The sequence below is a fragment of the Sphaeramia orbicularis genome, chromosome 17 (genome assembly GCF_902148855.1).
Source record: "Sphaeramia orbicularis chromosome 17, fSphaOr1.1, whole genome shotgun sequence".
Taxonomy (NCBI): domain Eukaryota; kingdom Metazoa; phylum Chordata; class Actinopteri; order Kurtiformes; family Apogonidae; genus Sphaeramia; species Sphaeramia orbicularis.
The window spans coordinates 6,706,671-6,921,331 of NC_043973.1; the positions used below are offsets into that span (position 1 = coordinate 6,706,671).

At 41.4% G+C, this 214,661-nt stretch overlaps 1 protein-coding gene across 5 annotated transcripts; it reads right to left on the reverse strand.

Moving 5' to 3' along the window:
* Positions 1–14,866: 14,866 nt before the first annotated feature.
* Positions 14,867–170,923, reverse strand: esyt2a (extended synaptotagmin-like protein 2a). 5 transcript variants are annotated; one of them, XM_030159732.1, is made up of 25 exons: positions 170,767–170,923; positions 155,207–155,591; positions 122,217–122,256; positions 110,215–110,351; positions 107,625–107,701; positions 107,261–107,333; positions 86,487–86,576; positions 70,181–70,236; positions 63,117–63,237; positions 58,498–58,674; positions 58,159–58,241; positions 56,969–57,017; positions 53,701–53,790; positions 53,473–53,568; positions 51,259–51,360; positions 42,673–42,735; positions 34,193–34,267; positions 33,976–34,062; positions 33,738–33,887; positions 24,200–24,612; positions 22,731–22,829; positions 17,579–17,710; positions 17,383–17,488; positions 17,053–17,102; positions 14,867–15,774 (listed from the first exon to the last, which is right to left on the reverse strand). In XM_030159732.1, the coding sequence occupies exons 2-25, from the start codon at positions 155,564–155,566 to the stop codon at positions 15,735–15,737; spliced, it is 2,766 nt and encodes a 921-aa protein (XP_030015592.1). In that variant the 5' UTR covers positions 155,567–155,591; positions 170,767–170,923; the 3' UTR covers positions 14,867–15,734. The 5 variants fall into 5 exon arrangements, with proteins under 5 accessions (XP_030015592.1, XP_030015591.1, XP_030015594.1 ...); XM_030159731.1 differs by having other exon boundaries at positions 155,207–155,604; XM_030159734.1 differs by lacking the exon at positions 51,259–51,360 and having other exon boundaries at positions 155,207–155,604.
* Between the last annotated feature and the right edge of the window lie 43,738 nt (positions 170,924–214,661).

Genomic DNA, 214,661 nt, shown 5'->3' on the forward strand with positions numbered 1-214,661 from the left:
TTGAGACACTGAGACTCTGACCCAGACAAAGACTGCGGGATGGCGGTTCATACACAAAAGTTGGAGTCGATAGGACCTCTTTGACCTGACAAACGACAGCAGCAGAGCAGTTTGTATGCAAAGTTGAGGACCCTGAGAGTCCATCTGACCCCACAAAGAGACTGGGGGACAGCGGCTGTTCAGACGCAAAAAGTCAGACTTGAAAGGGCTTCTTTGACCCCGAGAAAGACAAGCGGGGACAGCAGTTTATACTCAACGTCATTCCCCTGAGAGTTTCATCTGACCTGCCTGGCAAAGACAGCGGTTTATACGTCAAGTTTGGGTTCGATAGGACCTCTTTGACTCACAATAAAGACAGCTTGGGGGGTGGTGGGGGAGTGCTTTGTATGCAACGTTGGGCTTGTTGAAGATCTTAGTGAAGACCACCCCAGCCAGCCAGCCCAGCCGGCACAGCCCAGCACATTGTATTCTATGAGAATGATTTGTACATTATTCTTTTTTTTTTTTTTTTTTGGTCCAGGTCCTGGTTTGGGCGGCTTGGTGGGGGGGGTGCCTTTCCCTCAACTTCACTGCCCCTCACTTGTTGTGTAAATCTCTACCGTGCGCTCCTGTGCTGTGAGATTATGGCCGCTGCTGTCACCGCTGTCGCTGCCACCACTGCCACCATCACTACTGCAGTCTGTTGTTCTTGTTGATCTATCAAGCTAGCAGGGCTAACACAGCGCAGCAAGGGGGTGGCTTAGGGCTGTCATGTACAGGACTTAATCGACCGGCCAGACATGACTGTGGACAAATGACAAGGACGTGGACTTTGGACAATGTCAAGGACCTGGATTGGACTCCAACTTGAGCGCACATACAAATAGGCCACACTTGACTGTGTTTATATTACTCGAAGTTAGGCTTGATAGGGTCTGTCCAACCAGACAGAAAACAGTGGGAAAAGTGACAAAGTTGGGATCCTGAGGAGTCCGACTGACCAGACAAAGGACAGCGGGAGAAGCAGTTGATACACAAAGCTGGGATCCGACCGACCCCGACGATGGGCAACGGGAAAGGTGTTTTGTTTTTTTTTTTTTGTTTTTTTTTTATACTCAGAGTTAGGCTTTGATAGGGTCCATCCGACCAACCAGACAAAGACAGCGGAAGAGCAGTTTCCATGCAATTTTGGGATCCTGAGGGGTCCGACCGACACTGACGCAGAACAGTGGGGAGAGATTTTTTTTTTTTTTTGTGTTATAACTCAAAGTTAGGCTTTGATAAGGTCCATCTGACCAACCAGACAAAGACAGAGGAAGAGCGGTTTACATGCAATGTTGGGATCCTGAAGGGTCCAGCCAACACCAACGATGGGCAGCAGAGAGAGGCAAGGCAAAGCAAGTTTATTATCATTATTATTATTATTATTATTATTATTATTATTATTTACATTTCAGCAACTAGGCAATTCAAGGTGCTTCACACAGAACATTGAAATACAACAACAGGGAAAAAGAAACACAGTTAAAGCATTATAAAAGAAACATGTAAAAGGTGGTTAGAAACAGCAAGTAAGAAAACAACACATAAAATCCAAAAATATAAAAACACACATATTAAAGTAAGAGTTGCAGTGCAAAGTTTTGAAAGAGAATATAAAATTTAAAAAATCAAAAGCCTTTTAGTCAAAGGCAGCAGTGAACAGGTATATATATATATATATATATATATATATATATATATATATATATATATATATATATATATATATATATATATATATATATATATATATATACATATATGTATAAATAACTCAAAATTAGGCTTTGATAGGGTCCATCCGACTGACCAGACAAAGACAGCGGAAGAGCGGTTTACATGCAATGTTGGGATTCTGAGGGGTCTGACTGACACCGACTAAGGTCAGTGGGGAGATGTGGTTTTTATACTCAACATTGGGATCCTGTGTGGGTTCCTTTTCGGCCCCACGGGGGCAGTGGGATTGCGTTTCATACACAAAGTTGGGATCCAGAGGGGTAGGACCAACCCCGACAAGGGGCAGCAGGAGAGTTTTTTTAAAATTTTTTTATACTCAAAGTTAGGTTTGATAGGGTCCGTCCAACCAGATGAAGACAGCAGAAAAGTGGTTTATACGCGAAAAAAAAAAAGTTGGGGAACCGGAGGAGGGGTCTGACTGACCCCACAAAGACAGAGGGACAGTGTGGGAACATACAGAACCGTGGGGGTCATTGCTGCCTGACAAAGACTACGGGAGGGTTAAATTAATCAACGTTGATTAAAATTTTACTTCTACCTCTTTCTTCAATTGTTTTACGCATTCTCTGTTTTTCTCTGAAACATTCTGTACCTAACTTAGGTGGCTTATAATATGCATATTTGTGCTCATTGCAGCTAATAATTCGTCCTCAGTGTCCCACGCTGAGTCATCAGGTCCTTTTGCCTGAGTCTGCTCAGACTCTGGTTCAAGTTTTGGTTCACGCTTGTGTCTGTTTCGTAAGTTGTACCTGAGTGAGGGCATCCAAGTGTCTGTCTTTAGCTCTAGTCATGTCTGATTTTGTGTTTGTTTTTGTCTGCTCATTGTCTGGTGTGGTCTGAGTCTCCCTTTATGCCATTAGAGTTCTATGGGGGTGCTGGAGAACTTCATGAGCTTTGTGAACTACACTACGGATGCTGTGAAAGGAATCTGAGAACAGCTCAGCCCCATGTTTCTGATGATGTGGTAACAGCGTATGACTTTGGACATGTTAGCTAAGAACTATAGTGTGTGTGGAAATTGTTTGTTTTGTTCTTTGTTGCACTATTATCTCAAACAACACTACATCTGCTACAGCATCATCAGTGAGTGTCCTGGAAGATCTGATTGCCCTTTTCGAGGAACCGATGGAGAACTCTGGCATCCATCAACTGTCTACTAAACCTGTTGGACGATGTTCTGATTTCTTCATGGAGAACATCAATCATCATAGCAGGAGATCCAAGAGCTGACATCAACTGATAAAGACAATCATTTTGTGTTGTTTTTCTTTTCTTTTTTCTTGTCACTTCTCTATAGACAGATATATTCTGCTAAAGTGAACATATACTCATATAGTTACATGGGATTAATAGGATTTATGTGGTTTATTGCTGAAATGTGCACCAGTAGAGTATAGATGGTTTGAAATTCCTAGTATAATGGATAAAATAGACTAAGATTAAGAATAGAATAGATTAAGGATGATATGATAGTATTATGATGTGATATTCTTCTATGTATAACAACTGTTTGATTTTCTATTTCTTTATATTATGAAGAATTGCTGTTGGTATGAAATGAAGTAATTCAGCTTACACATATGGCATAAATATAGGTAATTCCCCATGTGCTTGCATGTAATGCAAGGCACAGGGGACTATTGTTCGTAATATGTATTATTATTGTGACTTATTATTATATGAAAAACTTTGAAAAAAAAAAATGCGGCCCAGACCGTCGGAAATAGACCAAAATATATTATTGCAAAAATGTGCAGCCTGGTCTCGAAAGATGTGCTATCTATTCAGATTGACATTCCGATGCACGGATTTTGCTAAAATTGCAAAAACATATTCAAATTTGTCCATCCAAAATGAAATGGGCCACTTTCAAGTGGCTACCCTTCCCAAACGATTTGTCCTAAAATTATGCAGTAAAAACAAAAAATGTTCAGCTTGGCCCAAAGATTATCTGTGTGGTCACATGGTAATGATATCACTTATAAAGAAACCCATTCATTTTCAATGGGAACGACAAAAAAGTTGTCTGTTTTCTGACCACTACTGCTTCGCTATACTTTTACCTACAGACTTAATTTAAACTTTAAAACGCAGGCATTTTTGTTATCTCTCCAAAAATGTCTTTGGTATGAGGATGAAGTTTACCATTTTCAATAAGTGAGTCTTCAAAAACACCTGGGTTTAGTCAAAATCTCATCCTTTAGAGTGCGTGATGTCATCACGTAGAGTGGAGGAGCAGAAAAAATTCACCTAAAAATTTTCTGAACAACTCGCCCTTCTGGCCAAACGATACATAGGAGGCAAATGATCTTTTCCAAAGATGTAGCTACGGTTCCTGGGATTCATATGAACCCATGTTTGAAGATAGATTGATAGATTGTCATGACCCGGTTCTCAGCATGACAAAAGGATGCCGACAACAAGTATGCATTAAAGAATAAAGGGATTTATTTACAATGAAATAAAGAGAAATGTGCAAACAGTATAAAACGTATTGTATGCGGCATCTGTAGCATCAGTAATGGGGTGAGTGTTGAGGTGAGTGAATGTGATAAGTGTGAGTGTTGTATGGTGTAAAACAAAAGACAAAGGTAACGAAAAGATACAGGTGGTCTGGCGCTGGTGTCGGTCTGAGCAGTGAAGGAGAGAGAGAGTCCGGTGCTTTGCCGGCAGTATAAATAGGCGTGGCGCATCAGGCCCAGACAATGCAACACATGTACGCTGGACCGCCTCTAACTCCACCTGCACACAAACGTTAGGGACAGACAAGCAGCCAACATGACCAGAAGGGGGAATAACAGACAGCCATTTCATATAATTATTGACCCAACATATGTTTCTACCCACCACAGAAGACTGGACTGGGCCACCCTCAGAGAAGATGGCACCAACACATATCTGATGTGATGTCTTTAGGTCAAAGACAAAACTTATTTCATAAGTTGTATAAATTACTTTCATAGGTTACAATAAGTTAATAATAGATAAATAAATATGTTAAAATCTGTTAAAATACAGTTGGATTAAGAATTGAAAGGAGTGAGATGTCGCCTCCTTAAGGATCTTTGTGTTCGCTGTGAGCTAAGGTTGTATACAGAATGAGCGCTCTTTTGCTAGAGATGATCTTTGACGTATATTTCCCATTCGCTATTTTCTCTGCAGTTAAAGTTCAGAGAAACTCATGTACGCGAAGTGTGCTCTACTACTGTGTGCCTTGGAAAATTTTCGTCTTTGTAAGTGTATATAATCCGAAAACAATATTAAGTTCTAGATGTAGGTTGATTGAAACTGTTGTGTGAACGTGTAGTGAAGCTAACGTTTATGCTATTCAAGCTAGCGATGTGAGTGCATTACATGTGTAGTGTAATTAATAACTGTTAGTAATTTAAGTTGTATGTATTTTGTATGTTGCAGTTACAAAAATGTTAAAGAAAATGTCAAGTAAAGGAGAAACTCCAAATCAGAAAAGAAAGCCTTGTTTGGACTTTATTTTTGTTAGCTGGCTGTCTAGCTGCACAGTCATGTGTTGTGAGTACAGCACATCAGACTTCACACTTACTTTTTAAATTCTAAGTTAGTTTTAATTTGAAAGTGTTGCAATTTTTATTTATTCTAAAAATTTGTTTTAATTTGAAAGTGTTGGCACTGTTTTCTTAAATATGTAAGTGTGCTTTTTGCATTCTGCATTTTAATAAAGCTTGTCTTTATTTTTTAACATGATCTTGCATCGTGTTCTTTCTTAATTGACATTGGTGGTGATGTTTTCAGTATGTGAATTATTACCCTGCATCAATCAATCAATCAATAAATAAATACCTGAATAATAAAAACATTATTATTATTATTACTATTATTATTATTATTATTAATAATAATAATAATATTTTTAATGGGTGGAGCATATTATAATGCTGCACAGATGACCAATCACATGTGAGCTGTCCTTTGAAATGTCTGTGGTAACATTCAATGGGTTGCTATAAAAAGAAAAAAAATTAAAGCCGCAAGCGGCATCTAAAGGCCCTTGCCACAGGCACGTCCATTACAAGTATGTCCATCGTTCAGCAGGTGGCACTCTAGCACCAAATTTTAATGTCTTCTGATGAATGGGTGTAGGCCTGGGAGATTGACAACTGACTCAAATTTGAGGCAAATCAGTGTTCGTATGTCTAAACTGAACAAATTTTTGTATTAGTAAATCTGTAGGGGGCGCTATGGAGGCAAAATTAAATTTCTTCCACTGAATGGGTGTAGGCCTGCGAGATGTACCACTGAGTCAAATTTGAGCCAAATCGGTGTTTGTATGTCTGAACTGATGCAATTTTTGTGAAGGTAAATTTGTAGGGGGCGCTATTGAATGAAATGGCATTTTCTTTTGATAAATGGGTGTAGGCCTGGGAGATTGACAACTGATTCAAATTTGAGCCAAATTGGTGTTCGTATGTCCAAACTGAAGCAATTATCGTAAAGGTAAAGTTGCAGGGGGCGCTATAGCGCCAAATTAAAAAATTTTCTGATAAATGGGTGTAGGTCTGGGAGATAGACGTCTGAATCAAATTTGAGCCAAATCGGTGTTCGTATGTCCAAGCTGAAGCAGTTTTAATTTAAAAAAGTAAAATAAAATTGTAGGGGGCGCTGTAGTGCAAAATTTCAGTTTCTTTTGACAAATAGGTGTAGGCCTGGGAGACAGATGTCTGAGTCAAATTTGAGCAAAATCGGTGTTCGTATGTCCGAACTGATGTCATTTTTGTAAAGGTAACTTTGTAGGGGGCGCTATAGAGTAAAATTTCAATTTATTTCAATAAATGGCTGTAGGCCTGGGAGATAGACGTCTGATTCAAATTTGAGCCAAATCGGTGTTGGTACGTCTGAGCTGAAGCAAATTTTGTAATGGTAAATTCGCGAAGAAACTTTCTACATCTACAAAACCTATATGTAAATTCAATTTTGCACATTTCTGAATTTTGGGCAAAATTTGGTGAGTTTTCGTAAATGTTCAGGGGGTCAAAATTGAGCTCAAAGCGCAGGAGAAGGAAAAATAAGACAAAAAAAAAAAATCTGAGCAAGAACAATATAGCCGTTTCCGTGGCAACCACATATTTGGCCTTATTTGAAAGCTCTCAAGGTCCCCCACATGTCTGTGAGGTCAGATGTCATGTGTCGTGCACTTACACACACGTGACTGACCCCGACTGGGCGTGTCCCATTGACTCCCATTCATTCAGAGCAGGTGTAAATATGCGATTTGTGCACGTCATGTACATCGTCAGAAAGGTCTCAGTGCCGTGAATGTGAATATGTGTGAGAGTGGCGAAAGGCGACCGCATCACTGGCGATTTTGTCCCCATGCGCTCACTGCAGACTCAACAGGCCCTGAGCCGGCTTTACTCAGCTCGGGCCTAAAAACATCCAATGGCTGTTTCTGAGGCCAGACATGGCAGGCACCAGTGACATTCAAATGTAAATTAGGGCCATTCACACCTCTGTGAGGTGTTAACCACCCCCCCCCACTGGCTCCGTTTGTGGCAGTTTCCGGCATAGCTGAACATCTCTGCAAACTCACGGTAATTACCGGGAATCTTTGAAGTTGACGGGCGTTTACGGGGCCGATAATGTTTTTTTATGCAGTGTGAACTGACCACAGTTAAACATCTCGTTTCTGTAGAATGATTCGAGGCGAGTTTCTTTTACAACTCGACTTTATTAACTAGCCACTCATTCAACATACAGTTCATACAACACAACATGTGGCTTCTCTCATGCCGGGTTCCGTTCTGCCATAAAGCATGTCGTAACACACAACTTAGCGACCTGCTCTCTACATATATGCATATGTGACAGTTTTAAAGGAACCATTAAGTACATCCCTCTGGTGACTGAAATATTGTTATTAAATCATATTATTGTTTAATGATAGCTGCTACTGCTATTTGAGCTGTTTGGGGTGATGTGTGTTATGCTGACCAGCAGCCAAATAAATGTGTTTAACCTTATTCAATGAACTTACCTCCTCCTTGACTTTGAAGTCCACCAAATAACTGAGTTTAAAATCATGGCATCATTACTTCACTAATTTTAACACTAGCTGCCGAAGTGGCACTACCGATCCAGCTTGTAAAATCTGCCGTACTTCCTCCTGAATGGTCTAAGAGGCACCCATGGATGGCTCTCAACTTTGATGCAGCATTTCTTACATTGTTGTGACAGCAGCTGGAGTGTTTAAAATGTTATTGACTGAGTTGCTCCTGGTCCACCATTTTCTCAAGTCAATCATGTTTGTGAAGGCGGGTTATATCTTCTGTCTTCAAGGACAACCAATCGGGAACTGAGAATTCAGTTTTATTTCCATTTCAATCAAACTTCCTTCCATTTCAATCAAACTCTCACACATAAACAACTATAGTCATTCACACGTCTTATCATTCTGTATGGTATGATAATAATATAAAAAGAGTATGATTGTGCATGTAGAAGGTATAATAGTATGTGTGCAAGAGTGTAGTAAGTAGAGAGTATTGTAGTGTATATGAGAGTATAATAGTGTTAACGTGAGGGTTCGTTGGTAGTTAATTATTTCATTCTTCATAAAATGAGACAGCAGGACAGAGACAGATTTCTTCTTAGACTGTGTGCTTTACATGACCGAACAAACCAATCAGGAGCTAACAGTACTTAAATTGATAAAAGTAGGTGATTTAGACAGGCACATTCAACAGATTATTTTAGCTGCTAGTATACAACAAATGAAAATAACTAAATGTGTAAATAATATTTCTGCAAACATTAATATAAATAGTTATTTGGGTAAACACTGTCAATATATATTTAACAAAAATGTGAATCAACTTATTCCCTGTAATTTATTCCACTGTTAAACTTAACATTTTGTCAACATAAATTATTTTAACTTCTGAGCCTTACAATAGCATGTGTGTGAGAATATAATAGTGTATGTGAGAGAGTATAGTAGTGTTTGTGTGAGAGTATAGTAGTATGAGAGTAAAATAGTATGCGTATGAGAGTATAGTAGTGTATGTGAGAGAGTATAATTGTATGTGTGAGAGTATAGTAGTGTATGTGAGAGTATAGTAGTGTTTGTGTGAGAGTATATTAGTGTGTGTGAGTATAAGTGTTTGTGTGAGAGTATAATAGTGTGTGTGAGAGAGAGTATAGTAGTATGTGTGTGAGAGGATAATAGTATGTGTGTAAGAGTATTGTAGTGTGTGTGAGAGTATAGTAGTGTGTGTGAAAGTAGAATAGTATGTGAGAGTATACTAGTGTGTGAGAGTGTATAATAGTGTATATGAGAGAGCATGATTGTGTATGTATGAGGGTATAGTAGTGTGTGCATATGAGTGTAGTCCTGCATGTATGAAAGTATGATTACTGCCTAAAAGGCCTCTCATAGATACGCATCTCGATACAGCATCTCCGATCCAATATATTAAAGATATGTGTGTGGCACCTCGCAATGTGATACGATTTACACCCAAATCACGATACAGGGCGATTAAGCCCATTCTGATTCAGCACCTTCATTCTAGTAAAAAAAAATATGCAGTGCAATTCAATGAGCATTCAATGATTATTTATTTATCAAATAAGACCATGACTTATCACAAAGTGGTTTTTGTGCAATTTCAGAACACGTGCCTCACATACAGTCAGGTGAAAAAGTTAGGACTTTGTTTCCAAAGTCGTTCCTCACACTCAACTTCTTGCTCCCTCGCTGACTCAATTTGTAACGGACCTGATGGAGAGCATTATTGTGAACTAGATCCAAGGTCCATGGAGGTGCGGCTTGGTCTCTAGGTTGACTGCGGTTTAGAGCGCCTCCAAGCCCTACAGGAGCCGGGGCTTTGAGGGCGCTAAGTGGGCTTAAAGGTCGGACCATGGCTTGGGTCTGAGTTCTATAAACAAAACTAGTTCCATGATCCTTAAACGGAACTGGTTCAGAGATCCTCAAATGGAACTGGTTCCAAGATCAAGTACAAATGTCACATGTACAAAGCGTCCCTCCATACCACCGCACCAACCACAGTCAACATGGAGGTGAAGAGCACCTGCTGATGTCACTCTCCTGCGCTGCTGACTTTGCGAATGCATTTTTGAATTATAGTAGCTTTTTTGCAGGGCAGACCACGAAAATGAAAAGGCAATGTCCTCTGTTTTCTTTTTGATTGTGTCATAAAATGTGCAACGTGAATAAGAAAATGAGAATGCAGACTGGATAACTGATTACTCATTGTATTTATGAGTCAAATAATGCAGCCACATTTTTAAAATGAAAATGCATTTTTACTAATGCATTTGAATTTTCGAATCTTAGATTTCAAATTGAATTTTGGTAACTATTTGCTGGGGCAGATTTTTAAAATTAAATCTCAAATGTCTTTTTCTTTTTCATTTTAATTAAGTAAAAGAATGAGCGGCCTTGAAAAAGAAAACGAAAATGCAGATTGGAAAATGTATTAATTTTATTTATGAGTCAAATAATGCAGCCATATTCTTAAAATGAAAAAAGCATTTCTTCAAATGCATTTTAATTTAGATTATGGTAACTAATCACTTCCATACTCTTGATGCCTATCCTATTTGTCAACTTTTCGGCTTCTGGATTATTACAGAAGATAAACTCTGAAGAAAACTGAATAGTCCATGGTACCACCAAAGGGGGCAAAACCTTTGTGGTGCCATTTTGTTAGTAGGACATATATATGTGTATTAAACCATGATGGCCTTTACAAATGAGTAGCTTAGTCATGATTATATGGTACCTCTTTTTTTTTTTTTTTTTTCCAAAAAATGTAACATTATGCTTAATGGTGTATGGTGGTACAGTATTTCTGAATTATTCCACCTTTTCCTGTAAAAATGCTAGTGGAATTGGTCCAAGATAAGATTGTGACATTACATTATGCTTCTACTTTTCAGAATTTATAAGAAGATGTTACAATTGATTGTTTCTTTCAGAAAATAGTATACGTGTTTTCATTCCATTCGAGCATCGCATCCGAGGTAAGTAAATATCAATGTTTATTTAAGACTTAGTCAAGACATAATTAAGATTGAAATAAGTGATCACTGATGATAAATTATCTTTTCATACTGAGCAAATGAAAGCAAATGAAAGTTCTGGAGTGATCACAACAAAGAAAGCAGTTTAGTAATGACACAACTATGGAGCAGAAAACAAATGTACCGTTTCATTTCATACATAACAGCACATGTTATAGTGCCAATCCTGATGCAAACAGACAAGAAAAGAACACATAAGGTATTTTGGCGTCTGCAGGTCTGAATGCTAGGGCCTGACTGAAAATGGACTCAGGGATGAGTGGCACAGCACCTAAGCAGGCACGCCTTAAATGCCTGATACTACTTTTGTCTCAGTTCCCAAATAAAATTGTCTCTCTATTTAACCTTTCTTAGGTGATTTATCACCATTTATCATGATTTTATCCTCTGTGATTTGCATTTTTTTCTGTGAAAATCAGGTATTTTCCTGTATTTGAAGACCTTGGCGCAAAAAGTACTGATATCACAAAAAAGTCTGTTAAAATATTTAGAGGGTGGACTTAGCTTAACAAATACATCATGTTTATATGCTCAACTTGAATTGTCCAAAAATATGACTTCAGTACTTTTAGCACCAGAGTCTTCATTTATTTTGTTTTGATTTAGTGTTTTATTCCGAACATGCAATGAAATTTAACATATACGCAACAAGCAAAACATAAATAATAATACAAATATCAACAATTATAACAATCTTAGACAGAAGAACAGCACAATAGTTTCATTTACAGGCCCGAAAAGGGGTGGGAAGAAGTGTAACTTATTTACCACCTCCTTTCCAGAAAATATTATTAATAATAAATATTTATCTACCTATTTTATGAATCATGTACTTTAATCATCATGGAACTTGAGAAATAGTGACTTTTTCAGTCCAATCTGTTATTAACTGAACATAAACCCAGTGTCTCCATCCACTGTCATTGATCCAACTCCATGAGTTTTACTGGTGAATCAATGTTGGAGAAGATGACAGTGTTTCCATGGTAACTACAGAGCCTCTGAACGTCCAAATGGGTCATATCTGATGACCATGAAAAGATGAGTAACTGTATTTGACACCAATTATTTACATGTATTGATAAAATTAATGGATCAGTCAGTATTAAACAGTTTAGATCAGTAGATGCTTTTGGTCTCGTGCATATTTGGGTCTTTATGGGTTAATCATGCTCATAATGAAACTGCTAAACCATTATATACATTTTACATTTTCTCCTAACCTTAAGAACTTTCTCTCACATTCACTTTACCACCTTTTTTCACTTAACCTTAATTAAACTTAGCTCAGAGGGGAGACTATTCATCAATGAGACTGCTATATGTGTAATGCTGCAGTATGCACTTATCTACTGTCTAAACTGTTTATTTTGGTTTATATGTAACTCAGATCTTTGATAATAACAAAGACCTGGCCATGAATGTGGCAAATCTGTGTTGGTATTAACATTCCATACATTCAAATGATGTTTTATGACCTCTGATTTTGTCCCTTACAGTGGGTTTATTCAATGGCTGATAGCTATGACTAAGCTACTACTCTGGAATGGCCATCATAGCAAAATATTATCTATAGATATAGGCCATTTCAAAATGCACCACTAGAACTTGCCCCCTTGGGTGGTACCAATATCCCAAATATCTGGTCTTGGCCCATGAACTAGAAGGTGTGTAGATGATTTGATCAACAATATGCAAGAAGAACTATTACGATTTCATAAACGCCAAAAGTAAAATGCTACCACTAGGCTATACACAAACAGCCGCATATGGTCACATGATTAAAACATAGCTTCTAACATGGAAGAAGGAAGAAGGAGTTGCTATTGGCTAGATTACACATGGCTCATCAGTCCACACTACCTGTTGGACTGTCAGCCATTTTCATACCTCTTTACTGACCTACAGAGTCCTTAATTTCCATCCATCCATCCATCCATCCATCCATCCAATTTTATTTATACAGCGCCACATCATGACAAAAGTTATCTCATGACACTTTACATTTAGAGCTGGTCTAAACCAGATTCTTAAGCCAATTTAAAGACACTCAATAAAATCTTCCAGGAACAAACACTTAGTGACAGTGGCGAGGAAAAACTTGTTTTTAACAGGCAGAAACGTCAGGCAGACACCAACACTTGGAAGATAGTCCTCTGTATGTTTGTAATTCCTCTGCTAGTTGTGTGTATTGATTTTTACTTTGAAAGATGAAGGTCATGTGGACATGATTCTTTTTGAGATGTCCATGATGCAACTCTGGAAGAATGTCCATTCATGAGTCAGTCAGGTCAGATAATGATAATGATGCTATATGCTCAGAATAGATTGGTTGAGTGTATCAAAATTTAGCACAAGTATTCACTTGGATTCTCAGATGAACTGAAATATTTTTTCTTTCGGCCAAAGGTCAAATGTTAAGACCATTGTGACCTTCTGTGTGTCCATTCTTATAAGTAGGATGTCTCAGGAGCACCCTAAGGGAATTTGTTAAGTTAAGACAAAAATATTAACTTGGAATTAAGTAAAAACATTTTGGTGTCCTAAGGTTATGACACAAGGAGAATGGATGCATCTGACTGAACAGCTGGTTCTTTGGTGGTTCTGTGTTTCAATGGAGATGAAAAATGTGTTTCCCTTTTAAGGTTCTTTAAAAATAAAGGCTAAAACCACCTGAGCTTAAATAGCTTCTACATTTATACAAATTTTTTCCCTCACCAATTGCCTTGTGATCCTTCAAAAATGTGAATAAAACCACTGGTAAGTTCTCGCCATTTTTGAGACTTGAAAATCTTCAAAATTCAAATGAGAGGTGGTATTTATGTAAGAGAGCAAATTGTGAACACCTCAGGCATCTAATCAAAGCAAAAAAACCTAAGTTTATGACAAGAGAGACGAAACTTAGAAATGTTATGTCATTTCTGTTTTTCCAAACTCATTACTGCAGCACTCTATAGAGGTAAACCAATTAGCAACTCATCAAAAATTAATGGGCTGGATCTACTAAAGGTTTGCATGTATTAAAACGTCTGCAAACTCATTGCACACGCAAAAAAACGTACAAATTGATTTACTATCAGTGCGCACTAATGGTTGTGTCTTTCAAAGGTGCAAAATAACGCGTCTGCATCTAGTTAGTACATTTGCCACAATGAATATACAATACAGGGCATTTACATGTAATTGTGCGTGTGCTGAGAGGAGAAAATGTAAATATATTAATTTAGCACACGCAAAGGGATTTATCAAACCCGAAAGCAATTTTGCTCATTGAAACTGCATCTATATTTACCACATCTCAAAGGGAGGTGCAAATGGGTTGGATAACTGTGCACACATGGAAGTGATTAAGAGACATCGGAATGATGAAATGAGATGCAGAAAACACATTTTTCACCCTTGTGTGAATATTTTTGGAGTGACCGAAGAAGAAAGAATTGAGACATATGCGCCCCCCCGCCCCCACACACACACACCTTAAATTGAAAAATGAATGAATGAATGAGTCATGCAATACCTTCTATGACAAAACTCCTCCAACGTCACATTTCCTTGCATCTGGACCATTCAGTGCACTGTTACCACTAGTGCCGGCAGATCCCAGAGCAGTTTTTCCAGTGTATTATCTCCAGTAGTGCACACTGAACTCTAATTTAAATAGGGCGGTCTCCAAGACTTTGCCCCTGTTGTAATTTGCGCAAGCAATCTTAGTAAATAACACACAAACCGTGGTTACACCCCACACGCAAAATTCTAGATTGTGTGCAAGCAAATTAGTACAAGCAAATTGGGATCTTAGTAGATCCGGCCCAATGTGTACGCACTTGAAAACCCTTGGCCTGACTTATCAGGCGCACTACTGTCCCCAGTGGCCTGACTTATCAGCGCATCCCAAAGTTTTTGGACAGACAGACAATCAACTAATGACAATACCCTGTGGCCAGTGTGGCTGAGGGTAAAAATGACGAAAAGAAAAAAAAAAAAAGTCAATTTAATGCATGCCTTAAAAACAGACATTTTCAATACTTACCAATTAAATTTTTATTTATTTGGTCTAGGGGTTCCTGGCAGAAGGGACATTTTGACCAACACAACCCAAGTAAGAGTCCACATGATCCTGAAATATGTATGTAAATATTTAAAGCATTTAAAAAACAAACATTTCACTTTCCATCTGCATTATTTCAATGTTATTCCACCTGTAATGTATAGAAAAGACCTCATACAGTTTTTAACACCATATGTATCAGTATTTCCTTTCCTTAACTTTACAGTGAAATAAATCTGACTGTTATCAAAGCTCATGAGAATAAAAAAGTTAAATACTTGTTTCTTTGGTGGCATCTTTCTGGTTCAACTGTTTTGTTTAACACGCTTTATCCATAATGTTTTTCATTAAAAAAAAAAAAAAAAAAAAAGAAAATATAATTACAAACAATCATTTGGCCAACAAAGACAATACATCTCTGCCTTATTTCTAAAATACACTGTCTGTTTTATCCAGCATCATTGTACATATTTACAAAGTTTTACATTGTCAGTTTTTATACACAAACTCAAGGCAGAAGACTAGTGCAACTGAAAAAAAAACAGACTTTACAGTTGCCAGAATAACTGGTATAAATATGGAATATAGAGCTAAACTTCTGTAGTATACGGATAATATCTAAAATACTCTACATGATGAATATAGTCCCTTTAGTTCATCACCCTGTCTCTGGTTAAAGGGGATGTTTGCCTTGCGACTGATAAATGAATGCCAAAAGCTGGTTTCTGTTTCTTTGTCCTACAATCACAACATATCAAAATACAAAATAAAGTGGAAGTATAGTGATATAATAATATAGTGATGATATACTGAAAATGATGAGGATGGGGATTGTCTTCGCCATCTATAGTTAATGTGGCTTTCTCATGCCATCTTCACTCAGCTCAAACCTGCAGGAAGAGAAACACCACTTTATTTTGGACTCTTAAAGCTTTGACATTGATACGAGTCAACTAATTGTAACATAGTACGTCAATAGAATCACATCAAGGTCACAAATCTGATGAGTGACCTATCAATCATATATTTATGGTATCAATCATGTATTTAACCCTGTATATGACTGAAATGTGTCTTGGAGTACATTTTTTATGCCCTGAAAACATAGAGAAAGAGTAGATTCAGATGTCTAGTGTCCTCTCAGACCGCTTGAATTACCAACACCACCAGTGACATTAAAAAACGATCAAGCACAGCAGCTTTAACATTAGCTGTGACATTTGCTTGTTGTTACTTTTAGGACAAAGTATGATGCTTGCATTTTTAACACTGAGACTGGGTCAGTGTTCATCTATTGTTCCTTTTCATCTTTTTACCTTGAGACTAGGTATGTGTTAGTGTGTTGTTACCTCAAAGACTGGGGGGCGATTGCTGACTGTACTGAACACTGGCAAATCTGTGAAAGTTATCAACCAACCTCTGGTCTTAATTGGTTAATGTTTTTACAGTCTTCCAAAACAGGATTCTATTAAAAAGTAACTAAACCCCAAGAGCACTGAGCTATATGAATATCTGATATCACTGTTGATCACTTGAGGTCCAAACCTTCGTATTTCAGTGCACCCTATTTGAATTCTACAAACTGTTTTGTCCTCTACTGGTTGAAACCTGCAGGCTGCAGTTGAATTTTCCTATTGGTTCATCTGGTGGCAGGCGACATATGCAGCCTTCATCAAAAACCAACCACCTCTCCCTGCCCGCTTAAAGGTATTTAAATGCTGACATGTGGACATCATCAGCAAAGAAGTAACAACAGTTTTAAAGCAACATCTGATGGAAGGAACACTATGGTTTTGAAGTTCACATGGTAAAGGTGGAAGATTCTCTCTATCTACAGTCCTAGTTCGCACAGAATTGGCAGCCTATGCTAACCTACAAAACCCTAGCTAATGCAAGCACTGCATGTCAGCGTGTTTTTGTGCGTGACTAAGTGTCTTAATCTCCGTCCAACTCTGTACTGGAGCACATTTTTCAGGTTCTCAAACCCTCTTTTTTAGTTTCCATAATAGAGGCAATTCAGCTCCACCTCAGGGGTTTATTTACGCTTTAAAATCAGTGTTCATAATAAAATAACACACACATTTCACCATTCAGCCTTTTGAATGGGTACTGTTACCAAAAAAAAAAAAACCTCTTGTGTGCATTGACAGTTGGGATCACGTACTAACCATTGTGTCCATCCCTTGGTAATGTCCTCATGAGTCAAATCCACCAGTACCTAATGACATAACATATTTAAATCCAGGAGAACACACACAGATAGGAGATTTAGAAATGTAATTATTTTTCTCTTGCATTTTGAAATGTAACAATGTAATTTCACAAGAATTTCACAATTATCAAACAAACTGTAAATAAAACCCACACAACCTGTACATATAGATTTCTTTCTTTAAATTTGGCCAAATTATCTCCAAGTTGAAAAGCTTCATTTGCCTGGTTTTGGTTTTAATTTGCAAACCAAATAAAAAGTAGTGACAAATATGTCAAGTGAATACCTTTCCCAGAAGCCCTTTGTGTTTTGAGAGCAGACCTCCTCCATTCTTCACAGCGACATCCAGCGTTCGCCTGTGAAGCTCCACGATGGAAACACTGAACTCAAACCTTAGTCGACAACAACCGAAAGGGAGGCGTTAACACAAAAGGAGTGCACTGCAGTACTACTTAGCTCATCTACTTTGAGTTCTAACTCACGTCTGATCATACACTGGGTTGAGGGTTTTTTTGAATGTTTGCGTCTTCCTCCGACCAGATCTCCGTTTGTCAGGGAGCAGGTAGAGGCGAACATAAGGGTCTGATCCATGATCAGTGAATGCAATCAAGTTCCTGTGGATGAAAACAAAAGAAAATTAACTTACACATGGAAACATTGTGCCTGCGATGAAGTCGGTGTGTATCCCACCACTGCCCATTGGCAGCCAGGATAGCCTTGTGATGACCTCCTGTTATCAGGGAAATCAAATCAAATCAAATTTTATTTATATAGCACCAAATCATAACAAAAGTTATCTCATGACACTTTACATATTGAGTTAGTCAAAACCAGACTCTAAGCCAATTTACAGAAACCCAACAGAATCCTACAGGAGCAAACACTTGTGACTGGTGACAGTGGCAAGGAAAAACTTCCCTTTAACAGGCAGAAACCTCGAGCAGACCCAGACTCCTGAAGGATGGCTGTCTGCCTTGACCAGTTGGGGTTAAAGAGAGAGAGTAAAGGAGGAGAAAAGAGAGAGCAATAGAGACAGAGAGAGACTGGGGGAGAGGGGGGAGGTAGGGGGAGACACATGGATGCAGCTGATGCACAGATGACTGAACTAGAACATCTATGGAACTGTATAATAAACAGTATCATAACTATATGGATAAGTGAGTGATGACGATGAAGGAGGAGAGAAGCAGGACCGCAGCAGGTCCAGAGATGATCCTGGGAAAACCTGTGATGATCCAGGAAAACCTGTGAGGCGATAAAGCACAGAGACTTCAGGGAAGAAGTCAAGTCAGTGACATGTATTCACTTGGGCGTAAACAGAAGAGAGAATTAGGAAAGAAAAAGTCAGGGAGAAAGAGGAGCAGAGAGGCGGTCATAGAGGAGGAGGAGGGAGCAGAGAGGAGCTCAGTGTATCCAAATGAGTCTCCCAGTAGTCTAAGCCTATAGCGGCATAACTAAGAGCAGCCTGAGCTGCCCTAACTGTAAGATTCATCAAAAAGGAACATTTTTAACCTTCTCTTAAACATAGAGAGGGTGTCTGCCTCCCGGACTGAGGCAGGGAGGTGGTTCCACAATTGTGGAGCTTGATAGCTGAAGGCTCTGGCCCCTATCCTTTTGGAGATTCTAAAGACCACCAATAAGCCTGCATGTTGAGAGCGTAGTGCTCTAGATGGACTGTATGGAACTAAAAGCTCTTTCAGATAAGTAGGTGCCTGGCCATGAAGGGCTTTGTAAGTGAGGAGGAGTATTTTGAAGTCTATCCTAGCTTTTACAGGGAGCCAGTGTAGAGAAGCCAACGCAGGAGAAATATGGTCTCTGATACTGGTTCTAGTCAGTACACGGGCAGCAGCATTTTGGATTAGCTGAAGGGTCTTTAAGGACTTTTTGGGACAGCCTGAGAGAAGTGAGTTACAATAATCTAGTCTGGATGTAATAAAAGCATGGACTAATTTTTCTGCATCGTTCTGTGTTAAAATATGTCTAATTTTAATAATATTACGCAGATGAAAGAAAGCAGTTCTAGAAATCTGTTTTATGTGAGAGTTAAATGATAGATCCTGATCGAAAATAATGCCTAGATTCCTCACCGTGGTTTTGGGATCCAGGGTAACACCATCCACGGTGCCTACTTCGCTGGACACTGCATCCCTAACAGTTTTTGGGCCAAACACAATGACTTCAGTTTTGTTTGAGTTTAACAGCAGAAAGTTGTTGGTCATCCAATCTTTAATATCTTTAATGCACTCATGTAGTTTGGCTAGCTGATTGGCTTCATCAGGTTTAAATCATCAGGAAATAGCTCTGGTTAGGTTGGAGTCCCAAAGATGGTCACTGGTGACACCTGGGCCTGGTGTCACCAACCCATAAAGCTGTGGCTGTACTAACTCCCTCTCTCCCTCCCTGCAGATGTGCTAGCCCAGTGATGTGCCCTGTTTAAGTTCTTTTGTTAATTTAATGCATTCCAACACATTCACACACATAAACCTCGCTCTCAGACCCACAACATGCACCACATACATACTGATACTCTCACTCCATACTTTTGTCTTTGGTACCCTGATCATTTAAAACATTTGGTATAATAAATCAGTTTTGTCACTGTTGTATTTTCATTCTTGTTATAGCTGTGAAGTGGGCGCTCGTCCCAACTTGCTAGAGTTATGATTTGTTATGTTGATCATTGTTAGATTTACTATGTGTACTTTGGTTGGCACGTGCCGCTTGTAAGCTGATTGGATGCAGCGTGTGTCAATCAGCTGATTTATATCAGGTGCGTGTTTGGTTTGCCAGTTTGTCGTTTGAGTTCGTGCAGGCATCTGTGGAGTCCACAGTGTTTCGGTGTCTTCACCCTCATCCTTCTGTGGCTGTTAGCAGTTCAAGTCCTGAAGAGAATGTAAGTGTTACCATCCTGATGTGCACTGTGTGGAGTTTCGCCTGTTAGGCTTGTGGCGTTTCCCCTTTGGGTTGTGCCAGTTTGTTTTGTTTTTTTGGTAGTGCTGTGGTAAGCTGGTTAGCGTCAATTGTCTTTAGGCAATTGTCTTGGGGGCATGTCAGCAGGTTTTTGGGGGGTTGCCTGCGTGCAGGTCGCTTCTCAACCCCGCTGGTTTACAGTGTGTAAGTACCCACTACAAGCCTCATGAAGCCCAGGGTTGATTTTGTTTTGGCTGCGTTATTAGAGCAGGGTTTTGTTAAGGGAGAGCTTGTTTGGGATGAGGCCATGTCTGTGCCCGCGCTTGTGCCTGTATCGGTGGCAGGGTCTGATTTTACATTTGAGCAGCGGAGAGAATTAATGCTTTTACAGTCTGAACAGGAGAAGATGACAATTCAGATGAAACTTCAGGTAGAAATGGAGTGGCAGCTCCAGGTGGAGAAAATACATTCAGAAACCAAAAGAATGAAGCTTAAGTTGCATTTAAGTTGTCTATGAAAAATAATTATGACAAATGTATCATAGAATAATGCAAACACACCCACAGATCGCAGCATAGCACTTCATTAGTATGATAAACTGGAGTTAAAATGTTCAGTTGGGCAATTCCCAACTCAACTTTCTGTTCTCTCTTAGGCCTCTGTCACAAATGCCATTAACAACTGCTACAAACACCATGCGAACCATTTATGGACCATTTTGTACAACCTTCTCAAGGTGGACTTAGAAGAATGGAGTGTTTGTAGACCATTCCTAAGTTCGTAGTCAGGTGAATGATCTTGTGAAGATTTTCTACGAATGCACTACGAAACCCCCTTTCGTGCCCTGATGAATGCCTTAGAAACAACCTAAGAACAACGCACGATGTTCATGGATCAGGAGGCCATTCTAGAACCCACATGTTCCTGTTCCTGCGGTGGCTGCAAGGAGATCACAAGAATACATTACGTTGTTATTAGGGGCCCCTTAAGGCGTTCACACGAATGGACGTACAGACAGAGATTCCCACAGCTTTCTTAAGGTGGACATAAGGTGTTCCTAACAGCAGTAGTGCGTCATTCATGTGGCATTCATGGTGTTCTTAAAGGGGGTTGTATACAAATTTTCCAGACAGAGTGAATGACTGGACTCAAATGCATGGTGCTGAGGGGACAGTATTTTACTAACAGAAAGATAAACATGAAGAAACCAAACCAAACTTGCAGAGAGGCAATGCACAGTCCACAATGCCTGGGTGACGAGGGCCAGGGTGAAGGATGTGTGTGTGATGGACAGTAAGGGTTTTTAACGTTCACTTCCCTCTATTATTCTTGTGTTATCTTTGTTTTACTCTTATACGTTCTACTACAAATTTCTTCATTTGATGTTTTATTAAGACTTCTAAAAGCTAACAGTGCAGGTCAGTTTTCCTGCATAGTTTATGTGATTCAGCACCAAGGACAGTGCACAATCCCAAACACGTAAAACGCACCTTCACATTCTAAAACGCTTAATGTAAAATGGTTAACATAGTTTGATGTCTGAAAAGAACATCAATCATCACCAAATTATACGTGGACATCTCTAATGCTGGGATAGGCTCCAGCACCCCTGCGACCGTCTGGAGGATAAAGCGGTTCAGAAAATGAATGAATGAATGAATGAATGAATGAACAAACAGTACTCTAAGATTAAACTATGTTAAGTGTTTTTGCAAAGGTGAAAGTGGACATGAATACAGGTGTCCATATGAACTTTGGTGATGATTGATCACTGTTCTGGGGAGACTTCTTCTGCTGCTATCGGACCAAAACAGTGGCCACAAACGCTTGATCTTCCTTTTCTTTGTCTCGCAGCTGTAGAAGTTTCAGTCTTGTGGGCATTATTGCCATCTTGAATGCAATGATCACAACACGGGACTTTTAGTACAAAGCCACTGTTAATATACCGATCTAAATATTCTGAAACAGCGTGTCATCTTCCTACCATCAATTTGCGTAAGTTGCACATAGGAGTGACAAACATCCACCTTACAACAAAATAATTCATAAAGTGGACATAGGTCTGATGTAGAAAGACCCCACAGCACCCTTATGAAGACGGTAACAACTGTACGGTCTTTGTACGACACAAAGTCACATCACTTTCTCACGGTTGCTCTTGTATTTTGAACAGCAGTCAAACTGACTTCATAAGATGGCTGTATGAAACTACTGCTCCCTCCATGAATGTCTACGAAGTCCAGATCTTGTACAAACCGGGAGACTCGTACGGACTCATAGTTCATAAGAAGCTTTGTGACTGAGGCTTTACATTCTCTCCTGCACTTCCTCTAAAAATATTTGTGTATTTTCAATAAATCACTGAAAAACAGTTTCCTTTGTTTCATCTCAGTTTAGGCACACAAGGTCACAAGGCAGGGGGAGGATAAATTATTTGCAGAATAACTTAAATGTTTCCAGAACATTTGACCTTTTTTCTCATTTTCCATATGTTTTCAATGACTCGGAAATTGGTTAACAATTTTTCAGCTTTTCCAGGATGCATGGGAATCCTGATTGAGTTTGTTTAATGTTTTATTCCATTGCTTTACCGCTGAATGGTCAAACTTTAAATATAAATAAAACATTTTTTATATTTCTTGCAAAACAATGACATGACATGATTTTTGGTGAACAGTAGCGAGTGTCATGAATAATTGCATTAAGTATGTTCCTAGCACTTACCTGCAGGCATGAACAACTACGATGAGCTTGTTCCTCTGAGAGCTTTGTCTGATTGTCAGCTGGATCTCACCCAGGGGAAGATAACTGGGACCTGACCCACTATAAACAGAAAAAAGGAGGGAAGCATTCAGGTAAATAGCTCACATTTCACACAAACATACAAAATGTGAAAAAAAAGATTTTTTTTTTCTTCAGTGTTTCATAACAGCATCAAAAAGATGCTTTTCTGTTTTTTTCCCTCAGTGAGGAAATACATTTCACATAATCCAGTAGAAATTCATAAACATAAGCACTTAATGACTGAATCATCACTAACCCACATTTTATGAAGATGACAAAATGAAGATGTCAAAGTTCTCATACGGATATTTAAAGCTGCAGTGCTTATTGTTTTTTTTTTCTCCAGAGTATTTTAATTAAGGTGGTGTAATATAAAAACTACACTTACATCTGGACAGTTGAGATCAAATAACCCAGACAACTCTTTTTGGTAGTTCTTCCCAGTTTAACTGGACAGGTTTGGCTCTTTTGAAAACGCTTCCTCTCTCATCCAAGAGACCTCTTCAGTTCTAAACTGGTGGGGAAACTGAACTTATAAACCTGCAGGGGGAGTGGTCCACTCTCCCTCCATTCCAGTTGAACTGAGAAGAGCTACCAAGAAGAATGATGACCTGGGCAAATGAGAACCTACGCAGACATCAGACAGACAGATGTTAAATGGAAAGTCTAAACAAGACCAGAGTGATTGCTGTTTCAGTAACTTAGCAGTGCTGTAAGCTAAGTGGTCTTTCTTTAAAAAAAAGTCCAAACTTACTATCATAGTATTGTGGTGTACAGTTTGTAATCTGTTACAGAATTATACAGGGTGGGGAAGCAAAATTTACAATATTTTGAGGCAGGGATTGAAAGACAGTGTATGACCAATTAGTTTATTGAAAGTCATGAGAATTTATTTGCCACAAGAAAATTTACATAATAGAAAATGTTTTTATTCTGTGTCCTTCCTTCTCAATAACTGCCTTCACACGCTTCCTGAAACTTGCGCAAGTGTTCCCCAAATATTCGGGTGACAACTTCTCCCATTCTTCTTTAATAGTATGTTCCAGACTTTCTCGTAATAGTTTTGCTCATAGTCATTCTCTTCTTTACATTATAAACAGTCTTTATGGACACTCCAGCTATTTTTGAAATCTCCTTTGGTGTGACGAGTGCATTCAGCAAATCACACACTCTTTGACGTTTGCTTTCCTGATTACTCATATGGGCAAAAGTTTCTGAAAAGGTATGGATAATAGTGTTAGGTATGATTATGACATCAATATATGTTTGGTTTCAAAACAATTGACGTAGTGCCTGCTGAGAAAAAACAACTAAATGTTCATTGTAAATTTTGCTTCCCCACCCTGTAGTTTCAAATTAACTACTACTTTTGTCAATTAAAAATGTCTATAGGACTGATGGATAGATACTTCTGCAGCTGCTGTAGTCTGTGCTGGAGCTCCTGGGCCGCATAGGGATTCGAGATGTCAGACGCGATGCTCGGTGTTGGCTCCTTGGCTCCAGCCAAGTACTGCTGGGAGCTTGAGATAGCCAGATTGGAGGTGCTCCGACCACCTTCATCCATGCCTCCTTCTCCAATCTCACCCACCTCTGAGCTCCCTAGAGACCTGGCTGGATCTTCAGTGTCCCTGTGCCTGTGCACCTGGTCCTGGGCTGACACAGAGGCGTAGCGTGGGACCTCTGAGGTGGAATTGGGAAATCTGGGAGTGTCAGAGGACACAGAAGGCCGTGGAGTCCGGGTGGTAGAGCTGGACCTGCAGACCTGCACTGAAGATGGAGTGGAGCCTGAGGACAAGGAAGAGTCCTTTTGCAGACATAAGACCTGAAAAACAAAAGAAAGATGAGAAAAAAAAAACCTCCATATTTAACTACAGATACTATGTTTATCTGAAAAACCAAGCAAGAAAAGGTGTAAAATTTTATAAATTGCGAAAGTGCTGTTAACACACAATACAGCTAAACAAACTCTATTGTTTAAAATGGCCAAAGTTGAGAACTTCAAAACGCACAAAAAAGAATGAGAGCTTGAGTTCCTCTTTCGTTTTTTTCAAATAAATGTTAACACAGATAAATTGTGCAACAGGAATACAAAAGATCTTCAATTAACTACAATTTGAATTCTAACTGTTCTCATGGAAATGCAATGGGGAGTCATTTCTATGATAAAAAGTGCAAGTGGTTTTAGAGAATTTGTTTATTAGCATGTACAAGTTTTAGGGTCAGTGTAGGATCTGTAGGCTGGGTGGGTAGGGATGTGCATTGCATCAGCCTCACTGATGAAAATGTGCATCGGATGCAGAAGAAAACTTAATTTGTTTTACTGTAATTTATATATATATATATATATATATATATATATATATATATATATGTATGTTTGTATGTATGTATTTATTTATTTATTTATCTTTTTCTTGCCCACCTGGGCGGTGGCTCCTTCAGACTCTGGTCCTCGACCAGAGGCCTGGGAGCCTGAGGGTTCTGCGCAGGATCTTAGCTGTTCCTACGATTGTGCTCTTTTGGACAGAGATCTCTCATGTTGTTCGTGGTATCTGCTGGAGCCATCCTCTCAGGTTGGGGGTCACTGCCCCTAGTGCCCTGATCACTACTGGTACCACTGTTACCTTCACACCCCACATTTTCTCAGTCTCCTCTTTCAGCCCTTGGTATTTCTCAAGCTTCTTGTGTTTTTACTTTCTGATGCTGCTATCAGAGATGGGGACTTGGACTTGCAACTTGTACTCAAGTCGTGCATAAGTCGTACACACAGTGACTTGAGACTTGAGTCAAGACTCAACCTCAAAAGACTTCAGACTCAACTTGGACTCGAGGTTCGGGACTCATGAACAATCTTTTTCTGTTGTGCAGTATCAAAGCCTCACAGGTCTCCTGGGCTGAATCTCATTTCATTCTTAAAGCGCATGCGTCATTACCCATGCAACATGTGCTGCCACAGAACCTTGTGGTTCCAGATGCTCCACATGAATATAAAACTTTTCTGTATCATCCCAATAGTTATCATCCCAATTAGTTCAAGAATTAGTAACCTAACCTATTTCATATCCTGTTCATGTACAGGTTCACAGGATGCAACAAAGCAAAAAAAAGGTGCCACTGCAGAGGGACAGAGCAGGCAAGAGAAGTTCAGATATACAGCCATCCCAGGAGTCCGGAGACTACTTTTATTGCAACATGGTTGGGGTCAGTACAGTTTAGAATTTTTCATCAAAATTTAAACACAAAAAATATTTAACAAAAAATGTTCTGCTATCCAGACAATCAGTAAACTGAAAGAGTGTGAAATATTACAGTTAATGTTATTGCTAGGAAAAATACAAGTATTATTTCTTTTTTAAAGAAAACCTTTTATTGTGGTCTTTTTTCATATTGCATCAATGTTGCTATTCAATGACAGAGAGATGATAATACAGTACAGCTTTGTATTTCTGAGATATAGCTATGGTAAGTTCAAAGCAGAACGACTGGCATGGAGCACTCATTAACCCCATTACAGACTTGAGACTTGACTTGAACTTCAGTTGAAAGACTTGACTTGGACTTCAGCTCAAAGACTTGTGAGCATCTCTGGCTGCTGTCACCTGGGATTGCTACATCTATCACAACCACAGTCTTTCGATGTTTATCGACCACCACAACGTCAGGCTGATTGGCCATCACATCTTGTCAGTCTGGATGTTGAAGTCCCACAGGATCTTGGCCTGTTTGTTCTCGATCACCTTTGGGGGTGTCTCCCATCTTGACCCTGGGACCTCCAGTCCATATTCAGTACAGATGTTCCTGTGCACTATGCCTGCTACCTGGTTATGCTGCACCATGTATGCCTTGCCCGCCAGCATCTTTCACCCTGCTGTGATGTGCTGGACTGTCTCAGGGGCTTCTCTTCACAGCCTACACTTTGGGTGTCATCTGATGCAGTAGACCCTGGCCTCTATTGCTCTGGTGTTCAGGGCCTGTTCTTGTGCAGCCATGAGTAGAGCCTCTGCGCTGTCTTTCAATCCAGCCTTTTCCGCCACTGGTATGTTTTCTCCATATCAGCCACTTCCTCAATTTGCCGATGGTACATGCCATGCAAGGGCTTGTCCTTCCATGATAGCCCTCCTCCTTACTGGGCCTTTGTTGCCTGAGGCATTCACTTAGCAGTTGGTCATTGGGGGCCATCTTCTTGATATATTCCTGGAGGTTTGTTGTTTCCTTCCTGGACAGGAGCTATAACACTTACTAGTCCTCGTCCTCCCTCCCTTTGCTCTGTGTACAGCCTCAGGATGCTGGACTTAGGTGAAACCCTCCATGCATGGTAAGGTTTCTTGTCTTAATATCAGTGACTTTTATCTCTTCCAGTGCCCAGGATATTATACCAGCGGGGCATTTGATTACTGGCATCTGACTTTTCAGGACCTGCCTTACCCTCTGTAGGAATCTGGCTGAAGCTGACCTCTGAGTTGCCTCCTCAGGATTGCCATTTGCCTGCAGGATCCCTTGGTATTTGTGACTGTCCTGCATATCTGCAATGTCCACTTCAGGTAATTCAACCCCTTCACCTTTCCTCTTCTAGATACAATCCGCCCACATTTATCTAGTCCGCATGACATCCCAATGTTGCTGTAGATCTGAGTGAGGTAAGTGAGGTCTTACGAACTATTGATCCCCCCACACACACACATACTCACGCCCATGTGCTTCCTGCCTACCTTACAATTTCATTCTGCAGGCACGCCTGAGTATTAATAGTGTAGGGGAGACCGGGGAGAGTTGTCATGGGTCAGTTGTAACGTTTGCAATTGCTCCAATCAGGAACAGCCTAGGACTCACCTAATTCACTCTGCACATGCTCAGTTTAGTCCTTAGTCCACATGGAAAGTTGTAGTGCCATGAGGCAAACACATCAAAATTTGTGAGGGAAAACATAATTTTGTGACAAGTAATATTTTTTGCTTTAATTGTTTTTGTGATTGCATAGCTTGCTTTGTAGTTGGACTCATTAAAGGTAGGTGTCAACTACATTTTAAAGAATGATTTACCAAACAATTTTGGCATAAAAACTACCACATCTACAACCCGTGGTTCCCCACAGGTCACATACTAGTCTAATACAAGACTATAATACAGCGTTTGAAAGTTGTGTAAATTATCTTTGTGAGATAAACAAATATTTATGCAACTGTTAATCCATCTGTTCACAATTATCTAATATAAGATTATTATATCCTGTGTAGGTCAATGTTCTTATTTCATATATTGGCCCATATGTTGGTTATTGGCCAGTATTGGATATCGGCCGATATACTGAATATCGGCTTTGTTTTTTTTATCCCCAATATTGGCATCGGCATCAGCCCCAAAAATCCCATACTGGTTGGGCTCTAACACATACTACTATACTCTCCCACATATACTTCTATATTCTTGCAAACAAACTGTTATACCCTTATACATGTACAATCATACTCTTTTTATATTATCATCATACCATACAGAATGATAGGATGTGTGAATGACTATAGTTGTTTGTGTGTGAGAGTTTGATTGAAACAGAACTGAGTTTGATTGAAACAAATAAACCTGAATTCTCAGTTACCGATTGGCTGTCCCTGAAGATAGAAGAAGATTTCACGGATATGACCCGCCATCACAAACATAACTGACTTGAGAAAATGGCAGACCAGGAGTAACTCAGTTAAGCCACTGGAATACTTAATAACATTTTAAACACTCCAGCTGTTGTCACAACAATGTAAGATATGCTGCATCAAAGTCGAGAGCCATCCACAGGTGCCTCTTCGACTGTTCAGGAGGAAGTACGGCAGATCTTCTGAGCTGGATCGGTAGTGCCACCGGCACTTCTGGACTAATATTAGCCAAGTAATGATGCCACGATATCAAACTCAACAGTTATTTGGTGGACTTCAAAGTCAATGAGGAGGTGAGTTCATTGAATAAGCTTAAATACATTTATTTGGCCGCTGGTCAACATAACACACATAACACTCCGCCAGGAGGTATTGTGATCACTTTACTTTGTGTGTTTGCATGTGTGTTTGTTTGTTTGTTTGTTAGCAAGATAACTCAAAAAGTTATGGATGGATTTTCAGGAAATTTTCAGGAAATGTTGATACTGGCACAAGGAAGAAATGACTACATTTTGGTGGTGACTGGGGGGGGAGGGGGACAGATCTGTCTTGGCGGAGGTCTGCGCTCTCCGAGTGCTTACCTTGTTAAATAATAACATTTGTTAAGACATCTGGGTAACATGATAAAACTGTTAAGACTAAGTAAATGGTTCCAAATAACTTCACTGCTGGAAATAGTAACTGTTTGGTTTCTTTAAATTTCTTTAAATGTTCACATATTTCTTGTCTAATTTTATTGATAACTAATGTTTATATTATGGTTAAATAAGTCTGGCAAATTATATTTATGAGCAGGCAGGGTTGCCTTAGGTTATATATGGTGGCCGCGACCTATTCTAATCAACCTGTTCATTGATCTGTTCACCATCAACAGGAGCACACAGCCCATTGGTATGTAACAACTGCTATCAGCTAATGTCGACTGCTAACGGTGTTTAATCATTAATAGACACTTGTGTATTTTATCACTTGTCATGCTAAGTTGGCGTTAGATCACGGTGGAAGGTTGTTTATGTTGGTTAAATTGTGGGTTGCGGATACGTGGAAGTTTGGCTGTGGCGTGAGTGCTGTGTAGAGTTAGTACTTAATTATCAATGCTAGCTGTAGCTTACAAAGCCTTAAATGTTCTGTAAGATAACATTGATGGCAACTGCTGTAGTAAACGGTAACGTTTAACTCTTAATTCATTGCAGCGATGTCGCGCTGTGTCGCATTTGTGGGTTTGTCTTGTGGTCAGCATGTGTAGTTAATAGCCCATAGGCTCCAATTCATAACAACGCTGTGGTGGCACTGGAGACGTGCTTTGTGCATGCTCCCAGGACGCTAAGCCTTTTGGGTAATGTAGTTTCCGGGTTAATATAGTCACTGCAGTTAGTCTAATGTGCTTTGTGTTTTAAGTCTGCTTTGTTATGTGGGAGACAACTTTGTTTGCTTGTTTGTGTTTGATGTATGAAGAGTATATTGTAATTATGTATTTCTATGTGTCTGTTTCTATTTAAAGGTTTATGACCTGTGGTAAAAATAAATAAAACAAGAAAAAGGATAAACACGAGTCATAACATTGTGTGTTGCCTTTTCAGCCTTTTCAAAGGGCTAAAATTTTGAAAAGTCTGAACAATATTATCTAATAATATTTCAGTCACCAGGGGGATGTACTGAATGGTGCCTTTGAAAGGTGCTGTTTTAACTGTGATCAGTTCACCCCAAAGTCCACCAGATGCTTGTGCATTGCGTCTGCACTCCGGAACGACAGTGGTTTCAATTTTAGTCAATGTTTATGCTTCCACTGGCTGAGTTCCAGCACAGTGCTCTGGGGTCTCCATAGCAAATAGCAGAGCTCCCTTTAGCCATACGCCAAAGCAGAATGCAGTAGCATGGAGCAGATTGTGCACAGAAACAAAATAAAACATCCGGTGAATTTTCAAAATAAAATACACCGCACTGACGGCAGGTTTTATTGGTTGAATTGGTTGTGCCAACGCACATGTATCTGGTAGAATCAATCAATCACACGCAATCACAGAATCATGGACCCCCCTAACAAGGATGGAAGACTAATACCCCCACGCCTGGGTCTTAATAGTATAGGAGAGACCGGGGACAGTTGTAACATGCGTCAGTTGTAACTACGGATGGGAATCGAGAATCGGTTCTTTTTGAGAACTGGATCCCAGTAGCTCGATTCCTTGGAATCGTTTGCCTGCCTGCTTAACAATTCTGCTTATTGATTCCACCTTCATTGCGCACGCGCGTTGACGTCACACGTACACTGCTCTGTTTTGGTCACAATGTAGCCAACATGGTGTTGAGGCAGAAACGGTCTAAAAAAACACCAGGTCCACTTGTAACACTTGCAAAGCTTCCATTTCTTCAAAAGGGTGGATTCCCTCCAATTTGCTCAAACATTTGTCCCACAGCATGTGATTCATTTACAGGAATGTCACATATTTCATACGCTATTTAGTGTAGCTTGTGAATGTAGCAGCAGAGTGAACGCCATCTCCCAGGCCTACACCCATTCATCTGAAAAATGTGACATTTGGCTTCATAGCGCCCCCTACAAATTTAATTTAATAAAATTGTTTCAGCTTGGACATACGATCACCTATTTGGCTCAAATTTGAATCAGTTGCCAATCTCTCAGGCCTACACCCATTTGTCAGAAGACATTGAAAATTCACACAATAGTGCTCCCTACAAATTTACCTTTACGATAATTGCTTCAGTTTGAACATACAAACACCAATTTGGCTCAAATTTGACTCAGACATCTATCTCCCAGGCCCACACCCATTTATCAGAAAAATTTGAAATTTGGCGCAATAGCGCCCCCTACAAATTTACCTTCATGAAAATTGCATCAGTTCGGACATACGAACACCAATTTGGCCCAGATTTGACTCAGTAGTACATCTTGCAGGCCTACACCCATTCAATGGAACAAATTGAATTTTGGCTCCATAGCGCCCCCTACAGATTTACTTATAGAAAAATTTGTTCAGTTCAGACATACGAACACTGATTTGCCTCAAATTTGAGTCAACTGTCAGTCTCCCAGGCCTACATCCATTCATCAGAAGACATAAAATTTGGTGCTAGAGCGCCACCTGCTGAACGATAGACATACTTTTACTGGACGTGCCCGTGGCGAGGGCCTTTCAATGCCGCTTGCGGCTTTAATTATTTTTTGTGATTGCATAGCTTGCTTTGTAGTTGGACTCATTAAAGGTAGGTGCCGCTTAGATTTTAAAGAATGATTTACCAAACAATTTTTATGTCACTACTTACAAAATATAGACTCACATCTTTTTCAAAAGTCTACTCTCCCCAGCATAAAAACTACCACATCTACAACCCGTGGTTTCCCACAGGTCACATACTAGTCTAATATAAGACTATTATACAGCATTTGAAAGTTGTGTAAATTATCTTTGTGAGATAAACAAAGATTTATTCAACTGTTAATCCACCTGTCCACCATATCCAACATAACATTATTATATCCTGTGTAGATCAATGTTCTTATTTCATTCATTCATTCCTTTTCTGAACCCGCTTTATCCTCACTAGGGTCACGGGGGTCGCTTGGAGCCTATCCCAGCTACATAGGGGCGAAGGCAGGGTACACCCTGGACAAGTCGCCAGTTCATCGCAGGGCTGAACATATAGAGACAAACAATCACTCTCACATTCACACCTATGGGCAATTTAGATTAACCAATTAACCTATTAGTGCATGTTTTTGGATTGTGGGAGGAAGCCGGAGTACCCGGAGAGAACCCATGCAGACACGGGGAGAACATGCAAACTCCACACAGAAAGGTCCCACCCCCCGTCGACTGGTGTTGGAATCGAACCCAGGACCTTCTTGTTGTGAGGCACGAGTGCTAACCACTGCACCACCATGTTGCCCACGTGTCTTATTTCATATATCAGCCAATATATCGGTTATTGACCAATATTGGATATTGCATTTTTCTAGCCCCCAATATTGGTATCGGCATCGGCCCCAAAAATCCCATATTGGTCAAGGCTCTAATCCTGAGTAGGCAGCTCAGAGGTCCACTACAGCCAAATACCTACAGAGGGTAAGGCAGGTCCTTAAAAGTCAGCTGAAAGATCCAGGCCACAAACACCTATGCCCTGCCAGTAATCAGATACCCCGCTGGCATAATATCCTGGTCACTGGAAGAGATTCAAGCGACTGACATCAAGACAAGGAAGCTCCTTACCATACATGGAAGGTTTCCAGGGTCAAGATGGGAGATACCCCCAAAGGTGATAGAGAACAAACAAGCCAAGATCCTGTGGGACTTCCAGATCCAGACAGACACAATCACCCTGACATAGTGGTGGTTGATAAACATCAGAAGACAGTGTTGGTGATAGATGTAGAAGTAATGACAACATCAGGAAGAAAGAACTCAAGAAGCTTGAGAAATACCAAGGGCTCAAAGAGGAGCGGGAGAAAATGTTGGGTGTGAAGGTAACAGTGATGCCAGTAGTGATTGGGGAAATAAGGGCAGGAACCCCCAAGATGGGTGGATGGCTACAGCACATACCAGGAACCACATCAGAGATCTCTGTCCAAAAGAGCACAGTCCTAGGAACAGCGAAGATCCTGTGCAGAACCCTCAGGCTCCCAGGCCTCTAGTAGAGGACCCGAGCCTGAAGGAGGCACAATACCGCCCAGCTGGGTCAGAACACAGGTCAGCATTTTTTTTTTTAAATATACAGCATAAAAAAACATAATGACACAAAAAGGACACAGAATAAAAAAAAAAAAAAAAGATACATGAAAATGGTAGAAAAGACATAATAAAAATAATAAAGCAAGTGATAATAAAGCATTAAAAATGATGACTAAAATCATCATTATTCCAAAAATAATGTAAAACATACAACAAAATGGCACAAAAGATAAAACAAGATGAAAATGATTTAATAAGACAATATGCAACACAGAATGAACCTGAGAAGACAACATAAAAATGAAGAAACATACTGTGTATAAGACAGTAAATGGAGACTAGACTACAGAGAAAAGGAATTATGTTTTGAGTTCTGTTGCCGACACTGAAAAGTGAGTTTTTACATTTTAATGGTCTTTGTATTAACTTTAAGCTGAGGTTTAGTTCGCTTTGCACTCAAACAGCCACTCCAATGGCTAACTTTAATATTTAAGGACAGCTCAAAACCTGTAGTTTTTTCACTAATTTCTGCAGTTAATACATGTATTTTTATACAAGAACATTTTCCTTCTACTGAAGGAAAGAATGTGTTGCCTCCTGCATCTTACCCGCAGAGCCATTTTCATCTTGAGGGTGCAGCTGGGCCCAGAGCTCCTCAGCGGAAAACGTTGGTTCAGCGTCATGTCCTTGGCCTCCAGCAGGCTTCCTAAAGGTATTGTCAACGTTCCCAGTGAACACTCATGCTTCTCATCTTTCACCTAAAGGAGAAAATAATGTTCAGTGACATTCTAACCAACCCACAAATAATTATATGCTTACTATCAGATCAGGAAAAGCCCTCCGTACCTCAACCTCCAGATCTTGAGTCTTAGGGTTGTGGACAAGAAAGGTGAAGGCCTCTTCCCACACAGGTTCATTAGTCTTATATCTAGTCTGGAAGACAAATCAGGGGGAAAAAAGAAACAAGGAGGATATGGGAAGACATATTAAGCCGATTTATACTGAATGACTATGTGAATGACTGGTGGTGCTGGGTTTCAGTGCAGATTCAACTTTTTCTCACCTTGCTCTCATAGGACTTATGTCCAACAGTGAACTGGACAAATGGACTGGGATCACTGGTCACTTTTTTACCGGACTGCAAAAGAAGAAAATAGGTTTTACACACACACATACACACACACACACACACACACACACACACACACACACACACACACAATATCTCACTCTAAACAAGGTGTTTATTGTCATTAAAAACAGAGTTCAGAATAAAGTTACTTAAAATGTGCCATGTAATGTAAAATGTTTTCTTAACATCAACAATCCTACTATAATGGACATTCTGTCTCCGATGTCCGACGTGTGTCCCGAGTCCCGATGTTGCAACATGGGAGGGCGTACAGGTGCAATGCTGCTGTTGCACCACGGGAGGGCGCTATCGTACAATGGCACCACGGGTACAATGCTGCTAGTAATTAATAATCTAGCTTTACATTAATCTCAAAATGGAGATTTTAGTACCCAAACCAGCAGTTGACGGTACAGATTTCACATCTTAAGTGTGTACCAGATGCTACCTGATCACATTTCAGACTAGATGGAAAAATGTGTAACTTTGAGCGGGTAGAAATTAAGAAGGGAAACTGAATCAAGTACAGATCTTTGAAGCCTCAAACATGCAGGTCTGGAAACCACATCTGACCAGATCAGGATGAAAGACTGATTCACAGGTTCAAAATCAACAGGTTGAGTGAACATTTACCTTTGGTGACAATGTTGTTAGTCACAACACACATTGTTAGACACAGTGTCCAGATTTAGTCAACAAAGATGTATGCAAGTTTGTTAATAAATTCCCAACAATCAACATGAACTCAGCTACTTAGTGGTTTTGAATGCTGCAGAAGCACCCCATGCCGTTTTAACACTGTGTTTCATTTAAAATATTTGTTGTGTAAGGCTGGATAACAAAAGGATTTCCCTGAGATATACTACAGCACACATTCACTATATGGCCAAAGGTATGTGGACAGTCAAAACAACCCACTTTCTCTTGTGGAAGAATATCTTATAGTGCAGTATAAAATTATATAATATATATCTGTTTGATGCTATTTGTTTCAACATGAAAATGCTTCAGTGCAAAACCTAGTTCATAATGCATGTTTTTTCTGTGTTCAGTATGAAAGACCTTGGCATGATGGCCTACACAGAACTCTAACTACAACACAGGTAGACTGATATGCAGGTAACACATACAGGAAATACATATTTGAATTTGTTCATTTTTTTGTTCATTCATTTTGTTCATTTTTTTACAACCACCATAAAATGTACAGGTAGAGTTTAGTGAGAAGCCCTGAATGTGTGTATCTATATCTTTCTAAGTTACACACTTAGGCTGATATTTTTTTCAGTATATCATTATGTGGACTGTTAGCTATCCTGTGAATTAGGCCAGTTAGTACTATCTAGTGAGTTTAAACTAGGGTGACCAAACGTCCCTTTTGGACGGACAAGCCCTCTTTTCACATCTGGGTTGTCAAGGGAAAATTTGAGTCTGTACGATGTGAGTCACGCATGCATAGTAACATTTATCTCGGTCGGCTGTCTTTTTTCGCTACGGCAACCTCACTAGGACAAATCACTGTTGTATGAGTCAAATTGTGTAAAAGTACAGAGACTTGACTTTACCTTTAAGGAGTATCTTTCTAGTGATCAGAAGTGATTTTGAGAGTCAATTTATATGCCTACTTTCGCTTTCTTTCGCAGCTGAGACATGAGGACAGGAACCCCCTGGCCATCCAGGCGGACGGATCACATTGACATGCCACTTGTAGGTGCAGGAACTGGTGGTCTGAGGCTCTGTCTGCAGCCATTAACACCATGCCACTAATGTTAGCCTGAGAACCTATCCAGCTGACAAATGTTTTGATCTAAATCTGGGGGAAACTGAGCAGTGGAGGGTAATCGCGGCACCCTAGCGAGTTGTTTGTCCTAGCGAGGTTGCCGTAGTGAGTCGTAAAACACGGCCAACAGAGATAAATGCTTCTACGCATGCGCGACTCACATCATCTGGAGACTTAAATCATCCCTAGACAGTGGGGTTAAATTAGTGCAAGTGTCCAGTTTTCATTGTTTTTCACAAGACAAACGCTTTAAAACCAGATGTGTGCAGGATGATACATTGGTGCAAGCACATTTTCAATGAGTGTAACTTTGTCACTGTTTGTGCAATCAGAAGTTCCAAATCCCACTGGCAGAAAACACTTTGTGCTTTCCAGTGATACATGGGACATTATGGTAGTGAAAGGTACTAATTCACAGCAGCCAGTGGGACTTGGGGATGGACAGAGGCAGTGGCGGCTTGTCAATAGAGGGTGCTAGGACACTGCCCCACCTGTCTCACATGAAGAAGAAGATGATAGTAATCATAAAATACAAAAACATTAATAGTTAAATAAATGAGCTATACATGATACAGCCCATGAGTTCCATGTATAATCTCGATTCAAGTGTAGTTTAAAATGTTTTTGGTCATTTATTGAGTAGTGTTTCCTGTTTGGGGTGCAAAAATCTGTGCTCGAGGCTCTCCATTTATCATAACAGACCCTCATTATAAATGGTGTGTACGCAATAGACCCCTCCTCCAACACAAGCGATAGGAGAGCCTCAGGGAGCAAAAATGTGCAACCAAACACCACCCACAGAAGTAAACGTCACATCCCGAAAAGGATCAAGACCTTCCTCAGAAATGCAATCAGAGAATAGGTCCATAACTAATACTACTAAAAAGCATGCAAGTGGGGATGGCTCAGTGGATAACACTACTGCCATCAATTCCCAGTGTGAGGGATGACATCTTTTAGTCATTAATGTCTATGCTTTTAATGCCATGTGATCTACCTGCACTACCTTCAATGCTGGTCTAAATGCATTAACTATATCAGAGGTCCCGAAACTCCGGACCTCGATCCGGATCCGGACCCACAAGCCGTCCGACCCAGACCCGTGTCTGATGTATCTATTTTTCACTACAAATTAATGCGCGTCACCCGACTGCGAGTAACTTTGTTTGTGCCGCCTCTCATGCACACAATTGAGCGGAGCTCTCTCTCTCTGTCAGCAGTCAGGCCAGGGGTCAAATGTGACGTGGGCTAGCCAATGAGATGTGCGTGTTGGAGGTGCTGCTTCGCTGCTGTGGGCTATTTTTAGATACTAGCAAATCACAAAAAAGCAGGCGAAGGAGCAGGTGAAAGTACGAAGAAGTAGGAAAAGGTAAAATACGGACAATGGCATGCTCAAAACAAAGAAAGGTTGATGCAGAAAACAGAGCATTTAAACAAGAATGGACTGACGAGTATTTATTCATCCTACCTGAGGGAGGCACAAAACATGTGTGTCTCATCTGCTCAGAGATTGTCGCTCTGATCAAAAGTAGCAATGTGAAGCGCCATTATGACTCGAAGCACAAAAGTTTTGACAAAACTTATCCTCTAAGCTCCACCATACGATCGCAAAAAATTGCTGATTTAAAGGCACAATACAACCGCTCCACCAGGATAATGGTCCATTCATTTTCAGCGCAGCAACGCGCAAATGAATGTTCGCTCAAAATAGCGTGGATACTGGGACAGAATAAAAAGCCGTTTAGCGATGCAGTCCTGGTCAAAGAATGCATGGGTGCCGTTGCTGAAACATTACTTGATGGAAAGCAACAAGAAGAGGTCTGTCAAAAAATAAAGCAACTCCCTTTGTCAGCAGCATCAATTACAAGCAAAACTGAAATTGTAACACGTGATGTACTGTTACAGCTGGACACAGCAATTCAAAAGGCAGAATGCATAGGTTTGGCTGTAGATGAGTCCACTGATATAACTGGCAATGCCCAGCTTGTAATTTTTGTGAGATTCTTTAACAAAGAGGAAAACAAAATGTGCGAAGACCTGTTAGGTGTAGTTTCCCTGGAGAGCAACACAAGAGGGGAAGACATATACAGAGCAATAAAGAAGATTTTAACAGAAAGGGGAATTGATGTGAGAAAAGTTGTTTCAATAACTACAGATGGAGCCCCAGCCATGGTAGGGAGAGAAAGGGGTGCTGTGGCAAAATTAAAAGAGGAACACCCTGAACTGATCTCATACCATTGCATAATACACCAGTCTGTCCTGTGTGCCATGCTTTCTGATCAATATGCTGATGTGATGAACACAATGATGAGAATGATTAACTTTCTTCGAGCATCTTCTTCCTTGCAACACCGCCAGCTCAGAGAATTCCTCAAAGAAGTTGAAGCAGATGCAGATGATCTTCTACTGCACAACAATGTTAGGTGGCTCAGTAAGGGCAGAGTGTTGGAGCGGTTTTGGTCCATTCGAAAGGAAATTGCAACTTTCTTGGGTCAAATGAAGAGTCAAAAGGCAGCACCATTTCTTTTATTTCTGAACAACATGGAGAAGATGGATCTTGTAGCATTCTTGGTTGACATAACATTTCACTTAAATCAACTGAACTTAAAGCTACAAGGCAAGGACAATTCAGTCTGTGATCTGATGAGAGATGTCCATGCATTCCAAAGAAAACTTCAGCTTTTCAAAGCGGACCTGCTGGTGGACTGCACACACTTTCCTGCTGTCAAGGAACAAGTCAAAGGTGACAAGTCCACTTTTGTGGCATTTGTTGACAAATTGATCACCAATTTTGGCAAGAGGTTTGACAGTTTTACCCTTGGAGAGCAGCTCAATCTGCTTATTCAGAACCCATTTCTTATTACTGACATCAGAGAATTTTCCAAGGAAGCCAGAGACAGCTTTCGGTGGGCAAATGCAGGGTCTCTTCAGCTGGAACTTGCAGATCTTCAGGCCAGTGTGGTACTAAAAGGGCAAGTTGGAGAAAATGATGCTGCGTCTTTTTGGATCCAAATGGTTCCAGAGACAACTTTCCCAACTTTGAGAAAGGCAGCTCTGCACATTTTGAGCATGTTTGGTTCAACCTACTGCTGTGAAGCAGCATTTTCCACCATGAACATTATCAAAAATAAATACCGTAGCAGGCTCACCAATGAGCACCTTGACATGTGCTTGAGAATGGCTTTGTCACCATTCAAGCCCAGGTTTAAAATCCTTGCAGGGCAGCCACATGCCCATTTCTCTCACTAAGTCAAGAAGAAACACACAGTTCAGTTCAGTTCAGCTGTTGTTTAAAAAGTTTTGATTGAAAGCTGTTGAATTTCCGAAGTGTAAAGAAGTTTGTGCTTACAGTTTACTTTTTTCATATTTATTATTTGAAGCATTCATTGTGCCTTTTATTTGTGGATTATTGTTGTTAAAAAGTAAAATAAAAAAACATATATAAAATGTTTGCGGATCTTGGCTGGTTGTGTTTTTTTTAAATACGGACCCTGGCAATTTTTAATTCATTACCCCTGAACTATATTATCAAAAGAAAAGAAACTTTAACAATAGTCATAGAAAAATTTGCATGTTTGAATAATAGATGGGTGAAATTTACATAGAAAAAAAACAAATGACTGAAAACACATACTGTGTATTTTTATTTTAATTCAAAACAATATTTTAAAATAGTGTTGCATGTGTTTTGGCGTACATGTGATTATAGTGCATTCAAAAACTGACAGCACCCTACCAAAAAATAATTTCACCAGCCACCACTGGACAGAGGAGACAGACCTTTCCATAGATGGACTATAGGAAGAGACGGTTTTTACTATTACTGCTACATGTTATCAATTATAAGATTACTTCTTAGTGGCTGTTTTAAAGTAATATTATCTTGCTAATTTCAAACAATGTCATTTGGAATTCATCCATCCATCCATTGTCTTCCGCTTTATCCGGGGCCGGTTCGCGGGGGTAACAGTCTAAGCAGGGACGCCCAGACTTCCTTCTCCCCAGACACCTCCTCCAGCTCTTCTGGGGGGACCCCGAGGCGTTCCCAGGCCAGCCGAGAGACGTAGTCTCTCCAACGTGTCCTGGGTCTTCCCCGAGGTCATTTGGAATGTTACCTTTATTATTATCATCATTAGTATTCATTCATTCATTTTCTGAACCTGCTTTATCCTCATCAGGGACATGGGGGTCGCTGGAGCCTATCCCAGCTACTTATAGGTGAGGGTGGGGTACACCCTGGACATGTCGCCAGTGCATCACAGGGCTGACATAGAGACAAACAATCACTCTCACATTCATATCTGTGGGCAATTTAGATTTATTATTATTATTAATAATAATAATAATAATAATAATAATAATAATAATAATAATAATAATAATAATAATAATAATAACAATGTATGAATGAATGAATGAATGAATTTTTTACTTAAGTACTTGCTTACATTGTGATTCTACATACGAGTGTTATATTTATTACATTTTCTGTTCTGCTGCAAGAATTCTTTGAGATGAATCTGATCTGATCTTTCATTTTTAGGATGTCTTCTGATGAAGGCTCATTGACAGTAATGCAGGTTTGTGTTCTGCAAGTCTACAAGCACTGTAAAGATGTTAAAGAGGCAGAGGGCCAGCATGGGAAGACAACAGTGAACAGTCTGCAAGAGAGGCACTCCTTATTAGTGTCAGCAATGTGATGGAGGTCTTAGTCTATAGCTTGAGAGAAACTGCTTTATGGACTTCAACCATGTGCCAAAAAACAGGTGAACTGATTTAGAAAAAAAGAGACCTAAAACAAAAACTACTGGGCCAAATTCAAATACTTGTCGAACATCCAAAATCTTTGATGAAGATTTTGAGTGCTTTATTCAGTAAAAACCCAGTAAAAATGTAATTCTGTTTTGTTGTTGTTGTTGTTGTTTTTGTCTGTTATTCCACCCTGTTATGACCTAAAACACACAGTTAAGGAAAACCTGATCTTGCCAGATCTTGAAGGTAGGAGACCTGAAGGAAAGGTCACAGGCACATACACACAGCAGCTTTTATGAGACTTTGACAGCTAAAATAGTAAGATTATTCCAACCAGCCTGTTTCACTGAAATATTTTCCACGGGTTTACAGGCACTTAGCACAGAAAACTGCAATACTTATAGGAGTGATATTTTGCTTTTTTAAATGGAATTATGTATTTTCAAACATTTCCCTGTGGTCTACATAAACTGTTAATGCTATGCTTGGGTTTGAATTCTTTATTAATTAAACTCTACAGACCCATCTTCTGAGTGATGACATGAGAAAGGTTGTTTTGAGAGCTTGCCCTTTAAATGCAAATGAGCCACTCCACACCCCACCCCCTCCAGGTTGTTGACCATGCTTTCTGTCCCATTGAGCCACTCGTGTTCGTTAATACAACCAACAACTGAAAATTTTAGGTAATCGGCTTGAAGTTTGGACATATTTTCAGTATGAACTACAACCGCTGCTGCTGACAAACAATTATGGCATACTCGGAGAAATATTCATCAGAAGTCTTGACCTTATATGTGCAAATGTCATGATGTAACTAGTTATAGACATAACAACTTGAGAAGGAATTAAAACGGGTTGAAGAAATCCACTAGATTTTTGACAAAATGAATATAAAGATAGCTTTGCAGCATCTGGAGGGTGTAAATTCAAACTTTTTGAACTATTAGGGTCCCCTGAAACACAAATAAATGTACTAAAGACAAATAAAAGTGGGTTTAGCAAAAATATAACCCCTTTAAGTAGCAGGTGATCATTAAGTATGTCAAGGTGGAGAGCAAGTGTTCTCTATTTTGAAAATCAAAATATGGTCACCCTAGTTTAAACATTATGTGAATGCGATATAAATATATTGTAATGTCACCTTCAGCACAACTGCAGCTATGAAGTAATAGTGGAGTAATACATTTAGTCAACTTATAATTTTAAAATGTTGGGACATGAAAAGTAGTATTAAGATTTTATTTCCAGTGAGAATATAGTTGTTTGATCTTCAGATTTGTGGTTGATTTGCCAATACTATCCTACTAACCATTTTATGTTGTCTTAATTGTATGTAGTTTTACACTCTGTTAGTTCATTTGTATTTACTGATGTGCCTCTTGGTCAGGTCTCCCTCGAAAAACAGATTTCATCTCAAGGGACTTCCTGGTTAAGTAAAGGTTAAATAAAATAAAAATAAAAATACTTGAAAATTCACTCCCAAAATGTCTCGTCTTCATGTGGTGATGATTCTGAATTAACCAGTCTGTGATCTGTGTGGTTTTAATGCCATAATGTAGTATCTCAACAGCTTGCTCAGATCTTTGGCAAAGGTGGCACTAAATTAGTACCTGATAATACCTGTTAGCATCTGCTCTCATGTGATAGAAAAGCACCAAAGGGAATGCGGAGTCTAGCTGAGGTGAGCTGATACCAACAATGGAAAAGCAGCATTAAATCTAAGACCACCAGATGTCTACAGAATAGTTTGATACTAGTATACTATTTGACGTCCACATATTTTTAGCCCTACAGTTAAATGGGATTCCACGTATGTGCTCCTCTGTGTCCCTCCTTGTTGTCTGAGTGAGATGGGTGTCCTTGCTTTGTATGCCTTTACCTTGATGGCCTTACTGACTGAGGCCTTCTTCAGCCCCATCTGGTTGAACTCTAATGGATTGCGCTTCGAATTTCCCCAGGGATGAGGCAGGAGAGAATAAACAACACACACACAAACACACACCAGCAAGTTATTTGGGAAGAAAGGAGCATGCGGGGGGGGGGGGGGACACCGCACAAACCCGCAACCACCACCAGTCATTACAATGTAGCACATGACAAGACAGACACAGAGACATAACATAGATGATCACATGGTCAATGTCAGTCCCCAAGTAAACCTTGACACAAAGTTCATATTAGAGCCCAGCCAATACCAGATCAATGTGGCTTCTTTAAATCCAAGGGTCAGAGTAATACATTTTCACTTTAGGTTAAGACTTCAAATTTGGCTGATGATTGTTAAAATTTGCACAATAAATACAAATACTGATAATGAACTAATTTATGACATTATATAAGTCTGCGATCAATTTTAAAAAGTAAGCAGACCTTACTTCCGCCTAGTCGCTTTGCCCCTCCTGCTAACTCATACCCTGCCTACCCAGGGATTAATTTAGAGTCTTAACATCCAATCTTTTCAAAATCTTTTCAAATTTGTAAAAAAAAAACAAAAAACAAAAAAAAAAGCAAAACTAGAGAGAAAGACACATGTAAAGAACATGTGTGTCAAATGTGAAAATAACTGAGTGAATAGTATTCAAGAAATTGGTTGGACACATTTTGTAAGTTGAAATTTTCAACAAGTTGTAAAAAATCGAAGAATTGAAATTCAGCCATCAAACTATCTACTGTATCTCTCCTTTTAGGAAAAAAAATGTGTGTTGAATTTGTTCAGAATTGGGTGACTAGTCTTCGAGAAACTGGTTGGACAAAAGTCTTGGACGGAATTCCCGGCACTACTAAATATCACCAGCATCATGTATAAAAACAACTTAGGTCAATACCCTTGCCAATATGGAATGTGTTGTTCTTGTCAAGTGTTTTTTTTTTTTTTTTTTTTTCAAAATTAGTTTTATTGCAAAACTGGAAGTTTCAAAATGAATATTTATCTGTTCTTTACATTTTTCATTTAGGTTTGGCTTTATTTTGAAAAAGTTAAATAAACTAATGATACAAGAGCCGAAAATAGTAGTAAGCTTGGTTTACAATATCCTAAGAAAAATTCATACAGGACCAGATTTTTTGTCTTTTCCACAGCAGGAACTTAATGAAACTAAAAGGGTCAAATACATGACCAAATGAGAATATCTATCTGATGAACAATAATAAAACACAATGTAAATGTGTACTTTTATCTTAAGATGAAAATACAAATGTAAGATGAAATAAAAATGTAATTTTTCAGTTTATACGATCATGTCATAGGGGTTCAAAGTTGAACCATTCATTTTCTTGTGAAAGCCCATTTCCACCCCTGCAAGGAAAAATAATTACTTATCTCAAATGAATTGATACTCTCTCAAACTAATGACAATCTTTAACTTTATAAGACTGTTTCCTCTTTTCTGTCTGACATGATGTTCTTTCATTATTTTGACATGGTAAATCAGCATCTTGAGATACCATCTTATTATCAAGATTATTTTGATACAGTCTTTTTTTTTGCTGATTTATTTATGTTCATCACACTTCTATATTTTGTCCTCATTTCCATATTTGTCTTTTGTACAGTCTCAGTACACTTATACACTGATTCAATAGATAGTATTTCTGCAACTGGAGAAAGAATAGGTGTGAAACATCCCGGTAGGAAGGAAAAAAGTATTGGAGTTCCTGTGGTGGAAGAGTGACATTTGAGGGCCTACTTCTGTTTTTATTTATTATCAGTTCATTTTAAGGCTCAAAAACAATTCCCTTGCATCTGCATCTGTCTTTGTTGAATTATAATATTACATGTCAGGATATTTTGTGACAGGTTTGAACTGTTAGACCCCCTTTGCTTCCTCGTTTAGCTATCAAAGATCAACTTTGATCTAACATGAATAAATGGATTTCAGAAGGCTCATGTCAGTTCACTTAAGGGATTTAAAGGAATACTCAAACATGTTGTCCAGTAATGGGATCAAAAGTGATCAGTGAACCCTGCTGGCAAACAATCACAACAATCTGAAGAAAGCATCCTTTAAGGTTTCATTTACATAAATCTACATTATCAGGACTTGCTGGAGGACTGTTCCATTGTCTAGTATCCTTCCAAGGACAGAGTCTGCCTTTTGGAGGAATTTCAAGGATGCATCTGTGGTTCCCTCTTGTATTCTGGACTGTTCAAGTACAATCCTCAGTGCAAGGATTTCTTTTAAAAATGCCAGTAAAATAAACAGACCAACTACAACAATGCAAATACATCCTCAAAGAAGAACAAAAAGCAGATTGCTTTGCCAGTGAAAAATGCATATAAATCTAGCTACAAAGTGAAAACAGGTTCATTTACATTATATAGAGCAATGCATACACAAAGGCAGTTTACTGTGCATATAAATACAACATCCAGAGGAAAAAAGAACCAAAATAAAGAGAATAATATAACTAGAAAACACTTAAATAATTACCAGACGGAACAGTACTTCTGACGTTACTAACAGTGTGTCTGATCATGAAATAAGAATTAACTAAGAGTTAAATCATAGGCACATGAGAAGTGAAATGTTTGTCTAGAATTTAAAAAGATCTACCTTTGGGATAAATTTACATTGAGGTCATTTGATGTCAGAACAAAACATATAAATGCTGTCGCCTTTATTATTGCCATTGTAAAGGTACTTCTTAGTTTCTACTAACCTCTTACTGCCTAAATTTATTTACAATTATAGAAAAAAATGTGATTAAATTAAGTGGCAATTAATTAATCTGAATATAGCACCTACAATAACTATGATGCAAATTAGTGACATTAGGCATAACTGGCATAATAGTAATTAACCCATAAAGACCCAAACAGCCACTGGCAACCTAAACCATCTACTGATCTAAACATTTTAATACCTTTTGATCCACTAATCATATCAATACATGTAAATAATTGGTGTAAAATACAGTTTGTCATCTTTTCATGGTCATCAGATATAACCCATTCGGACATTCAGTTGCCATGGAAACACTGTCATTTCTACAACATTAATTCACCAGTAAAACCCATGGAGATGGATCAGTGACAGCGGATGGAGACACTGGGTTTATGTTCAGTTAATGACAATAGATTTGACTAAAAAAAGTTACTTTTTCTTCAGTTGTCTCTTTTTTTTGGTATAATAACAATCAACTATAATCTGAGTTTATGAACATCTACATGATCAGTAAATTAAATATAGGAATATACCTAATGTTCACTGAAAAAACACCAAATGAAGAGGATAATGTCATAATAAATGGTAATAAATCATTTAAGACAAGTTAAATATAGAGAAAACATATTTTAGACCTGCTACAAAAGTAGCACTGGGTCTTTATGGGTTAAATACATTTTCTAATCTAAGGTGTGTAGATTATTTTATTGATGCTGCTATTGATCAGTTTTTCCAGTCAACAATCCAAGCAAAACAAAAATTATCCAAAAATCAGTATAATGTCATGATGTTAATGACATTGTTATAGAAACAGCACTGGAATTGATCCGTTATCGTCAGGGGTCATAGATAACCAGATGACATATATACATTCAAAAGCGTTGAACAGCACCTCACTGTAAAAACAGCGGAGCACTGATGATTCATGAAGGAAATTATCAGAAAGAAGGACTTTTGACTACCAAAGATGGATCCTTAAGACTGAGCCTACATGTTTGCATATTCTTTTAAAATGATCCAACTTACATGAGTTGTCCATGACGCTGCCCTGCCACATACTGCTACCTGGTAGCACATTTTGGAATGAAGGGGGGGGGGCACCCAAAATGGGTTAAAACAGGAAGAATGAAGGGAAAGCAATCATCAGAGAATTCAGCCTCCCTACTCTGACACTCAAAATGCACTCCTTCCTCAGTGTCACAAGCTAGTGATGTGACACTGAATTATCCTGTATTTTAGTATCAGTCCATTATGAACATGAGTTGAGAGAGACCACCTCTTTTAGGGAAAAAAGAAGTCAGGTGTTTCAAATCCAAAATCATTTAGTTACAGATCAGCAAACTGTTCACACCTGCTTTAAACTAATCTGAAAGACTAATTTCCTGGAAAACTAGTATTTTCTGAAATTATTGTTAAAGTTAACTGACTTGGTATCAGTGGCGTCACTAGGCTGAAGCCCCCCTAAATAATTTGGTGCTTTTTATTACCATTATTTTTTTTATTTATTTTATTTTCTTTATTTATTTTTTTTTTTTTAAAGTTCCTACAAACTCAAAATAATGTGGCCAGAATATGAGTTAAATAAATAATAATAAAAAATAATCATATAACCTGTCATTATTAACTTAAATATGATCAGAAATCTGTCAGCTTCCCTTCACTTCATAGTGTAAGGTAGAGAGCCCCTTCAGTGCGTCCTTATCCAGTCCATTCCACTTGTCCATATAGCGTACACCCACATCACTGAAAATCCAGTCCACATTTTCCCTGCAACCTTGCTTGCACTCATCTAACTTTGTTGCACACATACCCATTTTTCACCAAACTGGTTCAAGGGCTGGTCCGGAGCCGGTACCTGAATGGCACCAGTTCCTTGTGTTTCCACCGCTCAAGCACCGCGAAAATGATTCCAGGCAGGCACCAACTTTGAGCTGGGCTAAACCGGGGCCAGACAGCTGGCCGAAAAGAATCCCACATTTGGACTTGCTGGACTAGGTTTTAGGGGACAGGCCGGTGAATCCGACTACTTGTGCACTGAACTGGGACACAGCAGACATGGACTGGAGGCTCTGGATTGTGGACAAGTCTGTTGTTCGAATGGCAACAAATGATTACGGTAAGTTTTGTTTCTCAAACTGTTTGATAATAGCTCACAAAAAGTTGACTTTAGAGACTAAAGTGAGCTACAAATGTTACGAATGTTAAAACTACTGGTATGCTAACAACAAGCTAACAACATTTCCGTGTTGTCTCTGAAACGCTGTTTCCTCGGTGGGTTGATAAAAGTCAGAACTGAACCCAGTAGTTAACTGAATCGTGTTCCAGTAGACAGGGTTATTGTCCACATTATGGAGAACATGTCAAATTAAAGCACGGTTTCTTTGTTTTCTTCTTTACAGTTGTTGTCCATGGACGAGGAGGCAGATTCACAGCAACAGCCCCTGGATTTTTCTTCCCTTTTGTAAAGTTTTTTTTTACTTCAGTGTGAATAAACCCATTTAAATGCATAAAGTTCATGTTGTCTGTGTTTTCCTGTGCCTCACATAAACTTGGGTAACAGTACTGCTCTGCTGACCTCACTAATTATTGGTTTACAGACTATTTTTACACTATGTTTCTATATATAGAAACCCACATATTTATGTTTATCACAAATGTCACAAAGTGAATATTTGTGTTTTTCACCTGTGAATTACAATATAGGCTGTAAACAAAAGAGCAGCGCTTGCTTCTGGTCAAGTGTCTCCCGCACCAGACCCAGTCACGTGATCACGTTTTACGATGATGTAATGATGCGGCTCTGACTTGGCTCCGCTTGGCTCTTGGCCAATGGAGGCACCACGTTGGAACCAGTTAAGCACTGGCTGTAGCACTGGCACCAAACTAGCATCAGGTTATTTTTGGTAGAAAACGGGTATGTATTGAGACATGAACTACCTTCCTCCATAGCACATAATTCCATATCATATTTACACAGTACTACATCACATTTAGAAGGCATAGGCTTTTAGAAATAGCCCAAAAATAGCCTAAAGTTCAATATGGTCTTTTATCCTTTAATAGGCCAAAAAAGCTGAGCCACAATATAATAGACAGCTGTGGTCAACTGCGTCTTCTCAGTTTACATTCACTAACTTTGGAGAAAAGTTTATCATTGTTCATCCTTAATCATTAACATTATACATCATAGGTTTAAGATGATATTACTCATCTGGTGAAATGGCTGATCTAGTGGTGGGACTATATGTCAATGGAACTTGTACATAGATCATGGTTGGATTATCATACATTCTTGTTATAAATGCTTCTATGTAAAATCTTTAGCTTTTCTAAGAAATTTAAAAACTGGATTAAATTCAATAACCTAATAATTATTTGTCAAGAACGGATGTCAGCTGCTTCCTGGAGGCTGAGCCCCCCCAAAGGTCAGATCCTAGAGACGCCCCTGCCTGGTATAACTAATAATTTAAATTGAAATATTTCCCAGGTACTTTTGTTAGTTTACAGACACATAAAATAAGACCAAATAGTAATAAAAAGCAAACAAACCTTTAAGTGTATTAACGGCATGTAACAATAGTACGAATAATTAATTGCATTTTATTGACCAAATTAAATTTTTTTATATAACGTCACATCATAACAAAGGTTATCTCATGACACTTTACATTTAGAGCTGGTCTAAACCAGATTGTTGAGCCAATTTACAGAAATCTAACACAATCCTCTAGCTGCAAACTCTTAGTGACAGTGGCAAGGAAAAACTTCCTTTTAACAGGCAGAAACCTCAAGAAGACCCTGGCCTTTGGAGGATTAATACAAACTAAAACATGCACACTCAATGTTATAATTATGACAAAACATCTCATAAGTTGTAACTACAAGAAAACATCTTTGTCATGAAATGAGATTGCATCATTGGTAACCCTAGTTATCAGACATGGATCCAGTGGAAAAATATGCACGCAAGGAAGGACTGGACAAAATAAAAGAGTGGATGTACAGTCGTGGCAAAAAGATTTGGTGATGACACAAACATCCTTTTTGCACGAGACTAGTATTACCTGGGAACCTTAGTTGTGATAATTGTGAGGTTGTCTGTACTCTTAATCTCCTGCAAATCGGCCATGTCTGTGAAGTAAAAATGTCACCACAAATGGCCTACCCAATTGCCACAGACATATAGTTCCTGTGATAATGTTAGTGCTATGTAAATCGACTGTGACTTGATGTGATTTTAAAACATTTTAGTTTTTTTCTGTACATTTGTTCACCATATTTTCTTGTTCAGGGCTATGAAGGCTGCATTGGTGATCATAAATAAAAGATATAAAAGTGTTTGGCTGGAAATTCAGTAGGCTCATGTTCTTATCTAGCATAGGTATTTTTTATAGGTATGTTTCAACAGCAAATGTGGAACCAATTGACATGAAAACCAGGGAAAAATTTTGATCAATTCAAGCAAAACACAGACTTCACTTATTTTGTGCAAGTGTGTTAGGTGAAACACAGATATGGGAGGTTAATTTCTAAATCACAGGAAGGTCAGAGATTATAATAGTTACATGCAAATAAACCTAAAAGTGACTCTTTGCTGTGATTTAGCATGGTTTGTGTGATTCATTTGCCAATAAAATGTCTTTGAAACTTGAAAATATTTATAATTGTTCCTCAATGTACCACAGAAAAAAACAAATACAAACGAAAAAAAAAAAAAAAAAAAAACAGCAAAGCTTGCAAAAATGAAATTCATGTCACTGTTGAAATATTTGGCCATGACTACATATTTACATTCATTTCACTGTTGTCTTTTATAATTAACATTTTCCATATCCTCCACCCTGTGTTTATTTAGGATTGTGCACAGGAGTGAACAAACACTGTTGATGGATGTTAACATAGTGTGATGCTGAGCGGGAATATGCAGGTTTGTGTTTGAGATTAAATTACTACACTGGCCAAATAATAAGACACACTTCTCATAATCAGTTTTTCTTCTTTGCTTCTTTTCACATTTTAATGGCATTTTTTCCCCCCAATACCTTGCATGTTTTGTATCAATGGGTCTGATGCAATGACTGCTCATACAACCCATTTGTTCTAATCAGTGATTCAAAACTGGCTGCATTCACCACTGTTTTTGTATTTTCTTTTAGATACGAGTCAACAACTGTTGTAGAAATGTAAATTACTGTACATGCCACTTTCAAAAAATTTTGAGATTGAAAATCTTTGCCTCCTCATAATGTGTTGATATTGTTCGATTAGGTTCAATCATCATATTCATAGAGGTCATTGACACAGTTTTCTCATGAGTCTATCATTGTAATAAACAAAAGTAAGAGAAAGTTTTACAGATAGAAATGTTACAGTGTGAGGTCCAATGATTGATAACTACAATTTCATATTTTTATATTAGAATTGATATTTTATTTTATGACATTAGTTGTCATTGCTTTGGGAATGTAATGTGTAAACTGGCAGCCAAAAACCCCCCCAAACAAACAACAAAAAACATCAACAATGTTTGGTTTGGGAGAAAATGATAAGTTATTGATGGAGAATAAAATCCATTGTGGTTCATTTGACTTTCTGTCCTGTTCTGATTGAAAACAAATAATGACATTGAGGAATTCATCCTGTGCACACTTCAGACACTAGTTAGAGATTCATGCTAATCAGGCAAACCACTGAAACTTAGACTAGTGAATAAAATAAAAGCAAGCAAAAACATGAACCCCCCCACCAGTGGGGGCAATCACACGTACACTACTCTAGGACACAGAAAACAGCTGACTCACAAATAAGCTTCTATAGAGAGAGGCAGTGTTCTCGCAAAACACAAGGCCAGCCACCCGTCTCTCTTTTAGGAAGCCAGAGCCCAAATTCCCTTCAAAGACGCTCTTCAGGACAGGAAAGAGAAAAAGAGAAGAGGAGGCTGAAAAGAGGAAGGTCAAACTGCACCATACAAGAATAAGGCTTTTATATCAGACATCATACCAGAGTGCTCATTTTGAACTTAATACTGCTACACTTCTTTTTCACCTCCAAACAATATAAACTTAAATGTTTAATGGAAGTAATCAATATCTAGTCGTGTATTTGTGTAATGCAGGAAAATGTAGCTTAGGGCTGCGCAATTAAAACAGTAATTATTAGTATTTTATTATCATTATTATCATTATTTTTTTCTATTGCGATTTTATTTATCAAAATATGCATTTTTCTCTTCTCCTTAATTTGTTTTGTTTGCTTTCTCAGTTGATGTACTTCCAAATATTTCAGTGGTTTGTTGTTTTCCTTTATTTTACTAATTTATATTTATATGTATGTAACAAAATGTTCATAACAGTTCTGAATGTTTGACCTCTAGACTTGTGATTGTTTAATGTTTGCCATGTTCTGACCATAAATTACATTGTTTTCATCTTAATGGCTTTCAGTACATTAAATCAAATTAAAGCCTAGTACTTCCTGGTAGCTTTGCCTGGAATTATTTAGCAGTAAATTTGCATTTCTTTTTTGTATTTTTTGCAACCTGGTTGATGATTTGCATTAAAGTGTTTGACTGTCTGATGGTCACATCTCTTTAGTCTTGCTAGGTCAAGAGTGTTGCATCAGTCTGAATGGCATTTCACTATTAAGTTAAGTCACTTTAGACTCCATCCTCCCCCATTACACTAATACATTTGACCTATGAATGATTACAACCTGTAAGTATTCAAATATGTGTGAATCAAAACTTATCTATGTTGTGATTATGAGATTAATTCTGATCTGAAAGTGTTTCTTTGTATAGTTGATTTAAAAGCAGCCCTAATACAAACTGATCTCATGAAGAGAACTTTTGTTATGATTTGGCACTATATAAATAAAATTTAATAATAAATAAAATTTAATTGAATGTTTGATTGATTTATCTGCATTGGACAGTTGGAAATCACTGCTCTACTGACTCAAAAGGAGAACATTTGCGCAGTCTGGAGATTCACAGTCATAATGTAGAGAGAAAAAAGAAACCTGGAGTTGTAGAAAATATGTATTTACATGCATAAAAAGCAGTGGAAATAGCATATTCACATGCTTCCTTCAAATAAAATGATGAAATGGTGCTGTAAAAATATTTTGAAACCATGGAGGAGTATTATAAGTGCTACCCTGAGGATAACGAAAACCTGAAATTTTGAGAATTAGGTCATACTAAAATTACAAAATAGTCCCATGACAAAATAATTATCATATAGAATTACCAAAGTCAGATCAGAAGACAAAAGTTGTACTGTTTAATATGAATAATATTACCAGATTACTAGAGATGTCAAAAGTCCCAGCTCACCCAAGTATAGCAGTATTTGATAAATACAAGTAAGCTAACAGGCTAAGGTTTTATTATGCTATTCAACACTTCAGCTTATGACCTAATTCTTATATTATGACATGTTCAAGCCAAATATACTCAGTTTACTCAGTTACCTACAGGGAAAGACAAAATATTTTACTGAATATTCATGCAACTGGAAGCAGAGAAGTTGACTTAATTTCTTGGGAAAAAAAATTGAACAGTTTAAAAAAAAATGAAAACAGTTGTCCATTATAGATCTATTTAACAATGGACACCTAATTGATTTAAAAATTACTGCAGCTCTTTTTGCATTTTTTTGTCTGAGTTTGACTAAACACTTTAGATTAAAAGTTTTGAAAAACAACACATGTAGAAGGGATGAAGTGGCAGACATCATGGTGGGCACTTCAAGGTGAAAACTCTTTCAAAGAAAAAATCAAAAGGTCAGCTAATACATTTTTCATTTCTTTTTCTAGAGACATAGATTTCAATGACAAATGAAAGCTTCTTATACAGAAGGGCTTCTGGTATCAAAGCACTGTGGCATCAGCTCACTCTAATGCTTCAAGATGTTGATCAGAATTTCCTCAAATAAAACATCTATGAAGCACCATTACGCTCTCCCTGGCATGAATAAAAGTATATATTTGTAAATGTTTAGACCAGCCCTTACCGGCAAGTTTCTGGCTGAATCTAGAAAGATGACAAGCAGTGCCGACGACAAGCCATCGTTCGCTTGACCTCGATCAGCTTTGATACTCATCAACACCTAGAAAGTGAAACAAAAAAAACAAAAGGAAAAATGCATCATTGGGCAGTTTAAGAGAACCTGCTCCTGTTCCATGATCACCTCTACATTAGTTTGGTGTAAAATGATGTAGAGTGTGAGTGTTTGTCTGACCTGGTCCAGCTTGTCAGGTGTAGACAGCATAGACAACCACTCAAGTTTAACATGGAGCTTCCCTGTGGCCACCTCATCCATCACAAACCACTGCAATGCCAACAGCCATTATTCAGTCCAATATTTTAAGCACATTGCGTTACATACATTATAAGTATAAGTTATTAGAATATGTATGCAGCAGTGGTGTCATAGTAATGTAGGAACAGTTTTGTCACCATAAACCAAAACGGAAAACAAACAATACAATGATGAATATAAGTTTCGTGGCTCTTGAAATCACCCTTGACAACACCAGAAAAATATTCTAACCAATGTAGATTAAGCATTGCACACATTCTGAATCCGTCCTTGCTCTTATTTTGTTCCAGTGATGTACACTGTAAATGTATAGATATTGTATTGAAATGGACTTGAGATGTATTAGTTTGCCTTTTTATGTCACTGGGTACGGTTACATGATGTTTTTTAAATCCAATTCATTTTTCCAGAAGAAATTAATTTGGAACTGAAGTATTTTCTCTTCGGTTTACATGGAAATGTTAAACCCAAATAAAGGTTTACATGAGGTATTAATGAGGTAGATAAGTGAGCAAAAGGGTTTGCGCTGCAGTGCTCACGTTGCCTTGTTCTCGCAGCCCTTCTGTTAGCTTAGCATAGTCACTGCATTTCCATGGTCACACATAGCCAGTTTTAAAGGTGATTTGTTGTCTTTTGTAAGCGATTTTGTGAAATCCGATTCTCCCTAATTATTTCTTTAGATCTGCGACTTACTGCACTCATACAATCTTGGGACTGATGTATTGACGAAAGTTGGAAAATCTTTTTGTTGGAAGGGATGCATGCGCTAAACTAGCTTTGCTTTACCGTTTCAGCTTTGCATTAGTTAGTCACATCGCCATGATTTGAGCCTCAATTTGTGATCATATTGACCCCACGGGACTAAAGTAATGATTAGGGAGAACTAAATTTCACAAAATCACTCATAAAATACTATGGATCACCCATGAAAGCCTGGCTACGTCTGACCATAAGAATGAAGCGATTATGCTAAACTAAGCTAACGGAAGGGCTGCGAGAACAAGGCAATAGGTGCACTGCAGTGCAAACTGATTTGCCCACTTATCGAACTCATTAGTGCATGACAAATGAATTAAAAAAAAAACAGGTGATGAACTATTCCTTCAGGGTTTTAGAGGCTGGTAGATACCATCAGAATTGCCCACTGGAGCGGTTTGGTAAGACTAGACTGCATTGCATATTCTTCCGCCAGCGCAGAATGTGTGCGTCATCGCAACAGGACAAGACAACGAGCATGCGCAGAATGGCAGGAATAAAGTCCAAACGGAATAAAGAGTTTACATATCCGAGCAATAATTTAGTTTGGAATTAAAAGGGGATTAAACCAGTGACTTTATTTGGATTTAAATTTATTCCGAACTATTCTTTTTCAACCGGAATAAGGTGTTTACATGGTCATCTTAAATAGGATCTAACGTTCATTCAGATTAAACCAGGAATAAAAGTTGTCATGTAAACGCACGGACTGTTCCTTTGTTAGTGTTTTCCCTTTTTATTTTCATTGTGTTAGTTAACAGTGAACCAGGAAAGTTTGTGACATACAGTACAGGCCTATTCCAACATTAGGTTTGTTGGTTTAGTAAAGTTCTAATGACCACACTTGTATTTCTCTGTCTATGTATTAAGATCCAATCTGGATATATGGGAAGTATGTACAGCATTAAAAAAACATATTACAGAGAAAAATAGCTTCTATAAACCAAAGATGCAGTATGTTACCTCCCTTTGCATTTAACATGTTGTGGCATGTTTGCTGCAGTGCATTATGGGTAGTGGGTACTATGCTGTAAATGTGTTATTTTTATGCTCAAAAATTCAGCGGGGTTATTGTGTTAGTACTAGTTTTGAGTTAATATGTGTATGGCAATGCTTATTGGACTTTTTGTTTATTTTTTCTGTATTTTTGTAATTTGTAAAGTTGCACCCTGAGTGAGAGCCATTGGCAGAGCAATGGCTATCCTGTTGTGATTGTTCCAGTTTTGATTTTCCTGCCTGTCAAATTTAAAGCACAACTTGCGCTCATACCTGACACTGAGCTAACTTCCTGCCAAACTTCCACCTACATTACAATGTCTTTAACCCTTTTGTTTGGACAATATGAGATTTATTACATGCATTTTTTAATGTGTTATACCAGGTTTCATTCAACACGTCACGTTTCTAATTGTTTGCATTTCTTATCATGGGAACAAGGGTCACAGTAAATAATGACTTAAACCTTCAGAACCCATTTAGTTCATCTTTTCAGTTTGTGTCTTATAAGGCTGTGCACATATTTCCTGTATTTTCTTATTTTTCTGTTGTATCTGAAGAAAAGCAAGTGAGAAACAAATATGTAAGCTCATTTCCCTGCAAAACTCTGCAAAAACAACAAACTTAGATTTGGCCTATGATTTTTGCACAGCGTTACTGTATATCCGGTACAAATGTAATGGATCATTGGGTGTTGATTTAAATGTTAAAAAAAAAAAAAAATCAAAACAAACAAAACATAAGATGCAGGTGTTCTTGATTAGTAACAAAGGTGAAATAGTTAAACAACTAAAAATACAGCAGCAAGCAACAATAAAGGGTTCAAACAGTGCTGATGCTTAAATGTGCACTTATGGAATTGCTGAAAACAATGACTGAAATGTTCCCATTAAGGAGGAGTAATGAGGCAGAAGTGGGACTTGAACTTGCAATCTTAAGAATACAATTCAAGTCCCTTACCAGTGAAATATTTGGAAACTATTTGGAGTCACGAGAACAAGTAAAATATAGTCAGGAACACAAAGTTCAAACAAAGACAAAAAATATTAATCTAAAATTTTAGTTTATGCTTTGTTAAACATGTACTTTTAAATACATTTTGTAAATTAAGCTTTGCTGCATTGTTGTTAAGTAGAATTCATAGGAGGATTTTAACCTGTGTCCTTTAAGTTGTTGAAAATCAATCTATGTGCTCTTTGTGTAACTGCAGGATATCCAGTTTTGCTACACTGAAGCTTTTATCAGAAAAAAATGAATTTAACAATGAATATGAAAATTTAACTCCAACAAAAAAAGACTTTATCATGGAAAAAAGTCACTGTAACCCACAGTGTTGAAACAACAAAGAGTACAAAAGTAAAATAATGTGCAAATCTCCCAGATTACAAGTTTTGTATAATGTTGGACACTGCTAAGAGGAAAATTTGTAAATTACCTCATCGGCCCTCTGGTCCTTCTGGAGCTCAGCCATGTCAATTGTCAGACTGAAAAACAATTCCACATTTTCACAAGGTGCCACTCGTTGGGTTCTGCTACAGAGTGCATCACTCATAGCAAACATTAGAATTTATGGAAAGCACAGGTAATCATATATAATATAATGTTTTAAAAGTAAATCTTGGTCAATTCATTTATAGAATTAATAAACTAATTTACAAGCTGATGCATTACAGCTGGGGACAGAACAGACTGAAGAGGGAAATTAATTGTATTAAACAAGTATAAAGATACAGCTTAACTTTATTGATCCCCATAGGTGAATTCACTAAGTATGAGCTGCAAAATGTTGCAACATAAGTTGATCCTCATTTCTACACTATGCACTTAAATTTATATTTTATATTATGTAAAAGAGGCAAAAAGTCATTAGGACAGAAGGCGGATACAGTTTTTACAAAAAGCAGTAGAATTATAGAGGGAAATTAGCATCGCTTTCCCAGCATAATAAGCCCCCTCAGTCAAACTGAGCGGCAAACCACATAGAAACATGGCTGCACTTAAAAGAGAAAACTATAAAGCTAGTATTAAAACAAATAACTAAATTACTACACTTTATTTTATGTTCTGGCCAACAGTAACTTATATGAAGGCAGTTAAATGGCTAACATGGCATTGTTTTCCTGACTCCTGTGAGAACACATGCCAAGATGGTACACTGGAAAGATAAGGAGCTCCACTTTGTATGTAAAGGACTGAAAACATCACAAAAATCATATTTATCAGTAAATAAAGTAACAGCTTAATGGAATATTAGCTAAAGAACAAGTGAAAAAGTAAGCAGAGCTTATTAATGCCCAGTCGCACAACACTGCATCTCTCCTAGTGGTAAAAAACATGCGTCCAATTTGACAGAGCATAGAGTCAACAATAGTGAGTAATGTGCAGCCAAAGATCAGCTACAGCTTTCAGCATGTTCCCCTGATGCAGTCACTACAGTACATGTATTAGATCTTAGGTGTTTATTTGCAGTGCATAAAACAGCTATTGTACAATGCAATGTTATATTTAAGTGTTTTTTTTTTTCCCATGTTCACATAATTGAAGCTGAACACTGCCTCTCCGTTAATGACATCGACTGACTGTGGTGTCATGTAAAGCCATATAAAGTTTGTTCAGAAGCTGCACCTTCCAAGGAAGTCATCTTTATCAGTGTCTTCATCAAACAGCTCAATCTGCAGATTCTGTCCTGAGTGCTCATACACCAAAGCCTGAACACACAAAAACACAAAAAACAGAGTGCACTACCTTTGTATTAGAATTACACATATGCATTTTGGCATTACGTTATGCAAAGAGGTGCCAATGGCTTTGCATGTTAATATTTAACTGTCTTTATTGAAAATCAGCCAGTGTTGTACTCCACCTAACAATGCACAAAATACACACACATACATTCACAATTTAATTAAAGGATGAACATATAAGATGCATTTTGGGACTTTCAGAGTGCTGACTGTCTCTCACCTCATACACTTCGTTCCATTTGGGGTTGACAGTCTCGTGAATGACTTTACTCTGGAACAGCTGTGTCCCCAATCGAATGACTCCATAAGGGTCTGATTTACCTTTGATCAGCCCGCCAAGGAATTTATCTTTACCCAGCAGGTCCTGGGCCTCAATGAAGTGGATCCGCAAGACACCCTGAGGACACAGACAAGGGTGCAGACCAGATTTTAAAATGTGATCTACATTCAATTGCATTTGCTAAAACAGACAAAAATGTTTGTAAACATAAGATGGAAAAAGGGTCCTGATCAGATTTTATTCAGCTCAATAAGGCCATATCTACAAGTCTAGCTTGCATTATGTAGAGATTTTAGGTCAGTGTCAACCACGAGGCAAGAACCTCAACTCCAAAATGAAACCAATGCAGAACCATTTTAAAGCCTTTATGTCACTGATGGCTGCTGTGGTTGGTTCTAAAAAGTTCTGGCTCCCATAGACAAACACTGAACGTCTCCAACAAGTCAATAACTCATTCTGGTCTCATATATTTTATTTGGAGTCTCTAATAAGGGATCTATTCATTTATTTTAGAATGTTTCCTCCACTTTTGGAGTTCCATTCATGTAAACAAACTTGACTTCAGATTATACAAGTGAGTAACCCTGTTACACCTAATGTTAAAAATGGCATTTGGTATATGTTTATGTTGCCTTTGACATTGCAGTTTAATTTGACATTGCTGTTGTTAAGTTGTTAACAAGTTGTTAAGTGTTTGCTCCTGGAGGATTCTTGGGTTCTGTAAATTGATGTGAGAGTCTGGTTTGAACCAGCTCTACATGTAAAGAGTCATGAGACAACTTTTGTTATGATTTGGTACTATATAAATAAAATTTGATTGACTGATTTTTGTTCTCATTTGGAATTTGAAAGAACATTAGATTTACTGTTTTAAGGCATTTTAAATGTAAAGCTAATCTTATATTGTTTGTATGGAAGTAAAAACTGCAATTACTTGCCAAGTAATAATTATTTGCCAACTATTTTTTGACCATTTCTGTAAGAAAAAAAGACAAATTGTCCAATTTCAGTATCATACATTTGAAAGGTTTCTGGTTTCTTTACTATTCTATGCACAGCAAAGTGAATATCCTTGAGTTGTGAACCAAAGAGGACAATTGAGGATCTCATCTTGGCCTGAGAGGAAAATGATGCTTTTTTACAATTTCAATATTTTTCTGACAGTTAACTATAAAAAACAAAAAACATCATAGACCAAGAGTCAAATTTGATACATTACAGATAAATAAAGATAAAGGAGGTGTGGCATTGCCAAATTTTAAGGAATATTTTCATGCAGCACAAATTAGACCTATAATCTGCTGGTGTGACAAAGTCTATGTATCCAAATGGAAAAATGTAGAACAATTTGTACAAGGAAGGGAAATTCAAAGTTTCATTGGAGATAGAGAAGAAACAATAAGTGTAATAACCCAGATGGGTAGTGTCAACCGATTTACATTAAAGCTGTGGTTTAATATAGTACATAAATATAAACAGGAGAAAGAGCTTGGAATACTTCAGTGGATAGCATATCACAGATGCTTTACCCCTAGTTCTCATGACCAAAAATTTAAACAACAGAGTAGAAACTGCATAACAGCATTATGTAGAATTAACAAAAAATGGGAATTTCTTGAGTTTCCAGGAGATGAAATAAAAATAGGATTTAAGTAACCATGACCATTACAGGTACTTGCAAGTAAAGGACTTTTTTGACAAAGAAGTAAAATGCAAGTTAAACCTGGATGAAAATGGTTTCATTAGAACCCTGGTTGAAACCTTCAATTCAAAGAAGTATAGAATCATATCTACAATGAACATGGAGAGAAAAGGGAATACAACCACATATGCAAACTGAAATGGGAAAGAGAACTGGGTGTGAATATTTCAGAAGATGATACAAAAATAAATAACTAATATAAATAATAAACATTTGGCGAACACAGCAGACATCTACATCATCACAGGTTTGTTGGAAGAACTTGATTAGATTCTTTGTCACATCCTGGATTAGAAATAAACACACATCAGTACCACAGCCATGTTGGAGAAAATGTGGAGATATGAATGTAGACCATTCTCACGTATTTTGTTTTTTTCCTAAACTTTTCATTCAAATAGGAATCGGACCAACATGGAACAATTCAAAATAGAAATAAATGGCAGTCCTATTGAGAGAGTATTGTCCATCAGATTCCTGGGGGTCCACGAGGTCCATGAGTTCTTAAATTTCAGGAGCCATATTGATGAGTTAAAAAAAATAGGACCAATGGCCCTGTAGCTTACCGACCAAATTAAAAACTTTGGGAAATGTATCCAGATGCCATGTATCACCCAGTTATGTGTATTTATTATATTACAGAAATAGCCCATGTTTTGGTCATATTCTGATCAGATCTGTAAAAATTCAAATTCCAACTTGATATCATTGATACTTACTGATTTATTGTACCAATCCACTTCCTATCTGTTATTTGAAAATTTTTCAAAGTCGCACCAAATCCAGAATCAGATCCGGGTCAAAATAATTTCAATGCCTTGCGTTGACATCGTCATAAAGAAGCTGTATACCAAGTTTGAAGTCAAGCAGAACTGTAGTTTCAGAGAAGACGACGATTGAAATTTTTCCCAATAAGAGCCCATGTGAAATTTTCCGTAAGTGCCCGGATCCAGAAGAAGATCCTGATCAGCATGTGGCCATTATGTTTTGGTCATCCCCACCATCAGGGCTGTACTGTAGAAATTTGAACTTGACATCATTTATATTTACTGAGTTATTGCATCGATCCACTTCCTATCTCTTATAATGGGGAAATTTTTCAAAGTCGCACCAAATCCAGAATCAGATCTGGATCCAAATAATTTCACTAACTTTTTTTGACATCATCAAAAAGAAGCTGTATACCAAGTTTGAAGTCAATCGGAATTGTAGTTTCGGAGAAGAAGACGATTGAAATTTTTGTAACGGACGACAGACGACGATGACGGCAGAGGATGATGACAGACGACAACGACAGACTATGACAGACGACAACGACGACGGACGCCACATGACAATAGCTTGCGGCCTGTCGGCCGGTAAGCTAAAAACCTATCAAAATATGTTGGATTATTTTTTAAATTGAGGCATTTCCTACCCAATGAAGTACTCCTTACATTATACCAGTCTCTATTTGAGCCTCATCTGAATTATTTTAACATTATTTGGAGCAATGCATTTCCCAGTCACCTGGGGAAATTGCTGAATTTGCACAAGAAAATCATGCGTGTCATATCTTGGTCCGCATTTGATGCCCTCTGATCCACTCTTCTGTCCCTATGGCTTTCAGAAAATTACTGAAGTCAATATATTTCATAATGCTTGCACAATGTATTCTGTTGTAAATATGCTCAACGACAGACTTTGTGACTTAATATCAATTTCTCTTCCTTCACATGCCTAACAGACTAGTAAAAAGCATCATATTAAGGGAATAAAATGGAAACTCAAATGTACTAGTCTCAGTATAGTTTGCAAAGGTCCGCAGGTATGAAATAATATAGATAAAGATGTTTAAATGTCTCCAACTGTACATATTTTTAAAAAGAGATTTAGCAGGCAACTGCTACTGGAATGTGCTCAAATATGAATTAATACTGTAATCCCTTTCTTTGCCTATATGTAATTTGTTTTAAGACTGTTGGTGACAAGACCACTTGGACCTTGTTAAGAGTAGGGCCTAGATAAGTTTTAGTTTGGGGAATTAACATTATTATTAATATTAACATTATTTCATTTTGTGTATGTGAGTGTGTGTGAGTGAGACTGTGGATCAATGTGCTGATCATGTAAACCTGTACTGTGTGAAACTGTGGATGTTTGAAAAGGGGGGGCATTTTTGGGTTTGTCTTACTGTAAAATGTGTTGCGCTATTTTTATATGTGGTATTTATTCTTTGTGTCTGGGCAACTCTCAAAAGCTGATCAGCTTCCCAGGGTGTCCCTTTTCACATAATGTAAATGCAAAATGTAATGTTCTTATACTTGGATCTTTTAACATATATGTGAATAAATATGTGAAAAAAAAAACTGTTGACCCATAAGATAAGGACTCAAGAAGAACAACGTGGAGAAATGTGGGAATGTGGGAGAAACGGTCTGTTTATATAACAGGATAAGGATGACCTTATTGATAACAACACTGGAGCATACTATAGAGACATGGCAATCCACTATCGTCTTTTTCTTTTGAGGTTTGTATTTCTTTTTTTTTTTTTTTTGTCTTCCTTCTGTATGCCCATATCTGCTACATGTTCTTAAAAAAAGAAACACTAAAAAGAAAGTGTTAAAAAAAAAACAAACAAACAAAAAAACTGATTAATCAAGGAAATAATCAACAGATTAATAACAATGAATAAATTCTTAATTGCAATTGTAGTTTTGATTCATGTTGATCCATGGTTATCCTGAAGCACTTCATAGCTGAACAAACATTTGTTAATTTTCTATCCCTCCGTCACCCTAGAGCTGCATCAACAGCATACGTGCAGTATATTAGGCAGTGTTCATTTTAGAATTCAGCTTATAAATTGTATTACCTTAGGCATGGGGAAGCGGAGTTGGGCTAAGTGGGCCTCTCCAACCAGAGGGATGGTGATACGATTAGGCAGCACCAGGTGGCTGTGGATGATGTCCTGGATGATGCTGTCACTCAAACCACTGAGATAAATGAAATAGAGAAAGCAGAAATAGAGAAAAAGGGGGGGGGGGGGGCAACAGAGAAAACAAGGGGAAAGAGAGAGAGACAGGACAATTCAAGAAGAGATGAGAAAGAAAATGGACAAGAAGTGAATAGAAGAAATATGTGTATTGGAAAGAAAAGGTTGGGAAGGAAACAGAAAGAAGAAAACAGAATGAGACAGGACAGAGAGACATGAAAAGGTAAAAGACATTACAGTTTTACAGCAGGGTTCACAGCTGAGAACCAATTCAACACTTAACTGGTTATAATGTGTGTAACACCTCTCTGAAGGCTAAAGTAACCAACCTTGCTCTTTTAGAGTTACTTGAAAAAATTAAAATGTCTGAATGCCTCATCCTGATTCTCACACCCAACAGACTAAAGCATACTGTCCATATAAGTGTGACTGCAACCTGGCCGATGACATGTACAGATTGCTTGTGATTGACAGATATGTGTCTTTTATTTCACTACTTCCTTTTCCTTGATGAGGCTATGATCTCAACTGTCAGATTATTTGCAGATTGCACCTCATCTCCTCTAGAGGGCAGGAGCACACAGCATTCAAATAGCTGGCCTTCAACTGACCTAACACTGAAGTCTGGGTTGGTTACACAGAGACATTTTACAAGAGATCAACAACATTTTTGTGCTCAAATGCTGATTCATCATCTGCTCACTTCACTTTCAACATGTAACTATGTCCAGGTGGAAGTTGGATGATGCAATTCTATTTGTAAACCCGTCTTTCAAATCTATGAGCTGATTTAATTTAAAGGTTCAAATAATTCTTATACATAACATATTTACATAGACAAAAATATGCAACCACAGGGAAGACCGTCTGAACAACTGAATTGATTTTGTGTATGCATGGAATGACAGTGTTGTTGTTCTTGCCCTTGTTATTGTTGATCAGAAAGCAGAATTTATGATGAGAAGTACCCCAAGGATCCAGTTACCCTCACCCAGGACAAGGTTACTATGGCCCCACCATAGAGCCACAACTGGGGGCGGGGCTCATCAGCAAGTGGCTGGTGTTCTGGCCTTTCCCTCATGGGACCCAGCCCTCCAACCACCACCCACAGGAGGGCAACTCCTTCAAGCTGGGATTGAGTTTCCTGATTAGTGACCATATATGATGAATAACACACATATGACAGGGTCTGGATACAAATGCATCATTGTGTTATGTAGGGACTGCCTTGGTTGTGTGTGCTCCTTTCTGACCGTCAAACACTACAATCAGCTCCAGTTGTTGTTAATCAGTTGTGCATTGTGTTGTGTCCCATGTAGTGATCCACTATCTGTCCAGCTGTATTCAGTCCAGTCTGTCTGTTGAATGACATAATATCTACATTTACCTTCAAATATCACCTTTAACAGTGGTATTCCAGAAAATTGAAGATCATCTTCATTTGCAGACCTATTCTGACAACATATGCCATAACAAGACATTTTTATTGTTAATTTCAAGTGCAGCAAATGATGTAACCGGGATGTTGATTTCAAAATGATCTACTGTCCAGCCCTATGGTCATGCACATGCATAGGGCATTAATACATGCTTTAAGATAACAAATAAAGAGCCAGTATGTTACCATTAAGTATGCTGATAAACAAATACTTAATGTCGACTATGAATACATAAATATAAGGCATTACTGTTAAGATTGTTATTATGTGACCTCAGGTTTTCCTGAGGGAAAAATTATTAGTAAGGTGACATGTATGAGAGCTGCCTTCTCTCTGACACACACACGCACACTGAGTGAGGAGGGTGGGGTAATTGGGTAGTGCAGTTGGATCTCACACAGACACACACATATGTAGACACAATAGTGTTTCCCTACAAACTTGTCAAACAAGGAAAACAACATTTCACAGGGCGGAGTCTCTTGAAAACCACAGCTTCTGAGGTGAAAACAAACAACGAAGGGGCAGGAAACAGCACACAACACAAACACACTATTCTACAACATCTCTGCCATGGCCCTTTCTTGTTAATCAGTTCTGCTTTTACTGTTTTTTCCACATTTGCATGCGTCATACACATACCAGGGGAACAAGGCTGCATTTCAATCGAGGACGACAGTAAATACCACAGAAGAACTTATCAGAGCCACTCCCACATGCCAATCTATCTACACAGTAAGGTGATCTGATTTTGATATCAAAATGTTAACATTTCAGACAGCCATCACAGGATGTCATATCTCCCACCTCAAGACTGAACAGTGGAAAAACAAGAAAATACTGGGGAAAACAAGTTGTGTTTTATGGAACTGAAGTTTTAAAAGATTAGACTTTCATTCAGCTCCCTCTAAGAAAATTCTTATTTATATAGCTTTCACCAGACATTGACAGAATGGACATAATTCTGGCACACAAACAAAGTCAGATGAAAGCATGTTACAGCACTACAGTCTTTCTGTAGTCTAGAGAGAGTGAGCAGGCTGATTGCTTGTCTGTAATTTGTACTTTCATGTGAAACAGAGCGCTTGACAGAAGTCCTGTCTGAAAATGCTTCATCCAAATCCAGCCAACATCACATTCCTGTCTGCAGCTCATGTTTCTATAAATACCAACACTTAGCAGGGAAAATAAAGGTCATAATCCATTCTGTGATCCAGTGGTTATTGTAATGAATTCAGCAGCAGGGCCTCAGAAGCTGAAGGGCTGCTCTGACTGTGTCCTCTGGGAGCATCTCCTTAGTGCACTCATTTTATCTTCTCATTTTACAACAGCAAAAAAAAAAGCACAGAACACTGCTGTAGTTTTGCTTTTCCTATTTTTAATCACTGCTAAAAAAATAAAATAAAAATGTGACGTTATGAAAAACAATGAACTTTTTCTAAACAATGAAGGCTTTGTCATTTACTGTTCTCCACTGTCTTTAGCATTTGGTATACTTACATTTCTATAAGTAGTAAAAGTTATGATTTGTGGTATTTCTACTTTACTTAACAAATGAACAAAAATTGTAAATTTCAAATAACACCTGATGTTATATCAAAGATGTCAGTGTATTGTAATAAATAAATATCTATGATAGTGATGTTGTCAACACCAGAGGTGGAAAGTAACAAAGTTTAAGTACTTCGTTACTGTACTTAAGTAGATTTTTTAGGTATCTGTAATTTACCTGAGCACTTATTTTTCTGGCAACTTTTTAGTTTTACACCCTACATTTTTACATAAATATCTGTACTTTCTACTCCTTACATTCTCAGAATACGCTTGTTACTTTCTCAAAATAAATGGATGTGACAAGTACATAAAATACGTGGCTTCAGAGAGGGAAAATCAGTGTCACAGAGAGAAGGGAGCACAGGCTGTGCACAGGGCCATGTACCAGAGTCCTGCATAGGTCCACTTTTTCCACACTTTTTCACCTGTACCTGCAAAGCTGAGTAATGCAACCCGACCCATGATTAAATGCATTGTCCACACAGTAGCTCACTTTTAAGGGCTTTATTTTTGGCTAACATGCATGTCATCCAAAAATGTCTAATATGTGCTGCTCAATGATGTCTATGGCCAGATGTAAACAGAGGTGAAGCTCACTTCAAAATAAAACAAACCGGCTGTAGATCGACCATGGTCAAATTAGATGATCATCGTCATTAAATGTCCTTGCAAATTATTTTCATCCAAGAATCTTCTTTTATTTTTTCTCGTCCTTGCCCGCTACCTGCCCGCATTTCGTTTAATTTTACCCATCTCCATACCCATGAAAATTCTTTTTTTTTTTTTTCTTTTTTTTTTTAAACCCGTCTGCGCATATTTTTGCCGGTACCTGTCAGGTACCCGACCTGATCAGTACCATTCATTGTGGAATTAGACTAGAATTAGAATTAGAAACTTATATCATTTTGCCTGGTTAAATAAATATTGTTTCATTCATGGCAAAAAATGCAGCCTTACTTTTTACTTTTATACTTTATTAGAATTGAGAAGTTGTGCTTTTTTACTTTTACTTAAGTAAAGGAGTTGAATTCGTACTTTGACTTTTACGAGAGTATTTTTTCACACAAGTGAAGTACTTCTACTTAAGTACAGAATGTGAGTACTTTTGCCACCTCTGGCCAAGACCACTGAAACCAATACCAACTCATGACAGACTTTGAAGAATCAGTATTTATTACTTTTTGTAGCTTAAAAACGTGTCCTGTCCCAATAATCTGTCACAAAGATTTCCCTTGATTAGCTATATCCTCCATTGTATGCTGACTAAAGGAGGCATTTTGAACTGGCAACATGTCCAGGGTGTACCCCACCTTCGCCATAAGTAACTGGGATAGGCTCCAGCGACCCCCATGACCTTAGTGAGGATAAAGCAGGTTCAGAAAATGAATGAATTAAAGAATGAAAAGTTAAAAATCTGACAAACAACTGAAAGCATCTCCCTGAAATACATGTGGTGTAAGACAGGTGTAGAAATTCCTCAAAAGTTTTGGCATATTAGCTAACTATTTTTGTGAGCGCCACTTCAACTACAATTTGTTATGATTCCTAAGTGCTAATAAAAGTTGAAATGGTATAAGCCATCTCAGTAACTGTTGAACTTGATTGTTTACGCCGTTAATATCTTTTGTGTCATTTACACTTTACTTTTTTTGCATGGTTTGTCTTATACATTGCTTTAGTCTTGTATCTTCCAATCCATTTTAACCTTGCTACATATTTTGAATTGTTGTTGTCATGCCTTTTGTGTCGCTTTTGTCTTATTTCTTTTCAAAAGATATAACAAGACGAAAATTTAAAATGATGCAAAAGCCCATTTTATCTCATTTCATCATTTACAAACAACTTAAAACCACAAAAAAACATCTGGTTTGTTTAACTTGTACTCAGGACTGCAAATCAGCCTTTAAATACTGATTAAAATAATAATGTGAAATGTACTAATATGGATTGCTATGTTTACCACAATCAATGCTGCACTGACCGTGGCAACATGTTTGGTGCACAGTCCAACTTGACATGTAGTATACATTACTTTTATAAACTTCAATGTATTTTATGAATTGAATCCTGATCCATTATTAAAACCAAGGGTACCTGGGTATTTTGAAAGAATTTGGTAGAAGCACAATTTTTGCACATGCTTAAAAAAAACTAGTGCATTGACTCGTGGGAATCCACAGGGTCTAGAAGCAGTAGAGTTCATAAAATGGGGAGCTGAGCTAAGATTACTGGTGTAACCCACAAATTAGGAAAAAATATAATGGCTCTCATTTCGTTTTGTATCGAAATCAAAAGTAACAGGTTCATTCATAGCTACCTAATATATTTCTTTGAAAGGGCTTTACATCAATACTGTATGACTTCATCACATTCACATTACTTGATGACTTGACAAAATTTACTGGTGTAACACACAGATGAGGAAGAAATACAATGGGCCTCATTACTTCCGCCAGGAGGTATTGTGATCAGTTTGCTTTGTGTTTGCGTGTTTGTTTGCGCGTTTGTTTGTTTGTTAGCAAGATAACTCAAAAGTTATGGAAGGATTTGCATGAAATTTTCAGGAAATGTTGATACTGGCTCAAGGAAGAAATTATTTAATTTTGGTGGTGACCGGGGGGGGGGGGGGTCGGTCTTGGCGGGGGTCTGCACTCTCCGAGTGCTTTTCTTGTTTTGTTATGGATTGAAATCCAAAGTAACAGGAAAGAATGCATTCATAGGTACCTAATATATTTCTTTGAAAGGGCTTTACATCAATACTGTATGATTTCATCACATTCATCACATTCACATTACTTCATGACTTGATAAAACTTACTGGTGTAACACACAGATTAAGAAGAAATATAGTGGGCCTCATTTTGTTATGTATGAAATCCAAAGCAACAGAAAAGAATGCAATCATAGTGACCTTAAATATTTCTTAAAAGGGCTTTACAGTAATGTTACTGTATGACTTCATCACATTCACATTACTTGATGACTTAACTAAGATTACTGGTGTAACACACAGATTAGGCTAAGTATAGTGGTGTAACACAGAGATTAGGAAGAAATATAATGGACTTCATTTTGTATTGACATGGACGTGGACCACAGACGTTGACACAGGACTGAAGTTGATGGTTTATTGCAACTCAATCCCATCCTGTGTGTGGATCTGAACTCCGGTCTGTCTGATCGGAGTCTGCACAGACTGTCACAGTGTTACAGCGCGGGGGGGTGGGGGGTCTGGAGGAGGATGTTAACAGGCCGGGTCTGACTGGGGACCTGCGGAGTGGAACTGGGCCACAGTAAGAACCAGACTGACCTTGTTAATGTCTGATGACAGCCAGACCCCCCTTCATGCGGTTGTGAATGGACTCATCCGCAGGCCGTCTGTTAACCCATTGTAATTTTAAAAAGTAATAACTCCAAAAGTATTGGTCATATCAATTTGCAGTTTTCTTCTGTCTGGTCCTTGACCCAAAACACAGAAGTACTCCAAAAGGCACAGGCTAGCTCTCTCCAGTTTTTCAGTTATAAAGCAGACACACATACACGCACACACACAGAGGTCACTTGGCTTTTATAATATAGATAAGGTTTGCAGTAGTGGCAACACCTGGAGTACGTCTATTATTTTAACACTGTACTTTAGTATGACCCAAACTGAGCAGGTGCACATTAAGTAAACAGTTACACACAAAACAGACACACAGTTACATGACATCTCTCTCGCACTCTGTCATACACACAGTTGCTTGAAACCATATCTGCCTTCAGAATTAAACATGTGAAAATGCAACTTGGCCGTGATAATAAAGGAATCATAAAGTAAACCCAAAAATATGACTTTCTGAACACATCTGCAGATATGCTGAGCAACAAATGATCCACACACTGAAAAAGATGAACTATTCTGAGATGTAGCACACAGGCTGTGACACAGCTTTACATGCAGTCACTTACTTGACACCAGGAATATCCAGCATGTTTGTGAGTCCTGTCCAATTTATATCCAGCAGCTGAAAGAAAATGGTGAGATACGATTAAGATTAACTAGCAACTAATAGACACAAGGAGATACAAAAATATTTACTCAGTCTCTTAGGATCTGAAGAGACTTGAGGACAAGAAATTTGTAGTCCTGAAGACACTATGAAATAAAAACAGCACAAATATCCATGAAAACAAGACAAATAAGATGTAAAACCTCAAGAAAACATGAATTAAATGTGGTCATAAGGTGATGATTTCTGTAGTCACCTGGCACATAAAGAACACTTCAAGCAAGTGATAGAAGTTTTTTTGTAAATTCAGTAATTTTTCAAAACAATTTTACTGTTACATTACACATTTACTAATGTGATTGCAAGCCAGTACGTTAATGGAAGTGCATTTATTACCTCCGCCAAGGAGGTTATGTTTTTGCCAGGGTTTGTTTGTTTGTTTGTCTGTTTGTTTGTTTGTCTGTCCGTTAGTGTGCAACATAACTCAAAAAGTTACGGACAGATTTGGATGAAATTTTCAGGGTTTGTTGGAAATGGGATGAGGAAGAAATGATTAAATTTTGGTGGTGATCGGGGGTGGGGGGGCCCACGGGGGGGGCCACTGATCGTTAGTGTGCAACATAACTCAAAAAGTTATGGACAGATTTGGATGAAATTTTCAGGGTTTGTTGGAAATGGGATAAGGAAGAAATGATTACATTTGGTGGTGATCGGGGTGGGGTGGCCCACGGGGGGGGGCCACTGATCAGCCTTGGCAGAGGTCTGCGCTCTCCGAGTGCTTCTAGTTGTTGGAATGGTTCCTTCTGAAATTTAAAAGGTTGTTTTTCTAGATTCCTAAATGTCATATTATCAGGGTCCAATACACGTTAGTGTGGATAGAGGTTAGAAGTTGTGAAAATTTTGTGTACGTAAGATCCATTGTATAATAGAGGAATAGAACCTGGGAGTTGGACGTTGAAAGTATGTAAAGTTTCACTTTCGTTTCATGGCAGCATTAGTTACGTTAGTTAAGGACCACACCCCCACGTATATAACTGCTGCTTAACACCTGCAATAGTATTTCAATAACACAGGCTACTTGGAATTTGCATCTGTAGAAGTGGCATAAAAGCTGCTTTAAGTATGTGCTTGTGTTCCTTTTCTTCAGTCATTCTGCTTTACTGTGTGTTAGGTGTCAAAACATGGTGGAATAAGCGAAAAAGACAAGGAGAGGAATTGGAAGTTTTACAGATCACTATGTACATCAGTCAGAGATTTAGGATGTTGAACAGTACAAACTATGTACTGCATGTCTTGTGGCAATAAAGAACGTGTGTCAAATTTGAAAAACATCTGACAAACAGTCTTCGAGAAATGGGTTGGACAAAAATCTCAGAATTCATATATGATGAAAGGGTCTGAAAATACTCTTCAAATAGCTGTATTGTATCAACCACAAGAAGGGGGTTAGAAAGGATTTTCCAGAAAACCTTTTGAAGAATACATTCACTGTGCCTCTGTGCACCTTTTAACACTTTCTTACAAAATTACAAAATGTGAAAAATATTCAAAAACAACTTATTTTAATTTGAGAATTTTTGACTTGGTCTCAAATAATTCTTTGAAAACTCACAGAGTATCTATCTTGTACATTCTTGAATAGTGTTAAACATAACCTTGGACAAAATCAGTAACAGCAATGACTTTGGGGCTAAGTGCATTGGGGTGCTTAAAACCTGTTATAATTGCAATACTATTTACAGTTTTCTGTGACAGAGCTTTCATGTCCACATAGAGCAGTGAGACTCTTCAGCCCCTCTCCGAGTATGATAACAATCCTTTGACATTACAAGTTACCCATAATTACAATGTGTGCACATTCACACAGACAGTAAAAACAAACAATGCAGGCTGCAACTTGTTCTCCTTCACATAGTTGTAGAGCCATAATAGTGTTTCTTTTTGAATTTTTCCTCTAGGACTGCCTGCATAACATCAAATACTTCACATGATATCAATGCATAAAAATTTCATTTCACCTAATTAGTTTGAATTACTGCATTCCACCTAAAATCAAATGTACTGAAATTAATAGCTTTCATTTTGCTGTAATGTAATGACATTCAATCTTTTCTTCTATACAGTGTCAGAAAAGGGGATAAGATTTCATGTATTAAGACTTGAATCAAAATCTCCTATAACATTTTGTAGAAACTGACAAACGACTGTGATATTTTTTATTAGAAACAGCATTAATAAAAATATTTGCATATTAATTTTCCGTTAATAGATAATACATTACAGCTCTAAAATTCTTTCCTGTAATAACAAACTGTTTAATAACATAATTTGCTGTACATTTAAAAAGACACTAATGAAATCCTGTTGTCCACTAAAACAGGGATCCCCAACCCCCGGTTCCTGGACCGGTACCAGTCCGTGGATCATTTGGTACCGGGCCACAAAGAAAAAAAATTGTGGTTAATATTAAAGCAATTTTTTCCATTAGTCTTGCGGAGATTTTATTTTGAAAAGCGACCGTTTCTGCCTTCACCTCACAACCACTCTTGACTCTGGTGCACCATTTCATGAATCAGTATCACAAGCTAAAGAAATGAGAACTTTTTCGGGAAGAAACAAGGAAACGATGGGTCTGCAGAAGGGTCACAGACTGCCTGCAAACAGAAAGCTGCATTTATACGGAAATATCATGATTCCTGTCTAAGTCACAAGTTCATCGCAACAGGTGACACACAAGCACCTCAAAACTGCTTTGGCACATCAATCCATGTTTGAGACAGCTTCAAACCTCTTTGCATTCTGGATTAAAGTCAAGGCAGATAATGCGGATATTGCCACAAAAGCCCTGAAAGTCCTTCTTCTGTTTCCAACCTCATATCTTTGTGTGGCTGGGTTTTCTGCAATGACAGCCACCAAGACAAGAATCCAGAGTAGACTGGATATACGGAACACAATTGGAATGCATGTCTCCCATCACCCCCAGATGGGACCATCTAGTTGCAGGGAAACAAGTCCAGGGTTCCAACTGATTCTGCATAAGGGTGAGTTGATGTTATTCTGTAGAATCATTGTAATTGCCTGATATACAGTGCAAGTGTTTCAGATTACATGCTCTGAACTGACAAAGGTTTTTGTTACTTGAACCCTCGCACCTCTACCCAGTCCGCGGAAAATTTTCATGCATGAAACCGGTCCATAGTACAAAAATGGTTGGGGACCACTGCACTAAAAGACTTAAAGACTTATTTTTGCTCAGTTAGAAGATGACTACTTTGACTTTGATTCATATGTATGATAATCACTCTAACAACAACTTAAAATATAGCTGCAAGTCACAATTTGTGGGTTTCAGAATTGCATCGGTCACTAAAAATTAAACCTGTGAGCAGCAACAAATGTTTGAACATTCTATTGTATAAGGAGAAGTTTTTTTTAATTTTCACTTGTGGTCATGGTGCAAAGATTCATGTCTCTAGGTAGTTCACTCTCGTAGAAGAATGAGCAGAAGTATACTACCGGTCGAAAGTTTTAGAACACCCCAATTTTTCCATTTCTTTATTGAAATTCAAGCAGTTCAAGTCCAATGAACAGCTTGAATGGTACAAAGGTAAGTGGTGAACTGCCAGAGGTAAAAAAATAAATAAATAAATAAATAAAAAAAGGTTAAACAAAACTGAAACATAATGTCCATTTCAGAATTATACAAAAAGGCGAACAAGAAATGGGTTAACAACTTAAAGTAGTTCTGCAGCAATGGAGGTTGATCAAGCCTTGAAAGTTGGTGCTACCAATTCCTACAGGTGTCCCAACATTTCTTAATTACTTACAACCCCCTCTGTCTGTATAAAAGTAGTGTTTGAACACACTTTGGTACCATACTGTTGTGAACATTATTTGAACAGTATTGTACTGCAGAAAGTAGTGTGTTACTGTAAAAATGGCGAGGAAAATTAGATTAACGATAGAAGAGAGACAGACCATCATAACACTTAAAAATGTAGGTCTTTCCTACAGAGAAATTGCCAAGAAAGTCAAGGTGTCCATAAGTACAGTTTCCTTCACCATCAAAAGGCACTCAGAAACTGGGGGAAATGCTGACAGGAAGAGGTCTGGCAGACTCAAAGCCACAACAGAATCAGAAGACAAGTTTCTGAGAGTCAACAGCTTGCCTGATAGGCGACTCACTGGACAACAGCTTCAAGCACAGCTCAACAGTGGTCGTAGTAAGCAAGTCTCAGTTTCAACTGTGAAGAGAGGACTTCGAGTTACAGGTTTGATGGGTCAAGTTGCAGCAAGAAAGCCATTGCTGAGACTTCAGAATAAGAAAAAGAGGCTTGCCTGGGTCATGAAACACCACCAGTGGACTACTGAAGACTGGAAGAAGGTGTTGTGGACTGATCAAACAGCACTGTCCCTTATGTATTAGTCATCCTTTACCTTTGTCCTCTTTATCTTCATCTTCCCAGTGAAATATGCAGAGCTTGAACTTGTTTTTAGCTTCTATCAGTACTATTTGCAGTTAAAGCGTGCTATATTGCATATCTGAGTTGATCACATTAACACTAATGCTGTCAGCTGAACACTGTGTATGGACAGAGCAACAAAGAGACGAGCTGAATAATGAACATTTTGGTAAAACTGAATTTAAAGGAAAAAAATAAAATAAAACTAATAAAAAAAAATAAAACTAATAAGTAACTGATGTTACTTTAAAGTCATGTCATATAAACTTTTGCTGATAATTTTCTGTGAAAAAATATAAATATTGGTATGTGCCATGTGTTACGCCTCTGGCCTTGGGTTCCTGTTATAGACACATAAACCTAATTACGCAGCCATTATGTGAGGACATAAATGTATCTGTTTATGGCAACAGTTATATTTAATTGTGGCAACAAATGCTTGTATGAATGTATGTAAGCCCCACCATTTTATCCTGTCTGCTTTTTAGTTTGGGTTAGGTGTTCAGATGTGATAGTTAGGGTAAGGTGTTAGGGAATGCAGTATGTCAAAGTAATGTCCACACAAAGACAGCAAGACATGTATGCATGTGTGCAAGACGATTAAGTGTGAACATAAAGCTGGAAAAGCTTATGAAAGAGGCTTAAAGTGTCAAACTCTGGAAGCCCTTACACATAGCTGAAGCAAATGAAGAGTTCTGATGAAAACTGAAGTGTGGAAATATCATATTATATTTTATATATATAAATCTTGACATATCCTGTAAACTAGGGTGTGTCTTAAAAGTCAGTGAGTGTGCAGAGAGTGCTGTAAAGCTGAACCAGGATTTCAACCCTGTCCTCACTAAACAGGAAGAACAGCGACAATACCTGCTACAAGTGGTTGAGAATATGGCTCAGTCCAATAATCGAAGGGCTGGTGGTTTGAATCCCGCTCTGTCCTAGTCATGTACCATTGTGTCCTTGGGCAAGACACTTCACCCACCTTGCCTCTAGTGTATAAAAATGTAGTAATGTTCAGTAGTGGTCGGAGGAGCCATTTGGCATGAAATGCTAACCACACTTCCATCAGCTTGCCCCAGGGCAGCTGTGGCTACAAATGTAGTTTACCAGCACCAGAGCGTGAATGAATGAGAGTGAATGAATAATGGATCACCAGTGTAAAGTGCTTTGGGTACTTGGAAAAGTGCTATAGAAATCTAATCCATTAAAAATGAGGACAGTGCCGAGTAGAAACATTTTGAAAAAAAAAAAAAAAAGTTTCAATGGCACTAATTATGTTGTAAAAAATAATTGTAACCTTAATAAAGCTATTTCATTAAAATATTTGTACATATCAAATTATTACAGTGTAAAACATCATAAGGTCAATACATTTTGCTTTATGAAAACTAAGCTTGTTGTGCAGCACCACTTAAACAAATAGTACTGCTATAAAATTTTATAAAACATGTTTTTTTTATCATTTGGAACATTTTTGTAGGGTGGCCCATAAAAAATTCCAAACTTGATTTTTAAAACACACCCTATTATACACTCAAGAATATGCTTTTTTTTCTCTATGCTCACCACAGTGGAGTAGATATGTTTCTGTGTCCTATTGAAAGGAGACGTATGTAGGATTGTGGCCAAAACTGGTACTACAATCACATTCAAAATACTGTGGAGCGTGGTATCCCCTTTCCCTCCCCCCCGACAAGGGGTTGCCAGATCCAGCATGAGTGTCTACTGCAAGGAGCTACTGTGGCAAGCGACAAATCCTACATCAGTACCTATACCGGGCCCAGTCTCTTCACATGGGCCACGGTCTCTTCCCCTGGGACTGGGCCACGGTGTTTTCTCCTGGGCCGGACTGTAGTCTCTTCATCTGGGACAAAACAGCACAGCTTGGGCCAGGAGAAAACACCACAGCTTGGCCTGGGAGAAAACACTGCAGCTCAGGCCTGAAGAAGAATTGCGGCCCGGGCCCGCAGTCGCACCACCCGGTAAGAGCCATTGAGAGGGGGAGACCATGGGAGACCACAGGAGAGCCGGCGTTGGTCTTCAAGTTCTTCCCCACTTTCAGTCATCTCCATGTTTCAAAAGCATCTCCAATACATATCCTTGTTTCGTTTCTCACTTTGTCACGACATATTTAGGAATAAGAGGCCTTTAAGGTTTAGTAATGTCAGATATTTGTGGTCACAAATGTTCCAGCTGCAGCTGAGTGGGAACTGGCAACCTGGATGCCCAAATGCTACTGACTTGGTGATTGGGAGATAGGTGATGGGTGGAGCATCAGACCAAAACACAAAATGACAGCATAAACATTAATTAGGGGCTGACACTTAGCTTTTCAAATGCAAATATTCTGGCTGGACTACTACAGTCAGTGATATCAGTATTTGAAATGAACATAATTCCTTAATGTCTGGTGACAGTCAGGGCCATTTTATGATTACTTGGAACATAATTTTTACATACAATACCTTTAACACTGTATGTGGTCCATGATGGACCACATGTCTCTTTAACCCAACCTGGTCGAGGCAGACGTTTTTCCTCACCACTGTCACCAAGTGTTTGCTCCTGGACGATTCTGTTTCTGTCTCTTACTTGGCTTAAGATTGTGGTTTCGACCAGCTCTACATGTAAATTGTCATGCGATAACTTTTGTAATGATTTGGTGCTATATAAATAAAATTTGATTGATTGATTGACAATGCTGTTATGCTCAGCTGGCAACAGAAGGCAATGATCTGAATTGGTTCTTGAAAGTATGAGGGTGTGATCGATTCATCATTACCTGCCACATAAACACTACTGGTCAGAAGTTTTAGAACACCCCAATTTTGCCAGAATTTCAGTGAAAATGATGCAGTTTAATGTCTCAGTGTACTCTGAAATTAAAGCATAGAACAAACAAACAATTGAAGTTAAAAAAGAAATCATGGAATCAATTTAGAAACCAAAATGTATTCTAAACTTTTGACTCATCAAAGTAGCCACCTTTGGCAGATATAACAGCTGAACACACTCGTGGAATTCTTTCTACAATGGAAATCAAATATTCTTCAGAAAGTTCTTCCCAACTCTGTTGCAGAAGTTCCCATAAATGCATAGCACTTGTAGGTTGCTTTGCTTTCACTCTTCTGTCCTGTTCATTCCAAACCAGCTCGATGGGGTTTAACTCTGGAGACTGTGCTGGCCACTTCATGTTTTCAAGCGTACCATCTTGTTCTTTTTTCTTAAGGTAGTTCTGGCATAGCTTGGACTTATGTTTTGAGTCATTATCTTGCTGTAGGATGAACCCCTGGCCAACTAGGTCAGGGATTAAAGCAAAAATTTTTCATCTGACTGAAAATTTTCTTCTGGTCAAAATCATTGGCCACTATTAAAAATGATGCAATACAATACTACTATAGCGTACAAGTTTATATAGTCAAATTTGGCAATACTGTAAAACACACTGAATGGGAGAGTGTACAGGTGTAGAAGATTAGTAACATGAATAGAAAAAATGTCATGAGTGGTATTGGTGGGGGTCTGGGGGTCCTCCCCCAGAAAATTTTTAAAGCTTCAGGTCAATTTTGGTGCTCTCTGGTTAATTTTAAAGGGTATGAAAACCTTTGAAGCAAGTGAAAATAATAACTGGAAGAAAACTCACTTTTTCACTCAAAAAATGAGTGAAAAACTTTTTATTTAACAATTTAGGAACTCCTAAAACATAACTCCAACTCCAACAGCACATGAATTTTGGGGAAAATGTCTGTGTAAATGTAACCCTAACCAACTAATCTTCAGCTTCTCAGATTGATGGCGGATCAGGACTTACCATTGGAACCATACAGAATTTTCTTGTGGCAAACTACGCACATGCACGCACCAGGCTGCTTCATTTTTTTGCACCATGATCTAATTGGAGTTCCATCGTCTCCCTTCTCATCAAGCCATGCCCACCTTCATCTATTTTTCACGCATCTCTCAATAGTTACCACTTCAGCACCTTCCTCTACAAACGTGTCCATGATGTCCTATATGCTAGCCAAAATAATCTGTACGTCGTCAAACCTGCCCCCCCCCCCCCCCCCCCATATCATGTTCTCTTTTGATTGGAAGAAATTACTTCAACTGAAACAGAAATTATATTCTGTTACAGATACTCTCTGAGGGTATTTAAAATACAGTGGCTTTGCAAATACCAAGGGTGTTACTCATTCATTAGGGGGCCAAGCCCGCGGGGACTGGGGGACGCGTATGCCAGCATACGCGTTCCACAGTTCCAGCGGTGCTGTGGAACCCTATTGTTTTTGTACGGATTTTTATTATTATTATTATTATTATTATTCATCATCATTATTTTTATTCTTCCGTTGATAAAACTGTTACTGCAGCCTAAACCGTACATGGTACGGTGGTGCAATTTGGAGGGTAGGTCCAGACCCCTGCAGGGACCTCAGACGCAAAAAGGCGCATATATTCACCAGTAGGGGGCGCTATAATCAAAGATAACGCGTTTTGGTCTATAACTCCCACACCGTATGTCGCACATTCAAAAACCTTATATCGTCGGATTCCCTGAATAGTACTAAATCACGTGAGCTAGGCCACGCCCATTTCCGCCATGACTTTTTTCCCCATAAAATCGCGAAAACTGGAAAACCTACTTTTTCGAACTCCGACTTGGGACTTTGTCCGATCTGCGTGAATTTTGGCACATACACTCTTCTCATGGACCTGATTCAAAGTTATTACAATAATTTTGTTTGGTTGAAAAATACGCAAATAATTAACAAACAAATTTCTGTAGCTAGCTAAAAAAATGCTAACTCTTACATATCTCGGTCCAAGTAAAAGCTATCAACACCAGATCTTAGATCCTTGGGTCTCATGTGACTCTGAGGGTATAAGCTGAATTTGGTGAATGTTGGCCACTAGGGGGCGCTGCAAATATAAAAAATTTATATCTCCTAAACGGCTTGACCGATTTCTACAAAATTTGTTGGGTATGATGGAGGGCCCATCCTGAGGCCATATCTTGAAGGTGGGTGTGGCTGAACAATGTGGGCGTGGCTTATTTCAACTTAAACAACAAACATTTCCTACAGCTGAACTGTTCTGCTGAGGGCTGTGAAATTTCTATGGACCCTATAGAATAGGACACAGATCTACCAGAGCAAAAACTGTGGATGTGCTCCACTAGGTGGCGCTATAACAGACAAATGCGCGTTTTTGCGTATAACTTCCACATTTTGAATGACACATTCATAAACTTTACATCTTTGTATTCCTTGGATAGAGTTGAGTCTTTTGACATAGGCCACGCCCACTTCCACTGCAAATTTTTCTTTCTAAGTCGCTACATATCAAAAACATACTTTTTCGAACTCCTACTAGGGTTTAAGCCCCATTGGCTTCAAACTTTGCACATACAATCTCCAGAGGCTTCTGATCTAAAGTTATCACAATCAGCTTGCTGCTGTAAAAAATGTGCTAGTTATAAACGAACAAATTTTTTTGCTAGCTAAAAAACACATATTGTTGCATATCTTTCTCAAAATAAATGCTATCAACATCAAACTTTAGTTACTTGTTTTAGAGATCATCCAGAGGCTCTGTGCCAAATTTGGTACAAATCGGAAAATAGGGGGCGCTATAAACAGAGAAATATCAAGTCACAAAAAAGTTGGTCCGATTCACACAAAATTTGGTGAGTATGATGTGGGGTCACTCCTGAGACCAGCTGTAAAGTTTGGTAATGATTGGTCAACGTGGGTGTCATTTGTTACAACAAATCCCAGTCCCACACATTCCTCCTTTTGCATTCCTAATGCATTGGTCCCATTCCAGTGAATGCAGGGAATCCGGCTCCAACTGTTCCTGCAGCCTAAAGCGTACATGGTAGAGCGCTGACATTTGGAGGGTTGGTCCAGACCCCTGCACGGAACTGAGACGCAAACAATTATATATGTCCACCAGCAGGGGGCGATAGAACCAAAGACAATGCATTTTGGTCTATAACTCCCACACTGTATGTCACATATGAAAAAACCTCATATCCTCAGATTCCCTGAATAGGGTTGAATCACATGGGCGTGGTCAGGCAGATTTGGGGGACGACTTTTTAACCGGCAAAATTGCAAAAACTGGAAAACCTACTTTTTCAAACTCCTACTTGGGATTTGGTCCAATCTCCTTGAATCTTAGCATGTATGCTCTTCTCATAGACATGATACTAAGTTATCAAAAGGGTTTTTTTTTCGGTCAAAAAATGTTAAAATTATTAATGAATAAATTTCTGTAGCTAGCTAAAAAAAATGTTAACTATTACATATCTCAGACAAATTAAATGCTATCAACTCCAAATATTAGATACTTGGTTAACATGTCACTGTGAGGGTATGAGCCGAATTTGACAAATGTTAGCCTCTACTGGGAGCTGCAAATATGTAACATTTTTATCTCTGAAACACCTTTACAGATTTCTATGTAATTCGGTGAGTATGATGTGGGGTCACTCCTGAGACCAGCTGTAAAGTTTAGTAATGATTGGTCAACGTGAGTGTAATCTATTCCAACTAATCCCAGTCCCACACATTCCTCCTTCCACTCTACTGGTGCATTTGTCCCATTCCAGTGAATACAGCGGCTCAGACGGTGGAATACTAACTCCAACTGTAAACCCTTATGAACGGGGCCCAGCCTCCACCAGCTCAGCCCCAGACCCACGTCCTTCGGGGACGACTTCCGTGGGCTCTGTGGGGCCTGGGGTCCGAGTGGGCGGGGAGGCTTGGCCCCCGTTCATAACTGCTCGCAGTTCTAGTTCAGTTTTATCTTCGTACTGTACCACACAGATAGAAATAAGATGCTAAACGGGTCAAAATAAAGCACTTATGCAGTCGGGCGCGTAACCGCGTAAGGCCACGGCGCGCACAGCCACACGCACAGGAAGGGCACATACACACAAACACACACACTAGTCATATACCGGCAAGAGGAGATAAGCTATGAACCCAAACATGAAGGTCCATGTAGATCAGTTCTGTCTTCTTCCCTTTTCGCTGTGGTTCTTTCATAATGAAAGCTACTTGTTAGCACTAAACTAAAGTTAGCGTCTGGAGGCTGAACTTCGGTGAAGCTGAACTTGTCCATGTGTTTCTGAGGCACAGAATGAGCAGCGTTTCCTTCCAAAGAGAAATAGTCATTAATCTCTCCATCCCGACATAAAAATAAAAAAGTCATCTTATTATCATCACTGTTAAACCTATCAGTCCCCTGTGCGTGTGTGTGTGTGTTAAACACCTGCAGACCCAGGACAGCAGACCCAGGACAGGATCGCGGAGTCACGTGGGGAAGTTACTTCAATATGACTTTTTCCCCCCTCAATTTTTCCATTTGACGGAAATCCGTCGTGGTGACAGAGAACTTTAAACCCTGAACTAGGTGTATCCCAGACGGTACTGCATGGTGCTGCAGAATCCTGTGGTAGCCGTTTTGGTTCAGGGTGCCTTTCACTCTGTACAAGTCACTGACCCTGGATCCAGCAAAACAGCCCCAGACCATCACACTTCCTCCTCCATGTTTGACCATTGATGTCACACTGAGGAACCATCCTTTCACCTACTTGATGGCGTATATAAGTCCTGCGGGATGAACCGAATATTTAAAATTTTGATTCATTAGTCTGCCAGACCTCTTCCTGTCAGCATTTCCCCCAGTTTCTGGGTGCCTTTTGATGGTAAAGAAAACTGTACTTACGGACACCTTGACTTTCTTGGCAATTTCTCTGTAGGACAGACCATACATTTTTAAGTGTTATGATGGTCTGTCTCTCTTCTATCGTTAATTGCCTTTTCCTCACCATTTTTATAGTAACACACTACTTTCTGCAGTACAATACTTTCAAATAATGCTCACAACGATATGGTACCAAAGTGTGTTCCAACACTACTTTTATGCAGACAGAGGGGGTTGTAAGTAACTAAGAAATGTTGGGACACCTGTAGGAATTGGTAGCACCAACTTTCGAGGCTTGATCAACCTCCATTGCTGCAGAACTACTTTAAGTTGTTAATCCATTTCTTGTTTGCTGAAAAAGGCCTTTTTGTATAATTCTGAAATGTACATTATTTTTCAGTTTTGTTTAACCTTACCTTTTTTTTTTTTACCTCTAGCAGTTCACTGCTTACCTTTGTACCATTTCAAGCTGTTCATTGGACTTGAACTGCTTGGATTTCAATATAAAACTGGAAAAATTGGGGTGTTCTAAAACTTCTGACCGGTAGTGTACTTCTGCTCATTTTTCTATGAGAGTGAACCACCTAGAGACATGAGTCTTTGCACCATGGCCACAAGTGAAAATTAAAAAAAACTTATCCTTATACAATAGAATGCTCAAACATTTGTTGCTGCTCACAGGTTTAATTTTTGGTGATTGATGAAATTCTGAAACCCACAAATTGTGACTTGCAGCTATATTTTAAGTTGTCTCTGTATTAACGGTACAAATGAAGGCAATGACATTAACATGCATAATAAATCATATCAGGATAAACTAGGACAATGGATAGCATGTGCATCTGATGGCATCACTCAACAACAAAGCACTTCAATAATGCTCCATGGTTACCATGCAGTGTGGTGAGGACATGTAATTACTAGAGCATGACCGATATGTGATTTTTGGGGCCGATGCCAATACCGATATTGGGGGCTAAAAAAAAAAAGCTGACATCCGATATATTGGCCAATAACTGATGTATCGGCTGATATATGAAATAAGAACACTGATATACACAGGATATATACTGTACATGGGTATGGCCACTGGGTATTTGCAAACAGCTCAAAAGTAAATACAGAAGGAAACATTAAAAAAGGAAAAAAAGGTGACTACAAACACAATTAAAAATAATCAAAACATGCATCATGTTACTAGACTTAATACAAGGGACTAAACTAAATTTAAGTACCAATGTAGCTGCTTTCAAAACATGCAATCCATAAATTACAACTAAATACATTAGTTGGAACCTTTTCAAATTATTTTAATGAAGACATTAATTTGCGAATTTATGAGCCCCGATAAAGCCTTTCATGGCAGTATGAAGTGAAATGGGATGCTGTATAATAGCCTTATATTAATGGTGGACATGGGAGTTAACGGTTGCAGATATCTTTATTTCACAAAGATGCAACTTACACAACTTTAAAACTGTATAATAGTCTTATGTTAAATAATGGTGACATAGAATTAACAATTGCATATATCTTTGTTTATTTCTACCGATGCAACTTTTACAACATTTAAAATTGCTGTTATACGTTTGCGTGAAAAAAACTAGAATGCTCTCCTTGACATGCCCAAACAGCATGTTTCTGTAAGGACGTTGTTGTCATGGGGCACTAAAGTGTAATGTTTTACAAAGTCATAGCTTTCCATGGAGTAAAAAAAATGTAGTTTTTCCTGACGTTTCTCTCTGCTGCAGCCGAGTGAGTGCGGGAGGTGGTGCTGCACTTTGTCGGTTGGTATGTTTGTGTGTGAGAGGGAGGGGAAGGGGCCAGGCACTTTTCTGGTATAGTGAGAACCATGACGTTTTGGTACCTCGGGTACTGGTCCACTGACTGATTTATAAGCAAAATAATCTTTTTTTTTATTGCCACTTACTGTCTTTTGCTCTCAAATCTCTTTTTGGTTACAAATCTGTTCTCTTTAATTGCAAATCCATTCTTTTTGATTGATGAATAAAGAAAAAAATGATTTTAAAAATTCATTAAAAAACTTGAACTTTGACCTACTGTTCCCAAAATGTAATGAGATCTATTCTAGGTCACTGGCAATCTGTAAACCCAATTCAACCAATAGTTTTGCTGCTAGAGTGTTAACAAACAAAGAAACAAACAGAGCCAAAAACAATACCCCTTGCCTCCCCTTCAGAGGGGCAGGATAATTAAATATTCAGTATTCATTTTACAGAGCCACAGAGAGCCACAGTAGAGGGATGAAAGAGCCATATGCGGCTCCGGAGCCGCCCAGGAATAAAAGTTGGGTTGACAGGAGGAACCTCTCAGTACTCCTCCAGACGGTGTGGTGAGCTCCAGCACGAAGATACCTACTAGCTGTTCTCTGATGATGCTGATACTGCAATGTCTAGTATGGTTATGGTTTGAATCCTCATGGCAGCCTCTTTATTGGCTACGACATAGTCAACACACTGAGTTTTCGCTTGGTATAAGTTATTCATAAGTTATCAAAATGTTCTATGTAAGTTATGTATATGCTCAAAAAAAAGTTCAACTTATGCCAGTGTTCTAGAGAAAATTTGATAAGTTGGCATGCCCTGCCTAAATCGTCAAGGTGTGGCCTTAAAAGGTGTGCAGGATCCAAACGAACAGTGAATAAAAAATTAGATCAGATCCCCACAACCAATGAGCTCCCAAGTAGATGTGGTAAATAAACATCTTCTTGGGAGCTCACATGTTATGCGGATCTTATCTTATTTTTTACCCATAAATTTTACTCTCATAGCTAAAGGGAAAATATTCTATCTAAAAATGCATAGTATGTTCTTATATGTGTATCACCCACCTTCAAGGCCTGTAATTCCTTTAGGTACTCCTTTATATATTTACTCATAAATCCTAAAGTGTTAATTATGTAGTTGACCACTTCAAAATTCTGTAGGCAAACCCTTCATCTAGTCATCTCATCATCAGGCTTAAAGTTGTATTTCATTTACATAATCAAATATGACACATACAACAGGTTTTGCTGTTTTAACTTTGTTGAGATCACTATATTTACAACTGTCAATGCCAATGACAAATTAAGCTATAAGAAATAACAGTAACAGTAGAAATTCAGGACATCTTTCTGAATTATTTAACCTAGAGTCAGCATATATAAAGAAAATAAAATTCAAGCCTTGAGGATTCCTGCTTTTAATTATGGATGAAGAGGAGACCTCATTATCAAAAGCAACTGCAAAGGCCCTTTCAGATGAATCAGGTAAACTATTCTAGTGCATGTCCTGTGGCCCCACCCACTGATTTAATCCACTGGTCTAGACAGCATAGTTGCCCCTGACAACACTCTGACAACTCCAGTCTAATATAGAAGATATGAGAGAAAATACCTTAACTAAACCCATACTAGGTTTGTAATGGAGTAATGAACTTTATTTTTACTCACATTTTCACCTAATTGAGGATATTTTAATAGGAATTTTCAATTCATCTCCATGTCTTTGAAGATTCTGATGTTGAATTGTTTACTGTGGGTGCCACTAGCAAATGCTGAATCTGGATAATGAAACATGAAGAAGCACAGGAAGGAAGACAGCCATCAGGGAGAAGGAATGTGCTGATAAAAGTGGAATAAACAGTAAGAGGACTTGCCCAAGTTGCATAGGTTGGCACTGGCCCAACTCAATAGTATATTTATGTTTGTTTGAATGACATGGCATATCCTATTGTTAGTCCAATTAAGTTCATACTGTCTGCTAGAACTTATACAGATTTCCTTTTCTATTGTCAGACAGATGGAAAAAGAGTTTTATTCTTTTACCTTGACATGTTTTGGGCTACACCTGTAGACTTCCTAAGAAGGGTCACTTGTTGTTCCTGGAGGATAAAACAGCTGACTATGACATGTCACAGGATCAACAAGTGACCCTTCTGAGGACGCCTACAGGTTGTAGCCAAAATATGCCAAGGTAAAAGAATAAACTCTTTTCCATCTGTCTGACAAATCAGAAAAGGAAATCTGTATATCCTATAGCTATTTTAATAATTTTGATTTGTAAGACTTACAGTTTGTGTACTTACTGGTTTCTTGAGGAAAAAGAGAGTAACTGCTCCAATCAGAGGCATGTCCCCCAGCAGTGGCTCCATCACCACTCTCATCACACCATGAAGCTGAATGGAAGACAAAAAAAACCCATTATGAACCAATTTGTTTATACCAAACTGATCCTAACATAGCAAACCCTGCAGCTCTTTGTCCACTTGAGTCTGGCTCCCTTCAGACCCCCACATTAAAATGTCCAACTTTTCAGCAGAAATAAATGAAAAGTAAAGAGAGCTTAGTAATACCCCCGGCCCTCTGCATAACACTTTGCCCCTCCTGTCACTGGTACCATGCCTAGCCCAAGATTAATTTTGATATTAAATTAAAGATAACTGTAAACGAGATTAAACTACAGGTGTATTCAGACCTACTTCGTTTGGTCCATTTAAAACTGACCAGAGTTCATTTCCCTGGAAAGTCCGGACATTTTTTTTTTGGTGTGAACACAAACATGCAAACTCTGATTCAAACTAAACAAGCAGACCAAGACCACGGAGAAGGGGTGGTCTCGGTCAGTTTCCAAAAGGACTCTGGGCCAGTTCCCTTCTGGTGTGAATATAACCAGCCTCAAACCGAAACAAACCAGGAACCATGTGCCTTTTTGTACTTGACAAGCCGTCGTAGCCATATGGCATTGTGGGTAATCATCAAAACTGGAAGTAGCTGAGCCACATTTGTAGCCAGAGCTAATAGCAGCAGCCATGAGCCGTGGACAGATGTGGAGCAATGAGGATACTGAATGTCTCATTGACATTTGGTCAATAGTCACATAGGACCTCCATGTTGTTTTCATCAACATCCGGTGTCTCTGACTCACCCCTGCCCCAGACTTTTCTGTCCAATGTAGCGCAGTTTGTCACTGCATGCTTCCGTTTACAAATTTTAGGCCACTAGCAAAAAGTGCAATGAGAATGTGATCTGACCCAAATGAAAAAAAATAAAGTCCACATTCGAGCGGAACCAAATAAAGCAGGCCCAAAGGACTTTCCAGGTGTGAATACATCCTATAGTACTATCCTTTTGGGTAATTCGAGCCAAACCAAGACAAACATTATTCTGTCCAGTCTAAACTTTCAATCTTTTCAAAAACTGTTCAAAAAATTCATAAAAATTCCTGGCACAAACCATAAACTGCTGGTCTAGAACTTTTCTTAATCTATAGCTACATACTCCAAGTTATCCTATACATAATGTTATGTCCATGGAGTGTACAGGGGTGAATTGTCAATTAAAATTCATTGTTTATGCCGGCTTAAAGTGATGAAAAAATGAGAGTGCGGTCACTGTGAGTGGCAGACAAGTGCCATTCATGTCTGTGGCTAAAGCAGGGTACACACTCGACCAAGGATGGCAATCCCCAGATTATTTTATGTTTTATAAGATTATTTTATCAGATTATTCTGTGGTCTGAGGTGTGTTGAGAGTGAATTTGTCCCGATAATCGGCTCCGAAACAGGCCGGTGCAGACAATCGTAAATATTAAACTTGTTCAATATTTACGACAAAAAATCTTCATGTGTGTGGGAAAAGCCAACGACTCCCGAGTAGATTCCTGCACAGGTCCACTTTTCCAAACCCACATCCGCCCGTACCCATGTACATTAGACCCGCAACCTGACCCGACCCATGATTAAAAAGATTTTCTACACATAACTCACTTTTAAGGGCTTCATTTTTGCCTAAAACGCATGCTATCATTCAATCACTGTGCTGCTCAATGACACCTGTGGCCAGATGCAAACAGACGTGAAGCTCACTTCAAAATAAAACTAGATGTGGATCAACCATGGTCAAATTAGATGATCATCATCATTAAATGTCCTGCAAATTATTTTCATCCACAAATTTTTATTCTTTCACTTCCTTGCCCGCTACCCACCCGCATTTCGTTTAATTTTACCCAGGCCCATACCCGCAAAAATACTTCTCTCTCTTTTTTTTTTTAAACTCATCTCCACGTGTTTTTGCAGGTTAGCTGACCCTCTTTTGTGTGTGTGTGTGTGTGTGTGGGGGGGGGGAGTGGGGGGTGTTACCCGATTCAAGAGTCTGCTCCCAAGTCATACTGTTTCTTCTTCTCTGTTTTTGTTAGATCACATTAGATTATGCGAGATTTCTGGCTTGGAGGGTTAGATTCTTGATCGGTGGTGGGACAGAATCGTTATGTGTGTTATGTGCTGTGTTGAGATTATCTGAGCACACCACACACAGTACAATCAAAACTGTTCAATGCTTGATTGTTTTATCTTCATATGTGGGGTCTGTACCAGATAAAAAAATCTCTTCAGATTGAGAAAATCCTTAGGTGTGTACCCCACCTAACTCGTATATTCATAGTTTCTGTTTATTAAATAAAACATGTTTTATTCCTGACAAGCCATTGTACTTTGTGGTTAAGGAGATGTTAAACTTCCTACAAATGCAAATGAGAGGAATCAATATTTTTTTCATGAGGTTTACTGGTGCTAGCTTAGCTTCATTTGCTACACAATGCAACTCTTGACCTTCTCTGTACTCATTAGCATCCTCAATGCATATACTGCATCTGCTGTACTCTTTCTTGGCATGAAACCATACTGCTGTTCACAATGCTCCCTTCTGCCCTTAGCCTAGCTTCCACTACTCTTTCCCATAGCTTCAACATATGGATCATCAACTTTATTCCCCTGTAGTTGCCACAAATCTGCACGTCTCCCTTGTTCTTAAATTACAGCACACTTCTCCTTCATTCCTTAGGCATCCTCTCACTCTCTACGATCTTTTTGAATAATCTCATGAAAAACTCTACTGCCACCTCTCCTTGACACTTCCATACCTCCGTAGGTACATCATCAGGACCAACTGCTTTTCCACTAGTAATGAGGATGAGACTGCCTATGTCGAGACTGAGACAAGACAGAGTCTTTGAAGGATTAAGACCGAGACAAGACCGAGACCATTGGTTTTCAAATGCAGTCGAGATCAAGTCAAAACTGAGCCTTTCAGGAGCCAAAACCGAGTCTTTGAGGAATCGAGACCAACACCACAAAAACAAGTCAGTTTTCATAATCATGACTTAATATCACCCCAGTTAACAATCAACAGTTAGGCCTACAGACAAAGCTAGACTGGGAATTGTTTATAGGAGCAGTTTTCGTTATTTATCACTACAAATATTGAATATCATTTTTCGAATGGATGCTTTGTTTTAAACATGTTAATTTAAATCATTCAACAAAACAATATGTTACAAATCAACAATATTTAGTTAACAATGAATTTGCAACACATCACCAGTGATATACTCTCTCAACCCAGTACTAGGTTTCTAACCTCTGCTCAGACTACAGTATATTCCAGACAGATTTGCTTTCTGTGGAGATTCACACAGCACTGTCTAGAACACACAGAAGAGGCAGCACCATGGCTCTTCAACCAGGTCCTTGTATACTTTCTAGAATTAAACTTGAAGTATGTGGGTCATTGATATTAATCATAAGCAAGTTGAAAGACGTTTATTCTGCCTTTCTCGTTACCCTTTCGAATAATCGCACATCATTCAACGAGCTGTGCAGTGACCTGGCAATCAACTGGGGTGGCACTGTCACTTGAGGTGTCCAATCAGGTTCCTGAGGTGGTCAGTGTCAAGGGACGATTCGAATCTCCGGACGAATGTGAGTCGTGCATACGCAAACATCGTCTGGAGACTCGGGCTCGGCTCTGAAGTAAAAGTTAGCTCAGCACCAAGTTTAGCTCAGCCTAGCCTTGGACGGCGGGATCTGGCAGGCGGAGCAGAGCCAGTTTGGCCCAGTCAGACCACTCCTCTCTGTCGGTCTGGATACACTCACTCACTGAATGGTGTGCATCACAGGGGATTTAGAAGCGGGTATAAGCAATGCTGACTGCAAAATAAGTAGGTATACCCTGGACAACACCAGCGGCTGAAATGGAATGGAATGGAAATCTGTTGGTCTCGAGGACTCACTCTTAAATTACGAGTCCTTCTCCTCCCACTGTGGTCTGAGACCAAGTCAAGACCGAGTCCTTGTCAAGTTGAAGACAAGACCAAGACATCAGAAAATGGTCTCGATACCAGACTCAAGTACTACAACACTACTTTCCACTCTTCATCCTCTTTAATGCCCTCCTCACTTCAGCCTTACTAATCGTTGCTACTTCCTGGTCATACCGCAAGATGAGTACACAAAAACCATATGGCCATAAAACTGAAAGTGAAACTTAAGATGCTTATAAGATGGGGGTCAATAAACAGTAAGACGGGGGAGGGGCTGGGAGGAGATGAGTAATGCAACGTATCTCTCTGTCTTTCTCAAAGTGATTCTAGATATAGAGTTAGATGTCCAATGTGAATTAAACAGCATTGAAAAAATAAGATTATATGTATAATGTTGTTTTGGCCCCAACCTCTTATTTATGGGGAAGTGAAAGCCCAAACCAAGCCTTATTATATCACCATTGACATTGTACTGGCGCAATACTCAACAAGTAGTTTCTATCTGAAATTGCATGAAAAGAATCCTTTAGGTGCTATAATTTTCAAAATTTTCACAGGGGAGGGCCTCCTGAACCACCCTTTACATGATCTGTATTCAATGTGAGTTGGGTGGTCAGGTCCCACAGACCTTATTGCTCAGGGGTGTATGATTTCTTAATTTGTTCCTATGCAGACCTGCAAATTGCTGGATGTAGGTCCACCAGGTCAGGTCATGTTCCTCATGACCTGACCTGAAGAAACAATTTTCAGGCTTGAGATGTATTTTTGCAATCACCCCTGGAGAAGTATTAGACTAGAACAAAGATGCAATCACATTACCCACATATATTGCACATACCTATATTGCACAAGACTCTCACAGATAGCTAAAAGAAACATGCTAGCAGTAATAACAATGACAAAGAATAAAATACTGCAGATAAGGTAAGGTCAAAGATAAGAGATAAGAGATGACACCATGACATTATTGTACAATCCAGCTACTTCTCCACGAAAAATTATTCAAAACACTGATTGAGGTGGGCACGAACGAGTTTTAAAAGCAGTTCAGTTTAGATTGGGGACTCTGTATCACCTACCAGATGGTGGCAGTTCATATTAAGGGTAAAGGATGTAGGAAGGGTCGGATAAGGTTGCTGCGCCAGCCGGATAACTGACTGTTCATAGATGGAGAGCAGGGAAGAGTTTTCAGTCCTCCCTACACCTTCATGGCGGTCTGCACCAGACAAGCAAGTCTAGATTAACTGGACAGAGAGATTACAGTACCAGACTGACTACTATACCAATAATGCTCTCTTAAATAGCCTGATAAAACAAAACATGATCTTCTGATCAGCACCAACACCCCTGAGTCATAAGCCAGAGCAATTTTATTGATTCCGCAATATATATCCTATTTTATTTCCCCAGAAAGTATCGATTTTTCAGCCCCATTCAATCCCCCGTGTTCCATTGGCACTCTGCTCGTAGCTCATTTCCCCCGTTGCTTGCAGGAAGAGCGATTAGGGTCAGCCCCCACCCGCCCCCCCCCCCCCGCCCTAGTGTCGCTGCAAGTGCATATTTTGTAGCAAGTTACCCATCTAGATAGTCTCTTTACACAGATGCGATGTCTTTCTCTTCATGTATACGCCGTCAGAGCTAAGAAATTCTGGAGAATAGCGGCGAATATAAATCCAGCACTTTCATACTCAAAAGCAGATGTGTGGGAGCACTCGGGTTTAAGAAGAAGAGGAAGCGATCCAGTGCCACAGCAAAATCATGCCGCTACACCATAGATTTCATACAAAAAAAATCGATCACCAATCACATTGAGCATAAATGAGCATTAAGTTTCACTTTCACTTCCACAAGTGGCACGGTCCGCATCACCCCGAACCCCATAGTATTATAAGTAGAAACTGGCTGAGCCCTGCCGCCCCCTCCCCGACCGACCGAATCGCGCTTGTGTGCACCCCCCCCCAACGCCCCCAGCCGAACATGCGTGCTGTGCACTCCCACCACTCCCCAGATTACACACACCACACCAACAGATCACTTACACAGGAAACACTGTGTGAGTTGGTTTGTTCCTTGTGATACTGCATTTTTCAAAGGCTTGTAAGCCACAGTTTGCACTGTTTCAATAAATCAAACTAATTTTCTTATCACATCTTTGATTCATTTTGTCCAGCATTTGCAGATGTAGACTCTCTGTCCGTCAGAGCCATATATTGTGTAATTGATCGCTGGCTTTCAGTTTCAGTTCAGTTAATTCCATCCAAGTCAATCGGAACACTCACAAGATGTCACAAAATCACTATCCCTTTAAAATCTTTCAGAAAATGATGTAAGTGTACACAAATTGTATCAAATCGTATCGAATTGTGTCGTTGGCCCAGTATCAGATATATATTGTATCTTGAGCTGAATACTGCGTATCGTATTGTATTGTGAGTTAGTGTATCGCTACAGCCCTTACTGAGACTGCGTAAAAAATACAGCCTTGGCTGTAAACGAGAACACAAATTAATAACGTGTATTTCCCAGCTAAAGGTTATCTAAGTGAATGCCTAGATACCTGTAAGAGCTGACCTGATTGATTTTTTCATCATGAATTAGCATGGGGTATGATCTAGTGCGTAACTAACAATTGTGTGCCCGTGACAGGTTAACGCTGTGGGTCTTAAAAAAATAAAAGTATCTGAAAATTTGTTGTGGGTGTGGTGTCTGTGTGTGTGTGTGGGGGGGGTTTATGTAGGTGGGGGGTGGTTCCATAAGTGCCATAACTGGCATGAAACTAAAGTTTGGAGTCCGACTCCCAGCTTCTATTCCTCTCTTTACTCTGGAGCTTACACAAAATTTCCACTTCTAACCTATATCCACTGGCCCCCTGGAATGCTGGGCCCCGTGAAATGTGTCATGTTTAACCCCCCCTTTACAGCGCCCCAGCCTTTAGGGGTCCAGTGGCCCCGCACCCCACACCGTGACCACTGTATTACATGCAAAAAGAAAAGAAGTGCTTTAACTGGTAACAAAAACATACACAGCGCACAAATCCAAACTAGACGAGTGCAGCTCCCTAAGCACTCTAAGTGCAAGGAAATGCATATGCAAATTGGTATGGGAAAAAATAAAAACCATAAAAAGACTTAGGGCCTGATTTAACTAAGATTGCAAATAACGGGCGCAAACGTGTTTGCTCGCACTAAAAAAATGTGTTGAGCTATTGATTTACGTGTCATGGGAGATCAACTAAGATTGCCTGCACAAATGACAACAGGGGCAAAGTCTTGGAGACCGTCCTATTTAAATGTGGATTTTGCATGTGGTACTGGTTGTAGTCATGGAGACAATACACTATAAAAACTGCTCTGGGATACCCAAGTACTCATGAATATGAAGTTGCTCCTTTTCCACACAGAGGGGAGGATAGGTATTTCTCTGTTGTTGTTTATCAGTGGTGAAGTGTGTTATTAGTGAAATATATAACTTCTCTATGTATGTTGCTCTGTATGGTGAATGAATACTTTTAAGCCCCTGGGCATGTAAGAAAACCCTCCGCATCAGTGCTTATATAGCCGGTTCAGGAGTCCAGTCACAACACCGTGGACAGTGCTGTTTGTGTGCGAGTGTGTGTGTGTGTGCAGTGCTCGAACCTATCCTGTACAGTCACCCGTGCGAGAGAGAGAGACACGCCTCTCAGAAGTCGGGTCCTGGCCTAAAGTGTGTGTTTACTGCCCTCGCATCGAGTCTCTTCTTTTCATATGCTAGACAGCTAGCTAACACGTGTGATATAGGCTCCAATGATGACAAGATAGTCCTTTTCTCTTGTTTATTGTCTTCCGACATCACTTTTAGAACATGTAAAAAGACAAATGATGTCCAAGGCGACACATGTTGAGACAAAAGTACTATGTTCTGCACAAACCCACTTCTTCATTACATTTCCGTCATTCAGTATTCCTCGCACATGCGCTGAACACTCTGTGCAAAACTCAAAAACACTGTTTATATTTTACCACAAGAGGGCACCAAACCATTACAGTGAACACAGTTATTAAACTTCATCTAACTTAAATGTACAGGCAGATAGGTGTGTGGGGGGGGGGTGTATGTCTCATTTTTTATTTATTTTTTTCTTCCATCATTCCATAAACGTTGACATGAGCAGAACAGATCGGTTCTCTGCGTTGCCTTTGGTTGCGCCCATGCCACCTCCTCACCACAACAACTGCAGCCAATTTTGCGTGAAGCTGTGCCAGTTAAAACCTGCCTTTCAGACGCACTAAATATAGATGAAAAATCAGCCACCGCAATCAGTTTCAGGTTTGGTAAATCACATTCCATTCCATTTACACCCATTATCTTCCGCTTTATCCGGGGCCGGGTCGCGGGGGTAACAGTCTAAGCAGGGACGCCCAGACTTCCCTCTCCCCAGACACCTCCTCCAGCTCCTCCGGGGGAACCCCAAGGCGTTCCCAGGCCAGCCGAGAGACATAGTCTCTCCAGCGTGTCCTGGGTCTTCCCCAAGGTCTCCTCATGACCGGACATGCCCGGAACACCTCCCCAATTGTGGGGGAAAAAAAAACAGGAAAAAAATTTAGTGGGGGAAAAAAACTGGAAAAAATGTTGTGGGGGAAAAAAAAAAAGGAAAAAGCCTTAGTCGGTTTTAAACAGTTCTAAATACCCCACATATCACTAATTGATGCCTCTGAGATTTTTTAGTCTGTCTTATTCCCGGAGTCTCTTTGCCTCACAGGTTTCCCTGGATCCAGTGGTGCATTGTAACAAATTACTGTAAAAAAACGGTACATTTTGTACAGTATCTGCTGTTATTTGTAAATTACAGTATAATGCTGTAAATAATGAGGTCTTTAAGGAGGAAATTTAAAAACAGTAAGTACTGTAAAATTTGACAGTATTTACAGTATTTTCTTCAGTTCCTCCACTGCTGTCCGCCCAGAACTGCTCTGAACAAAGTCATTGGCATCAAGTCCCACCAGCTCTGTTTAGAAAAGATTCAATCTAACGAATGTTAACTATAGACTGGCTGCATCAAGGTTAGTGGTTCTTTTACGAAACAGAAGGAAAAAATACATACAGAAAAAAACGCCTATTTTCCCCGGACCATACAGCACTGGAACAGAGGCCACCGATGCTTTCATCTTTTCTCTACCAACACTGCCATCACTCCATCCTGCTCCAGTTGTTCATTTATCAGGTAAATGTGATTTTATCAATGGAACTGTCACCATGCTGTGGCAATTTTGGGTCATTAACATTAATTGCCCCCATAAACCGCGTTCACACCGGATGCAACTTGCGCAGTGTAACAGGTGGTGTAATACTGCTTCATATTCGGGGTGTTAGCCTTATGTAGCAAACATGCAGCTAAGTAAGTTGAAGCATACTAGCTATCGTGAAGTGGACACAGTTAAACTAAACAGCGTGTCAATTGCATGGTTATCGCTGCCCCAAGGGTACATTTCTAAGACATGAAATCTGTAAAGTGGAATTTACTAACGTGGACCTCCATATTAACTGATATAATTAACCACTGTTTTCATAAAAGTGACTATGGCAAATTTTCCCTCTTGTGGGCAGTTTGTATAGGATATGTGCCTTATTTACTGTCTGTAGCTTATAGCTGTATAAACACAGTGTCGTTCATAATTGTTATACCATTGTCCAAATGTCTTCCATTGCAGCTGATACTGAGCTCACCCTGACCCTCCAGCCAGTCCAAGACTAATACTGCTGGGGAAGTGTCTGTATGTGTCTGTTTATGTGTGGATGTGTGTCAGTCTGTGTCTGTCTGTCATTCAGTCTGCCTATTAGCTGTCTGTCTATATCCATGTAATAAAATAATTGCTTTTGCCCTTCCATGACAGTGTCTTGCCACTGTAAGACAAGAATAGCTGTAAGTGGTAGCAGTATAACTTATGATACCAAATTTAAATAAAGTACGAAAAAAGTATAGAATAAATGTATCACTCAGAATTTTGGGTTCATCGTAACCCAATTTTCATACCTTACAGTGACTACATAGGTTCTTGGTAAACAATATATCTGATACCGTTTTGGACATTATCTCATCCTTGTCTCCATCAGTTGCAGGTGATGAAGTCACATCTGGAAGTTGGATGGAGCATTGAAAGCCATGTTGTCTGTGAAGGCCTCCAACCAAGCTCATCACAATGCTTGCTGCTGTTGCAGTGAATTTAATAAAAGCTCAATGTTATAAGGTGATCTCTTGTTTGAGCTTTTTCTAGGAATGTTCATGATTTTGTATTTTAAAATGTAATTTGAAATGTTAAAATCCTATCTTCTGCTGTGTTTATACTGTAAATATTACATTAAATATGTTTTTACAGTAATATATGTTTCTTGGAATTCGGTAGTTACTGTAAAATGCAGCAACTGTGGCTAACAGTATTTTACTGTAAAAGGAACATTACATACAGCCCAGTACCGTAATACTTTTTACAGTAAGAAACTGTAGTTGTAGATTACAGCAGAGGTACAGTAAAATAACAGTAGCATGCTGGCAACTCTAGCTGCCAGTATTTTATGTAAAATTTGTTACAGTGTAGAATTGGGTTGGGATGGTAGGGACATGTCCCTACCAATATCCAGCCACTACTGTGTAGTTACTATCATACAACCGCTGTCGTAGTGTTTAGTCCAATGATTATGGCACACAAAAAGTTAAACAGTCGGTCTCTGCTCGAAGTCCCACCTCTAACCTAAAATCACTCTCTGATTGCTCTCCCAGTTTCTTGCTAACGTACATGTGATTGGCCATCAATGCTGTCACTCCACCTGCTTGTAAAAGCAACTTGCAACCCTGCGAGCCAGACAGGACAGGAGGCAATGCATGTATCTGCAACTGCAAGTGTAAGTTGTCAACATGTTTGGCAATTTGTTCTGCCTGTGTCATGTCAGCTAGACAGATTTAATGTCAGTGGTGTCATTTGCGTTTGTATTTGTATTTGTGTCTGTTTGCGTGTGTGCGTGCATGTGTGTGTTTGTGTATGTGTGCTTGGTAATTAGGATTTGAAAGGATGTCAAAGAAAAGAAAACTGGCTGTAACCATCTCTGTTGCCTGGGCTTTGGTCTTCTTTTGCTGCGATCAACTAAAAAACTGCAAAAATGCGGTCTATAACACATTGAAATGGCATTAAACGGTTGATTAAATGATTAATGTTGTTTACAAAGAAAATACGTACATTTGTGTGTTTCTTTCATCACACTGCTGCACTTTTCCGCTGTATTTACCTCCATCTTGTCATTGATTCAAACAGAATTATAGGAAATTTCACCTACCCTTGCATGCATAGTGTGGTCCTGAAAAATTTCTGTTTCGAGGGCTATACAGCCCTCCGCCTTAGCCCTTACCCTCCATCTGATAAAGAATTGGGACAACACTACCCCTTCACGTGTATGCGTAAAATGGAGGGGTAGGGGTAAGGTGGAGGGCCACTGGCTGAATTGGGATTGGGCCACTGAATAAGACAATATTTAATGCCAAAGAGATATACTTTTTAAAAGTTATTTTTACTTATTTTCATGTATTTGTGTCGAATACAACTAATGTTTTAAAACACAAAGTAAATTTGTGAGGAAAATACCATAAAACCTCAGATTCTAGATGTGATTTTTATCATCCATATTTTTGGAAAATAAATTACATGTAATAATTGAAAGCAAAAGCCTTTTATGCTCAGGCAATAACTGTACCATCAAACTCTATGATCGTTCTTCCCTGTTTTGTTCATATGTCATGCATCAACATATTTTTGTCAGGTGACAGAGTAGAGAGGCTGGAGGGGATGAAGGAGGAGAAGCAGGAGGTAGAGGAGGAGATGCTGGAGGAGGTATAGAAGAAGAAGCTGAAGGAGAGGCTGGAAATTCACAGGTGAAGTTAAATAATAATGGATATGTTAGTCATGAGATTCAGCATTGTGACAAATGTTAGTGTGATGATGATTTGAATAACCATGCTTCACCCATGTGGCTTTAAAATCAGAGCTTTATATTAAAGCTATACCGTATGATGTGGCACTGTTACACTTTTCTTTTGTCATCTTAAAATGCTCCTAAAAAGCATGTGTCAAACTAAAGTGTAAAAGAAATCAACCAGGTTTTGAAACTCAAAAATGTTTAATTCTCATATATTTCTGATAAAAGTCTGACCAATCATTTTATTCGGTCCAAATAAAATAATTGGCCGAACCTGACTGAGCTGGAAGTCAGCTGCACTGGACTCAGACAGGTCTGCACATAGGTCAGCTTTTATGACCGTGGGACTCATACAGGTACATGTACTTGGTGTCACACAATGTAGGATTATGTAGGATGATAAACGTATGGACTATGAAACTTCAAATGTCCACGGAAAATTTGCAGAGGCTGCGCATTCACAGTGCGCGCATCCATCGCCTGGGCGATGAGGTATAGTGAAAGACACTGACCCAGCACTGCACAGACCAGACCCTTAAATACAGGGTCTACTGATGAAACAGGAGCCGCGGCAGGTGGATGATGCATTTGATTACTGAGGGAGGGGTCCACGGACACGCCAAAGCAGACCGGACCACCGCCTCCACCACGCGCATCAGGTAAGAGGAAAGCGTCAGAGCTCAACGACGCTGAGGGATTTACATGCTGTTCTATCAGGCTGCCCTCCGCGTCGGATTTCGACGTGGAAGGGATACCCCCTGCATCAAAAAGTGCCGCTATAGGGCTCTGACCATGCGTCAATTTCTGACGACTTGGGAAGCGGGCGGGGCTTTGGAGGGAGGTGGGTTGTTCATGTTCAAACTTTTACTAAGTGCTGTGAGAAATGCCACATTGGTAGGTATAGCTTTAAGTCTGGTGTTCTAAGAAGCCTCATCATGTGAGCACTTTTGTGTCTCCAACAATGTCAAAATCAAACTACTCCTTGCCTAGATCAACTCTGGACCTGCTGCTGTGGTCCTGCCTCTCTCCTGCCTTCATCGTCATCTCTCACTTATCCATATAGGGGGCGTGGTCCATAAGTGCCATAACTGGCGTGGAACCGAAAGTGAAACTTAACTTGGAACGCGACACTCCCAGCTTCTATGCCTCTCTGTTACTCCAGAGCTTACATGAAATTTTCACAACTTCTAACCTATATTCACTGAGCCCCCTGGGAATGCTGGGCCACATGAATTTGTAATGTTTAACCCCCCTTTACAGCACCCCAAGGTATGATCACCAACTGAATGAGGGTTTAAGCACCATCTCCTCAGTTTTCTTTACATTTCTGGTAAGAAGGTTTACATCACACCAGAGGACAAAAGACTGTACCTCATTAAAGTACAGTGAGAGATTTGAGTCGCTATGCAGGAGGCCAAGGATGGCAGTATCATCTGAGAACTTAAAGATGGGGTTTCCATGGAAGCTGCTAGTGCAATTATTGGTATAAAGGGTAAAAAGGACAGGTGAACTAACACAGCCCTGAGGTACACCTGTGTTGATACTTTCTGAGTCAGAGATGGTGTTATTAACTCGGACATTTTGAATTCTTTTAGTTAAAAAGAATAAAACCACTTAATAATAAAGGGGTTTACAGACAGTTTAATTAGTTTTTGAATCAGTAAATGAGGCTGTAGCCTGTTAAAAGCAGAGCAAAAATTGATAAATAAAGAGGTGCACAGGCCTTGGGTCTTCAAGGTGTTTTAGTGACAGGGAGTGATGCCATTAATGGCGTCATCTGTACCCCCGCCATGCCTGTAAACAAACTGCAGAGGATGTAGGTCAGAATTCATCTCTGATTTAAAATGGTCACAAAATATTTTCTAAGCATTTCATTTCTACAGAAGTTAAAGCCACCGGTCAAAATCATTGTTAAAAGATGGCAGAGTTTCTTTGGGACTGGAACAATAGTTGATTTTTTTCCAGAGTGAAGGGACTGTGTTGCTGATCTACAGACTGCTGAAGGCAGGGCACCAGGCTGGCATGAGCTCCTCTGAAAAAGTCTTCAAAAGAAAAGCAGAGATGCCATCTGGACCAGCAGATTTATTTTGTGAACCCCACTGAAGACTGACCTGATTTTGAACGAATTGACTATTAACCTAGTACACAAATCAGTAGTTGTAATAGATTTTAAAATATTAGCACATTCCAAAGAAAAAGTCCTGTATTTCAAATCTCAGATAAAAGTCATTGAGCTCATTGCTTTTTTGATTCATCTTCTGTTATAAGACTTTTCCTCTTGTAGTCCTGTTAGCTGCCACTTTCATTAATTCCCAGAGCTTTTAGAGTCCACTGAGGAAAAATTCTGCACCATACTGTCCTTGTTTCTTCCTTGCCTGCCTTAACATCTGATTCAGTTCACATTGCACTGTTTTTAACCCCACTCGGTCATGATTCTTAAAAGCCTATTTTTAGTGGTTAATACAGTCTTTAATCTCTTTGGTTATGTAAGGTTTGTTGTTTTGGATACATGATAATATCTTTTTTGTTGCCACACAGTGAACACAAAATTTTATGTAGTCTGTTATGGTTTTAGTGCCCTCATCAATGTCCAATCTGCGAAAAATGTGTGAAAAATGTCCCAGGCTATTTGGAAAATGCGTGCAAAATCAATAGTCATTCCAGATTTCCCCTGTGGACACTGCTGTCTCAAGAGTCTGCAGTGACTCAAACCAAAGATATGTAGTCCGCTGTCTGCAGCACCAAATTTAGTCATAGCTGTGTATGTAATCAAATGCCAACACAGAACAAAATAGAATAAGCATTATTGTCATTAAGCAGGTTGTGCAGCACAACTGCAGGTGGTCTCTGCCAGCAGCAGTGCACACAACATTTAGCTCATCAAATATTTTGCAGTGGAACTACTGAAGCCCTCCTGACTGAGTACAGTTGGTTTAGAATTGTGTGCTGCAGATTAATGCTGTGGTAGAATCAAGCCACTAGAAAGAAAATATTGTTTTTTTTGTGTATTTATTTATTAAAAAATGATTTTAAAAAAATAGAGTCTGATGAAGTCTGACATCCAGTAACAGAGGCAAATAACTAAATGTTAGGCTCATTGTTCATAATAATCTGTCAAAATATTTCAGTATGTGAACTGTTTATTCTTTTGGCGGCCTATGAAAAGTCAACACAGAGCTATAAAGACAAAGCATACACAAAGGCAAATATTGACTCTGCTTTGTACATGGAGCTTTTTCTCTTTACAAATATTAGAAATCTCATCTGCCTCACTTTCTCCCCCTCTCTGATCTCTGGACAGCAAATATGGTCCGATGTCTGCCAACAGCTGAGTGGATAATATCTCCTCAATGCTGTGTCAATATGTTATGTAAAAAAGTCTCCATATTGAGGTCAGGGGTTAATACTGCGGTCATGGCTGAAGGAGTGGCATCTAACACCAGGCAAGTCTGTCATTAATGAGTAGCTCTGTCATGTTTTTTTGTGCTTTTAACTGAATGAAATGAGACTTATTCATGATGTGTACTGATAAAACATGTCAGTTTATGTTGTGAAGAGTGGCCCAGCATGTTGACTGATCTGAATACAATCCATCAGTTGTGAGGCAGTTGTGAGATAGAATAGAATTAGAACAGAATAGAACAGAATAGCCTTTATTGTCATTGTGTGTACAATGGAGTGCTACTCTATTCAGTGCAACAATATTCACAAACACCAGTGCTATAAGAATAAAACCAATATAAAATCACAAAATCTAAAAATGAGATAGTAAAATAGAAAATATATTTTTAAATTTTATGAGTAACATAAGAATAGAGTGAAGTAGAGTAAAAATAAAATGGACAATAAGAACAGACAGAAATTTATAGTTACACACTAACAGCATGCTGTGGTATGTATATCTCTGAACAATATTAACAATATTAAAAGTATGTAGAGTAGAATGAAGGCATTTACGTATATCTGTGAAACAGTATGTATATTTATGAACAGTCTTAACTAGGGATGTCCGATATTGGCTTTGTTGCCAAAAAACGATATGCCGATATTGTCCAACGCTTAATTTCCGATTCCGATATCTACCGATATTGCTGCCGATATATGTGGGATATTAAACTAATTTAGGTAACATCACATATCTCCTGTCATGGAATTAACACATCATGCCTAATTTTATTGTGATGCCCCATTGGATGCATTCTCAAATGCAACAAGGCTTTCAAAATGTAAACACTGTCTGTGCAAAGAATACATACTTCAACTTAATACTAAAGCCAAATCAAACGGTGTCTTACCTGTGTCCCTGCTGACATTATACAGCTGAATCTGTTCTGTGTCCTCAGTCTGAATCTGAACTCACTCTAACAGATGCAGACTAGCTGTCCTTTGTCTTGTTCCATGTCTGTGTGTCTGTCTTCTCCTTGAATGTCCTCTATAAATGTCTCTTTTCTCTTCTTCCTGTCTGTCATTTTCTCCGTGTTGCTCCGTGCCCCCCCCCCCCCCCCACACACACACACACACACTTCGTGTCAGACCTGTGCCTCCGTGTTTCCCGTGTTCATCTCCCTCACCTTCTATTTCTCCGTTCCTGTCTCTAAATGGTCTTCTGTAGCTCCATCATATATTGCAGGGGTGTCCAAACTTTGCACAGAGGGCCAGATTTGGTGAGGTGAAATGTATGGGGGCTGACCACTCAGTCTGACATTCTTTGAACTATTACAAATGTAAATTAACACGTAAATATGTAACTATATCACTTGGTATAGTTTGTGGTATATATTTATTTGCATTTGCTTTTATTTTGCTTTGTTTTACTCTGCTGTCTGCAGCTAGGTTGACATTGCAAATGAGAATTTGTTGTCAATTGCCTTATCAGGATAGATAAAGCTTAAAATAATTTTAAAAAATTAAATGCAAATGAACTATTTATGAAATCTGACTCTGAAATCTTTTTCAGAAACATGTATTTATTGATTTTGTTTAAACAAATCACATCAAAGTGCATTTTGACAAAGGACAGTATAGTCAATTGACTGAAATTTGACAAAACTGTGGTTTTGATCATCACAAAAACAATCCACTGAGACTTTAGTGTTTATTCTCCTCAGAAGAATAAACAAAATAATTGACCTGTATTAATGTGAAGGGTGATACTGAGATCTCGACTGCAGTAAACAGGGCAGGTCTGGCTAAAAAACAGTGGTTTTGATGTGCAGGATGTCACGCAGGTGTGAGTCACTTAGTCTTGTCCTCATGCGGTTCTTGTTAATGTTCATAACTGAGAACGTCTTCTCGCACAAGTATGTCGAGCCAAACAAACTCAGCATTTTTTTTGCAAATGTTCGAATCTCTTGGAACCTGTCTTTGTCCAGCTGGCAGTAAAAGTTTACAAGAGGGAGTTGCTGGTGCTGACTGTGACACTCCGCGTCACACTGCAGCTCAATGAGCTCCAGCTGCAGGTGGGCTGGAGCGTCATTAGGATCCACGGAAAAAGGAGAAGAAAAAGTGTGATCTCCCTTCATAGCTGCAAAATCCCTGAAACGCTGTTGAAACTCCTCAGCCAGAGATGAGATGTTTGCTACGTACCTCCTCATTTGCGCACTGATATTGTTTGCTGGAAAAACTGGTCATCATTTCCTGCAGCGATGGGAAATGTGTGGTATTGTGCTGCGTTTGTGACAGGTGACTTTGGAAAAGTAGCAGCTTTGTCCAAAAAGCTTTGATGTGTGAACACAACTGGCTTACCACTGCATTTTGCCCCTGAAGGCTCGTGTTCAGCGCGTTCAGATATCGTGTTATGTCAACTAAAAATCCAAAATCAGCCAACCAAACAGGATCGGAGAGTTCTGGGATCGGTTGTCCCTTTTGTTCCATGAACTGTCCGATTTCTTTTCTGAGAGAGTAGAATCGCTGCAGTGTAGACCTCCGACTGAGCCACCTTATGTCATTATGATACACAACATCTCCATATTCAGCGTGGATGTCGATCAGAAACTGTTGAAACTGGCGGTGACACAGGGCTCTGGAGCGAATATAATTAATAGCCTTATCACTGGTTTCATAACGTGATCATATTTCAGATGTTTGGCACATAGAACTTGTTGGTGAATAATACAATGGAGTTTTATAGCTTTGCCTCCTTCTTCGCTGACTTTTTTACAGACTAGGGTTGATAGCCCACTTTGCTCACCAACCATAGCAGGTGCGCCGTCCGTAATAATCCCAGTGATTTTATTCCACTGTAGCTTCATGTCATCTACGGCGGAACAAACAGAAGCAAACAAATCTATTCCTCTCGTTTGGTCCTTAAGGCTCTGGAGGTCAAGTAGCTCTTCACTCACGCTCATTTCATTGTCCACTCCTCTCAAAAAAATCAGTAACTGAGCGGTGTCAGACGCATCCGTGCTTTCGTTGCAGGCGAACGAAAAAAAGTCAAACTCCACTCCTTTTGCCTCTAACTGTCTCTTGATATCAGATGAAATTTCTTCAATCCTCCGTGCCACAGTGCTACGAGCTAGGCAAACATTGGCAAACTCTTGCTTTTTTTCAGGACAAATTTTCTCCACCATTTTCATCATGCAGTCTTTAATAAATTCACCCTCAGTAAAAGGTTTGCAGTGCCTGGCAATCAGCATAGCCACCTCGTAGCTCGCCTTTGTAGAATTCTCATTTGATTCACGGGCTCTTGTGAAAAACCGCTGCTGTGCTATTAAAACAGCTTCAAGTTGCTTCAGTTTTTTGGTGTGTTCGTTTGCTGTTAGCTTATCGTAGTTAGCATGTTTCGTTTGATAGTGCCGCTTAATGTTGAATTCTTTGTAAACAGCCACAGTCTCTTGACAAATTAAGCACACGCAGTTGTTTCGTATGTCCGTGGAAAAATACTCCGATTTCCACTTGTCCTGGAAACGGTGGCCCTCGTTGTCAACTTTCCTTTTTTTAGTTCCAGTTGCCATTTTAGAAATGGGCTAAAACATACCACAGTGGTAATAGTTTACAAAGGGGTCACGCGGCAAGAGTGCAGCCACAGGTCTACTGCCATCTTCTGGTGAAGGATGGCAGTAAAATTGCTTTTTTTTTGTATGTGTGTATTCTTTACTGTGGGCAACCGTGCTGGCGGGCCACATATGATTGATTTCATGACAGACGCTTCGGGCCGGTGGAAATTTAGAAACGGGCCGGATTTGGCCCAGGGACCGGACTTTGGGCATGCCTGATATATTGAATTGTTGGACTCTGTCTCCATAATCATCTTTAAGGCTTTTGAGACTGCGCGCAGTTCCTGCACAGTCTGCATTTCCTCATTCAGTGACTGCCGCTGGATGCGTTGACGTGGGATACGGAGACTCCAATGCAAAAACGTTAAACCCGGTCAGTCATTTTTCCGAAAAAGCTGCTTAATTGTTTGTTTTTGGACTAAGGAAAGTAATTCACACGATCCGCAACAGCTTCAACTACAGTATAACAGTGAAAACGGAAAATCTCGTCATTGGCAGAGAAAGAGTTAAGTTGTGGAAAAAATGCCATATTTATTTATTTTCTCTCCCTCCCTCCATGAGTCTATTACAGTGTGGCAACTCTACTGTACAATTTTGTAAACTGCACATTTCTTTCAGCTACAAACAATGCTTCATTTACGCATCGGTAAATGGTGGTGAAATCAAGCCATTATTTTATCGGTTTTAATGATAGGCAAAAAAAACGGATACGATATTCACCGATATTACATTTTTATGCCAATATCAGGCATCCCTAGTCTTAACAGCATGCGTTGCCTATGAAAACAGTATATATATATCGATGTAACAGTATGTATACCTATGGAATTCAATTTAATTCAAGCTGGAGGAAAGTGAGGTGTCAGGTCATCACCAAAGAGTGGGACAGCATCCTACCAAAGACCTATGTGAACTCAGCGTCTACCAAATTCAAAGTGGTGCAGAAGCTCAGAGAGGTATGATGGGGCAAGACCATTTAGAGATTTAAAAGCAAATAAAAGAATTTAAAATGAATTCTAAAATGGATAGGTAGCCACTGGAGTGAAGCTGAAATCGGTGAAATGTGCTCAAATGTTCTTGTGTCAGTGAAAAGACATGCAGCTGCGTTCTGTACCAGTTGAAGACATTCAACGGAGGATCCACTAACCCACATATAAAGTGCATTGCAGTAATCCAGCCAAATGGTCACACAGGCTTGGATTACTGTTTGAAAGTGGTCTTTCTGGAGAAAAGGTTACATTTTTGCCAGCTGCCTTAACTGGAAGAAGCTTGTTTTCACCACAGCTTTAATTTGGATGTCAAACTTAAGGTACGTGTCCACTTTTACCCCCAGATCACTAACAAAAGGTTTGGCATACTGTGCCAAGGAACCCAGATAAACTGGGGGTGGGGGGGTGGGGGGTGACAGAGGTGCAACCAATATACTGTCTGTCCACCCAAATACAGCTTAAATAATAAGCCAGGACCTCATTGAACATATAAAATATTTCAGTCTTTTTTCTGCTCCATTTTTCAAATGAATACACTCTTTTGAGTGAATTTTGCTCAAGCCACTGTAACAGAATAATTCCCTCTCTGGACAACTTCCCTCCCAGGGAAGTTATCCTAGGATATCTTCCCTGGACAAGTCCAACTTGACAACTGAGCCTCACTTGAATACATTTTCAAGAACTATGGAGTCTAGTCAAAACTCTGGAGTCTAGTCAAGATTACCAGGAATTTTTTTATCCAGGTAAATAAATTCCAGGTAATAAAAGTTTCTCTAAATCTGGTGGAAAACAGGCTTATAAGGATTAAAAAAACTGTGCTTATGTGCCTCTTTTACCTGTATGCTTTTAATTCCAGCTCTGCAGTAGTATTTCTTGATATCCACACCAATCTCTGTATTCCCAACAAAACTGAAAAGAGAAGATGCAGCATAATGTGGAGATTATTATGTTGTGACAGCAAATTACAACCGCAGGTAATAAAGACACAAGACATCCATCTATCCGTGGCACAAAGCGCTTCATATTTAAGTGTTAAAAATAAGACACCTGTTATTTGTATCAGCTCTGTACCACATTTTTTATGAATTTCATTTGCTATCTGCTTCTTACTCATTCTCAGATTTTTGTGAATTTGTTGTTAATATCACCAGCTTTAACAAGTAAATCCAATGTTTGAATATGTCCTAGTTTAGGGAATACCTGATCTCCAGGTCCATGATGACCTGTCGTTTGTCTACGTTCTCTGTGTAGACTTTCACCCCATTCACTCTCAGTGGCTGCAGGGGCAAACACAATGAAAGTTAGCAATTTGTTCTGAAAACTAAGCAAACTTCACACAAAACAGCTTTTAAATCTGCAAATCCAATTTAGTTTAATGTGACGACCAATGCACTCACAGGTTGTGAGCAGTGCTCCAGCAGCATGATCAATGTACTATATTACTCTCATTATCTGCTGGTTTCTGATAGTCGGGCAGAGCTTTACACTTTGACATTCTGTTTAAACAAAGTCTTAAAATAAAATATTGTCACCTTCCTAATTATTTTATTCAGATTTTTCAGGGAAAACAAAACCTTAAATAGACATTGAGTATTTGATGATTTAGGCAAAAAAGTCATGTTTGTCAAAAAATTACTAAGGCAATTATTTTAGGAAGGTGACTATATTCAACATTCAGGTATTAAATTCAAATACAATGAGGTATGGTCACAGATTTGAACACATTTGCAAATTTTTTTTTTTATGGCAATTCCATTGTGTTCTTCATACAACACTGATTGTTAAATAACTGTTGCTCCTTATAGTGCAAACTATCCAAAATAAAGTTTCTAGACAGATACAGTATAATGTGCAGCAGCTTATCGGGTCTTATAACATAAGTCACCTCTAACAAACGGGATTTTGTGGGACCTTTACATATGATGTCCAGTGAAACTATACAGGGTGGGGAAGCAAAATTTACAATATTTTGAGGCAGGGATTGAAAGACAGTGTATGATCAATTAGTTTATTGAAAGTCATGAGAATTTATTTGCCACAAGAAAATTTACATAATAGAAAATGTTTTTATTCTATGTGTCCTCCTTCTTTCTCAATAACTGCCTTCACACGCTTCCTGAAACTTGCGCAAGTGTTCCTCAAATATTCGGGTGACAACTTCTCCCATTCTTCTTTAATAGTATCTTCCAGACTTTCTCGTAATAGTTTTGCTCATAGTCATTCTCTTCTTACATTATGAAACAGTCTTTATGGACAACTCCAACTATTTTTGAAATCTCCTTTGGTGTGACGAGTGCATTCAGCAAATCACACACTCTTGACGTTTGCTTTCCCGATTACTCATATGGGCAAAAGTTTCTGAAAAGGTATGGATAATAGTGTTAGGTATGATTATGGCATCAATATATGTTTGGTTTCAAAACAATTGACGTAGTGCCTGCTGAGAAAAAACAACTAAATGTTCATTGTAAATTTTGCTTCCCCACCCTGTACGTCACAACATAACAATCCTTCTGTCTATTATCTTCCTCCAATCCAGATCCAGGTCATGGGGTCAGCAGCCTAAACTATGATGACCAGCATCAAGTATCAGCTATGGTCTGGTGCACCCCTACCACAAACAGAACACATCTTACACTGGAGTAAATATGCGACTTTTCAAGATATATTTTATGCAATGTGTAAATCAACTAAATTTGATCAACAAAAATATGACAATATGGTATGGTGGCAAACACAGACAAAAGGCACAACACATGACTGAGAAATGGTTGAATATTCAGGGGAAAAATACTGAATAGTTTTCCAGTTCTGCTGGAGAAACAAAATGATGACAGAGACAGACAGACAGACAGACAGACATGGTAATGGCTATATGCTTGGCTATATTGCATTACACACATATATCTGATTATGTTATTATATACATTAAAACACATTTTGTAGTTTCTCCTATTTGTGTATTTATAACCATTGCTATAAAATGAATTATTAAGTCATGTTGAACAAAGGTCTAAAATCTTTTTCTGTTGATTCTGCTTTTCTGGCTGACTTAGTTGTGTGCTATTTAAAATGACACCAAGTGATCATATACTGCAGGCTAATAAGAAATGATAAAATTAAAAATCAACTATGCATAAGAAGTTCCAAAAATCATTTGATTCCTGTTTGTTGCTCTACTTAAAAACGGGGACTATTTTGAAAAAAGCACTTTCAGATATTTAGCAGTTTGAGAGGAAATGTAGACATAAAGCATTTCAGTATTTGACGTACAGTTGATAAGTATTCTACCAAAGATGCTTATTTTTAGTTGAATACCCCCTTTCAGTTTGCTGGATGCTAAATAGGAAACACTTAAATGATTATTGTTGCAAGATTGTTGATAAAACAGAAACTATGACAGACATAGAAATGGATGGAAGATGTAATGAATGCTATATTGACCTGATACATATGCTAACAGGATCAAAAAGGAATATATACTAAAAAGGAGCAAAGACAAATATTACAGCCTCAAGATCCTGCTGTATGTTTTCCCTTTCTATGAGGTCATTTCCTTTACTCTACTTGGTTACATAACGCATTATGGATTATGGATAATTTTCATTGTTAGCAATAAATATACATGAGCAAGGATCACTTTGTCAAAAGAAACTGTCTCTGTTCTTTGAAATGGGAAAGCTGCATCCTTAAGGAACAAGCTATCAATCATTTTCTAGCATTTTCAACTGTGTGAAGAGTGATATAATCCATAAACAATCTGACTCAGAGATTGCTGTGATGTGGTAACCTTGTCGCCCATGTCAATCTTGGTGAAGCAGAAGGAGCTCAGGTAAGGGCTTGCAGTCTTCACAGCTGGCTCAATGGTCTCTCTGAACAACTTGTCAATAAACTGGCAAATGAACGGCCACATCTGCTTCACCGTCTGAGGAAGGAGAGATACAGACACAAAGAGAAATGCATCATCATGTCCAAATCCACTTGAGAAGAAAACCTGTTTTAGATCATTTACCAAAATGGCGCAAAACATCTTTTGCAGACATGTACTGGGCCTGAAAATGTTTCACATGATAAATTGGCAGATAACCTATGCTGATATTTTGATTGCTTAATTTGATGTTGTTGTGCTCTAACCACTAGCACACTCACTACTAGTATGTTAACTGCGGCTGGAAAAACTCACAAGTTATATAATTGACTCTTTACTCTCCAGACATGTATTAACCTGTTATAACAAGTAATAACAATCACAGAAATATTGCCAGGTCATGAGTTAATAAGGCATTGTTGCAAGACTGATGTTCAACCTTGGCCCCTATCATGCCCATGCACCAAGTTTCATGCAGATCATTGAAATAGGTTTGTTAATCCTGCTGAAAGACAAATGCAAGTGATGGCTAGGAGATAATAAGGTATAAGAATGCAAGAATGGACATCTGGCCTCTTCTTATACATGTCCTCAGTACAGATGTGGATAAATTTATTGGCTCCTAAAGTTCTTTGAAATATTGTTTCATAGCTCCTGAAAAGTCGTTAAATTAAAAGCAGTTGTGTCATAAATAACTGTCCATCATACATGAAAGAGTAAACTGATAAAATTGCAAAAAGAATAAAGAGAAAAAAAAAATAGATGTTAAATACCCTAGACAAAATTCTTTGTACCCCCCCCAAAAAATACATAAATAAATACTTACTTACTTAATTTTATCATATTTAGGCCAGTGGTTAGCACTGTTGCTTCTCAGCAAGAGGGTTGTGGGTTAACAATACAGTATATAATTGCATAGAATTATAATTAATTAAAGGTTAATTGGTCGACCAAAAAAAAAAAACAAAAACACTGACCTTTGACTACAGTTTCAAATATCATTAAAATGTATAGGTCCATGGGACTATAGCCAAACTCCCAGGATGTGGCCTCAAGTATAAAATCAACCTAAGTTTATCAGAAAGAGTGCAAATGGTAGACAAAAGAGCCAAGGAGAATATCTAAAACCATTCAAGCTGAATTCCAAGGTCCAAACATAACTGGAGCATTTTAGCAAGTCATATTAGTAACATGCTTCTTTTCATGGAGGGGTACCAATCAATCTTTCCATATCTGTATATGTTGTTGATTAAGAAAACAAGGCAACAAAGCATAAATGTTGATTTTTTTTTTTTTCATTACTATGAACAATTTACAATTTTAATTACCCTCTTCGTTATGTATCGTATAAGTTGCAATGCCATTACCTCCCACTATGTAAAAACTGAAGCCAAAATCTGTCATTACAAAGGTGGCCATGTTGCTTTGGGATGTAATTTGAAGCCAAACTCTGAAGTAGAGATGTGGGTCACATGAAGCTGCCAACTTGATTGGTTTGTGGCCACCTGTCTGATTACATCTGAACTGTGCTTGGTCAGAAAATGTCATTAACAGAAACTGTCAAGAAAATCTACAAAATGACCAAGAATCAGAACCAAGAACCATCATATCACTTAGAAGGATTCATTTATGTCCATGAGACAGAACTGGCTTTTCACATCAGGGTTGATCAATATTCCACCTAGTTGATGAAGCCCATGGGATCTAACTTTGGAAAAATATATGACTGGCTAGATGCACTGTTTTTGCTGCAGTTTGCGTTGGAGTTTGTGGTAAATTAGATTTAGTTTTGTGGAAAATATTTCTATAGATTGCATCTCGTATCTCACAAGATACAGGTAACCAATATCCAAAAAACTATTTCCTCAACACATTTCACCTCATTCTTCAAGAATGAGGTGAAGAATTGTAAAAGAATGAGGTGAAATAGTGATAGTAAGAAAAGGAGACAGTCACTACAAGTCAAGGCAACGCAAGGCAGGTATTTTTATAGAGTACATTTCATATACAAGACAGTTCAAAGTGCTTTACATAAAACACTAAAAGCATTACAGCAGGGTAGCAATAAAAAGTGTAGGCATGAGAAAAAAAAAGAAAATGCAGCTGAGAACAGGTGTGTCTTTAACCAGGATTTAAATAAACTGAGTGTTTCAGCTGATCTGAGGCTTTCTGGAAGTTTGTTCCAGACATGTGGAGCATAGAAGCTGAACGCAGCTTCTCCGTGTCTGGTTCTGACTCTGGGAACTGACAACAGACTGGATCCAGATGACCTGAGGGGTCTGGTAGGTTCATACTGGGTCAGGAGATCACTGATGCATTTTGGTCCCAAACCATTCAGAGCTTTATAGACCAGCAACAGAACTTCAAAGTCTATCCTCTGACGGACAGGCAGCCAGTGGAAGAACCTCAGAGTTGGACTAATGTGGTCTGCTTTTTTGGTCTTAGTGAGGACTCTAGCAGCAGAGTTCTGGATGAGCTGCAGTTGTCTAATTGATTTTTTTAGGTAGACCTGTAAAGACACTATTACAATAATCAAGCCGACTGAAGATGAATGCATGGACTAGTTTTTCCAGGTCCTGCTGAGACATTAGATCTAGTCATGTTGAAAGATATCAAACATTTGCTGTGGCTCTGAGCAGCTAGAATATATAGAGGGTGGGGAAGCAAAATTTACAATATTTTGAGGCAGGGATTGAAAGACAGTGTATGACTAATTAGTTTATTGAAAGTCATGAGAATTTATTTGCCACAAGAAAATTTACATTATAGAAAATGTTTTTATTCTATGTGTCCTCCTTCTTTCTCAATAAATGCCTTCACACGCTTTCTGAAACTTGCGCAAGTGTTCCTCAAATATTCGGGTGACAACTTCTCCCTTCTTCTTTAATAGTATCTTTAAGAAAGTCGACATTGCTGTGTGATGTTCTATTGGTAGCATGTTCTTAAACGCCCCAAATAGCATAATCCAGAGGGTTTAGATCTGGGCTAGGAGGTAGCCATAAACATGACTCCCAAAAATTGCTAAGTGGATTTGTTCCTGTTGTCAAGTGATTTGGTGTTCTTGTGTAAGATTTAACTTCAAATCATATTTTACTGCATTTCTAACGGTCTTGTTGTCTACCTCAAGTTCAATTGCCATTTTTCTCATGGATTTGGTTGGATCCTTTAGGATTTTGGATTTGAGAGCTTTAATAAAAGCTTTGGTATGTTTGCTTTCCTGATTACTCATATGGGCAAAAGTTTCTGAAAAGGTATGGATATAGTGTTAGGTATGATTATGACATCAGTATATGTTTGGTTTCAAAACAATGGACGTAGTGCCTGCTGAGAAAAAAAACAACTAAATGTTCATTGTAAATTTTGCTTCCCCACCCTGTGTGTGTGTGTGTGTGTGTGTATATATATATATATATATATATATATATATATATATATATGTGTGTGTGTGTGTGTGTGTGTGTGTATATATATATATATATATATGTGTGTGTGTGTGTGTGTGTGTGTGTGTGTGTATATATATATATATATATATATATATATATATATACATATATATATACAGTACAGGCCAAAAGTTTGGACACACCTTCTCATTCTTTGCATTTTCTTTATTTTCATGACTATTTACATTGTAGATTCTCACTGAAGGCATCAAAACTATGAATGAACACATGTGGAATTATGTACTTAACAAAAAAGTGTGAAATAACTGAAAACATATCTTATATTCTAGTTTCTTCAAAGTAGCCACCCTTAGCTCTGATGACTGTTTTGCACACTCTTGGCATTCTCTTGATGAGCTTCAAGAGGTAGTCCAGTTAAGCGGAAGACAATGGATGGACTTACAATAACTTGGTTGCATAAATATACACACCTTAAACTAAGGGTGTGTTTGGCTTTTATTACTGCACTCAGTCTTTTTGGGTAGGAGTCTATCAGTATGGCACATCTTGATGTGGCCATATTTGCCCACTTGTCTTTATTAAAAATGCTCCAAATCTGTCAGACTGTGAGGGTATCTCCTGTGTATAGCCCTCTTCAGATCACCCCACAGATGTTCAATTGAACTCAGGTCTGGATTCTGGTTGGACTATTCCAAAACCTTCATCTTCTTCTGGTGAAACCATTCTCTTGTTGATTTGGACGTGGGCTTTGGATCACTGTCGTGCTAAAAGATGAAGTTCCTCTTCATCTTCAGCTTTCTAGGAGAAGCCTGAAGGTTTTGTGCCAACTGGTATTTGGAACTGTTCAGCATTCCCTCCACTTTGTCTAAGTCCCCAGATCCAACTAAAGAGAAACAGCCCCAAAGCATGATGCTGCCACCACCATGCTTCACTGAAGGTATGGTGTTCTTTTGGTAATGAACAGTGTTGTGTTTACGCCAAATATACCTTTTGGAATTATGGTCAAAAAATTCCACCTTGGTTTCATCTAACCATAACACATTTTCCCAAATTTGTTTGGGACATTGAATATATGCTTTAAAAAAATTAGCCAGGCTTTTCTTCACAAGATAAAGCTTTCATCTTGCTACCCTACCCCATAGCCTAGACATGTGAGACTGTTGTCATGTGTACTATACTGCAAGTATTTGCTACAAATTGTTGCGTCTCCTTCAATGTTGCTGTTGGCCTCTTGACAGCCTCCGTGACCAGTTTTCTTCTTGTCTTTTCATCAGTTTTGGAGGGATGTCCAGTTCTCAGTAAAGTTACTGTTGTACCATATTTTGTCCACTTGATGATGACTGTCTTTACTATGTTCCACTGTACATTTAATGCCTTGGAAACTCTTTTGTACCCTTCTTCTGACTGATACCTTTGAATAATGTGACCCCACTGATGCTTTGGAAGCTCTCTGCGGACCATGGGTTGTACTGTAAGATGTGACTACAAAAATGTCAGGAAAAGCCTACTAGAACAGTCCAGTTTTATTTGTGGTTAAACAGAGGCACTTAAAATAGCGCCCCAAATTGCATATTCACTGTGGCAAATATACTAACTGGATGCTATTTTGCACCTTTGAAAGACGCAACCCTTATCGCGCACTGTTAGTAAATCAGTTTGTACATTTTTTTGCATGTGCACACATTTTTATACACGCAAACCTTTGATAGATCCGGCCCTTTGTGTTCTGTTGTATGTGCAGGGGTTCAAGAGCGGTCTGTGTCTATGTTTATTAGGGGCTCTGGGCCCTAGGCCCGAGCACCTATTGTTCTTCCGTGCATTTAAACATATTATTAGGGGCTCGGGGCCCTAGGGCCCGAGCACCTATTGTTGTTGCTCGCGCCTCTTTCACATATTATTCTTCATCTTCCGGACAAGATTTCGCCGATTAATTCAGCCTAATCTGCTGGGAGGACCCCTGCAATTAATATATCAAAATGTGCGGTTTCATCGGGAATAGTGTGCTATGTTGTTTTCGTAGAGATTCAATAATTTTTCGCAGAGTTATGGGCAAAAAACATGCGAAAAAAATCCCATAGAAATGAATGGGGAGAAGAAAAAATCAGCCACAAAAAAACACTTTTTTCTGACGGCTACTGCTTCACCATACTTTGACCTACAGACTTCATTTAAACTTTAAAACGCAGGCATTTTTGTCATCTCCGCAGAAATGTACCTTGTTTGAGGATGAGGTTTACGGTTTTTGATAGATGGGTCTTAGAATAGGGTCAGATTTGTCAGAAAACACCAAAACAGAGCACACATTCCTGGCATACCAATCTCATTAAAGTGTGAGAACAGCTGAAAATCACCTCAAAATTTTGTGGATAACTCGTCCTCCCGGCCAAACGATACATAGGAGGCACATGATTCTTTCCAAAAATGTAGTCACAGTTCCTGGGCTTCATATGAACCAAAGTTTGAAGACCTAGCTCTTTCTAAAGTGAAATGGCAGGCAGTAGAATGGAGGCTATCCCCTCCTCTTCCCCTATTCAAATCAATACAAACAGATTGTTTTCCTGATGAGTTGACTGTTTTACACTGCTGTAACTCTGACATTTCTCACAGTACAAGGAAGAAAAACACATCTGTGTGTTCTTGAGCTCTTCGTGCCCGTCATGATCATTTTAGTTTTCACCTATCTTTGTCGGTTTTTCCGTAATGAGCAGATGTTTCGGACCTATTCCACAGCTCTTTCTGCCTTTCTCTCTGCAGTCTGAGCACACTCCAAGCACACTCCCCCTAACAGCCTGAACGTCACCGTGGCAACGACAGGTCATTAAGGGTCATTGGAGTCACATTCCATTGGTGCAGGGGTAGAGGTAGAATTTAAGAAGGGGGGCAGCTGTAAATACTTACTGAATGAAATGATACTAAATTAGACTGATGCTGCCACCTAGTGGTCCCGCATGGTAACTCTGTCATTTTTTATCTGATCAGCACCAAATTTGACCTGGTGTATGTTAGTACTTCCCTGAATGAAATAATACTGAATCTGGCTGAGCACTGCCACCTAGTGGTCCCGCATGGTAACTCGGTCATTTTTGGTCCGATCTCCACCAGACTTGACCTGGTGTATGATAGTACTTCCCTGAATGAAATAATACTGAATCTGGCTGAGCACTGCCACCTAGTGGTCCTGCACGGTAACTTGGTCATTTTTTGTCCGATCAGCACCAAACTTGACCTGGTTGATGTTGTTCCTGCCTCGAACAAAATGACACAGCGATATTGAATCCGATTCATAGCGCCATCTAGCGGTCCCGGAAATTTGCCTCGGCTGTGCGCCGCTTGGGCCTGGACTGGACGCGACCTTGCGATCGCGAGCGGGACCTGTTGTCGTGAACGACCTCGGATGGAACCGACGGCGTGCGCCCCCCCCCCCCGACCCCCGAGCCCCTCTCACGATTTCCGCGTGTGGAAATTGTCTAGTTCTTCATCTTCCGGACAAGATTTCGCCGATTAATACAGCCTAATGCGCTGGGAGGACCCCTGCAATTAAGATATCAAAATGTGCGGTTTCATTGGAATAGTGTGCTATGACTCAAGGTAGATATTCATTGATTTTTCGCAGAGTTATTGGCAAAAAACATGCAAAAAAAGTCCCATAGAAATGAATGGGGAGAGGAAAAAATCAGCCACAAAAGTCCCCTTGTTTCTGACTGCTACTGCTTTGCCATACTTTGACCTACAGACTTCATTTAAACTTTAAAACGCAGGCATTTTTGTCATCTCCACAGAAATGTACCTTGTTTGAGGATGAGGTTTACACTTTTTGATAGATGGGTCTCAGAAAAGTGTCAGATTTGTCAGAAAACACCAAAACAGAGCACGCATTCCTGGCATACCAATCTCATTAGCGTGTGAGAACAGCTGAAAATCACCTCAAAATTTTGTGGATAACTCATACTCCCGGACCAAACGATACATAGGAGGCAATGATTCTTTCCAAAATGTAGTCACAGTTCCTGGGCTTCATATGAACCTAAGTTTGAAGACCTAGCTCTTTCTAAAGTGAAAGATAAGTTGACTGTTTTTACACTCCTGTAACTCTGACATTTCTCACAGTACAAGGAAGAAAAACACATTTTTGTGTTCCAGAGCTCTTCGTGCCAGTCATGATCATTTTAGTTTTCACCTATCTTTTATGGTTTTTCCGTAATGAGCAGATGTTTCAGACCTATTCCAGAGCTCTTTCTGCCTGTCTGTGTCTTCTGAGCCCACTTCCCCCTAACAGCCTGAACATCACTGTGGCAACGACATGTCTATTAAGGGTCATTGGCACAGCCATTGATCAGGGCTGTTAACCTACACAGCTGTGGGGGGCCCAAGGGGAGGGGGGCCCATGGGAAGTTAAGATTTTTTTTGTAAAGCTTTTTTTTTCTTGTTGTTCAACTAAATTATATGATAAATATGGACCTATATGGAAGCTTCACGCATTAGATTTTATAAATTGGTATATTATTGTATTCCATAAAAGCACAGACTGCTGTCACTGCTCTGTGAACACCCTTTGAGAAAAGCGCAAAATGGTTCACTCCACACAGAGTTTGAGAAACACACATTGCTTGTTAGACTACGGTGACTCGTTTCATCTCTATGATAGAAGAAATCTTATCATGATGTCACAGTTTTAAAAAACTAAGTCAGGATTTCAGAAAAGAAAGGAAAGAAAAGAAAGGGAGAGAAGGCAAAATGAAGGAAGTCAAGTTCTGACCAACTTCTTTTCAAAGAAAGGTGAACACAAACTTTTAAACACACAAGATGAAATGGCATGATATATATATATATATATATATATATATATGTCAGATTGAAAATGTTGTATTTAGGCTCACAGAAATTCTAATCATAAAAACTAAGGGAAAAAACTACTACTAAGCGTGAGGTCAAGGGCGTCACAGATGGACAGCCTACTACTTTTCATTCATAACTTTTGAACCAGATAAGTTTAAGACAAATATTACACATAATTCGAAGGTCTAAATGCCATCTTAAACATACTCAAGGGCCAAATTTAGTTTCAAATATTTCTAAATAAAAAATATCAATAACTACTGCATCACGGATGGACAAAAATTTATGTCTATTTTTTGCAAGAATAACAAAGTTCTCAGAAGTTTCTATGACTTCATCATCCTAAAATGTATTCAGTGTAAACCTTTAACCAATTTTTAGGTTGTAAAATAGAGGGTATAGAGGAAAAAAATATTTTATCATACCTAATAAGCAAGGGTTTTGACAAACATCACCTTGCAAATGGCAACGTCACAGATGGACAACAAAAGTAAATATCAAATTAAATAAATAATATTTAATAAAAATTAAATATCAAGTAATTTTTTAAATTTCAATTATCAATATCATACACTTTTTTTTTTACAATATATACAACATATAAATACACATACACATAAACATTATATTAAAATGTATTTTGCATAGATATTACTGATTGATTGATTGATTGATTGATTGATTTGATGGAGAAAACTTTACACCATAGTATGGCTCTCCCAATATGGTTAAATCCAGTGGCGATTTCTCATAGACTGCAAGGGAAGCCCGGCTTCCCCTAAAATTACGAAAATTAAACGGTTAAATATGTTCGGTTGTGTTGACATTTCATTGACTGCAAATGTGTTGGAACACGTTCATCTCACAGATGAGTTTGTTCAGAATCAGTTTTATCACAAACCAACAGACTGGATGTTGTTCACTTCTCCTCCATTCCCGTGTCTCTGTTTTCTCATTCCATCTCTGCTCAGTGCATTTGTCCGCAGACACCGGGCGTCTCTGGGCTTCAATGGGACTGAGTGGAACAGTTTTTTTCATTGCCTCAAAACTGGACGGTAATTGGATAAATGCCACGATGTTGTCCCGCCCCCGGACACCGGGCGTCTCTGGGGGTGAATGGAGCTTGTGGGCGGAGCTTGGCCGGGCCGGACGCCAGAATCTCACGTGCTGATTGGAGGATCAGTTGAAAGGCTGAATCCCGTTTGATTGACAGCTAGTTTGAGAGCTGCTCCTTCACTGACACAGTTCAGTTTAATACCGTCGCGCATTCTGCTGTGAAATCGAGAGAGAAACCACTACGAAATTACTCGTTCATTTCTTGCACTGTAAATAAAACACACTCATTGTACTTCCTTGTTTCAATTTAACATAATTTCAGTGTTTTCTTGTTTCAGTTACATAATTTAATCATTTCTTCGAGTTTAATATCGTTTTGTAGATAGTTAAATCAATCAAACTGTCGCTAGGTCGGAGTGAAAGGAGCATCTCTTGTTTAAAAAGGCTTAAGTCTTACACTCCAACACAATGGGCCAAGGCAATCTAAGCAGCCTAGCTCTGCTGGACATACAGAGGACACTGGTCCAGTCCCTGGAAAAGACGCCTACTTGGTCCAATAAGGTCACTGAGCATTGTCTGAAAAAGGGACGGAGGACCAAATTTATGTTTAAATAACTTGACTTTTTTTTTTTTTTTTTGATGCAAGCCGACAATGAGCTTCCCCTGTCTGAAAGACGAGCAGCCGCCACTGGTTAAATCATGATGTTAGCCCTGTGATATAGCCATTGTGTTGGTGGGTAAGGCCCTTGGCAGATGTCAAATTACATTGGTGCAGGGGTATAGGTAGAATTTAAGAAGGGGGGAGGGGGCAAGGTGTAAATACTGACTGAATGAAATAATACTGAATTAGACTCATACTGCCACCTAGCGGTCCCGCATGGTAACTCTGTCATTTTTTGTCCGATCTCCACCAAACTTGACCTGGTTGTTGTTACGACTTCCCTGAATGAAATAATACTGAATCTGGCTGAGCACTGCCACCTAGTGGTCCCGCACAGTAACTCAGTAATATTTTGTCCGATCAGCACCAAACTTGACCTGGTTGATGTTGTTCCTGCCTCGAACAATATGACACAGCAATACTGAATCCGATTCATAGCGCCATCTAGCGGTCCCGGAAATTTGCCTCGGCTGTGCGCCGCTTGGCCTGGACGTGGACGTGACCTTGCGATCGCGAGCGGGACCTGTTGTCGTTAACGACCTCAGAATGGAACCGACGGCATGCCCCCCGCCCCCGCCCCCCGAGCCCCTCTCACGATTTCCGCGTGTGGAAATTGTCTAGTTTAGGTTAATGTGTCTGTTTTACAATGTTTATTGGCCTTTTTATGTTTATTTTTATTTTTGTTAATGTGACACCATTAGTCAAATCTGTAGGCAGAACAATGCCTTTCCTGTTTGTTGCTGTGAAAGTATCACATTAAAGTGAAAAGGGAAGACTTTGCAGTACATGTCATGAATGAAATGCAGAGCAAATGTCCACCCTTCTAATTAGAAGTGCGTCACAAATACACTTCCTCTGTTAAAACTATCTCAGGGGTCAGGAAGAATATAACTATTGTCTCACAACCTCATGGTTATGTATAAGACTGTACTAAATATGAGTTAGCGTTACTTTATTTTAAAAAAATCAAACTCTAGTGTATGAGTACAAATAACTGAAAAAATTCGGTTCAACACACTTATTGGAATAACTACAGTTCTATATAGTAAAATTGAATTCATAGAAAACATTAAGTTCCTTATACTCAATTTAAATATTATTTCGAGCTAAAAATGATTTGAGTTAATCAACTTAGATGGTTTAAGGTAGTCGGTTTCCTCAAACAGTTTTCCTCAAACTCAATTCATCGGGTTTTACAGTGCAACATTGGAACATTTTTTGGGGGAAAAAATGCCTTGGTTACCAAGTTTCAAGCCATTCTTATGTGGTATAGTAAGCCTGCTGGAAGACTTTGCTCAATTTGCCCCATTAGGGTTGCAGGGTCTCAAGAATATTCAATATGCTAATCTGCTTGACTCTGATTGGCTAACAGGTACCCAATGAGAGCCTGGCTTTTCAGTAGACTGCCACGATGGTACTGCTCCAGGCTTCCACAGTAACTTTATTCCAAAGCCTCTGCTGAATTCACCAAAGTTGATGAAGTCACTCTCTTCAAAATGTGAGGAACAGAGAGTTAATTTTGAATTATAGTGTTGTGGCATTGTTCCAAAAACAAACTGAAGCCATTTGATCCTCAACTCTGGGTTCTTGGGCAACATGTGCATTGTTGAAGTTCTGTCCAAGCATGGCACACAAGAATGTTGACATTCAGCCATCCCTGCTGCGAACAAAAACTGTCACTGAGTTAGATGAATGCTGTGGGTGCAGTCTCACCTGGGCGAGCTCATGAATAGTAATGAGCTCAGGCAACAACACGTCACACTGACCAGCTTTTCCAATTGACCTGGTTTCTCCACTCATTTATTTTCAGTGGCAATAGCAGACAGAGGAGGTAACGGTTCATTTTCACATTCACTACATAACACAAACACCTTAACATACTCTGCACTACATGTCTATAACTGCAGGCTAATGGGCTGACAGCAATGTGTTTGTACAAAAAAGAAAAAAGCATTTGTGGTACCTATTCAACCACTCCACTCTTTCCACATCTGGATAATGGACCTGAAACACAACACAGGAAACAGCAATAGTGAGTTTCAAGTTTTGTTAAAGGCCTGTCAACCCCAGGTCTTTTTATTACATAACCAAAAGAAACTACAGTATGAAATATAAGTATTAATTTAGGTGTTTAGATGTCTGTTACATAATACAGCAAGATAACTGTATGTTTATGTATCATCTGTCGCTGAAGGTGATTTATATTGAATACAAAAGAATTGCTGCTGCTGATTGTAACAAGATCAAAAGCCACAGTTGCCAAACAAAATACGCCAGGAAGTATTTCTATATCCCTGGTGATAATATTTAGGGCCTTACCAATACATCATTGGAGAGCTATGAATATGGTGTGAGTGTATAGAAATCAGGCCTTACCACAAAAAGAAAAAGAACCACAAGTTCAATCAAATACATGTTCTCTGATATATGTATATAATTCTCTAAATGACCAAGAACCAGAATTTAATGACAGGCTTTTAGTTAGGGATACCTGATAAGTAGCGAGTACACATTCAGTAAAGATAATTTCTTGCTTCCAGTTGTAAAAAAATTGTAATTTCATCAGAAAGTTTTATCCTGCACATAAGATTGAAAAATGAAAAGGAAGCTCCTGCACATGATGAAAAGAGCAGAATGAGGAGTGTGGTGTTGAATAATGCATAAAACTGTTATTTTTGCATTCTTTTCTGCAAAATTTCCACCATAATTGGTTTATAACTTCTTTTAAAATGCTACACATTGTTTTGTGAGGTCAAAATCTCTCCAGTTCATCTTTGAAAAAAACTTAATTACATACCAGAAGCTTTGAAAACCAGTCTGAGCAGGGCATCTTGCTGTGATCTAAAGCCCACATAGCAGGCTCACCTGTTACTGACACACCTACTTATATATAACATTAAGGTGTAATTTAATTGAAACAGGCAACTTCTCAACTTGTAAAGTTACTTGGTAACTTGACAACATTGCGTCCATGATGTCAGACCATCAGGAAGTCTGCCATTTTGAATTTTGTGGCCATTTTTGGTGATTTCCTCAGAGTGTATTTGATCAAACTCCTAGGGGATTTAACTCAATTGACTTTAAACTTGGTCAGTTAAGTCTAAAGAGGTTGTCGATAAAAAGTTGCATAAAGACTGGGCTTCTGGCCATTTTCATGGTCTGGGCGGAGTGGCAAATTTTGATGTCTCACCATGAAAAATGAAACTGTTATATCTCTGTCCTTTTTTGTCTGATCAGCACCAAACTTCACGTATTTGAGAATAGTCCTGCCCTGAATGAACAGTATTGAATATGACCCATATCACTACCTAGTGGTAACAGGAAGGCCCTCTTACATTTTTGATGTACTTTTCCTACGAGGTTGCACATGTCCAGCTGAAATTTGGTCAGACAAGCCTTATCAAGTTGATGATACTATGTAGGGCTGCAGCTATCAAACATTTTAGTATTTGAATATTCTACTGTAAATTCCTTTGATTAATCGAGCAATCAGATAAAACTTATTTTTGCTTGGTTAAAGAGCAATTCTAAATACACAAGAGGGAATAAGGAAATTAACTTAATAATGAAGGACCAATTGGTTTCCTTTTTTTTCCTTTTGATAATGAACAGTTTTATTTCTTACATTCGTATTGTGCATATACAACAAAATGTATTTTCTTGCCTAGAAACATTTCCAGAGAGGCAATTGCAAACACAAATTAAAGCCGCAAGCAGCATCTAAAGGCCCTCACCACGGGCAAGTCCAGTACAAACATGTCCATTGTTCAGCAGGTGGCGCTCTAGCACAAAATTTCAATGTCTTCTGATGAATGGGTGTAGGCCTGGGAGATTGACAACTGATTCAAATTTTGAGGCAAATCTTTGTTCGTATGTCCGAACTAAATAAAGTTTTGTATAAGTAAATCTGTACGGGGCGCTATGCAGCTGAAATTAAATTTCTTCCATTGAATGGGTGTAGGCCTGCGAGATGTACTACTCAAAGTTGAGCCAAAGTTCATATGTCCGAACTGATGCAGTTTTTGTAAAGGTAAATTTGTAAGGGGCACTATTGTGTGAATTTTCAATGTCTCCTGACAAATGGGTGTAGGCCTGGGAGATTGGCAACTGATTCAAATTTGAGCCAAATAGGTGATCGTATGTCCCAGCTGAAAATTTTTTTAGTAAAATTAAATTTGTAGGGGGTGCTATGGAGCCAAATTTCAAATTTTCCAGATGAATGGGTGTAGGCCTGTGAGATTGACGTCTGGCACAATGTAGGGGGCGCTAGAGAGCTCATTTTGGCACCTACGGGGTTAATTTTTACATTTTATCAAATTTTCGCCAGGCCTGACATGTGTGCCAAATTTGGTGAGTTTTTGAGCATGTTTAGGGGGTCAAAATCCAGGTCAAAGTGGCATCAGGAAAATAATAATATCAAAAGGAACGAAAAACTATAGGGCCTTGCTTGCAGGCAAGACCTCTCACTGTGTGAGAGGGCCTTACCTTTCGGCTCGGTCCCGAAAAAAAAAAAAAAAAAAAGAATCTGAGCAAGAACAATATAGCCGTTTCTATGGCAACCACATATTTGGCCTTATTTGAAAGATCTCAAGCTCCCCCACATGTCTGTGGGGTCAGATGTCACGTGTCGTGGACTTACACCCACGTGACTGACCCCGAGTGGGCGTGGCCCATTGACTCCCATTCATTCAGAGCAGGTGTAAATATGCGATTTGTGCACACGTCGTACATCTTCGGAAAGGTCTCAGTGCCGTGAATGTGAATATGTGTGTGAGTGGCGACAGTGGCGAAAGGTGACCGCGTCACTGGCAATTTCGTCCCCATGCGCCCACTGCAGACTCAATAGGCCGTGCGCCGGCTTTACTCGGCTCGGGCCTAATTTAAAAAAATAATAAGAATCTGAGCATGAACAATATAGCCGTTTCTATGGCAACCACATATTTGGCCTTATTTGAAAGCTGTTGAGCTCCCCCACATGTCTGTGGGGTCAGATGTCACGTGTCATGCACTTAAACCCACGTGACTGACTCCGACTGGGCGTGGCCCACTGACTCCCATTCATTCTGAGCAGGTGTAAATATGCGATTTGTGAACATGTCATGTACATCATCGGAAAGGTCTCAGTGCCATGAACGTGAATATGTGTGAGAGTGGCGACAGTGGCAAAAGCCAACCGCGTCACTGGTGATTTCGTCCCCATGCACCCACTGCAGACTCAATAGGCCCTGCGCCAGCTTTACTCGGCTCGGGCCTAAAAAAAAATAAAAATAATAATAATAATAATAATAATAATCTGAGCAAGAACAATATAGCCGTTACTATGGCAACCACATATCTGACCTTATTTGAAAGCTGTTGAGCTACCCCACATGTCTGTGGGGTCAGATGTCATGTGTCATGCACTTACACCCACGTGACTGACTCCGACTGGGCGTGGCCCATTGACTCCCATTCATTCTGAGCAGGTGTAAATATGTGATTTGTGCACATGTCATGTACATCTTCGGAAAGGTCTCAGTGCCGGGAATGTGAGTATGTGTGAGAGTGGCGACAGTGGCGAAAGGCGACCGCGTCACTGGCAATTTGTCCCCATGCGCCCACTGCAGACTCAATAGGTCCTGCGCCGGCTTTACTCGGCTCGGGCCTAAAAAAAATAAATAAAAAATAATATTAAGAATCTGAGCAAGAACAATATAGCCGTTTCTGTGGCAACCACATATTTGACCTTATTTGAAAGGTCTCGAGCTCCCCCACATGTCTGTTGGGTCAGATGTCACGTGTCGTGCACTTACACACATGTGACCGACCCCGAGTGGGCGTGGCCCATTGACTCCCATTCATTCAGGACAGGTGTAAATATGCGATTTGTGCATGTCATATACATCATCGGAAAGGTCTCAGTGCCGTGAATATGAATATGTGTGAGAGTGGCGGACAGTGGCGAAAGGCGACTGCGTCACTGGCAATTTCGTCCCCATGCGCCCACTGCAGACTCAATAGGCCCTGCGCCGGCTTTACCTCGGCTCGGCCTAAAAAAATAAATAACAATAATATTAAGAATCTGAGCAAGAACAATATAGCCGTTTCTGTGGCAACCACATATGTGACCTTATTTGAAAGGTCTCGAGCTCCCCCACATGTCTGTGGGGTCAGATGTCACGTGTCGTGCACTTACACACATGTGACCGACCCCGAGTGGGCGTGGCCCATTGACTCCCATTCATTCAGGGCAGGTGTAAATATGCGATTTGTGCATGTCATATACATCTTCAGAAAGGTCTCAGTCCCGTGGATGTGAATATGTGTGAGAGTGGCGACAGTGGCGAAAGGTGACCGCGTCACTGGCGATTTCATCCCCATGCGCCCACTGCAGACTCAATAGGCCCTGCGCCGGCTTAACTCGGCTCAGGCCTAAAAAATTAATTAAAAAAATAATAATCTGAGCAGGAACGATAGAGCCGTTTCTATGGTAACCACATATTTGACCTTATTTGAAAGCTCTCGAGCTCCCCCACATGTCTGTGGGGTCAGATGTCACGTGTCGTGCACTTACACCCACATGACTGACCCCGAGTGGGCGTGTCCCATTGACTCCCATTCATTCTGAGCAGGTGTAAATATGCGATTTGTGCACAGGTCATATACATCTTCAGAAAGGTCTCAGTCCGTGAATGTGAATATGTGTGAGAGTGGCGACAGTGGCGAAAGGCGACCGCGTCACTGGCGATTTCGTCCCCATGCGCCCACTGCAGACTCAATAGGTCCTGCGCCGGCTTTACTCAGCTCGGGCCTAATAAACAAATAAATAAAATGCAAATAACATGAATAAAATTTAATTACTTTCAATTTAGTATTCCTTGTGAGTATCAAAAATATAAGGCATTAATAAATAAATTTTTAAAAAAGGCATAAACGTTGCCTTTTGTTGTGCAACTGAACTTGGCAGCTGTAAGTTTCAGAATTTACAATTTAGACATAACAGGAATGTGTTGTGGCATATAAGAATCAAGAACATTTGATGGGAACTTGGAACGAGTCCATGCATGAACAGTTTACACATTTCTGCTGTCTTTAGGAGAATCAAGGCAATGCCCCCCCCACCTTATCTGTCTGTCTCATAACCTATAACCCCCACACATAGACACACACACGCACAATCACACACACACACACACACACACACACGTCCAGTTAATGGATGATTCGCTTCATTTCCGCAAAAAATATTTGGATTTTGCTAAAATTAGGCCGTGACACAGTAAGAGAAAACTTTCACCAACCCGTGCATCATTTTGGTTGTGCTTTTGGGAAATTAACCATGCAAATCACGGGTGCACGGCTTGCTGCCTAAATCTGTGCTTGTCACAATCGTAATAAACTAGCCACACATTTGACAGTAGCCATAATGAACAGAAACCTAGCCCTCTGCAGGGCTAACATTATGTTAGTAAGGTACATTAATGTTCATCTCACTGATTTGCGTTACATTAATTTTATTTTATCTTGGGTCCTCCGCTCCATTCTGGGTGTCTTTTGAGAAGATGCTCCATCGGAGATGTGCTGTTGCGGTATGGAAGGGCCATGATACAACAGATACATGTCCCGGTGTTTACCTTGCTGTTCAGTTTGAAATGCTTCCACACTTTCGACATTTTCTGTCTTTTTTTATTGTGGTTTTTTTTTTTTTTTTGTCTTTCATTATCATTACTGTATTCACTCGCCTATCTATGCTCACCTCTTCCATCTTCCCGCTGCTTCAATTGAACACTTCCGCATCCTCCGTCAACTTCCTTTGCATGAGTAACATAAGCGCGTTGTGCTCACAAAGTAGCTCGTGCAAAATGCCGTGCTATGAGCTTTACAATTAAATAAGCGATTCCTCGAGGCAGAGAAAATTCCTCGTTCAATTTTTGTAATCGAGGTACTCGAATAACTCGAGGAATCGTTTCACACCCTTGTACTATGTGTAAAACTTGGTGATGTTACGTGACATGATATCATCATGGCAGTGCCACAAGTTCTGATGTTTCACCATAAAGAAACAAATTCAAATCAAATTCAAATTCAGCTGTGCCTCATCCAATCTGCATCAAATCTCACATGTAGAAGAAGAGTCCCACCCTCAGCACAACAGAATGGGTGTGGCAGTGGGACAAGTGTAACTCACACAGTAATGCTGCCTAAAGTTTGCTCCTCCCGGCTGCTTTCACCAATCCGCACAAAATTTGGTACACATACTGTATGTGTCTCACTGAGATCTACAAAAAAATCCATTGGCTCCATGATGCCAGACCAACAGGAAGTCTGCCATTTTTAATTTTGCGGCCATTTTTGGTGATTTGCTGACCATCTGTTTGATTGAACTCCTCCTAGGGATTTAACTCAATGGACTTCAAACTTGGTCAGTTAAGTGTAAAAAGTTGTAGATGAAAATCTATGGATAGATTGGCTGGTTGACCTTGAATGTGTTTAGGGCTGCAGCTATCGATTCTTTCTGAAGTTGAGCATTCTAACGAATATTTCAGCGATTAATCAAGTAATCAATTTTTTTTTTTTTTCCTTTTTAAACACCAATGCTATTGCACCTGCAGGTGGGTGTAAAGGGGGCAGTTTAGAAGAAATTGGCTTTTCTGACTTAGCATCACTACGTGACATGATGGAGCGAGATTTCACCATGGAGGAGGTTCACCTGGGTGATGGATCTCCAGGAGCGTGGAGATGGCATGCCCGCCCCCTCCGCTATTGTCCCGTGGCCACTGGGGGACCGTGGGACCAACATTATATACTGTGGCCTGGATCAGGAGCCTGGAGGATGTTTTCAACTTCTGTCTCACTGATGAGACAGTCCAGATAACTGTGGACTAAAGCAACGTCCAGAGAAATGTCCTGTCTGGGACTGGACCAATACCGACCACACATATGTGCTCGTATTTGGGCCTACTTCTGCTGGCAGGGTTGTACTGCTCCCACAACGAGACAACCCACAGCATGTAGGACAAACAGACTGGCCGGTCTGTGTTTCACTCCACCATGCCCCTAAAGTGATTCTAAATCATCTGGTATCCTGGTCCCGGGCAGCGGCATCGCAGGCAAGCCGGCAGACTTCGGACAGGTGTGGACGGCGGACAGGGTGACTCCCCCAATATTCAACCTCACCCGTGACATCTGTGTGTCCGGGTGAGCTGCTTTGATGTGTCCCAAAGTGGGGGAGGAATGTGCCCGTCCCTGGTACCAAGCACCAGCACCCGAAGGTGAGCAGTGTCCAAGCTGTAACAGCTTAATGAAATTAATAATTAAACAAATACTCAAGGCAAAAAAAAAAAAAAAAAGATTTGAGGATTTTTGGTACTTAAATTACTAGAGTACTCATTGCAGCTCCAGACGTGTGTAGGGTGGGGCAGTGAATTTTGATGTCTCGCCATGAAAAATGAAACTGTTCTAACTCAGCCATTTTCATCCAATCAAAAAACACACTTGACGTGTTTGATAATAGTCCCGCCCTGAATGACATGACGAAACAATATTGAATCTGAATCATAGTATCACCTATTGGTGGACAATGAAATCACATGCAAGTCATTATTGCTACATCCTCAGTCCAGTCAGACCTCCAGACCCCTGTATTCCTGCATTTGTGAAACGCCTCGACTGTGACCCACCCTGAGTTTCGTGGGTGCGCGAGGCCCCGTCATAACTGCTTGCAGTTACTAGTTAAACTTCTTTTCTGTGTTGGCATACTGTGACATTCTTTACTATCTCAGGTTCAAAACATACCATCTTTGAATGAAATAAAAAGAGATCCAGATCCAGAGTCAGACATTCACTCAAAGGTATCTGCAGCTGAACGTAATCTGAATACGTTTCAAATCCAACATCCCGAGATTCATTAGCAAATACTTCACATAAAGTTCTACACATTAAAGTGAAAAAAGAACACCTTTAGTGCTGGCAGACTTTTAAGAATCACTAGATCCAGATTAGCTTTGGAACTAATCTTAGGCTAAAGATGACCCTTCCATTTTATAAAAACTTAGTTGTTTAAGCCTGGATCCACTACTCTTCTTTAATTTAAAACATAGCCTAACAAAGATTATGTTTTGGTAATTTTACAGGATTACAGAATTTATTTTGGTATACTACATAAATTCCACTGCCTGTACTGTATCCCTAATGGTACAATAAGTCAATCATTAAGGAATATGACATGCTTTTTTCATGAAGTATATGAGCAATATTTAGCTTTTATTCTTATAGACCCTATCGAAAGAGAAATTCAGGTTCTCAGGAAAATTTCCGCTTATCAATTAATCATTAATCGACTGATAAGATCAACCAACTAATGATTAATGGATTAATCGATAATTTGCATCCCTAATTCAAACTGTCCAACATTCAGGTCCAGCTCCCTAAATACCTGGCACATTAACTAGAGCTGCACAATATATCATTTGAGCATCGTCATCACAATGTACATGTGTGCAAGCTAACTTTGTTGCACTGGTGCGCCTACCTTTTTTTCTTAGGTGCACCAGCACAAAAGTTAGGTGCACTCAAATTTTTGACAGCATCGCATTTAACACTGCAGTTTTACAGGTTCACTTTTTTTTTTTTTTTTTTTTTTTTTTTTTTTTTTTAAATCACTGTCCATATAGGCAATATTGATTATAAATGACTGACTAACAATATGTCCAACAAAATGTTCTTTATTTGAAGCACGATTCTAAGAAAGGAAATTTACTGAAACAGTTTTAATGCTTAAAGTACTTCATTAAGCTGAAATTTAAACTTAAAAATTCAAGATAAATGAAATAAAAAGAAAATCTCAATAAAAGGTGCACCATATTTTGATTTCCAAAGAAAGAGGACACTCAGCTCTGCCTCCAGATACTTGGATCACACGCTAAGTATTCTGTGCAATAACTGTGTGACAACCCCGAAGAAACTATTTCAGTGAAACAGACTGTTTAGAATTATTTTATTACTGTATTTGTAGAAGTGTCATAAAGCTGCTGTGAGTATGTACTTGTGTTTTTTTTTTCAGGAGTACTACTTCTTTCAAGATCTGGACAGATCAGGTTTTGCTTTACTGCGTGATTTAGGAATAACAGACAAAAACAAAAAACACAGAACTGACAGAACTTATAACTGAATAAGCCAACTTTTTATTTATTTATTTATTTATTTATTTATTAGACAAAACATTTATTAACAGAATATTGTTAAAATTGCACTTAATATTTTCCTTACACATTTCAGGTTGTTCATATTTATTCATGTTATTCACATTTAATTGTTAAAGGATAATTTGTTAAGATAATTATTTCCATAATTTCACGTTATTTTTTGCATTACTTATAGGCATAATATAATTTATTTATTTATCTATGTTGCACATTAAACCAAAAACTAAATTTGGAGTCATTGTAGGTTATTATTATTATTTTACTTGAGATCATATTGGTCTGTTTATGGAACCTGAACTAAAAGTAGTTTGACACCTTTGACTCTTAATAATTTCAGTATAATTTTCAGAGCCTTCATTTTCAGAACTTTTCCTGATCTTGATCTTTGACCTAAAATGGCTAAAATGTTACTATCTCTTGTCACTATCATCTAGAAGTCACAATAAGAGGAATTTTGTCCACACCTGTCAGAAGGCTGCTGGGTTGTCTGCGTTGCGATGCTGCGGCTGGGATAGCCAGTCATCAAACCAGATCATGGCGTTGATGAGTTAGAATCGCTTTAGGGACATGGTGGAGTGAAACACAGACCGACCCGTCTGTTTGTGGAAGCGGTGCACCCCCCACCTAAATACACGTACAAATGCGGGGTCTGTATCAGATTGGAGCATTTTCCCTGGAGGTTGGTGTAGTCCACGGTCATCTGGACTTTCTGGTCAGTGAGACAGAACTTGAAAACCTCCTCCAGGCTCCTGATCTGGGCCACAGGTATGCCACATGGTTTGCATCCCTAGCACAAGGCCATTGGACCTTAAAAAGTAGGTCAAGGTGATCTATTTTCAAATAGGCTTTGCTCCATGCCAAGATGCATCCACAGTAAAGCCTGACCGATATGGGATTTTTGGGGGCTGATGCTGATGTCGATATTGGGGGCTAAAAAAAGCCGATATCCAATATATTGCCCGATATCCGACAATAACGGATGTATATTGGCCAATATATGAAATAAGAACATTGATCTACACAAGACATAATAATCTTATATTAGGATAATTGTGGAAAGGTGGATTAACAAATGCATAAATCTTTGTTTATCTCACACATATAATTTACACAACTTCAAACCTCTGTATAATAGTCTTATATTAGACTAGTATGTGACCTGTGGGGAACCACGGGTTTGTAGATGTGGCAGTTTTTATGCTGGGGAGAGCAGACTTTTGAAAAAGATGTGTGTAGTGGCTTTACCTTTAACCACTACAATTGTTTTACCATTGAGGCTTGCAATCTTCAAGTCTTTTAGCAGATAGCTGGACACAGATGCCTTGGGGCCCATGGTTAACAAGCTGATTTGTGCTTTCCTTCCATTAAGGTTCAGCTTCTCATCAATGTTTCTGAGCAAAATGTAGCGGTGCTGCCTGGATCTAAAAAATGCATATGTTGTATTATTTTGTTTCCCTTGCTGGACTTCACTTGTACTGGTACAATTGGTAGAGGTCCCATCACTGTTACCGGCCCCTGTTTGTCCACATGTTTTCAAAGAGATGATTGCATTACTCACTGATGGTTTCACTGAATGGTCTGAGTCTGTGTTGCTTGCTCTTTCCTTTTGGTTAATATGAAGAACACTGGGATGGTTTTGGTTGCATACCTTACAAGTTAAGCGCTTCTCGCAGTCCTTGCTAGGGTACCCAGTCCAAAGGCAGCCAAAACAGATTCCTTTTTTTCTTATAAAGCAATCTTGTCCTTGTGAGTTTTCTCCTCCAAATGAGGACACTGGTCCAGTGTGTGTTTTTTAGAGCAGCATACGCAAAGTGTGCTGTTAGTAGATGTGTGGCTTTGTTTCTGAATTGGTTCAGAGTGGATGGGCTGTTTAAGTTTAGGAGGTTCAACATTGGTAACAGTGGTTGCAAAACTTTCTCCTTTGAGTCTGGGTTTGAGTTGCGATTTCATCCGGTTTATAGTTTTACTTCCTGTATTTGGTATGTTCTGAATGTCACCAAAGACTGGATCTGAGAGGATTTTGACCTGATGCTCCATGAATGCAACAATATCAGTGAACTGCGGTCTGCGATTGTACTGTTCCATTATGTCACATGCAGAAGCTCTCCATTTCTCCCTTAGCTTATATGGAAGCTTTAGGATCACAGTCTTCATGTTGGCTGGCATATTTAGTTCTCTCATGTATTGTATATTTCCCATCGCACTGCAACATTCACGAAGAAAAAGTGCATATGCTTGCAAAGATTTTCCATCTTCAGACTTAACCAGTGGCCAGCTGAGCACCTTCTCCATATATGCAGCAGTGATCTTGTACTCGTCTCCAAAGTGTTGTTCTAATAGATACTTTGCCATATCATAACCTCGATCCGGTGACATATGTTGACAACTGTGCACAAGTTCTTTGGGCTGACCCCTAGTGTATTTTTCCAGAAAGTACAAACAATCACCCTTGTCCTTTGTGTTCTTCTCTACACAGTATGCAAAGGCTTTGACAAAGCTTCTGTACTGCAGAGGATCACCGTCAAAACATGGAATCTCTCTCGCTGGCAATAAATGAGAAGTTTGCTGTTCCACTAGCAATGCTGTTACCTCATTTTGTCTCTCCAGTAGGTCACATATAGCTGATGTTTCATTAGTGCTTTGAGGATAGATGTTGGTTTGATTGATTGGTCGCTGTGTAGGAGGGTTATTTCATGTTTGTTCAAGGGGTTTTGTTTTTCCTGGTCTCCTCGTGGTTTTCCTAGTGTTGTCCTGTGTTGCATTCCCACTTACAGATTATTGTAAAAATGGAAGTGGTTCTTGCCAATACGGGTTTGTTGAATGACTGTTTGTTGTCCAACCAATTGCTGCAGAGGTGGTGGTTGTTTGTTGGATGAGTGGCTGATATTCTTTAGCATGAGGATTGCATATTGCTGAGGGTTCCTTGAGACTTGTTCCTTTCCTAAAGTATGAATCCATTCCATCTGATGTGTGTATCTGAAAGAGCTTGATGACTGTGGGATTTTAAAACTGCTATTTTTGCATCAGCAGCTGCAGTTGTGCATCCAACTCCAACATTTCCTTTTTCTTTCTGAGCAGTTGTTCCTGCTCCTCCAGCGCATGCTTCTCCTTTAATGCGAAGCGCGCACGAGCAGTGCAGCTCGTTCTGCCTCTGCCTGTTTGTGAGCTGATGAGTGGAGGATCCGCTGGACCTGCTCGTTCCTGACCTGTGTGACTTTTATGTGAGGATTTTGTGCTTTCAACATTGGAAATGCTGTCATTTGGATTTATTTCACTTTCCACATTGTCGTCATCCTCATATTTGCACTTTTTGTCCAAGAATTCACTTCATCAAAAAATGCACTGATATTGATCATTTTGCTTTAAACCATATATCATGTTTCTCCTTTTCTTAAGGAGGTAATAATGACAAAGAGAATTGTGTGATGCTGCTGCTTCGTCACAAATGCGCATATATGTCATAAAAGAGCATTGTACCTCCCATTTGGATCCTTTTTGCATCAATTCCTGAATGGTTATTTGTAAGTTACGTGCTTTATTTAATTTAGATTTTCTCTCCTTTTGTAGTGTTTCAAGTTTTCCATGTAGGCCTTTGTGTTAATTTAACCTTGCGTTTTGTGACATTTCATGTGAATCTGACCAACTTTTTGTGACTTCATATTTCTCTGTTTGTAGTGCCCCCTATTGTCTGATTTCCACCAAATTTGGTATAGAGCCTCTGGTTGACCTCTATTACTTTGACAAAAATATGCTACAATATGTGTTTTTTAACTAGCAAAAAATATGTTTGCTTATAACTAGTGCATTTTTTACAGCAGTAAACTTCTTTTGATAACTTTAGATCAGAGGCCTCTGGAGACTGTATGTGCAAAGTTTGATGCCAATGGGGCTTAAACCTTGTAGGAGTTCAAAAAAGGATGTTTCAATATGTAGTGACTTAGAAAGTAAAATATGAAGTGGAAGTGGGCGGGGCTTTTGTCAGGAAAACCCAGCTCTATCCAAGGAATACAAGAATGCAAAGTTTATGAATGTGTCATTTTAAATGTGGAAGTTAGAGGCAAAAATGCATATTTATCCATTATAGCGCCACCTAGTGGAATACAGCCAAAATTTTTGGGTATGGTAGATCTGTGTCCTATTCTATAGGGTTCATATAAATTTCACACCTCTCAAGCATAAACAGTTCAGCTGAAGTAAATGTTTATTGTTTATCTTGTGATAAGCCACGCCCACATTGGCCAACCATACCCACCTTCAAGATATGGTCTCAGGAATGGTCCTTCATCATTTCCACCAAATTTCGTAGAAATCAGTAAAGCCGTTAAAGAGATAGAATTTCCTATATTTGCAGCGCCCCCTAGTGGCCAACATTCACCAAATTTGGCTCATACTCTCAGTCACATGAGAAGCAAGTATCTAAGATTTAGTATTGATTGCTTTTACTTTGACTGAGATATGCAACAATTTATATTTCTTAGCTAGCTACAGCAATTATTAATTATAATTTTTGCATTTTTCGACAGAACAAAATTCTTTTGATAACTTGGATCACATCCATGAGAAGAGAGTATTTGCCAAATTCACACAGATCGGACAAAATCCCAAGGAGGAGTTAAAAAAAGGTGGTTTCCAGTTTTTGCGATTTTGCTGGGAAAAAAAGCGGGCAGAAGTGGGCGTGGCCTAGTCCATATGATTCAGCCCCATTCAGGGAATGTGAGGATATGAGGTTTTTGAAGATGCGACATACGGTTTGAGAGTTATAGACCAAAACGTATTATCCCTAATTATAGCGCCCCCTGCAAGTGGATATGTGTACTTTTTTGCGTCTCAGGTATGTGCGGGGGTCTGGACCAACCCTCCAAATTGCACCACCCTACCATGCACGGTTTAGGCTGCAGGAATGCGTATGCTGGCTTATGCGTCCCTCAGGCCCTGCGAGCTTGACCCCCTAATTACAGCAAAAAATATTACTTACCACAAAATTATGTTTTCCCTCGCAAATTTGGATGTGTCTGCCTCATAGCACTAACTTCCCATGTGGACTAAGGACTAAACTGAGCATGTGCAGAGTGAATTAGGTGACTCCTAAGTTGTTACTGATTGGAACAATTGCAAGAGTTACAACTGACCCGTGTTACAACTGTCCCCAGTCTCCCCGACACTATGCATACCCAGACGTGCCTGTGGAGGGGGGGGGGGGATCCATGATTTTCGGAGGGGGGGGGGTGTCGGAGCTTGGCAGATTAGCGGTCCATCCTTGTCAGAGCGTGGGGGTATGTGTGCGCAGTCTGTGATTTTCGGGGGGGGGGGGGGTGGAGGTGGTTAGTGGTTAGTGCAGGGGTGACAGCACCATTGGCCAAGCGGAACTGAAAGTGAAACTGACTGGCTTTCCTATTCCTCCAACTCTCCGGGCAGCACACACACACAGGAGCAGTGAGCGACAGAATCTCCACAGCAAAAAAGTTAATACATCGGTTACATATTGGCCAATGTTGATTAATAGGTGATAAACTATAATCGGCCTGATTAATCGGCCGGCAGATTAATCAGTCGGGCTCTAATCCACAGTAAAAATGTGGTGCAGATATCTCAATGCATTCTTCAAATAATGCAATTATGTCACTGAATGGACAAACAGATGGACAGACAGACAACAATACGATTACAATACCCCTTCGGGCAGAAGTTGGCCAAGGGGTAAAAACTAGAACTGCTGTCGCTCATATAACTACCCATAATACAACAAATATCTATAACTGTTATCACCACTACCCAAAATACAAGTACTAACAGTGGGTATACTACTACTGCAGCTGTTTGAGACTAGGCTTGCACAAGCCTATCGCCACGTTGCAATTGACGATGCATTTCCCTGGTTGGCGAAGTTGTTTTCAACCCGTGTAGCCACAGTGGCGAAGGAATTTTTTAGTAAAATCAACCAACTTACATCTCTGATCAAAAATGTCTGAGCGATAACCAAGGAAAATAACAAATGCAGTCTCCACTACTGAAGAGCGCTGCCGAGAGCAATCAAACTCACCCAAACATTTCCGATTTTTTACGAATTCACACTGCACAGACAGAGAGGGGTATGGAGCGGTGCAGACCGCCACCAGTGGAAGTGAAAACGAAATTTATGGCTCATTTATCTTTTCTCTGCCTGCTGAAGCTTCGCTTTCAAACCTTACCTGCGAAAACGCTGCAATATTAGTATCATATTACTGTAGCCTCTGGTCGTCTCCATGTTGTTATTACTGACTTTCTTCTTCTTTCTTCTAAAAAAAAACTTTACTCTCCTTCATGGTATTTGTCCAGTATGGTTAATTAAGAGCAGCGCCCCCTGGTGGATTCACTGAGAAACGCTCATTCCAACATATTAAATGTCAGTAGCAGCACTTTTTTCCAGTCAGACTAATGACGACAATAAAGCACATTACAAAGGAACTAAGAACTGGAACGGATTATTAAGCACTAGTATCGGTACTCGGTATCGGCAAGTACTCAAAAGTAAGTACTCGTACTCGGTCAGGAAAAAAAGTGGTATCGGTGCATCCCTAATGTATGGTATCATACTCAGAGGTGTCTCACTGGTAAATTATTTTATATTGAATTTCATATTGAATCTCATGAACATCAGTGGTCAGAATAATTGTATTTATAAGTCCATCATTTATTGTTTTGTTATACACTGGATTAGAAGTAAATAGTAGTTTAGGATGAAAATGTTGACTTAAGTAATTTTTTATGATTTTTTTTTTTGTATGAAACTGAAAGCCAGATTGAACATATTTTGAAGCTCAAAATGCACCAGAATGCAGGAAAAAGACTTCATTTTTCCTAAAATTTCCTGTGGGAGCTATGCTCATCGCTGCGGTTCGCTACAACGCCCCACTGCAGGGACCCGACTGGCTGTGGCTTTTGTGGCTACACTCATTTCTACTAATATAGCCACAGTGGCTGTATCTTCATTTTCCTAGCACAAGCACAGATGGAAACCTCAACCATCTACGTAACTCCAGTGGCAGGACCAGCATTTCACACCTTGGCCTTCAGTAGTGCTCCGTCTGAATCAATTCATCCCTCAATAACTATTTTATGGTTATAAAAAACCATCTTATTGTGCAGAAAGGCAGTATGAAGAGCCATTGCATCGCAGATAACTCGTGTAGCCACAACAAATGTCCTTACTGAATAACCAAACCCAGGGTACACAAGTCTCCTTCTACTGAAGCTACAGCTGCGACACACATGAAGCCTCAGTCACAAATGCCATTACGAAGGCTACGAACACCGTGCGAACAATTTATGGACCATTTCGTATGACCTTTTCAAGGCGGCCGTATAAGAATGGAGTGTTCATGGAGTGTTCATGGACCGTTCCTAAGTTCATAGCCAGGTGAGTGATCTATGTCCAAGATTTTCTTATGAACGCAGTACGAAACCCCCTTTCGCACGGCACACGTAACGAATGCCTTATGAACTACGTAAGGCCCTAGGAAAAAAAATGTGTGTTTCCGGTTTCAGTCCTGAAAAAATTAGGGTTGGTAGGTAGGGATTCTCTTTTTTTTTTTTTTTTTTTTTTTTACACTTTGGGCCCAAACTCTAGTGATCCAACTAATACAATGCAGTAGAACATAGTAAAACTGAAATGTATGGAGACACATCCCTCAGTAAGACAAGTGGAGTCACATAGTTTCCAGTTATAACATTTAGTCGTCTGTTTTCCAATCAAAACTGCTTGTCATGTGTAATGACGGATAATTTTGCATAATTACCACATGCTCTCCCAAAAACGCTTGGCACGAACCAAATGGTGACAGAAAATATCTAAAACACGGCCTGCAGGTAATGAAATTTCTTTGTAGAATGGTACGTAAGCCAATTTTGCACAAGTTACAGTGAAAGGAGCTATTATTTACGGATCAAAAGTCATTTGCTCCTTGGACTAGTCCATGTTGTCACAAAGTGATTGTCCTGCTTTTACATAACAATCATTGCAGCATTAGAACAATGATGTAGTTTTATCTTCATTTTCGATTATTTTGACAATTTTTAATCAGTTTACAGTACCTAATGACATAGATTAAGACCATATCATAAGCCACACTTGGCCACTAGTCCCCACACGTACCTCCTCTAACAATGGAATGCGCCACAGTCACATGACCTTTGTGTGCTGGGGGGGCGGAAGAAAATAAAGAGGTGATACTCTTTGAGCTATTTTGCCCACCCAGTTGAGCTATAATTTGTCAATGGAACAGATTTTACGTTATGCACAGGTGTTGGGTCACACATGTTACTTGTGTGAACCTACGATGGTCCCGTCCTTCAAAGAATGTTAATCAAATTACCGCGCATGTCTCACAGCCAGCAACAACACTTTGAAACCCCTAGTGCAGTGGTTCTTAACCTTGCTGGCGGTACTGAACCCCACCAGTTTCATATGCGCATTCACCGAACCCTTCTTTATTAAAAAATACATACGATTTTTTCAAATTCAAGACACCGGCATATGTTTTACTGGTGCACAAATGAACCGTGGCATTAACATCACTGTGCTCAAAGAACAAAACCAATACAGTGGCATGAATTTACAACAAATTACATACTTTCACAAAGACATGATCTTTTTAAAGCTGCAGTATGTAGGAATTATGTTCAAAGTAATCATAAAATGGTCCAGATATGTCATCAGACATTAAGGAATCATGTTCATTTGAAATACTGATATAACTGACAGCAGCAGTCCAGCCAGAATATCCGTATTTGAAAAGCTCAGTGTCAGCCCTGAAATGATGTTTATGTTTACATTGTGTGTTTTGGTCTGAGGCTCCGCCCATCGCCTATCGCCCAATCACAGAGTCAGGAGCGTTTGGGCATCGAGGTTGCCGTTTACCAGTGAGCCACAGCTCTGTCCGCAATGTCTGACGTTACAAAGCCTAAAAGGCCTCGTTATGATTCCCAATAGTCATGACAAGGTCAGAAACAAAACAAGGATATGTATAGGAGATGCTTTTGAAAGATGGAGACAACTGAAAGCGGAGAAGAATTTGAGGACCGACGCCGAGTCGTAAATTTTCTCCTGGACAGGTAAGATTCAGCTACGTTTGGCTAACTTTATTCTACTTACTGTAATCACGGATATTTCAATTATTCTCTACAGTCAATAACGTTATGCATGTTCGTTCATTGTAGCTAGCCCGTATGCAGTTGGGTCATAATATTGACCGGGTAATAGATTGTTTGAGAAACGAAAACGGTGACTCGTTATCGCTAACTTTAGGAATGCATTATGCTAAGACGCTGTTAGCACAACATGGCAATATGAAACGTAATTTATGCAATACATCGGTTAAATAAGTCCTCTCTCTGTCTTACGCATAGTATAGTGTCCCGTAGAACAGAAAACAACGGGCGCATACCGAGGCATTGGAATGGATTCTGTGGCGGTTGCCCCAAGGCATGTAGCCGGGCTAACAGTAGCACTAAGCCGCAGCAGCTGCCCTGAGAGCCGCGGTGAACCCATGCTAGTGTGCTCGCTGTTTGTCCCGTGAACTTGTTTGACTATTCAGCCGAAGAGTGAAGAGCAAGCTGACCAATATGACCACTGCTAACGTTTTTTATTTGTCAGTAGCCTCGAGATTGAACTGAATAAGTTACTATCCTGCAACAGCCAACCACTTGTATTACTGAAACTGGACACGGTTTGATTTACCCCGCGATATCTCTGTGGCAAATGTGTTGGTTGTTATATTTGTTATATATGATAAAATGTTTGTCTCTTCAGCTATGATGGTCCCAGCACCTCAACCCCCAGTAAGAGGCAGAGAAAGTGGAAGAAGCACCCCTTGACTGCACCCTCACTTTCCAGTATTGGATGTCCATCATCTGAAACACTTTCAAAATCGGTAAGTGGTCAGTGTCACATAGTTTTCATTTCCATTTTATGTATGGAAACATTTCCAGTGTTCCAACACACCTACACTATCTGTAGAGAGGACCAGCTGCCTGTGACGGAAAGACTGGAAAATCCTGAGAGCACCATGGATGCCACTGAGGTTCAAGAGGAAAGGTAGATAAAGCATTTCAAGCTTCCTCATTTACTTAAAAATGAGAAATGACATTGAACATGTACTTATTTACAAACCAATCCATAGTGTGACAGCCAAATTGTTTCTTTTAGTCTATAGAACATGAGCATCCAGGATGCTCATGTTCAGGATCATGTTCATATCCAGGATCCTTTTTATGTTATGTGATACTGATTTGGTAAATGCTTTAAATAAGATTAACGAGGTATAATATTCACAAGGTAATTCATTTTAAATTATTTTGAATAAAGAGATTATTACTATGTTCTAGAAAGTCATTGCTTTCCTTTACTCATTTTTGACAGGCTTTTTGAAATTTTTGTTCTTTTATGTTGATGTGGGCATTCCATGAAAATTTGTTATCAGTTATTACTCCAAAGAATTTCATTTTCCGTTACACTTGGTAATTTTACACTGTCTATTTTCCTTGTATTCTGGGTTACTTTTATGATTACCAAATATCAATACTTTTGTTTTACTTACGTTTAGAATTAACTTATTGTTATCCATTCATTTTTTTTATTTTATTAAGTTCTCAATTTACTGTACTCACGAGCACAGTAAATGTACTTACAAAGACCATCATCAGCACTGGAGTACGTACTATGTGCATGCTTGTTTTGGTCTGTGCATAATATGTATAAATTTTTTGTAGGAGTTGTGGCTTGGACTTCTACATCATGTCACAAATGAACACAAGTGGGTACTGGGAGGCTGCCAGCATGCAGACTTGGAATCTGGTGGAAGTCAACAGTGGCTTGTGAGAGACTCCCATGGCACATAGGCCCTGAAGAGCATCATTAGAAACAAGCGGTGGCTTAACGAGGTCCACAAATACCTGAACTTTAGGTAATGTGATTGTAACGGATAGAGGTTTAGGTTGTGAAGTTTCTATGGCAACACAGTTGTTTATTAATCTGATTATATATTTTAGATTTTTGGGTTAATTTTATTTTGCACTTCATTATTGAAATCTCTGATTTGTTGTAATTTAAGTTGTTTTGCAAGTCAAATAAGTATTTGTCATAAGTAAGTTTGTCCTGGTCAAAGGTCACATACAGTCATGTGACCTCAACACGGAAAGCGAAGGACAACGCGGGAGGAAAGGACAGATCTGGCGGGTCAAACAGAGAGAACTATACCCCGTCCCATTTTCTGTTGCTGACCAGGCGAACACGGTAACAGTGACTTTTAATTTATGTTACAGTGTTTTGTATGAATATTTGGGTAAAACATTGTTTGGTTTCTGTTTGTATTTAGTTTTCACGGTGTTTCACGGTGTACCACCTGTCTTCTATGAAGAAATAAACTTGCTGTGGACATCAGTACGAAGCGTGTACATATTTAGCAACCAGCAGTTTATAGTGATGGTTTTTTTTCTAATAAGTACATACTTCTGGTAGAAAGTGATTTTAAAAATCCCCCAAAATGTCAATTTTCCCCCACCACCCACAGGTCCACTGGTGATCTGGGGTCCTTCCAGAATCACATTTAATGTATGCCAACAAGCGTACAGCATTTAGCCCTCCTGTCTTTGAGGCCAGGATGCTCCTTGCAGCGATGGACTATAATTATCACAAGGACCGCTCTGAGGTTTTGCAAATCAGATGGAAGCAAACTGTAAGTCACTTACTCATTTGTAAATGCTATTGTTTGCAACATGTACCAGATTACATCCGCATTAAAATACTATAAAACATGGCCCTTGGAATGTAAATGTCTTCTTCACTCCCCTCTCTGCATCTAACTATTTCAGGTATAAGAGACTGTATAACAAAAATGCACGCAGGTATATGCTGTACACTGTGAAGGCATCTAAGACGTATGGCTACATCCCACAACTGCAAACTATGATTCTTCGGAAGAGAATAGCTGGGAAGTGGATGCCCAGACGGAGGACACTTCGACCTGATGACCCCAGAAGGTGCGGCCTGCTTCCCCCTGTGCTGGCACCAACCATCGAGGAACTCCAGCACACCCACGTCAAGAGAGGTCTTGGTAGGTATAATTCCAGTGTATTTCTTTTTCACCTTGGGCTACATGCCACACTCCAAGTTAGATATCATGCATAATACAACTAAAGTTGATATACACTGTTTTTTTGGTTTCTCTCCTCAGTTCCAGCATTCCAGACTGAAGACCAGTGAAGCCCAGTTTACAGAGCCTCGCAACCTTGACCTTAGTTGTTGTCATGTTGCATTTAGTGTCACAAGCTGCTTCTCACCACTTTGAGAGTAAAAAGATTGTAAAGTACAAAGGAACTTAGTCAAGTTATCTATTTATATGTTTAATAAACCTTTACCACTATACCATACTTTGTTTTGGTATTGGTCCTCTACATACTGATTGTTGCATTCCTAATATGCCATCTTATGGAAAAAGGGACAACACTGTTATTCTGAATAAACTTTTATTGAAAAAAGGAGAACGGTTCATTACAACTTAAATCTAAAACAACCATATATACAGTAATAATAACTGAAAGTAAACAGTTTACAGTAAATCAAAATAAATAGTGGTTACAAAGCCTGAGTTTGATTAAATGGTGGGTACAAAGCCTGTGTACTGGCCCTGTGGGTCAGGGTATTTGTCCCTTACTCTCCATACACAGCAGCTGGGAATAACACGGCGGTTACCCTGACCCAGTGCCCCATGCTGCCAAAAGATATATTGCCGATAGGCAGCATACCTGAATTGTCTATTATCATCCCCTGGCTCTCTAGGTTCACCTACAACCAACACATCATTTCTGTACTGTCTGTTGAGATGCAAATAACCATCTTCCAAACAGTGCACTTCAAAGTGCGGCAGTTTGCTGATGCAGTGGTCAGGCCCCCGGCCACAGCACTTTCTTTCAGCGTCTGTAGCCATTTCCCTGCAGTTTCCACAGGTGCACCATGGAAGAGCAGCAGCAGGTGGGAGAGTGGGTGTGCCTTGGAGTGAAATTAGGGCATCGAAAACTAATCCAGGTTCCCGGGCGAAGAGCTGGGTTGTTAATTGTCATAGCTCCAACCTCACTCATCTGCTGAACGAGCGCCTAAGTAAACACACCACAAAAAGCATTTTGGCATTTAAATTGGTTAAAAGTAAAAAAAGATGATGACATTTTAAATCAGATGATAGATTTTACTTTAAGCCATGAAGTTACTGCAGTCTAAACAAATGTTTTGCATACTCTTGTAAAATCTCAGGAGAAAATGCATACCTCTGTCTGTATCGTCCTCTCATTTGGAGAACCTGAATTCTGTCCTCCTCTACTGCATCTCTGCCTCCTCTCCCTCTCCTCCGTCTTCCTCCACCTCCAGTGCTAGGACCTGCATTATTTCCTCCTCTTGAACCTCTCTGGCCTCTACCACCTGAAACGGGACCTGCACTTTCTCTTCCTACTCTTGGACGCTGCCACCTGGTCCATCTCCTCCCCCTGGTCTCTCTCCTCCTTCTCTCTACTCTGTGTGTCCTGCATCAATGCTTGCACGCTCTCTTCCTCTTGTCCTTCTCCCTTTTGCTTTTCTTTTCCTTGGTCTGTGCCTCCTCTCTCCTACCCAGCTCTCATCAGTCTCACTCAGGACAATGGGCACCTCATAACTGAGGTCTGCATCAGGCTGAAACAAGTGAGAATAGTACAAGTGTTAGCCCGAAATAAACATGAAATAACCTTATCTGTTCAGTTTGTCAATACTCTGTGCATATTCCACCTATTGGGCTATGCAGCAACCTAGCATTATTTTAGAAGCACAAAGTGGAATTCCATGGAAAATGAAGTTTTTGTCACGTCCATAATGCCAATGAAACGCTATGGTAAAATAGAACAGAATCTTTATCACATTACACTGACAAGCTCAGATTGTGCAAAAAATGATGTAGATACAATAAAAAATAAAAATAGACATCTTTAATAGAAATAATAGTAAAAAATAACAATAGTAAAAATACAATATGCATGGAAAGATAGAAATGCAAGAAAAATAGCGATCCCTGACTGTGTGTTTTTTTTGGGGGGGGGGGGGCTGGCGTTCCATGATCGTTGGACCGGTGGGGGGCTGGGGGGGGGTAGCGGTCCCATACTGTACTTGCTATATGAGCTCCCCGGTAATACATGGATCTGACGAATTTGCCATGTTTAAACCCGCTCCCCCCAACGGCGCCCCGGATCATTCACGTTATGGATTACCATGATATGTTCCAGTTATGAACGTGACAGAAAAGAAAGTTCATTTGCATGGAAAATGCCCCTCGACTTTTGGATGCTATTCTGCCATGGTGGTAGGTAAGGTAAGCTAAAAGCCTGATGCTTCCGAACATTATCAACAAGGAATTGTCTATGCTAGCCCGTGCATTTATGCTAAATGCACTTCTGAAAAACTTTACATTGCACTGTTAGCCCTAACGAAGACATTTAGCAGGGTAATGAAAACAATCCATGTTCAACAGGAGTGAGCTATTGCAGTACTTATCTTTACAATTCTTTGGCTTATCGCCATTAGTCAATTTTAACTTGACATAATTACTTCGCAAACCATCATGAATGAATCATACATATTATTAGCAGATGATAAACTTACAGTGTAGGACTCGCCGCTGGCCATGGTAGCTCCTTATAGTGGACGCTGAAGCAGATCTGGCAACCCGTTGTCGAGGGGGAGGGGGAGGGGGTACCACGCTCGTCAGTATTTACAAAGTGATTGCAGTACCACTTTTGGCCGCAATCCTACATACTGCAGCTTTAATATTACCACACTGAAATGGTTTTAATTTTTAAACCTTATGTATTCCAATAATGAACTTATTGTATTTATGCTATTTATCATTTTTAACATTTTAACACACGCCCATCACCTAATTTCAATCAGGCTACAATAATAATGACTATTTACTGCAAATCAGTGTGACTTCTGCTGTTGTGTATAGTATGTGTAGGCCGTCAGGTCAACCCGGTTTTCATTTCATCTCGCTCCAAACTTTCCGAACCACGCAATTTGACATAAAAAAAAAAGATAATTGCATGTAGTGTATCAATAAAAAAAGTTCTCGTTATACTCCTTCAGTATTTTTGTGATCGTTGTTTTATTACGGCACTAGCTCGGCTTTAGTGTAATACGATTTCTCCATCCGCGACGGTGCGTCAGTTGTCACATGATTGTAACTGACCAGCGCGGTGACCGAAAAATGTAAACAAACGCTACACATGGCTGCCTCTGTGGTTAACAGGAAGTAGCAAAAGTCATAACAACGATGTGGAAAATACTCAAATAATTAATCGCCAGACGAGTGGAAGAGATTATAAACACTTCCGGATGTGTTGTAGTGCTGTAAGCAACAACAATACACCGCGTATATTGGATGTCAATCAGAGAAAGAGTCTCCGAAGCCGTTTGTTTACATACACGGACCTAGCCCGACACACACACCCGACTAATGAGTTGAGTGTGTGTCTTGACCTCCGCCGAACCCCTGAGACTGACTCACCGAACCCCTAGGGTTCGATCGAACCCAGGTTAAGAACCACTGCCCTAGTGTGAAACCCCCAAAGACTTGGATCTGTTCCAATCCTATTAATTAAACCCAGATGTCATCGTTGAACCTTAGGCTTGGTCGATGTCTTTATTTAATCTTTTCTATTACACTAGGAGTAAGCAGAGCATGTTAGAAAACCTATTCTACAACGTTTCATCACTCTTGGTGTCGGATCGCAAAATTTATGTCCCCTGCCAGCGGCCCACCCCAAAAAAAGGCTAGGGTCGGCAGGTTTTTCAAGGGTCGGTCGGGAAACCGGAAACACAACATTTTTTTTCCTAGGCCTAAGAACAACCCACGGCGTTCATGGATCAGGAGGTCTTTTCCAGGATCCACATGTTCCTGCAGTGGCTGCAAGTAGATCTCAAGAACACATTACAGTGTTATTAGGGGTCCCTTATGGTGTTCATACGAATGGACGTACAGACAGAGATTTGCACAGCGTTCTTAAGGTAAGGTAAGATGCAGTGCAGCAGGAGTACAACATTTGTACAGCATTCGTGGTGTTCTTTGAGGGATCGAATACAAATTTTCAAAATGGAGTGAATGACTGGACTGAAACTCACAGTGCAAAAGGGAATAAAGTGTTTTATTAATGGAACAATAAACTTGAAACAAATCTGCAGAGATAATGCACAGTCCACAAGGACAAGGATCAGCATGTGATGGATGTGTGTGTCGGATCAGCATGATGGATGTGTGTCGTATGGTTAGTGTTTTTAACGCTCACTTCTCTCTATTACTCTTGTGTATCTTTGTTTTATTCTTATACCTTCTACTTCAACTTTATTCATCTGATGTCTTATTATTACTCCTAATTTCTAACAGTACTGGTCTGTTTTCGCGCAGTGTGATAATGTGTGATTTCAGCACCACGGACAGCGCACAATCTTAAACGCATCAAAGCACATTCACAAAGGCTTAATGTAAAATAGTTAATGTAGTCTAATGTCCAAAAAGAGCATCAATAATCACCAAATTATGCGTTTAAATCTCTAATGCTGGGATAGGCTCTAGCACCTTGGCGACCGTCTAGTGGATAAAACAGTTCAGAAAATGAATGAATGAATGGATGAAATAATGAATGAACAGTACTCTAAGATTAAATTATGTTCAGTTTTTTCACAGAGGTGAAAGTGGACATGACTACAGATGTCCACACGAACCAAAGATGTTCTTGTGTTTGAACGGCAGCCATACTGACTTCATAAGACAGCCGTAAAAAACTACTGCTCTCTCCACAAATGTCTACAAACTCCAGAACTCGTATGAACCGGGGAGAACGATGGGTTCGTACGAAGCTTTGTGACTGAGGCTTAAAGAAGCATCAATAATAACCTCATTAACTTGTACTATTATTTAGGAAAATAGCAACATTTTACACACCAAATTGTTTTATTTGTACACAAAATCCATCCTCCTTTCTTTCCTCAAAAAGAGTTCAACTACTCTGTTGAACAGATTATTCGTGCGGGTACTGGGGGTACTGGTCGTAGTTAGTGAAGTGAAAGTGACGGACAAATCCTTTACCTGGTTGTGACCGGCTTGCTAGCTTTGGAATTATCCGACCTTCCTTAGCAATGTCCAGCTTTTCTTGAAAAGTCCATCTTGAAAATGGCTTTGACAATAAATCTGCAACCAAATCCATTTCTTCTCCTCCTTCAGCCATTGTGGGTTGACAAAACAGCTATTAAACCAACACAACTTCAGTTCATGCAGCTCGCTACAGATGCAGTTTGCTAGCTTTGGCTAGTACAATCTCTGACTATCCAATCAAAGGGTGTGAACACTCTGACATTACCGTATGTCCGCTAGAGGGCCTTGGTGTCGCCAACTCAAAATCTGATTGGTTGAAGCAACAGTTTCATTGACACTTATGTTTTGCTAGAGGGCCTGCAGAACTGATTGTGAAGGCCTCTGGGCAGTCTTCTTTGACTTTGACCCTGCCTGGCAACAAATGATGGCTGAAATGTGATTGGTTAAATGGTTTACTATGAAAATACATGTCTGGAATCACCACAATCAGGGGAAAAGCTATGAATGGAAGCAGACAGACCATTTGGAATTATTTAATAAGCATTCATGGACAAAATATAATTAACATCACTCTGTGATTCAGATATTTTTTTAGGCCCACAGAGAAGGCCTTGCAGGCCCTGACGGCCCACCACTGATGCAAATATATAATGAATATGAACAAATGCATGATGAGGAAAACCATTAAACCTCAAAACAGCTGTCAATCAAAAACACCTTGACAAATCTTAATCTTAGGTTAATCAACTTTCAATTAACTATTTAACATTGGTGTGACTGTTTTTGTCATCTAATGCAGGTGCTGTCACTTGTGTAACAGAGTAGATCTGTTGGCTGTGGCCACAAAGTTAAGCAACCACACCCACCTGTTAGAATATTTAAGCTCTGTGCTCAGATGTGTACTGACGTTCCATTGTTTGTGGTTCTAATATGTCACGTGTACAAACCAAAGACTTACTAGTACCAGAAATATTTATGGAACATTATTGTACATTTGAGTTTTTAGTTACGTCTTGGTTGAAAAAGTTGCATTTGGCAAACCTTGAGGTTGCTACTGCAGATCTCCATCAAGGTTCTACAGAAATAACTGGACCAAGTTGTAGAGCTCTAGTATTTTCTGCCACATGATTCCCACAGACTCAAGCTAAATATTTGGAATAGGGTTGCTAAAGGGTTGAAATTGCTGCTGTCACAAATTCTACAAACCTTGGGTGTGGTCTACCTGGCAGGTAGTCTGAGAAAACTGACATGTTAATTTTGGAGCCTACGCATTTCCATCTTTTCCTACTTATGAGCCTATCTGCACATTCACACTGGTGAGTAACAGTGATACCGCTAACATGTCACCCTGTCTGAAAAAGCCTTTGTGCTGTAAGAATATGTTTTGTGTTTTGTGTGTGACAGTGGTGAAGGAGGCCTGCAGCATCGGTTTGTCTTCAGAAAGATCAAAGTGTATGACTAATTTAGACATTCTTGGTTAAAAATGAACCACTCCCCACAGTGGCAATCAAACTTCATTCCACACATTTATGAGAAAGAGCCAAGCAGAGAGAACCTGCACTCTATTCAAGTCAACAATGCTCTGATGGAGGAAATGATGAGGAAAGGTCAGATTAAATTTGGGATTACAAAGTCTATTTTAAGCCCTTTTATCGCAGCAAGTGGGGCAAATGATATTTATTTCACAAAATAAGTATTTATATGAGGTACACAGCTCATTACTTTTAATTCCCAGGACTCGCACAGCAATATCAATGTATTGGAGGTGGAAAAGCTGGCCCTCTGGTGTGGCCAGAACAATTTGGAGTTTAACACGCTCAAAACTGTGGACTTCAGGAGTAGCCCGCCTAAACTGGCCTCCATCACAATCTTCAACAACACTGTGGCTACTGTGGAAACCTTCAAGTTTCTGGGATCCACCATCTCCCAGGACCTAAAGTGGACTCCCAACATAGTCTTTATGATCAAGAAAGCCCAGCAGAGAATGTACTTCCTGCGTCAACTCAGGTAGTTCAACCTACCCCAGGAGCTGCTGATCCAATTCTACACTGGAATAATTCAGTCTTCTCTGTATATCTATCACCGTCTGGTTTGGATCAGCCACCAAACAGGACAGGAACAGATTGAAATGGACAATCAGGACTGCAGAGAAGATCATTGGTGATCAACTGCCCATCATTCAGGACCTATATTCATCTAGTCAGTAAACGGGCAAGAACCATTGCTGCAGACCCATCACACCCCAGTAAGAACCTGTTTGAACTTCTTCCCTTCGGCAGGCAACATAGAGCCCTGTACGTCAAAGCAGCCAGACATATGAACAGTTTTTTCCCCCGCCGTCATTCTGATGAACACGTTACACTTTATGAGCCATCCAGTGTCAGTATCCTCCTGACAATTCACCCACTCACAAACATATTTTCTTTGCACTCTGTATAAAAACTCTGACTAATTTGCACTATGTAAAATACTCTGACCAATTTGCACTACAATAATATATACATAAACATATTTTTAATACACCGGATCCCTGTACACATCCACTCACTGTATAAAACTTCAATTTGCACTTCCTGTACATACTACAATATAAAACCCACTGTAAATAATATATACATAAACATATATATTCAATAGATTGGATCCCTGTACACATCCACTCACTGCATAAAACTCCAATTTGCACTCTGTATATATTAAAAACCCACAATAAATCTCATCCCATTGTTGTCCTGGTCTCTTGTTGAATGTTTATCTATATTAGGTCTATGTTCAAGTGTGGACTGGGCTCATGTTGTTTTGGGTTCATGTTGAAACATGTGCAAAGAAAAAACAAGTCGAATTCCTTGTATGTGTTCACATACTTGGCCAATAAAGCTGATTCTGATTCTTAATGACCTTTGCGTGTTAAAATCAAACAGTACTACTCATAGATCTTTGTTTGATCAAAGGGAACTGAGCAACGAAATAATGAGTTATGACTGTACTCAGCAGTGAACTTTGACCCCTAAAAGACTCTCAGACAATATCAGATACGTTATCTGCTTCACCTTTGTCATAGTAACTTCAAATTGCAGTGATAAGTAGGTCACAAGGAATCCACAATCATTATTAATTTACTCAAAACATCTTTTTCTTGACCCAACCATGAACCCTACCATGTAGGGTCAAGAAAAAGCTTGTGCATTTAATGAAGGCTGGAAATTAGAAAGTCGTCAGTATGCTAACTTGGAATTGGGTTTTCAGTAATGCACCCTGCTGTGTAGAAGGGAAACACTGTGCTATTCTGAATCTGTCAGCACTGACCGTAGGAAGTGCTTTTCAGAGAGTGTTACTTTACTGTTCATCCTGTGTGAACACGCCCAACTGTGATCTCCATTCCTTGCATACTGGAAACTGGTAATGAGGGTGAGTAGACAGAAAGGGTGTGGCGCCCACTGTGCCTTGCACTTCTCCACTCCATTTTTTTATGAACCACATGAACAAGATATATAGACACAGGGTGCGATTGGTTAGGGCTCTGGTTTTTACATCCCTACTTCGGCAAAATGAATTTCATCTCTGGAGGTGACAAACCCATCAATGATTTAAAACCAACTGAAATAACAGGCAGGTTGTGACTGAGTTTTCTTTACACATATAGCCCACATTGCTGGCACTAACTTTCACCTGAACTGAACTCTTGGCAGTCTCAGAATTTGCAAAAGTCCCCATGCACATAAATACATTGTATACCTTACCTATCTCTCTAAATATCAGTGTCTCTCTCTTTCTCTCAAATGTCACTCAGTACGCACAAGGTATGCACAGTAGGCCGTACGGATGTACATCTGCAGACGCCAATGTACATGTTCACCTGCATGTTCAACACATGACATCCGATATCAGAACAAACTGTTTACTTAGTCTAATTAGCAGAAATATATTTACATGATGTGAAATCTTAATCAATTAGGTTTGATGTTACGTTTTACAGTCTGATTGAGTTGCCCATTCACCATAAATCCTCTACCATGTTTGTGTGATTGGCCCTTATCCATGGTCCTGAAACTTAATTAGGCCATCTCCCACATTGCAGGTGTGGCCCTCACAGAAAATTAAATGTTTCATGTATTTTTAGTTTGCATTAAAGATGAATGTTCAACTGTTCAACATGTAATAGGGCCTACCATTAACTTAAAAGGAATTAAGCCTGTTGATTGCACATTTTTTCATGATTAAAAAAAAACAAAACATGCCCCTCAGTTTTTTTGACAAATCACAACCTGTATAGGCAAAGTGAAAATTAAAATTAGTTTGATGACTCCTGGTTGCCTCTACAAAGCCTAGTGTAAACTAGAAAAGCACTCAGAGAGCACAGACCTTCGCCAAGGCAGATCAGTCCACCCCCCACCCCACCCCACCCCAAAATGTAATAATTTGCACCTTGTGCCAGTATCAACATTTCCTGAAAATTCCAGTTATCTTGCTAACAGACCGACAGACAAACACACTCCGATGAAAACATAACCTCTACCGTCCTTGGCATCGAGGTAATCATTTCACTTTACTGAGTTGTCATCAGTACTTAGAATGATGAAACAGGGAGCAGTGCTGACATTTGATGCACAAAGGTTTTTGTCATTGCGTTAAGTGTACCTCCGCCACCGCCTAGGGGTTTGTCTGTTTGTTTGTTTGTCTGTCTGTTTATCTGTTAGCAAGGTAAGTCAAAAATTTCTGGATGGATTTTCATAAAATTTTCAGGAAATGTTGATACTCGCACAAGGAACAAATGATCAAATATTGGTGATGATCGGGGGGGCCACACGACTGATCTGCCTTGGCGGCGGTCTCTGAGTGCTTTTCTAGTTTCTGCTTTTATCTTCAAATTGTCAACCTTTACTAATAACAGTTGCTAACATCAGACGATGGCCTTTTTTGAAAGAACTTAGTGCCTGAACAACAAATAGGACAGGACATTTTGAAAACTATCAGTATCAAGAGACTTTGTTGTTGATAGCCAAAAGCTGACATGCTTCTAAACTGGGAATATAGACTTTGATGTAAAATAATAGCTCTGAAGAAAAAAATCTTTGTCATCTAATCAAACTATCTCTAATATTACATATAGGGATATTAGTCAAACTAACTCTAAGGGTTACATTCCATATTCTCTTTCTTCTTGTTGTTATCTCAGGCTTTTAAAATCCACTATTGGCCAACCTTTGGAGTTGACAACTTGAAGTTGACATTTCATCAACATTCCCTTCAAGTTTCTAAGTCAATCCAGTGTTTCCCCTACAAATGTATAAGGGGGGCGCCCCGCCTCTCAACAGCACCTCCTGCCCTGCCAAGACCGCAGACCGGCACAGCCCCGGCCGGCGGCTTACAGCCAAGCACAGCCCCTCGGACCTTGGATCCAGTTCCGAGTAAGGCTCTCCATCAGCTCCCACTTAGGTGTCTATACGTATCACTGTCTATTTCTCCCTCTATAATGTCACTCAAGTGCATACATACAGCGATACAGCTGCAGGCGACGCTGACATGGCATGCATACTATACACATAAATAGCAAATTTCATGCACTTTTGCATCTCCGTCTGCATGCAGATTTTTCCCCTAAAACACACATCTAAACGCAGAATTAAAGGTGAGAACACAAAGCTACTTTTGTGTTTTCTGTTCAGATCGTTAAGGACCCTACAGAGTCGGGGGATGGACAGGACCCCCCCACACCCCCACACCCCAGGGCCACGCCACACCACACCACACCATAACCAAGCAAATCCCTCCCAGACACACGTACACACCCCAAGGATGCAAAGCTAAGGGAAAAATAGCAATTTGACTTGAGAAGATTGATTTTACAGCTAACACGGACAGATGGGCAAACACCCAACCAAGGGACAAACACTCCCTAGGTTTCCTCTACTGTTGTAAAATGTAGTTCCAGCATCAAGGTGTGTCTGCAGAGCACCTAAGCTCAAGAAACACACTATGCTGAGGTTTCACTATCATCTTGGAGAGAAAAGATGCCACATTAGCCCAAACTAACAGTTCTTTTTCCTGGAAATAAAGATTTTGAAAGTTTTGGATTACTTCTTTACAAAACTGAAATTGACCCCTCAATGAGAAGATTTGTTTTCACTTTCTAGAGTGATTTTTTAACTACTGATTCTAAAGTAAGCATTCCTCCAAAACTGTCACTGGTAGATGTGTAGATCTAAGGCTCCAAATATAATTCCAATTCCTCACACAGAGAAATGTGAAAATGCTAATCACTGTGCCAAAGAAGAAAATTACTGAAGGCATTGCCATTCTTTGATTTGATTAGATATATGCAGAGACTTTCTGTCAGTACTGTATTTTATACACTAGTAAAAAGTAGATAACCGTAATTTGTTACCAGCTAGGAACAAAAAGCATTTTTATTGAGGAAAATGAAGGGGTGAAAAAGTTTCTGTCACCGGGTTGTCACGTATTGGAAAGAATCTTAACAGCCAGTGTAACATGCTGCAACCAGTCAGTGTTGGCGTAGTATAACTGATCTTAGACACAAGAACAGCCAAGGCAATAGCAAAACTTGAAAAAGTGTCAACACACAAAGAAAAAATGATCACACTAGGAATGCAATAACGCTGGCTGACTTACCCAGGGTGGCAACTGACAAGTGGGAATACTTTGCTTCACTACTTTATCCTCTTGCTCCAGTAATGCTAAGGCACGGTTTATCCTGAAGTTCTTATTGCCATAGTTTTTCCTCCAATAGAATAACATGGCAAGTCCAATCAGAACCCAGCTGAAACTGAATTCAAAGTACCCCAAGATGTAGATTGGAAAGATGATGGCAAAAGTCTTAACAAATCTAATCCACATTTCTGTGACATCTGCAAGCGATGACTGTGGCTCTTCATTCAGGTCTTCTGGTGGTAGAGGTGGACCCACAGTGGAGCCAGTTGGGCTGCTAGGCAGTGTCATAGTTCCATTTGCTTTAAAACCAGGTCTTTCCATGCTTCCACTTTTGCTTATCTCACTTCTGGAAAACATTTTTGACAAACATAAGAGCAAAAGTTAGTAGGGATGCTGCAACTTTTTCAGTAATGATACCAGTACCTGGGTATGATATTTTACAGAGTTCCAATCTGAAAGCAGTGTTTGACTTATAAACTGTAACTATGCCTTGCTCACTATTTTTCCATATAATGGCCAAGCTAATTTGAGAAAATTTTTCAAAAAGTCACAAAAAAAAGACAATTTAGTGTGTTAACATCAAAAGGGGTTGGAACACACAAACCTGTGTAATGTGATCTACATATAGCAGTATAAGTTACTTTAAGCTTTAATACTTTAAGTAGAAGAATTCCCATTTTGTTACTGTTTTAGATTTGACAGGGCTGTGATTGTCTCATCATATTCAACCTGAGCAACTTGTTTTTACAACCCAAGTTGTAATTCTTTACTGGAATATCTGCCAAACAAATGTTCCATTGACATTATGCCAGATGGTCATACACTTTTGAAGTGGATGAAGATGGAAAAATTAATTAATCCCAGGGGGCATATATAAAATGTTTTCAATATAAAATTTTTACACTGGGCCCTGGGTATTCCACAGTTATTTTTTCATTCTTTGCTGCTGTGTGTTGGGGGAGCAGCATCACAGCCAGCAACACTAACAGACTTGATAGAATCATCAAGAAGGTTGGCTCTGTAATCGGTCGTAGACTGGAGAAATTTGAGACCCTGGTGACGACGCTTAAGAATCTGATATATCCAGCATGGACAACAATGACCACCCTCTCCACCACACACTGGCCCATTAGTGAAGCACCTTCTCAAACTATTACAGCTCGACTGTTGAATGGACAGATTCGGGAAATCTGTCCTCCCACATTCCATGACACCGTACAATAAACTCCATTCTGCCTGATATTTAAACTCCAGTCATAAACCTATTTGCATTATGCATTTTAACGTTATTTATGCACCTTCATCCCACTGAAAACATACATTTCACTTTGCACGTTAGCTACAGTTTATCGTTGCTCCCAGTCCAGTTTTATATACTTCTAATTTAAAAGACAACTGAAGCAGCATCAAATAACCCAACATCTGTAAACAATTCAGAAGACATGTAGACATAAACGTATGATATTAGCAAATGCATGTACACACACGCATGCACACACACACACAATTAGAATTAGGTTTATTTATTTAATATAATTACTTAGTTTTTGTTTGTTTGTTTATTTGTTTGTGTTGGTTTTAATTTGATCTTGTTGCATTGTTATTATTGTTTATGTTGTTTTGTTTGACTATTGAGTTTTCTTAAAGGTCCCGTATTATGCTATTTTTCAGTCACGTCATATAGGTCTCAGAAGCCCAAAAACATAGTATTTAAATTTGTTCACCCCAAAATCATCCTTTTTTCTGAGTTCCAGCGGTCGAAAAAGTCGCTCTCACCAGCCCTCCTCAGAACAGGCTGTTTCTGGGCCTGCTTCCGGGTATGCAAATGAATGCATCTGTCCACGCCCACTCCCCCTCCCCTCTCTGGGAGAGGATGCGGCTTACGCTAGCGATACTACGCGCTAATGTTGAGTGTGAAGCCATGGCTCTCTCGTCTCCAATACACATGTCTCAGACAGAACGTCTTTCCAAACACTGGCTTTCTTTGCCTTGAAGCGTGATTGAGCCCTGACGGAAAACGGCGGTGTTGTGTCGGGTTCGTGGACCTGACACGGAAAGCCGCCTGCCGCCGCTAATGCAGGCAGCTGCTAACAAGCCTGATGCTAACTATACTGATGCCAACCACAAAAGGCCCGTGTTCACAGTAGTTCTGTTGAATGTCTCTTGATATTATCAGCTCTTGCATGTTAACGGGGACGCAAACGTTAGCAGCAGTAACCGAGCTATGTTAGCTGCCATGCTAACGTTAGACGTACACATCAACCACCAGCTTATCCGTAATGTAGGGTTATGCAGTAAAGATACAAACAAATGATCAGAACTTCCATCTCCCACACTTGTACTTGGGTCACAAAGCGTTGGTACTGCGTCCTTCTTGATTCGGAGTCTTTGTGCTAAGCCGGAGCTGTATGGGCCCATGTTCGAAAAACACTCGTCCGTGAAATGCCGGGCATACACATACAAGCGTTTGGGAATGTTGTTTGGTCCATGACCATCACAGACAGAATCCAGACACTTTTTACGGAGAGGCTCGGAAGTGGGGAGCAAAACTAAACTATCGTGTTGGTGTGTGCAGCCAACAACACCACAACCTGCGTGTCTCGCCTTCGCCATGTTTGTTGTCTAAGAGGTAGTTTGCCAGGGCGGGGCTCGCTTTGCCAGGGTGGGGGCACAGTCAGGGGGAGGAGTTAAATCCGCTTATGTCGTCATAAACGGAGCCAACTCAAACTCGGCCATTTGAGCAGGCATTTTCACAAACTGTGGTGTAGCAAGGCAGGGAGGAAACAGACAGTTTTCAAATTCGAACCTCATAATGGGGCTACTGCAACACACACTACTGTAAGAAAACTGTCACAAAGTGAGATTTGCATAATACGGGACCTTTAAGAAGGAAATATAAGGGTGAATCACATTATTTTATGCTTGGAAATGGATACTGTATGTCTGTTTGGAATGGGAGGACCCCAGGAAGAGTAGTTGATGTACTGCATCAGCTAATGGGGATCCCAATAAATAAATAAATAATTTATTATGTGTAGTGTTTCCTCTTGTATTCTATTCTTTATTCTTGCATTGTTTTTTTTTCTACTGTAGTCCATTTTCCATTGACTTTCAAATTGCGCGAATACAACTTGCGCATAAAAATTTGGCAATGGCTACTGTCACAGTGCTGTGGCACAAAATATCGGTTTGTCTATTGCCACAGACCAATCAAATGTTAGTATTTGTACTAGAGCCAATCAGGGATACTGTTACATGTACTCATTCGCCTCTTGTTTCCACAGTACTGTGGTGAAATATGGCATATACTTCAATGCATTCTTTTGTGCATTTCGCTACCACAGTGCTGTGGCAATTGATGGAAGAAACGACAAACTGGTGATAGTAGTATAGAATAAAAATTACTGTTCTAAATACTCTATATGTTGTTTTATGGTGTTTTCTTTGTTCTGGAGGCTGGAGAAGGAGGGTGGAGCTACATGTTAGATAGATGCGGCAGTGTGCTGGGTGACTTTAGTTCTGTGTTAGTTCTGTATCAGTTGAGTGCTGTGGTCCTGAGGAATTCTGCACTCTGAACGTTGTCCCAGTGGCTGATTTATATCAATGTCGAATATACCTACCGGCACCATGAGCCCCCCCACCCCCGCCCCCATTTAAAAATCTTTAGAAAAAAAAAAAAAGAAAAAAGGGAAATGCCATTCCGAATGGGAATTGAACTCGGGTGGTCTGCGTCGCAATCTGATACGTTACCGAGTGAGATAAATTTCTGCTGTGTCTGAGGTTGACCTATTTGCTAAATAGTGGTACTTTTTGGGTTGTAAGTTACCAGTCTAGACATGATATAACAAGGGCACTGATTGGCTCTGTGGTAATGGACAAATAGATATTTTGTGCCACAGTACTGTCTATAGCCACTTCACAAAAATTTACCTAATGGAAAAACGACAATTTCGCCAAAACTCTTGTTTTTTGATTAAAAGTTTTTGCGCTGGCAAGAGGTGGTTTTTCAGGCGTAGCACAAATGGTATATCACACAAAACTGCAATGGAAAGACCTTTTCCCCAACTAGAGTCACGTGAATTTAAAAAAAACGGATGATGATGGATGTTACAACAAGCGAAGAAGAAGAATTTTAATAGAAACATGGTGCGGTATGTGTGGACACACCAGGAAACCAAATAATTTTTTTAATTTAGGACAGGATAGAGGGGTAATATATAGAGCCTGACCGATTAATCGACCCGATTATAGCTTATCACCGATTAATCAACATCGGTCAATATGTAACCGATATATTAATTTAAGTTTTTTGCTGCACGGAGATTCTGTTGCTCCATTCCTGTGTCTGTGTGCTGCACACTGCCTGAATACCTGGCCCCTCCCCCTCACACACAGGCACACAGACCAGCAAAGTGCAGCAAAACCTCTCACACTCACTCGGCTGCAGCAGAGAAGACGACAAGAGAAACGGCGAAAGAAACTGCATTTAATTTACTCCATGGTAAGCTGTGACTTTGTACAACAACATAATACTACACTTTAATGCCCCATGAGAAAAACATCCTTGCAGAAACACGCTGTCACGGTACACCAAGGAGAACATTCTAGGTTTTTTCAAGCAAGTTTTAGAGAGCGTATTACAGTGTTTTAATGTCGTGTAAGTTGCATCTCTGTGAAATAAACAAAGACATACGCAACTGTTAATTCTCATGTCCCCCATTACTAATATCCGACTATTATACAGCATTTTAAAGTTGTGTAAATTATCTTTGTCAGATAAACAAAGATGCAACTGTTAATCAACATGTCCACCATTATGTAATATAAGACTATTACATAGAGTTTTAAAGTTATATAAGTTGCATCTTTATAAAATAAAGATATATGCAACTGTTAACTCCCATGTCCATCATTAATATAAGACTACTATACAGCGTCCCACTTCACTTCATACTGTCATGCAGGATTTACCGGGGCTCATAAATTCACAAGTTAATGTCTTCATTAAAATAATTTTGAAAACGTTCCAAGTAACGTATTTAGTTGTAATTTTATGTATTGCATGTTTTGAAAGCAGCTACATTGTTACATTAAATGTAGTTTAGTCCCTCATAGTAAGTCTAATAACGTGATGCATATTTTGATTATTTCTTATTTTGTTTGTAGGCCACTTTTTTTCATTTTTTTAATGTTTGCTTCAGCATTTATTTTTGAGCTGTTTGCAAATACGTAGTGGCTGCAGATGGAACTTTTCATTAGCTACTAAATATGACTACTTGATAATGGTATGTTTTTGTGAATAAGCCTTTTAAAAACACCTCACATTAGCCTATGTATTATCACTTTCAGCTAAATGCAGCCTTGCTTTTATTTTAAAATAGCCAACTATAGAATCAAATTCTGTGCTAATAACCAAAATGCATTAAATACATATATTTTCATTTCACAGGCAGAGGGGAAGAGTAAGGTGTGGAGCCACTTCACAAAAGACTGGGCCAGGGCTCCAGCACCAGCAAAGCAAAGAACACTAAAAATTTTCTTATTTATCATTGTGTTTACTGTTTGCTTTTCTTATATCATTGTGTTTACAGTTTGCCTTTTCTTATTTATCAGTGGGTTTACAGTTTGCCTTCTCTTATTTATCATGGTTTACAGTTTGCCTTTTCTTATTTATCAGTGGGTTTACAGTCCTTATGTTGACAGTGTTACTAATTAAAGTTCCTTATTTTAATTTAGTAGTCTTCTCCTTCTTTGTGTTGAATCATATTTTGGGTATTATAAGAATTTATGTTCATGTACAGTATATATCCTGTGTATATCAATGCTCTTATTTCATATATCAGCCAATATATCGGATATTGGCCGATATATCGGATATCGGCTTTTTTGCCCCCAGTATCGGTATCGACCCCAAAAATCCCATATCAGTCGAGCTCTAGTAATATATAATAATAATATTTATGGCATGACTTCTCGTGTCATCTGGCAATAATAAATAAAAAACAAATCATTGCATATGTGATTTAATGGAAAAAAGGACTTGACGCACTTCTGTTTTTTCATCATTTAGTAAATATATGTAAAGTTTTGTGCATATGTCCAATGGAAAAGCAACTTGTGACTCATCAGCATTAAAAACAAGAATTTCAGGGGAAAAGAAAGACTAAAAGGCCTGGTCAAGGGGAGGTACACGTGTGATAAAATATTAAAATTGTCCCCCAATACCCTATAATGGCTCATTTTTTTGCAAATTTTTTCTAGTTTTTGGATCTGTTTTTGGTTTGGAAAAAATTCCTGTTGACAAAAAAGTTATAGCTATATGAAGACGGGCATATCTACTTGGTGAAAGCACATCTTGGAATTGCAATTTTCTCTTTTATTTAATATTGTAAACATTTTAAAAATGTAATGTGTGAAGTTCTTTTTTCCATACTTTACTTTTTATTATGCGTATCTAATATACTGTGTTGAGATTTTTATACTACCTTTTCCAAAAAGTAATTTTTATTGCATGTAAAGTTTGGGACCTGGAGATTTTAGGCATTTGATCTATTACCATGAAATTAGTGTTTTAAAAAAAAAAATTATGGTTTTACTTGGAACTGGATACTGAAAATTACAGAAAGTAAAGATATTTATACCTATTTTAAGGTACCTCAAACTAAATTTTTATAAATTATCGATAAGTATGCGAACATTGCATGTCTTTGTCTTCGATCTGTTACCAACGACTATCTTACTTGCACTAAATATTGTAACAAGCTATCGTGAGCACATGGTTACATAACAATTAAGCTTACCAAGTGTACACAAATATGAACTGACATCAACTTATGTATTGATGAAGAACAGAGTGTGTCAGAATTAGTAAAATTTATTCCCTTTTTAAAATGTATTAGGTATATGTATCAAAAACATTGGGCACATGTCCAACAGAAATTTAGTTCAAGTGAATTATCTAGAATTTTTTTAGCCAGTTTTCTTAAAAATGTCCTCACAAGAATACCTATATGATTTATTCTGTGATATGATTTCATGGCCTTTTAGGTACCTACAGAAAGTAGTGGTTTCATCAGCCTGCCATGCAGAGTGGCGGCTTCCTCTTCTCCTACCAAATGAGAATTGTGTCGATTCAATTTCAATTCAATTCAATTTTATTTCTATAGCCCAATATCTCAACAAGGTTATCTCAAAGGGCTTTACAGAGTCAGTTGGATGTAAACAACAACAGTCAAATAAACAGCAGGAAAATGAGCAATGTCCAGGGCATCCCCTGTCCTTAGACCCTCCTTCTCGGCAAGGAAAAACTCAAACCCAGTGGGAAAAGGGAGAAACCTCGGGGAGAACCACAGTGAAGGAGAGATCCACTCCCATGGACGGACAGGCTACAGATGCACCAGGACTGATGGATGTCCATTTGCAGATGTAGTTCGAGGTTTCTATGTATGACTTTATCTGATCAACTGAGTGTTTGGGTTCCCTCCTGGGGATATGGTAACTGAGTTTTAAGTTCCAACGGAATGCACAAACTGTAATCTTTTGTTAACAATGTATGATAAAAGAATAACATCAAGGTACTCAATTTAATTCTGTACAGTTACTTGTTCCTTTTATTAGCTATGTTGTATATAATAAAGTCGTAATTGGAAACTTATGTTTGTTTTCTTCAAACAAAATAATCTTTACTTTTGAGACTATAGTCCATTTTGATCTGTTACTCAGTGGGCAATTTGATCGGTTACTTTCTTTTGCTCCAAATAAAATTTTAATTATGGCACATTTTTGCTACAACACGAACTGGTGCTGTAGAAACACATATTAGTTAACATATTTAATTGTATTTTATGTGAACTTTTGTCAGGAACTAAGTAGCCATTTGAGCAAGGAAAAAAAACCCTAAGTTCTTCTTTTTTGATCCATTACCAATTTTTTTTTACCACAAATATATCATTGAAGTAAATCATCATTCTTGCCATCGAAGTACTTATAAATACCTACCAATATATGTTTTATAAGTTAAGTTATTTAGTTGAAACAGTATTTGAACAGCAAATCTTTCAGATCTATTACCGCTTGATCAGGCCCTTAAGTGACTTTCCTTTGTACACAACATATCTTGAACTGTTCTGCACAGACGTTTTAAGATTTACTGAAATAATCTTCATGTTTCATTCAAAATATGCCCAGTATTTCTTATTGTATGGGCTACTTTTTGTAGTGGGAACAGAGATCACACTTAATACTGACCATTTCCTATAGAGGGCATTAAGTTTGTTTTTTGACAGTTTTTAATGCTATGGACAATATTTCTATCTATTATTTATTGCATTTTAATAAAGAGACAGATAAATTATGTTCATTACAACTGCAACAAAACAATATAACTATACAGCATACAAACAATCAACATAAACATATAGGCGGCCTAATGCTGCGTTTCCACTACATGGTACCGGCTCGGCTCGACTCGACTCGACTCGGCCTTTTTGCGTTTCCATTACAAAAAAGGACCTGGGTCCTCATGTATAAAGACTTGCATGGATTTCATACTGAAACCTGGTGTACGCTTAAATCCAGAAAAGTCTGTACACACAAAAAATCCAGATGAATAAATCTGAGCGTACACCCGAATCCAAGTACATTTCCTTTACATATCACAATCAGCGTGGAATTGAGCGCATATGTTTGAGTACCTGACTCCTCCCTCTCCATGCCCATATTTAAATATGAAAATTGGTATAAACAGGGCCTGTAGGTGGGATTCCCTCTGGGATTCCCCTCTCTGCATGATCAGATGATGACGTCAAGGTGGACGCGAAGCGGAGGCCAAAACAGGCGGAAGAAGAAAAGAGGGCGAACTCAGCCCGTTTGAGCAGAGAGTTGCCGCTATTGTGGGTGACACTGGTGTCACAGGGCTGACTTGGATCACGCCCAAGGTAAATATATATTTAGTATTAGTGTAACTCACACATTAGTTCATTCTGCGCGTCATACAACAGTCTGATCACAGCCAAACAAGATAAAGGTTCATGTGTGATCATGTCAGGAAATCAAAGACTTTGACTCATGTTTAATTACTCAGTTTATTATTTTCCAACAATGAGGCAGAAGACGGTGAGATGCAGTATCAACCTCCTGTCACAGAGGCTTCCTGTTGACTCCCCGGCATTAGCCGATCCTCCGGTCCAACAGCCCGCTTGGCATGGGTCTATGCTGACCCAGGTCACCAGAGGACATTGTGAGGACAATCGATGGCGTTAATGAGCAAATGGACCGACTTATAAATGTTCTCACAGACATTAATATTAGATTAAATGCATTTATCAACCAATGAATTTTGTGTCCTTGTCTCTTTACATGGTTGTTGCTTAATGTCGCCCTGGGCAGGATTGGCATTGGTGGGTCCAGGGTTGGTCTGGTTCTGGTGGTGGATGTGCTGGTCTGACAGTAGGATGACGTGCCAGTGTGTCCATTGTTCATCTGTGTATCTCTGATGTGCACATCAACAGTTTCCCAGTGTCACCTTTAAGTGTCGCCAAAGGTTCCAAAGCACTAGAAACATGCGTATGCCAGCTATGGAGTTGGCATGGAGGACCACACATTTCCAGGGTCATTTCACTTTTTATACATCTGAACATGAGCGTGGAAAAGGACGTACGCCAGGTTTTTGTGCATACGCACGTTTTATACATGAGGCCCCTGGAATCTGGTACCCGGTACTGGTTTTTTGGTATCACCTCCGCTGAGGTTCCAAGACTGGGGACCACATACTAAAACGTGATATGTAAACACTGCAGACCACTGATCGGTCAGAGAGTTGTCTCTGTGACTTGCCGTTTTACAAAAACCAGATGCAGAAGTTGACAGTAACTGTAGCAGTAGATTAATCCACATGATGACAGCCCGCAAAACTACATCATTCAGTCAGGAGATTCAGTCTTTGGTGGCTGATGTAAAAATTCAGCACGAGTTTGACAAGACAACACGCAGCGAGTGAGTTTATCAGCGACTCTCAGAGCAGACGACACGGAAGTAATGCACCGCACCGCTATGACGTCCACGTACTGTAAAGTAGGTAGTATCCTGTAATGGAAACGGTCTCCAGGAATAGTATCTAGTACCCGAGTCGAGTTGAGCCGAGTCGAGCCGGTTCCACGTAGTGGAAATGTGGCATAAGAGTCTGCATACTACAGCATCTTAAAATAGTAGCTATGCATCTTATGATATATTTGATATGTTTCCATTGGATCTATATCTATGTTTTTATGAGAAATAGTATGGCATTTAAATTCCACCCCCTAACTACTCTTTTTAAGTTTGTGGTATCATTCACATCTCCAGTGGAACACTTCCTGTCTGACTGATGTATGGCATTGATTGTTTCCTTTCTTATTTAAATACCGTTGGTAATGCATTTTATGATGATCGTGATGAATGTCACAAATAAATGCATATGAATACAAAGGCCTACACAGTGGTGTAGTCTACATGATACGCAGGTATACACCATATACCCACTAGAATAGGTCCCAAATTTCCGCATAACCACTGAAAATTGCGCAAAGATACGTGTCAGCATGGTTTTATGACATAAAACACTTTCCAGTTCATAAATTTGCCTACTCTGTTACGAAGCGGACACTTTTGGACCATAGGGGCTTCTGTCAGGTGTGATGTGAACCTGACGTTAACTAATAGGAATCAGTGAATGTGTATGGCAGGCACAAGTCAACTACTTGAATTGGTCCAACAGCGTTTTACACGTTTGTTTTCTGTATCTGCGCTCTCTTTACTAAAGAATCCAATATAAGGCCATACACAGCAGCTTTACCTGATGGTAGGGAAGGGGAGCCTGTTGATGCTACGTCATACAGTAACTGCTATTGTAACAGCAGGTGATTGGCACATTGAATTATATCTAAAACTAGCTAACTTGTGGTTTGGTTGAAATGAAGGAGGTACGGCTGCTGCTGCTCTGTATCCATGCGTTTACATGACAACTTTTATTCCTGGTTTAATCTGATTAAACATTAGATCTTATTTAAGATGCCCATGTAAACACCTTATTCCAGTTGAAAAAGAACAGTTCAGATTAAATTTAAACCCGAATAACGTCACTGGTTTAATCCCCTTTTAATTCCGAACTAAATTATTCCTTGGACATGTAAACCCTTTATTCCGTTTGGACTTTATTCCTGCCATTCTGCGCATGCTCGTTGTATTGTCCTGTCGCGATGACGCACACATTCTGCGCTGGCGGAAGAATATACAATGCAGTATAGTCAACCCAAACCGTTCCAATGGGCTATTCTTATGGTATCTACCAACCTGGAAAACCCTGAAGGAATAGTTCATCACTTGTTTTTTTTATTAATTCATTTGTCGTGCACTAATGAGTTCGATAAGTGGGCAAATCAGTTTGCACTGCAGTGCACTGTTTTCCTTGTTCTCGCAGCCCTTTCATTAGCTTACCTTAGCCTAGTTTAGCATAATCGCTTCATTCCTATGGTCAGACGTAGCCAGGCTTTTATAGGTGATTCATAGTATTTTATGAGTGATTTTGTGAAATTCAATTCTACCTAATCATTACTTTAGTCCGGTGGGGTCAATATGATCACATATTGAGGCTCAAATCATGGCGATGTGACTTACTGCAGTAATCAAATCTTGGGAAATAAAAACTAATGCAGAGCTAAAACGGTAAAGCAAACCTAATTTAGCACATGCATCCTTTCCAACAAAAAGATTTTTCAACTTCCGTCAACACAACAGTCCCAAGATTGTATGAGTGCAGTAAGTGGTGGATCTAAAGAAATAATTAGGGAGAATCGGATTTCAGAAGATCACTTAAAAAAGACAACACATCACCTTTAAAAAACTGGCAACGTGTGACCATGGAAATGCAGTGACTATGCTACACTAAGCTAACAGAAGGGCTGCAAGAACAAGGTAACGTGAGCACTGCAGCGCAAACCCTTTTGCTCACTTATCTACCTCATTAATACCTCATGTAAACCTTTATTCAGGTTTAACATTTCCATGTAAACAGAAGAGAAAATACTTCAGTTCCGAATTAATTTCTTTTGGAAAAATAAATCGGATTTAAAAAACATCATGTAACCATACCCTGTGTGTGTGTGTGTGTGTGTGTGTGTGCGTGCGTGCGTGCGTGCGTGCGTGCGTGCGTGCGTGCGTGCGTGCGTGTGTGTGTGCCTTGTAGATGAGAACTGGACCTGACCAGCCTTGTAGAGAGTCAGATGAGGGAATTTAAAAACAGGCATCCTTAGTTAGAGTGGAGAAACAGAAAGTTAGCTAAATACTAGACAGCATTTAAAGCTAATAGAAACAATTTAAATGTACAAAGTTAATGCTATATTCAAATGTTAGTATAGTTCATTCATAAAATTGGTAATCAAAAATCAAAATTAATTCATTGTCATCTTAAAGGGCCATTAATTAACACACCATGTACACCATTAAATGACTAACTGATAGGGTAGATATATTCACATAATTCAAGCTATTGAAAGAGTGGAATTTTTGCCTGTTTGTCTATTTTTCTTAGCCATGGCTGAATATTGTAAAAATTTCATTAACCTATAAAGCCCCAAACATCTATCACCATCACCGACCAAACCATCTACTGATCTAAACTGTTTAAGAACTGTTGATACATTAATCCTATCAATACATGCAATGAATTGGCGACTTGTCCGGGGTGTACCCCGCCTTCGCCCCTATGTAGCTGGGATAGGCTCCAAGCAACCCCCATGACCCTAGTGAGGATAAAGCGGGTTCAGATAATGAATGAATGAATGAATGAACATGTAAATAATTGGTGTAAAATACAGTTCTTCATCTTTTCATGATCATCAGATATGACCCATTTGGACATTCAGAAGCTCCATAGTTACTGTGGAAACACCGTCATCTTCTACAACATTGATTAACCAGTAAAACCATGACACTGGATGGAGACACTTGTTTTATGTTCAGTTAATGATATATTTTACTGAGAAAGTCACTTTTTCTTCAGTTTTCTCTGTTTTTGATATAATAACCATCAACTTTAATCTGAGCTTTAATAAACATCTACATGATCAGCAAATTAAATACTGGAAAATACCTGATTTACACTCATAAAATACAAAATACAGAAGACAGTATTATAAATTAATGGTGATAAACCACTTAGGAAAGGTTAGATATAGAGAAAACGTCATTTGAGAACTGACATAAAAGTAGTGCTGGGCCTTTATGGGTTAATAGGTTTTGGCCCTGTTCTGCAGGTTTTAAAGCTAATATAGATACAAAGAGGACCACTTGTATTATAATGTTAATTACTGATGTTTTTGTTTACCTCCAGGTTGTGCTATCTGCAGTGCAACAAAATCAACTGGCATCCTTACAGAGAAAAGGATGTCTACATCTGAGGAGCATACTTCTTTATTTGAAACTTATTTGTCTTGTCCAGCTGTTAATGACTGTACTACATTTTGTGTTGCTTACAATACCTTTACATTTAGATAATACATAACCAGTCTTTCATGATCTCAATTATGTGTGGATTCATACTTCATGAGTTAATGAACGTGGTGGTTCTTGTGTGAGGCTGTTTTGGAGCGACTGCTGCTCTGGGAGGGGTGCTGCAGGGTAGCTGTTGCTCTAGGACAGGGGTGTACGACGCTGGAAGGGGAAAAATCTGAGTATACCTACTAGAATAAACTAGATTACACCACTGGGCCTACTTCTTAGTGGAGGAAGTATGAAATACCTCCAAACTGATGACACCTGGTTATTTGTGCAATATTTATTTTAATAGGATTTACTATGCCACACTGTAATTTACAGGTTAATATCATTATAGTTTTCCATATATAGTATTAGGCATTTACAGCAGGTAAAAGGCCTTATTTCTGGGCAATTAAACTTGTCTGAAGACCAACCATGTTTTTCAGGAGACTTTCATTCCCATTTTGAAGAAAAATTACTTTGTTACGTATTAACATATTGCAGAGAGAAGATAAACAATGGCTTGCATAACATCCCAGCAGAAGAAAACAATCATTTTCCTTATTTAAACTGTAAACCACTTGCACACCTGCTCACTTCAACAATATAAAGTCTATTTTAAATAATTTTGTTTTCACTGCCTGTAATAAGTACAATTTTCTTAAACTTTGGCTTAATATTCTAGTCTAAAGAAATTCTGAAAACTCCTTTACCCATTGTGTTGATTTTCTTTTGTTTAATACAAGACAATTTGATTATTTTGGAGTCTTGAATATTAAAATTGCTTGTGTTCTTTCTGGTAGGCCTGTTTTTTTTTCAGTGTTGGAAGCAAGCCATGCCTGTCTTTTGTGCCTATTTAGATTAGCAGAGTTACAGGCCCTTGTGAGAGACAATATTATGTTGTTCTCCATGAAAGAGTGCAATCACTGAACTGGAGGATGTCCCCAAATAAAAGTGAACAGAACTGATCAGCCCATTTGCCATCAATTGTCTGAGATTTTTGAGTCTGTTTGATAACACTACCAAATCAATGCATCCTTTAATGTTAGAGTAACTCAAAGCAGCAACAGTTTTTTTTTCTTCATAAGTCAAAGGTCAAACAAGTATAACAAACATCATGCCTTTTACTTACAGAGAGGAAGGAATGGAAAATGGGTTACTCTAAAGACACCGGAGTCTGTGAAAAATCTTAGAGGTGTAAGAGACTAAAGCAGAATAGCCTAATATAAACTAGAATCTACACAAATATGATAACAGCAAGCTTAGTACTGCCAAGAAACGTATTCTTCAGGGCACCAACTTTGGAGGTAGTTGAACATTAGTAATATGCAAATTACTATTTACATTGTGTTTTTCATTAAATGTAAATAGGTGTTCAACCAAACAATCCACATACACCTATTGAGAGAAGGTGCAGCCGTCATTGCAGCAGGCTTCTTGTTTCTGTATGCTACACCAAATACAGTAACAAAAATATAAAAATTATGTCATACTGTGACATAGTTCCTATTTTGGTAACACTAAGTACTTGAACGAATCAGAAATAGTCCGCAGTATGAAACATGTATAGCTATTCGCCAGGTTGGCGTGCATTTAATACACACAGACTAATTTATTTAATAGCATTTTAACTTTAAGGAATGCCTTCACTGTTGTCTTGTTTTACCTTCTTACTCCGTTGTGTTGGCAAAGTCAAGTATGAAGACGTCATTAAAGTAAGGGTTACACTATGAAAAATAGTATGTGTATTGGCTTTAAGTACGCCGAACAGAATATCACTGTGTATTTTATCATAAATATGGCTGGGTTCGTGTTTACAGTTTGTCAGTGTTTTACCGAATGGCAGCCAAGCTGTAATTATCAAATTATTTGAAGGGACTCTGGCGTGACGTTACTCCATAAATTGACACGTATCGAGACTACACTTCATCCCTGCGTAAGCAAAACACACCGACAAAATCACAACTTCTTCCCCTCCGCTTAACGCTGAGAGAGTAAGATGTACTCACCGGTATTCGTCTACGACATTCACTCTTCCCTAGAAAGTAAACGAAATTTCACTGGACCGACCCTATGTACTGCATGCCAACCAACTACGATAACCGTCTTCCCCCTTCAGTACATCCTGTTGTGAACAGGACTAGTCCGTCTCGGCCAGCCCGCAGGAAACTGTCATCAACGGGAAGAGGTCAGCCTACGACAGGGAGGGAGCTTCAAAAAGACGAACACAGCCAAAGACTCAGGCGCCCACTTGTGGCGAGAAAAAAAAAAACAGTCAAGATGAACAGTCTCAACGTGACTGACAGGCAAGACAAGGCAAATTTATTACCTCCGCCAAGGAGCTTATGTTTTTGCCGGCGGTGGTCTGTCTGTCTGTCTGTGTGCAAGATAACTCAAAAAGTTATGGGCAGATCTGGATGAAACTTTCAGGAAATGTTGATACTGGCACAAGGAAGAAATGATTAAATTTTGGTGGTGATGGAGGGGGCGGGGGGGGGGGGGGTTGATCTGCCTTGGCGGGGTCTGCGCTCTCTGAGTGCTTTTCTAGTTTATATAAGGGGGAGCTTATTTCAGGAAAATTTTCAGATTCAACTTTAGCCCAGATTTTGTAATGCTCCCACGTCTGCAGTGGCAGCACCAGAATTTTAAAAGTAGGGGGGCAACTGGAGGGCAAAGAAAATGTGTGTGTGTGTGTGGGGGGGGGGGGGGGGGGGGACAAAAAAATTTTGCGCATAGTGCGAAATTCACGCTTTGCGCTTTAGCGGTATGGGGCGCCGAATGTAAAAATTCAGTCACTGTTTAAAGGTGACATTTTGTGAACATTTAGCTCACTTTTCTCACATTTAGCTCATCTTTCTTTAAATTGAGACACAAATTTGTGTACAACTGCATGTGATTTGTTAAAAATGTGTACTAATGAAAAATAAATCCTAAATCTAAATGTTAAATCTAAATGTAAATGTTAACTCTAAATCTAAATATTAAATCTAAATCCTAAAACTAAATGTTAAATCTAAATCCTAAATCTAAATCTAAATGTTAAATCTAAATCTAAATCCTAAATCTAAATGTTAAATCTAAATCTAAATCCTGAATCTAAATGTCAAATCTAAATCCTAAATCTAAATGTTAAATCTAAATCCTAAATCTAAATGTTAAATCTAAATCCTAAATCTAAATGTTAAATCTAAATCCTAAATCTAAATGTTTAGAAAATATGCAAATTAGGCAGGTTGGCCCACACCCTTTGCTTCAGCCCCGCCCACATCACCGACAGCAGAAAGAAGAGACATAGCAGGCTCGCTCCCATCTTCTGAAATCGAGAGGGCAGTTATAGCTGGCGTACGGGCTGCCCTTCAGGGCATTGCTCCACCGGTGCAGTCCGCACCACAAACGGTAAGTCAAGCGGTTGAATTTCAACTTTTTAGCTCTTCATGAACAGAGTTACCGCTAACTTGAAGCGTGAAGTTGGTTCCGTAAACAGAACCAGTTCCGAGTTCCGAAAACGGAACTGCTCCGTTTACGGAACCAGTTCCGTTTTCGGAACTCGCAACCAGTTCCGTTTAAGGGTCCAGTCCCGTTTAAGTGTCATGGAAGTAAGCCGTGCTCCAACCTCCATGCGCCGCTTAGCGTCCTCCAAGCCCGGCTCCTGCGGGGCTTGGAGCTGCTCTAACTCGCAGTGAATCGCGAGAACAAGCCGGTCCTCCACAGACCTCGGATCTCGTTCTGAATAATGCTCTCCATCAGGTCCGACCCATAAATTAATACACATGTGCACTCTTCTGCTGTTTATATTTTCTTTAATGCTGGCGAATGTCATTTTATTTTACTTCACTAACGCCAACCCCAACTTCCACATGGCCCGTTGTGCCCTGCACAAAGCGGGCTCCAGGCTTCTAGCGCCAGCTTGCAGACCGGTGCACTAAGCCGCTGTGACCCAGTACACCACACTGCAGCACGGACCTCCAAGCTCCAGGCTTTTCATCATCTACTGGCTACGTATAAATTAAACGGACCTCGGAAGTCCAGTTCGTGCTGGTTATGAATAAGCTTTCTTGGATCTGCTTATTCAGAACCAGCTCCGTTTAAGGATCATTGAACTAGTTTCGTTTACCAAACTCAGAACCAAGCCGTGCACCGACCTCCAAGCCCCGCTTTGCCCGCACCAGGTCCTCCAAGGCCGGCTTCTGTGGGCCTGGGAGGTGCTCTAAAACGGGCTGAACCGGGAGACCAAGCCGCCTCTCCACGGACCTCGGATCTAGTTCCGAATAATGCTCTCCTTCAGGTCTGAGCCAAAAAGTAATACACATTTGCACTCCTCTGCTGTTTACATTTTCTTTAATGCTGGTGAATGTCATTTATGACTTCCTTAATGTTAACTCCAACTCCCACATCGCCGCATGCCATGGAAGCCGTCCTACGGGCTCCGAACGCCAGCTTCTGCGGCTTGCAAAGCCGCGCAGTGAGCCGCTGCGACCCGGGGCGCGGATCCAGTTTCCGACAACCGTTTTCGTTCACAGAACTCGGAACCAAGCCGGGCTGGAAGCTCTGCTTTGACCATGAAAAGATGACAAATTGCATTTTACACCAATTATTTGCATGTATTGATCGGATTAGTGGTTAAGAAGTTATTAAACATTTTAGAGCAGTAGATGATTTTGGACTGTGGTGGTTTGGGTCTGTATGGGTTGAATAGAGTTATTGTGTCATACTGTAATATATTCCTTGAACGGTATGATTATAGAACGTTATGACATGTTTAAAATTGTATAAGGAATAAAATTATAATACAATGTGATATAGGAATGACTCGTGCGCTGTCCATGGGGCTGTTTTACACATATGCGACGTACGGGGCTAATAGAAATACATGCAAAGTCATTGTTTGAAGTAAAACAAAAACTTTTCTTAAACACAAAACAAAACAAACAACAACAACAAAAAACAACAACAACAATAAGTTCTCAATAAAATTGGATGAGTGACTCCCCTGAAACACCTTCTTTCAAACACATTCAAAACAAAGATAAACTTTCTCGGATCTGCTTCCGTGTAAGGGTCTCGGATTCAGCACAATGGACAGCGCACGATTCATTCCTCATATCACATTATAGATTTTTCCCCCTTAACTTTAAACATGTCATAACGTTCTAGAATCATACTGTTCAAGGAATATATGACAGTATGACACAATAACTCTATTCAACCCATACAGACCCCAACCACCACAGTCCAAAATCATCTACTGCTCTAAAATGTTTAATAACTTCTTAACCACTAATCCGATCAATACATGCAAATAATTGGTGTAAAATGCAATTTGTCATCTTTTCATGGTCAAAGCAGAGCTTCCAGCCCGGCTTGGTTCCGAGTTCTGTGAACGAAAACGGTTGTCGGAACTGGATCCGCGCCCCGGGTCGCAGCGGCTAACTGCGCGGCTTTGCAAGCCGCAGAAGCCGGCGTTCGGAGCCCGTAGGACGGCTTCCATGGCATGCGACGATGTGGGAGTTGGAGTTAACATTAAGGAAGTCATAAATGACATTCACCAACATTAAAGAAAATGTAAACAGCAGAGGAGTGCAAATGTGTATTACTTTTTGGCTCAGACCTGAAGGAGAGCATTATTCGGAACTAGATCCGAGGTCCGTGGAGAGGCGGCTTGGTCTCTCGGTTCAGCCCGTTTTAGAGCACCTCCCAGGCCCACAGAAGCCGGCCTTGGAGGACCTGATTGCGGGCAAAGCGGGGCTTGGAGGTCGGTGCACGGCTTGGTTCTGAGTTTGGTAAACGAAACTAGTTCAATGATCCTTAAACGGAGCTGGTTCTGAATAAGCAGATCCAAGAAAGCTTATTCATAACCAGCACGAACTGGACTTCCGAGGTACGTTTAATTTATATGTAGCCGGTAGCTGATGAAAAGCCTGGAGCTTGGAGGTCCGTGCTGCGGCGTGGTGTACTGGGTCACAGCGGCTTAGTGCACCGGTCTGCAAGCTGGCGCTAGAAGCCTGGAGCCCGCTTTGTGCAGGGCACAACGGGCCATGTGGAAGTTGGGGTTGGCGTTAATGAAGTAAAATAAAATGACATTCGCCAGCATTAAAGAAAATATAAACAGCAGAAGAGTGCACATGTGTATTAATTTATGGGTCGGACCTGATGGAGAGCATTATTCAGAACGAGATCCGAGGTCTGTGGAGGACCGGCTTGTTCTCGCGATTCACTGCGAGTTAGAGCAGCTCCCAGCCCCGCAGGAGCCGGGCTTGGAGGACGCTAAGCGGCGCATGGAGGTCGGAGCACGGCTTACTTCCATGACACTTAAACAGGACTGGACCCTTAAACGGAACTGGTTGCGAGTTCCGAAAACGGAACTGGTTCCGTAAACGGAGCAGTTCCGTTTTCGGAACTCGGAACTGGTTCCGTTTACGGAACCAACTTCACGCTTCAAGTTAACGGTAACTCTGTTCATGAAGAGCTAAAAAGTTGAAATTCAACCGCTTGACTTACTGTTTGTGGTGCGGACTGCACCGGTGGAGCAATGCCCTGAAGGGCAGCCCGTACGCCAGCTATAACTGCCCTCTCGATTTCAGAAGATGGGAGTGAGTCCGCCATGTCTCTTCTTTCTGCTGTCGGTGATGTGGGCGGGGCTGAGGCAAAGGGTGTGGGCCAACCTGCCTAATTTGCATATTTTCTAAACATTTAGATTTAGATTTAACATTTAGATTTAGATTTAACATTTAGATTTAGGATTTAGATTTAACATTTAGATTTAGGATTTCGATTAAACATTTTGATTTAGATTTAGGATTTAGATTTAGATTTAACATTTAGATTTAGGATTTAGATTTAACATTTAGATTTAGGATTTAGATTTAACATTTAGATTTAGGATTTATTTTTCATTAGTACACATTTTTAACAAATCTAAAGAACATGCAGTTTTACACAAATTTGTGTCTCAAATTAAAGAAAGATGAGCTAAATGTGAGAAAAGTGAGCTAAATGTTCACAAAATGTCACCTTTAAACAAGCTAAATGTGAGAAAAGTGAGCTAAATGTTCACAAAATGTCACCTTTACAGTGACTGAATTTTTACATTCAGCGCCCCATATAGCGGCTGCAATGTGTGTGTGTGTGTGTGTGTGTGTTTGTGTGTGTGTGTATACATACCTATACCCAGAGCTTGTATAGAAAACACTGGATTTCTGCCGGGTGAGGAGAGTAAAACTATTCCAGCCACAGTGCTGCTTTTGCAGCTTCTTATAACCTCTTGGAGGTCACCTCTGTGAAACAAGTCCTGAGCTGGTATATGAAGACACAGTGTAAGCCTGGTAATTGTAAGCTGTCACCACACAACTGATAAGCAGCACCCACAAGCAGGCAGCAGTGGGGCTTTGGACAGTGACCAGCTGGCCTTTGAGAGAACCCTCTATGCGTGCATGGAGGGGGGAGGGACTGTCTGCCTGGTTGTATTATAAGTGTATCAAAATGTGTTATGTACGCATTCATTGACGGATTTTTCATATTTCTTCGTGGCCCGAATTTCCCCAAAGATTTGCCCAAATCTGGGGGGGGGAAACGGGGGGGGGGGGGGGGGGGGGGCAAAGGTTGTGACTGGGGGGGCATTTGCATTTGGTTTATGGCTATTTTGTCAAAGTCTTATCAGATCATGAAGTTCTGCTTGAGAAAAAACATCCTAGTCTCAGAGTGAGTAAAACAGCTTTTATCTGAGTGAAACGCTCAAAAATGACATTTGTTTTACCTGCTCTACTTAGAAAAGTAGGAAAACACTAAAAACAAGTCAGAAATAAGTGGTTTATGCTGTTTTGTCAAAGTCTTTTCAGGTCATGAAGTTCTGCTTGAGAAAAAACCTAGTCTCAGAGTGACAAAAACAGCTTCTTTTTGCGTGAAAACTCAAAAATGACATTTTTTCCTTCTCTAGTCAGAAAAGCAAGAAAACACTGAAAACAAGTCAGAAATAAGTGGTTTATGGCTCTTTTTTGAAAGTCTTTTGAGGTCATGAAATTCTGCTTGAGAAACATATCCTATGATTTACAGTGAACAAAATAGCTTCTCTTGGTGTGAAACGCTCAGAAATGACATTTTTGCCTGCACTACTCAGAAAAGCAAGAAAACACTAAAAAAAAAAAAAAATCTCAGAAATAAGTAGTTTATGACTGTTTTATCAAAGTCTTATCAGGTCATGAATTTCTGCTTGAGAAAAAAAAATCCTTGTCTCAGAGTGACCAAAGCAGCTTCTTTTCGTGTGAAACGCTTAAAAATGACATTTTTGCCTGCGCTACTAAGAAAAGAAAGAAAACACTAAAAAATGTCAGAAATAAGTGGTTTATGGCTATTTTGTCAAAGTCTTACCAGGTCATGAAGTTCTGCTTGAGAAAAAACATATTTGTCTCAAAATGACCAGAACAGCCTCTTTTCGTTTGAAATGCTCAGAAATGACATTTTTGCCTGCGCTACTAAGAAAAGAAAGAAAACACTAGAAATAAGTGGTTTATGGCTGTTCAGTCAAAATTTTATCAGGTCATGAAGTTCTGCTTGAGAAAAAACATCCTAGTCTCAGAGTGACCAAAACAGCTTTTTTTTCTGTATGAAACGCTCAAAAATTACATTTTTACCTGCTCTTCTAAGAAAAGCAAGAAAACACTAAAAACAAGTCAGAAATAAATGGTTTATGGCTTTTTTTTCAAAGTCTTATCAGGTCATGAAGTTCTGCTTGAGAAAAAATAAATCCAAATCTCAGAGTGACCAAAACAGCTTCTTTTGCGTAAAAAAACTAAAAAATTATATTTTTACCAATCATGTCAGAAAAGCAAGAAAACACTGAAAACAAGTCAGAATTAAGTGGTTTATGGCTATTTTGTCAGTCTTGTAAGGTCATGAAATTCTGCTTGAGAAACACATCCTATGATTTACAGTGAACAAAATAGCTTCTCTTGGCGTGAAACACTCAAAAATGACATTTTGGCCTTCGCTACTCAGAAAAGAAAGAAAACACTAAAAAAAACCCATCAGAAATAAGTAGTTTATGGCTGTTTTTTCTTATCAAGTCATGAAGTTCTGCTTGAGAAAAAAAACATGCTTGTCTCAAAGTGATCAAACCAGCTTCTTATTGTGTGAAACGCTCAAAAATGACATCTTAGTCAATTTCATTTTAGACTTTTTTCTTGTTTATTTTTTTCCCCCATATGAAGACGCAGTTCTTCCGGCGGCAGGGATTTCACTGTTCTCTGTTCCCCAGCGAGCAGTGCTTAAGTGTGAGGTACCCAGGTTTGCCGGGAGGTCTGAACATTCGGGTCCCTCCAGAGCCCGGAGCCCGGAGCCCGGAGCCCTGGCCCAGGCCCAAACCAAAACTGGGGCTCTGGCCTGGGTCCTCACCCTAACCCTGGCTTTGGCCTGGGCCCTAACACTCACCGGGGCTCTGGCCCGGGCCCTAACCCTAACCCTAACCGGGGCTCTGGGCTGGGCCCAAACCCTAACCGAGGCCCTGGCCTGGGCCCTAACCCTAACTGGGGCTCTGGCCTGGGCCCCTACCCTAACCGGGGCTCTGGCCTGGGCCCAAACCCTAACCGGGGGGTCAGGCAGTGAGTAGGTAAAATAGTCCGTGAATTTTATTGATAGAGCACATTTCACAGAAAGAGTCACAAAGTGCTTTATGGTGCAAAGTACACATGAGCCGTACAGATGAAATGCAATTGAAATACAATTAAAACACATCTAAATACAATTAAGTTAAAATGTGATAAATATATAAAGTGCAATCAGTTTGTAGCAGCCCTGAGTCACACTGAAGACAGGCATGGAGGGTGAGAGTTTCATCCCCCAGCGGGTGGCTGCAATGTGGGGATGCATTCCGTCTCGACTGGGGTTTTTTAAAAAGGCCCAGACCAAGGGGGAGGCTTTGAGGTGGCTGGTAGAAAGAGCGGGAGAGGGAGGGGGGATAAGAACCAGGACGAGGGCCAGAGTTCTTCCGCCAGTGTACTGCTGTGATGTGGGGTAGCATTTTGTCTTTTGAAAAGGGGCCAGACCCAGTGGGCAGCTCTAAGGGGGCTTGAAGAAAGGGGGTGGGGGTGGGGGGTGGGGCGACCAGGTTAAGGGCAAGAGTTCTTCCGCCAGTGTTTGGCTCTGATGTGGGGCAGAGTTCTGTCTCAACTGGTGGATTTGAAAAAAGCCCAGACCCAGTGGGCAGCTTTAAGGGGGCTGTTTTGTATTAAGTCTTATCAGATCATGAAGTTCTGCTTGAGAAAAAACCATCCTAGTCTCAAAGTGACCAAACAGCTTCTTTTCACGTGAAACACTCAAAAATGACATTTTCTCCTCTTCTACTCAGAAAAGTAGGGAAACACTAAAAACAAGTCAGAAATCAGTGTTTGATGGCTGTTTTGTTAAAATCTTATCAGGTCATGAAGTTCTGCTTGAGGAAACAACAACCTTGTCTCAATGTGACCAAAACAGCATCTTTTCGCGTGAAACGCTCAAAAATTACATTCTTGCCTACTCTACACAGAAAAGCAGGAAAACACTTAGAACAAGTCAGAAATAATAGGTTTATGGCTGTTTTGTATAAGTCTTATTAGATCATGACATTCTGCTTGAGAAAGAACAACCTTATCTCAATGTGACCAAAACAGCTTTTTGCGTGAAACGCTCAAAAATGACATTTTTTCCTGCTCTACTCAGAAAAGTAGGGAAACACTAAAAACAAGTCAGAAATAAGTGTTTTTTTTGGCTGTTTTGTTAAAATCTTATCAGGTCATGAAGTTTTGCTTGAGAAAAAAAACAAAAACAAAAAAACTTTGTCTCAATGTCACCAAAATGGCTTCTTTTCACGTGAAACGCCCAAAAATGACATTTTTTCCTGCTCTACACAGAAAAGCAGGAAAACACTTAAAACAAGTCAGAAATTTTATGAAATAGTGAAATAATTTTTTTTAAAATAGCTTTATGGCTGTTTTGTATAAGTCTTATCCGATCATGAAGTTCTACTTGAGAAAAAAACATCCTAGTCTCAATGTGACCAAAAAAGCTTCTTTTCATGTGAAACACCAAAAAATGACATCTGACTCAATTTCATCTCAGTCTTCTTTTGAATTTATTTATATTTCCCAATGGTTATCCAAAGGGCGCAGGTCTTCCGCCACCGGGGATTTCACTGTTCTCGGTTCCACAGCGAGCAGTGCTTTAGTGTGTGGTACATGGGTTCCAGTGACGTGCAGTGGGGTTCATGGCTGGGGAGGCACTGACTCTTTCAGAGCCAGATCAACAAATATATGGTGGCCTGAGAAACTGGAATAGAGAGAGTGAGCAAAAGGAGTGGCCTGGGTATATGGGCTCTGCATCAAGTCAGCATAGGTAGACTGGCAGGAACTCAACAGGAAACCTTCAAAAAGAGCCATTTCAAACTAAAAATAAAAAAAAGTTTATCGTCTTACGTTTATTTGTACATGAAATCCATGCGCCGATCCTGGTGAATTAAAGTGTATAAAAAAGAACGAAGAAGATTATAAGCGCATGAATCTGTGGACTCACAGGCGCCATCTATCATGAGGCAGGGGTACTGTTTGCCTCCCCTAGTAACTTTTTCACTGCAGTTTTATGATTAATCTGTGAGCCTAAACACATTACAAAAAATACATTCCATACGTTATGCAGATGATGGAAGAATAGATATATAATCAGAGTGTATAATCAGAGCATATAATCAGAGTGTTTAAAAGGATTTTAACTGCGATATGCAGAGGGACAGCGACACAATATTTTCATCGGGTACCAGCAGAGTTCATGAGGGGAGTAGACAGTTCTCCTGGAGGCACAGCACAGCGCTGCCTCACGGCGCATCTCCTCCCTGAATTTGAATGGAGCATGCGGAAATTCTGCTATTCTAATTGACAAAAAAAGAAAAAATAAATAATAATAATAATAGTAATAATAATAATAATAATAATAATAATAATAATAATAATAATAATATTGGATTCGAACGGAAAATGAGTTTATAGGACATACCAGCTGACAACTATCAACATTTATTATATTTTATAGTCAAGTTTTTTTTTCTTTTCAAGATTGACAAGGGAGGCTCTGCCTCCCCTGCCTCCTCTGACTGCACGTCACTGATGGGTTCACCGAGAGGTCTGGGCATTGGGATGAGCCTTGAGCCCAGAGCCTAGAGCATGAAGCCTGTAGCCTGTAGCCCAGAGCTAGGAGCCCGGAGCCTGGAGCCTGTACTGAAAACGAGCCCGGAGCCTGGAGCCTGGAACTGACCCCAAACTGGAGCCTGGAGCCCGGAGCATGGAGCATGGAGCATGGAGCCATGAGCATGGAGCTTTGAGCCTGGAGCCCAGAGTCTCAGCCTGGAACTGAACCCTAGACTGGAGCCTGGAGCACAGAACTGACCCTGAGGCTGGAGCCTGGATCCTTGATCGCAGAGCCTGGACCCTGGAGCCTTGCACTGACCCCTAATGCAGAACCTGGAGCCTGGAGCCTGGAACTGATCAAGAGGCCGGAGCCTTGAGCGTGGAGCCTGGTGATAGGACCCTGGAACCTGGACCCTGGAACCTGGAGCCCGGAACATGGAGCATGGAGCCATGAGCATGGAGTTGTTATCCTGGAGCCTGGAGCCCGGAGCCTGGAACTGAACCCGAGACTGGAGTCTGGAGCCAGGAGCACGGAACTGACCCCAGGCCCGGAGCCTGGATCCTTGATTGCGGAGCCTGGAGCCTGGAGCCTGGAGCCTGGAACTGACCCAGAACCCACAACCTGGAGCCTTTAGCCCATAGCCTAGAACTGATTAAGATCCCTGAGCCTTGAGCGTGGAGCCTGGAGCCTGATGCCTGGAGCCTGAAAGAAGACCCTGAGCCCATAGCCTGGAGCCCGGAGCCCGGAGCCTTGAGCCCGGAACCTGGAACTAAACCCGAGACTGGAGCCTGGAGCCTGGATCATGGATCGCGGAGCCTGGAGCCCAGAGCTTGAAGCCTGGAACTGACCCCGAACCAAAAACCTGGAGCCTGGAGTCCAGAGCCTGGAATTGATCTCGAGCCTGGAGCCTGCAGCGCGGAACCATGAGCTTGGAGCCTGGAGCCTGGAGCCTGGAGCTTGGAGCCTGACACCTGGAAGAAGACCCCGAGCCTAAAGCCCTGAGCCCGGAGCCTGGAAATAACCCCGTGCCTGGAGCCTGGAGCCAAGGGCGTTGATCCCGGAGCCTACAACTTACCCCGAGCCCAAAGCCTGGAGCCTGAAGCCTGGAGCCTGGAACTGACCACAAGCCCGAAATGTGGAGCCTAAAACCTGGATACCGGAGCCTGGAACATACTCCGAGCCAAGATGAAGGAGCACAGAGCCTGGGGCATTGAGCCCAGAGCCTGGAAACTTGAGCCCGGAGCCTGATACTGACCCCAATCCGGGATCCTGGAGCCCGGAGCCCGGAGCCCGGAGCCCGGAGCCCGGAGCCCGGAGCCGGAGCCCGGAGCCCGGAGCCCGGAGCCCGGAGCCTTGAGCCCAGCGTATGGATCTGAGCCGGAGAATGGAACCTTGAGACTGGAACTGACCCCAATCCTTGAGCATGGAGCTTGGAGAATGGAGCCGTGAGCCTGGAGCCTGGAGCCTGGAGCCTGGAGCCTGGAGCCTGGAGCCTGGAGCCTGGAGCCTGGAGCCAAGACCGTGGAACTGACCCTGAGTCCAGAGCCTGGAGCCTGGAGCCCGGAGTCTGAAGCCTGGAGCCCGGAGCCTGGAACTGACCCCGAGCCTGGAGGACTGAGCGCAGAGACTTGAGCCTGGAGCCCAGAGCCTTGTGTATGTAGCTGTGAGCCTTAATCCTGGAGCCCGGAGCCTCGAACTGACCCCGTGACTGGAGCCTGGAGCCCAGAGCCTGGAACTGACCCCGAGCCCGGAGCCTGAAGCCTAGAGCCCAGAGACCAGGTCCTGGAACTGACACTGACCCTGGATCCCTGAGCCTGAAGCCTGGAGCCCGGAGCCTGTAACTGACCAAGAGCCTTGAGCCTGGAACCCGAAGCATGGATCTTACCCAGAGCCCAGAGCACTGAGATCAGAACCAGGAGCTTGGAGCCTGGAGCCTGGAGCCTGGAGCCTGGAGCCTGGAGCCTGGAGCCTGGAGCCTGGAGCCTGGAGCCTGGAGCATGGAACTGAGCCCTAACCTTGAGCCTTGAGCTTACCCTGGAGCTTACCCTGAGCAAGGAGCCTGGATCGTGGAGCCTGGGGCCAGGAGCACGGAGCCTGGAACTGACCCCGAAAGTGGAGCCTGGAGCCCAGAGCATGGAGCCATGAGCATGGAGCAACAGGAACCTTGAGGCTGGAGCCCATAGCCTGGACTGACCCCAAGCTTTGAGCCTGGAGCCCAGAGCCTGGAGCACGGAGCCTTGAACCTGGAAACTGGAGCCTGGAGCCTTGAACCTTGAGCCTGGAGCCTAGAGCCCAATGCCTGGAGCCTGGAACTGACCCCGAGCCTTGAGCCAGGAGCCTTGAGTCCGGAACATGGAACTGACCAAGATCCTGAAGCCCGGAGCCTGGAGCCTGGAGCCTGGAGCCTTAAGCCTTGAGCCTGGAGCCTGGAGCCTGGAGCCTGGAGCCTGGAGCCCGGATCCTGGAGCCCGGAGCCTGGAACACGCACTGAGCTTGGAGCCTGGATCCCGGAGCCTGAAGGCTGGAGACTGGAAATGACCCTGACTAAGGACCCTGGAGAATTGATCCGGAGTTTGGAGCAAAGAGCCTGGAGCCTGGAGCACGAAGCCTGGAGCCCGGAGCCCAGAGCCTGGAGCCCAGTGCCCAGAGACTCAAACTGACCCCAAGCCTAAAGTCTAAATCCTCGAGCGCGGAGCATGGACCTGACCCTGAGCCCTGAGCCCTGAGCCCTGAGCCCTGAGCCCTGAGCCCTGAGCCCTGAGCCCGGAACCAGGAGCCTGGAGCCTGGAGCACGGAGCCTTGATCCTTGAGCCCTGAGCCTGGAACTGACCTCGAGCCCGGAGTCTGGAGCCGGTAGCCTGCAGCACAGAGCCTGCAACTGACCAAGAGCCTGGAGCATGGAGCCAAGAGCCCAGAGCTTAAAGACTGGAGCCCAGAGCCGGGAGCCCAGATACTCGAACTGACCCCGAGCATGGAGCCGTGAGCCCGGAGCCTGGAACTGACCATGAGTATGGAGCCTAGATCCTGGAGCCCGGAGATTTAATCTGGTGCACTTTGACAGTATCAATCACTTATCACATCAAGAAGTTGGAATGCCAATTTGACAATGTCAAGGTTTTTAAAAATCCATATGAGTATTTTTTTTTTTTTATGATTTGCGCCATAACTGAAACACTGAGAGGACTGAGAAGAGGCTTTGTCTCATTTGAGCTTGCATTTCCGACAGCACCCTTACTTTGAAGGCGGGGTAAACACCACCACGGCAGCTATGTAGCCTCGTGACCCCATGGCGGCACAATATGGTACAGCCAGCCAGTGCACAACATAAACAAGCAAGTCCTACACCTCCTGTTTAATCTTCTGACAGGGACCATGAAACCGCACAAAAAAACCACACACAGCCTCCAACACGACGGCGGTTAATTTGATGACAAGGGAATACAGAGCCGAGGTGGATTTCTTGCCAAGTTTGGCTCCGGACAACTCAGCTGAGTCAGGAGAGAGTGTTCACAGAGCTAACTAACATTAGCGCTGACAGTGCTAACTAATGCTAGCGACGCGGCTACATTTAGCTGCAGTTAGCTCTTGGTTTAGTAATGAAGCTGCAGCAGTCAGTCCACCAGGAATCACCTCGGCATTGTAATGATCTCTGTCACCGTTGTTGAAGGCTGTGTGTTGCTCCGGTCCAGAGGTATTCATTGTAAACATGCTGGTTGTAAGCATGTCTGACTGTTAATGGCTAATTTAGCAAGATGTTTGCACAAGCATACTCCAAAATACTATTAAAATTAAAATGTAGGTGATGTGCGATAATGGCAAATATTATAGTTTATATTATCATATTATTACATTAACTCCGTTAAGTTACATATGCAGAAAAATCCCAAATGTCTTACCTTAAACCTGACCATTGTCTTCTTGTGTTTTGGCAGACAAATATGCGCATGCGTCCTGTATGCGCGTCACAAGGCACATGCGCAAGCTCATGAACACACAGCACAATTAAAACCTACTTGGTATTTCTAAGTTCATTGCAATGACTATGAAACCTTTGAATATTACGTGAAAATACATAATAAAACTCACTCGTCCCGCGCAGTTTACTTATTACATGGATGGCATATATGGGATTTACTTAAATAATTCCAGTTCTCACAGACACTTTCAAATAGAAAGTTAAAATTGTGACAGTTAACCTAGTAAATATTACTACACCACAAAGTCATTTTTTTCAGTGTAGTCTCAAAGTGACCAAAAAAGCTTCTTTTCGTGTGAAACACCAAAAAATGAAATCTGAGTCAATTTCATCTCAGTCCTCTTCCAAATTTATTTATTTTTCCCAATGGTTATCCAAAGGGCGCAGGTCTTCCGCCACCAGGGATTTCACCATTCTTGGATCCACAGCGAGCAGTGCTGAAGTGCATAGTACCTCACCGAGAGGTCTGGGCATTGGGGTGAGCCTTGAGCCCAGAGCCTAGTGCCCGAAGCCTGTAGCCTGTAGCCTGTAGCCTGTAGCCTGTAGCCTGTAGCCTGTAGCCTGTAGCCTGTAGCCTGTAGCCTGTAGCCTGTAGCGCGGAGCTAGGAACCCGGAGCCTGGAGCCTGGAGCCTGGAGCCTGGAGCCTGGAGCCTGGAGCCTGGAGCCTGTACTGAACACGAGCCCAGAGCCTAGAGCCTGGAGCCTGGAGCCTGGAGCCTGGAGCCTGGAGCCTGGAGCCTGGAGCCTGGAGCCTGGAACTGACCCCGAAACTGGAGCCTGGAGCCCAGAGCATGGAGCCATGAGCATGGAGCTTTGAGCCTGGAGCCTGGAGCCTGGAGCCTTGAGCGCAGAACTGACCCCGAGGCCGGAGCCTGGATCCTTGATCGCGGAGCCTGGACCCTGGAGCCCAGATCCTTGAACTGACCCCTGACGCAGAACCTGGAGCCTGGAGCCTGGAGCCTGGAACTGATCAAGAGCCTGGAGCCTTGAGCGCAGAGCCTGGAGCCCAGAACATGGAGCATGGAGCCATGAGCATGGAGTTGTGATCCTGGAGCCTGGAGCCTGGAGCCTGGAACTGACCCCGAGCATGTAGCCTGGAACCTGGAGCTTGGAGCCTGGAACCCGGACCCTTTAGCATGGAGCCCAAAGCCTGAAGCCCGGAGATCGGGGCCTGAAACTGACACTGAGCCTGGAGTCTGGATTCCTGAGCCTGAGGCCTGGAGCCTGGAGCCTGGAGCCTGGAGCCTGGAACCCGGAGCATGGCTCTGACCCCGAGTCCGGAGCACTGAGATTGGAACCAGGAGCTTGGAGCTTGGAGCCTGGAGACTTGAGAACTTAACCTGGAACTAAACCCCAAGCCCGGAGTCTAGAAGCTATAGCTAGGAGCACGGGGCCTGGATCTGACCAAGAGCCTGGTGCCTTGAGCATTGAACCTGGAGCTTGGAGCCTTGAGCTTGGAGCACGGAGACTGGCGCACAGAGCCTAGAGCCCAGAGCTTAAAGACTTGAGCCCAGAGCCCAGATCCTCGAACTGACCCCAAGCGTGGAGCAATGAGCCAAGAGCCTGGAGCCTGTAAATGACCCTGAGCCTGGAGCCTGGAACCTGGAGCCTGGAGCCAGAGCCTGGAACTGACCCCGAGTCCAGAGACCACGCAGTATGGAGCCTGGAGCCTGGAAATGACCCAGTGCCTGGAGCCTGGAGCTTGGAGCCTGGAGACTGGAGCCTGAAGCCTTGAGCCTGGAGCCCAGAACCTGGAGCCTGGAACTGAACCTGAGACTGTGGTCTGGAGCCCAGAGCACGGAACAGACCCCAAGCCCGGAGCCTGGATCCTTGATTGCGGAGCCTGGACCCCGGAGCCCGGAGCCTGGAACTGACCCAGAACCCAGAACCAGGAGCCTTAAGCCCAAAGCCAAGAACTGATCAAGATCCCGGAGCCTTGAGCGCAGAGCCTGGAGCTTGGAGCCTGGAGCCTGGAGCCTGAAATAAGACCCTGAGTCCAAAGCCTGGAGCCCTGAGCCCGGAGCCTTGAGCCCGGAACCTGGAGCCTTGAACTGAGCCCGAGCCTGGAGCCTGGAGCCCGGAGACTGGAACTGACCAAAAAGCCCGGAGCCCGGAGCCCGGAGCCCGGAGCCTGGATCCTGGATCGCGGAGCCTGGAGCCCAGAGCTCGAATCCTGGAACGGACCCCGAACCCAAAACCTGGAGCCTGGAGCCCGGAGCCTGGAAATGATCCCGAGCCCGGAGCCTGGAGCGCGGAGCCATGAGCTTGGAGCCTTAATCCATGAAGAAGACCTCAAGCCTAAAGCCCGGAGCCCGGAGCATGGAAATAACCTTGTGCCCGGAGCCTGGAGCCAAGGGCGTTGATCCTGGAGCCTACAACTTACCCCGAGCCCAAAGCCTGGAACCTGAAGCCTGGAGCCTGGAACTGAACACAAGCCCGAAATGTGGAGCCTAAAACCTGGATCCCGGAGCCTGGAACATACTCCGAGCCCAGAGGAAGGAGCACAGAGCCTGGGGCATTGAGCCCAGAGCCTGGAAACTGGAGCCCGGAGCATGGAGCCTGAAACTGACCCCGATCCTGGAGCCTGGAGCCCGGAGCCCGGAGCCCGGAGCCCGGAGCCCGGAGCCCGGAGCCCGGAGCCCGGAGCCTGGAACTGACCCAGAGTCTGGAGCCATGAGCCTGGAGTCTAGAGCCCGGAGTCTTGAAATGACCCCATGCCCTGAGCATGGAGCCCGGAGCCTGGGGCCTTGAGCCTGGTGTGTGGAACTGAGCCCAAGAACGGAACCTTGAGCCCGGAGACTGGAACCGACCCCGGTCCTTGAGCATGGAGCTCGGAGAATGGAGCCGTGAGCCTGGAGCCTGGAGCCCAGAGCGTGGAACTGACCCTGAGTCCGGAGCCTGGAGCGTGGAGCCTGGAGCCCGGAGCCTGAAGCCTGGAGCCCGGAGCCTGGAACTGACCCCGAGCCTGGAGGACTGAGCGAAGAGTCTTGAGCCTGGAGCCCAGAGCCTTGTGTACGTAGCTGTGAGCCTGGATCCTGGAGACCGGAGCTCGAACTGACCCCGAGCCCGGAGCCTGAAGCCTAGAGCCCGGAGACCAGGTCCTGGAACTGACACTGACCCTGGAGCCTGGATCCCTGAGCCTGAAGCCTGGAGTCCGGAGCCTGTAACTGACCAAGAGCCTTGAGCCTGGAACCTGGAACCCGGAGCATGGATCTGGAGCATGGATCTGACCCTGAGCCTTTAGCCCTGAGATTCGAACCAGGAGCTTGGAGCCTTGAGCCTTAAGCCTGGAGCCTAAGGCCTGGAGCCTGCAGCCCAGAGCATGGAACTGAGCCCTAGCCTTGAGCCTTGAGCCTGGAGCCTTGAGCCCGGACCCTGAGCTTACCCCAAGCCAGGAGCCTGGATCCTGGATCGCGGAGCCTGGGGCCAGGAGAATGGAGCGTGGTACTGACCCCGAACCAGGAACCTTGAGGCTGGAGCCTGTAGCCTGGACTGACCCCGAGCTTTGAGCCTGGAGCCCAGAGCCTGGAGCATGGAGACCAGAGACTTGAACTGACCGCGAGCTCAGAGCCTAGAGCCCAGAGCCTGAAGCCTGGAGCCCGCAGCATGGAACTGACCCCGATCCTGTAGCCTGGAGCTTGAAGCCCGGAGCCTTGAGCCTGGAACTGACCTCGAGCCCGGAGCCCGGAGCCCTGAGCCCTGACCCGGAACCAGGAGCTTGGAACTGACCCCGAGCCTGGAGTCTTTATCCAGTAGCCTGGAGCACGGAGCCTGGAACTGACCAAGAGCCAGGAGCCTGGAGAACAGGTTTTCGTTTCATCTCACTCCGAACTTTCTGAACCACGCAATTTTGACATAAAAAAAAGATAATTACGTGTAATGTATTAAAAAAAAAAGTTCTCATTATACTCCTTCAGTATTTTTGTGATCGTTGTTTTATTACGGCACTAGCTCAGCCTTAGCGTAATACGATTTCTCCATCCGCGAGGGTGCGTCGGTTGTCACGGGATTGTAACTGACCAGTGCGGTGACCGAAAAATGTAAACAAACGCTACACATGGCTGCCTCCGTGGTTAACAGGAAGTAGCAAAAGTCATAACAACAATGTGGAAAATACTCAAATAATTCATCGTCAGACGAGTGGAAGAGATTATAAACACTTCCAGATGTGTTGTAGTGCTATAAGCAACGACAATACACCGCGTATATTGGATGTCAATCAGAGAAAGAGTCTCCGAAGCCGTTTGTTTACATACACGGACCTAGCCCGACACATACACCCAACTAATGAGTCGAGTGTGTGTCTTGACCTCCACCGAACCCCTGAGACTGACTCACCGAACCCCTAGGGTTCGATCGAACCCAGGTTAAGAACCACTGCTCTTAACCAAAGCCCCGAGCTTGCAACATACCTGAAGCCTGGAGCCTGGAGCCTGAAGCATAGAGCCTGGAAATGACCCCGAGCCCGGGACCCTTAGCCCAGGACCCTTACCCCAGAGCCCGGACCCCCGAGCCTGGATCTGACCCCGAACCCGGGCCCTCAAGCACAGAGCGTGGAGCCTGTAGCATAGAGCCCGGAGCCCGGAGCCCGGTTCCTGTTACTGACTTAGAACCCGGAGCCTGGAGCCTGGAGCCTGGAGCCTGGAGCCTGGAGCCTTGAGCCTCGAGCCTAGAGCTTGGAGCCTGGCGCGTGTAGCATAGAGCCCTGAGCCTGGAGCCCGGAGCCCGGAGCCTGGAGCCCGGAGCCTGGAGCCCGGAGCCCGGAGCCTGGAGCCCGAGCCGGGAGCCCTGAGCCGGGAGCCCTGAGCCGGGAGCCCGGAGCCTAGAACTGACCCCGAGCCTATAGTCAGTAAAGGATGACAACACTGAAAACAAGTCAGAAAAAAGTGCTTAATGACTGTTTTGTTCAAATCCTTATCAGTTCATGAAGTTCTGCTTGAGAAAGAACAACCTTATCTCAATGTGACCAAAAAAAGCTTCTTTTCGCGTGAAACGCTCAAAAATGATATTTTTTCCTCTTCTACTCAGAAAAGTAGGGAAAAACTAAAAACAAGTCAGAAATAAGTGTTTCATGGCTGTTTTGTTAAAATCTTATCAGGTCATGAAGTTCTGCTTGAGAAAAAAAAACCTTGTCTTAATGTGACCAAAACAGCTTCTTTTCGCGTGAAACGCTCAAAAATGACATTTTTGAATGCTCTACTAGGAAAAGCAGGACAACATTTAAAACAAGTCAGAAAAAATTGGTTTATGGCTGTTTTGTATTAGTCTTATCAGATCATGAAGTTCGGCTTGAGAAAAAAAAACATCCTAGTCCCAAAGTGACCAAAACAGCTTCTTATCGCGTGAAACGCTCAAAAATGACATTTTTTACTCTTCTACTCTGAAAAGAAGGAAACACTTAAAATAAGTCAGAAATAAGTGTTTTATGGCTTTTTTTGTTAAAATCTTATAAGGTCATGAAGTTCTTCTTGAGGAAACAACAACCGTGTGTCAATGTGACCAAATCAGCTTCTTTTTGCGTGAAACGCTCAAAAATGATATTCTTGCCTGCTCTACACAGAAAAGCAGGAAAAAACTTAGAACAAGTGAGAAATAATAGGTTTATGGCTGTTTTGTATAAGATCATGAAGTTCTGCTTGAGAATAAAAAAACACAAAACAGTGACCAAAACAGTTTCTTATGGCGTGAAACGCTCAAAAATGACATTTTGTTCCTCTTCTACTGAGAAAAGAAGGGAACACTAAAAACAAGTCGGAAATAAGTGTTTTATGGCTGTTTTGTTCAAATCTTTTCAGGTCATGAAGTTCTGCTTGAGAAAAAACATCCTTGTCTCGATATGACCAAAAAAGCTTCTTTTCGCGAGAAACTCTCAAAAATGAAATTTTTTCATGCTCTACTCAGAAAAGAATTAAAAAAAAAAAAAAAGATGAGTCAGAAATAAGTGGTTTATGGCTGTTTTGTCAAAGTCATGAAGTTCTGCTTGAGGAAACAACAACCACAGAATACCAGGAAAACACTCAAAACAAGTCAGAAATTTTATGAAATAGTGAAATAATTTTTTTTAAATAGCTTGATTGCTGTTTTGTATAAATCTTATCAGATCATGAAGTTCTGCTTGAGAAAAAAACATCCTAGTCTCAATGTGACCAAAAAAGCTTCTTTTCATGTGAAACACCAAAAAATGACATCTGACTCAATTTCATCTCAGTCTTCTTCGTGTGAAACACCAAGCCCCAAAAGGGGGTTAGGCCAACCAGGGTTCTGTCTTTGAAAAAAACATAACAAAGTAAGATTAAGGCTGGAAAAATTGAAAAGTCCCACAGCTTCTCTTGAAGTGAAACGCTCAAAATGACATTTTTTCCTTCTCTACTTAGAAATGCAAGAAAACACTACAAACACGAAAGAATATAAGTGTATAAGCCCGAAGCCTGGTACCTGAAGCCTGGATCCCAGAACTTTGAACTGACCCCATGAAAGGAGCCTGGAGAACGGAGCCCAGAGCCTGGAGCGCGGAGCCTGGAGCCTGGAACCTTGAGCATGGAGCCTGGAGCTTGGAGGTTAGAGCCTGGAGCCCTGAGCCCGGAGCCTGGAAATGACACTGAGCCCGAACCCTGGAGCCCGGAGCCTGAAGCCTGAAGCCTGGAGCCCGGTGCCTGGAACTGACCCCGAGCCTTGAGCCTGGAGCCTGGAGCAAAGAGCTTGAAGCATGGAACCTTCAACGTGGAGCCTAGAGCCCGGTGCCTGGATTCTGGAACTGACCCAGAGCCTTGAGCCTTGAGCATGGAGCTTGGAGTCTTGAGCCTGGAGCCCGGAGCTTGGAACTGACCCCAAACATGGAGCCAGGACCCTTGACCCTGAGTTTGGACCCTGGAGCCTTGAGGTTGGAGCCTTGAACCTTGAGCCTGTAGCCCTGGAGCGTGGAGCCCGGTGCCGGGAGCCTGGATCCAACCCCGAGTCTAGAGGCTGGAGCCTTGAGCCCAGAGAATTGAACTGACCCAAAATCTGGAGCCCTAAGACCGGATCCAAAAGCCTGGAGCGCAGATCCTGTATCACTGAGCCTGGAGCCCGGAACCCGGAGCCCGGAGCCCGGAGCCCGGAGCCCGGAGCCCGGAGCCCGGAGCCTGGAGTCAAGAGCCTGGAACTGAACCCGAGCCCAGAGTCTAGAGCCTGGAAAAAAAACACCGAGCACAAAGCCTGGATCACAAAGCCTTGAGCCAAGAGCCTGGAACTGACCCCGAACCCTGAATCTGGAACCTGGATCCTGGAGCCCGGACCCTGGAACTGATTACGAGCCCATAGCCTGGAGCGCGGAGCATGGAGCTTGGAGCCTGGAGGCAAGAGCCTGGAGTCTGGAGCCTGGAAGAAGACCCAGAGCCCAAAGCCTGGAGCCCGGAGCCCGGAGCCTGGAGCCAGGAACCTCAGGAGTGGAACTGAACCCAAGAATGGAGCTTGGAGCCCGGAGCCTGGAACTGACCCTGAGCCTGGAGCCTGGATCCTTGATTGCGGAGCCTGGAGCCCGGAGCTTTGAGCTTGGAACTGACCCCGAACTCAGAACCTGGGGCCTGGAGCTCAAGGCTTGAACTGACACTGAGCCCGGAGCCAGGAGACCGGAGCCTTTAGCCTGGAGCCCGGAGCCAGGAAATGACCCTGAGCAAGGAACCTGGAGTCTTGACCCGGAGTTTGGAGCATGGAGCCTGGAGCCTTGATCCTTGGCCTGGAGCCTTGAACTCCCCAAGCCTGAAGTCTGGAGCCTTGAGCCTGGAGCCTGGAACTGAGCACGAGCTCTGAGCCCTTAACCTGACCCTGGCCAAAGCCCTAACCCTTACCCTGGAACTGAGCCTAAGCCCGGAGCCCTAACCCTGGTCTTAGAACTGAGCCCTAACCCTAATCCTGGAACTGAGCCTGAGTCTGGAGCCCTAACCCTGGCCTCAGCCATAACCTCAACCCTGGAACTGAGCCTCAACCCGGAGCCCTAACTCTGGCTCTGGAGCCTGGAGCCTGGAGCCCGGACCCTCGAGCCTGCAGCCCAGAGCCTGGAAAGCAGAGATTGGAGCCTGGAGCCTGGAGCCTGGAATCTGGAGCCCTGACCCCAGAGCATGGAGCCTGGAGCCTGGAGCCTGGAGCCTGGAGCCTGGAGCCTGGAGCCTGGAGCCCTTAGCCTGGAACAGACCCAGAGTCCGGAGCCTGGAGCCTGGATTCTGGAGACCGGAGCGTGGAAATGACCCCGTTCCAGGAGCCTGGAGCCCAGGGCATGGAACCCCGAGCATGGAACTTACCCCGAGACCGAAGCCTGGAGCCTGAAGCCTGGAGACCGGAACTTGGACCTGACCCAATGCCCGGAGCCTGGAGCCTGGAGCCTGATGGGAAGAGCATGGAATACACATCGACCCTGAAACCTGGGTCCTGGAGCCTGGAGCCTTGAACTGATCCCGAGCCCAGAGCCTCGAGCTTTGAGACTAGAGCCTGGAGCCTTGAGCCTGGAGCCTTGAGCCTGGAAGAAGACACCAAGCCCAAAGCCTGGAGCCAGGAGCCTGGAAAAAACCCTGTGCCCGGAGCCTGGAGCCCTGGGCGTGAAACCCCAAGCATGGAACTTACCCCAAGCCAGAAGCCTGGAGCCTTAAGCCAGGAGACCAGAATTTGGAACCAGCCCCCTTGCCCGGAGCCAGGCCCCTGGAGCCCGCAGCCTGGAGCCTGTAACTGACCACCAGCAATGACCCTGGAGCCTGGTACACGGAGAAGGGATCTGACCCAGAGCCCAAAATCCGGAATAAGGAGCCTGGAGCGTGGAGCCTGGAGACTTGAGCCCGGAGCCTGGAAATGACCAAGAACCTGGACCTTGGAACATGGAAGCTGGAAGTTGGAACCTAGAGACTTGAGCCTGGAGCACGGAGCCTGGAGCAAGGACCGTAGAGCCCAAAGCTGAAAGACTTGAGCCCGGAGCCAAGATCCTCGAACTGACCCCGAGCCATGAGCCTGGAACTGACCTCGAGGAAAGAACCTTGAGCCCGGAGCCTGGAGCCGGGAGCCGGGAGCCTGGAACTGACCCCGAACCTGGGGCCTGGAGCCCGGAGCATAGAGCCATGAGCATGGAGCTTTGAGCCTGGAGGCCAGGGTCTAATCCTGGAGCCTGGACCCTGCAGCCTGAAGTCTGTAGCCTGTAGCAAAGAACTAACCACGAGTCCAGATCCTGGATCCTTGATCGCAGAGCCTGGAAACCACAGCCTTGAGCCTGGAAGAAGACCCCGAGCCCAAAGCCTCGAGCCCAGAGCCTGGAGCCAGGAACCTCGAGACTGGAACTGAACCCGAGAATTAAGCCAGGAGCCCTTAGCCTGGAGCTGACCCAAAACTCTGAGCCTGGATCCTGGAGCCCGGAGCTTTGAAGTAATCCCAAGCCTGGAGCCATGAGCTTTGAGCCTGGAGCGTGGAGTCTGGAGCCTTTAGCCTGGAGCCTGGAACTGACCCCAAGCCTAAAGTCTGGAGCCTTTAGCCTGGAGCCTGGAGCCTGGAAAAGACCAAAAGCCGGGATTCTGGAGCCCGGAGCCCAGAGCGCGGAGCCTTGAGCCCAGAGCCTGGAACTGACCCAGAGCCAGGAGCGCGGAGCCTTGACTCCGGAGCTCGGAGCCTGGAGCCCAGAGCCTAGAGCCTTTAGCCTGGAGCCTGGAACTGAGCATGAGCTCTGAGCCCTTAACCTGACCCTGGCCAAAGCCCTAACCCTTACCCTGGAACTGAGCCTAAGCCCGGAGGCCTTACCCTGGTCTTGGAACTGAGCCCAAGCCTGGAGCCCTAACCCTGGCCTCAGCCATAACCTCAACCCTGGAACTGAGCCTCAACCCGGAGCCCTAACTCTGGCTCTGGAGCCTTGAGCCCGGACCCTCGAGCCTGCAGCCCAGAGCCTGGAGAGCAGAGCCTGGAGCCTGGAGCCTGGAATGTGGAGCCCTGACCCCAGAGCATGGAGCCTGGAGCCTTGAGCCTGGAGTCTGGAGCCCTTAGCCTGGAACAGACCCCGAGTCCGGAGCCTGGAGCCTGGATTCTGGAGCCCGGAGCGTGGAAATGACCCCGTTCCAGGAGCCTAGAGCCCAGGGCATGGAACCCCGAGCATGGAACTTACCCCGAGACCGAAGCCTGGAGCCTGGAGCCTGGAGCCTGGAGCCTGGAGAAAGGAACTTGGACCTGACCCAATGCCCGGAGCCTGGAGGCTGGAGCCTGATGGGAAGAGCATGGAATACACATCGACCCTGAAACCTGGGTCCTGGAGCCTGGAGTCTTGAACTGATCCCGAGCTCAGAGCCTGGAGCTTTGAGCCTGGAGCCTAGAGCCTGGAGCCTGGAGCCTGGAGTGTAGAGTCTAGAGACCAGAGCTTAAAGACTGGAGCCCGGAACCCAGATACTTGAACTGACCCCGAGCCCGGAGAAAAGAACCCTGAACCTTGAACTGACCATGAACATGGAGCCTTGATCCCTGAGCCTGGAGCCCGAACCCTGGAACTTACTCCAAGCTTGGAGCCCGTAGCATGGAGCCGTGTGCCCTGAGCCTGGAGCCCAAAGCCTGGAACTGACCTTAAGTCTGGACCTTGGAGCCCGGAGCCAAGAAATGACAAAAAGCCCGGAGCCCTGTGCCCGGAACATGGAGCGCGGAGCGCGGAGCCTGGAACTGACCCCAAGAACAGAAACTTGAGTTTGGAGCCTGCAATCTGGAGCCTGGAACTGGAACTGGAACGGAGCCTGGATTCTGGAGCCCGGAGCGTGGAAATGACCCCGTTCCAAGAGCTTGGAGCTCAGGGCGTGGAACCCCGAGCATGGAACTTACCCCGAGCCCGAAGCCTGGAGCCTGGAGCCTGAAGCCTGGAGAACGGAACTTGGTCCTTACCAATGCCCGGAGCCTGGAGGCTGGAGCCCACAGGCCAGAGCATGGAATACACCCCAAACACGAAACCTGGGTCCTGGAGCCCGGAGCCTTGAACTGATCACGAGCCCAGAGCCTGGAGCTTTGAGCCTGGAGCTGTGAGCCTGGAGCCGGGAGCCTAGAGCCTGGAAGAAGACCCCGAGCCCAAAGCCTGGAGCCCGGAGCCTGGAAAAAACCCCGTGTCCGGAGGCTGGAGCCCTGGGGCATGAAACCCCAAGCATGGAACTTACACTGAGCCAGAAGCCTGGAGCCTGAAGCCAGGAGATCGGAACTTGGAACCGGCCCCCCTGCCTGGAGCCTTGAGCCTGGAAAAGGGAGCCTTGAGTCTGGAGCCTGGAAGAAATCATGAGCCAAAAGCCTGGATCACGGAGCCTGGAGCCAGGAGACTGGAACTGACCCGGAACCCTGATCCTGGAGCCGGGAGCCGGGAGCCGGGAGCCGGGAGCCTGGAGCCTGGAGCCTGGAGCCTGGAGCCTGGAGCCTGGAGCCTGGAGCCTGTAACTGTTCACAAGCCCATAGCCATGACCGCAGAGCCTGGAATCTGGAGCCTGGAAAAGGACCCCGAGCCCAAAGCCTGGCGCCCGGAGCCTGGAGCCAGTAACCTCGAGACATGAACTGAGCCCAAGAATGGAGCCCGGAGCCAAGAACCTGGAGCCCAGAGCCTGGATCTGACCCCGAGCCCGGAGCCTGGATTCTTTATTGCCGAGCCTGGAGCCCGGAGCTTCGAGCTTGGAACTGACCCCGAACACGGTACCTGGGGCCTTGAGCCCTGAGCCTGGAACTGATCCTGAGCCCGGAGCAATGAGCCTTGAGCCTGGAAGCAAGATTAGAATTGTTTTGGATTTTTAATTATATTTTAGGTTTATTTAGTTTTGACTTTTTTTTCTCTTATTCAGTTAGTTTTCATTAGTTTTGTGAGCATGCTTGCTTGTTTTTATTAGTTATCTTTTTTTTTTTTCTGAATGCTTACTTTTAGTTTAGTTTAGTTTAGTTTAGTTTAGTTTAGTTTAGTTTAGTATTACTTTTAGTTATGTCATATATTTTATCTTCCTCATCATCCTATTCAAAGAAATTAGTGCGGCGCGAATCAGCGGGTTACTCTGGACACTTTATTTGGGGGTCGGGTTAGGGCGGCTCATTGACTGAGCAGAGACACAAACAAATGTACATTATGATGTATAAATTCCCTATAGCAGGTTGGGGGTGTGTGTTTGATCGATACACAACGTAAATTACGTGAAAACAATGATGTACAAAGCGTGATAGGAGATGCACAAAGCAGCATGCAGTTAAACCAGATAGAAAAATATATAAACCAGCTAACCAGCAGTTAAACCAGAAAGAAAAATATAAACCAGCTAACCAGCAGTTAAACCAGATAGAAAATATATACTCGACTGGAGTATATATGACTTTGGCGTTAGTTCCGCTCTGTCTCTCACGCGCACACACAGTGAGTGCAAAAAAAAAAAAGGACCAACTCATCACTAAAGTAAATCCCAGACAGGACTGTGCTGCTGTGTCCCAGCTTTAGTCTGTATGTTCCAGGTAGAGTGGGGACCAGAAGACGACTGGAAACCACAAATGACCAGACATGACAGACTGTGTAGTGTCGTATGGTGCTGCTAGCTCAAAATGCTGGAGCGAAATAAATCAATTTGATATCAATCCGAAATTTAAAAAGACGAAAACGAAGGGAATTTTATACATAATTTTTATATGTTTTAGTTAGTTTTGTAACCACACAATACAGTTTCAGTTAGTTATCGTTTTTTTCTTTTAATTAGAGTTTTTATTTATTTCAGTTGACGAAAATGTTTTTTCTTTTTAATTTTAGTTGTCATTTCGTTCATTTTCATTTAGAATAATAACTTTGCCTGGAAGAACACCTAAAGCCCAAAGCCTGGAGCCCGGAGCCTGGAAATAACCCCGTGCCCAGAGCTTTGAGCCCAAGGCGTGGAACCCGGAGCCTGGGACTTACCCCGAGCCAGAAGCCTGGAGCCTGAAACATGGATCCCAAAACTTTGAACTGACCTCATGCACGGAGCCTGGAGCCGTGAGCCGTGAGCCGTGAGCCTTGAGCCTGGAGACTGGAACTGACCCCAAGTCCGGACCTTGGAGCCCGGAGCCTAGAAATGACCACGAACCCGGAACCCTGCTCAGGGAACATGGAGCCTGGAGCGCAGAGCCTGGAATAAACCCCGAGCACCGAACCTTGGTTGAAGCCTTGGAGCCCGGAGCATGGAGCCGGGAGCCGGGAGCCGGGAGCCCGAAGCCTTGTACAGACCCCGAGTCCCAGAGCTTGGAGCCTGAAGTCTGGAGCCCGTTGCCTGGAAATGACCCCGTGCCTGGAGCCAGGAGATTAGGTTTCCAGCTTCAGATGAGGAAAAGTCCCACAGCTTCTCTTGAAGTGAAACGTTCAAAAATGACATTTACTGTTTTATCGTATCCAGCTCCAGATGACAAAAGAACCGGAGGTTAAAAAAGGGGTCAGGCTAACCGGTGTTCTGTCTTTGGAAAAATAACAATGTCCAACACAGGCTGGAAAAAAGACAGAGTCCACACCGTCCACCAGCCGTTCCGGTCGGGGTTCGACCCGTAAGTGCGACATTTCCAAGTGTTCTTCCACGTCCATGCACGCCAGTGTGCAGCTTTAAGGGGGTTGGAGGAAAGAGGGAGAGAAAGAGCGAGAGAGAAAGAAAGACAAAGAATCTCAGGACCATGGACAGAGTTCTTCCACTAGTGTGTGGCTGCAATGTGAGACAGCATTCTTTAACCACGGGGTGTTTGAAAAATGCCAGAACTAAGTGTGAAGCTTTAAGGATGCTGGAGAGAAAAGAGGGGAGAAAGAGAAAAAAAAAGTCAGACTAGGCCAGGAGGAGAAGAGTTCTAACCCCTGGGTTTGGTTCAGTGTGGGGAAGACTTCCGTCTCCACTGCGGTAGTTTGAAAAATGACAGAACTCAGTGTGCTACTTTAAGGATGCTGGAAGGAAGAGACGGGGAGCGAGAAGGAAAAAAAAAAAAAAAAAAAAAGAGATTTAGACCGGGCCATGAGATTAGGTTCCAGCTCCTGGTGAGGAAAAGAACCGGAGGTTTAAAAAAAAAGTGAAACGCTCAAAATGACATTTTTACTGGCTCTACTCAGAAAAGCAGAAAAATTTTAAAAACAAGTCAGGAATAAGTGGCTATTTTTTCAACGTCGTATCGTGAAGTTCTGCTTGAGAAAAAAAATCCTTGTCTCAAAGTTACCAAAACAGCTTCTTATCGCTCAAAACGCTCAAAAATGACATTTTTACCTTTTCTACTCAGTAAAGAAAGAAAACACTAAAAACAAGTCAGAAATAGGTGTTTTATGGCTGTTTTGTTAACGTCTTCTCAGATAATGAAGTTCTGCTTGAGAAAAAAATCCTTGTCTCAAAGTTACCAAAACAGCTTCTTATCGCTCAAAACGCTCAAAATGACATTTTTACCTTTTCTACTCAGTAAACAAAGAAAACACTAAAAACAAGTCAGAAATAGGTGTTTTATGGCTATTTTGTTCAAATTCTTCTCAGATAATGAAGTTCTGCTTGTGAAAAAACATCCTTGTCTCAAATGACCAAAACAGCTTCTTATCGTCTGAAACGCTCAAAAATGACATTCTTTCCTCTTCTACTTTGAAAAGTAGAAAAACGCAAAAAACAAGTCAGAAAAAAGTGAATTATGGCTGTATTGTTCGAGTCTTTTCAGTCATCAAGATTTCTTTGAGAAAAATTTCTTTTCTCAACGTGACATAAAACAGCTTCTTAACGTCTGAAACGCTCAAAATGACATTTTTGCCTCTTCTACTCCGTAAGAAAAAAAAACACTGAAAACAACTCAGAAATAAGTGGCTTATGGCTGTTTTGTAATAGTCTTGTAAGATCATGAGTTCCGCTCAAGAAAATATCCTTGTCTCAAAGTGACCAAAACAGCTTCTTATCGTCTGAAACGCTCAAAAAGGACATTTTTGCCTCTTCTACTCAAAACAGACGGAAAACACTAAAAACAAGTCAGAAATAGGTGTTTTATGGCTGTTTTGTCATAGTCTTCTCAGATAATGAAGTTCTGCTTGTGAAAAAACATCCTTGTCTCAAAGTGACCAAAATAGCTTCTACCGTGTAAAACGCTCAAAATGACATTTTTTTCCTATATAATCAGTAAAGCATGACAACACTAAAAACAAGTAAGAAAAAAGTGCTTAATGGCTTATTTGTTCAAATTCTTATCAGTTCATGAAGTTTTGTTTGAGAAAAAACATCCTTGTCTCAAAGTGACCAAAACAGCCTCTTATTGTCTGAAACGCTCAAAAATAACATTTTTGCCTCTTCTACTCCGTAAAGAAAAAAAAACACTGAAAACAACTCAGAAATAAGTGGCTTATGGCTGTTTTGTCATAGTCTTCTAAGATCATGAAGTTCCGCTTAAGAAAAATCATCCTTGTCTCAAAGTGACCAAAACAGCTTCTTATCGTCTGAAACGCTCAAAAAGGACCATTTTTGCCTCTTCTACTCAAAAACAGACGGAAAACACTAAAAACAAGTCAGAAATAGGTGTTTTATGGCTGTTTGTCATAGTCTTCTCAGATAATGAAGTTCTGCTATTGAAAAAACATGCTTGTCTCAAAGTGACCAAAATAGCTTCTTACCGTGTAAAACGCTCAAAAATGACATTTTTTCCTATATAATCAGTAAAGCATGACAACACTAAAAACAAGTAAGAAAAAAGTGCTTAATGGCTTATTTGTTCAATTCTTATCAGTTCATGAAGTTTTGTTTGAGAAAAAACATCCTTGTCTCAAAGTGACCCAAAACAGCCTCTTATTGTCTGAAACGCTCAAAAATAACATTTTTGCCTCTTCTACTCCGTAAAGAAAGAAAAACACTAAAAACAACTCAGAAATAAGTGGCTTATGGCTGTTTTGTCATAGTCTTCTAAGATCATGAAGTTCCGCTTAAGAAAAATCATCCTTGTCTCAAAGTGACCAAAACAGCTTCTTATCGTCTGAAACGCTCAAAAAGGACATTTTTGCCTCTTCTACTCAAAACAGACGGAAAACACTAAAAACAAGTCAGAAATAGGTGTTTTATGGCTGTTTTGTCATAGTCTTCTCAGATAATGAAGTTCTGCTATTGAAAAAACATGCTTGTCTCAAAGTGACCAAAATAGCTTCTTACCGTGTAAAACGCTCAAAAATGACATTTTTTCCTATATAATCAGTAAAGCATGACAACACTAAAAACAAGTAAGAAAAAAGTGCTTAATGGCTTATTTGTTCAAATTCTTATCAGTTCATGAAGTTTTGTTTGAGAAAAAACATCCTTGTCTCAAAGTGACCAAAACAGCATCTTATTGTCTGAAACGCTCAAAAATGACATTTTTGCCTCTTCTCCTCAGAAAAGAAGGAAAACCCTAAAAATAAGTCAGAAAAAGGTGTTTTATGGCTTTTTTTTTTTTTTTTATAAAAGTCTTCTCATGTCACGAAATTCTGCTTGAGAAAAAACATCCTTGTCTCAAAGTGACCAAAACAGCTTCTTATCGCGTGAAACGCTCAAAAATGACATTTTTGACTCTTCTACTCAGAAAAGAAGGAAAACACTCAAACAAGTCAGAAATAATAGGTTTATAACTGTTTTGTTCCTGTTATTTCAGTTCATGAAGTTTTCTTTGAGAAAAAGACATCCTAGTCTCAATGTGACCAAAACAGCTTCTTATCGCGTGAAACGCTCAAAAATGAAATTTTCGCCTCTTCTACCCAGAAAGAAGCAAAAAATAAACAAGTCAAAATGATTGGTTTATTGCTGTTTTGTTCGAATCTTTTCAGTTCATGAAGTTTTCTTTGAGGAAAAAACATCCTAGTCTCAAAGTGAAAAAAACAGCTTCCTTCTTGTGAAACACTAAAAAATGAATCTAAGTCAACTTCTTCTTCTTCTTTCATTTTTTTTTTTTTTTTTTTTTTTTTTTTTCTCCCACATGATTTTACGATGGGTGCAGTTCTTTCCGGGCCTGGGATTTCACTGTTCTTGGATCCACAGCAAAAAGTTCTGAAGTGTGTGGTACATGGGTTCACCAAGAGGTCGGGCATTGAGGTAAGCCTTTAGCCCGTAGCCCAGCTCAAGGAGCCCGAGCCTGGAGACTTGAACTAAAAACGAGACCGGAGCCTAGAGCTCGTAGCCTGGAAATGACCCCAACATGGAGCCTGAATCGTTGAGCCTGGAGCCTGTTGCATGGAGCCTGGAGCCTGGAACTGACCACGAGCCTGGAGTCTTGAGCCTGGAACGCGGAGCCACAAGCCTGGAGCCTGTTGCCTAGAGCAGGGAGCCTGGAGCCTCTAGCATGGAGTTTGAAGCATGGAGCCTTGAACTTGGTGCCTGGAGCCCTGTGCCTGGAGCAAGGAACTGACCCGGAGCCTTGAGCCTGGAGCCCAGAACAAAGAACCCAGAGCCCGGAACTGACCCCGACCCTTGTGCTTGGAGCCTTGAGCACGGAGCATGGAACGTACCCCGAGCCTGGAGCTTTGCACTTGGAGCCTTCAGCCTTCAGCCTTCAGCCTGGAACGCGTAGCAACGAGCCCGGACTATGGAGCCTGGAGCCTGGAACTGACCCCAAGCCCGAAATGTGGAGCCCAAAACGTGGAGACCGGAACTTGGAACTGACCCCATAACCAGTGCTTGGACCCCGGAGCCCGGAGCCCGGAGCCCGGAGCCCGGAGCCCGAAGCCCGAAGCCCGAAGCCCGAAGCCCGAAGCCCGAAGCCCGGAGCCCGGAGCCGAAAACCTGGAGCCTGGAGCCTGGAACTCACACTGAGCAAAGAGCCTTGAGCCGGAGCCTGAAGCATGGAGGCCGGAGCCTGGAAAATACCTTGAGCCTGGAGGCCTATAGCCTTGAACCCAGAGCTTGAAGCATGGAGCCTGGAGTCTAGAGCCTGGTGACTGGAGCCATGAACTGACCTGAGCCTTGAGCCTGGAGTCTTGAGCCCGGAGAGTGGAACTGACACCGAGGCTGGAGCCTGGATCCTGGAGCCTTGAGCTAGAGCAAGGTGCCTGGAGCCTGGAATGCAAAGTCACGAGCATGGAGCATAGAGCCTGAAGCTGTGAACTGAGCCTGAAATGTGGAGCGTAAAACCTGGAGACTTGAGCCTGGAGCAAGGAACATACTCTGAGCCCAAAGCCAGGATCCCTGAGGAAGGAGCCTGGAGCCTGATGCTTGGAGCCTGGAGCATTGAGCCCGGACCCTGGAAACAAGAGCCGGAGCAACAAACTGACCCTGATCCCAGAGCCTTGAGCCCAGAGCCTCGAACTGACCACCGATACCGGATCCTAGAGAGCGGAGTCTGGAAGCTGGAGCCTTGTGCCCTGAACCCTGGAGCCTGGAGCCTGGAGGCCTGGAGCCTGAGCCTGGAGCCCTGAGCCTGGACCCTGGAATTGACACCGAGTCCAAAGCCTGGATACCAGAGCCTCAAAAAACCCCGAAAGGGGAGCCTGGAGCCTGGTACCTGGAGCCATGAGCCTTGAACTGACCCAGAGCCCGAAGCCTTGACCTGAAGCCTGGAACCCGGAGACTAGAAGTGACACAATAACCCGAAGCCTTGAGCCCGGACCCTTGAGGGCGGAGCCTGGAGCAGGGAGCCCGGCATCTGAAGACTGGAGACAGAGGCTTTAGGGCTGAGGCTGGAGCTGGAACTGAACCAAGCCGGGATTCTGGAAACCAGAGAATGGAGCCTGGAGCTTTGAGGTTGGAGGCCCGGAGCCCTTAACTGACCCCGAGCCTAGAGCATGGAGCCTGGAGCCTGGAGCCTGGAGCTTGGAGCAAGGAGCCCGGACTTCCGCAGCCTAGAAATGACCCTTAGCAAGGAACTGGAGCCTTGACCTGGAGTTTAAGGGCATGGAGCCTGGAGCCAGGAGCCAGGAGCCCGGAGCCTGGAACTGACCCCGAAAACAGAGCCTGGAGCCTGGAGCCTGGAACTGACACCGAGTCCAAAGCCTGAATACAGGGCCTCTAAAAAACCCCGAAAGGGGAGCCTGGAGCCCGGTACCTGGAGCCCGCAGCCTGGAACATACCCAGAGCCCAAAGCCTGGAGCCTGAAGCCTGAATTTGGAGAATGGAATTGACCCAAACCCGAAGCCTTTAGCCCGAAGCCTTGAACCCAGAGAATAGAAGTGACACAAAGCCCGAAGCCTTGAACCCGGAGCCTGTGAGGGTAGAGCCTTGAGCCGTGAGCAGGGAGCCCGGAATCTGAAGACTGGAGAAAGGAGGCTTTTGCCTGAGCCTGGAACTTAACCCAAGCCGGGATTCTGGAAACGGAGAATGGAACCTGGAGCCTGGAGCCCGGAGCCCGGAGCCCGGAGCCCGAGCCCGGGGCCCTTAACTGACCCCGAGCCTATAGCATGGAGCACGGAGCCTTGAGCTTAGAGCCTTGAGCCCGGACTCCGCAGCCTGGAATGACCCTGAGCAAGGAACCATGAGCCTGTCATGGAGTTTTGGGCATGGAGCCTGGAGCACGGAGCGTGGAGCCTGGACCCCCTGATCCTCGAACTAACCCCGAGCACAGAACCTTGAGCCAAGAGCCTGGAACTGACCCCGACAAAAGAGCCTGGAGCCCGGAGTCTAAGCCTGGAGCCTGGAGCTGGAGCCTGGAGCCCGGAGCCCGGAGCCTGGAGCTTGGAGCCATGAGCCTGGAGAAAAAAATCTAACCACGAGTCTGGATCCTGGATCCTTGATCGGCGGAGTCTGGAACTGACCACGAGCACGGAGCGCAGAGTCTTGAGCCTTGAGCCACGAGCCTTGTGCACGGAGCCTTGAGCCTGGAGCCCAGAGCCCCGAACTGACCCCATGACTGGAGCCTGGAGCCTGGAGCCTGAAACTGACCAAGAGCCCGGAGTCTGAAGCCTGGTGCCCGGAGACCGTGGCCTGGACTGACACTGAGCCAGGAGCCTGGATCCCTGAGCCTGAAGCCTGAAACCCGGAGCCTGGAACTGACCCCGAGCATGTAGCCTGGAACCTGGAGCTTGGACCCTTAAGCCCAAAGCCTTGAGCTGGAGCCTGAACCTGACCAAGAGCCTTGAGCCTGGAGGCTGGAGCCTGGATCCTGGAAGACGGAGCATGGCTCTGACCTGAGCCGGAACCCTGAGATCAGAACCAGGAGCTTGGAGCCTGAGACTTGAGCCTGGAGCCTGGAGACCTGAGCAAGGACCCGGAGCCTGGAACTAACCCCAAGCCTGGAGTCTGGAACCTATAGTATGGAGCACTGGGCCTGGAACTGACCAAAGAGTCTGGAGCCTGGAGCATCGAACCTGGAGCTTGGAGCCTTGAGCCGTGAGCCTGGAGCACAGATCCTGGTGCACGGAACCGAGAGCCCAGAGCATAAAGACTCTAACCCAGAGCCCAGATCCTCGAACTGATCACGATCAAAGGAGTGTGGAGAGCGGAGACTGGAGCCTGAGCGCCTGGAGCCTGGAGTCTGAACCTTTGAAGAAGACACTGAGCCCAAAGTCTGGATCGTGGAGCCTGGAAGCACGGAGCCAAGAACTGACCCTAAACCTCGAACCTGGAGCCTGGAGCCCACAGCCTGAAACTGATCATGAGCCCAAAGCCTGGAGCAGGGAGCCTGAGCCTGGAGCCTGGAGCATGGATCCTAGAAGCCGGAGCATGGATCTGACCCTGAGCCTGGAACCCTGAGATCGAACCAGGAGCTTGGAGCCTTGAGCCTTGAGCTATTCCTGGAGACCTGAGCCAGGACCCCGGAGCCTGGAACTAACCCCAAACCTGGAGTCTGAACCTTAGTATGGAGCACTGGGCATGTAAACTGACCAAGAGTCTGGAGCCTGGAGCATCGAACCTGGAGCTTGGAGCCTTGAGCCGTGAGCCGTGGAGCACAGATCCTGGTGCACGGAGCCGACGAGCCCAGAGCATAAGACTCTAGCCCAGAGCCCAGATCCTCGAACTCATCACGAGCCAAGAGCATGGTGAGCGCGGAGGCCTGGAGCCTGGAGTCTGGAGCTTTGAAGAAGACACTGAACCCAAAGTCTGGATCGCGGCGCCTGGAGCACGGAGCCTAGAACTGACCCTATACCCTGTACCTGGAGCCTGGAGCCCACAGCCTGAAACTGATCATGAGCCATAAGCCTGGAGCACGGAGGCTGGAGGACTGGAGCTTTTGAAGCCTGGTGCCTGGAGTCTGGAGCCTGGAGCCTAGCCCTAGAGCCCTGGAGCACTGGAAGAAGACCCCGAGCCCCAAAGCCTAGAGCACAGAGCCTGGACCCAGGAAACCTCGAGACTGGAACTGAACCCGAGAATTTAAGCCATTAGCCCTTAGCCTGGAGTTGACCCAAAACTCGGAGCCTGGATCCTGGAGCCCGGAGCTTTGAAGTAATCCCAAGCCTGGAGACATGAGCTTTGAGCCTGGAGCTTTGAGCATGGAGCCTGGAGCCTGGAAGAAGACCCAAAACCCAAGCCTGGAGCCCGGAGACTGGTAATAACCCCGTGCCTGGAGCCTTGAGCCCAGGGTATGGAACCCGGCGCCTGGAACTTACCCAAGGCCCGAAGCCTGGTACCTGAAGCCTGGATCCCAGAACTTTGAACTGACCCCAGAAAGGAGCCTGGAGAAGGGAGCCCAGAGCCTGGAGCGTGAAGCCTGGAGCCCGGAACCTGGAGTCCGGAGCCTGGAGCCTGGAACTGACCCTGAGCCTTGAGCCTGGAGCCTGAGCCAAGAACTTGAAGCATGGAGCCTTGAACCTGGAGCCTAGAGCCCGGTGCCTGGATTCTGGAACTGACCTAGAGCCTTGAGCATGGAGCTTGGAGTCTTGAGCCTGGAGCCCGGAGCTTGGAAACTGACCCTAAACATGGAGCCCGGACCATTGACCTGAGTTTGGACCCTGGAGCCTTGAGGCCGGAACCTTGAACCTTGAGCCTGTAGCCCACAGCCTGGAGCGTGGAGCCGGTGCCAGGAGCCTGGCAGCCTGGAACTGTTCACAAGCCCATAGCCATGAGCGCAGAGCTGGAATCTGGAGCTTGGAAAATGACCCCGAGCCCAAAGCCTGGCCCCCGGAGCCTGGAGCATGGAGCCACGTAACCTCGAGACATGAACTGAACCCAAGAAGGAGACCGGAGCCAAGAACTGGAGCCCAGAGCCTGGATCTGACCCCGAGCCCGGAGCCTGGATTCTTTATTGCCGAGCCTGGAGCCCGGAGCTGCGAGCTTGGAACTAACCCTGAACACGGTACCTGGGGCTTGAGCCCGGAGCCTGGAACTGATCCTGAGCAATGAGCCCTTGAGCCTGGAGCTTTGAGCGGAGCATGGAGCCAGGAGCCTGGAAGCAAGATTAGAATTGTTTTGGATTTTTAATTATATTTAAGTTTGTTTAGTTTTGACTTTTTTTTTCTTATTCAGTTAGTTCTCATTAGTTTTGTGAGCATGCTTGCTTGTTTTTTATAGTTATCATTTTTTTTTCTGAATGCTTACTTTTAGTTTAGTTAGTATTACTTTTAGTTATGTCATATATTTATCTTCCTCACCATCCTATTCAAAGAAATTAGTGCGGCGCGCGAATCAGGGGGTTACTCTGGACCACTTTATTTGGGGGTCGGGTTTAGGCGGCTCATTGACTGAGCAGAGACACAAACAAATGTACATTATGATGTATAAATTCCCTATAGCAGGTTGGGGGTGTGTGTTTGATCCATACACAACGTAAATTACGTGAAAACAATGATGTACAAAGCGTGAGAGGAGATGTAGCAGTTAAACCAGATAGAAAAATATGTAAACCAGCTAACCAGCAGTTAAACCAGAAAGAAACATATAAACCAGCAAACCAGCAGTAAACCAGAAAGAAACATATAAACCAGCAAACCAGCAGTTAAAAAGATAGAAACATATATACTCGACTGGAGTATATATGACTTTGTCGTTTTACTTCGCTCTGTCTCTGTCACTCACGCGCACACACAGAGTGCAAAAAAAAAAAAAAAAAAAAAAAAAAAAGAACCAACTCTATCACTAAAGTAAATCCCAGACAGGACTGTGCTGCTGTGTCCCAGCTTTAGTCTGTATGTTCCAGGTAGAGTGGGGACCAGAAGACGATTGGAAACCACAAATGACTAGACATGACAGACTGTGTAGTGTCGTATAGTGCTACTAGCTCAATCTGCTGGAGCGAAATAAATGAATTTGATATCAATCCGACATTTACAAAGACGAAACGAAGGGAATTTTACACATAATTTTTATACGTTTTAGTTAGTTTTGTAACCACACAATACAGTTTCAGTTAGTTATCGTTTTTTTCTTTTAATGGATTTTTTATTTATTTCAGTTGACGAAAATTGTTTTTGTTCAATTTTAGTTGTCGTCATTTCGTTCATTTTCATTTAGAATAATAACTTTGCCTGGAAGAACAACTAAGCCCAAAGCCTGGAGCCCGGAGCCTGGAAATAACCCCGTGCCCAGAGCTTTGAGCCCAAGGCGTGGAACCCGGAGCCTGGGACTTACCCCGAGCCAGAAGCCTGGAGCCTGAAAACATGGATCCTACAACTTTGAACTGACCTCATGCACGGAGCCTGGAGCCGTGAGCCTTGACCCTGGAGACTGGAACTGACCCAAGTCCGGACCTTGGAGCCCGAACCCGGAACCCTCCAGGGAACATGGAGCCTGGAGCGTGGAGCCTGGATTAAACCCCGAGCACCGAACCTTGGTTTGAAGCCTTGGAGCCCGGAGCATGGAGCCAGGAGCCGGGAGCCGGGAGCCCGAAGCCTTGTACAGACCCCGAGGTCCACAGCTTTGAGCTTGAAGTCTGGAGCCCGTTGCCTGGAAATGACCCCGTGCATGGAGCCAGGAGATTAGGTTTCCAGCTTCAGATGAGAGGAAAAGTCCCACAGCTTCTCTTGAAGTGAAACGTTCAAAAATGACATTTACTGTTTATCGTTATCCAGCTCAAGATGACAAAAGAACCGGAGGTTAAAAAAGGGGTTAGGCTCACCGGTGTTCTGTCTTTGGAAAAATAACAATGTCCACACAGGCTGGAAAAAAGACAGAGTCCACACCGTCCACCAGCCGTTCCGGTTGGGGTTCGACCCGTCAGTGCGACATTTTCCAAGTGTTCTTCCACGTCCATGCACGCCAGTGTGCAGCTTTGTAGGGGGTTGGAGAAAGAGGGAGAGAAAGAGCGAGAGAGAAAGAAAGAAAAAGAATCTCAGGACCATGGACAGAGTTCTTCCACTAGTGTGTGGCTGCAATGTGAGACAGCATTCTTTTCTCCGCGGGGTGGTTTTGAAAAATGCCAGAACTAAGTGTGAAGCTTTAAGGATGCTGGAGAGAAAAGAGGAGGAGAAAGAGAAAAAAACGTCAGACCTAGGCCAGGAGGAGAAGAGTTCTAAACCCAGGCCCGGACTGGCTAATCGGGAGGACCGGGACAATTCCCGGTGGGCCTGGTATAATATTTGGGCCGCGAGGGCGGAGTTCACTTTAAATATGTATTTAATATTTTATTTATTTATTTTTGGGGGGCCGGTGTTCAGTCATAGCACTGAGTTGACCACGTAATCTGCAGCTGCTGTTCCTGGGCCCACCCCCTCTACTAGTAAACTGTTTGTTTTCTTCCTGTGTTTTTTTTTTTTTGCGGACACACCGTGACCTGGCGTAACATATCCTTGCATACGGTTAGTAGCTCTATACTGTAGCTGTGGAGCTTTTACGATCTGTGCTCTGTAGGCTATGTCGATGGTCAGCTGTGTTTGCTGTTTGAAACATGGATAATAGAAAGAGCAAGGGTGGTGTGGAGAAGGCAAGAATTAAAAAGAGGAAAGCTCTGGAAGCAAACGCAGCCAAATGTGACAAATCTGCAACTTTTTCCACAAAAACGACTTCCCGGTTGGAAACAACTAATAAGGACGATGAACCGGGTAACCACCTTTCAAGTTAGTTAATTATCGAGTCAGTGAATTGTGTGGCATTGTGACGTGGAACATAACGTTATGTCATTTAAATAATAGTATGATGCGACGCCACGAAAGTGGGAAACTTGTCTTGTAGCTTCTCAGATTCAGAAACCAGATCCAGCACCTGCCATGAGCCCACAAGTCCAGAGTGGGCAGGTAGGACTGCTCAAAGAGGGAAGAGGATTAGAAGAAATAGGCTCCAATGAAGAGTATGGTGTAGGCCTGTTCAGTATGAAAGGGGCTCTGAGATGCTCCAGGATTCAGCACTACATGAATGAAACTGACACCAAGGCTTTGAAAATAGAAGATTTGTGCTGACAATTATGAGCATTTTTAAACTGTGCTTTAGTGTCAGAAGCAGAGCCAGGAGCCAGTAGTGATGAGGGGATTGTTCCTGTCAGTATGGAAGGAAAAGGTGAGCTGTTGGAACAGACTGTGTGAACAAGCATCAGTTCCCGTAAAACCACTTTCTAGACCCAAACCATAGTCCTGACCTATTTTAATTTTTATTATTAAAGTGAGACAGTAAATACACAAAGCCCACAACTGAAAGGCAATAGTATAAAGTCATATTAAATAAGCCTGCATATTTAGCCAGTGTAAAGATCTGAACTGGTTCAGTAAGTCAAAATTCTGTAGATATTTTTTTTTATTGTGATCCAGGTGCAGGCGAGTCTAGGGAAACTGGAGGAAGTGTGAAAAGGAGAGCAGAGTCTACTGATGACAGAGGAGCAGCTAAGCAGCACAGCCCTGAACCACTAGGCACAAATGACACAGATGAAGAGGAGCCTGTTGTTAGCTTTTGATTGCTTTGCTCACCCTCAGTCACAGGATACACATATTTTTTTCTTATCATCCTCATCAAACCCCTAATATCACTGTACCAAAAGTTTTCAATAGCATCGATGGAACAAACCGCAAGTAAGTTGTGATGGAAATCTTTTGTTGCAGAGGATACCAAATAATAGTTATTAGAAAGTGCAGCAAGCTTAATTTATTTATTTATTTTTAAATTTTTAATATTTTTATACTTTAATTTCATTTCAAACATTTTAAAGGTTTGAAAAATGTTAACACTTATAAAATATAGATTTTGTTATTGTTGTGTTGTGAGGAATAATAATGTTGGAGATGTCAGTGTGCACTCACTGTTGAAATAAATCCACATTGTGAAGCAACCTTTACTTGCGCTGAATTGGAAATATTTTAGAAAATACACTGAATTAGAAGGCTTTGCAGAACAGTGTGCAGACCTAACATGTAAGGTTAGAATTGCATGATTTAATAATAATCGGGCTCGTGATCTAAAGTGGGCCGGTCTGAGGTATGAAACTCCAGGGCTGAAAATGAGTCTCAGTCCGGCCCTGTTCTAACTCCTGGGTTTGGTTCAGGGTGGGGAAGACTTCCGTCTCCACTGGGGTAGTTTGAAAAATGACAGAACCCAGTGTGCTACTTTAAGGATGCTGGAAGGAAGAGACGGTGAGCGAGACAGAAAAAAAAAAAAAAAAAAAAAAAAAAAAAGAGTTAGATCGGTCCATGAGATTAAGTTTCCAGCTCAGGTGAGGAAAAGAACCGGAGGTTTAAAAAAAAAAAAAAAAAAAAAAAAAAAAGGGGGGTGAGGGGGGGGGGGTTAGGCCAACAGGGTTCTGTCTTTGAAAAAAAATAAAAAATAAAGTAAGATTAAGGCTGGAAAAATTGAGTCCCACAGCTTCTCTTGAAGTGAAACGCTCAAATGACATTTTTACTGCTCTACTCAGAAAAGCAGAAAAATTTTAAAACAAGTCAGGAATATGTGGCTATTGTTTCAACGTCGTATCATGAAGTTCTGCTTGAGAAAAAAAAATCCTTGTCTCAAAGTGACCAAAACAGCTTCTTATCGCTCAAAACGCTCAAAAATGACATTTTTACCTCTTCTACCCAGTAAAGAAAGAAAACACTAAAAACAAGTCAGAAATAGGTGTTTTATGGCTGTTTTGTTAACGTCTTCTCAGATAATGAAGTTCTGCTTGTGAAAAAAAATCCTTGTCTCAAAGTGACCAAAACAGCTTCTTATCGTCTGAAACGCTCAAAAGGACATTTTTGCCTCTCTACTCAAAAAAGAAGGAAAACACTAAAAACAAGTCAGAAATAGGGGTTTCATGGCTGTTTTATTAATGTCTTCTCAGATAATGAAGTTCTGCTTGTGAAAAAACATCCTTGTCTCAAAATGACCAAATAAGCTTCTTACCGTGTAAAACGCTCAAAAATGACATTTTTTCCTATATAATCAGTAAGCATGATGACACTAAAAAACAAGTAAGAAAAAAGTGCTTAATGGCTTATTTGTTCAAATTCTTATCAGTTCATGAAGTTTGCTTAAGAAAAAACAACCTCGTCTCAAAGTGACCAAAATAGCTTCTTATCGTCTGAACGCTCAAAAATGACATTTTTGCCTCTTCTACTCAGAAAAGAAGGAAAACCCTAAAAACAAGTCAAGGCCCGTAGGCTTACCTCAAGGTGCCTGGGCCTTGAATTCAAAGTCACGAGCCTGGAGCATAGAGCCTGAAGCTGTGAACTGAGCCTGAAATGTGGAGCGTAAAACCGTGAGCCTTGAGCCTGGAGCACGGAACATACTCTGAGCCCAAAGCCAGGATCCCTGAGGAAGGAGCCTGGAGCCTGATGCTTGGAGCCTGGAGCATTGAGCCCGGACCCTGGAAACAAGAGCCCGGAGCCACAAACTGACCCTGATCCCAGAGCCTTGAGCCCAGAGCCTAGACTGACCAAGATAACCGGATCCTAGAGAGCGGAGTCTGGAACCTGGAGCCTTGTGCCCTGAACCTGGAGCCTGGAGCCTGGTACCTGGAGCCTGGAGCCTTGAACTGACCAGAGCCCGAAGCCTTGAGCCTGAAGCCTGGAACCCGGAGAATAGAAGTGACACAAAACCCGAAGCCTTGAGCCCGGAGCCTTTAGGGCAGAGCCTTGAGCAGGGAGCCCGGAATCTGAAGACTGGAGACAGGAGGCTTTAGGGCTGAGGCTGGAGCCTGGAACTGAACCAAGCCGGGATTCTGGAAACCAAGAGAATGGAGCCTGGAGCTTGGAGGTTGGAGCCCGGAGCCCTTAACTGACCCAGAGCCAAGACCATGGAGCATGGAGCATGAAGCCTGGAGCCTGGAGCCTGGAGCTTGGAGCCTGGAGCCCGGACTCCGCAGCCTGGAAATGACCCTGAGCAAGGAACCTGGAGCCTTGACCTGGAGTTTGGGGCATGGAGCCTGGAGTCTGGAGCCCGGTGTACGGTGCCTGGAACTGATCCCGAGCCTTGAGGCTGGAGCCTGGAGCACTTAGCATGGAACTGACCCAAGCCTGGTGCCCTGTGCCTGGAACAAGGAGCTTGGACCGAAGAGCCTGGATCCTTTAGCCCGGAGCCTGGAACTGATCTGGAGCCTTGAGTCTTGAGCTGGTAGCCTGGAGTACGGAGCCTGTTACTGACCAAGACCCTGGAGCCTAGAGCCTTGAGCCTTGAGGCCGGAGCATGGAGTCTGGAGCCTAGAGCCTGGAGCTTGGAGCCTGCAGCCTGGTTCAAGGAGTCTGAGGGCTCAAGGCTCCTGGAGCATGGAGCCCGGAGCCTGGAAATTACCCAAAGCCTGAAGCCTGCATCCAAGAGCCTAGAGTCTGGAGCCAGGAGTCAGGAGCCTGGAGCCTAGAGCCTAGAGCCCTAGAGTCTAGAACCTAGAGCCTAGAGCCTAGAGCCTAGAGCCTGAGAATGGAGCCTAGAGCATGGAGTCTAGAGCCCCGAGCTTAAAGACTGGAGCCCGGAACCCAGATACTCGAGTTGACCACGAGCCCAGAGAAAAGAACTGGGAGCCTCTAACTGACCATGAACATTGAGTCTTTATCACTGAACCTGAAGCCCGAACCCTTGAAAATACCCCAAGCCTGGAGCCCGTAGTCTGGAGCCCGTAGCATGGAGCCGTGAGTCTTGAGCCCTGAGCCTGGAGCCAAGACGGAACCCCGAGCCATGAGCCCTGTTCCTGGAACATGGAGCACGGAGCACGGAGCACGGAGCCTGGAACTGACACAGAGAACAGAACCTTGATCCTTGACCCTGGAGCCCGGAGCATGGACTCATGAGCATGGAGCCGGGAGCTGGGAGCCTGGAGCCGGGAGAGCCCAAAGCCTTATACTGCCCCAAAGTCCAGAGCCCTGAGCCTGGAGTCTGGAGGCCGGAATAACCCCGTGCCTGGAGACTGGAGCCTGGAGCCTGGAACTGACCATGAGCACGAAACCTTGAGCCAGGACCCTGGAGTCCGGAGACTGGAAAAGACCCCGAGCCTGGAGCTCGGAGCATTGAGCCGTGAGATTGGAGCCTGAAGCCTGGAGCCCGGAGCCTGGAACTGACTCAGAGTCCGGAGCCTGCAACCTGGATTCTGGAGCTCGGAGCGTGGAAATGACCCCGTTCCAAGAGCCTATAGCCCAGGGCGTGGAACCCTGAGCATGGAACTTACCCCAAGCCTGAAGCCTGGAGACAGGAACTTGGGACCTGACCCAATGCCCGGAGCCTGGAGGCCCGAAGGCCAGAGCATGGAATACACCAATAACCTGAAACCTGGGTCCTGGATCCCGGAGCCTTGAACTGATTCCGAGCCCAGAGCCTGGAGCTTTGAGACTAGAGCTGGCAGCCTTGAGCCTGGAGCCTGGAGCCTTGAGCCTGGAAGAAGACACCAAGCCCAAGCCATGAGCCAGGATACTTAAAAAAACCCCGTGCCCGAGCCTGGAACCCTGGGCGTGAAACCCTAAGCATGGAACTTACCCCGAGCCAGAAGCCTGGAGCCTAAAGCCGGGAGACCCGGAATTGGAACCGGCCCCCTTGCCGGACCGAGGAGCCTGGAGCCCGCAGCCTGGAGCCCGGAACTGACCCCGAAACTGGGCCTGGAGCCCGAGCATAGAGCAA

Bases quoted from the DNA above. Each gene is read 5' to 3' on its own strand.
- esyt2a (XM_030159731.1), bottom strand. From the start codon at position 155,602: ATGTTTTCCAGAAGTGAGATAAGCAAAAGTGGAAGCATGGAAAGACCT. The intron at 33,888-33,975 runs GTACGGAGGGCT...TTTCTCCTTTAG, and splicing joins CTCAAGATCTGGAGGTTGAG to GTGAAAGATGAGAAGCATGA. The intron at 17,489-17,578 runs GTGAGTTAGAAC...TTGTCGACTAAG, and splicing joins AACCCAGTGTATGATCAGAC to GTTTGAGTTCAGTGTTTCCA.